The following is a 288358-nucleotide window of genomic DNA, read 5'->3' as shown; positions in this document are numbered from 1 at the left end:
GCTGTTGGGTGGTTTTTGAGCAGGCGTCTGCAGCGAACTCTGATGACAAACAACGATAAATACTGTATGCTTACAGGTAACACACTTTTTAAATTCCTCTCTGTCCAAAGCAAGCATCTCGTCAGTCAAATGTATTTCCAACCAGAAAGAATAAAGATAGTACCTTACCCCGCTGCCTTTTTCCCGCCAGCTTGTGGGGGAAGGGTAGATTTTGTGTGTGTCTGTCACTAGTGGGTAATGCGAATTTTTTTTCCCAGCGGGATAACACCAGTTGTATGGTATCATCAATTTTTGAGTTCTATTGCGATTTGAGGCCGTCCTTGTGTAGCGCCATTCATATAGTTGTGTAATTAGGCCTGATCTTTATGATTAATTATGTAATTAGGATCTATCTTTACTTCATTTTCCTGGCCAAAATAAATAAAGCACACTAACCTAACCTTCCTCCCCTGCATCTGGACTGTTTCCATGTTTTGGGGTATGCACTTGGGCTTTCCATCCAGTAGAATCAGGGTTCGAGTCTCAGAAAGGGCACTGCCTATTTTAATTTCCCACCAATTCCAAGCGCCTCTGTTGGTATAATTGTGTTGAGGGTGGGTGGGGGGGGGGGGGGGGGGGGGGGGCACTTGGACTTTTCGTTCAGGAGCACCAGAGTTTGAGTCCCAGAAAGGGTACTGTCAATTTTAATTTCCCACCAGTTCCTGGGGGAGCGGGATTGGGATGTCAGCACAGCTCTGGGACAAAGATATTCCCGCCATAATTCGAAATTCCTGCCCATCTAGTAGGTTGTGGGATAGGGAGGGTGGCGAGGGGGAAGGGGGCTGGAGCCCACGTGCAGGCTGTGGAAAAACACCTGACATCATCGGGGGGCGGGGGTTTGCCTGATCGGGGGCGGGGGTGGGCACAGTCGGTGGTGATTAATAGATCAATTTAATTAATTTGCATATCAATTTGGTTTCAAAACTATAGCGAAAACCCCATCTCACTACTACTAACTACCCCTATGTACAAATGCTGTGTTAGAATATTAACTGCAAAATAAAGTTGGTTACTCACCTATTGACCGAAAACAGAACTGGAGCTAACACGGAAACAAAACGCATAAACTCGAATGTGATTAACATCATTACGTAGCTGAATGTGATGGAGTGGCCAAGTAAGCCGTCATCTCACAATTTGTTACGTCATGAATATGCCCTACTTGTTACATCATATGAATATGCCCAACGTACTGCATCATGAATGTAGCGAGAAGTCAGAAAATCTGTAACTGCTCTTAATTTCTATGGATTGGGATGGACTCCATAGCCATTCACTAGACACCCCAAAATCTTTGTTTCTTGGGAAACGAAGGGGCACTTTTTCGGATTCAGTTACGGATATGCTGTCTGAGCACATTTCAACATGTCATTTTGCAATGTCTGCATTTCGCATTGTTTTTACAATATTGTCTAATGTCCTCCACAATTTGCGAACACATCTCACACATTTCAGCATGAGTCTACATCTACGTCTATACTCTGCAAACCACTGTGAGTTGCATGGCAATTGGTATCTCCCATTGTACCAGTTATCGTGGTTTCCTTCTGTTCCATTCATCTATGGAGTGCAGGAAGAGTGATTGTTTAAATGCCTCTGTGTGTGCTGTGATTAAGGTAATCTTGTTCTCACAAACCTTATGTCAATGATACCTTGGGGGTTGAAGTAACTCCTAAAGCCACCGTTAACAACCGGTTCAGTAGTCTACAAATAAACCAAAGCCTACCACCTGCTTTACCCACGACTGAACCAATGGATCGTTCCATCTTGTACCCCTATCCAGGTAGTTGTATGAACTGGCAGATTCCAGTTGTTGATATTGCACTCATAGGATAATATTTGTTTTCTTTTTGTGATGTGCACAATTTTATATTCCTGAATATTTAAAGCAAGTTGCCAATCTTTGCCTCACTCTGAAATGTTACGAAGATATTGTTTAATATCTTGAATATTTATTCAGCTTCTTTTGGAGACTACTTCATTACAGATAGCTTCATCATAGGCTACAGTCTGAGGTTACTATTAACGTTGCTCACAAGATCATTAACATATAACATGAAAAGCAAAGGTCCCATAACACTTCTCTGGGACACACACGAAGTTACTTCTAAATCTGACGATGTCTCTCTGTTCAAGATAACATGCTGCGTCCTCCCTGCCAAAAAATCCTCAATCCATCACACTTTTCGCTCGATACTTCATATTATCGGTGGTACTGAGTAAAATGCCTTTTGGAAACCAAGAAATATTGCTTCTACCTGGCAGCTTTGATCCAAAGATTTCGTTATGTCGTGGCATAAAAAGTGTGAGTTGGGTTTCGCATGGTCGATGATTTCGGAATCCATGCTGGTTGGTGAGGAGATGGTCATTCTGTTAGAGATACCTCATTACATTTGTGTTCAGAATATGCTCTAAGATTCTACAAAAAATCGATGTCTAGGATATTGGGCGGTAGTTGAGAGGCAGCTTAGATGGTCTTCACTTCTCTTCGAAACTGGCAGACAGTAAAGACACACCGTCCGTTTATGGTACATTAGCACTTCCTCCATCATATTTTCGAAGGTGGATAGAGCATTATGCAGTCCAAATGGCATGACTTTGAACTCACAAAGCCCATTTGAAGTTAATAAGATAATCTTTTCCTGGTCATCCTCGCCAGCCTTGATTTGCCAGTAGTCTGTCTGCATGCCCACAGTTGAGAAATACTTTGCTCCTTTCAAGCAGTCTAGATTGTCATCAATGAGCGACATTGGATACACATCTTTCTTAGTGACTTCGTTTAGTTATCAGTTGACAGAAACGTCATGTGCTGTCCTCCTCCTTCACAAAGACCACAGACAGACCGGAACCAGGGACTGTTTGAAGGTTACACAATGTCGCTTGCAACATTTTATCCACTTTCTCCCAGATAACTCATCGACACCCTGCATGAGCACTGGCTAATCTGTGAATATCTCCACTGTTGATACAGTGTTTTACCATGGTCTGATTTTCCCCCACTCCAGATCTGAAAGCATCTAAAAATTGGTGCAGAATAGGTATCACTCGCTAACATCGTTCCTCAGCAAAGCCAGATCCTGTTGGCAGTTTCATGGTAGCTATCTCACCTGCATTGCCTGTAGTTGCAGCAAAACGTGAATCTTCGTCAGTGACACTAAGCTGACCTTTCTGGACTGGTTCAAATGTTCCCACACACATACCTTTAGGGATGAGTTGTGACTGCTTGTGACAACTAGTGATCCAAAGTTCTCATTGACCACCTACGATGCTTATGATCATCGCTGGCTTCTACGAGGTGCATTCAAGTTCTAAGGCCTCCGATTTTTTTTCTCCGGACTGGAAAGAGATAGAAACATGCGCATTGTTTTAAAAAGAGGCCGCGTTCGTTGTCAATATGCCCCAGAGATGGCAGCACCGTACGGCAGATGGAATTTTACAGCCAGCGGCGAGAATGAAAACTGTTTTAAATACTTAAAATGGCGACGTTTTCCTTACTTGAACAGCGTGCAATTATTCGTTTTCTGAATTTGCGTGGTGTGAAACCAATTGAAATTCATCGACAGTTGAAGGAGACATGTGGTGATGGAGTTATGGATGTGTCGAAAGTGCGTTCGTGGGTGCGACAGTTTAATGAAGGCAGAACATCATGTGACAACAAACTGAAACAACCTCGGGCTCGCACAATCCGGTCTGACGAAATGATCGAGAAAGTGGAGAGAATTGTTTTGGGGGATCGCCGAATGACTGTTGAACAGATCGCCTCCAGAGTTGGCATTTCTGTGGGTTCTGTGCACACAATCCTGCATGACGACCTGAAAATGCGAAAAGTGTCATCCAGGTGGGTGCCACGAATGCTGACGGACGACCACATGGCTGCCCGTGTGGCATGTTGCCGAGCAATGTTTACGCGCAACGACAGCATGAATGGGACTTTCTTTTCGTTGGTTGTGACAATGGATGAGACGTGGATGCCATTTTTCAATCCAGAAACAAAGCGCCAGTCAGCTCAATGGAAGCACACAGATTCACCGCCACCAAAAAAATTTCGGGTAACCGCCAGTGCTGAAAAAATGATGGTGTCCATGTTCTGGGACAGCGAGGGCGTAATCCTTACCCATTGCGTTCCAAAGGGCACTACGGTAACAGGTGCATCCTACGAAAATGTTTTGAAGAACAAATTCCTTTCTGCACTGCAACAAAAACGTCTGGGAAGGGCTGCGCGTGTGCTGCTTCACCAAGACAACGCACCCGCACGTCGAGCTAACGTTACGCAACAGTTTCTTCGTGATAACAACTTTGAAGTGATTCCTCTTGCTCCCTACTCACCTGACCTGGCTCCTAGTGACTTTTGGCTTTTTCCAACAATGAAAGACACTCTCCGTGGCCGCACATTCACCAGCCGTGCTGCTATTGCCTCAGCGATTTTCCAGTGGTCAAAACAGACTCCTAAAGTAGCCTTCGCCGCTGCCATGGAATCATGGCGTCAGCGTTGTGAGAAATGTGTACGTCTGCAGGGCGAATACGTCGAGAAGTAACGCCAGTTTCATCGATTTCGGGTGAGTAGTTAATTAGGAAAAAAATCGGAGGCCTTAGAACTTGAATGCACCTCGTACATTTCTTTTGTGAGTCAGAGTTAGCTAGGTACATGTTCTGTATGTCATGTCAACAAACTTTATACCAAAATCATGTAGAACTAGTCTCTTTAATGGATATGTAACATATTATGTGTGTTAACATTAATAAACACATTATTTTTGTTTTCTGCTCACGTGACTACATTTAAAATCTAGTTGTGTATTTGTTTTTACAGACTACCAGTTTTTAAATATAAATTCGTCCATGGAATAGAAGGAGTTGTCCAGGAAAAACTATTTTAAGTTAAATTTAAAACTTGCTTTGCTACCTCTCAGACGTTTTATGTTACTGGAAAATGAATCTTATTGCTCACTTTTATGTAATCAGTACTTTCTTTCTGACTGATGAATTACAACAGAAAATTTTTCCATAAGACGTTATTGAGAGGACATATATAAAATGTATCAGAAGGCTGGTTCGTTTGTTTCCAAGACAAGCAACTATATGAACATCTGAAATAGCTGAACTTCATTGTTTGACAAGCTCAGTAACATGCTTCTTCCAAGACATGTTTTCATCAGTATGTATAAACCAAAATTTGGAGCATTTTACGACATTCCTGCTAATGTACTACATCAATTGTTGGAATGATTATTTTTGCACAAAACTGAATATAGTGTGTTTTTTTTCAAAATTTAGGCAGTGTTCATTTTCTGGAAACCACTTAATAATTCTTCGGAAAATATCATTTACAATCTCTCCTGTTCCTTTCTCTCTAATGAGATTTATTATAACACTACTATTATTAGCAAAATGTAGCAACTATCCTTGTTTAATGTTGATTGGAAGGTCATTTCCATATATAAAGAATAGATTTGGACCCAAAATTGAACCCAGGGGGACTATTTGCAATTCCTCCCCAATCACTGATGTTTTCTACTTTCCCAACATTGTTTGAATTATTCTGCGCAACTTGTTGCTTCTGTTAGTTAATTATGATTAAAACCAGTTGTGTGTAGAAGTTTCTCTAAGAATTTAATATAGTAAAGGAGGACACTGGTAGAATCAGGCATGAAGAGGGGCAGATCCTTAAAATCAAAAAATTCTGGTGGTTATGATAAAGTATCAACGAAGTTAAGTGCACAATGTGCTTCTGAGTTTAGTAATACATTAAGCTATTTGAGTAACTAGTCGTTTATCAGTGTGATATTTGCGGAATTTCTGTAATATATACTGAGTTTATGCCTTTGTCCAAGAAAGGAAATAAAGAAATACTGTCTAATATCTGTCCAATTTCCTTTTGCCTGCATTCTCAAAAATTTTTGGAAAGCTAATTACAAATGGATTTTTAACCAACTGACTAAAAATAATATGTTGTGAAAAGCCCAGTACAGATTTATAAAGGGTTCTGATATTGAGACGACTAGCTACACATACAATGAAAATGTACATAAGTTATTAAATAATAACTACAGGCTACTGGTATATTTTGTGCACTGTCAAAGGCATTTGACTGTGTAAATATAATATCCATTTAAATAAATTAGAATATTACAGTGCAACAGGAAATTCTGCAACATTGTTCAAATCCTATATCTCTTACAGGAAACAAAGGGTATCATTAGGAAAGAGACATGTACTAAGCTATCAAGTGTCATCCAACTGGCAACTAACTACATGTGGTTTCCCACTACGTTACTTTTTCTTATGTATATCAAATACCTTTCATCAGTAACATTACCAGTTGTGAAATTCGTTTTGTTTGGAGATGATACAAACATTGCAATAAACAGCAAATGAAGTGTAGTCTTAGAAAATGGGATGATGAAATTTTCATGGTCATGGTTATTAGCCAATTACTTGTCACTAAATTTTGAAAAAAAAAATTACATTCAGCTCTTGTAAGAGGTTTCCCACAATGTATGCCTAAAATGTGATAAAAAACAGGTAGAGAGGTGGACATGTTAAATTCTTTGGATTAAATCTCAATAATAATTCAAATGGGAGATGCACACTACATATATGCTGAATCACCTATACAAATCTCTATTTGAAATGCAAACATTGTCCTACATAGGAGATATACTTTCATTGTACAGTTTCCTATAGCATTGTTTTTTGGGATAATTTATCAGTAAAGCTGTAATTTGTCATTATAAATATATCTCTTACCCACACCAACAGCTCAGTTCACTGAAATAAGAACAATCTTTACAAAGACTATAAGTTCCTTACTTTGGTCCAGAAAGGTGTCTGTTTTTCAGTAACTTGACAACATTTTCAATAACTTGACAGCAGCCATACAAAGTTTAGCTACCAGTAAACTTCAGTTTAAGAGGAACCTAAAAAATACGTTTGTGGTCAGCTGTTACTCCACTGACGAATTTCTTATTAGAACCAATTGACATATGTGTTACTAATAATACCAAATAATGTTAGTAATAGTACGAACTGAGCTCCATACACATTCGGTGCAGTAATGTGGTCATTGTAAATAAGTGTTGTAAAGTGATTTTCCTGTTTAGTGTTTATTATCTCATAAATTATTTCTTTCACTGTAAATATTTATTATGCACTCTGAATTTCCTGACATGTCATGCATCCTGGAGGATCTCAACACAGTGGATCAACTGGAATTAAAAACACATCTCATATAATCAAATAGCTTAGAAAGATTACATTAAATACCAACTGCTGATATTTTATCATTTAATGCTTGTAATACTTAGAGGATGAATGTACAAATAGCAATCTCAATCGCACAAACCTCTTGGGGACCGAAATGTAATATGCTAAGTAAAGTTCTTCTACGTTAATGTGAGGCTATGCTTTAACATTTTCTTTTCGAGGGGGGGGGGCGGGGAATCAGTCTTCTGGCTGGTTTGATGCATACTACCATGAATTCCTCTCCTGTGCCAAACTTTTCATCTCAGAATAGCACTTGCAATCAACATCCTGAATTATTTGCTGAACGTATTCCAATTTCTGTCTTCCTCTATAGCTTTTACCATTTACAGCTCCCTCTAGTACCATGGAAGTTATTCTCTTCTTATTGTCAGCGTTTTCCACATATACCATTCCTCGCTGATTCAGTGAACCTGCTCATTCCCTATCTTATCAGTCTATCTCATTTTCAACATTCTACTGTAGCACCACATCTTAAATGCTTATATTCTCTTCTACTTGGGCTGCCCATAGTCCATGTCTCACTGCTATACGATGTTGTGCTTCACACATACACTCTCAGAAATTTCGTCTTCAAATCTATGTTTGATCCTAGTAGAATTCTCTTGGTCAGGAGTGCCCTTTTTGCCAGTGCCAGCGTATTGTTTCAGTCCTCCTTACTCTGTCTGTCATGATTTATTTTGCTGCCTGGTTTACAGAATTCCTTAAATTCGTCTACTTTGTGGTCACCAAAAATGGTTCAAGTGGCTCTGAGCACTATGGGACTTAACTTCTGAGGTCAGCAGTCCCCTAGAACTTAGAACTACTTAAACCTAACTAACCTAAGTACATCACACACGTCCATGCCCGAGGCAGGATTCGAACCTGCGACCGGAGCGGTCGCGCGGCTCCAGACTGTAGCGCCTAGAACTGCTCAGCCACTATGGCCTGCTGTGGTTACCAGATTTGATGCAAAGTTTCTCACTGTTCTCATTTCTGGTACTTCTTATTACTTTCGTCTTTGTTCGATTAACTCTCAATCCATATTCTGTACTCATTACACTGTTCATTCCATTCAACAACTCCTGTAATATTCTGCACTTGCACTGAGGATGGAAACGTCGTCACTGAATCTTATCATTGACATCATTGAATTTTAATCCCACTCTTGAACCTTTCTTTTATTTCCATTATTGCTTCTTTGACATATAGCTTGAAGAGCAGGGCCGGAAGATTACACCCTATTTTATCCATTTCTGACACGTTCCACATCATTATGAAGTGTCGTATTCATGATCTATGGAACAAGTACTAATCTAATCTAACCTAATCATTCCCTTCATTCTTGGCCTTCCACTCTCATTGTTCCCTCCTGATTATTATACATATTGTGTATTACTTGTCTTTTTCCCATAGTTTAACCATATTTTTCTGAGGATTTCGAACATCTTGCACCATTTTATATTACTGAACGCTTTTTCAAGTGCACAGATCCCATAAAACTGTCTTGCTTCCATTATCACCAACGAAGTCAGAACTGTTTCTCTGGTGCCTTTACCTTTCCTGAAGCCAAACTCATTGTCATCTAACAAATCCTTAATTTCATTTTCCATTCTTCTTTATATTATTTGTCAGAACTGTGAATGCATGGGCTGATATGCTGATTGTGCGGTAATTCTCACATTTGCCAGCTCTTTCAATCTTATAAACAGTATGTATGATGAATTTCCAAAAGTCTTATGGTACATCACCAGTCTCACACATTCTACACACCAAAATGAATAATCGTTTTGTTGCAACTTCCCCCAAAGATTTTGGAAATTTCGATGAAATGTTATCTATCCCGTCTGCCCTATTTGTATGTAAGTCTTCCAAAGATCTTCTAAATTGTGATTCTCATTTTGGACCCCTTATCCCTTCCCTATCGACTCCTGTTTCTTCTTCTATCACGTCTTCTGATAAGTCCCCCACCCCCCCCCCCTCTTGTAGAGGCCACAATCTACTCTTTCTACCTATCTGCTCTCTCCTATGCACTTAATAGTGGAGTTCCCTTTGCATTCTTAATGTTACAGCTCTTGCTTTTAACTTCACTTTTCTATATGCTGATTCAGACCTTACAATAATAATTTCTTTTTCTTATTCTTCACATTTTTCATGTAGCCATTTCGCCTTAGCTTCCTTGCACTTCCTGTTTATTTTATTCCTAAGTGACTTGTATTTCTATATTCCTGCACTTCTGTGAACATTTTTGTACTTCCTTTCTTTATCAATCAACTGAAGTATTTCTTCTGTTACCCATGGCTTCTTCGAAGTTACTATCCTTGTACCTATGTTTTTCTCTCCAACTTCTGTGACTGCTCTTTTATAGAGAAGCCCATACCTCTTCAACTGAACTGCCTACTGAGCTACTTATTGTCACAGTATTTATAGCCTCAAAGAACTTCATGTATATCTCTTCATTCCTTAGGTCTCCATATCCTATTTCTATCTTAGTGGTCTCTTAGACCCCAACCTACTCTTCATCATTCCCAATTTGTGATCTGAGTCTATATATGCCCCAGGATGTGCATTACAATCCTGTACCTGATTTTGGAATCTCTGCCTGACCCAGCTGAAACCTTTCTGTATCTCCCAGTCTTTTCTATGTATATCTCCCTCTCTTGTGATTCTTGAACAACCCTATCACTGAAATGTTCACAGTAACTCACTCTCTGCCTTACCTTCCTGTTTGTAATGAATCCTTCTCCCATTATACCATTTTCCACTGCTGTTGACATAATCCTATACTCATCTTACCAGAAATCCTTGTCTTCTTTGCATTCCATTTCACTGCCCCCCCCCCCTCTCCATATCTAGACTGAGCCCTAGCATTTCCCTTTTCAGATTTTCTAGCTTGCCTACCATGTTCAGACTTCTGACATTCCACCACCCCAAATCATAGGTCATTATCCTATAGTTGGTTATTCAGTCTTTTTCTCATGGTCATATCCCCCTTGGCAGTCGCCTCCCAGAGATCCCTATGGGAGACTAGTCTGGAGTATTTTGCCAATGGAGAGATCATCATGACAATTTTTCTATTACAGACCACGTGGGCTGGGATATCCATTATGTCTCTTTGAGGCAGTGAATTCCATTGCCTTCCGCATCCTCATGTAGTTGATCACTGCTGATTCTTCTGTGTATTACAGGCAGTTTCCCACCCCAAGAGCAAGAGAGCATACTGAACCGGTATCCACTCCTCTGCCCTCTTTGCAAGGCCATTGACAGTATGAGGGTGACTTCTTATGCTAGAAGTCTTCGGCTACAATTGCTGCTGACTACGTTACTTTTTCGAATATTTTGGAAAACGATGTTAGTAAGGAAACTGGCGATAATTGTTTATGTCTCTTTTTTCACCTTTCTTATAAGAAATGTTGCATATTTTAAATTGTTTGAAAAAATTCACTGTGTCTGTAATGCATTATGTATATCGCTAAGGACATTACTTATTAATTTAGAACAACTTTTCAGAACTCTGCTAGAAATTTCACCCACATCATATGAGCTTCCAATTTTAAAAAAAAAAAAAATTTGCGATTCTTTTATTTTAAATGTGTATTCATGCTAGTTTTGTCGCTTAAAGTTTTGTGGAATGACATTTGTAAGATATTCTCTTGTTTCTTCAACTGATCCCATTAATATTATTATTGCTGCTACATACAGAAAATGATCATTAAAAGTATTCACAACCTGTGAATTATCAGTCACTTCACTGTCATTTAGTTTAACAATTGTAGTATCTTGCACAAAGACTGGATATCCTCCCATTTGGCAATAACCCATATAGTTTCAATTTTATTATCTGTATTATTAATTTCGGTCTGGATGTGCATATTTTGGACATTTTAATTGTTGTTATTGTGGTCTTCAGTTCGAATACTGGTTTCATGCAGCTCTCCATGCTACTCTATACCGTGCAAGCCTTTTCATATCTGAGTAACTATTGCCACCTATATCCCTCTGACTCTGCTTACTGCATTGATCTCTTGGTCTCCCTCTACGATTTTAACCCCACTTGCTTCACATATTTTCATTACTTTCCTTAAAATATTGGATTATTTTTTGTAATATGCAAGTAACATTAGATCTTGACTTTTCTGGCCTGCATGTAAACCTCTTTCTTCCAGCTACATGAGATTTTAATTCTATTAGTTATCCACATCTTACTTGCTTTTTTTGCTGTATTTTTATGTAATTACCATTTTCAAATATTGACAAAAATCTACTACAGAATAAACTGAATTTGACATTAGCATCTCTTTCTTCATATACCTCATCCAATACCACCTCTTTTAATTTATTCTTAAAAAATTGTGTCTTGTTCTCATTAACAAGCCTCACCCCCTTTGAATGAACCTGCCTCAGGGATTTAAGATGCTATATCGTTTATTTCCATTAATTGTGCATCTTGATCAGTTGGTCCATTGGCAATTGGGTACACAGTACTTGTTCCAGCCTGAGCACTTACTATAAAAATGTTATTACTCAGTGTCCTACTGTCTTGCTGAACTTGAGTTGAAAACTACCAGTATTAGATGTTAGCAACTAACAAAAGCTTCACAGCTTAATTGAGCATCTTAATTGATGACATAACTCATTTCAGTGTTGATAGTGGAATATTACCGTCTTCAATGGCAAACAAATTCCCAGAGCAGTCTTTACTGTGTGTGCTTAGTGGAATAGCTTCGCCCATCTCGAGCTCTAACCTTCCACAGTCTGTCTGTGATGCCTGCAACAAGCCCCATGCAAGAACAGCATTGTCATTACACTCCGTTACAATGACAAATTCAAAGGGTGTGTTCCATCACTGACAGTTATTCTTGCAATGTTCCTGTCGGTTGGACATATTCCTCAGTTGTGGTTGTCAGTGTAATCACTGAACATAGCCTTTGTTCACTAACTATGGCGAGAGTCTGCTCTTACAGAGGAGGAGGCCCCTGAGTCTGCTATCACCTGAACTGGTTGGCAGTTGATGATGATATCAATGGTATTTCCTGATTTGCATCTGTAGCATCCTCATCTCCGCAGAAGGCCACCACACTTAGTTTTCCAGAAGTCAGCTGCTATGGGAAATTCTGGCACCTTGGTACAATGACAGGGAATGGTTATGGCATGTTGGGGAGCGACCTTGTCCATACTATAGTGATAGGCTTCATCCCACAGATAGGCTATAATCGTCTGCAGTTGATAAGCATCGACAGAACTAATGTGATGGTTGATGTCCTGTGGCATAGTCGCCATTGAAAACTCGCCTACATTGTCTGTAGTAGCATATATTGTGTCCAGGGTGTTCACAGCAGAAACACACCAGCGTGTTGTAGGGATTGGTACTACAGATCGACACATCGCTTCTTCAACATTCACTATTAGCTCCTGGTGTATCAGGTCATACAGTTCATGGCTGCTGTCTCTTGCTTACTCCATTTAACAGTTCTGGTTGTCATAAAATGCTGTATCTCCTCTTTCACTACGTGGCTTATGAGACACACTAGGTTGGAGTGGTCTTGCACAAATTTCGTAGGGATAAAACTCGACAGTCAGTCATACTTTTTTCGTCCAATTCTGTGCTGTGACGTCCTTTCTCAGAAGAGCTTGGTATAATACTCGTATATTCTCTGTGACCACTTTCATCAAGTGTGTGATTCTATCAACTTCTGCTGGTAAACTTTTAAGGATGTGAAGTTGTGATACAAGGAACTCTTGTGTTCCTGACATTTCGTCCAGGACTGCACTGGACACTTTCAGAGGCGCTCCTCCGCTGAGTCTTGCCGACTGTGTGGTCGGATTTTTCATGATGGGCAGCTCAAAAGGTCTACTGCCATCTCTGCATAAGGGTTAGTGTTCACTAAAGTGAGGTGTCGCAGGATGTGGGCACTGCGATGTTTGCGTACGTCTGGTTAAGGTTAACCATTTATACAAGCTCATCTGGAGATAGATTGGGTCGAAAGTCGAACAAAGGGTAGCGGTTTGAAGGGCAGAGGGAAAAAAGTGCCAAGGCAAGTGCCAACGGAAAAAAACCACTGCGATAGCTAGGTCGGGTAGTAAGAGCAGTAGCGGATGTCTTGCTGACTGTGATAGGTCATGCAAGGTAGGTTATGTTAGAAGTGGGTATCATGCAATTGGATACCGTGTCAAGCCAAGTTTCGTCATAAGAGATCAGTCCTAGACAGTGCTACAGCACAGTGTGCTGCAGTTTGTGCTATGAGAGCCCCTGCCGTGCTGTCAGTGGTGATTTCACGTGGGGGAGACACCAGCTACTTCAAAACATCTGCAGTGCGTCACTGTGGCTTCAGTTTTGCATTGTAATAGCTATCCCCTATACTGAAACTGGAATACAAGCAGTATATCGTTTCCACTGTCTGTATATTCAATAGACCAATGGATTCCAAGCCAACAGTTTTCAGCTGTACATTAGGCATCCATCAGTGTTGTCTGGAGATGCTTGTTAGGACCCTATTAAATGGCTGAAAGGATTCAATTAATACATCTAATACAAAAGGTGGAATAACATTATGTGTATGGTAAATGTGTACTTTTACATGGACTGCACAGCCAAGCAGTGGTTCGATAACAACGAAGGAAGCTCAGTAACTGGGATAACTTCCAAGCCAAATTGAAGAAAACATATGACAACAATCTGCAGCAAGTCCGCTTGGCAGAATAACAATTGAAGAACAGGGTCCAGCATCACTGGGAAACGATGCAGCCCTATACATACAGAATCACTTCGTTCTTTTCTGAAACAGAAATTTTATCTACAACGTCAAATCACGGAGAACCTAAATCAGGATGGCCAGACACGGGTTTGGACTGTCGCCCTCCCGAATGCGAGTCCAATATGCTAACCACTGTGCCACCTCGCTTGGTCCTCCCAGTTGGTGAGCACAGCAAACAGCGAATATTCCAGATTGCTGGTATTTATATAAAAGTCGAGTATTCCAGAATGTACAAACATGGGACATTTCAAGAGCCTTCCAGGAACTATAAATTCTAAATAACAAATAACTGAAGACGGGTCTGAAGTGGCGACCCACAACACACCAGCAAGCGACGCTAACTGCGAGGCGCTACGGCACACTGCACGCGTCTACATCTACATCTACATCCATAATCCGCAAGCCACCTGACCGTGTGTGGCGGAGGGCACCTTGAGTACCTCTATCGGTTCTCCCTTCTATTCCAGTCTCGTATTGTTCATGGAAAGAAAGATTGTCAGTATGCATCTGTGTGGGCTCTAATCTCTCTGATTTTATCCTCACGGTCTCTTCACGATATATACGTAGGAGGGAGCAATATACTGCCTGACTCCTCAGTGAAGGTATGTTCTAGAAACTTCAACAAAGAGCTACTGAGCGTCTCTCTTGCACAGTCTTCCACTGGAGTTTATCTATCGTCTCCATAATGCTTTCACAATTACTAAAAGATCCTGTAACGAAGCACGCAGCTCTCTGTTGGATCTTCTCTATTTCCTCTATCAACCCCATCTGGCACAGATCCCACACCGGTGAGCAGTATTCAAGCAGTGGGCGAATAAGTGTACTGTAACCTACTTCCTTTGTTTCAGACTGCATTTCCTAAGGATTCCGCACTATATCTCTTGGCAATACCATTATTAGTTAAGTTTCTTACTTATTTATTTAGCCACAGATATTTTGAAAAGATATTGAACACGCCAGCTAAATATAAAATGAAAGGTAGCTAAAAGTTAAACAATTCAAAAGTGCATCAAATAATTACTTTCATATCTATACATGTATACATTAGGTGTATATATTTATGTACACAAAACAGCGAGCAAGTCTTGAGATAAAAATAAAACTAATACTAAATCATTCCTCCTCAGGGGACACCGCCTTAACGTAGCACTGTCCGTGCGGGTGAGGAGGTTTGCATGCTCCGGATCCGGAGGGCTATGCCGGCGGTAGCGTAGCTACCAGCAGGGTCACCCATACCAGACAGGCCAAAGGGGAAGAGCCAGACAAAGTGTGTCCCACAATGATCTATCGCTCCCCTTTCCTATCCCAAACCTGTCCTCACCATTTCCTTTTCCTGTCATTCCCTGGTACGTGTACAAAAGGGCAGAAAGACCTCTATAGGCGTGGAGAAGCCAATCTTTCTACAGGAGAAAACCCCGAATGAAAAATCCTGGTCCTCCAGGTTGGGGGTTGGCGACGAGCTACCAACCCGTCCTGGAAAAAATAATCACCGGTACTAGCATCACAGAAGAGCCTCGGATAGGACTGATCTCTGTAAAATGACCTAAGCAAGAACAAGGACTATGGAAGGAAATATAACTAGGGACCTGGAATGTCAGAAGCCTATACCAACCTGGGGCAGCAAAATGTGTAATAAGGGAGGCAGATAAGTATCAAATTGATCTATTGGCCCTGCAAGAAACAAGGTGGACAGAAACCGGAGCTACAGAAATGGAAAACTATATCATATTCCATGGAGCCTCAGAAACAAACCAGTCACTAGGAACTGGTTTTGCAGTGAAGAAATCACTCTGTACCACTCTCATAGATTTTAAATCAATCAACCCCAGAATCTCACTCCTAACCATAGACACGGGAAAACACAAACTCACATATATAAATTGTCATGCCTCAACCGAAGAAAGCAATGACATCAAAAAAGATATTTTCTACGAGGAATTAGAAACGGTTTTAGACAATGTACCAAGTGAACATTACAAAATTATCCTTGGAGATTTTAATGCGAAAATAGGGAAAGAAGCAGCCTTCATGGGGACCATCGGAAAGCACAGTTTACATGATGTGAGCAGTGATAACGGCACTAGGCTGGTTAGCTTTGCGACTGCAAAAGGCTTGTTTATAAGTAGTGCTGATTTCGACAGGAAGAGAATATATAAAGGAACCTGGGTGTCTCCAGATGGGAAAACAGTGAACCAAATTGACCACCTAGTTGTAGAGAAGAGAATAAAGAAGTGGATACAAAATGTTAGAACGGCAAGAGGTGCGGAATGTGGATCAGACCACTTCCTTGTCAGAGGAAGGATGAAAACAATATGGAGAGCCAGGAAGCACAAAAGAATGCAAAGAGTCACTCGATATGACCATGAGAGTCTGACTGAAGATAATATAAGAAGAACTTTCAAGATAGCACTAACAAACCGTTTTTGAGGCTTTGAATGAAGAGGAAGGAGATACTGTGGTAGATCAGAACTGGAAGGCGATTGCAGAGACCATTAAAGAAACAGCCCAAGAAGTAATTCCAAAGCGAACTAGGGGAAAAAGAGTGTGGTTCAATGAGGAGTGTGAGGGAGCTATCAGGGAGAGACAACGGGCCAAACTACTGTGGATACAAAGCAATATGCAAGAAGAAGAAAAAGCGAAGTTTGAAGAAACACGACGGCAGACCCAAGCCACATTGCGGAAAGCAAAGAGAAAATATGTTAAAAGTATCATGGAGGAAGCTGAACAAGACTTTCATGGAAATAGGTATAAAGAACTTTATAGAAAAGTGAAAAGTTTTAAAGGAGGGACATACCATCAACACAGATTCATAAAAGATGCCAATGGAAGAATGTTAACAGAAGATCAAAAAATTGGAAGAAGATGGATGGAATACTTCAGAGAACTACTAAACTCTGATGAACCAACCGAACTACTTGAGATTGATGAACCAGTAACAGTAGACCCAGAATATCCTCCACCCACCATTGAAGAGATAAGGAACCAGATTAAAAACCTTAAGAATGGTAAAAGTCCAAGTGAGGATGGTATTCCTGCTGAACTTCTCAAGGCTGGAGACGAAATCCTCTGTTTCAAAATCCACAAGCTAATCGAGCAAATTTGGGTAAAACATGAAATACCAGAGGAATGGAAGGTAGCTGTGATATGCCCCATATATAAAAAGAAAGACAAATCCGTATGTGACAACTACAGGGGCATAGCGCTACTCAACACCTGTTATAAGATCTTCTCCAACTGCCTATTAGAACGAATAAAACCTATAGCAACAGACACAATTGGAGAATACCAAGGAGGTTTCCAGGCAGGGCGATCAACCACAGACCAGATTTTTGTCCTAAAACAGGTCTGTGAAAAAATGTACGAATACGGACGAGAGATACATCTGCTGTTTGTAGACTTCAAGAAGGCTTACGGCAGTATACATAGACCTAGCCTGATTAGAACTATGGCAGAGTTTGGTATACCAAAGAAGTTGGTCAAACTGGTAGAGGTATGCCTAAATGACACAAAACTTAAGGATAAGGTAGGTAATCAAATGACAGAAAGCTTCCAAGTTGTAACAGGATTACACCAAGGAGATGGGCTATCACCTGTCCTCTTCAACCTGGCACTTGAGAAGGTAATGCGGGATTTCAACAGACAAACCATCAAGGGCATTCAAATTGGTAATGAACACATTACATATCTGGCCTATGCAGACGACATTGCACTATTAGCATGCACACAAGAAGATCTGAAGAGAAGTATCCAGACCTTGGAGTTATTAGCAGCTAGGATCGGTCTACAAATTAGCTCTGAAAAGACAGAGTATATGACCATAGGAAGAAAGATCCAGAACTCTCAAGATTTAATTGTGAACAACACCAGGTATAAACATGTGAAAGAGTTCAAATACCTTGGATCATTTTTTACAGAAGTAACATCAACTGAAGCAGAGATAAAAGCACGACTACAGGCGGGAAACCAATACTATCACTCTCTAGACCCTATATTAAAATGTAGAAGTGTCTCGCAACAACTAAAGCTACGGTTGTATAAGATATTAATAATGCCAGTAGTACTTTATGGTTCTCAAACCTGGAGCACTCGAAAACAAGATTCAAGATTCAAGATTCAAGATTCTTTATTAGCCATTGGTCATGCAAGATGAAATAGGCTTCGTCAGACCTTAAGCGACTGCTAACATTTGAAAGGAAAGTCCTCAGGAAAATATTTGGACCAGTCAGAGATCAGACTACTGGAGAATGGAGAAGACGCCATAACACTGAATTAGAAGAGCTGTACAAGGAGCCTAACATCGTGGGAGTGATGAGAAGCAAAAGACTGCAATGGGCTGGACATGTTGTTAGAATGGAGGCAACAAGATGGCCCAAAATCACAATGGACTGGATCCCGTCAGGCAGCAGACCAGTGGGAAGACCTAGAAAGAGGTGGATCGATGGAGTGAGAGAAGACCTGTTGCAGCTGGGAGTCACGGAAAACTGGAGACAGGTAGCAGAAGACAGAGACGGATGGAGAGCTCTAACTGTGATGGTGCGCGGTCCTCTGGGCCTGATCGCGTGAAGAATGAAGAAGAAGAATACTAAATCATTCACCCATGATGTATAATCACTTCTCGCTGACATCAAGAGAGAGCTTTCCGCCTTTTGCCCAAATATCTTGTCATGTACTGTGTAATAAACGGCTTCAGTATAACCGCAGCTTTGAAACACAGTACACAACTGAGATAAAGCTAAACAATACACCTGGAGTTTTGTACTGTACCTTCTCGGCTCAGTTGAGTTCTGCTGCTCTTTGTTAATCACGAAGTATTTTCGTCTTTCTTATATCTTCCTTACATTATAGTGACAAAAAGCACATATCGGTATTCGCCACTACGAATACAACAGCTGTTTCCCCTCAAAAAACGACTTATAACCCCTCGAGAGAAGCCAATTATTTTTTCTGTTCGTAACTATAAGCATACGATCATTTAGCACTTAGATGTTGGGGAGTATAATTCCAAACGATGAAACGTGTCCCTAAAATCTGTTTTGATGAAACATTATGAAAAGGAAGGTATCAACACAAAATTTTCCCAATAGTACTATTACGTAGCTGCGCAGTAAATAGAAATAAAGGGTATTAAACATAATATTACTTGCCCTTTGAAAATCATGTAACTTCATACTCAGAAAAAATTAAGGCTGAAACATAATTTGCTTTTTATAATTTCATTGCCAGAATCACTGCAACACTACGGTGTTTAGCCACTGGCTAGGACTACTCGACTTACATCTGTCATTTTAGTACCACTTCAAATATGTTTTTCTCAGCAGAATGCTGTGATGCTCATTAGGGGCAGATCCACCGAACCTGCGTAACTACTGTACGTAACATGCGGTATCAAGGCTGAAAATGAGATAACCACACTTTACGCAAATAGGCAGAAGTTAAAGAGCGCTCGTGCGTGTTGGGATGTAAGGATATGTAGGAAAATAAAGTAGGTTATGTGTGCGTTTGTTATCGGCTTGTAGTATAGCTTATAAACAACTCTCAGACAACGGGCAGTTGCCAAAGTGAAAGGTGTTAATGACAGAAAGGTGATAATATCTGCTCGTCCTCCAGCAGGGTAGCAAGAATACGAAAGGTATGGTGCTGAACACAAGTGAAACTTAATGTAATAGCGGTACATTGCTCTTTAGAAAAATAACGCTCAGAAGAAATGCGGTGACTGATTTCATAAAAACATTTTTGTTGCATGCCGTTTCACCGAAAATTATATTAGGATGACGTTTCGTATTCACAAAATCAAGTTAAAAAAGAATTCATTTAGCGTTTGCTTGCCACATAGAAAAATACTGTGTGTTTTTCAACTATTAATAAATGACGCCCACATAACTAGAATCATTTATAACCAACGTGCAGCATTAACTACGCTGTTTCAAACACTATTACTTAAACGTAGGTGCACAACAAAAGCATAAAAAAAGTATTTTGGGTGTGTATCTCGCCGAGCAGATATGTGGAAGCTGTCATACGCACGAAGCTATTTTCTCACATAATAACTATATTAGTGAAAAGATATTAACGTAACAGTTGAGACAGGGCTTATTACTTGTCTCAGTTGTTCATAGCTGACAAATTTTTCTCACAGTTGGTAAGGTGGATTCACGATTCCTCCAAACCAGCACTGATAAAAATGGAAATGTCACTAGGTGGAAGTGCAAATTAAAACGAATGCCGGAGGTGAACAGTTGAAACCAGACTTCCTTGTCTTTTACCTAATCCTTAAACTCGGCTTTCTCACAATGATTTTTTGTTTTGTTTTGATTTATGTATCAAGTAGACAGATATTCCTAAGATTGACATTCAATCAATCAATGAATCTCCACATGTTCACAGTAGCTGTATTACTTTGGTGAACATTTTGTATAACTGATCATAACAGTGCATCTCACTTTTCTTTAGGACTTAAGTTAGGGTAAGGTCCCCTAAATATGTTACAAAATCACAAAATGTGTTTTCATTTTTTAAAGAAAAAGAGTACCAGAAAGGAAAAAAAAATATATAAAAGACAATGGTAGCTGCTTTAAAATGGCACTGTGTTTAATTCTTTAGAGCTGCAAATCTAAACCAAAAATAAATAAAACACTGTATCATTTTTTTGGACTGAAAATCTTAATATGAGGTATTCCTAAGTACAATGAAGATACTAGACTGAGGTCTTAAAAATGAGATAGAGCACACAAAAAATGACGCATATGTATAACTGGGAGTTTCCTTTCACAGATTTTTTAAGGATATTTATGGCATGAAATGAATGTCGGTGTCAGCTTCAAAAACTTCTTTATCTGCTCAACTGCAAAAACTTCTTTATTTGTTTCTTCTATTTTCGACATTACTAAGCTAAGCTACAATGAGTAGAAACTGTTTACAATTATACTTGACATATTGACACTGATACAAAAATTACAAATGCACAAAAGAGAATCACTGTCTTATTTTTTTAATTTGTTTTTATTATTATTTTTTTCCCCATGAACATCAACAGGACCGTTAAACACAAAACAGGTTCCTCGTCTGATATTTCCAAAACCAGCAACAACATGAGGAATTGGCAATTCCCCTATCACATCACTCTTATTAATCAGAGAAATGTCTTTTTCATTTAATTTAAAAACTGTTTTTTCCTTGTCTACAGACTCTAGAGCCATAACTTCAAGATCATTTTCTAATATTTTTTGAGTGGTGCACACACATCTGTAGCTGTAAGTATTTCTCTTCCCTCCTTGAAATTTAGCCAAAATATAATCTCCTTCAGTTGCATGTGCTGGATTAGTCATTACAATAGCATCTGGTGTGGATTATTCTAACAGATCGACATCATCAAGGCTGTTATCACTCTTCAAAGAGATGTTGGAATCTGAATCAGTCTCCTTAGGCCTACTCGTTTGTGTATTTGCAGTTGTTTTGGCTCTAGGCATAACTTTCCTAGTCTTCTGCTTTTGGCTTAGGCCTTATCCTTTGTTGTTTGGAGGCTTTTCTTTTTCAGCAATGAGTTTGCTGTATTCTTCTGAAGTTATTACTTTTCTCTGAAGGAGTAAATTTTCAAAACTTGCTGATGATTCACTGCTGCAAACAGGGGTTACACTAATTTTTTCAGAACCGCTAGCTTCAACTTCACCACCATCAGAGCAAGGCAACAGGGTGTTCTCTTCCGAAATACTGAGGTCTGGCTCACTGATATTTGTGAATTTGTTCAAGTTTTTTTATATTATACGTGTGTAATTTTTCAGGATCCAGTCAATGAACAGGATACCATGACCTGGTATAGAGGCAGAATCCTGTGTTCTTCAAGCCTGGTATTATGTTTTTAGGTTTCATTGCATCTGGCCATACTTTACACACAAGATCCACAAATTCTGATTTCGATGGTTAAAAGGCTTGAAGCAACACTTGTCTAAAGGTTGCAGCTGGTCAGTTGTATATGGGGGCAGCTTCATGACTGCAATTCTCTTATTCCTTGCTTTTCAGTTACTGTGGGATCTAAATGACTAAGGTGACCATCCAACAATTGAAGTAAAGGTCTCTCTTTCACAATGTCACAGAAATGACCGAAGTAGCTCAATGACGTCATGAAACCATTACCAGCAGTTGAATAAAATGTGCCAGATAAATCACGTGCTCCCTTCCAGGAGCTCCGTAGGTGCACCCCTCAAAAATGATAAGTGGTGGAAGAGCCCTGCCTGCAGCTGACACACAAGCAAGCACTGTTGTATTGTCTTTTCCAGAACCCTGAATATCCCAGGAAAACTTCTGACCAATACCTCCGACAGCTTGTACCCTGGAAGGATCAGCTGAAAAGTATGTCTCATCCAAATTCCATATATTGGCTGGTTTATCTTTGATGTCCAGCTCTTCCAATATTGCTCCTAATTTATCATAGAAATCATAAATAATAAAAGGATCACTTGTAGCTTTTCTGCGATTCATTTCAAGAGCTTCCGGCTTCTTCGGTGTTAATGACTTTTACAAACAGAAATGTCTGAATCATTTTGAACCAGGTTTTCCATCTTTAAAACGAGTGGTCAAACCATTTTGTTCCACAAAGCCTTGAACAACCAGCAACAGTTCAGATCTGGAAATCCCCATTTAGCAAGTGTCTTCAAGTGATTAGATAAAGTTGTTCCTTGATCTGCTGTCAAGTCTGTTTTCCTACCTTGCACACCTGTGTGAGTATCATGTACCCTTCTGTGCAGAAACATTTTGTATTTCAATGCTACCTGTCCGAGTGAAGCTCCATCTTTCACCTCTTTTATGGCTGAAGAAATATCTTCTTTACTATATGGCCTTCCTTTTTTCTTATATGAAGATGCCATACTGTTCCTGTCATGACCCAAAATATTCCAATTTAATATTATATAATATTGTCATAAAATAAATTTAAGAACAGTTGAGACCTATTTTAGATGAAACCTATACTTAGGCCTACCTGTAAAAGAGACCTGAGAGGAATAGCAGTACACCAGTAACTCAAAACTGTAGCCCATTTCATATCCTCTGCTGCTGCTTTTGCTGCACTAATATCAACAGTAGCATGAAATAAAGCACAACAACTGCTGCATTATTGCCCTAACAACAATAGCAAGAAATACAGCACAACTGCTGCATTATTGCCAATTGCAGCAAGTAACACACATTTCAGTGAACAGAATGGCATGATTAAAAAAACAAAGAGTGTACCACTTTTAGGAAACTGCTGTATCATATTTTGGGATTGGAGTGTATCATATTTAGGGATAATATTGACTGTTTATTAATTAACTCCATATAATAAATGTGAAGGTAATGATTAGCCCAACAGACAGAGCACATCTTTCTGTCTATGTAATCCAAATTTGGTGGGTAAAGAATCAATATTTCCAAGATTGTGGCAAATGTTGTAGAACTGTGTGCACATTTATTTTCGATGTGAAAAATGGTGACTGACTAAATTATTTTTTTATCTCAGTGCTGAGTTTATAATGGAAAAAAACAAAATATGGCTGGTCATTACCAAAGAACGGCGGCATAAATAATAGTAGGAACATTTGTGATAAGTACGGTTCTCTTATGAATAAACTGGGTGTACCAGTATTTGGAAAATTTTTGCTGTATCAGTTTTAGGACACGTTACCATACTGGAAGTAGTGTGATTTGATTTTTTATTTGGTCCTGTTGATTATATGTTGCACAAAGAGTGTACTATCAATATATGACAAGTCAAGCGAAATAATACAAAACTATGTGAACATTTTATGTATCATACAAATGGTTATTTTTTACGAACGATTGATTGCGGACAAAATTGCAACCTGCATTTTACTGGTATAAGTTCAAGTGAATGTGAATATGTATACTGGTCGACTATGATTCTCTTTAAAAATATTATAGAGGTGGTCCATGTAATTACTTTGAATGTGAAATACATTACAGCTTTCTAACCATTGATAACACATGATTTTCTGTGGATTTATGTTTTTCTGTAGATTCTTACAAATCATATTTTCCCAGTCTTGGAATTCATATCTGAAATTTGCAAGTTATACGCAGCCTTCAAAGTATTCTAAACTGATCTAGAAAGTTGTCAGACTTTCCTTGGTCAAGTATATGGCACTGAACACAGAAGTGTCACAATTGAAAATATGATTGTTCAAGTTTCCCAGTGGGTAGAATATTTCATAATGACCTATTTTCAAGTATGCATATAGATGAAATTATTTTCTCTTTCAGTAGTTTAGTTGAGAACCTTCTAGCCAAAATATTGGGAGCAGAAATAATTGTGTCCTGGCAGCATGCCCCAAAAATTTTGAAATAACTTTCATAGACAAACTATAAGATAAAGAGCAAAAATGTTCGTTTTTAGCATATGATCATAAATGTGTACCAGCGGAGCTTCATCCAGTCGAAAGTAGAAAGAAAATATCTTGGACAGTGTATGTTTAAATCATAGAAAGCACACATGAGAACACGGAAGGCAGTTAGGAACATCCTGTCTGTAGTAATGTTTTATTGGTATGGGGCAACAAGCCATCAGTATTGCTTCAGCCTCTATGTGTGGCTGGGGTAGGTGCTCTTGAGATGCCTCTGCTCTAAAATGGGGAAGTTAGCTGGAGCACCATCTTTTCTAGTAGCCCAAGTTGGTTGCCAATAATTCCCAACCACAAACTGACATCAAACCGGTACCAGTGGGTCACTGCCACCTTACCAGTAAAACACTAATGCAGAAAGAACATTCCCACTTGCCTGGTGTTTTCTCATGTATGTTTTCACTTATTGAAACCTATACTCTCAAAGATCCTTTATCTCCACCTTCAAGTGGCTGTAACTCCCTTGGACTACATTTATGACCCTATGTCTATATGACTTTCCTTGCCCCTTATCCTTTCAAGGGTTGTTTCCTGAAGCTTATCCGCATTTATCAAAATCATCCTGCATACATACATCCCTTCCATAACTGGTTTATTTCACCGTGATGGTTAAACGTCAACAATGTTGAATCCCCATCAAGGAAAAGTACAGTTTCACATAATTATAAATGCTGATTCACTTACACTATTTTGGACATGCATCTACATCTATACTCTACAAACCACCACAAGGTGCATGGAAGAAGGTACGTCCCATTGTACCAGTTATTAGGGTTTCTTCCCAAACCATTCATGTATGGCGTGCAGGTAGAATGATTGTTTCAAAGCCTCTGTGCTTGCAGTAATTATTCTGATCTCATCCTCATGATCCCAATGTGACAGCGATACTTAGGGGATTGTAGAATAAGCTTTAAAGCTGGTTCTTGAAACTTTGTTAACAGGCCTTCTCAGGACAGTTTACGCCTATCTTCAAGAGTCTTCCAGTTCAGTTCCTTCAGTACCTCTGTGACACCCTCCTGCAGATTAAACAAACCTGTGACCATTTGGGCTGCCCTTCTCTGTATATGTTCAATAACCCCTGTTAGCCCTATTTGGTACGGGTCCCACACACTTGAGCAATATTCCAGAATCAGTCGCACAAGTGATTGGTAAGCAATCTCTTTTGTAGGGGGCCAAGGGAAGTGTGCGATTCCACCATTTGCTTTGGCACATGTGATGGAAATGTTATGATGTCATCGTGGCACTGTTTTTGTGTGTTTGTTGATGGCCTGTTGTATTTGGTGGTGTGCTCTTGCAGTGAATGTTCAGTTTGAAGATGATGTGTTATGTGTGGTATTCGGTCATTTGACTTCACACAAAGTTCTTTCTGTGAGGTTGTTGGAAGAGAATGATGTGTCAGCAGTTATTTTGATTTATTGTTGGGGGGAGGGGAGGGGGATGGTGTTATGTGTTTATGTGAGGTACGATTATAGTTGTGTGTTTATGGACCGAAATGTAATAGTGTATTTCGTTAGGGAAGAATACGCCAGAAAAATTGAAGTTATTCCCTCCGGGTTTCTTTGGGTGATGATATGACAAGGTTTATACAGCAATTCAACCTGACTGCTGACAATGTGAAGTGTCATATATGCATTTAGAGTATGAAGTTGACCAGAGTTTGCTTGTCGGATGTCACTATGACAATATTTGGTGATCTTTCCAGCGGCGGACCTGGTTAGAGAGATGTAGATTGGTCATCAGAGATGCTGTTTTACTTACATATTACTTTTATCCTTCATTTTTACATCTTTAAGAAGTTATTTTTTGGTTTTCCAATAACTTTTTGTGTAATTCTGTGTTTGTATTTTAGTCAAGTGACTCTGAATGTGTCTGGTTTTAGTTGATATTAATAGTCGCGGTTGATCTATATAGGTCAAGGGAAATGTGTGATTGCTGTGGTTGTGGTGGTGTAGCAGAATATTGTAATTTAAGTTTTTTATATTGTTTGTTTTAGGATGATGCAATGTTTTTTTTAATTGTATATTTAGCGTGTCCCCAGCCAAGACCCCCAGCTTTTCATGATTGTCCCATTAGTTTCATTCTATATTTGGGGTGAGACATTAAAGTGCCATTTTTATTCTTGTTCACATTTTCATTGGCATGTCTCAGTACTGATGTCACTGTCCACATATTATATATGCTGGAACTAGCCGTTTACACCATATCGATGACATCATGGGTCAGAGTAGACAGGTGGATTTAATGCCCCTTTGTAGATTGATTGCACTTCCCCAATATTTGACCAATAAACTGAAATCTACCACCTGCTTTACCCACGATTGAGCCCCTGTGATCTTTCCATTTCATAAGCCTATAAAGCGTTATACCCAGGTATGTGTATGAGTTGGCTGCTTCCAACAGTGATTCATTGATATTATTGTCATAGGATACTATGTGTTTTCATTTTGTGAAGTGCACAATTTTACATTTTTGAACATTTAAAGCAAGTTGCCAATCTTTGCACCACTTCGAAATCTTGTCATGATGTGACTGAATATTTATGCCACTTCTTACAGATAGTTCTTCATTATAGATAACGGCATCATTTGCAAAAGGCCTGATGTTGCTATTAATATTGTCTGCAAGATCATTAATATAAAATATGAACAACAAGAGTCCCAACATACTGATCTGGCAATGACTCTCCATCCAAGATAACATGCTGCATCCTCCCTATGAAAACGTCCTTAATCCAGCCACAAATTTCACTTGATACTCCATATGATCATTCTTTTGACAATAAGCGTAGGTGTGGTACTGAGTCAAATGCTTTTTGGAAATCAGGAAATACTGCATCTACATGACTGTCTTGATCCAGCTTTCAGAATGCTATGTGAGAAAAGAAAAGTGAGAGTTGGGTTTCACATGGTAAATGTTTTCAGAATCTGTGCTGGCTGGCACTAATGAGGTCATTCTGTTAGAGATCTCACTATGTTTGACCTTCTAAATATATTATTCCTTCCTAAATATATTATTACATCACTATGAACCGTTTCCCTTTATTATGGACCAAGTACAGTTACAACAAAAGGTTAGAGAAAGGGAGGCTAACATTTGATACCAGTATATCTTTTTCCTGGAAAAAATCTCTAAATCAATTTTTTCACAATCTCTGAATGTTTGTCTGCACGTATCCAAGGCTCATATTCATGCTTATTGTTAACTGCACAACATAATACACTGCGAAGATCTGGCACTAACTGGTTGGCCAGCTGCAACAAAATGACAATGAGCCATGCATTTCCTCCGGGGTTACTTATACAGCTTCAGCGGGGACCGTGAAATGGAGCAACTGTTTCTAAACTGTCAATGCACCTGCCTCTGTGTTCTCTTGGAGGAAGGTAGCAACAGATATCCCCCCTGGTTCGGTATTAAGACCTATATCCTTTTCACTGTATGTAAATGTGTCATCAGCTTTGTCATACTGCAAATACCAAATGTACACTGATGACCTCCAATTGTATCTAAGTGCAAAACCGATGAACTTGAAGATGGCTATTAAGAATCTTAATACCAGCCTTTATGCAGTATCAAAATAGGTGCAGAATATAGGGTTAAAGCTCATCCCATCCAAAACCCAAGATGTAGTGTTTGATCATTCTATGCTCATTAGCGCAAAATATCAGGAATCCCCACCATCTTTAACCCTAAATTGGACAAAGATTAACTTGTCTCCTTCGGTAGAGAGTCTACGAGCAATAACAGATGAAAATTTCAGTTGGACAGAGCTTTTAACTTCAATGTGCAAGAAAATGTAAGCATCTCTCCATGCCCTACAAAAATATAAAAAACTATTCCATCTTGACCTGAAAAAGAAACTTGTACAAATACTTATAATTATTGATTACAGTGATATATCCTGAGAGGCTTTAGCCAGGAAAGCTCACAGTTCCTGATTGTGATTGCCTGTGTTCAGTATATCTGTGATATCTGACTTTTTGATAGTATTTCATCATTATATGTTCAGCAATCCTGGCTGCCCACAGACAAGAATAGATTTTTCCATACCCTCTATCTTCTCTATGTCTTATTAATGAACACTGTCCCCCATATCATTCCTTGACCTTAATGCTCTTACTGGAACAACATGGTGCAAACACCCCTTCACATCAGAGCAAAATCCTTTCCGTCCCACTCCATTGTTCAGCCACTTTCTTGAAATCCTTCTCAGTAGCAGAACCCTTAGAGAATTGAATAACATCTCCAGCTTCAGAAGACAGTTAATGACATATCTACTGAAACAACAATAAGGATTATCATTGTTCCTGTACATGCTAGTTCCCTTGTACATCTTTCCCGACCAGATCTTCCTGTTATCACAGTATCCTCGGATGGTGCAGTTTCCTTAAATTTCCTTTCCTCAGAACTCGCTGAATCAGATGATTATGAAAATGTAAAAATTTTTTGTATACAGTTGCATAACATTATGGCTGCCACATGAACAAGCATGATTGCACTCCATGCGTGAGTTTGGAGCTGTGGTCCCTATTGTACAGTGTTCTATGTTTTACACACAATCTGCTCCATATATTTTATCATATAAAACATAGTTTTGTTCTTCATTGCTACACAAACTAAGGACATCCGTTGGTGGTACACCTCTGTCTTGATTAGAACTAGTCCTAAGAACTGAATAAAGCTCTTGTATTCTGTCCAAGAGAAACATTTATCCTAAAAAGACCTAATAGTAATATTGGAAATCATTGGGATTGGACCATACAAGTAACCGCATACTGAAAATATTCAGGTGCAGACTATACTGTGTGTCATTTGAAGGGCAATAAATCCATCATATTCATGTGTGATTATCCCCATCCTGCTGAGCAACTCCTTGAGCTCTGTATTTATGTGTTCAACAGAGTGCTTTGTCCAAGGATTGTCATATTGCTGATAGAGTGACAGTCATCACATTAGTGTGAAGGGCATTATCAGCAGTGTGGCTGATGTTAGATTCAGCTGCATGATTGACATTATTCATGCCCGTCTTTTCCCAGTAATTACTACATAATCTTGTTTAGAAATATCTTTCCACAAAGAGTCAAAACCACAAATGATTTTGCTGGATCTGTACTCTGTCTATTGTAATTGACATGGTCACAGTTCTTTTGCTGTTTTATTGTTTAAAAATCCAGACTATTATTTAAAAAAAAGTTTTATGTTTATACTTACATTAAACAAAAGGTAGAAACTAATATGTTGACATGCTGTAAAACAATGCACGTAGTTTGGAGTGAATTATTAATGCCAGTGTACAAACTCACAACATACAGAGGAAGAACAATGTATGAAGTGCTTCATGAATATATAGAAGTACACCTCACAAATTTAAAATGCTTGAAGAATGACTTCAGTACCTGCATATCAAGTTACCAAGAAATCAGCCTAAAAACCTGCATGTTAGTGTGCATGACACTAACTTTATAAAGGAACTCAAATATTATATGGTGGAAAAGGGATTTTACAATGTTAGAAAGTGCTTATTACATTAAATTTTTATGTATTATTGTTTACAATCGATGATGATTGTACAATCAAAATAATTAGGAAGTTCATAATAATGAATGTTTTCTGTTTTTGATATGTCCTGTATTGCACATACAATTACTGTGCACAATGTTTATTATGAAGAATCAAATAAAATTCAGTTCAGAATAATTATGGTTAGATAGCTAATATGCTTCTAACTCATTACTTTATTTATTATATATATATATATATATATATATATATATATATATATATATATATATATATATATATATATATATATATAAAAAAAAATAGAGGGAAACATTCCACGTGGGAAAAATTATATATAAAAACAAAGATGAGGTGACTTACCGAACGAAAGTGCTGGCAGGTCGATAGACACACAAACAAACACACAAAATTCAAGCTTTCGCAACAAACTGTTGCCTCATCAGGAAAGAGGGAAGGAGAGGGAAAGACGAAAGGATGTGGGTTTTAAGGGAGAGGGTAAGGAGTCATTCCAATCCCGGGAGCGGAAAGACTTACCTTAGGGGGAAAAAAGGACAGGTATACACTCGCGCGCGCACACACACACATATCCACATATCCATCCACACATATACAGACACAAGCAGACATCCGCTCCCAGGATTGGAATGACTCCTTACCCTCTCCCTTAAAACCCACATCCTTTCGTCTTTCCTGATGAGGCATCAGTTTGTTGCGAAAGCTTGAATTTTGTGTGTATGTTTGTGTTTGTGTGTGTGCTTATCGACCTGCCAGCACTTTCGTTCGGTAAGTCACATCATCTGTGTTTATATATATATATGTGTGTGTGTGCGAGTGTGTACCTGTCCTTTTTTCCCCCAAGGTAAGTCTTTCCGCTCCCGGGATTGGAATGACTCCTTACCCTCTCCCTTAAAACCTACATCCTTTCGTCTTTCCCTCTCCTTCCCCTCTTTCCTGATGAGGCAACAGTTTGTTGCGAAAGCTTGAATTTTGTGTGTGTGTTTGTGTTTGTTTGTGTGTCTATCGACCTGCCAGCGCTTTCGTTCGGTAAGTCACATCATCTTTGTTTTTTATATATATAATACAAGGAAACATTCCACGCGGGAAAAATATATTTATAAACAAAGATGATGTGACTTACCATACGAAAGCACTGGCAGGTCGATAGAAACACAGACAGACACATACATACACACAAAATAAAAGCTTTCGCAACAAACTGTTGCCTCATCAGGAAAGACGAAAGGAAGTGGGTTTCAAGGGAGAGGGTAAGGAGTCATTCCAATCCCGGGAGCGGAAAGACTTACCTTAGGGGGAAAAAAGGACGGGTATACACTCGCGCGCGCACACACACACATATCCATCAACACATATAAAGACACAAGCAGACATATTTAAAGACCATGTCTGCTTGTGTCTGTATATGTGTTGATGGATGTGTGTGTGTGTGTGTGTGTGTGTGTGTGTGTGCGCGTGCGAGTGTATACCCGTCCTTTTTCCCCCTAAGGTAAGTCTTTCTGCTCCCGGGATTGGAATGACTCCTTACCCTCTCCCTTAAAACCCACTTCCTTTCATCTTTCCCTCTCCTTCCCTCTTTCCTGATGAGGCAACAGTTTGTTGCAAAAGCTTGAATTTTGTGTGTATGTTTGTGTTTGTTTGTGTGTGTATCGACGTGCCAGCACTTTCGTTTGGTAAGTCACATCATCTTTGTTTTTATATATATATAAACTTGTTATGTAGAGACCATATTGTGTAATCCAACCTAGATATGACATGTAAATATTGGCATATTACTTCATTTATATCTTCTGTAATCTTGACTGATTTTTTTTCTTGTTTATTGTCAGGCCACCATGCATATCCAGATGGCTGCTCGCTTCTTGTTGGTGCGCAGCTCTCCCAGCAGGGTCATTTCAGTGAGCCAGACAAGGCATCTCTCTACCAAAGCTGCACAATCTGTTGAACTGACTTCAGAAAGGTACCCAGATGTCAGAAGAGGAAATTTTAGTAAGCTCAGTCCAGGGCATATTAGTTTCTTTGAGAGCATTCTAGGGAAAAACCGTGTCTTAACTGATCGAGCTGATGTAGAGAGTTACAATGTGGACTGGATGAAGATGGTTAGAGGTAAGTTTTTTGATTGTTTTCCATTACTTGAAAAAATGTGTTGGTGTTTTATCTTATTCTTAAAACTATCTGTAGACATTTAGTAGAATGAGTATGGGGAAGTTATTCAGCATGCAAATCCTGGTACACAACTTCTTCAATACCAAGTGTAGGTCTATCCTTACATGCCTGTGGCCAAGAGTTGAAGCTTCTACCAGTTTTGCCTTAGCAAAAGACATGAGATCACAGAAGAAAGAGGAGTAATGGATGGTATTGCCTTACTCCAGGGATGGGCAAAGAGTAGCCAGCGGGCCACATGCAGCCCGCTAGTTGTTATTGTGTGGCCCGGCAGGACTTTAAGAAAAATTCGCCTTGACTCGAAATTTCCTTCCCGTGCATGAGCTAAGATTTCCACTAGGATGGCCAGATGAATGTCCATGTGCAGTGTAGATACTAATCGTACAGTGCTTTCCCAGCTGATCTGGTTTATTTCCATGTTGTCTGTGCAATAATAAATATATACATTTCCAACTTTACTGGAACCATGAACACTCTAGAAAAAAATTTAAAACGAGTGATTAATATCGTCTGTTTAATGAAGAATGGACAAACACATACTTCCTTGTTGACACATGGAATTAAGCAGTTTGTTTATGATGTCTTGAAAAGATAGCCATGTTTAAGGAGTACAATCCAAAACAACATTACACGATGAAACATAGCAAATTTAACTGCAAATTTTCCAAGGAAGGATGTAAAATGAAAGCTGTGTTGTGCGTGAAAAGGCTGAAGAAGCAACAAACATTATTTACAAAGCAATCAGCACTTCAGAATAACACTACAGAAGGAAGTGTCAGGGTACCATGCAACAAGCCTTTTTCAGATAGATATTAAGCTGTGTATGGTAGAGTGTGCAAGCGTATTGTGTCCTGATGTTGTAAGCTAATTTGAAAGTGTTTCATTGTCAAGAAGGACTGTAATGTGGTGTATTAACTTATCTAGTGATGAATTCACAAAACAGCTGAGGACTGAAAGCGAAGATACTAATCCTTATCCATGCAATTAATGAAAATTCCATCACCACAGTGGAATTACTTGACCTAGAATCAGTTAAAAATTAGAACCAATGCTCAGGACTTGCTTGAATATGCTCTGAGTTTTGCAGAGAAAATCGGCTTGTTCTGCAACAAAATGGTAAGCATTACAACAGTGAGCCCAGTGCTTTCTGTGAAAAAAATGAAGATATGGTGAAACTTTTAAAAACTAGTTACAAGCACAAGAAACATAGTGGGATATTTTGTTTTTTTCATTGCATTTTAGTTCTGGAGAGTCTTTGTAAAGCTGGTCTGAACATAAAACATGTGGTAGATCCTATTGTTAGTGTTGTGAACACAATCAGAGCAAGGGCACTCTACCACCAACAGTTTGAATATCTTCATAATGATGTGGAGTCAAAGTATGAAGATGTAATTGGCCAAAACAGAGTGAGGTGGTTGAGCCAGGGCATTGCATTAAAAAGAGTCTGGACATTGCTGAATGAAATCCTATATTTCTGGGTAAAAATGTGATATATCATGATTTGGTTGCAAAAATAGAATGTGAGAAGTGGAGATATGAGATGATGATCACAGCTGATATAAATATATATTTATGAGAAATTTCATAAACTGAATATGGCAATGCAGTGAAAGAGTTTGTTTGCACATGAAATCTGGTTGAATGTGAAATTATTCAAAGCAAAATTAGGTCTATTTGCAAAGCAAGCAAGTGAAGGTAGTTTTTGTCATTTTCCTTTATTAGGAATTCAAAGAGTTTGAAAGTGTTTCTACTGAGATTAGGGAGCAGTGCAGAGTTTGGAGGAAGAGTTCAGAAGAAGATTTCAAGACTTAAGAAAATTGAGCCACAGCTCAATTTGCTATCTTATCCCATCACAACTGATATTAATGTAACACATGAGGAGCTGCTGCTTGGAGTTATTGACATGCACTCGGATCGCAGTGGAAAGAAATGTTACATGTTGTGCCAGAAAGAAATGCTTAATGTTATGACATTGGATGACTTTCACAAATCATCACCAGCTGAAAAATTTCCATGTATGAAGAAATTTGCTGTGAAATGTGCTACATATATTTGTGAGCAAAGTTTTAATTTTTTTTAATCAACTTCAGTAAATATTGATGCTCCATGACAGACATTCACTTGCAGACTGTGATGAGAATCTCAACAAGCAGTCTCACTCCTAATATCTAAAAACTGTAAGAAAGTGTGAAAGGATACATTTGACTCCTTAAACTGATTCTAAAATTAAATTTGCTTTCAGACATAGATTAAAAAACTAGCAAAATAAATAATTTGCATAATATGACTATATATTTATTGCTTTTTTATTGGACAATTTATACCATTTCTGAAATGCAAATTTAATTAATGAACGTAACCTTTTAAAAGGTGAGGCCCTCCACTAACCTCCGCTTCCACAAGTGACCCCAGGCTGAAACAGTTTCCCACCTCTGCTTTACACTGTATTCTTTCTGCTGCCCCATGTTCCTGCTGTCTCTGCCCACCGACAACACAGGATTCAAGATGCTCTCTGAGAGCTTCTAATATTCACAAGTCGACATAGCTAAGTCATCATATCTGACATAAAATTGATGCCCTAGTCTCTGATGGCAACTTCTGGTGTGTAATTTTGAACAACTATTGCGTCACTATTCCCTTTATCAGTTGCAGACTGTGTCTTGGGAGTAAACTATTGCCAATTGGTTCAAAGTTCCACTCACTCTGACATTCTTCAAGGGTTGTACCAGAATGTTTCGTTGCACAAAGCGTGTGACTGAGCATCTCTGCATTCATGTGAGCATTGCCAAGTCAGTGTATTACTGCAGTTTGTGATCAGACTCACTCAATCACAACAACCAACTCATTAGATGGCTTCAGAGATCCTCAAATCCAAGTGGGCATTTAAAAGCAGCATGGTTTACAACCAGTTTGAAATTGCACCCTAACATTTAGCAATGGAAATGTATTACACCATGTATTATACTCAGCATTTCTGTTTCTGAAGGGGTGTAATCCTGCTCATCGTAGATTCAGCTTCCATTACCCGTTGGTTCCAAGGTATTCCCTTCCATTCACCTCTTGGCTCAGCACACATCCTAAAGTACAGTTTCTTGCATCACATGGCAAGATGAGTTGGTGTCTGCTGCTGCACAGTGGGCTGCCAATGCTAGACATTTTAGGCTGAACAGATCGGTATTTGCTGTTGTTAAGTCCACATTCTTTTCCCTTTTCCATTCCTGTAAGTGCATGAGTTTTTCCTTGGCACAGTGTCGTGAGCAGGTTCCTGGCAGTGAATTTTGTGCACCCACCTTCTCTTCCAGGCTATTCGTTTCAACTCTTTCCAAACTGGCTGTCAGGTTACCGTGTGATTCCCACGAAAATTTTCAATTCCAGGGAACACGCTGGTTGACTGGTCTGAAGAACACAACCTCCATCATGTTTTTGATGCTAAAGATCATTGTACATTTCCTTCTGGTGCCTGGAGGACAGATCATACAGATGCTGTTCATTATATGCAACAGACTGAAACATTTGAGCCCTTAAGCTTCCGCACATCAAAGGAAAAAACCTGGTCTCTGCTGAAAAAACTTGGAGGTGCCAACCCACCAGACTGCAGGAAGGAGGCTGTTACTTCCAAGCAAGTAGCACATAACATTGTGACCATGTCTAGAACTCATAAGATTCAATCACACACAATGAATGTCAAAAAGGAATTGAAGACTCTCAAATTAGCCTGTAAACCTGAGTCAGACTACTGCAGACCATTCAGCAACGCGGAATAATGACGGCTCTCAAAGAAAAGGAAGTGGGGAAAGCACCTGGTTTTGACAGCATTCATTCAGAATCCCTAATCCACATGGGAAGCATGCAACAAATTGGCTAGCTGTATTCTTTACTGATGTCTTCCAAACTCATAACATTCCCCACAACGTGAAAAGAGCAAAAATCACAGCTATTTTAAAATCAGGTCAACCAAATGACAAACCACAAATCTACTGACCCATTACTTTACTTGCCACTGTATATAAACTTTTGGAAAGAATGAATACTGTATAACAGAATCAGCCACAACATTTTTCAAAACCTCTCCAAACTATATCTAACGGTGGCCTGTGATACTGTTTGGAGGCAAGGGGTTATGTTCAAACTTTAAGGAATCATGCCATGTCTTAAAATTGGAAACCTCATCAGTGCTATGTTAAGCAGTAGAAGCTTCCAAGTTCTAATGGGTAATAAGTTGAGTTCTCTAATGAAGCTTAACAATTGCCTTCCACAAGGATCAGTGCTAGCCCCTTTTCTGTTTTCTCTGTGTACAGCAGACATGCATAAGACAACATTAAGGAAGTTTGGATATGCTGATGATTTGGGTCTTGCTGCGACTCACAAAGACCTGGTTGTTACTGAGTCTGTCTTGACTGAAGACCTACAAATTGTTGGCCAATACGTCTGGAACTGGAGGTTGCAGCCAAGTGCTGCCAAAACAGAAGACCAGCTTCCACTGTAACAACAGGCTTGCAAACAAGAAAATAAAGGTATATCCTCTTTAAGGAAAACAGCTCTGCCCTATCAATAGTCCATGTTATCTAGAGGTCACTCTAGACAGGATGCTCAGCTTCAAAGAGCACGTACTGAAAACTGCTACTAAGATGAAGTCAAGAAACTACATCTTACAGAAGATTAGTGGCATGGCAGGGGCCCATCAGCTCCAACACAGAGGACATCTACGCTTGGACTGTTATACCCTGTGGCAATATATTGCACTGCAGTCTGGATCAACAGCCCATACACTAGACTCTTCGATACACAGCTCAACCAGAGTATGCTCTTCATCGCAGGAATAATCAAAAATACTCCAACTTTCTGCCCATCTATTCTCAGCCATGTAGCTCCCACACTTTTGTGCCATGAAGTTGCTCTCAAGTGGGAGTTTACCAAAATAGCTGGTGATCCATACATCCCTATACATAAGGACATTCTTGTACTCAGTGAAAACAGACTTTACTCCTGTCCCCCACCTCTACAAGGTGCAAAATCTGTGGTTGACAATGGAGTAACAACAGCAGACAGAATATAGACAGAAATACGACAGAAAAACGCCATCCCAGAACAGTTGAAGATTTCGTGCATCTCGACCAGGTCACCAGCGTTTTAAAGAGCATCACAAGATCTGGTCTACACTCAACCAAATAAGAACAAGTAGCGGAAGATGTGCTGACTCAGTGTGCAGATGGGGATTAACAACATTGCCCAGCTGTGACTGGTGCAGAATGACAAACTGTTCAGCACATCATATGTATGTGCCAGAATCGATCCTTTACTGGCCATTTAGTTGTGTATGTTCAGCAGTTGTACATAAGCTTGTGACCTTCTGTGCTTTGTAAACATTGTAAATTTAACTGACTTATAATCATGTCTTTATTTTCTATGTGTTAAATATCTCTATATTTATAGTTAAAGAAAAAAATGTTTCCTTGTGTGACGTAACACTAGCCATCTACTAAATAAAATAAATAATGCTGATGGGCACTATAAAACCCAAATATCCTTCTAAGACAAGTTTATGTTCCTAAAAAAATACAGAAGCAAATTGTAGATTATGATAAGTGTATCAAAAATAAATAGATATATGTACAGAAATAGTAAAAGGTATGTAATTATACGTGGAATATGCACTGTTTTTATTGCTCTTTTTAATTAGAATTTTCTTTTCTGAGGATGGTTCTAGAAGGAATAGAAAAATGAGGCACAAGAAAATCGATCATTTAAAAATTCAGTTAAAGGGGTTCAGTTAATAGGGGTAAATGTAGGCTCAGCAGAAATATTACATCGTTGTTCCTCTGCTTAATGTTGTTAGTACAGTAGTACTAGAGCAGAAAGACTTTTGAAAGTTATTATTATTATTGGCTCAAATATACTTTTCAAATATGTTTCAGGAGCTAGTGAAGTTGTATTAAAACCAAAGACAACAGAAGAAGTTTCCAAAATTTTGAAGTTCTGCAATGAGGAGAACTTGGCTGTTTGTCCTCAAGGGGGCAACACTGGCCTTGTAGGAGGAAGTGTCCCAGTTTTTGATGAAGTTATTCTCTCTACTACCCTTATGAATGAAATAATAAGTATTGATGAAGTTTCAGGTGAGTGACCAAACTAATATTTTTAAAGTAATCTTGTTATCTTTCAAAGAAATATTAGATCATAAGAATATATTAAAACATTCTCAGACTGAACATTTAGGTTTATTTTTGTTTACAATGATCTCTTTCTGTATGTATGATTGGCCTGGTGACTTTGACACTGTTATTTCAAGATAGATTCCAGTTCTTAAGGCCATCAGATAACTTTCATGCATAATAGGAAGTCACTAAGTGCTAATGTAGTGTCATTTTTCTGTAGTTGTATATCGTATGAAACAGATTAAATTTCTTCTTAGGCTTGCTTTCTTTAGTTTTGCTCTTGCAACACATCAGGAAGTCATGGAATACATGAAGAAGCTCAAGATTTTTGAGATACCTCTTGAAATTTGTACAAGACCAAATATATTTGGTTAAGTGCACATAGTTAAACACTCAGCAGTCACTATTATATGGCCACTGTTTTTCTTTATTTACGGCTGTTCATTCTCTCTAGTGAATATACTGTAAAGAATACCACAGCCATAATCTTGACCATAATGAAGATTTAAGCAGGCTGCTACTGTTTGAGTCTAAAGACTGGCAACCAACCATTGCAAGTGGAAACCCTTCTGTAGCATTTCATAATGCAAAAGGCTGAAACTGGCAATGCAAAATTATATGGAATCACAATTAGGAAATAATTTTTTCTTTCTTCATATATTAACAACATTTGGAAAATTCACTGTGGTTGACACATGTTGAATTGATACTTAAAACCAAAGTTTTTCACAAAGACTATTGATTTTTGTGGGAATTGAAACTGAAGCTTTTCGGAAGAAAGGGTATAACGTAATGGAACACAAATTATGTAGTGGTAAGAACGTCCAGGCAAAAAGAGGGAAAAAATAATAAAACAGACATAGGTAAATGATGTTTCTTTCTCTGTTGTGCAAAGAAAAAGTGCATCATACACAGAGCCCTTCTGAGGAAAGAGCCACAATGGTGTTATTTACATAGGCCAGATAGTTTGCAGTAAGCCACGAAACGAGTTATCTGTCCCAGGAAAAATTTATATGCCTCCTCCCCAGCATATCTGCTTCCTCATATTCCCAACCCCATAAATAACCTACTCTTCAACAGTTGTCATACCTCCTTAACTCAGAGCTAGCCTTCAGGCACAACCACTACAAAATAGTCTGTTTTTGTATAATTTATTATCTGCTACACCACCAAATGCTACAATTTCCCCAAAATTTCATAAGTATGTTGTGAATTTGGTTGACAGAGGACCTGGTTTCATTTCCTTCTCTGACAGCTTAATAAATTACTTCCCAAATGTTACTGTATACATTGGAGGAAAACTTTAACTAATCATCAAAATGTTCAAGTGTATATATTATGTGATGGTCTAACCCTGTTTGCTTATATAGTTTCTAAGTTAATTCAGCATGAGAAGCAGAGACTCACAACTGAGTCCTGATGCCGTATCCCACTTTAAGTAGCACTTTCTCCAATCAAAAGCTCTACTTAGGCCCTGACTTCATCCTGAGAGCCTGACTTCATCCACACTCCATCATTTTTCCTGCTACCCATCCCTTCCCAACAAGTCATCTTATATCTTAGCTACTGTTTTCAGTTTTGTATGTTAAATTGTGTTTAATTATTTGAATTGGGTTATATCATAGAGTTTGAGTCATCCTGTCCACAGATATTTTCAAGGAACATATAGCATCTGTGCCACGCAAAAGTATTAATTTCAGATAATACTTGTGTTTTAGACCCTACCAATACATTAATAATCTTGAAAATGTTGTCTTGATTATCAGTGTGAACAAACTATTCTGGGCTTGACCAAAACATATAGAAGATCAATTAATTTTGTTTTTGATATAAGAGCATTCACTAATCATTCTAATCTTACAAGTTCTTAGAAATAATTTTACATTGTCTTGCAAACGTTCACCTATCAACCTTTTCTGGCTATATGATTTATTTATTTATTTTCAAATGGTTTTTCTGTATACTTTAGCTTCACTGCTTCTGTAATAACACTACACATTTTGGACAGTTTCCAGTGTCTGGCCGGGTCTGTTTGAAACATAAGTCTCTCCTTGTCTTCTGTCTTGCCACCGTCTCTCCATCTTCACCTTGTTCCAGTCTTCTCCTTTCTTCTGGACGCATTCCTCCACTCCTTTCAACCATCTGCCTCTTGGTCTTCCTCTTGGTCTCTTTCCTTCCAGTTTCATCTTGTGTATCCTCCTGGGTATTGTCTTCTTATCCATTCGCTTAAGGTGCCAATACCATCTCAGCCTTGATTTCTCTGTCTCCTCCTGTAATGGTTCCACCTTCATTAACTCTCTGATCCTCTCATTTCTTAACCTGGCTGCCTTTGTGTCTCCAATACTGTTCCTCAAGAATTTCATCTCACTCGCTTGTACTTTGCTTTTCTCTCTTCCTTTCGTAAGCCAGGTTTCAGATGCATATGTCAGGATCGGGACATAGTATGACTGGTATATAACCTTTTTACTGATTTGGATTTGGGGTACATCCTTGCTCCATATCAGGCTTCTGACACTCTTCACTCTTCTGAAATGCTTCTGCTCCCTCTCCCCCCCCCTCCCCCTACTCATTTATTTCTCTGTCATTTTTTCCATCTTCCTGTATCAGGCTTCCTAGCTGCTTGAAACTCTCAACCGTTCCCCACCAATTATTATTTCAGTTGTTCCTCTTCTCCTTTGTTCTTGTTATGATAATCACCTCACTCTTACTTATACTAAATTTCGCCCCATATTCTTATACTGTTCATTCCCATACTTCCAACTGCTCCTGTACTTCCTCCTCCTCATTCCCCCAAATCATCAGATCATCTGCAAACACCATAGCTTTTATCTTTCCTGCACCAATTACTTGTGCTACTGTATTCACTGTATCATCCATCACTACAATGAAGAGTAATGGTGAAAGTGTACTTTCCTGCCTCAAACCATTCTTCTGTCCAGTCCAATCTGATTTCTCTCCTACCACTTCCACACAGCTCACACTTCCATGGTACATTTCCATTATCTTCCAAATACTCTGTACTGCTACTCCTTGTTTCTCCAGGGCTTTCCACACTTTGCTTCTACGTATAGTACCATATGCTTGTTCAATGTCCAGGAAGGTCATTAGTAGATCTATTCCATATTCATAACGCTGTTCTTGCAGTTGTCTTACAACAAAAATTAAATCCACTGTGGATCTTCCTGTTCTGAAGTCATGTCGCTCTTCTCTCATCCCTCCTTCTAATTGTGCCTGAATTCGTGCTTCCAAAATTTTCTCAAAATTTTGCACAATGACTCATCAATGTTATCCCCCAATAGTTCTTGCACTCTTTTTCTATTTCTCTTCTTAAATATTGGGACAATTATTCCCTTCTTCCAGTCTTCTGGGGTCATCTTCTGTCTCCACACAATTTTCATTACTTGATATAACCATTGTATCCCCACCGCTTCTGCTGTTCTCACCATCTCTGCACTTAGCTCATCCAGGCCTGGTGGCTTCCCTCCCTTCATCTTGCCCAATGCCTCTTCCACTTCTCCCCATGTAATGTCTTTCTCTATTTGCTGTTCCTCCTCAGCTTGTTCCTCCTCACTCAGGTCTCCATTTGGGTTCAGCAGTTCTTCAAAATACTCCTTCCACATATTCTTGAGTTCCCTCTTATTCCCTACATCTTGGCCTCTTTTGTTCATAACTTGTTGTACTGTTCTTCCTCTTACTTTTAATCACTGTCCTCCATCATTCTGGTCCCCTGTTATTAACAACACAAACTCTTTTAATTCAGAAAGAAAAAAAATCTTTAACTAACACGAATTTACTGCAATTCAGTTTCAATGCAGACATCTCATAACCCATTTAATGAAAATATAAAATAATAGCACCAAATTTATTTTTTACCATTTTCTAACCTACATGTCACACCAATCACAAACATTACAGAAATCATGTTTAGTAGGAATGGTTCGGTTCAACATCATTTACTTGCAAAATATTTGACCAGCCAAACATCTGCAACTGAGGAACATATTAATTGAACAAAAATCTGCTTCAGTTGTGAGTGATTTCTTATTTATTACACAATATTATGAAAAAAGATAGATTGCTCCTCACCATATAGCTGAGATGTTAAGTCGCAGATGGGTACAAGGAAAAACTGTCAAACAAATAAGCTTACTGCCAAAAAGGCTTTTGTTGCAACTGCACAACACACACACACACACACACACACACACACACACACACACACACAAAATCACAGCCTCTGGCTGCTGAGGCCAGACTGTGATGGGAGAAGAAATCTGGGTGGTGTGTATAAGGAGTAGACTGGGGTGGGTAGGAGGAGGAATAGAAGGGTAGGGGTGGTAGACAGTAAAACACTGCTTGTGGGAGCATACATGGATGAGGTGGAGAGAGGGTAGGGCAGCTAGGCGCAGTCAGGAGGTTAGACATAGGGCTAGAAGGGAAGGAGGGCAGTGGAAAAGCAGAGACGTAAAAAGACTTGGTATGTTGATAGAATAGAGGGTTGTGTAGTGCAAAAGTGGGCACAGGGAAAGGGATAGATGGATGTACAACACTCACTAACGAAAGTTGAGGCCAGAAAGGTTACTGGAATGTAGGATATACTACAGGTAGAATTCCCACCTGCACAATTCAGAAAGAGTGATGTTGGTAAGAAGTATCCAATGACACAGGCTGTGAAGCAGTAATTAAAATTAAGAACGATGTGATGGGCAATGTGCTTAGCACCTGTGTGGTCTAGATGTTTCTTGGCCACAGTTTGTCAGTGGCCATTCAAGCGGACAGATGGCTTGTAGGTCATCAGGCCCATGTAGAATGCAGCACAGTGGTTGCATATCCCTGCAATAGTCCTAGATGCTAGACCTGTCCTGTACTTCCTCCCACCACCACCTACTCCAGTCTAGTTACAAGTATTACTTATCCCATCAGAGGCAGGGCTATCTGTGAAACCAGTTATGTGATCTACAAGCTGAGCTGCAACCACTGTGCTGCATTCTATATGGGATGAGGCAAAGGGGTTGGGAGCAGGGTTTTGTGTAGGGATGAACAAGGATACTGTGTATGTTCAGTGGGTGGTGGAATACCACCATGGGAGGAATGGTAAAGATAGTGGGGAGGACAGTCCTCAGTTCAGTGCACAGCAAGAGGTCATTGAATCCCTGACATAGAATGTGATTCAGTTGCTCCAGCCCTGGATGGTACTGGGTCATGAGGAGAATACTCCTCTTTGGCCAGATAGTGGGATTTTGGGAAGTGGAGCATGACTGAAGAAATAAGACATGATGTTTCTGTTTACAGTCTGTGAAGACCTCAGTGCGACTCTTGGTATATTTTGAGAGGGTCTGCTTGTCACTACAGATGTGTTGGACATGGGTGGCTAGGCTGTATGGAAGGGACTTCTTGGTATGGAATGGGTGACAGTTGTCGAAGTGGAGGTATTGCTGGTTGCTGGTTGTTGGTAAGTTTGATTGGACAGAGGGACTGATGTAGCCATCTTTAAGGTAGACGTCAGCAGTGAGGAAGGTGACTTGTTGGGTTGATGAGGACAGGGTGAAGCAAATGAGGGAGAGGGTATTGAGGTTCTGGAAGAATGTGGTTGGGGTGTCCTCAGTCCAGATCACAAAGATGTTATCAATAAATCTGGACCAGCAGTGCCTCCAATTCAACAGCAGTCACCCATTCCATACCAAGAAGTCTCTTCCATACTGCCTAGCCACCCATGGCTGTCGCAAGTGACGAGTAGCCCTCTCGAAAAATACCAAAGGTCCCACTGAGGCCTTCACAGGCCATAATTACCCTCCCAATCTTGTACAGAAACAGGTCTCCCATGCCTTGTCTCTCCCGTTACCCCCACCTCCCAAAGTCCTACTGTCCAGCCACAGGGGAGCATTCCCCTCTTGATGCAGTACCACCAGGACTGGAGCAACCGAACCACATTCTCCACCAGGGTTTCAGCTACCTCTTGTTGTGCCCTGAAATGAGAAATGTGCTTCACATTATCCATCCCATCTTTCTCACAGTGATTCCACCACCCACCGAACTTACATAATATCTTCGTCTGTCCCTACACAACCCCTGCTCCTAACCCCTTGCCTCATGGCTCATACCCCAGAAATATACCTAGATGCAAGACCTGTTCCATACATTGTCCAACCACCACCTACTCCAATCTAGTCACAAGCATCACCTATCCTATCAGAGGCAGGGCTACCTGTGAAATCAGTCATGTGATCTACAAGCAAAGCTGAAACTACTGTGCTGCATTTTACATGTGCATGACAACCAACAAGCAGTCTGTCTGCATGAATGGCCACCAACAAACTGTGGCCTAGAGACAGTTGAACCAAGCAGTTGTGGAGCACACTGCCCATCACAACATTCTTTATTTTAATGCTGCTTCACAGCCTGCACCATCTGGATCATTCCTGCCACCACCAACTTTTCTGAATTGTGCAGGTGGGAACTCTCCCTGCAGTATATCCAACATTCCAGTAACCCCCCTGGCCTCAAACTTCATTAGTCATTGTTCTACACCCACATCTTCACTTCCCTGTCCCCACTCAAGCACTACTGCCCTACCCTACTGTATGCTCCCACAAGCAGCACTTTACCATCTCCGACCCATATCTTGCTATCCCTCCTCCTCATCACTCCAGCTTATTCCTTACTCTCACCACCCAGATTGCTTCTCCCATCATGCACTGCTACTCGCATTCTGACCTTGGCAACCAGAGACTATGGTCATGTGTCTGTGAGTTTATTTGCATGTACATGTGTTTGTGTATGTTATCCGATTCCAACTAAGGCCTTTTTGTCCAAATCTTACTTGTCTGATGGTCTTTTTGTTATGCCTATTCTTTTCATAATATTGTCCTTATTCCATCCTGGATTATCTATTGTTTTATTTATTACGCAACTGGCTTTGAAGCCTAAAGTTCCATTTTCAGGTCACCCACTGCAAACAAGAGCAGGAGCGACTAGCTTACAAGATCTTATGTAACAAATTGAAAAGTGAAGCCTTGAAAAGTGATGTACTCGCATAATAATGGAAACATAAAAGTGTTACCATGGGGGCCCACACCCCCCACACCCATGCCAGAAAAGTGCATGGGACTGGGACAAAGATGTTTACATAGAGGGGGGGACTGGGACAAAAATGAACAGGAATTTTTGCTAAACACTTATGTGTATACAGGGTGCTAATTATTGAACTATATGAAATAAAATCGTCACAATTTCTGAACGGTTTGCATTAGGACATTCAAACTGCACAGTTGGCCGCAGTGCAATATGAGCATGCATGGTTTGGTTTAGCGACGAAGCCCACTTTCATTTGGATGGGTTTGTCAATAATTGAAATTGGCGCATTTGGGGAACTGAGAAGCTGCATTTCGCGATCGAGAAGTCTCTTCACCCTCTACGGGTGACTGTGTGGTGCACAATGTCCAGTCACGGAATGATCGGTGTGATATTCCTTGATGGCATAATGACTACCGAATGGTATGTAGAACTTTCGGAAGATGATTTCATCACCATTATCCAAAGTGACACTGTTATTGACAAGATGTGGTTCCTTCGAGGTGGAACTAAACACCATTAAAACAGGAGAGAGTTTGAAGTCCTGGAGGAGCACTTTGGGGTCCATATTCTGGCTCTGGGGTCACCAGAGGCCACTGGCATGGGCCTTGATTGGCTGCTATATTCTCCGGGTCTGAACACATGCAACTCCTTTTTGTGGGGCTATATTAAAGACAAGGTGTACAGCAATAACCCCAAAACCATTGCTGAACTGAACATCCATTCAGGAGGTCATCGACAGCATTGATTTTTCTGACACCACACCATCGCCACTGATGGAAAGCATATCGAACATGTCGTAATGTAAATCCGAATATCTGTAGTGATGTTTACATGTTGAATGAAGTGTGTGCATACCATAATTTATAACTAATTTACATTTTTTTCATATAGTTCAATAACTGTAACCCTGTATATTTTTATATTTAGTGTTTTAATATTAATAGTACCATGTATGAGATATAGTTTATCTTATTTTCATGACTCAATCATTTCGTTAATCCTACTGTACCTGAATTGTAGTGTTCTCATCCTTTATACATAAGCTTAGTTCTTTACTCACTTTCTCTGTTTCTGGTTTATAGCCCTTCTCACTTATTTTTATTAGATGTAGTTCTGTGTGAATTCATGGTGCTGTTTTATATGTTTACAGTTCTAATCCTGTTGTGTATATTATTTTAACCCTCACTAAGCTTTTTGTAGTAAGACTTTTTTTTGGCTCTTCAAGAAGAGTGTATATATTATTATTGATGTTAGAGGTTGGCAACATTCTACTGTCACAGTTCACTTATCACTCCAACAGCACATGCCGCATAGTATTAGAGACACCAACTACTTGAACAGTCCCATGTTGACATGCAGGGTCCATGGATTCATGAGGTTGTCTCCATACCCGTACACGTCTATCCGCTCAATAAAATTTGAAACTAGACTCATCTGTCTAGGTAACATGTTTCCAATCATCAACAGTCCAATTTTTGTGCTGACCGGCCCAGATGAGGCATAAAGCTTTGTATCATGCAGTCATTAAGGGTACACGAGTGGGCCTTCAGTTCTGAAAGCCCATATCGATGATGTTTTGTTGAATGGTTTGCACGCTGACATTAGTTGATGGCCCAGTCTTGAAATCTGCGGCAATTTGCAGAAGGGTTGCACATATGTCACACTGAACAATTCTCTTTAGTCATCATTGTTCCCATTTTGCAGGATCTTTTTCCAGCCATAACAATGTCAGAGATTTGATGTTTTACTGGATTCCTGATCTTCATGGTACACTAATAAAATGGTCATACGAGGAAATCCCCAGTTCATCGCTACCTCGGATATACTATGTCCCATCGCTGGTGGACCAGCTATAACATTATGTTCAGACTCACTTAAATCTTGATAACCTGTCATTGTAGCAGCAGTAACCGGTCTAACAACCGTGCCACACACTTTTCGTATGTAGGTGCTGCTGACCACAGCGCCGTATTCTGCCCGTTTACGTATCTCTGTGTTTGAATATACATGCCTATACCAGTTTCTTTGGCGCTTCAGTGTATTATCCACACCTCCTGTTTTAGTTGTATTTTCATTTTTTATCTTTTTATTATGTTGCACTCCATCACACTGATTTATACAGGGTGTTAAAAAAAAAAAGGTACAGCCAAACTTTCAGGAAACATTCCTCACACACAAATAAAGAAAAGATGATATGTGGACATGTGTCCGGAAATGTTTAATTTCCATGTTAGAGCTCATTTTAGTTTCGTCCTTATGTACTATACTTCCTCGATTCACCGCCAGTTGACCCAATTGAAGGAAGGTAATGTTGACTTCAGTGCTTGTGTTGACATGCGACTCATTGGTCTACAGTACTAGCATCAAGCACATCAGTACGTAGCATCAACAGATTAGTGTTCATCACGGACGTGGTTTTGCAGTCAGTGCAATGTTTACAAATGCGGAGTTGGCAGATGCCCATTTGATGTATGGATTAGCACGGGGCAATAGCTGTGGCGCGGTACGTTTGTATCGAGACAGATTTCCAGAACGAAGGTGTCCCGACAGGAAGACGTTCGAAGCAATTGATCGGCGTCTTAGGGAGCACGGAACATTCCAGCCTATGACTCGCGACTGGGGAAGACCTAGAACGACGAGGACACCTGCAATGGACGAGGCAATTCTTCATGCAGTTGACGATAACCCTAATGTCAGCGTTAGAGAAGTTGCTGCTGTACAAGGTAACGTTGACCACGTCACTGTATGGAGAGTGCTACGGGAAAACCAGTTGTTTCTGTACCATGTACAGCGTGTGCAGGCACTATCAGCAGCTGATTGGCCTCCACGGGTACACTTCTGCGAATGGTTCATCCAACAATGTGTCAATCCTCATTTCAGTGCAAATGTTCTCTTTACGGATGAGGCTTCATTCCAACGTGATCAAATTGTAAATTTTCACAATCAATATGTGTGAGCTGACGAGAATCCGCACGCAATTGTGCAGTCACGTCATCAACACAGATTTTCTGTGAACATTTGGGAAGGCATTGTTGGTGATGTCTTGATTGGGCCCCATGTTCTTCCACCTACGTTCAATGGAGCACGTTATCATGATTTCATACGGGATACTCTACCTGTGCTGCTAGAACATGTGCCTTTACAAGTACGACACAACATGTGGTTCATGCACGATGGAGCTCCTGCACATTTCAGTCGAAGTGTTCGTACGCTTCTCAACAACAGATTCGGTGACCGATGGATTGGTAGAGGCGGACCAATCCATGGCCTCCACGCTCTCCTGACGTCAACCCTCTTGACTTTCATTTATGGGGGCATTTGAAAGCTCTTGTCTACGCAACCCAGGTACCAAATGTAGAGACTCTTCGTGCTTGTATTGTGGACGGCTGATACAATACGCCATTCTCCAGGGCTGCATCAGTGCATCAGGGACTCCATGCGATGGAGGGTGGATGCACGTATCCTCGCTAACGGAGGACATTTTGAACATTTCCTGTAACAAAGTATTTGAAGTCATGCTGGTACATTCTGTTGCTGTGTGTTTCCATTTCATGATTAATGTGATTTGAAGAGAAGTAATAAAATGAGCTCTAACATGGAAAGTAAGCGTTTCCGGACACATGTCCACATAACATATTTTCTTTCTTTGTGTGTGAAGAATGTTTCCTGAAAGTTTGGCTGTACCTTTTTGTAACACCCTGTAGAATTTGTGCCAAACACTTTTGTACATTATTGTATTTATTCTTACATTTGTAGTTCTATTTTGTATTAATGTTATGAACCACGATTATGTAAGCGGACAGACAAGTCAGCCTCTGTTTCCCACTCTTTTCTTTTACTATCTATTTCGGTTCCCCATCTCATTGGCTCCTACGTCAGTCGCTTCTGCTATTGCAATCAGCTGCCTGCCGCAATCAGCTGGCTCCCTGGCTCGCTGCAGCAGACACTTCTGTGTTATGCTTGTCCTGCATGTAAGAGCAGTTACTTATTTATTGTTGTGTTCATTTTCTCCAGTTCCTTCCCTCTATGTTAGTGTCTTTGTTCCAGTCTCATGCATTTGTTTGTTGTGGGTGTGACATGGCCCCCCTCTCCACCCATGACTCACTGTTCTGGCTACCGCATATTTATGTTTAGATTATTACGTGAGTACACTGCTTTTTACGGCTTTCTCATTTTGGTATATCAGTTCCATAGATTTTGTAAGCTAGTAGCTTCTCCTCTTGTTCAAAGCTGGTGGAAACTGCAGATGAAGGTTTAGACTTCAAAATCAACCATTTTATAAATAAGAAATTAGTGGCAACTGAAGCAGATTTTTATTGTGTTAATGATTTATGACTTTATCGATCTGAGTTTACAAGTCTCAGGGCTGGAGAAAGTCCTAACAGTCACTGAGATGGAAAACGTCGTAAGACTGAGAATGGGGCACTAGTCATAATACATAGCTACTTTCTGCAGAAAGAGGGTGCACCAACATGGTGACTTACCAGTCACTGTGTGCCACTGCTATTGATAAGAGGGTATCCTTAAAATATTTTTTTTTTCTATTGTAGGTGTCCTTGTTTGTCAAGCTGGTTGTATCTTAGAAGTTCTGGATAATTATTTATCAGAAAGAGGTCTTATCATGCCTCTTGACTTAGGAGCCAAAGGCAGCTGTAACATTGGAGGAAATGTTTCTACTAACGCTGGAGGCATAAGGCTCTTACGTTATGGAAGTTTACATGGTAGTGTACTTGGTATTGAAGCAGTAAGTGTAGTTCATTCTGTGTTCTAATTTTAAACATTATATATCTTTTAAACTTAAGTGGATTAGTCAACTATCACAGGAAATCATCATAAGGGGGAACATCTCTCTGTCTCTCTGCATGTATTGATGTGGCCTCTCTCTCTCTCTCTCTCTCTCTCTCTCTCTCTGAGACACACACACACACACACACACACACACACACACACACACACACACACACACACACACACACACACACACACACACACCTGTAGAGAGCTCTTGAAGAAGAGCAGAGACCTTTACAGTAGTTTCAGGGACAACAATCTGGAAGAATGACTTCTGGCCTTCCATCATTAGCTAATATGGCGTGGTATATTGGCACTGCAAACAGCTGAAGCAAGGTAAAACTACAGCCATTTTATTTCTTGAGGACATGCAGTTATGATGTATGCCTCTTGGGTAAAATATTCCAGAGCTACAACAGTTCCACATTTTTATCTGATACAGTGCAATACTGATTCAGCCAGTGGAGAGTCTAGGTCAGGTTGGCAAATGTTACATAGGCCAGGAAAGAGTATTAGAAGGCAGGTGTCCATTTTGACTACTGGCACATTAGCACAGCTCGTTTAATGATTGGTGCCAACGTTCAACCAAACCATTGCTTGTCATTTAGTGATGCAGTACACTGCAAAATTTACTCAAATGGGCAAATAGTTTAGATGAAAATTGATTTCCTTGGACTGTTGTAATGTGAAGTGGGCAGCCAAAGTGGGACAGCTAGTGTGACAGAAAAGCAGTGGCCAGTATCTCAGCTGAAATATTGTCCACTGGGATGGCCTCTGGCCATCGAATAAAACGGTCATTTGCTGTCGAAAGGTAACATTGTCCATTTGAAGGGAATAATGGTCCTACCACATCAGTATGAACCTGTGGAAATTGTGCTGTTGAATCTTGAAAATCTCTCACTGACGTGTTGATACAGTGAAAAATCTTGTTGCACTGGCATTGTGGACGTGAGTAAGCCCAGGTTCGACAATCTTTTTGTGTTCCTGGCCGTACAAAATGGCTAGTTATTAGTTTAATTGTTGCCTTAGTGCCAGGGTGACATAAGTTGTGTAAGCTTTTGAAAGCACATTTACAAAATGCAGAAACTATAAATGGACCAGTTCTACCATTTGGAACCTAGCAATATAGTCTGGCATTCATGATGGGGATGTTGGTAAGTCTCAGTTGAAGGCCAGATGTGGTGTCTGTTAAAAATCACTGTAGCTCCTGGTCAGATTCTTGAGCCGCATGCTCTGTTGCCTCCGTGATACTGCTCACATGGGAAAGGTAGTTGCTGCTATGTTATCGATTCTGACATAAGTCGCACATTAGTGCTGAATTGTGCAATGAACTCAAACTGATTATATCATATTGGCAAGCACTAATCATTATTTTGCCAAAAGATATAGATAAGTGGTTTATGGTCTGTATAAATTGCAAATTCCATTGCCTCCAGTGGCTTACAAACATATTGTATGGTCTTATAAACCATGAGTAATTTGCTGACGTATGCACTCAGTTTATCTTTTACTGGGGAGAGTTTATGTGAGTAGAACACAAGTGGCTGCTAGGCATCATTTACATACTGTTGTAACACAGCACTGGTTGCAGTTTGGCTGGCATTTGCTGCAAGTGCAAGAGGTGCTTATAATGCCAGATGAAAAAGAAGTGCAGCATTTGCTATGCTGACTCAAAAGTGGTGTTCCTTTTTATGAGTGGTGTTCCTTATGTTTGTCAACTGTATCTTCCTTTAACTTTCAGACCAGACAGTGCTGTGGGAAGAGGCTCCTGAAGTTCTGCCAAGTGAATTAAATGGTGCCAGTAAAAACTGAGAATTCCTAAGACTATTCACAGTTCTGTAGCAGTCTCTGGTGATAGCCTACTTACTATGGTTTCGACTTCCTCTGGTAAAGGCAACTATCCCTGAAGTGGTATAGGGTGGCCCAAGATGATGATCTCTGTCTGTCTAAAAACACACTCCACAGTGTTTAACATGCCACTGTATTTGTCTAGGCATCTAAAAACCTTGAGTAAGTGCTGTTTGTGTTTCTCTGCTATTGCTGAAAAATGAGGATACCATCAAGATGTGGAGAAAAAGCACAATAACCCTAGTGGCACCAAAACTAGGAATCTTTACCATGTTTGGATGTCATTTCTAAATCCATACATCATGAATCAGCTTTTGAAGAAACTAAATGGTGCTATGATAGCTGTCTTCAGTATATCTTTTTCAGCACTGCGAACTTGAGTATTGGCTTTTGCACAGTCAAACACTCTAAACACTGTTGTGCCACATAATACAGAGGTTGTCTCTCAAAATCAGTATGGGGTAACGAGCTGCTACTGTTCAAGCATTAAGAGCACAGTAATCCCTGGATGCGTACCATGTGTCACTCTTCTTTGGGACCAAATGTAGAGGCGATAACCTTGAGCTGCTAGATGAACAAATGATGCCTTCTTTCAACATGGAATTAAATTTGGCTTTTGCTGCGGTGTAATAGTGTGCAACTAGGTGTCTGGATCTGCATGAAATTGATGGGCCTGCAGTAATATAATGAATGGTGCTGTCATGACCTCTTTTGGTGTGCCTAGAGGAAACATGATACCTGAGAAGTGCCCCAGTAGCTCAGCATATCTACTGCCTGTTGACCAGATCAGCATCATGTACCACTTTGCTGCATCAAAACTCTCTGGTAGAAAGGCCAGTGATGCTGTTGATGAGGCTTGCCTTGGCCGTGTCTGGCACAAGGTGATATTGTGCTAAAAAACTGGCCCCAATTATTGACTCCATCACATTTACCACAGTAAAATTCCACATAAACTCACATCATATTCCCAGATCAATTTCCATATGTTGCATTTTGTATGTCATGATGAATGAGTTGTTAGGTGCAGAAAATTGTAATAAGGTCAGTGCTTGATACTTGGGTAACAGAGTTCATGCTAAAATACATATATCAGAACAAGTGTCCAGAGAAACATTTTGTCCTGTCTTGCAGTCCATTATGAAGAGGCGCAGAGACGGTGACTGACGGTCGATTGCTCCTATTTCAGACTGTCATTTTTGATTGAGGAAAGAACACAGCGAAGTGAACTTGTGCATCTGGTCTCTGAACTTTCTGTGATACCAGCACACATCTGGCTGGATGGTGTTGTCTTATGCTGAGCATTTCATGAAGGAATGGCTTCTCGAACATTTACAGAAGCACCCCCTAACATACCTGATTCACTAATCTGGGTGTCAACCTTAGTTGTGAGGCTGTCAAAACCTGCATACATCACTATCAAGGTGCTGTATCCTGCAGTAGCAGTTACAGTGCAATATGTCGGCATTGTTGCATCCTGCAGCCTGTCTGCCAGGTTCGCTATGATGCTTAGTGACACCATGCACACGTCGACTTTACTTCGTAAATGGCAGAGGTATTGAGATGATTTTCTGTCTCCCATGTCCTCCTGTAACAGTACCTGCCTCACTCCTTGCGAAGCTGACACACTGTGAATTAACTAGTCCTTGAGCTTCGCATATGCTTCCATATCTGGAGGCAAGTTTATTAAATCTGCACCTCCGCTGTGTAACAATAATCTAGTTGGCTGGCCACAGCTGAAATTTGGTAAGTCTGTCTTTTTCCAGCACAGAGAGAACTTACCTCTAGCTGTGCAAACGTTAACCTAGCCTTCACCTTCCAACGATGTGATGAGTCACCAGAAACAAGAAGTGGTTCAGATTCCAGGTTCCTTCTTCCTGGTTCAATAAATGGGGTAGGTTAGGGACTTGCAAGTCGCCAAAGTGACATCCAATAGAAAGACTTGCATCAGGCCATTGAGCCACAATTATTATTGTAATCTAAACAGGGTGTTCAGAAATTCCCATTACAGACTTTTAGGACTTGTAGAGGGGAGCGAGTACATAGTATTTTGAATAGAAACCTATGTTTGGAAACATACCATTTCCATTCTATAATAGTTGGAATTCAGATATGTAACATGTCCATGTCTGCTGAGGGAAAGAGAAAAGTCCCAGAGTTGCTTGTCCTGGTATATAGTAGGGTAGACAGGATGACATGTACTACATCAGAGGGTCACCTGATGTCACTTAACGTCTGCCTTGCTGCAAGGCCTTTTCAGTGCCCGTGCACCTCTGATACTGTATGAATGGTTCAGTACACATTTTTGGAATACACAGGCATGCTGCTCGTATATGGCGAAATGTGAAGTAATGGAAGAGCTGCTAATTGGCTGTATAATGAATATTTTCTACAACATAGCACACCATCGCACAAACCTCTTGCCCGAGTTATGAAGTGCCTCTGAGAAACAGTTACCTTCACCGTGAGGAGGCAGGTTTGTGGTGCGTCACAACAACGCCACATACCCGCATCTGAAGACGGTGTACTCCATCACGTTGAAGTAAACCCATCAACCAGTTCTCGAACAATTGTGTGTGCAGTGGATGTTACTCACGGTATTGTCTGGGACACACTGCATGAGCAACATTTACGTCCGTACCACTTACACAGGTTACACGCTGTAAGTCAACCAATTTTCCACAATGCATTGCCTACTGTACGTGGTTTCTGCAACACTGCATCAACACACCCCTGTTTCAACTTGGAGCTCTGTTCATGAATGAATGTAAGATCACTAGGAACTGTGTTCTGAATTCGCAAAACAGCCATGTCTGAGCAGACAAAAACCCTTGTGCCATGCTTGTTCAGGGACTTCAGACCCCATTTGGTATTAATGTGTGGGCAGGTATTCTGGATGGTCATGTGACTATACCATACCTCCTTCCACTCAAACTAACTGGTCCTGCATAACTTCCTACAAAACATATTGGACCCATTCTTGGAAGCTGTGCCACTCCATCTGGAAATTTGGTTTCAGCATGGTGATGCACTATAGCACTTCTCACATGTGGTTCAGAGACATCTCAGTAGATGATATGGTGAAAGGCAGATAGGCTGAGGAGGTCTAACTACATGGCCACCACATTTAACTCCTGTGTACTACATCTTGTGGAATTGTATGCAAAGTTTAATTTACAAGACTCTTGTAGAGATGGGGGAAGATCTACTTGCACAAGTTCTGGCTGCTGTGCTAGAAACTGAAGAGACATCAGGTGGGATGAAAAGTGTATACCAGAACATGCTTTGTAGGTACAACGTGCGTAACAATGCTGATGGTTGCCGCTTCAAGCTAGTGTTGTAACACATCAGTACTGTTCAGTACATACAGTATGCTGGGTTCTTTTACTGTTTTGGAATAATGTGAACATGTAATGGTTAAGTGTTAATACAAACTAATGTGCTTAAGTGATAAACGGATGTTTCTTATGTTCCCTTTCAATTGTTACCTAATAATAGTACTGCATCACACCTAATTAAATTCCTCAAGCAGAAGTGGTTGAAACAATAGTAAAGGGAAACAGTATGTTTCCAGACATGGATTCCTATTCAAAATATTATGTAATCACCCCCACCCCCACTCTACAAGTCCTATAAGTTTGTAATGGGAACGCCCAAACACTCTGTATAGATAATTTTGTATGGAACCCTCAGAATGCAAGTCCTACCCACACTCATCCAGTTTTTTATGTGTGTAAGTGCTACCCATCCAACATTTGGCACATAGAAACTGTGATTTCCCAGCAGTTACTTAGTGTTGCTCTACATGACTTTTTTTCCTTACTTTCCCAGTCATAAGTGTTGTGATGTATGTATATATACCATTATGGTCTCAATTTTAGAATTCTTAACTTATTTTTTGAAGTATTGGATGACTGACTGTCTCTAGCTTGAAATTCCTTATTATAACATTTTATGTTTCTTTTACATAATTTTATGTATATCAAAATTCTTCTTTCTTTTATAGGTGAAAGCTGATGGAGAGGTCATTGATTGCCTGAGTACTCTTAAGAAAGATAATACAGGTTACCATTTGAAACATTTATTTATTGGATCTGAAGGAACTTTAGGTGTTGTGACTAAGGTAGCCATACATTGCCCACCAGCCCCAAAAGCTATCAACCTTGCTTTTCTAGGTAAAGTGTGTGCTTTTGTTAGATAATTCATATTTACAAGGTAGAATAAGCGATGAATTAAATGTGAAATACAAGCCTCCATTGAACTGTTCCTATGTATTGATCTGTGTAATCTGTCATATGTAGATAAGGATATAACACTGCTGGCATCTCTATCTAAAATAACTATATTAATATGTCCTCTTCACAATGAGCCTGAAGATAATTTGCACACAACTTATATTTGGAAATAAAGAGAGGCATGATATAAAAAATGCCAGGGTATAAAGAGTATTGTAAATATGCAGTTGATTTTATTGCAGTCATATTGAAGAAAAGAGATACAGCTTAAATAAATTCACAAAAAATAGTAAGTGTGAAACATCTGCTCTTCACTCTTGGAAAGGTCTCCAATCTATACGCTACATGTTTTGTAGCAAATGGATTTATTGGAGCAGTTTCATTTTTTCATGTTGTACAGTGCCACAGACTGAATGAATTGTGAGGTTTATTAAATCTCAGTAAATCCCAATTGGTTTATCTTTCCTGCACAACAGTACGTTTGTCCCATTGTCAACAAGTATCTCAACCTTCCTAATTTGTATCTTTCATTCAATTCCCTCATTGCTTTTTCTTTCACCACTTCTTCGTCTTCCTCTTAGTTATTCTTTCGTGCTCTTCACCAGAACATTTAACTTTACCAACAGATTTGATTATACTCGTAGTGTCACCATGCCTCTCTGTTAGTATATTTTTATTCTTAGCTGACTGAATTTTTGTGAAATGTACTTCCAGAATAACAGTGACCTAAATCTAACAATTATTAACATGTGACTTTTCGTGCTTTCCTGACAGATCTGTTGCAAATACGCTTCTTGCGTTTGCCGCGGGATCGTATTGTGTAACTCACACAGTATTTCATCGATGCAACTGCTTGACATTATCAGGTGGTGGTAGCTGCTGCTGTCATTGTTGCAAGGTGTGACTGGTGATAATCACGTGGCGGTGTCGAAATTTATCATACCGGGAGTAGGCAATACGCGTGCGCAGGAAGAGGATCGTAGTTGGAGGAAAGCAGCGCTCCTGGTGCCCTCTGCTGGGAGCTGCAGAAAGGCCATCCACGAGTGCGCTATGGACAATGACTGTGCTGCCGGATGCTCCCGCAGTTAAAGGCTGAACTAAATCTCAGTAGTGCATACGCTTCACACGATGAATCGGAAGTTCTTGTTTTCCCTGTTTTGACTTAATGGCAGCCAGTGCTGGATTCCAGGCGGCACTTAGTTTAAAAACCTGCATCCCTGTTGATAAGATTGTCTGCTGTATGGATATGTGTGGCCTCCTTAACAACACAGTCCCAGAAAGATAATGCTGGCGATTAAATTTCTGTCTGTTCGTAAAGCATATGATGTCCCACGTCCAGGCAATGATCCGCTACTGCTGATTTATTAGGTTGCCCCAGGCACGTTTGATGATGTTGTTCAACACAACGTTCTTGCATGGTTTCGCATGTCTGTCCAATATAAGATTTTCCACATTGGCATGGGATTCTATACACGCCACTTTTCCTAAGGCCAAGGTCATTTTTGACCAAGTACATACATTCCTCAATTTTGCTGGTAGCCGGAAAAACATACTTGATGTTGTGCTTTTTGAGGATTCTTTCTATTATCAAAAACATCCCGCCAAAGTAGGGCACTAATGCTGTTGCAGTGAGTGCCTCCACATCTTCATTTACACCCCTGCTTCGAGTTTGCTTAGAATGGAATGCATGGCGTATCTGCCTATTGGAATATCCATTCTGTTGGAATACCGTTCTCAGGTGCTGTAGCTCACCAGGTAGACTATCACCATCTGAGACTCCATGTGCTCTATGCATCAAAGAGCGTAGGACACTACTGCGTTGTACAGGATGGTGACAACTTGTGGCCTGCAAATATAGCTCAGTATGAATTGATTTGTGATAGACACTGTGTCCCAGTGTAACATCAGCTTTTCTTCTGACTATGACATCCAGGAATGGTAGGATGCCATACTTTTCCACTTCCATTGTGAACTGTATATTCCAATGGCGCGAGTTCACATGTTGGAGAAACACAGGTAATGTCTCTATTCCATGGGGCCACACCACAAAAGTATTGTCTACATACCGCCAGAAACAGGAAGGCTTGGTGGGTTTATTTATGAAAGTATGAATTATACTTCACAATATGTACACCATGCTTTTGCATTTATAAACATGCAAATAAACCACGTTTGTCTTTGCTATACAAACAAGATTTCATTCCATGCTTGTTTGAATGTCCGCCTTCCACAGTAGCGGTTAAAATCAATTATTATTGGTTTCTCCATCTTAAGCATACTGCAATTAATTAAAGGGCATCTTAAACTAGAGTCATTGTGCTTTTATTTAAAAGGCATCTTTTTTGGTCATTCTGGAAAAATGTATACATATGTTTGTACATTTTGGTTGTTATATGTTAAAAATAGTATTTCTTTATAAAGTTGGTGTGCAATTTGCTAACAGTGTTTTTGCCAGTTGTTCACATATTCTGCAAACCACTGCTTTTTTCCTTCTTTCTCAGCAGAGGTTGAGGCCGAAACAAACTTTGTGTACATATAGAATTGGCAGGGATTTGTGTTTTTAGAAAGTGCTTTCTCTTACACTGCATTGAGATTATTTGCACTTCACCTCACTTTAGAAATAGAAATGTGGTTACATGGGTTTTCACTCACCACAGTGTTTATTTGTTTTGCATGTAGATTGTGATTATTGGTTTTTCATGTAGGTTGTAATTATTGCCAAGCTGTGATTTTTTTTATTAATGGCGTATAATTTGTGTGTATGGGAGGAGGTAAGTTAATGTAAATTAGTGAAGATATAAATTCAGCAGAGACCAGAGTGAGGGTATGGACGGGGATGTGGTAACAGTGAATGGGGCCTCACTGGTGAGGGGGGGGGGGGGGGTTAGTGCGTTCATGACATATACTGGGATGTGGTCTTATGTATAAATTTAATGTTTGTGACATATGCTGGTTGTTGTCTTTTATGTATAAATTTAATGTTTGTGACATATGCTGGTTGTTGTCTTATGTATAAATTTAAAGTTATATTAAATTATCAGTTTGTTTAAAGAGTGCTTGGTTTGCCAGGTTGGTCTCAACATTTATGAGTTGTTTCTTTTCTGTTATGGTTTTCAAAATGTGGTAGTTTTCTTGTAAGGTGAGGAGGTGTTTTGCCAATATAAAATTAGCACTAGGGACACAGACATGGGAATCATAAGGATAAACAACAAAAAAAAAAAACGACACCTCATCCTACAAGAAAACTACAATGTGCAGAAAACTATAATAGGAAATAAACAACTCATAAATGCTCAGGTCAACCTGGCAAACAACTCACTCTTTAAACTAATTGACCATTTAACATAACATTAAATATAACCTTATGATCACACCCATACATATGTCGCCTCTCATTACCGCTCACCAGTCAGGTCCCATTCACTACTCTTAGTCTGTTTGCCATAATCACTATACCCCCAAATTTGAACTACAACTCTTAAACCCCTCCCAACCACCACCACCACCACCACCACCACCACCACCACCACCACTCACATCTCTACTGAACATACGAGACATCTTCACTAATTTACACTAAAACAAACACACACACACATACACACACACAAATACAAATTGTATATTATTTTTAAAAAATCACAGGTTGATAACAATCACAACCTACACAAAAAACAAATGAGCAAACATAAACACTATAATACTGTGCTAAATGGGATCACATGTGAATCAAACAGTGAATCAGATATAAACTGGATTTTACTTAAACAAAAAAATCAGTTATTGAAAATTGAAAGGCAATTACAGTTTATTTTTCCACAGTTTCCCACTTTAGAAAACTATTTTTTCCAGAAGGAAGGAAGGGTTTTTTATCACAATATCATAGGATGTAGCTGGTTGTATCAGGAACCAATTGTGCATAAATTATTCCACATCCTCATCATCTTGAAATTGGTGCCCTTCTAGAGCTCCTTTAAGCTGTCCAAATAAATGGAAATCACAGGGTGATGGGTCTGAGCTGTAAGGAGGATTATCAAATTGAGTCCAGTATATTTCTGGTAGTTTGGAGAATGTCAGAGCTGCAGTATGAAGCCTTGCATTCTCATGGAGGAGGATAACCTGTTGAATAGGTTTGTCTCGTCTTCTGTGGCAATATGCAGCCCTCATCTTCTTCAAAAGCTATCAGTAATATGCTGCCTTGATTCCATGCTGCTCATGCAAAAAATCAATAAGGAAAATGCCTTACCGGCCAGGGGAGAAAAAAAAGTTGAAAAAAACCTTGCCAGCTGACAGTTGAGTCTTGGCTTTCACTGGGGCTCTCCCTCCTTTCCTCCACAACTCCTTACTGGTTTGTTTGGATTCAGGAGCAAACAGTGGACCCACATTTCATTGCAGCTGATGACCTGACTCAAAAATGCATCACATTCTTTCACAAACCTTGCTTGTAAACCTCTGGCAGACCTACGAACGGCACAACTTCAGATTTTTAGTCAAAAGGTGAGGGACTCATCTGGAACACACTTTATGGAACTGTAGATCGTTTGTGATGATTGCGTGACAGCTCCCACAACTTATTCTAACATGTTCTGCAATTTCTGATACTCTCACTCTGTCACCTTCAAGAATGTCTCAAATGGCTCATCCAAGGACAGCAATCGTGTTCCTGATTTTCCAGGTGTTCTCAACCTTCCTTGAACTGTTTATGCCAGGCAAAAATACATGCCCTTGACAGTGTTCGATCACCATGTTGTGCAGTCGTTCTCTGGAAAATTTCCGTTCCTTGAACTATTTCACAAGTAAGAAATATTATAATGTGTGTTACACAGTGGAGGAATGCACCTGTTGCTCTGACATCATGAGCATTACTGACAAAGCTGCTGGAGGCAATTGCAGGCTCTGCTTACTCCTAATGGTTCCACCCAACAATACTAGAAGTGCGAGTCTATTGATGCTCAGTTACAAAAATCCTGTTTATACTTGATTCACCCTTGTAACTGCAGTTCTACTTCTAAAGTGAGATGAAGTGCAAGTAACGCCAATGCAGCATAAGAGAAAGTGCTTTCAAAAAAGGAAAAAACAGCAAAGTGTACATGTACAACAAAGTTTCATCTGACCTCAGCCTTTACAAACAACAAAGGAAAAAACAGTGGTTTGCAGAACACTTGAACAAGAGGCAGAAACCCCATAAATAAATTGCATGTCAATTTTATAAGAAATGCTATTTTTAATATGTAACAGCCAAAATGTACAAACATACATATACATACTTCCAGAATGACCACAATCCTTTTTAACTAAAAGCGAAACATGTATGGTGTAAAATTCTCTTTAATTAATTGCATTAACGTGGAGAAACCAATAATAATAGATTCATTCCTTTTACTATCTAATGTAAGGTCGAGGCAAGTAAGTATAAGTGAGTAATCAGCTGGTACATGACAGCTGCAAATTGGCGCAGGTTACTTTTTACTAGCTTTTACTCCCGCACCCCCCTTTTCCCACAACATTCACAGACATTGTATGGTCAGAGTGATCGTCCACTGGCTCGCATATAAGACGTAACTTGACATATTCCAGCATGTTCTTTGGATGATACTTACAAGGGAACCTCCCCATCGCACCCCCTCAGATTTAGTTATAAGTTGGCACAGTGGATAGGCCTTGAAAAACTGAGCACAGATTAATCAAGAAAACAGGAAGAAGTTGTGTGGAACTATGAAAAAAATAAGCAAAATATACAAACTGAGTAGTCCATGTGCAAGATAGGCAACATCAAGGAGAATGTGAGCTCAGGAGCGCCATGGTCCTGTGGTTAGCGTGAGCACCTGGGGAACGGAGGTCCTTGGTTCAAGTCTTCCTTCGAGTGAAAATTTTAATTTCTTTATTTTCACAAAGTTATGATCTGTCCGTTCGTTCATTGACGTCTCTGTTCACTGTAATAAGTTTAGTGTCTGTGTTTTGCGACCGCACTGCAAAACCGTGTGATTAGTAGACGAAAGGACGTGCCTCTCCAATGGGAACCGAAAACATTTGATCGCAAGGTCATAAGTCAACCGATTCCTCCACAGGAAAATACGTCTGATATATTCTATACGACACTGGTGATGGCATGTGCTTCACATGACAGGAATATGTTGTCGTCCCACCTAACTTGTACACTTGGCGAATGGGTAAAAAGATTCTTCTACCTTGCCCGATTTAGGTTTTCTTGTGGATGTGATAATCACTTCCAAAAAAGTGATGAAAACGTAAGAGTTTGTCACATAAACTGCAACAAATGAATGCAACAGTTTCACAGTCGCACAGTTTTGCCTGTGCTCTATCAAAACATATGTTTTTAACGTTTTCAAATTTTTCCGTGTGTAGACTGTCAAATCCTGCATATGTCCAAGCAAATCTGAACATGTCCTGGAATTTTGGAGAGCGAAGTTGATTATGTGTGAGTTCCTGAACTTTGATAATTGTCTGAAAACAAAAAATTAAAATTTTCATTCGAGGGTAGACTTGAACCAAGGACCTCTCATTCCGCAGGTGCTCACGCTAACCACGGACCACAGCGGTCCTGAGCTCACATTCTCGTTGATGTTGCGTATCCTGCACATGGACTACTCAGGTTGTATATTTTGCTTATTTTTTCATAGTTCCACACAACTTCTTCCTGTTTTCTCGATTGATCTGTGTTCAGTTTTTCAAGGCCTATCCACCGTGCCAACGTATAACTAAATCTGAGGGGGGTGCGATGGGGAGGTTCCCTTGTTAGAAAAAGTAGCATCAACAAATATAGCTCTATACTTATAATCTGTGGCAAATACTCTTGTGTCCCACTATTATTCATGTCCCTTTCTTCATCAGTTCATACATCAGGCATGGTAATAAAAACTAGGATTTTAGCAGTAGAGCCCACTTCGATGCATAATGTCTCACTTGTGATGTTAGCCACTGAAGTTGGATAAGCATTTCTGTGGCAATCTCACACTTTCCATCTCTTATATTATTAATCTCTACAACTAGTATACTGGTAATGTGGTCATTCCAGTTTCAGTAGCTCTAGATGTAGTCCTACATAATGAATAGTAATGATTGTTTCTGAAGATTGATTGCCAGTCATGTCCTCAAAAACAATAATAGATGTATCCACTTACTTTTTGCAATATATTACATTTGTTGTTTTGAGGGTCAAGTGCCTGACTTTGCACCAAGCACCAATCCTCCAGAGGTCTTCCTGCTTCAACCTACAAATTACTGCCACTGTGATTCCCCTATATACAATGACACCATCAACAAACAGCCTGGGAGAGCACCCAACATGATTAAAGACTGCTAACAAGTCTTCATTCCAGTCACAAAACTTGTCCAATATTCTGTAAGCTTGTATTTTTTTCAGTAGATGATAGTACAGACATGTGCTGATTATCTTGCAGACATCAAGGAACGTGGCAGCTAACTGGGCATTGCTATTTACTTCATTCAGGATCTCGTGAATGAAGAGAGGCAGCACATTGTTGAAGGACACTGTTTTCAGAATCCACACTGATGTCTACAGAGCAGATTTTCTTTCTCCAGAAAGGTCATAATAAACAATATTAAAAGTGTTCCATATTTGTAAAACAGATTGATGTTGCCATTAGAGGTCTATAGTCATACGTGTTTGTCCCGTAACTCTGCAGGAAACTGGGAACTTAATTTTCCAAATGCTTGGAATGCTTTGTTGTTCCAGTAACTTACAGTATACTGCAGGTAGAGCAAATTCTCTCGTGTAGTCTGTTCAGAATTGTACAGGCATGTTTCCTCCACTGATGATTACCATTGAATTTTTGTGCCATAATTATTTATCTCAGTGTTGTAATTTTGGAATTTGTACCACAATTTAAAAAATTTTCTTAGAGAAACAATTTAAGAAGAAAGAATTCCATATTATTTTTCCTTCTGTGTTTCATGCTACATTTCAGTACATGTGAGCACCCTCTGACTATATAGACATTGATCCATTTACAGACTTTTTGTTAGACCAAAAGTTCTCAAGGTTTTTTTAGAGTTAATAGAAATTTACTTAGAAATTTAATGACCACTTTTCACATTGCACTCCTTAAGCTCGTTTTGGCTATGTCCAGCATTTGTATGCCGTTATGGCTTTGGATTCATTTAAATCCGTGAAGGAGGTCTTTTTGCTTTTTTAGTAGTTTTCTAACATGGTGTGGCAATGAAGACATCTGGCCACAAAATTGAAATAAAATATAAATTTGTCAAATCGTGAAAAATAAATCGATATTGTATGACAGAATAAACTTTGGAAAGAAAGAGAGTAGTTTTTAATATGGCTATTGAATCACATTGGGTCTTTCCCAGCTCTCATAATCTTACTTCACACCTACATGTTTGATTGTGTATAATACTTTTCAGTTTTGCCCATTTATACTACACATTTTTGTTCGCAGAGATGCATATTAAGTAATTTCTCAATTTACCTACAGTGTTTCTTGTGACATCTGTTAAGCATAAAAATTTTCTTTTAACATATGTAGTCATTGTCATGTGCTGTAGCAGCCTTATGGTCACTGCATCCTTTCTCTATGTCAGCTGAATCAAAGTGTTTGGATTGGTTTGTAGCCAGAAAATCTAGGACTTTTTCGTAATGAAGTAGTAATTTTTGGTTAAGACATTTAGTACAATATCATAAAAATTCCCTTCTCTATTCCGATTGTGTATCATGAAGTTTCCACAGTCTCCAAATTTTCTGTGAAACGGTTTCCAATACAGCACCTTAGCACTTCGAGACTGTCTGTTTCACCATGTTTGACTCAGCTTTGAAGCTTTTGTTCAACCAAATAATTTTACTTTTGGAATGTTTAATAACTTTGCTACATAATGCCACAAACTGTGACATGTGTAGTTTGATGCAGTGGTTAGCTTTGCTGGCTTGTGTGTTGCGGGTCAGTAGTTCAAACCCAGCCATCAGCAATTATTTGTTATTTAGTAATTATCATCTTTTTTGGAAGGTTCTTGAGATACCTAATGTTCGTGTAAGTACCAGCAGCCTGGAATATTCAGTGTTAGTATAAATAGCTAAACTCTCCGTGCATGAGGTCAGTTCTATTCTGGCGTAAGCTAGTGTCAGCAGTAAATGTGCTTTCAGTTGTAAGTGTTGTACTACACTGATGACCCTGCCTTTGGATATGGCCTTGGTTGTGGTTTGAATGAGACATTGTGTGGTGGAGGTGTCAGGTACATTAAAACATCTACATCCAGTGGCTCCAATCAGGCAATGTAAATGCCACCTACATGGACAGGAACTGGAATACAAGCAGTACATCATTCATAAGGTCTGTATATTGTGGAGGCCCATAGACTCCAAGCCAGCAGAAGTCGGCTGCACATGAAGCATCCATCAGTGTTTTCTGGAGACGCTGGCCAGGACCCAACAAAATGTCTGAAAGGATTCGACTGAGTCATAAAATTCAACAAGGGATGACATGACATGTTTCAAAAATGTTTTTACATGGGTGATACAGCTCAGCAGTGGTTTGAGAACAAGAAAGAACAGTTCGGTATTTGGGACAAATTCTGGCCAAACTGAAGAAAGTGTTTGAAGACAGTCAACAGCAAGAAAAACAGGGCTAACATCATCGCAGAACGACACAGTCACATATAAACAAAATTTTGGCTTTTTGCAGCATTGTAAATCCAAATATGACATTTGATGAAAGCACTCAGAAGACATGTACCAAGCTCTTCTGTCAAAGGATGTCACAACAACAGGAGAATTCGTCAAGTGATGCCAGCACATCAATGAAATGCAACAGAAAAGAATTGGACAAAAGGGGTATGATCAACTCTCAAATGTGGTCCCTATGGCAGTTGTGGAAGAACACCATAACCTTGCTTCTCTCATACACGGGGTTGTAAGATAAGATAGAGCAGTCATGAATGTCAACCTCATATGTCGGATAGTAATAGAGAATATTGGAGAAGAGGTATATTGATCTTTGGCACCAGTCTCCACCACCAGTTAGACATGTCATGAAGAATAGACTTGGCCAATTCAGACATATGCAGCTGCTATGAAACAACCACCCAGCATCCAACCAATGCAGGTACAACCAACCCTTCCACCATGGAAATCGCCCCATAGATAACAGACATATGGAGAATGGAGTGTAACATGTTGGTCTGTTTCATCCATGTCTACATCTACATCAACAGTTACATACATCCTTAACAAGCCACTGTATGGTGTGTGGCAGAGTTACTGTTAGTCATTTGTTAGTCATTTGCTTTCCTGTTCCACACACACACACATAGAGTGAGGGAAAACGACAGTCTATATGCCTCCGTACGAGCCCTGATTTCTCTTATCTTCATGGTCCTTATGCAAACACTCAAGCAGGACTCAAGAATGGATTGCATTAGTGTCTCCCACACAGATGACCACATTTTCCTAAAATTCTCTCAGTGAACCAAAGTCAACCAATCGCATCCCCTACTACAGTTGTTATGTGTTCTTTCCATTTGATATTGCTTTGCAACATTACATGTAGATATTTAAATGACATGACTGTGTCAAGCAGCATACTACTAATGCTGTATTTGAACACTGAGGGATTGTTTTCCCTACTCATCTACATTAACTTAATCAATGATAACATCAATACACATCTTACACCACAGCATCAGCAGCAAACAGCCACAGATTGCTTCTCACCTTATCCGTCAGATCATTTATGTATATAGAGAATATTAGTGGTCCTATCACACTTCCATGGGGCACTCTTGATGATACACTTGTCTCCAATGAACACATGTTGATCAGTACAGTGTACTGGGTTCTGTTGCTCAAGGTTACTTCGAAGAACCCACATATTGGGAACCTACTCCATATACCTTTGTTAACAGTCCACAGTGGGGCACCATGTCAAACCCTTTCCAGAAATGCAGGAATATGGAATCTGCCTGTTGCCAGTCATCTGCAGTTTGCAGGTTATCTGTTTCTACTGTGGATGCCTTGGACACATTGTGCACCACTGCAGAGTAAGAAGATAAGTGTACGAAGACTATTATGCCACAAGACGCAACCATCACAGCAGTTTTGCTCATGTTAGTCAACGGTGGTCTATTATCATCAGCGTGTGGACCGAAGCTCAACACTGTGCCCTGGACGAGTTCACTCCCCAATATGCCATAGCCATTCCCTTTCACTGCACAATGGTACTAGGGTCTTGCCTAGCCATAGAACTCAGGAAAACTAAGAAATGTGACCATCTATCGATGTGAGACTGCCACAGATGAAAATTCTCCATGAATGACATTTACCAAGATGACAGGAAATCTCACTGATGCCATAATCTATGACTAACTAGTCTGGGCACTATATACGTGGGGACTTCTCTCTTTGCAATTTCAAATGCTTATCCTGGTCAGTGTGATTCTGTGGTATGAAAGCAGTTGTGCTGAAGGTCATAAATGTATCTAGCCTACAGGAACATGTATTTCGAGAATACTATCAATGCCAGAAGAAGCCCTTTGAATTTGTTATTTTAACAGTATGTAGTCATGATATTAGTCTTGGATGGGACTTCTTGCAGGTATCGTAAGCAGTTATAGATTGTGGAAGATCAGAGCCCAGAGTTGATAAAGCAATGCTGACAAGCACACATAACAGAGATTGCCCTGAGCTGTTGTTTGTCACTGAAGATGTTGTTATCCCACCATTGTTGACAAGATGAGTGCCAGTTTATCAGTCAGTCAAGATGCTAAGTTAAACTGTGAAACTTTTGTTGATCGCAAAAAGCTACTCCAGCTCATAAAAAAAATCTGCATGCCTGTAAAATGATAAGCTTTGTAGGTGGTCAATGAGAACTTTTGGTTTCTGTCATGAGCAGCCACAACTCATCCCTAAAAGTGTGTGTGTGTGTGTGTGTGTGTGTGTGTGTGTGTGCGGACAGCTGAACCTTTCCAGGAAGGGCAGATTAGTGTCATCGACAAAGAATTGTACAGTGCCATGTAGGCTACTACTACTACTACTACTACTACTACTACTACTTCTACTTCTACTACTGAACTGGGTTTTGCCTGAGTGAGGAACAACATCAGCAAGTGGTGGCATTTCTTTGTCAATTTTGGATGCTTTCATATGCAAAGCAAAGAACAGGCAACCAAGCAGCCCTGGTAAAAAACCATATCAAAACTGAGGGTAATTCGCCAATTAGCCAGTGCTCATATAAGGTGTTGGCAACTAAATGAGATAACATGGTAGAAAGTGGAGAAGATGCTGAAAGATGACGATGTTGTATCTTCAGAGAGTCCTTGGACCTGCCCTGTCTGTGATCCTTGTGAAGAACAAGGACAGCATATGATGTTTCTTTGTCAACTAGTAATGACTAAACCAAAATCATAAAGAAAGATGTCTTGTCCATTGTTTTGCATTGGTGTCACCTTAGACTGCTTGAAAGGAGCAAAGTATTTTTCAACCCTGGCCATGCAGACAGGCTACTGGCAAGTTATGGTTGGCAAGGCTGACCAGGAAAAGACTGCCTTGATACCTTTGGAAGGGCTTTATGTGTTGAAGTCATGCCATTTAGACTGTGTATTGATCCAACTACATTTGAATGTATGATGGACAAACTGCTTTGACACCTTAAATGGATGATATGTCTTTGTTATTTGGATGACACTGTAATGTTTTGAAGACATTTGAAGAATACTCACGTCACCTGACAACTGTGTGGAAGTGTATTGAGATTGCAGATCACTGTCTGATCCAAAAGAGTGGCTGCAAGGTGTCACCAAATTCTCCTGGAACAAGTTACAAGAAAGATATTTCCTTGTCCTTAAGGAAATGTTAACATTGCCAGTTCTAGCATTACGTAAAAAGAATGTCAAAATGGAACTTCACACTGATCCTAGCAGTTTTTGGATAGAGGCTTTCTTGTACAAATTGGGCAAGGTGATGGAAAGGTGATAGCTTATGTTTCAAGAGTAACCCCCCCCCCCCCCAAGTCTGAGATGAACTACTCTACAACTGATAAATGATGCTGTGCAATTGTTTGAGCCATCAACAAGCTCCAGCCATATTTATTTGGAAAATTATACACCACTGTGATGGAGCACCATTCTCTATACTGGTTGATTACCCTGAAGGATGTGTTGGGTCAACTGGCATGATGGACACTAAGGCTTCAGGAATATGACATCACAAAGGTATGCAAAAACAGATGCAAACACAAGCACACTAACAGCTTTTCAAGGAATTCTGTGGTGGAACACAGCAGCGTGGACAAAACCCCAGCCATCACTGCATTAAATAATGTTACTGCTCAACGGAGGTAAGATTTAGCACTGCTAAAAACCGTACAAGTCTCCAGTGGTGGCTGTTATCTTGTATGCACGCTGTAAATATTGCATTAAAATTACACGATTTATCTTCAAGTACAAGCTGGAAATCGCACTGAAATTACACCATTTCTCTTTGAATGCGTGCTGCTATGGAAATAAAGTGGATAAAAACATGTTTTGTAGTGCTCTCTCCATGATAACTAGAAACCAGTATCGAGTACTGCCTTACTACAATCAACTCAAGAGAAGCAACACAGTTGTCTGTTTTCTACAGGGCACGCTCTGATGTGACATCATCCCTTCCAGCACTATGAGTGCTGTGTTGCACACACACCCAGGTCAGTATTATTCTTTGTAGTTGTGTGTAACATATTGTGCAGCTATAGAGTTTGAGGACATTTTGAAGATACATTTTCATGATGGCACTGTGGGGAAATCATTTGAAGCACAGACTGGTAATTTGTGAGCCCGGGCTTGATTCCTGCTGACGCCATCATAATCTTTTTTTAATTACTCATTCCATAAGTTTAATAAACACAATAGCTACACATAACAGACTTCAGTCATCAATAATATATTCTCTTTCACTATTTATAATGGCCTGCCAATGCTGGCATAATTTTTCGATTCAGAAACCATATGGTTTAGAGGCAAAGAACTTGTCTAGCCATGTTCATAGCGCATTTTTATCTGGAAGGAAGATCCTTGATGGTTGTTGGATAGAGGGTGCAATATCAGGCGAACAAGGTGGATGTGAAATGATTTCCCAATCCAGTTCCTGTATAGAGTTTCTTGTCAGTCTAGCAGAATGCAAGTGAGCATTATCGTTGAGTAGCATCACCCATCATTCTTGGATTGCGTCTGCAAGACGTCAGATTCATTGACAGTAAATGTCAGTTGTATTGATTACACCTCAGAAAAGCAATTTGTAGTACACCACAACGCTGCCGTTCCACCAGATGCATAACATTATCTTATGGGCATGCCCACAGGTCTTTGCACAGGGTGTTTTTTTTTCCCTCAACCATTCCTTTGTTTTTTCTTATGTTAGCATAAAAACACCATTTCTTGTCACCAGTAATGATACAGGATATAAATGAACACTATTGTCCACGAGCCAGTTGATGATGAGCAAGCAGAGATACACATATGGCCACCCACAGATTTTTGTGATTTTAGTTTAGAAGCAATGATACCCATACACCTGATTTTTGAATCTTCCCCATTGCTTGCTAATTTCTCACGTTGATGGACTTATCACATTTGTCAGTTCTCAAATACACTGATGTAGATCATTATTGTTTAATGTATTTAATGTCGCTCTCTCCAGCAGACAGAGCAATGCTGCAGGCTGTGGTGCATGAAGTGCGATGTAGAGGTTAGCATCACTTGCTAACCTGGTGTGGATCACCAATTCAACCCCAACCAAGAGCAGTTATTTGCAATTAAGTAATTATCATTTATGGAACATTCATAAATTATCATATGTTTGTAAGTTTGTATATTCTGGACTATTCAATGTCTGTATAAAGACCAGCATGGAATATTTGATGTTTGTGCAAGTAGCTTCCCTCTCTGTCAGCAAGCCAGTTCTGTTCTGGCTATATATTGGTGTCGGTAATCAATTTGCTTTCATTTTAAAGTGATGTACCTCACCAATGACCATGCCTTCAGATTTGGATTTTATTATGGTTTCTACATTACAGTATTATCAAATTCTTCACTACAATAGATATTTCACCACCAGCGGCATTCACCCTATTGCTATATTCATATATTATTTATTTATTTATTCATTTATTTATTTACATAGTTTACACCCACATTGGAGCATTAAAATCAAACATAATACAACAGAATCTCAATGATTAAGTTTAGGTCTTAGCAGTCAGCAATTTCTTTGTTTCCCAAAATTTCTTCATTCGCTGTGATCTTGTTGCTCGTTCTTCTGCAGATATGATAGACTTCCTCCGTTCTGATGGTTTGAATATCAGCCGTGTGTATTTGATCTTCGGAAGCAGTTTCTATTCTCTGTGTTGAATTGGGTGTGTAGTGATGTTCATTTCATCCAGATCACTTTGTACTTCTTTAAACCAGATGTTTTTGGTTTTACTGTTCCAGAAGTAGTCAAAAAGTTGCTTCAAGATTCTAGTATATGTAAGGCAAGCCATGTGGCTGAAAAATGCAATCCTTCAGTAATGAATTCACTTTCTTTATACACTACTGAATTGGGCAAAAGTCTCCACTGCCCATTAACATAGTGTTTTTTTACTGATAATTGTTCGGAGTATTCTTCTATCAACTTTCTGCAATTTGTCAGTTGTTGCTTGAGTATTTAATGTGAATAGTGTTTTACTTGCCTATGTTGCTTCTGGTTTAATGACGGAGGAGTAATGTCGAAATTTAGCATTTATTGAGAGAGTTCGTTTTTTGTAGGTTGGCCATGTGGTTCTCTTCGCTCGCTGTAGTTTTAATGTTCTACTATCTATTGATTTTTTCATTAGCATTCCAGGTAATAAGCTCACTAATATATTTAAACTTTTTTACTACTTTAATTTTTTGATCGTTATGGAGTATGATATGGGATGTGTCAATTGGGAAGCTGGGCTTCATTTCTGTTTTCTCAGACGAAATTTGCAATACAACCTTTGCAACTAGTTGTTCTACCTGAACCTTTGCTTCCTCAATATTGTTTGCGAACAGTGCCAAATCATCTGCAAATGCAAGTCAGTTAAGTCGAATCTTTCTTACAATCTTAACAGATGGTGGGTATTTTCTCCAACACACAATTGAACAATAATGGAAACAATCCATCACCTTGTTGAAGGCCAGTATGAATCTCAAAAGGTTCAGAGAATTTATTTCTGAACCTTACTCTGGCTTTGGTATTTTGAAGGGTGACTTCGAGGCTGACAAGTTTCTGATGTAAACCAGATTATTTAAGAATTGCAGTAGAGATTCACGATGGATACTATCAAAGCCTTTCTCAAAATTGACAAAGGTGATCACTAGGTTCTTGTTCCTGACCCTTTGATGTTTCATTATCTATTTGAGACTAATAATTTGCTCAGGACAGTTTTGTCCTGGATGAAAGCCTCCTTGATATTCGTCTAGTTCACCATCAAGTTGTTCATGAATTCTGAAATACAGAACCTTGGAAAAAATTTTATAAGTAATATCCAACAGGGATTGCTATAATATATATGCCCATCACAATTTTAAATTTCATTGCAATTCACTTTTGGTTTCATCTAGCTTTCTGTTCATAGAACTCTCTGCCCAGTACTACTTTTAGTGAATGAAACTAATTCTTGGATCTTACTTGGATTCTACTACTCTAAATGAATGCCATATATTTCCTTATTTTCGTCTCTATAATTGGTGTATTTGATTTACTCCCATCTCCAAACATAACACACAATTCATCATAGAGCCTATAGAAGGGTAGCTTTAACCTAAAAACTTCACATGTGAATGCTACACATAGCTGCCTCCATGTGTAGTGCACCCCTAATGTCTGTAAACTTCCTCCTGGTGAATTGTGAACTGAGTTTTCACCCCACCTGTGAAGCTAGCTGTGTTCACAAATTTAGCTAGCAACCTAAGGAAACAAGAATGGCTCCTAACTCCAGGTGTTAGGCACTATTTGTGTTGAAACTGTCAGACTTTGCAGCCAGCTGCACTTGTTGTACTCAATTGCTGTCAAAGGAGCCTCCTCCACATATCTAACAAGAACCCCAAAAACTCTGTGTGCACATTAGCCTTCCTCCCTGACGTACCAGCTCGTTACCCATCCAATGATGGAGATCCCAATGACCAGCAAATGGGTTCTCTGTGGTTGTTTTGCACCAGTGACCATCCCTGTGGATGAAGGACCGTGTGCTGACACACATGTATTCTCAACAGTTGGCAGTACTCTGTATCTCTTGCTAAGGTGTAAGGGGATAGCAGTATAGCCAGTATTCCCATTTGCCTTCTGCCCAGCAATACAAGACCCTGCTACTGACTGCCATTTTTTCCTGTGTCAGAGCAAACTGAGTAGGTCATGTTTATCAGGAAGTGCAGTGACATAAGGGATAGTAAATAGTGTCATAGGTACCAGAGGTGTTACAGCTTTTTCAATCTTGCCCCATGCCACAACAGCAGAACACACCAGCCTGGAATCTGTCAACTCTACTGAGTGTGGCTCAAGTCCAATTCCCCTGGCATTTGTTCAAAACATGCACAATCTCATCCACTGCAGCTACATGGTAACAAGAAATGAAGTAGTACCCCCAGGCAGTTGGAGACAATCTGAAGATTATGGTGAGGCAATATATCAAAATACTAAACTGAATGACAGTGACTCCATATGATGAAAATACGGAAACAGAACGAGTCCCACTATCTGTTAGATAATGATTAACACTTAACAAAGCTCTTTAACAAAAGCAAAAATTCATGTTGGTATCTTCATACGCATTGTTTCTCTCTTTTTTCAGGTTTACAAACTTTTGAAGATGTTCTTAAAACACTCCAACTTGCAAAACACTCACTTGCTGAAATTTTGTCATCTTGTGAAATGATGGATAACCCAACAATGCAGGCAGTTACACAGAATCTGAAACTTAAGTGCCCTGTAGAGGAATATCCATTCTACATGCTGATAGAAACTTCAGGCAGTGACTCAAAACATGATGAAGAGAAATTATCAAAATTCTTGGAGGAGGCTATGTCAGGCAACTTGGTCCGTGATGGGACACTCACTAATGAACCTTCCAGAATCAAGGTAAAAATAAATTTGTATATTTGCAAACACAAACATCTTATGCTTGACATTGCTCCCATTGTTTGTATGAGAACCATCATTTTTATATCTTGTTATCCTCAGCATCTATTGTTAATGCCAAGTAATATAATCAAATCTTTATTGAATTTTAGTTATTTTCAACAGTCCGTTAATGATATTACGTAAAAACCAAATATTTCTCTCTCTGGACAAGATATCACATACGGGCATCATTTAATGGAATTAAAGATACTTAAAATAAAAGCAGCTAGAGGTGAAAAAGAAGACATGGTAAATGCAGGTTTTCGCAATTTCATAATCAGAATGGAAGTATGCCATCATGTTAGACGGATAGTAAAAATTTGATAATATAATGTACGATTTTAAATAGTAAAGTTTATATTAAGTGGCTGGTGAGTGGCAACAGTAACCAATTGCTCCCAATACTATTAGTGGATGTGAGTGATAGAGCTCATTGGTTTTTGAAAATTGTGTACGGCTTGAATAATATTTATATATATTAACACTATTGAAAAAAAGCACAAATGAATGTCCTTAGATGATGTGCCCCATGTGAGCTGCGTGTGAAGTTATATTTTCATAGGCATTGAAAATGTACCTGTGCATATCCCCACCATAATTCATGCCATCTTTCTTACTCATGGAAACATCCTACTGGCTCACTCTATCATCAGCAGGCATGACAAAAAGAAAATAAAATGCAGTTTAACTTAATAGCTTCATGTTTCACTTTCTCCACCATTGTGCAAGACTTTCAGCAGTTGCAACGAGGAACAGCAGCTCTCATTCTGCTTTGTCTCTTCCAGCAGCACAAGTCTTGAATCTCTCTTCTTTTTAATATGACTATTGAGTGTCATGGCAAAAAATGTCCTTTATTTTCAACTATGTGTATAAATATATTGTAAAGTGGCTATATTACGAAAAGGAGAATTGCTTCTCGCCGTATAGCGGAGGTGCTGAGTCGCAGATAGGCACAACAAAAAGACTGTCGAACAAAGCTTGCAGCCAAACAGGCCTTAATCAGAATTAGACAAAACACATGCATACACAAGCGAACGAGCACACAAATGGAAACGCAAGTCACACATGCATGATCACAGTCTATGGCAGCCAAGGCGAGACTCTGAGTTTAGCTAGTGACTGTGGTCATGTGTGTGTGTGTGTGTGTGTGTGTGTGTGTCTGTGTGTGTGTGTGTGTGTGTGTGTGTGTGTGAGTTGTGTCTGTGTGTGTATGTTGGGAGGGGAGGGGTCTAATTCTGATGAAGGCTTGTTTGGCTGAAAGTTTTATTTGAGTCTTTGTTGTGCCTGTCTGAGACTCAGCATCTCCACTGTATTGTGAGTCGCAACTATCTGTTTCATAATATTTTTACTACTGCATCCTGAATTTTCCATTGATTGTAAAGTGGCAAAATCTTCTTGAAACTTTGTAATGGCAATTTCATTATAGCCTTAATCAGTTCCTTTTAATAATATATCAATATTGCAATAATGCAAGATCATTTGAAGTAGCACAACTTATTCCAAAAGTATTTTAAGTTAGAAGTATGGATTTGTGAAGATTGAGATTACTGTAGAACTCTCAATACTTTAAGGGTGTTTCAATTCTAACATAATGACGATAAATTTTAACCCTAGTCATTGATTGTAAATATTACAATGAAGTGGAAATAGTAAATCTCTTTGTGCTTTCAGAGATTTAAAGTTACTCTAAATTTAAAATAAAACACAATGGTGTTCTCATTGGCCCAGGTACAATCACTGAATGATGGCTTGATTCTGCACACTAGCACCAAATTTTGATTATGAAATTACATAAGGAAAGTTAGATTTACAACACTATTGCCCTGTCACAACCATGAAAAATTCTAAGAATCAAAACAAAGCAAAAGCTGTTGATATAAGAGGCTTACTTTGAGGTACCTTCCAGGTATTGTATATATCAATCAAAATTCCATATATAAACCGAGATATTGTGTTTTTAAGAATGCAGTAAGCACTGTAATAAGGAGTGACAGCAGCTGCCACTTATCTCGTTGTTACTTGTAACTTAAAGTGACTTGGCATGCCATGTTATATATGCGTATTTAAAGTGTGTATACAGGAAGAAACACAGCTCACAGACAATTCAAAATTAGTTTTATATAATAGAGGGAAACATTCCACGTGGGAAAAATTATATATAAAAACAAAGATGAGGTGACTTACCGAACGAAAGCACTGGCAGGTCGATAGACACACAAACAAACACAAACATACACACAAAATTCGAGCTTTCGCAACAAACTGTTGCCTCATCAGGAAAGAGGGAAGGAGAGGGGAAGACGAAAGGAAGTGGGTTTTAAGGGAGAGGGTAAGGAGTCATTCCAATCCCGGGAGCGGAAAGACTTACCTTAGGGGGAAAAAAGGACAGGTATAATGGATATGTGCTTGTGTGCGAGTGTATACCTGTCCTTTTTTCCCCCTAAGGTAAGTCTTTCCGCTCCTGGGATTGGAATGACTCCTTACCCTCTCCCTTAAAACCCACTTCCTTTCGTCTTCCCCTCTCCTTCCCTCTTTCCTGATGAGGCAACAGTTTGTTGCGAAAGCTCGAATTTTGAGTGTATGTTTGTGTTTGTGTGTCTATCGACCTGCCAGCGCTTTCGTTCGGTAAGTCACCTCATCTTTGTTTTTATATACAAAATTAGTTTTATTTATTCAAAAATGATTTTGACACCCATAAAGAATTCTGCTGTAAATCAGTATCTAATGTGCGTGTGTATGGGGGGGGTTTCTCTTTTAGCTAACTTTTTTGTTGGTTCTTGGACTTGAAAACTGTGTCAATAGAAATTTTGTCCACACATGTGGAAACACTAACCATCTTATGAAGGCTGCAGTGGAGGGATGCATGTGCAGGTTGTCAATGCCTGTGTAAATATGGCTTCATGTTAAATGTTTTACTAACTGTAACAAGAAATGCTAGATGTAATGAGCATCTTGCACAGAAACCAATTCAGTGCAGACACTCTACATCATGTAAAGAAAATTGTCTAACAATAATGCACACCACATATATGATGAGCTCTGTTACTCAAAATCAGTAATGATGTATAAAAGTGTTTTTGAAAGGACCTGGTTATGGTTAACACTCATCAGCCAATTTAGATGTAGACTTCATTTTTGAATGTTTCTGTGGAAATTACTTACTAAAAATGAAATTCATCTGCCTTACATCCGGCACTTCTTAATATGATGTGAAACATTTTGCTGGCTTAATGTGATAACACATACAAACGACACCCTTGTCTACATCAACTGTATGCGACATGGCATTGTGGGTATTGAAATAAAGAATTAGTATGTCATTGCATGTGAAGTCATTTACAAAACAGTTTGTCTTTGTACCCAGAAAGAAAGATAAGGAAGATAGCTGATGAGCAGAAAGAGACGATGACATGATTAATACATTACTGAATGCAATAAGCAACCATGTTACAGTGATGAGAGTGACTTCAGCTGTAACATATCACAGTGTTATTTAACAGTATTTTTTTGTTGTTGGTGCCCCTGCTGCTATCATGGTCTTCAGTCTGAATACTGGTTTGATGACAACACCCCCCCCCCCTCTCCCCCCACTCCCAACACACAGAAACTGATTGTTCCTTGATACTTCAGAACATGTCCTATCAACCAGTCCCTCCTTTTTCTCAATCTAATTCCCTCAGAATTTACTGATTTGATTTGACAGTATTCCATTACTGTTGTTAATATTCCTCTTTTATAAACTCTTTTCATAACGTTTTCTATTCCATTCAACTCATCATTCAAGTCCTTTGACACCTCCAGCAGAATTAAAATGTCTTCAGCAAACCTCAGAGATTTTTATTTTTTCTGCCTGCACTTTAATTCTCTTCCCAAATTTCTTTTTGTTTCTTGTTACTTCTTGTTTAATGTACAGATCAAGTAATGCAGAGGGTGGGCTACAGTCTTGTATTACTGCCTTCTCAGTTGTTGCTTCCCTTTCGTGTCCTTTGACATTTGTAATTGCAGTATTGTTTGTGTACAAGTCATAGACCCTTATGTTTCCTGTGTTTTATCCTCGCTACTTTCAGAATTTCCAATTTTCGGCCACTTTCTCGATACCTGCTTAAGTTATAAATGGAGTTGTGTCTATCTTTAATTTATCTTTTAAGATGGGTTGCAGGGTCAGTATTGCCTCATTTGTTCCTAGATTTTTCCAAATCTGATCTTTCCCATTGTCAGCTTCTGCTAGTTTTTCCATTCTTTTGTAAATAATTACTGTCAGTATTTTGCAACTCTGACTTATTTAACTGATGGTTCTGCAATATTCACCTCTGTCATAGCCTGCCTACTTTATAATTATTATATTTATCTTGAAGTCTGTGGATATTATGCTTGTCTCTCAATACATCCTGCATATTAGGTGTGTTAGTTTTGTCAGGATTTGTTCTCGTAAGGAGCTCAATAATTCTGAGGTAATGTCATCCACATTAGGTGCCTTCTTTCATCTTAAGCCTTCCAGAGCTCCAACAAATTGTTCTCCAGTATCACATCTCCTGTCTCAGCTTACTCTACTTCCTCTTCCCTTTCCAGAATATTGTATTAAGTTCTTTTTCTTTGTATAGCTCTTCTATATAATTTTTCCATCCTTCAGACTCCCCTTGTTCATTAGTACTGACTTGCCATCCAAGCTCTTCACATCCATATACCACTTCTCTTTTCTGAAAGATTTCATTAATTTTCCTAATTGTTGATCTACCTTTCTCATTGTCATGCTTGCTTGCTTATACAGCTTTGCTTTTCTTCTCATGCCATTCTTGCTTTGCCATTATATAACTTCCTTCAATTTCATTTTTAGCCATCTGTATTCCCTTTTGGTGATTCATTAGGTCCTTTTTTATATTTTGTTGCTATGTCAGTTTAATTCAGTAATTAATGTGTTATGCCCAGATTTCTGTTGAAGGTTGTAATTTTGTGTATTTGATCCCAAGTTGCATCGCTGTTTTCTCTCTCAATCTTATATTCATCTTCTATTGTATTCATTCTCCCTGTTGTAGTCAAGTCATTGCCTAATGCTCCCATTGAAACTGTCAGTAACCATTGATTTTCTCAATTTATCCAAGTCCCTTTTCCATAATTTACTCCCTTTCCACAATTTCTTCAGTTTTAATCTGCAGTTCAGAACTAATAAATTACGGCAGAGTCTGCATCTGCAGTTTAAAGTGTGTATTTTAAATCTTTGCCTATCAACATATTATTTATCTTGAAATCTTCCAGTGGCTCCTGAGTGTCTTCCACAAGTGCAGCCCCCTTTTGTGATCTTAAAGAAAGTATTACTAATGATTAAATAATTCTCTGTGCAAAATTCTAACAGGTGGCTTCCCTTCTCATTCCTTTGTCCCCATCTGCGTCTCCTTATTATTGGTATTTCCTTCTTATCCTTTTGGTGCTGTCAAATTCCAGTTCTCCACCGCAATTGAATTTTCATCTCCCTTAAAGACCTGATGAATAATTTCTTTTATCTTATGCTACATTCTTTCAGTCTCTGTCTTATCTACAGAGCTAGTAGACATATAAACATGTAGTACTGTGGTGGGTGTGGGTTTCATCTTGGCCACTATAATGTATTCACCATGCTGTTCGTAGTAGCTTCACATTCCAGTCATTTTATTCATTGTAAGACCTGCTCCTGCATTAACCCTATTCATGTTTGTATTTGTAATCCATTACTTGCCAGACCAGAAGGCCAGTCCTTCCTAACACCCCACTTCACTGATTCGTACTATAGCTTACTTCTGCTATGGATTTCTCTTTTTAAATTCTCTACTTACCTACTTACCTGAATAAGGGGCTAACATTCCACGCTCCAACTTGTAGAACACCAATTTTGTTTTTTCTGATGACAGCATCATCTGAATAATTCCCACCCAGAGATTCAAATAGGAATTAATTTTTGCCTGTAATAATTTATTCAAGAGGGTGGCATAATCATTAAACCATACAGTAGTGCTCCAGTGTAGTTGCACCTGTCTCACCACAGCAAGGTCCATGCTCCATGTGGGTTGTTTTGCCATTAAATGCAATTTAGTAAATTAAAACGAAAGCTGCTACTCTGAAAAAAGCTACTCCTTTCTCAGAATGATAAATACAGCTGTTTATCTTCTATTAGTATCTTAATATTAGTCAATTACATCAGTAATTTTAAATTTTGTAACAACAGAATTCTATTCTTCAACAAATTACTTATTTTTTTTATATTTTATTGCAAGTGACAGATACGAAGACTGCAACAGATGATGTTAAATTACATGGATTTATGTCAGTGTGCTTTTATTAACATTTGTGTAACACATTTTGTGCAAATCAACTGTAAACAAGACTATCAACCTTTGATTGAAGTTACAAAAGCAGCAGAATACTGCTGTTTGTAAAGAGAAGATATAATGACAGCACTCACTGAATCTGAGTTGTAGAGCCAGGACAGACTTATATTTCTGTTGCATAGCTTGGAGATTTTGCTTTATGTTTTATCATTACAAATTTCTTTTCTGTGAACATGCTTGCATGTTAAAGGACTAAAAACGGATTTGTCTCGTAGTCTATGTGGGAGCTGAGAGAACGTATGGCAGAAGCTTTACAACTGGATGGACATTTGTACACATGTGATGTGACTGTACCTTTACAGCACTATTACAGTTTAGTGCCAATTTTGAAGTCTCACCTTCAGAACAGCAATGCTCTCCGCATCTCAGGCTTTGGCCATTTGGGTAAGTGATGAATGAAATACTAATTCAGTCTCACTGTGTGTTCACCAGCAATTATGGCAGCTGCGTGAGCGTGTGGCAGAAGGACTTGTACATGATGGATATGTCTACAAATATGATATCTCATTACCATCTAAGATGTTCTACGCTGCAGTTCCCAAAGTAGCAGAAATGTTGAGGGAGACAAAAGCTATGAGAGTGACTGGCTACGGACATGTCGGTAAGAGACGCATGACTTTATTTTGTATTTCAAATCCAGTGCGTCTCTTAAATGTATCAGTTATGTTGCCTTTTTCTGCATTTCATTGTCCATGTATGATGATGTAGTTGTCATTTTAAGATAAGGGTCAGACAAAGAATAGCCATCAGTGTGCTTGTTGCATGTCTCTTAAATGTATCAATTATGTTGGTTATTTTATGTATCTTAGTGCCCATGTGTGATCATTGAGTTGTCATTTTAAGATATAGACAAGTCAGAGAGTTGGGAATGGTGTACTCATTGGAAAAACAGATGACTTCAAATGGTTGTAGAAACAGAACATCATCTACATGAAAATATTTGAAGCGTTTCATAAAATTCTGTATTATAAAATACTTCACTCTTTCATTTGACGTATTTCCATATAAAAAATTCTCTGTACAGAATCCCACATAGATCATAAATTGATAGAGCATATATGACTCATTTGAAATGGACGTAGGTTGGCAACTTCTCATTTTTCGTGTTATAGGGATGTAGGATGATTACTAATGAATGTCCTCAAAAATGAGGACATATGAATCATGTGCATGTAATATACTGAATATTAGAATACTTAACTGGCTGCTGTATGAAACCCAAGCTTGTTTAGGAAGCTTATAGAAAACAGATGTTAACTTATAAAAATTATGGAATAGGGGTTAGCACTTTTATGTGGACTGCCTTCCCCCCCCCCCCCCCCCCCCCCCACACACACACACACACACACACACACAAAAAAAAAGAAAAGAAAGATATTTCGCTGAGTATTCTCTCCCAGATTTAAAGACAAAATTGTTGGAGCAGTTACTGGGAACCGTTGTTCATGAACAATTGTTGCTGCAGCAAATGCTGAAATTGATCAGCTTCATTTATATGTATCTAAACTCACAGTTTCAGTAGCAGCTTGACATGTACATATGATATACAGACTAACAGCCCACCACCATTGGGTTTTTAAGGCTCTTAAAGTAAAAATCATACTGCATCTCTTTAAGAAATGTAGTCCGAACATTTTGCTGTTCTGCACAAATCCCATTCAACAGAAATATTTGTGAACTGTTAAGCATTTTACATTACTGATTTTTGCAGTTAGATCAATAGTGTGCGTACCATTTCAGTGTGGTAATTTCCATATGTCCATGGAGTGCTATATCAGATCGCATTACTCAGTTTCTCAACACTCTTAATCTGGAGCATAGTAAGTCATCCAAATATTGAATCAAATTAAAAATGTGATTATTGATGTACCTTTGATGCACTCCACATTGTCAAATTGCCACTACTTTAATGCTGTTCTGTCTTTTTCTGACGTGTACTAAACTTGTCATTTCTGCATTCCTGCTGCACCCAGCATCCTTGATAATCTGTTTCACAAATGCGATTTCTCTCTCTCTCTCTCTCTCTCTCTCTCTCTCTCTCTCTCTCTCTCCTCACCATATTTTCCCTATCTTGTCCCTTTCAGCATCTAGTTAAAAAACCCTGAATATCATAATTTGTACCCTGATGACCTATCTCTTCTGCTGAGTGTATTTTTCCCCAGACACACAGCTTCAGAATATGCTCACACATAGCAATCAAATTCTGTTGCTCTCCTTACGCCAATTATCATGTTTATTCCTCTTCCTTCATAACAAAACTCTCCTGTTTCTTGTACTATCTCTCGCACTTTCAATTTTTGTGAAGGAATAATTTTCCTTTGTACTACTCTTTATTACTTTTGTCTGTAATTTTATGCCTTTTACAAATTATGAACACAGTAGCAAAAATCAATAAAGCAACAGGACCTGATGAAATTCCAGTGGAACTCATTAAACTTCTTGATGAAGAAAGTGTTAGTCTTGCACTAATGTTTCAACAAAGTGTACAATGCAGAAGAATGTGCAGATGTGAAGGTTGTGTACCCAGTAGCCTTATGAGCCATTCCTTGAAAATATTTCTGAAAATCATCCTTCAAAGGTCATGTTAGAAGTTCATTAATGAGGCAAGTCTTTCTTGACTGATTATGAAAAAACCTTTCACAGAATACATCATCATAAACTAATGGAATTTCTTAAAAGAGTGGATATACAGTAGCTCAAAAACATATCCACTGTACTGAGAATTTATATTGCAATCAGAGAGCACATGTTAAGTTTGATAATGAGGACACTGACTTTGTTAAATCTGCAGAGGTGTCTCACAAGAATGCGTTCTGTCACCCCTGTTATTCAATTTGTACTCAGAGTATTGTGGGATAGAAAAAAGGATAAAGATTAATGGAGTTTTCATCAACAACATTCACTATGTTGATGATACAATATTGATGGCAGCAGTAATCTGAGTCTGAATATCAACACCAAAAAGATGCATTTTATTATTGTCACAGGACACCCTGACTTCTTTACAAAAGCAAATTTATGATTCAGTGGCTCCGCAATAAAAATAGCAGAGAAGTTAAATACCTTGGAATGTGGCTCTGTGAAGATTGGAGACAAAATATCAGATAGAGAACACCCATAATGCTTTCATAAAATTCTCACAATTACAGAACTAGACATAAAGCTTAGAGTTCAGTTTGTAAGATGTTATTACATCTGGTGTACACTTCTAAAGGATGGACACTAAATATGTCAACAGCAAAGAAGATTGAGACTTTTGAAACATGGATTTACCACAGAATGTGTAAAATCAGTAGCAAAGATCTCTCCCTTAAGCAAACTACATAAATCAAGTTGGTTGCTGTTGATAGTTTTAATACCAACTTTTCCAACACTGAGAACTGTAATTATTTTGCGTCACCAGCCTCGCTATAAAAGGTTCATCCAATGAGACATGGGAAATTATCATAAACAGAAATGAGTGACTCATCTACCAGTCGTGATGACCCAGCATCTGTCTATAAGAATTGTTGAACTGTAGGGAACCCAACGCAGAAATATAGACACTACACAGAAGCCTAGCCTATCATCACACAAAGATTACGGTGGACACTGAAAATGGAATGATAGTACTTAGGACATTTAACACTTACAGGTGGAGAGACTGACTGTTAAACGGATATGGCAATATAGATTAGAAGTGAAAAATAGTTTCTATTCACATCCTTTAATATCTGTTTCCATCCTTTTAGACTTTAGAAAGTAAAGTCTCTAGTTTCTGTTTATAGAGTCTAATAAACACTCCTCCTTTACACTATGCCAAATAAGGTTTAAACTGTGTGTTGGTAATTTCTGCTACCAGTCACTTTTTTTATTTTTTGTTTTATGTTTAATATAACGTAATACAGCGTGTTTCGAAGGTGTTCTGTTCATCCTCAGACATTTATACGTACATACACAGAGAGAAATGTTACTTAAAAATAAGCCGACTTAAACTAGATTAACCTAGAACTCTTTGTCCATTGTTTGTTACTGTACTGGCATTTGGGGGAGGGGGGGGGGGGGGGTGAGGGGAGGGGTAGTGGATGGCCATAAATCAATGTCAGTGATGTCTTCTGCTGCTTTTTTTTTTCTTGTGGTTGACTATGTATGATATCACAGCGTGTATGGGATGCAGATGGTTTTGCATCAGTTTTGTTGCGAAAATAGCATGAAAGGCTTTTATATGACAGTTGATCACTTACGATTTCATCACCTTGCAGCTCACTTGCATCACTGGTGTAATGGCAGAGCTCTTGAGTAACATTACACTATTGCACATTGTATTTTGTCACTGATTTCTGACATAATTCACTGCACAAATTGCTTCGATATGCGTGTAAACAGTATACACGTAACACAAGATGGCGAACGTGTAGCATGAGAGTCAGTATCAATTATCGAGGTTTTGTATCAATAGTCATGGTACTGACAGATTTTTTGTCATTTATTTACACTGACACATCTTGAATCTATTGAGTTACTACAGGCTTAACACTGTTAAAGAATTTTGAGTTTTTGAATTCAGTTATCTCATTAAGAATGTTATCTCCAAGCTTTGTATTATGTATGAAAATTTCCATATCTTCCATGTTATCCATTCTTTTACTTTTTCCACTTTTGTGTAAAATTTTGAGGTTGTCTTCAATTTTCAAAGGGTGGCCTGTGCCTTTAATGTGAGTTGCTACTGCTGATTTGTTACATTTATCAAGTCTATAGCAGTCTAAATGTTATTTGAATCGAGTTCTGAAATTTCTGCCTGTTGTTTCCTTTTTAAAGGATTTAATATTCTAATAGCTGAAAGCAATATGAAATCCTTTAAAAAATTGTTCACTCTGTTGCCAGCTACCCCCACTGCCTCTCTTGCTTCTTCAGATGAATATTTTGGTATAACAGTGACCTGGGAACCACAGCTACTACTGTCCACAAAAAAGCAACACTTGGCAGCCACCAACACTTCTCCAGCCTTGCTTTGCAAAACAACCTCAGAGTTCCCAGAGCTGCCATGGTTCCACAGCAACTCCAGGGGACACAAGGTGCCATGACAAATACACCGCGGAACGGACCAACATAGCCATGTTTGGTGTTTAGCAGTTCCCGAGACACTTCCATTCCAAGTTTGCAAAACAGCCTCAGAGTTCTTAGTGGCTCCAGGGTTCACAATACATCTTTGACAAAAATTTCAAAGAACGAGATAAATTCTCTGTGTCCAGTGTTCCTGGGGCTCTCGTCACTGAGCAAGTGGCAGTAACCCTCTCGATCGCCAGAAAACGCCATCCAGCCAGCCACTCTCCTCACAGCCAAAGCTGTTGGCTTCCCACTTGCTCCCTTTGATTGAAGCATGACCAATATTGAGCTTAACCTTATCTCCATACTTCAGTCTCACTATTTGAACTGTTATACCGGGACAGCAAGAAATAGAAAAAACTACATACCTAGGACATATCTTATCGAACATCAAATATAAGTACATACTTCAACAGTTGGTAATAAAAGGGAAGAAAAGGGCAAAGAAGAGTATTGTGGTCAAATAACATAAAGCAGTGGGCATGTCTACCAAGCACAGATCAACTACTGCATACTGTAGTGCAGATCAGCTACTGCATACTGTGGTTTATAGAATAAAGATGCATCACGGTTGCCAAAATCCATTGATGGACTCATAGAAGAAGAAAGTAGTTTGCCATTAAAAATTTCTTTTAAATCTACCTTACTTTCAGCAAGGATGCTAGCTTTGGTATCAACTCCTCTTACTTCTGTTGATTAATTTTCCTTTCACTTCGACTAAGTCTTCTTTGACATACAGGCTCAACAATGGTGGTGATAAGCTGCGTCCCTGCCTTACATTTTTCTTAATATGAGATTATCTTCCTTTTATTGCTACTACTTAATTTTCATTAGCTATTGCAGATTTCTAGTCTGACTCCACACTATAGAGCCCCATCATTCTCATTAAACGCTGTTTTTCCCTTTTTGATTGATGTGTGATTTCTCCCAGATGCACACCCACAAAATGAATACAGACAGCTGCTCACAACTCTTATACAGCATATCTGCTGTATTCTTTATTATATTGCATAAGTGGTGTTAGTGATTAGTTGGTCCCTCAGGTTTTAAGGTGGCAGCTGCAAAGCTGGAGATTAAGAAGCAGGAAGATGGTTCATGAGGCTTAGAATTAAAATTGGAGGATAAATCAGATATTGAGATTCTAAAGGCAACAGCATATTAGTGTCATTATCATGGGTCGGGATCATGACCTAATTGTTTAATTAAGATTCAAGATTGTGAGTAGATAGGAAGGACCCAAACTGGAATGAGACAATGTCATTCATATACCCATGGCAGTTCTTTAGATTTATTTATATATGTATTCTTGTGAGTGAGGAAGTGGTTGGCCAATGAGGTGGCTTCAATAGTAGGTGGCTGCTGAAAAAGTTAATGTTGAATGTCAACAAGGTGACAGGCACAGGAGATGGTAATGTACAAACATATAGTATCCACAATGATCAGCAAGGAGTGGTATTGGAACAGAATTGAAAAGGGCGAGACAACACCACTCATTTGTTTGTGCTTCACGTCTGCTTACCTTATTATCCTTTGTGAGACACTAACTTTTTAACTGTCATTCCTTCCTTTAGAATAATTTATACAGTAATTTTCGTAATGAAACATTCTCTGTGTTGTGTAGTATGTGCCCAAATACTAGTTGAACTATTTCAGAATTAGCTCTGTAGGTAAAGCAGTCATTGATTGCTTTAGATGCTTTATGTTCCCAGGCCACTGCGCCAGAATTGTATTTCCTGTCTGCAGTAGTTTTCTGCTTTGTGTTTAGTTATTTTTTGGCGTGTTTTGCATGAGCAACTATTATACAGCTTACATATTTCATATCTCTGTCTCAAAACTACTTGAATATACACTGAAGTGACAAGTCATGGGATAGCGATATGCACATACACAGATGACGGTAGTATTGCATACATGAGGTATAAAAGGTAGTGCATTGGCGGAGCTGTCATTTGTACTCAGATGATTCATATCAAAAGGTTTCCATTGTAATTATGACTCCATGCCAGAATTAAGACACTTTGAATGTAGAATAATAGTTGGAGCTAGACATGGACATTATGTTTCTGAAATTGTAGTGTAATTCAATATTCCAAGATCCACAGTGTCAAGAATGTGTCACAAATACCAAATTTCAGGCATAACCTCTCACCACAGACAACACAGTGGCCGACGGCCTTCACTTAATAACCAAGAGCAGCACTGTTTGTTTAGAGTTGTCACAGCAAACAGGCAAGCAACATTGCATGAAATAACTGCAGAAATCTGTATGGATGGGGTTGCAAAATTTGGCGTTAATAGGCTATGGCAGCAGACAACAGACATGAGGGTCTTTGCCTACAGCACCTCTACAGGGCTGGTGATCATTTCAGTTGGTCCCTACACAATTGGAAAACCGTGGCCTGGTCAGATGAGTTCCAATTTCAGTTATTAAGAGCTGATGGTAGGGTTTGGATGTGACACAGACCCCATGAACCCATGGACCCAAGTTGTCGACAAGGTGTTGTGCAAGCTTGTGGTGGCCCTATAATGGTGTGGGTTGTGTTTACAAGGAACGATCTACGCCCTCTTGTCCAACTGAACCAATCATTGACTGGAAATGGTTATGTTTGACTACTTGCAGACCAGCTGCAGCCATTTGCAGTTCCCAAAGAATGATGGAATTTGTGCGGATGACAGTGCACCCTGCCATTGGGCCACAGTTGTTTGTGATTGATTTGAAGAACGCTCTGGACCACATGTGGAAATGATTTGGCTACCCAGATTATCTGACGTGAATCCCACTGAGCACATAATCAAGAGGTCAGTTCATTCACAAAATCCTGCACCAGCAACATTTTTGCAATTATAAATGTCTAGGAAACATGGTGGCTCAGTATTTCTGCAGGAACTTCTAATGACTTGTTTAATCTGAGGGAGGTCCAACACAATATTTGGAGGTATCCCATGATTTTTGTCACCTCAGTGTAGTTCCAGTCTTTAGCACTGGATATCATTAAATTTTATTTAATTGATTGTCTGCTTGTGTCTGTGTATGTGCGGATGGATATATATGTGTGTGTGTGTGTGTGTGTGTGTGTGTGTGTGTGTGTGTGTGTGTGTGTGTGTGCAAGTGTACACCTGTCCTTTTTTTCCCCTAAGGTAAGTCTTTCCACTCCCGGGATTGGAATGACTCCTTACCCTCTCCCTTAAAACCCACATCCTTTCGTCTTTCCCTCTCCTTCCCTCTTTCCTGATGAAGCAACTGTTTGTTGCAAAAGCTTGAATTTTGTGTGTATGTTTGTGTTTGTTTGTGTGTCTATCGACCAGCCAGCACTTTCATTTGGTAAGTCACATCATCTTTGTTTTTAGATATTTTTTTCCCGCGTGGAATGTTTCCCTCTATTATATAAATATTATTTAACATTTATTTGCTAGACAGAAATCTATTTTTACGCATTCCTGACATTTATACTGCCTTGAGATAATTGTCTGTTTCCATATGTTACATCTAATACATCACTAAAAGAGAAGACAGTGGAGTCTCATCCTTATCTTACAAACACACCTTAAAATAATATCATTGCATTGGTCGCTTGCCGCAGTCTTCTGGAAATCAATTAGTGTTTCAGTAATAATAAGACACAAGCATTGCTCCAAGGCATTTTCAGAATGTTTCTTCAAGCTCAGCTTCAGCTGTTTCACACAGAAAAACTTATCAAAATAAAATTACACTCTTTCACAAATGCTTTGCTTATCAACAAGACTTTAAATGTAGCAAAAGTAAGCTTTTTTATTTTGAATTAATTTGCTCAGTTGAATTCACATTATAATAATTGTAGTAAATTAACTTCAGTGGGCAAGATACCATAATGCTTAAAACACTTGAGTTGTATATGGGAGGGGAGAGGTTAAAATCCTCAATGTACTCATTCTGATTTAGGTCTTCCATGACTGACTTCAGCTCAGTGATTGGACAGTTGCTTCTTTTCTAATTATGTCAGTGGGACATTAAACTCTAATTTTCTTTATTTTGTACCCCACTGACCGAATAGAATCTCACTGCGCGTAGAATAAAAGGAATAGCTGAATAACAGTAATGTCAACATTCTGGAGCGATAATGTAACACACATAGCCACACCACACACTGTGGTTGTGGGGAGTCCTATTACGTGAGGGCATATCAGTGCACTTCTACTGAGTATCTGCCTTTCTTTATTACTGGTTACTGTTTCCACCCTGGAAATTATGTTGTTGTAATATCAGAGCCATAAAATGATCAAGAGCTGAGTGAGAAATATTAGTAGACGGAAGCATTGAATTTGTTGTGAGGTGTACTCAGATGATTAAGTTGGTAAGACCACAGCCACTAAAGACAAATATCCTGATTCAAAGCCTAGCCCTCACACATTGTTATTCTATCAGAAGTTTCTTCATGAGGCTGTTGTTCCTATTGGATTGCAAAAGAGCAATGAAAATATAAAATGGAGATATCATAATATCAGTAACTATCAGCTCAGCTGTAACACTGTGGCTACACATGTAATTACATGTTGCTTATCCCATACTTCATGCACAAAAACAACTGAAACTTCAGCTCAGCTGTAACACTGTGGCTACACATGTAATTACATGTTGCTTGCTCCATACTTGATGCACAAAAACAATTCAAACTCATTACCAACCACTTTCCTTTATACTGTCTCATTAGTAGATACACACCTCACCTGCTATTTTCTTTATTATTATCTTTAGTTCTCTTCATCTCACTTTATTATCTTGGGCACTTATTTGTCGTGGGTCCTCTCACATTATTTTCTCAGTGGGTTCCCTTGATCCTGCCTATGACCCATTTCCCAGCGATATATAAAATCTCTTTTTTCACTATTTTTAGTCAGCAACATTTATTTGATAAATGTTGCATGATTGCTACTCCGGGTATTTAATAAGTATAATGTACATAATGTAAAGAAAATTTTTTCCTCTCTTTCTTCCCCTCCACTGCCAGTCATGCCATTCCTCCCTCCCTCCATACACGCGCGCGCGCACACACACACACACACACACACACACACACACACACACACACACACACCCTCTCCCTCCCTGTCTTGTTTCCCTCTCTACAGCTGTGCTAACTCTGCTTCCATATTTCCCTCTTTTTCAGTCCTTGGTTATTACTTATTCAATGTTATAGTGTACTTTACTTATGCTTTTATTCTAAATGAACTACACTTTCAGTTATAATCTATAGAATCTGATTGTATGCACAGGTGATGGAAATTTGCATCTCAATGTGACTTCTAAGCAGTATGAGCATGATCTTGACTCTCTAATAGAGTCATATGTTTTCAAATGGACATCACAGGTACGAGGAAGTATATCAGCAGAACATGGTATTGGCTTCAAGAAACCAAAGGTAATGCATTATTCCAAGTCACAGAGTGCCATTGGGTTAATGAAGCAGATAAAGAAACTTATGGATCCCAAAGGCATTTTAAATCCATACAAGGTGCTTCCAGAATGAGCTGAGCTAGGCAGACAGTATCCTCATGTTTTTGTGAAATGTTTTCAGATATACTGATTCACATTCATATAACAACCTGAAAATATCTTTTAATGTGCATGGTTAATTTTTATTTAACTAAGACCTATAAAAAAATTCTGATTCAATTGTTTGAATAGTGAATACCATTGGCCAAAGAAAAAAAAAGGTACTTACTAACAATAAAAACAAAGACACTTACACAGCAATGCTGTTTCTTCTGAGGTTGCTGTCATATTTATTTTATTAAGGCCATTTACAACAGAAGCAGAAGAGATGATGTTGCTTGCAATAAATGCACTTCTGTTTTGATAAGACCAATTTATATTTGAGAATTTTATTTTGGAGAAATGAAATGAACTGTAACAAATAACTTGTACAAAAGATGTTCTTATTAGTTAAAGTGATTCTTTAGACACAATTGGTACATTCTATAACCCTTGAAGAAGCATAAGAATGAAGATGCAATAATGAGCACTGATAAGAATTATATATATTATTTACAACTAGATTTAATTTGTAATTTGCTCAAATAATTGTGTGTTTACAAAATAGTAATAATAGTCCCGAAAGTATTGTGCAGTGAAACAAATAAATATTTCGGGGAAAACAGTGTCAAAATTCACTTTCATAAAAATCATACTTATTCATAAATAATGTCTAAGCTAGTCATTTCATGTATCTTTGCTGTTAATCATTGTTGATAATCAACTAAGACTGTTAGTATGCATTTTGTTTATGAATGCAATAATTCCTGAGAACATGTGGGTTGTAAACATACAAAGTGAAATATTTAATTTTATATCATGTATATTTTTGACAAGTGTCTGTCTGTTATGGTTGAATGACACAATATAAGTTGTTATTAAAAATATTGTGTTTTCCTTAAGAAAAATTATTGTATTTTTTTAAATCCTGGTTTAATCCTCTTTATCACTGTTAAAGCCCATCATGGGTGGTGCATGCTGTATTGAATGATTATTCCCAGGTTGAAGCCATGAACACTTTGTTCGTGGCACAAATTCACAAGTCCTAATAACAATTGAAGGATCATTTGTGTTAATGAGAATAACAAAAACAATCTTCTCTGGCATACTATGAGTTCCAATAGAAGCCTTATTATGAGTCACTATGCAGCAGTCATTTTAAGAGGGCCATCCCGTGCAGAGTATGATGAAGCAATGTGGAAAGTTCAGATTATACCTCTCTCCTGGCCAGAACAGAGCGAGTAGTTAAATGCAGCCATTGGAGGTTGCACTTTACCTGAAGTATCCAGCATACGGAAGTATGTCCACAACCACGTGACTTGCAGACAGTATTTTTTTCCTCGATAGCAGTGGAGCCAGTTTCCTGATGCACTGATCCACATACTGATCGGAAGCATGGCTGATGTGCCCTGTGGCAGTGTATCAACAGACTGTTTGTATACAGCATCATGTCCACAACATGTAGTGCTCTTGTGGTATTTGTATGTAGTCTCCAAAGGAGATACGCCTGCAGGTGAAGGGTAAGCAATCCACAGGAGGAAGATGAGGTGCTGGAAGCATAACATAGTTGTCCTACGGCCAGTATATTACATATTTGACTAGTCACATCCTTGTATTTCCATTGTTGACAGCTGATTTCTGTCAGAATGTTACTACTTTTAAGGAGGTGGCAATGGTTTCCTGGCATTAAATGACGTAAGTATGAACACACTTTTAGATATAAACTTAGGCATCTGGTAACCCACACAAGGGTTTGTCTTTCAAGCTATATTAGTGAAACGACAAGACGCCTGAAAGCGATAAATTGATCATACCAGGTATTAGCAGATTTTTGAGAATACCCAGCAATTTCAGTGTTTCCAATGGCAAGAAAGGCAATACCAATAAGCAGGAGAGCAAACCCTTCCAATCCTAACAAGTACCAACAATTCCTGTCATAATGCTGCCAGGCCTAGGAGTCATACAATATTCTTGTTGATCTAAGTCTTCACAGTGAGAGGTGAGTAATGTTAAGAATGATACACACACAAAAGTATGTCAGTAAGAAAAATGTGAGCAACTGTGTGTGTGTGTGTGTGTGTTCAAAAGCAGCAAATAAATATTAGACATATATATAAAAAAAATCTACAGATAAATCCATAAAATTATTCAAGAGCCATATGTGGTTGATCAATTATCTTACCCAGGCGAATGGCTGCACGAAGCATGGAGATTTGGAAATTTGTGATAAGGTCTTATGGGACCAAACTCCTGAGGTCATCGATCCCTAAGCTTACACACTACTTAATCTAACTTACACTAAGGACAATACACACACCCATGCCCAAGGAAGGACTCGAACCTCCAACGGGGGGGGAGCCGCGCGAATCGTGACAAGGTGCCTAGACCGCACGACCACAAAGCATGTACCGCGCCAAAGATGTGCAGGCCGCTAAGGACAAAATTATGCTACAGGGTACATTGAGTTGGCTTCCATGGGATCTGTGGTGGTTATTGAAGGCATCATGAGAGCAGTGAACTACATGAACATTGTCGCGGACGCCTGCATCGGTTCTCCCCTACGGCGATGGCATCTTTCAACAGGTAGCTGGTCGTGTTTCAAGATCAAAATCATGCTACAGTGGTTTGAGGAGGTAATATAGTGAACTCATATTGATGTCTTGACCAGCAAATGTGCCTGATCTGTACCCACTGGAACACGTATTGGCCCCAGCTGCGTGCTTGTAAACCATCATCCTGTAATTTGTGGGAATTGCTTGACCTGTGCGTTGACATCCGTGCCACATACTTCTGGAATCATATCAAGGTGTTGTAGAATCCATGCCAAGCAGAATCTCTATTGTACTGTGTTTGAAAGGTTAAACAGCTGGTCATAATGTTTTGGCTCATTGGTGAATATTATGCACAACACTTATCCCTTCCAGTTTCGTGTCAGTTTCTACACTACTGTGCGTCAGTGTCTATGCTTCTGAACAGTTATCCCGGTTCATGGTGCACATTTTCAGCTTCCAGATGCAACAACAATTTGATTTTCAATATTACATTATTACTGGTCGAATTTAAAATTCTATTTTAATACAATCATTACGATGTATAATCTTATATTAAAGGTTTAACACAGGAAGACAAGTATTATATGTAGAGACTGTGTACTCGTACATGTCTTCAGGCAGCGTAACCCACGACACGCCAATTACACAGGCTATATTTACCCACTATTTGAGAATGAGAGCACTTAAGAGCTTACAACAAACTTCATATATGATTTCAAACGTTTACTGAACTTTTCCTCGCTGACATCTCACGCAAAATGACGAAGGGGAGAAAGTTTATATCACAGTTTCACTGTTCATTTAATAAAATTTCAACATCCGACATGACGTTTCAGTTTATTACTTCCTTACTGCTGAATCTATCCGCAACGCATTTTGCGGACAGCGTTCACATATGCCATTGAATGTACCTGCAAAGTTATATCATTGTACGACGTATAGTTCATGAGATATGACGTCATAAACATTGCGTTGCGTGAAAAATGAGCTTTTGCTTGGAATCGAGTGCAATTTATCCATACAATATTCATTCAGTGTTTAATAAAGAGAACACTTGGCGAGTTGCGACAAAATGCAAGCATATTATCGTTTCAAACCTTTTTAAAACTTATCTTCGCTTATGTGCTTAACGTCAAATATTTAATGCATCTTAATATATCGACTCATTTGTAGTCAGACGTTTGAGGCTGTTTTATACGTGAGACCTCTGGTCTTGAAAGAATCGGAGCTTTTTATTGATACCTCAGTAAAACAGTGTAAATTTATGCAGCGCGACAAAGCACAGCTTTTTCATAAACCGACTAAATGTGCGATGTACGGTGTGTTATAGTTAAACGAGGGTTAACACAGTTGCAAATTCAATATAGTATCTGACTTTGAGGAGAGGGCTCTCGATTCGGCGAGGTTTAAACCAACAGTCTTCTGGCGGTACGTGGACGATACCTTTGTAGTGTGGCCTCACGGTGAAGAAGAGCTTTCACGGTTTTTACAACATCTGAATTCCATCCACACAAACATTTACGATGGAAGTTGAAAGGGATGGTTGCCTACCATTTTTGGACGTCATGGTTAATCGCAGGGTGGATGGGTCATTGGGGCATTCTGTCTATCGAAAACCCACGCATACGGACCTGTACCTGCAGGCGTCAAGCTGTCATAACCCGTCACAAACTATGGGCGTCCTTCGATCGTTGGTGCATAGGGCACATGTCGTGTCTGATAAAGACAGCCTTGCAGACGAATTAGAGCACTTGAAATCTGTATTTCAACATAATGGATATTCTGCACATCAGGTCAGTACTGCTTTAAGGATGAAAAAACGTGACCACCCATAAGATCAAGAGGATAAGGAGGTGTTTAAGTCCAGAGCATTTCTCCCATATGTCGGGAGCATTTCATCGAAATTGTGTGAGCTCCGCTGAGAATTCCTTCAAACTCTTAGCACTTTATTGCGAATGTTTCGGCAATGATCACCACAGTTGTGGGGAGGGAATGTCATTTCTTTTACACGACTGGCTTTTTTTTCTCAGTTCACTACCCTATGCAAGTGAGACTACTGAAGCGCCCCTGGCGTTTTATTCCCGAACTGAGTCCCGTCTGTATCGTGTGGTCATTTTCGTTTACACGCCAGCTTCAAAACTGCATGTGCAGTGAGATGTAACAGTTTAATTATTTAAGAAACCAACTCAAAATATTCGATTTCTGAACCCAATTCAAAATACTCAGCTTCTATTATGATGTTTGCAGATAGGGTGTATCTGTTCACTGCAGTTCCCCACCCATTGTCAAAAAGTCAAATAGTAATACATCGTGTATTTCCTGAGGAGAAAGCACAGTACCCTCAGTATCAAGGTAATTCATCCACTCGTAGCCGTTTGCAATCGCTTGACAGTAGCTGCTTACGAACAGAAGCCGAGAAAACCATAAACGGTGGAGCTGCGCTGTGGCTGGAGCAATGTTTTTCTGAACTGCAAACAAATAATATAATTTACCCTCACCGATTCTCTTTTAATTTCATGCTGTGTTTTACTACAAGGTTTGCAAGTTTCCCAAGAATGTGGTTGTGTTTTAACTAGAGGAAAACCAGAGATAAAATTTATTGATTACGCCATGCTCACTTTGTGTCCTTAACTTTTGTCGAGGATATGTTCTCAAACTGACTCAGGTAATAAACTCGACAATAGCAGTATTAGTGTTGTTGAAGGAGAAAGCTAAAGGAACACGACATGACTATGCACAGCGCAGTATTATCCCACAACAGTGGAATTCGCAAGAAGCATGGTTACATCGTAAACTTTCAAACATTAACATAGAACAAACAGGCCAACGAGCGGCAAAAGGAAATGTCACATTATTCACATGAGTACCTACATTTCAAGAAGGGGAAACGAGTTTCCTAATAAGATATTTGTCAAAATCTGCAGAATACCTACACACAATGGCATTTTATAACTATTGATGTACGTCGAAATACGCACAATACTAGTACGCCTCCAAAAACTATCAAAAGTGCATCTTTAACAAAATCACAAATACACAACGATTATCTCAGCGAAGATACCGCTGCCAGAATTCTTAATAATGACAAATCTAGTTTATAGCTGAAAATAAAATAAGAGTTTTGAGTAACATTCGTAATACTTAGTGACAGCTTTTACACACTACGTACCAAAGACGAATACAGTACGTCTGTTTGACCAATTCAAAATGTCGAAACTTCGGAGCATCAAGAACGTTCGTCTTCCTCTTGTAACATTACACTTAGGGCCTGTTAGGATATAATAACGTACAGAACAATACGCAGTTCTCTGGGCTTTAGTTTACACTGTTCATGTACCTAATGAAATATACCAGGTTTCTTAAATTCTGGCAGAAGGGGCTGCGAATGTCGGTAACCATAACGTAAGAAATGCTGGTTTACTGCTGTTGGCGAATTATAGTGAAATATACATTGCAGCACTATGTTTATGAGATTTTAGCAGAAGACTTTTTGGCAGATTTTTCGTTGTTTTGTTGTTGAAATTACGCGTTTTCGTGTATGATTGCTATTTTTTCTCAAAACTCTAAAATCTGAAATCTAAAATGATGTTTACCAGTTACCCTAAGACATGTCTGAACACTGCGCATTCGGAGTCAGAGATAATTCAAAAATCATTGCTGATGCCTCGAGGCTGTTTTCATCTTAGAAACAAACATATATCTTGCATCTTGGTTGTTTGCATCATGAATGTCGCAGAAATTAGACACTTGTATTATAGGAACATGGTCATGTGACAGGCCGTGGACAAAAACTCGAACATGAGGTAGGACAATGACATAAATTTAAGCATTTCGCGTAAATGTAAGCTCTTAATTAGTGCTACGAAGTGCTGAATGGTTTTTCTTTTATACAATACCACAAATACTGACTTCTAAAACATAGTTTTAAGACTGTTACCTTTTTTAGCTTCTGCCACTGGGATCTTGATGTTCCTTTGTAGTAAATGCCTTCTTTCTTTTTTTGGTTGCACTAGTGATCGAGTCATTGGCGCACCTGGACAATAAGGATTCCACGCTATACATTTGTGTGGTAAATTTTTCGCACTGAAAATTTCCTGTCTTTCCGCTACAGATGCGGGACTTAACAAGAAACTAGGGATCAGGACATGTGGGTAATGGACAAATCTTTACTTATTATCTATTTGTTGGCATTTATTAGTATATCTGCAGTTTTAATGCTGCTCCTGGTGCTCTTACCAACACCTGCGGTGCAATGGTGATCTCTTTAAACAATACTGTTCATTTTCTTGTCTTTGTAATCAGAGTAAACTGCTGCTTCGTTAATTAACCCAGTATATTCTGTTGTATTATATTAGTGTCGCTAAGATTGATTTTAGTTCCAGAAGACTCTCACTGTATAAGCGTACTGATACTGCAACAGCATTGCTGGTTGCCTAGCATGGTCCTACTCCGATGCGTGTGTACACTTTAGCTTGACGTAAAAAGAAAATAAATCGTAGCGTTAATAAGTTTCATAGCGTAAAAAAAAACACATTAGTTTAAACGGACAGTTATCTCAAGAGATTAAAGCTTTCCTATTAAACAACAGTAAAATCGCTCTAAAACGATTAAAAATACAGGTTAAAGGCTAAACTTACATCTTTCACCAGGAACATAACGCTTATTGTTATTATTATATAACAGACAACAATGAACATGTTGAGAAACCGTGATGATTTACAGTAAACGACAAACCATCTCACATCACACTTTTCCATCTGATTCTACTTTTTCAGCATTCTCCATACACGCTGCGCTGGCACACGAAAGTAACGATTATTTTTTGTGAGGCCATAATCGTGAGCTATGTTATAGTTTTGGTGCTGATTATGCGAAACTATACAGCGTCAATAAATGGTACTATAAATATATTTCTTCTGTCAGATCGATCTCACACAGTTCGTTCTTTATGCCGCTTTTCGTTCCCGTCTCTTAGGCAGAAGGGTGGGCTGTTCGAAGGTGTACATTTTGTTCTTTGTAGCCAAAAAAATTTTACATTTTATGATTGGTTTTATTTTATCATCTGTCTGTACCAAATGCGCTTCAAATTATTTGTTTTGTACATGGTTGATTTGATAACTAGGTAAAGAATTTTTTTCTTTACAAAGGAAAAAAAATTGAATATAAATAGTATGCTGGTTTTACAAACTCACAAATAAATTAAAGTGAACTGAAGTGATAAGATTTGTACTTAGAGTAGGATACTTAACAAACGAAGGACAGAAGTGAATAAAGTAGAATAAATGCAAACTAAAACATTACACAAGAGTAGCGAAAAATTATAATGCAAGGATGATTATTTAAAGTAAGTGGACTATAAAGTCTATGCCAGTCGGTGTAGTGAGTGATATTTTGACTTGCGGTAGTAGTGTTGGTGTGTGTTGTGGGCTGAAGTATGTTTTGATACGGCCACACAATTAGTCCTCAGCTGCAAAAGCAAATTCATATCTCCTCAATGTCAGGCCTAGGTGACGAACAACTCAACCACATATTCGTAATGTTACAACATACACTACAAATTTTTAATATATATGGTGTATAAATATAGAATGGAAAAAAAAAATTGTCTCACGAAATTTTAACCCTGGATAGCTGATACCAGTAGGAACCAAAATTACTAGCGTTGCGTAGGTCGACAAGGCACCATTTTTAAACTACGGCCGGCCGAAGTGGCCGTGCGGTTAAAGGCGCTGCAGTCTGGAACCGCAAGACCGCTACGGTCGCAGGTTCGAATCCTGCCTCGGGCATGGATGTGTGTGATGTCCTTAGGTTAGTTAGGTTTAAGTAGTTCTAAGTTCTAGGGGACTAATGACCTCAGCAGTTGAGTCCCATAGTGCTCAGAGCCATTTGAACCATTTTTTTAAACTACGGAAACATGGGGCTCAAATTGGCCGTGGCATTGCCTGTTGACGTTTGTCGGTTGACGGGCAGCGTTATGGTTGTCGCAGCGTGTGGCGCCTAGTTCCCGTAGTTTTAAAATGGTGCATTGTCGACCTACACAACATTAGTAATTTTGGTTCCTACTGGCATTGGTTTTATTTATGTCATCTGTCTGTACCAAATGCGTTTCAAATTATTTGTTTTGTACATGGTTGATTTGATAACTAGGTAAAGAATTTTTTTCTTTACAAAGTTAAATTTTTGGCTAAAACTTCGTGGCACAGTTTTTCTCCACACTGTATATACTTAGCGACTGCTGCTTCGCTCCCATAGACTGCATGCTGTACAGATTTCCTTTTTCGTTTTTTTTTTCTTGAATCGACCTTTTATGTTGTTCTCAGTTGCAACACTGTCTAAACTTTTTACACTAATTAAGGCCATAAAACCACAGTCTTTCCGAATGTACTTCTGATCATAAGTAACTCTTGTAGCTTGAGTCCAAGGTTTTTTATTTCTAACAAAGAAGCCAAATACAAATGTTCAAAGATTTAGCTTTGAAAATACTTTCGCAATGAAATAATTTCATAAAACTTCTCACCTCTGTTTCACTCCCTTAGGAGGTTGAATTTCCTAAAACACCGAAGGATGTATCTTTTTATTTCTAACCGAGAAGTCAATTACTAACTTTCATAGATGTAGCTTTAAATTAAAAATGCTTTAGTCGTTCTTTAATAATTTATTTAAAAAAACTGTTATCTACTGTTATACCCTCTTAGTGGTTGATTTTCCAAAAATGCTGAAACTTGTATTTTTTTATTTTTGACTGTGAAACCAAATACCAATTTTCTTAGTTCGAGCTTCACAACTGCCTTAATAGTGACATATTTTCTAAAAGCCTTTCGTTCCCTATTTCATTCAGTCTGGAACTGCGTAACCGCTACGGTCGCAGGTTCGAATCCTGCCTCGGGCATGGCTGTGTGTGATGTCCTTAGGTTAGTTAGGTTTAAGTAGTTCTAAGTTCTAGGGGACTGATGACCTCAGATGTTAAGCCTCATAGTGCTCAGAGCCATTTGAACCCTATTTCACCCTATACGAGAGGAAGTTTGAACAATGCCTTCTTAAACGATGCCTATAGAATAAAATCCACAGCCTCGCCAAATTTCAGGTTTTTATCCTTAACGTGGATTGGGCGATGATGTGTCAATGAATCTGTCTTGCTCTATTTCACCCACATAGGGGCTGAATTTACAAAAACAGTGAAACATACATTTTTTTCTAGCTGAGATGCCAAATACCAACTTTCATAGATTTAGGTTTAAAAATACTGTCAGGGTCGAATTTTCAAAAACAGTGAAATGCACATTTTTTTAAACTGAGAAGCAAAATTCAAATTTTGATTGGTTCAGCTTTAAAAATGCCTGCATAATGAAATATTTCCATAAAAAATTTCATCCCTCAATTCACCCTGGGTTGAATTTCCAAAGACACTAGAACTTTTTTTTACTTCCAACCTAGAAGTAAAAAATCAGTTTCATAGATGTAGTTTCAAAAATATGTCAGCAGTTCTTTAATGATGATTTATCTTCAAGAAAAACTTTCACCCACTATTTCACCCCCACAGGGGCTAAATTACCATAAATACTAAAACATCTATTTCTTTGTTTCTGACCGAGAAACCAAAGATGTAGCTTCAAAATTGACTTAATAGCGACATATTTTCAAAGAACCTTTTATCCCCCATTTCACCCACTTAAGGAAGGAATAGTCGAAAAAATCTGTTCTTAAATGATGCCCTCAGTATAAGACCAATAAATTTAAAGTTTCTACCCGTAGTGGTTTGGGCTGGGCAATGATGAGTCAGTGAAGTCAGTCACTCGGGACATTGCTTTTTAATTACAGAGATACACGTAGTTTAGTGTTATTGCCAAAAATCTCGAAAAGTTCTTAACTGATTTACTTCAAATATTTACATGTTACCATAATAAATATTCAGACATATTGTTTCTCTCATATATGTATGGAAAAAATGTGTATGTTGGAAAAAAATCTCTAAAAGTTCTTGACGATAAACTTCAAATTTTTACGCACAGCTTTGTTAAACATTCAGATGGACATTGGCTAATTATTTTTAAAAATATATAAGAGGAAATGTCTTTTGAAAAAATATCTCAGAAAGGTCCAGAATGAGATTTTCACTCTGCAGCGGAGTGTGCGCTGATCTGCCAGGAAGTTTCATCTCAGAAAGGTGTTTACAGAGTTATTTCAAATTTTCACATGATGCTCGAATAAAATTTGGACTGTCATAGACTTTATATTTTTGAATCCATATAATATATGTAATATATAATACGCAAATGACGTTAGTAAAAATCTCAAAAAGTTCTTGATCGATTTATTTTAAGTTTTTGCACAATAGTCGAATAATATATTCCTGACATGGTTAGCTTGATGGCGACCTGCAGTGTGTGTTAGCTGAAAATAACTTCACAAAGGAAAGATCGCAAAAAGAGAATTTTAATGGATGACCGGTTTCGAAAGAGCAATACTGTCATCATTGGATCTTATGTTGCTGGTAGTAAACATTATTACTTGCAATCGGCGCATTGTAGTTATGTTTATGTTTGTACATAATACTATACATTTGACATGCTGATGGATAGTGATCTTCTTAGTAGTGAGGTGTACATATGCAGCGAGAAGAGACCTGTAACAATGAGGGAGAGAACGTCGTAAAAAATCAAAAGCATAAGATCAGACGATGGCAGCATAGCTCTGTCGAAACTGGCGATACAATAAAATGCCTTTTTAACTATCGTGGTTTGTCAAGTTTTCTTCAGTTATCAGTATGATGTTGACAGTCTTTGATAGTCAGTGTTAATGGAACAAAAGACATAACGTTACAATTTTTGACCTGGGGAGAATGTTACTTCATGTGTTCAAAGCAGCCAAATAACGTCGATTCTGCTGAACTGTTGACCGAACTATGGCAGTCAGTGTCGCTGGTGTGATAGCCGCACCGGACGCCTCGATGATTTCTCGTAGCTCGTTCGATGTAGTTGTCTTCTGTCGATAAACATCATTTTCAAAGGTTCCCCATAGATAGCAGTCAAGAGGTGTAAGGTCTGGAGAGCACAGTGGGTACTGAACAGTTCCTCTTCGACCTATCCATCGTTCAGGTAGATTTTTATCCAAGTAGGCTCTGACATCTCTGTGGTAGTGAAGTGGAGAGCTATCTTGTTGTAGGTACAATCTTCTATTTCCAGACCGCTCTGGGATGGCAGGTAAAATCGACGTTTGCGGCATATGAAGATACATCTCACCAGTTACGGTGCCTTCAAAGGAGAATGGATCAATCAAACTGCGTGATGACAGATCACACCACACAGTCATACCCGATAGATTAACGTGTTTGTTCACGCGAACGTGAGGATTTTCAGAAGCCCAGTACATGCAGTGGTGGCTGTTTACAGTGCCGTTCAGTTTGAATTGCGCCTTGGCAGATCAGATAACCATCCCTGGAAACCGTTCATCCTCGCGAAACATGCCTAAAAACCACTGACAGTGCTCCATCGTTTGATCCGGATCATCGTTGTTCATAGCGTGCAGCGACCTCGCACTTTGCACCGTCACTTTCCATTTTGCACTCTTCAGAATTCGTTGTAGGCTTGATTGGCTTACCCTGCTTTCACGTGCACTCTGATTCACAGATTGTTGTGGGGATCTAGTAAAATGTTGCAACACAGCAGCGCTGGAAGGTGGAATTGGTGTTTTTGGTCGGCCAGACATTTCTTTGAGCACATCCTGAAGAGAATAGTCGGCTTCAAATTTATCTCGAATACGATAAATTGTCGTACGTGTTGGTGGCTGAGTTCCGTACACATTACGCCATTGCCGTTGTATCTCCGTCATGTTTTCGTACTTCCAGTACCACTTCAATACGGTCTTGCGCTGCTCAAACGACAGCCTTACTTCAGTCATTGGGATTCAAAGACGCAGCCATCTTGGCCTGTTACATAGTAGTTGACGCCATCTTGAAATTGAGTGAATGATAGGATAACTGCACTTGAGTAAGGTAGAAAGGAGATAGAAGGAGGGAACTAGGGGTTGATAAGAAGGTAATAAATTATGCTTATTTTTTCAGCTATCTGACAGGGGGATGAGGGTAGGGTAATAAATTTTCCTAATTATTTCAGCTGTCAGATTTTTTTTTTTTGGGGGGGGGGGGAGGCGAGAGTGGGAGGAGGTCAAAGTCATAAGGGGCAGTTGAGTATTACAGATCATACATAAATCATCTGTGCTCATATGCTTGTATATCTAACGTTCATAAGCAGTTAGAAATGTGTGCCTCGTATGCATTGCTCATTCAAGACCATGTTCCACTAGGTATATTCAACTCCCAGTTTGGTTTCTAATCTCGAAGTATTCAGTTTAGAATCCTCTACCATATAGTAATTTTGGCTCTAAAGGTTTGGAAACCTGTTCGTACAGGTAATTACTGCTGTGAATTTCTTGGGTGCTACCCAATTCAACCGTGATCCTTCAGAGGCGTCATAACAACATAACTGACAGATAACTTTTTAGTATCATACATTTGTTTTACAAGTTTTAAGATACCAACTACTCTGTGTTCCTCCATATCGTAGGTCTTAATTTCTGTCTTATGCGGTTACTGAAATATTATAATGCCGCTAGGTACTTTCTATCCGAGAATGTTTCTTAATTAAGCTCATTTAGCCAGCTGCTTTGTTGTTCCTGTGTTGCTACGCTTTCCAGTAGTTTTCTTTTTTCTGTCAGGTCAGTCGAAAGTTTATTGGTATTCTTTTTTCTATTAATTACTTCTATCTCACTTTCATAAACTTTTTCCATTTATCAGATACTGGTATGGCGTAATGTTTACAAGGATTTGCTTGTTTATTGGCTTCGTTACTCAGCTTGTGAAGGAGTCCTCACACCAAATGATTGCTCTGCGTCATGTCAAGCTTTCCAGAATTTCAGATGATAACAGTGAGATAGTCCAGTAACTTCTAAGATTGCGTGGTTGTTTCCCACGTTTTAAGTAGGAACTGCTTAATTTATGTTAACAAATTCCTGAGATTCGGTGATGCACGTGACGCTTAGTTGTTGCAAGACAGATATTTCTTGAAAGTATTTAACTTCTTTGTGAGCTTACGTTAGTATTATGTCTGCAGCGGCTAGGGTCAACGTTCTTTCTACGCGCAACCGGAATTAATTTGTCAGATGGCTTCTATACGAAAGTCACACAACTTTCCTGGGATTCCAGAGAAGCAGTTGTGTGTGTTATTTGGCTACCGAGTATTTCAGTAAACTTGACACAGTTCTATTTATTGAACTTGTATACAGTATCATATTAACGGCACAGTTTTACACCACACACCGACAAATCTCTGATATATAACGTTATCATATTTGGCATCGATGGAGTGATGAGGTCACTGCTTGGCTACCAGACTCCGAAGCTGACTTCACTGTGCGATGGCGCATGAGTCAGAGGATGCCGGTTCGAACCTGTGGCAGAAAAGGCGGACAGAAGTTTAAAAAAAGATTCAAATTGAAAATAAAAGTGGAACTCAAAACTTTTGATTATCAGTTTGGTATTATTTTCTCAAAATTCAAAATACCGGATCAAAAATATGATATTTTTGCGGAAAAGTCATTCACTGAAAATTTGTATCATGAAGGTTTGGAAGGTAGTTAAATTCGAAAATATTGTATATACGTGACTAAATTAAGTATCTAAGATGAAAAATGGTAGAATTTTAAATCAAAAAATTAATTCATTCTGGAAAAATAGGTTCAGACAGGTTTTGCAAATTGGAAACTTCTTAAAAGATTTTTTATTTGCTTATTTTTACTATTTATTTGAAAAAATAATGTTTCAATTAATTGTGTGATAACTGTCTGCACTAGCTGAAATAAGTACATCTGTTGTGTACGAACCAACGTCAGAGTTAATCTGATTCAGGTATTTCGTGTGTATAAGAAGGTGACAATAACTGGATAGCCTCAGATGACAATGGGTTAGATTTGTTTGTTAGTTTTCATCACAGAATAGAAATTAAGGATCTGATGATACGAACAACCTGTTTAGAACATCTATCATGATATTTTCTCTGAAGATTTTCGTGTATACATGTCTCACTATTTTTTACGTCTTCTTCGAATTCTTGAGGTTTCTCAGGTTGTTGCCCTATTGGTAGTGGTGTTTATTCGACAGTGAGGGGACCATGAATCAGTAGTTAAAGAACTGGCGTAGCCTTACAATATTCTCTAATAACATTTTCGCAGTACCCATACAATGCCATTTAAAATAGTCTACATTAACACCAAACCGCGTAATAGAATTTGTATTGTAACGTCTGCGTGAAATTGGATTATCTTGGTAGAAAATAGTTTCTCCAAATTTTTAATTTTCTCACCTCGTTATAGGGTGAAATTGTTTGTACAGGTCCGCAGCTCGTGGTCGTGCGGTAGCGTTCTCGCTTCCCGGGCCCGGGTTCGATTCCCGGCGGGGTCAGGGATTTTCTCTGCCTCGTGATGACTGGGTGTTGTGTGATGTCCTTAGGTTAGTTAGGTTTAAGTAGTTGTAAGTTCTAGGGGACTGATGACCATGGCTGTTTAGTCCCATAGTGCTCAGAGCCATTTGAACCATTTTTTTGTTTGTACAGAGTATCGAATATTTCCCGCCTACTGCACTCTACAGTACACGCCGATATTCTGTACACTAACTTTTAAAATCTTATAAATTTGGCGATTTCAAACAATAATTGAGCCAAATATAGTTGGTTTCCATTAACAATTACACAGTGCAACCAAATAAATTGTCCTGGTTCTGTAGCGCGGATCTCGGCTAGCCGAACGTCGAGAGTTGTGATATTAAGAGTGATAAAAACGCATTGGTCCTCGTGATACGAGATCTCAAAAACAAACAAAAAAAATGTACCCTAGGCTTCATATTAAAACAAAGTACACCGTCAGATTTGATAAAACTCACAATTATATTTTTCAGTTTCAAAAATCTTAATACATAACAATAATAAATAACAGTTAATTCTGATGTCATTGTTAGTATCTGTAAAAATATGTTATATTAAGCAACGTATAGAATATATTAAACTTACCTTCAATAATACTTTCCATAAAAAGTATTGAAAATAGTTCACACGAGACTAAAGTAATTACCATCTTCCACACCGTTTCAATTTACGCTGCAAACACAAATGGTTCAAATGGCTCTGAGCACTATGGGACTCAACTGCTGTGGTCATAAGTCCCCTAGAACTTAGAACTACTTAAACCTAACTAACCTAAGGACAGCACACAACACCCAGCCATCACGAAGCAGAGAAAATCCCTGACCCCGCCGGGCATCGAACCCGGGAACCCGGGCGTGGGAATCGAGAACGCTACCGCACGACCACGAGATGCGGGTGCTGCAAACACATGTCGAGAGCGTCGCATAAGTTATTTTGAGCTGCTTTCACGCCTATAATTGAATGCCAAAATGACTATGATTTCACATGTTATACATTGCTGCCAACTTTATCAGGTTATGGAGTTTTACTTATAAAATTAAGAGCTTCGGTTTTCTGATTTTTGTCCGCCTTCTTTGAAAACTGGACTACAGTGGGCTGAAAGGAATTTTCGTCGTAAGTATTTGATACATTAAGGGAAGGAGAGGCAGTGGCGTGAAGTTTCTGATCATCAGACAATTTCGCAAATGTCCTGCTTTACATTCCAAACTATTCGGCAGTGTTTGCTGGAGTGACGCTATGTGACACTGTTCACAGTGATTAATCCATAGTCTTTCAGGTCGGTTGCCCCCATGGTGGTACTACAGAGGAGTAGGCTATGCCGGTACGGGTTTCCCACCCTCTCCACAAATATAACAATAAAACCCCACAACACTCATCACGGTCACTTAAATTCAAAGGACTCACTCAGGACATAATTAACATACTTGAGTGAAGAAACAAACCTTACCATTTAGAAGGCAGAACCTAACACTTGGGCCTCTCAGTCAACAGTGTCATACGATTATTTCTCTGCTGTCCCTATTTCACAAGTAAAGACCAAATCAGGATATAGCTTCATTTTAGTAAAATTATTTCGTTACATCTATTCCGCTTTGCCAATGCGTCACCTCTTCAGACTCTCACATGGTTCTATGGCTGTTGAAGTTCCCTGAGTTGGATGGTCTGATAGTGTAGGTTTCTAGGACAAATATGGTGCGTGCATAATTTGGATTACGCGCTGAAGAGACTATACAGGCGTTTATTTCAAGGGACAGAATTTCGATATCATTGTCCTCTATGTATGTTGTGGAAAGCACCGATAATCCAGCTTCACGGATGTTCGCTGTCATATTGCCGACAACGCCTTTCGATCGTCATATTCATTCAATGTGCCTCAGGTCGTCTTTGATGATCATCTTTATCAGCCTCCTGCACACACATCACGTTAAGTTTATTCTCTCTGTACCAGTTGTGGAGAAGTTCTTCTTTTGGTGCGGATATTCCCTCAATATTTATTTTTAATAGTCTGTGATATCTTTAATAATACGCCAACCGGCATGAGTATGTTGCTTGTAAGGTTCTCGAGCTTTGCATCGGATTGTGTTAACAAAAATTGCACAATATTTCTACGAGGCAGCTGTTTGACATCCGCAGGTGACTCAAACAGCAAGCGTTTATACTGCTTTTATTTCACTCCTCATATACCTGTAAGTAATTCGGTATGGAAATGTCGCTGTTTCCCCTCTCGCAAATCAACAAACAAATGATAACATTCACAAACTACTGCAACCAGAGAAACAGAGACTGAATTTAGAGTAAGGAAGTCATTAGTGAAAGAGTAATTAGTCTTGTGTGGGTTTCACCGCTGGAAGAGGGCAAGTTATTAATTTTCGTAAATCTTTTATATAACGAAACCTAAAATACATATACGTTTGTCACTGCTTTTGAAAAGTTGTTGATCCAGCTGCTATGCCGTATCACCAACACTGTATTTCGACAGCTGATACGATTGTTTCTGTCGACATGACGGTAGCTCAGAAACAGCTCTAGTAAACAAGCTGTTGATAAGAACAGTTGGCTACATAGCTCTCGTTCAGAGTGCGCAATATGGCGATAAAAGGCCTGCCAGGAAACTGGTCAGTTAAGCACACCGTATTACAACAGATAGCTTGAATAAGGCAGGCGGTATAGCATGATCAGGAAGTTTTGCCTCTAAGGCATATTCAGCAACCGAAGAGCATATCATGATAATCCAATACTCGCTCCCCATCGTAAAACCTTCATCTATGCGGTACTGGAGAGAATCGTTGAGGGAACCGCGGTAGCTTAAAAAAATCGACGATTGTCTCATCAGATATCATCATTTAATTAAATATAGTCATTCAGTCGTTGGTAAAAGAGAGAACTGGTAGCAATGTGGTCATACCAGACGAGAGGGGTCCACAATTTCCAGGCAGGCTTTGATTTCTAGTAAATGAACGCTCACGTCGAGATGCCTGTTTGGTAGCCTTTCCAAGTTCAATTCCTCCACAAATTCACGCACGCCTCCTTGAGTTCTTGCTTCATAGACTGGCGTCGTTTCTGAACTGGTAAGCACCACGCCAATAATCTAAGGCTGTGAAACACATCATACATTTTCTTTGACACTTCACAAGACGTTAATATGATTGGACTTAAACGGTTCACGGAAGAGTGAGGACATCCCATGTTTAATATGTTACGCCCATTAAGTCACGTAAAGTTTTCAAACAATGCTTCACTTTTCGCTTTAACCCTAGCATTACCAACGGGGGGGGGGGGGGGGGGGGGGCTCGTAGGCCCACACTGACTCAGTTTTTCTATGTTGTATCCACACCCTTTGATATATGAACTTGAAAGCAAAGGTAATTGTTCGTTATTGAATGTACTATTGAGTCATTACAGAATTTCGGAATAAAAATGTAATTAAAATTCATTTACTTGATTTAATTCTCTGTGGGCCTTAGAAGCCCACCCGTTGGTAATAGCAAGGAAAGATTTACGAGGTTGAGTCTCTCGTTTCAAATTCTTACCATGAAACGAATTTTGGCATTGTTGCCTTCAGACATATTATTATGAAGCGGACCATTGTTATTTTCAGTGTTTCTGCTGCTGTTGAACCAGCAACATGAGTAGACATCGTTTACGTGATAGTTCCATTGAAAGAGTGCTAGAAGAAGTTTTGAACGAATCAGATTTAGAGGAAAGTGAAGTGGATGATGATGTGGAAGAAATTAGAACTGATTCATCGTCTGAGAATGAAGATGAGGTTGAAGCCAATCCACCAGATGATAATGATACGGAATGTGATAAATTCATTGCAAAAAGTGGACGAGAGTATATTACGAAGCCATCTCGACAATATCGGCGTTCTGTACAAAATATAGTGCGAGAAAGAATGGGGCTAGGACAACAAGGAAGAATTGCGTCTCCGAAAGAGGCTATAGAGCTCTTTTTTACACCTCAAATTATGAATCTAATAAAACTACACTCAAATGAAGAGGCTTCTCGACTAGGTATTCAGCACACAGATGAAGATGAGTTATTTTGTTATATAGGACTCTTGCTAATCATGGGTTCAAATCATGACAATAAGATACCTGTCCAAGATTTATGGTCTTTGCTTCAGGGCCGACAAGTGTACTATGGATCAATGAGTCGGACCCGATTTTTCGAATTGACTAAAATATTGAGGTTTGATGATAAGAACACAAGAGAAATTCGTCGCCAGACTGACAAGTTTGCTCCAATGAGGGAAATTTTTGAAAGCTTCAATTCTTCACTTCCATTGTATTTCATTCCTGGTCTACATACAACAGTGGATGAGATGTTTTCTTTGTTCCGTGGTCGCTGTCCATTCAAGGTGTTTCTAAAAGAAAAACCTGGAAAATACGGCATTCTAATTCGAATGCTGTCTGATTCTGAGACTAGATATGTGATCAGCATGGACATCTATACAGGCAAGTCAGGAAATACACAGCATTCAAATGGACCGATGGAAATTGTAAAGAGACTAATAAAACCTATTGAAAAATCAGGCCGTAATGTTACCACAGATCGGTACTATACTTCAGTGGAGCTTGCTGAGACTCTATGGAATGATTTTCACCTCACACTTGTTGGCACCCTACAGTCTAACAAACGACACATACCTGAAGAGCTGAAGACTACAACTGGCCGCAGTTTACACTCTTCCATCTTTGCTTATACTGACCCTCAGACACAGAGGCCACCAGTTACTCTTGCATCAACGCTAGTCCGCGAGAAGCCAAAACGACTGCTGTTGATGCTTTCAGCTTATCACTCAGAAGGGGTGTTGAATGAAGACTCAAAAAAGACTAACATAAATCTTTTTTATAATTCTACAAAGGGAGGCGTGGACACCATAGACCAGATGGCAAGACACTACAGCACAAAGAGAGGAACAAGAAGATGGCCTTTGTCCCTCTTCTACACACTCATTGACATAGCAGCAATAAATGCATATTCACTCTTCCTCCTCAACTTTCCGAATTGGAAAAAGAATTTGCAAAACCGCAGAAGAGTTTTTATCACTAACTTAGGTCTCGAACTAATAAGATCTCAAGTAGATAAACGGGCACAAAATTTGTATGGACTTCAGAAGCCAGTAATAATGGCAATGGAAAGCATCACACAACGGAAGCTCAGCTGCTCTGTAGAGCCATCATCCTCAACAGCAGAACCAGGAACACGTGGACGGTGCCACCTATGCTGCCAAGAAGCTGCATCTAAAAAGATCAAGTACAACAAGCTGGGAAAGTCAACTGTTACCTGCTCTCAGTGCCATAAACACGTCTGTGGGAAACACTGCAGGAAGACAGTGTTGTGTGAAAAATGCGTTGCAGAATGAGACAGTAAATTTTGTTTGCTTCATGTAGTGTATCGAATTAAAAAAGTCGTTTTTATAAGAAAACACTATTTTGAAACATTATTCCAAAAAATATATAAACTGAATCTCGTGATTTGTTCATTTTATTCCTATTATAATAACATCTTTTATTATCCAGTATACAAAAACAATGTCTAAGCATTTTGAATTGTTATTACAGGTATCAGAAGTAAATAAACTTGATTTATGATAAAATAAATTGTGGTATTCTTTATGGGCCTTTGAGGCCCCCCCCGTTGGTATTACATGTAACAAAAAATACGTTGGTAATGCTAGGGTTAATAATCATTTCATTCTGACTTCTAGTATTGAGATCTGTAGTCGATTTCAGCCTGTTACTTTTCTCTTATTTCCCGCTTTGTAGGCTTTTAATGTGATTTGCAAATTTAAGCACTCTTGTATCCTCACAGACATTTTGTATCTGCCCGTACATCATTACCACTCATTCACTTTCACTGTAAACTTTCTCATCTGTCATGAAGCGCACTTTCTTTTTCTTTCTCTTTTTTATCATTTTTTCTTCATGAGTCTTTTGAATCGTCTGATAAGGCCTGCCATGAGTTCCCCTTTTGGCCAGTTTCTTTGTCTCGGACCCACTTGACCCCATGTCCTCAATTATCAGTTGGATGTTTTTTTCTACAGTTTATATCCTCTACAATCCACCGTAGTACCTTGGAAGTTATTCCGTAATGTCTTAACACATGTGCTATCATCATGTCACTTCTTCTTGCCAGTGTTTTTCTACAGAGAAACTCCTCATTCCTTATCTTATCAGTCCACCTAATTTTTACATGCTTGCATAATACCACGTGTGAAACCCTTCGAGTATTTTCTTTTTCTGTGCTCCCGGAATCCGAGACTCACTTCCATAAAATGCGGTTGTCCTAATGTACATTCTCAGAAATTTTTTCCTCAAATTAAAACCTATGTTTGATACTAGTAGACTTCTTTTGGCTAAGAAAGCCCTATTTGCCTATGCTAGTCTGCTGTTTCTATCCTCCGTGGTTCGTCCATATGCGTTTTTTTGCTTCTAAGGCAGCAAAATTCTTTCACTTCGTCTACTTTGTTGTCACCAATCTTGCTGGTAAGTTTATCCCTAATCTCATTTCTGCTACCCTCATTACTTTCGTTTTTCTCCAGTTTACGCTCAGTCCATAGTCTGTACTAATTAGGCTGTTCGTTATATTCAACAGGCCCTGTAATTCTTCATTACTTTTACTTAAGCAATGCCATCAGCGAATCTTGTCATTGATTTCCTTTCACGTTACACCGCAGCTTAAACAGATGTTTGTCACGGCAAGTAATTGAAAATAATCGCAACATCTGCGTTCAGATATCAGCCGTTCCTTCTGGGTATTGAGCTCCTTTATTCGGTTATCCGTTCTAAATTCCTGTCACTGGCCATGAAAATAGAGATCACAGGCACAATGTGAACACCAGAAGGCAACGGACTAAAGTTAGGTAGTTAACATTTGGTGTAGATTACAATTAATCTCTTTTATAGTTAATCAGAAATAATCACGTACGTACATCTCCATTCACTGAGAATAACTCACTGAAATCCTAAAGTCATTGTGCCTCCTAAGCCAAAAATGTAAGATGAGTTCTGTCTTTGCAAAAGGAACACATGAATAAGTAAATTTGAGTAGATGAGTAATTTCACGTTCCAGCTGTTCCAGCTAGAACTTAGAACTACTTAAACCTAACTAACCTAAGGACATCACACAACACCCAGCCATCACGAGGCAGAGAAAATCCCTGACCCCGCCGGGAATCGAACCCGGGAACCCGGGCGTGGAAAGCGAGAACGCTACCGCACGACCACGAGATGCGGGCTTTTCGTTTTCGAAGCATGCTGAAATTTGTATAGCAGATTCAGATTTCATTCTACATCTACATCTACATCCATACTCCGCAAGCCACCTGACGGTGTGTGGCGGAGGGTACCTTGAGTACCTCTATCGGTTCTCCCTTCTATTTCAGTCTCGTATTGTTCGTGGAAAGAAGGATTGTCGGTATGCCTCTGTGTGGGCTCTAATCTCTCTGATTTTATCCTCATGGTCTCTTCGCGAGATATACGTAGGAGGGAGCAATATACTGCTTGACTCTTCGGTGAAGGTATGTTCTCGAAACTTTGACAAAAGCCCGTACCGAGCTACTGAGCGTCTCTCCTGCAGAGTCTTCCACTGGAGTTTATCTATCATCTCCGTAACGCTTTCGCGATTACTAAATGATCCTGTAACGAAGCGCGCTGCTCTCCGTTGGATCTTCTCTATATCTTCTATCAACCCTATCTGGTACGGATCCCACACTGCTGAGCAGTATTCAAGCAGTGGGCGAACAAGCGTACTGTAACCTACTTCCTTTGTTTTCGGATTGCATTTTCTTAGGATTCTTCCAATGAATCTCAGTCTGGCATCTGCTTTACCGACGATCAACGTTATATGATCATTCCATTTTAAATCACTCCTAATGCATACTCCCAGATAATTTATGGTATTAAATGCTTCCAGTTGCTGACCTGCTATTTTGTAGCTAAATGATAAAGGATCTATCTTTCTGTGTATTCGCAGCACGTTACACTTGTCCACATTGAGATTCAATTGCCATTCCCTGCACCATGCGTCAATTCGCTGCAGATCCTCCTGCATTTCAGTACAATTTTCCATTGTTACAACCTCTCGATACACCACAGCATCATCCGCAAAAAGCCTCAGTGAACTTCCGATGTCATCCACAAGGCTCTATTACGTTTTGGACATTTCAGGATGGCGAACAACGTGCGTACCGCTTTGGGATACACAAGAAGAGACTATGAAATTGCTGCCAGTAGTGTACAACAAACCCAAAGTGGCCAACATTACACAGCTGCTGCTTCGCCGGAGCATCGGAATGGTGACGACCCTTCACAATCTGCATTTGACGACGGATGGGAGGTGCCGTTGTCGCGCTTGCCCTTCAGTACCAAATGCTACGCAGGTTCTATCGCGGCTGCCAGAAGCAGTACATGCCACAATGTTAATTAATGGTGGGTCACGATGGCATTTAAAACCAGTGAAGTTAAAAACGAAAAAAAATTGTAAACCATTGATAGTTTCATATTCGAAATAGACGGAACGCGTAGAGCAAGGTTGAAGATCTAACTTCCCTCGCATTGCAAGCATTGTTCCGAAGTTGTTAGTCTAGCCGAATCATGCGAGGACCTTCGAGGAAGCAAGATCTTAAATAGGGACTTAGGGACACTGAAGATTCAACTGACCAGTGGAATTTGCACAAATCGCTAGAGCAGCTTCATTTCTTTTGGTTAGTCGCATATTCCACTGAGGAATTCACAGCAACTGTCATGATGTGGAACCCGTAAATAGAAAAAAAAGTTGGTAACATCAATAAAGAGATATAATTGTATGGCTACATCTTGACCAATTACAGGTTGCTAACTGATCCCTTTCCTTCTTTCCAGCGATTCTGTTGAATTATAGACGGACTGGTTGAGGAGAAAAAACTGCAATCTTCATTTGTAATACTTTTGCTGTTACACATTTCATCCCCGTGAGAAAACTGTAAAACACCATTATAGCTGTCTATTTTACTATTTTCTGTGTCAAAGTCGGATTCGCTAAGTGATCATGCAGATTATTTTCTCTTCTAGTATTGTGTTAATATCTATTATCCTCAGCTCAAATGGGTTTTTAAAGGGAATTTCACCAGTGAATGATTGTACGTTGAGGACATGTATGACATTTCTCTCTCTAAATAGATGCTCACTACATGTCCACAGTTGTACCCCAAACGTTATTGTAGTTATTTGTTGTCAATCAATATTTCTTTAATTACAATCTCAAATATTAAATTCAACGAATAAGAATATAAATTGCAGAAATTTCAACGGTTGTTAGGTGCTATAATCCACACTTTCCTTAAAAAGGTTAGGAAGAGACAGTACTAAAGTTTTGTTAACTGATGACAGAACCAGTTGGAGTGTATGGGTCAGAGATTGGACTCTAACAGCCAGTCAACGGAGAAGGATTAAAATAGCAGAAATGAGATTCTCAAGACCACTAGCTGGTTACAGATTCACAAATCAGTTAAAGAACACTGACTTTACAGATGAACTGGGTGTCAAAAGTGTATGCCATAAAATAGAAAGAGTGCAGAAAGACATCGCGTGAACGCATTCACAGGATGTCAGATGAACGAATAACTAAATTAATTTACAAATATGCACCACAAACGAAAGGAAATCTTGGGCTTCCTATGAACAGACGGAAAGTTCAGCTGTAGTATGCTGGAAATATTGGGACAAGCAAGGATGCCTGAACCAAAGCTGGATATGATGGAATGATGATGGATAATACTTCACAGGCAAGAAAAGAACACCCCAGAACATTACCACATAGGGTATCAATGAACACAAATACTCAAAATATTGGGTGATTATGATTAAAGATAAACTTTCAAACCGCTGTAGAAATAACACCACTGTCCGAATGACGTCAAATTGCAACGGAATATTATCACAGAAGGGGGAAAACGTACAGTAGAAGAAAAATAAATAGTTACAAAATATAGCAAACAACAGATGGCGCTGTAAGCATAATTTGATAGTGGTCGACTACAAATGACATTTGATTCATACAACAATGCCTAAGGTTTGACGTTAAACAAATGTACTACTCAGTGTGCATGGGTGTACAGGTGTGACATTGTTAGTTATGTAAGCCCATCCACCACGGGAAGGTCATATCACATCGAATGGGAAAAATCGGTTTTTAATTGTTCTTAGGCCAAAAATCGCATAAAAAGCATCACTCACATTGGTTTTTAATTGTACTGGAGCCAAAAATCGCATAAAAAGCATCAATCACATCGGATTTTAATTGTCATGAGGCCAAAAACCGCATAAAAAGCATCAATCAAAATCAAATCGGATTATTAATTTCCGTGTGACTGGCGCAAAACATGTTCAATATGCTGTCCACCGTTTTCTGCAACAAGTTGAAATCAAGAACAGCATGTTCCACAACTGCTCGAAGTGTTTCCGGGGTCACGTTCAGAATGTGTTGCGCAATGCGTGCCTTCAGTTCAGCTAAGTTTGCAATCGGAACACTGACCACAACATCTTTCAGATAGCCCCACAGCCAGAAGTCACACGGATCAAGATTGGGACGGCCAGGCTGTAAGGAAATGGCGGCTGATAATTCTAGCATTATCGAAATGGCGCTTCAGCAGCTGCTTAACTGGATTTGCAATGAGCGGAGATTCCCCATCATCGCATAAAAATGATTCCATCCACACATCCACGCTGTTGGAGAAGTGGAATGACGTCGTTGCGCAAAAGACACTCATAGCCCTTACCAGTGACGGTACAGGTAACAGGACCGGAAGCACCTGTCTCTTCGAAAAAATATAGCTCTATGAAAAATGATGCCGTAAACCTGCACCACACAGTGACTTATCACTTCAGGATGAAGTGCTACTGGTTGATTTGCGTGTGGATTTTCCGTTACCATATTCGACAATTTTGTGTACTGACATATCCTGTCAGATAGAATTGGGCTTCGTCTGTCCACAAAATCTTCTATGGTCAACCATTGTCCACTTCCATGCAAGAAAGAAATTCTAAAGGAAAGGTCTTTCTTGCTGGTAGGTCAACAGTAAGTAACTCCTGGAAATGGGTACTTTTGAATGGATAGCAAAGAAGGATGTTTCGTAGGATTTTACGCAGCATGCTCACGGATATGTCCGATGTTCTGGCAATTCTCCATGCTCTACACGTTTGCACACTTCCTCTCGTCTGCTGCATTACTGTGACCACTGCTTCCACTCATGTCGAATCAATTCGTTTCCTTCGTCTATCAGGTTGTACAGTCATCATTCTTGTAATACATCTATACTAGCAGAGAGCGATCGTGCATTGAGACAGTCATGGCGAACGTTACAGGCCGGCCGCATTGGCCGAGCGGTTCTAGGCACTTCAGTCCGGAAGCACGCGGCTGCTACCGTCGCAGGTTCGAATCCTATCTCGGCCATGGATGTGTGTTATGTCCTTAGTTAGGTTTAAGTCGTTCTAAGTTTAGGGGACTGATGACCTCAACTGTTAAGTCCCATAGTGTTTTTTTTTTTTTTTTTTTTTTTTTTTTTTTTTTTTTTTTTTAACGTTGCAGACTCGAAAGGAGGAAAAGCCGTGAACCCGGCACGTTTATAACAACTTCAAAGGGTCGTGCGCATGACAGGTGCTTTCATTTACGCATTCTGATACATACAGCGCTATGTATTGATCAATTTACACACTATTTTTTTTCTTCTGCCATACGTTTTCCCCCTTCTCCGATAATATTCCGTTGCAATTTGACGTTATTGTGACCAGTGATGTTATTTCTACAGCGTTTTGAAAGTTTAACTTTAATTACAATCACCCAGTACTTTGGCTTAATGTCATCTACTAATCTTAAAGCAAAAGTAGATGAATCTACAGGTTCCAGTAGGTCTGTTTCAAAATTACACCGACAAACTTTGAGGGGATGTAGAAGGCGTCTAGAGGAACAAAATGAGTATAAGAACTCGCGTCCACAAAAAACTTCATCCAACTATGTTACAGACTGTCGAAGGTAATAGGAGGCGGCGCCTGCCACGAGGCCTCACCTTCAGCAGCAGGCGTGATGTTCTACGCAAAAGAACCTGTGGTTTTTGATATTCAGTAAACGCGACCGACTGCCACTATCGCCAGTGGAACAGATGGAGCTCTGTTGCTGACGGTGTCGGACCGGGTTTCTGTACGCAGTATATTGTCTCCTGGAACCCTCTATACAGTCTCCTATAGTATACAGCATGTATAGTATACAGCATGTGGCATACAGAGAACAACAGCGTCGAAATTACGGAGGCGAACAGGCCTGTGCAGTAGCCATCGCTGTCTACTCCCATGGAGTGTGCGGCAATCGGCCGTATTACGTGAGTAACGGCGGACATTCCGAGACGTCGGCGCCTTTATTGAATCTAAAGGACATAAACTATGAATCCAGGGAAACGTGGAGGAACCATACGAGTAGACACTGTGGCAGGCATCAGGCAACAGCATCTAAAGAATGAACATTAGAATTTATTCCGTTGGTACAGGAAATTAAGCCGCGCGGTCTAGGGCGTCTTGTTACGGTCCGGGCGGCTCCTCCCGTCGGAGGTTCGAGTCCTCCCTCGGGCATGGGTGAGTGTTGTCCTTAGTGTAAGTTACATAAGGTAGTGTGTAAGCTTAGGGACCAATGACCTCAGCAGTTTGGTCCCATAACACTTTAAAAATGTTCAAATGTGTGTGAAATCTTATGGGACTTAACTGCTAAGGTCATCAGCCCCTAAGCTTACACGCTATGTAACCTAAATTATCCTAAGGACAAACACACACACCCATGCCCGAGGGAGGACTCGAACCTCCGCCGGGACCAGCCACACAGTCCATGACTGCAGCGCCTCAGACCGCTCGGCTAATACCGCGCGGCATATAAGACCTTATCACAAATTTCCAATTTCCAGGAAATTAAATTCAAAAAAATGGCTCTGAGCACTATGGGACTTAACTGCTGTGGTCATCAGTCCCCTAGAACTTAGAACTACCGAAACCTAATTAACCTAAGGACATCACACACATCCATGCCCGTGGCAGGATTCGAACCTGCGACCGTAGGGGTCGTGCGGTTCCAGACTGTAGCGCCTAGAACCACTGCCGGCCGGAGTGGCCGAGTGGTTCTAAGCGCTTCGGTCTGGAACCGCGCTACCCCTACGGTCGCAGGTTCGAATCCTGTCTCGAGCATGGATGTGTGTGATGTCCTTAGGTTAGTTAGGTTTAAGTAGTTCTAAGTCTAGGGGACTGATGACCTCATATGTTAAGTACCATAGAGCTCAGAGCCATTTGAACCATTTTGAACACTAGTAGCTGTATACATACTCGTATGTATGGTGTAATTTCAGGCCTCTTATGTAGTGCCATAAAGAATGCTTGCGCCTTACTGGCCCGAACTATGTACTTACTTGTGCTCTCATTGATTCGTGTCTTAACTCACTAATTCACGTGGGGTTGAACAAGATCGCCGGGGGCGCAGAGGGGGAGGGGGGGTGCGGCTTCATTGAAATAAGTCATGTGTTCGGCATATAACAAACCACCTTCGTGGGCTGAGAACAGTGAGCGGCGAAATAAATCTACTGTGAAAGCAGCTTGCTGATGAAAAGTGTAAGAAGGCCCAAAGGGCTCAATGAGACCTCCTACGACCTACGTCACTGTAAACTCAGTAAGAAACACAGTTGACACAATGTTAAGGAAATACCTATGGCTACATAATAGGGGAATACGGTATGATAATATGTTTGTTATGGACAACCTACTTTCAAATACTAAGTCGCCCAGAGAACACAGGTACTGTCTGCAGTATGGAATGTTGCCACTTAATTCAGAAACATATCTCAGTAATTTACTAAAGGGTCTCCAAAGCACATATGGAATTAATAAACGTGCTGTCGAAGCAATTGTGAACTATTACAAGATGAAAACGAAGGCGCAGGTGTGCTGATTTTGCGCGATGTTAAGTTCCAAGAAGAGCTGCAGTTCAATTATAGTTGGCTGAAACTTGATAATTCCGTTAACTTGAATAAATTTGCAAAACATGCTAATCTATTTCATCACTGGATTCGTCTTTCTGAATGTATGCAAGACGCAACGTAACATCTCGTGGCGCCGTCCTGCAGACACTGATGCAGCTCGAGCAACCAGGGACAAGAATCATTGCATTCATTTCTGATGACAGTCAATCGAATAAAAAGTTCTGGTGATGTCTGCAAATTGGTGGCATAAAAAATAACTTATTCTACACCGAATCCAGTTGAGGATATCAAAAGAATAAGGGGAATTTTTAGGTAAAAATTCATATAACAAAGCCCGTAAGAAATAATTTTTGTCATAAAATAACTGTAATTCTTAGCGACGAGAGTGTCAGCTATAATTTTTATCGACGAATTTATCAACAGAGTAATTACCCTGAATTCATTAGATTGAAATTTTAGCGCAAGTTGATTTGAACTCAATTGGATTCGATGTCATTTCAACGAATGAATGGAAGATTAGTTCCGCAGTTCTTCAGTAACTCAGTACCAAAGGCACAGTAGTCTTGAGGGGGAAAAACAATAAGATTGGGACAGTTGTAGTGACCCCAGTACGTACTGCCAACTACTCTGCGTTCCATCTCTCATGGTGGTCAGCTGGCGGTAGGGATTTTTTAAAAAAAGTCATTAGCTTTTCGTAAAATTCTGCCATAAGGTATTTGGCAAATAATTATTATACTGTGAGGTGACAAAAGTCATGGGATACCCGATATGCACAAACACGCATACACAAGGATTAAGGGCAGTGCATTCGCCGAGCTGTAATTTGTACTCTGGTGATTCTTGTGAATAGATTCCCGAGGTGATTGATTGTACCCGCCAGGGTAGCCGAGAGCGCTAATGCACTGCTTCCTGGACTCGGGTAGGCGCGCTGGCCCCGATCGAATCCGCCCATCGGATTAACGTCGAGGGCCGGTGTGCCGGCTACCCTGGATGTGGTTTTTAGGCGGTTTTCCACATCCCGCTAGGTGAATACCGGACTGGTCCCCACATTCCGCCTCAGTTACACGGCTCGCAGACATCGGAACACATCGGCACTATTCCATGGATTACACAAGACGCAGACAGTTGGGGTACACTAATTCCTAATTCCTTCCTGGGGGGAGGGGGGGGGGGGGGTACGGGATAGCGACAGCAAGGGCATCCGGCCACCCCTTAAAATTAACATGCCACATCCGATTAACCAGCAGACCCCGCAAGTCGGGATAAATGCTTGGATAGAGAGAGAGAGATTTCCGAGTTGATTGTGGCCGCACAACGGATATTAACAGACTTTGAAGCAAAATGGTAGTTCTATGTGCAGCTGGTCATGGCGGAGGTTCGAGTCCTCCCTCGGGCATGGGTGTGTGTGTTTGTCCTTAGGATAATTTTGGGTTAAGTAGTGTGTAACCTTAGGGACTGATGACCTTAGCAGTTAAGTCATCATAAGATTTCACACACATTTGAACATTTTTGGTAGTTCTAGCTAGAAGCATGGAACATTTCATTTCGGAAATCGTTATGTAATTCAATATTCCGAGATCCACGGTGTCAAGAGTGTGCCGAAAATAATAAACTTCAAGCACTACTCTCACCACGGACAATGTAGTAGCCGACGGCCTTCACTTAGAGACCGAGAGCAGCGGCGATTGTGCAGAGTTGTCAATGCTAACAGACAAGCAACACTGCGTGAAATAACTACAGGAATCAAGGTGGGACGTACGACGAGCGTATCCGTTTTGACATACGGCGCAGTTTGACGTTAATGGGCTGTGGCAGCAGACCATCGACGCCGAGACCCTTTGCTAACAGCGCGATTTCGCTTGCAACGCCTATCCTGGGCTCGTGACCATATCGGTTGGACCTTGACTGGAAAGCCGTGGCCTGAACGGATGGGTCCCTATTTCAGCTGATAAGAGCTGATGGTAGGGTTGGAGTGTGGTGTAGACTCCGCGAAGGCACGGACCCAAGTTGTCAACAAGGCACTGTGCAAGCTGGTGGTGGCTTCGTTATAGTGTGGGCTGCATTAACATGGAATGGACCGGGTCCTCTGGCCCATCTGAACTAGTTGGTCCATTGGCTGGAAATAGCTTCGTTCGGCCGCTTGGAAACCATTTGCAGCTATTCACGAACTTCGTCTTTCCTACCAGCGATGGAATTTTTATGGAGGATAATTCGCCATGTCCGAGTGCCACAGTTGTTCGCGATGGGATTGAAGAACATTCTGGACAATTCAAGCGAATGATTTAGGCGCCCATTTTGCCCGATATGGGACATAATCGAGAAGTCAGTTCCTGCAGAAAATCGTATACTAATAGCAGCAGCATGGCTCAACATTTCCGCAGGTGACTTCCGACGACTTTTTGAGTCCATACGACGTTGAGTTGCTCTACTATGCAAAAGGATGTCCGAGATGATACTAGAAGGTGTCCAGTGACTTTTGTCATCTGAGTGTATATTTTAACTTGCAAAAAGTCTGTTTTATAAATTTTATAAACTAAAGTTACTTCCATACTTCATAAATAATCATTACTGTGGAATCGATGGTTGGTCAGATAATTATACTACTAACGAGATCAAAAGTAAGCGGTAGGTAAAAAAGGTTAACTACTGCCGGACTAGTAGATAGCGCGCCAAAGAATTCTAATCTGATTACTCATTACGCAAAGTCCTCAAAAACGTCGAAGCCTACCCAGCTAGCAACGATGTTCAGTGAGGTAAGTTAATTAAAGCCACATATTTTTCATTTCATTATTACAATTTCCGTTCACGAATCGTGTTCGTGTGCCGCGGTTGCCGTATCACAGTGTGTTTCCTTGGGTCAAAGCGCAGCGACTGACATCTGGTCAGTAAGTGGAGTCAGCTCACTTTCCCTCTTACTCGCTATGCTGGCAGTGTATACTTGTCTGTGACGCGAAGTCCGTCAGAAATTTGTCCTTGTAAAAAGAGAGATTGCGGCAACCAGGCTATGTGCGTGGCGTTGGCAGCAGAAGCTGGTGCGGGAGTACCTGGAGGCGGAGGGCGGCACGGCGCCGCGCAGCCCGTATGCTGCCGAGGAGGAGGTGGGCGTGGCGCGCCGGCGCCTGCCGCCGCCCCCGTCCCCGCCGCCCCCCAGGAGGCTGGCGGCCGCGTCGTCGACGATGAGGCAGCCGCTGCTGGCCACGTCGCGCGACCACTCGCTGCTGCAGGCGCTGGTGCGCTCCTACCAGGCCCGCGGACACCTCGCCGCGCGCATCGACCCGCTCGGTACGCCGCCCATCCGCTTCTGATTCCGCCTCACATCTCACTCACAGTTCCTTACGGTGTTGGCCCTTTTCCTACTGCTAATATGTTTCTGTATCAGGCAGTGCACCGAGTACGTAATCTTTTCGTTAGTTAAAGTACAGGGTGTTTCAAAAAGAATATACGTATTTCGAATGCATATACACTACTGGCCATTAAAATTGCTACATCACGAAGATGACGTGCTACAGACGCGAAATTTAACCGACAGTAAGAAGATGCTGTGATATGCAAATGATCAGCTTTTCAGAGCATTCACACAAGGTTGGCGGCGGTGGTGACGCCTACAACGTGCTGACATGAAGAAAGTTTCCAACCGATTTCTCATACACAAACAACAGTTGACCGGCGTTGCCTGGTAAAACGTTGTTGTGGTGCCTCGTGTAAGGAGGAGAAATGCGTACCATCACGTTTCCGACTTCGATAAAGGTCGGATTGTAGCCTATCGTGATTGCGGTAATGGCTGTAACGGATCGTACAGTCACGACTCGATCCCTGAGTCAACACATGCGGACGTTTGCAAGACAACAACCATCTACACGAACAGTTCGACGACGTTTGCAGCAACATGGACTATCAACTCGGAGACCCTGGCTGCGGTTACCCTTGACGCTGCATCACAGACAGGAACGCCTGCGATGGTGTACTCAACGACGAACTTGGGTGCACGAATGGCAAAACGTCATTTTTTCGGATGAATCCAGGTTCTGTTTACAGCATAAAGATGGTCGCATCCGTGTTTGGCGACATCGCGGTGAACGCACATTGGAAGCGTGTATTCGTCATCGCGATACTGGCGTATCACCCGACGTGATGGTATGGGGTACCATTGGTTACACGTCTCGGTCACCTCTTGTTCGCGTTAACGGCACTTTGATCGGTGGACGTTACATTTCAGATGCGTTACGACACGTGTCTCTACCCTTCATTCGATCCCTGCGAAACCCTACATTTCAGCAGGATAATGCACGACCGCAGATTGCAGGTCCTGTATGGGCCTTTCTGGATACAGAAAATGTTCGACTGCTGCCCTGGCCAGCACATTCTCCAAATCTCTCACCAATTGAAAACGTCTGGTCAATGGTGGCCGAGCAACTGGCTCGTCACAATACGCCAGTCGCTACTCTTGATGAACTGTGGCATCGTGTTGAAACTGCATGGGCAGCTGTACCTGTACACGGCATCCAAGCTCTGTTTGACTCAATGCCCAGGCGTATCAAGGCCGTTATTACGGCCAGAGGTGGTTGTTCTGGGTACTGATTTCTCAGGATCTATGCACCCAAATTGCGTGAAAATGTAATCACATGTCAGTTCTAGTATAATATATTTGTCCAATGAATACCCGTTTATCAACTGCATTTCTTCTTGGTGTAGCAATTTTAATGGCCAGTAGTGTAGTTATTAAACTTTAAGACATACGAATATGAAACTTTACACACATGTTTACGAACCTCTCAAGTTCATATTACAAATGTTCGATATGTCCTTCATCAGCGACACGGACAATATGACATCAATACTCAAATCCATCGCACAAACGAGCAAGTATGTCCTTCGTCACTGATGTTATGGCAGTACGTATCTGGTTCTTCAACTCTTCCAGGTTCTGTGCGAATGGTGGTACATAGACGCTGTCTCTAACGAAACCGCCAGCTGAGGCATGCTAAGTCGCCAGCTCCTTGACGACTAATCCAACGGTTCGGTAGAGTTTCATTCAGATATTCACGCACTTGGCGACGCCAATGTCTTGTTGGAAAATGAAGTTGCCATCTTGCAGTCTTGGAAACAACCAGTTTTGTAACATAGCGAGATACCTGACCGTTAACCGTGTTTCCATAAAAGAAGAATGGGCCATAAACAGATGATCGGGATATCGCACAAAGCACATTGACTTTGGGCGAATCTCGTATATGTTCAATGGCTACATGTGGGTTCTGTAGGCCCCAAATTCGAACATTGTGTTTCTTTACCTGACCACTAACATGGGAAGTCGCTTCATTACTGAACACGTTGCGTTGTGCGAAAGTGTTATTATGGTCAGTAGCATCAAGAATCTCGTTACAAAATGCCACACGATTGTGTTTGTCATCAGGACGCAGAGCTTGTAACAGCTGTAGCTTGTACGGCTTCATAACCAACCGACGTCTCAAAACACGCCAAATTGTTGTTGTAGGCAGTTGTAACTCCCGACTGGCACGACTAGTTGATTTTGAAGAACTACGTTGGAAAGCAGTTTGAATTCGTGCAACATTTTCTTCAGGAACACGAGGACGGCTAGGACTCTTTCCTTTACATATACATCCTGTATCTAGAAACTGTCGATACCATCTGCGAATGTTCCACCAATTCGAACGATCAATTTGGTACCTCAACTGAAACGTCTTTGCACTGTAATCACGGAACTGCCCTTCGCAAACTCGAGAACACAAAATGATTTCTGCTGCAGAGTAGTCTTTAAAAAGATATGACGGTTACCAAGCAAAACAGAAGACAACTGATATGTAGTGGCTATTAATATAAACTAGACTATGTATTTCTTTCTTCAATAGCCGAGCCGAGGCGCAGCGATCGATAGTTTGGACAAAATAATACTTTGTAATATGTACATTCTTTTTAAACGTCCTGTATAGCACTAAGAGAGACATAAATTGGATAACAGTAATAAAGTATAAGTAAGATAATTTGGGATTAAGCTCCGTGGTAAAATGGGGATGGCAGTTACAAAAACAATGGGGATGGCAATTAAGAAAGCATAGCTCTAATAGAATTGCCATTGGGAGTAAAAATGCTGTGCTGAAAGGGTAGCTAAATGCTTGTCTAAAGTCGTTGTAGGAAGTAGTCACCAAACGACTATTCAAGTCTGCAGATATACCTTAAACTTTCGGAAAAATTGTGAGAAATATCGCACAATCAGCTTAACAGTTCATGCATTCGAGCTGCTGACAACAATAAAATACAGAACTGTATTAATTGACTGTTCCTTTGGTTCTTGGTAGAGTATTAAACACACGACACTTTTATAATATTCTGAAAACTGTAGAATTTCACACCAATGTCGGCGGGATTTTCATTCGTAATACAGATGAAAGGAAAGAAAATTGAGGAAATAGCAGATGACGACCAGTTTGAGAAAGGTAAGGGCATCAGAGGGACAGTCCTGACGCCCCTAGTAATGGAAGCATGACTTACGAAAAATCGCTATTTGCTCATACGATTCTCGACTTATAAGAAGCGATAGCCAATGTAAAATGGTGAAGAATGTTCGAAATTCTGAAAAAATAGCAATAAGCTTTGTGGAAAGGCCGGTAATGTACAATAGATACGACAACCAAGAGGGAATAATAGCAGTAGAACACCAAGAACGATGTCTTGGACAGGGATGCAGTGTTTCACCTCTAATCTTCAATCTATATATCTAATAAACAATGACGCAAATAAAAGAAAAGTTCAAGAGCGGAATTAAAATTTGGGGTGAAAGGATATCAGTGATAAATTTCGCTGATGACATTGTTATCATCAGTGGAAGTCAACAAGAACTACGAGACCTGTTGAATGGAATGAAGAGTGTAGTGACTTCAGAATATGGATTGAGAGTAATGAGAAGTAATAGAAATGAGAATAGCGAGAAACTTACATCAAAACTGGTGATCACAAAGTAGAAGTAGTTAAAGAATTCTGCTACTTTGGAAGCAAAATAGCCCTTGACGTACGAAGCAAGCAGGACACAAAAAGCAGTCTAGTACAGGCAAAGAGGGCGTTCTTGGCGAAGAGAAGTTCACTAGTATCAAGCATAGGCCTTCACTTGAGGAAGAAATTTCAGAATGTTACGGCTGGAGCAACGTCTTGTATGCTAGTGAATTATGGACAGGGGGAAAACCGGAACAGAAGCGAATTGAAGCATTTGAGACTTCGTGCTACAGAAGGACGCATCTCAGCAGAATCAACGAAGAAAGGAACATACGTAAGGCATTGACATTGATAGGGCACCTGTTAAGAGGTCTAGGAATAACTTCCATGGTGCTTTAGGAAACGCTGAAGAATAAAAACTGTAGGAGGAGTGAGAGATTGAAATACATACAATAAACAACTAAGGGCGTTGGATACAAGCGTTGCTCTGAGATGAGTAGATTGACACAACAGAGGAAGTCACAGCGAATTGCCCTACACCAGTCAGAGGATTTATAACACAAAAAAGGCATTGTGTGACTGGATTTGACACACCGAACCACAGGTTGCACACTTTTCCAGGCAGAGGAAATGACCTCAGCAGAACTGAGAGTGAGGGAGGTCCCATGATATCTGGAAAACTGGATTACCTAAGATTTCAATGGTCTAATGTGGCAGAAACTTGTAAGGACCTTACTATCAAGTCTTTCATCTGCCATGTTCTGCAATACTACACCATTCAGGACAGACAGGACAGGACTAGAGGAGCCATTAATAGCTGAGTCTGATTATCAAATTCTTCATGAATAACAGTAGATGAAATTTTGTATGTGGTCCATATCTAGATGTGAATATGAGAGTCTTGAGCACTCTTTGAGTTGGAGAAAATCAGTATGGACATTAGGCGAACTGTGTTCAGAAAAAGCAACCATCGAGGATCTTCTGAATAGAAAGCACGTACTTCTAATATTGTTTATTCTGATTTTTAATATTTATAACTGATTTCTTGTTGTTGTTGTTGTTGTTGTCTTCAGTCCTGAGACTGGTTTGATGCAGCTCTCCGTGCTACTCTATCCTGTGCAAGCTTCTTCATCTCCCAGTACTTACTGCAACCTACATCCTTCTGAATCTGCTTAATGTATTCATGTCTTGGTCTCCCTCTACGATTTTTACCCTCCACGCTGCCCTCAAATGCTAAATTTGTGATCCCTTGATGCCTCAAAACATGTCCTACCAACCGGTCCCTTCTTCTTGTCAAGTTGTGCCACAAACTCCTCTTCTCCCCAATTCTATTCAATACCTCCACATTAGTTACGTGATCTACCCATATAATCTTCAGCATTCTTCTGTAGCACCATATTTCAAAAGCTTCTATTCTATTCTTGTCCAAACTATTTATCGTCCATGTTTCACTTCCATACATGGCAACTCTCCATACAAATACTTTCAGCAACGACTTCCTGACACTTAAATCTATACACGATGTTAACAAATTTCTCTTCTTCTGAAACGCTTTCCTTGCCATTGCCAGTCTACATGTTATATCCTCTCTACTTCAACCATCATCAGTTATTTTACTCCCCAAATAGCAAAACTCCTTTATTACTTTAAGTGTCTCATTTCCTAACCTAATTCCCTCAGCATAACACGACTTAATTCGACTACATTCCATTATCCTCGTTCCGTTTTTGTTGATGTTCATCTTATATCCTCCTTTCAAGACACAGTCCATTCCGTTCAACTGCTCTTCCAAGTACTTTGCTGTCTCTGATAGAATTACAATGTCATCGGCGAACCTCAACGTTTTTATTTCTTCTCCATGGATTTTAATACCTACTCTGAATTTTTCCTTTGTTTCCTTTACTGCTTGCTCAATATACAGATTGAATAACATCGGGGACAGGCTACAACCCTGTCTCACTCCCTTCCCAACCCCTGCTTCCCTTTCATGCCCCTCGACTCTTATAACTGCCATCTAGTTTCTGTACAAATTGTAAATAGCCTTTCGCTCCCTGTATTTTACCCCTGCCACCTTTAGATGGTGGTGGTGGTTAGTGTTTAACGTCCCGTCGACAACGAGGTCATTAGAGACGGAGCGCAAGCTCGTGTTAGGGAAGGATTGGGAAGGAAATCGGCCGTGCCCTTTCAAAGGAACCATCCCGGCATTCGCCTGAAACGATTTAGGGAAATCACGGAAAACCTAAATCAGGATGGCCGGAGACGGGATTGAACCGTCGTCCTCCCGAATGCGAGTCCAGTGTGGTAACCACTGCGCCACCTCGCTCGGTACCACCTTTAGAATTTGAAAGAGAGTATTCCAGTCAACATTGTCAAAAGCTTTCTCTAAGTCCACAAATGCTAGATGTGTAGGTTTGCCTTTCCTTAATCTATTTTCAATGATAAGTCGTAGGGACAGTATTGCCTCACGTGTTCCAATATTTCTGCGGAATCCAATTTGATCTTTGCCGAGGTCGGCTTCTACCAGTTTTTCCATTCGTCTGTAAAGAATTCGCATTAGTATTTTGCAGCTGTGACTTATTAAACTGATAGTTCGGTAATTTTCACATCTGTCAACACCTGCTTTCTTTGGGATTGGAATTAGTATATTCATCTTGAAGTCTGAGAGCATTTCTCCTGTCTCATACATCTTGCTCACCAGATGGTAGAGTTTTGTCAGGACTGGCTCTCCCAAGGCCGTCAGTAGTTCCAATGGAATGTTGTCTACTCCCGGGGCCTTGTTCGGACTCAGGTCTTTCAGTGTTCTGTCAAACTCTTCACACAATATCGTATCTCTCATTTCATCTTCATCTACATCCTCTTCCATTTCCATAATATTGTCCTCAAGTACATCGCCCTTGTACAGACCCTCTATAAACTCCTTCCACCTTTCTGCTTTCCCTTCTTTGCTTAGAACTGGGTTTCCATCTGAGCTCTTGATATTCATACAAGTGGCTCTCTTTTCTCCAAAGGTCTCTTTAATTTTCTTGTAGGCAGTATCTATCTTACCCCTAGTGAGATAAGCCTCTACATCGTTACATTTGTCCTCTAGCCATCCCTGCTTAGCCATTTTGCACTTCCTGTCGATCTCATTTTTGAGACGTTTGTATTCCCTTTTGCCTGCTTCATTTACTACGTTTTTATATTTTCTCTTTTCATCAATTAAATTCAATATTTCTTCTGTTACCCAAGGATTTCTACTAGCCCTCGCCTTTTTGCCTACTTGATCCTCTGCTGCCTTCACTACTTCACCTCTCAAAGCTACCCATTCTTCTTCTACTGTATTTCTTTCCCCCATTGATGTCAATTGTTGCCTTATGCTCTCCCTGAAACTCTGTACAACCTCTGGTTTAGTCAGTTTATCCAGGTCCCATCTCCTTAAATTCCCACCTTTTTGCAGTTTCTTCAGTTTTAATCTACAGGTCATAACCAATAGATTGTGGTCAGAGTCCACATCTGCCCCTGGAAATGTCTTACAATTTAAAACCTGGTTCCTAAATCTCTGCCTTACCATTATATAATCTATCCGGTACCTTCTAGTATCTCCAGGATTCTTCCATGTATACAACCTTCTTTCATGATTCTTGAACCAAGTGTTAGCTATGATTGAGTTATGCTCTGAGCTAAATTCTACCAGACGGCTTCCTCTTTCATTTCTCTCCCCCAATCCATATTCACCCACTATGTTTCCTTCTCCCTTTTCCTCCTCTCGAATTCCAGTCACCCATGACTATTAAATTTTCGTCTCCCTTCACTACCTGAATAATTTCTTTTATCTCATCATACATTTCATCAATTTCTTCATCATCTGCAGAGCTACTGGCATATAAACTTGTACTACTGTAGTAGGCACGGGCTTCGTGTCTATCTTGGCCACAATAATGCGTTCACTATGCTGTTGGTAGTAGCTTACCCGCACTACTATTTTTTTTATTCATTATTAAACCTATTCCTGCATTACCCCTATTTGATTTTGTATTTATAACCCTGTATGCACCTGACCAAAAGTCTTGTTCCTCCTGCCACCGAACTTCACTAATTCCCACTATATCTAACTTCAACCTATCCATTTCCCTTTTTAAATTTTCTAACCTACCTGCCTGATTAAGGGATCTGACATTCCACGCTCCGATCCGTAGAACGCCAGTTTTCTTTCTCCTGATAACGACGTCCTCCTGAGTAGTCCCCGCCCGGAGATCCGAATGGGGGACTATTTTACCTCCGGAATATATTACCCAAGAGGACGCCATCATTATTTAACCATACAGTAAAGCTGCATGCCCTCGGGAAAAATTACGGCTGTAGTTTGCCCTTGCTTTCAGCCGTTCGCAGTACCAGCACAGCAAGGCCGTTTTGGTTAGTGTTGCAAGGCCAGATCAGTCAATCATCCAGACTGTTGCCCCTGCAACTACTGAAAAGGCTGCTGCCCCTCTTCTGGAACCACACGTTTGTCTGGCCTCTCAACAGATACCCCTCCGTTGTGGTTGCACCTACGGTTCGGTCGTCTGTATTGCTGAGGCACGCAAGCCTCCCCACCAATGGCAAGGTCCATTGTTCATGGGGGTAGGACGGATTTCTTAGTTACAGTAATAATGTAGAAGTATTGCATGTGAGAGTTTTTTTTGGGATTAACGAGGGAATGAACACACACACACACCAACTACCCAACCTATTTTGTTTACAGGGGAATTCTGGTGCACTTTATTTACACTGTGCGAAGATATGCCTCCTTTATCTATGACGTCATCATTTCCACATGATAAGCCCCACCTCCTCCCCCCTCCTATCCTATCGTCACCCCTTCCCCTTCTCCCTCCATTTCTCCAGCCAGTCACAGTGTAGTGTTAAAATTATGCTTAAAATGCGTTAGGTTCCAAGTTATACAGAAAAAGTAAGGCAACCTCATGATGATGTTTGGTTCCTGGGTCGCTCAACTGCGCGGTTATCAGCGACCGTACAAATTCCCAACCATTCCTCAGTGCAATCTTGCCACTTTCATGAATGATGATGAAATGATGAGGACAATACAAACACCCAGTCATCTCGAGGCAGGTAAAAATCCCTGAACCCGCCGGGAAAGGAGAAGGCGACCGCGAGACCACGAGCTGCGATCTAAGTCAACCTGTAAAAAAAAAGTAACCTGTATGTCACATGTCAAATTCTGTACTGCTTGCACATGGTACCTCTCTTAGAACGTAATACTATAATTGTGTGTAAAAAAGCTTTTTTTCCTTTCATTTTCTTTGTATACACACACACACACACACACACACACACACACATCTTCTTCACCTGAAATTTAGCGCCATACACAAAATGATTGATCCAGAAAAACTACATAAATGGTGTAATTTGGAGTATTTCAAAGTATAGCGCGTACATTAAGTCCGGGAACACTTTCAATTATTTATTGCATAAGAACTAAACATTGTACAGATATCATACATATGTCATTTCGAAGAAAAACTCTCTCAACACACACATTTGTAAATCCATCTACGAAATCATCCAGAGGAAATTCATTAGATTCTATACGCACACAACTTCTTCGCCCCACACTTATTACTTATTATGTCAAGGACTCCCAAATTTGCTTCATAATCGATCAAAGACGACCTCCACATGCTAATTTAGCGACTGATGGACATTTACAGGCTTCACAAACAGTAACATTATACACAGTTTATATCCCATCAAGTTTCTCATCAGCTGTAGCACAGTAAGAAATCAGACGGACATAATACACTGTGGGCTTGTACGAGCAACACGAGTAAACTTGGTCGCTTACTGGTATATTTGGAGCAGGTGTGTCACGATAATAAAAACGGTCCACGTGCGCCGGCAGGCGTGTGGTTCTCTGGCTCCTCGGACAGCGCGGTTGTGGGGGCGGAGCGCTGGCGGCGGCTGCTGCCTCCGGACGCAGACCTGGACACGCTGTACTGCCTGCCCGAGACCACGTTCGTGGGCGGCGGCGAGACCGACCGCCTGCCGCTGCGCGAGATCATTGCCCGGCTCGAGGTGCGTCTTCTCTCAACTACACTAGTTCAAGCAAACTACACGTGCTTTTCAGTGTCAACGTCATTTATAGTCATCCATGAACTCGCTAGTGCCCGTGTCTACTCGCAACAGCTTTTTCTTTTTTTTTCTGGATTCAGGACTTATCCCAGCCGAGGGTTGAGACGACGGGATCGGAAGATGAACTGTGCGATCTTTGTCATGCACTCGGCACGTGCATCATAATACGGGACCAGAACTTTATGTGGTCAGGCCTACATAGTGTACGTAAAACAGAGCCTAGAACAGCCTATAAAATAAAAACACTTTTGCACGAGTGCAAGACAAGAGTGCTAGGTTCATAGATCATAAGCAAAGATATGAAAGTGTTTGGTCAGAAAGCAGCGATAACTTTTAGATTCCTACAATTTGTTGTAGCACGAGACAAATGCTCTGCCTGTTCTTTCGCCTGTAGTTGTACCACAATGTCTCCATGTTCCTTTAATATTCTTTACGTCCATATGTGCCACGATCTATTTTTACTTTGAGCTAAAAAATACTTTTATATATACGCGATCCACTCCAACATTTCCATCCAAAACAGTACCGAGTTGATCCTGGGTCCATGGCAAAACTGTGGATGTTGCACCCCGCCCCCTCCCCTCCTCGTAAAAGTACCTATCATCTTTTTTTGCTATGCAGATTTACCGTATTCTGTAGTTTTGTAAGTTTAAGAATAATGAATCAATATTGGAAATTGTGTTTAAATAAACTATATTATGAAAATTAGTGCACACAAATTGTATCACTGTATTAAATAAATAACAGATTGTACAGACATTCTAGTTTTAGAATAATGTACGAGGGCTGTTTTTTTTTTTTTTTTTTTTTTTTTTTTTTTTTTTTTTTTTTTTTTTTTTTTTTTCAACCTCCGATCGTCCATCTAAGCAAGTAAGAGGTAGGGAGGGGCCAGACCTGCGCGTCATGTGATTGTGCAGCTCCCCCACCGCAACCTCTGCCGTTTTCAGCTGCAGTGTGTCAGTCGTAGCCGAGCTACGTCCGTGTAAACATGGCCACTACGCCCGATGCTCCCGCCAAATGTGAGCTACGAAGTGGAATCCGTTTTCTGCAAGCAGAAGGATGTAGTGCTGCGGAAATCCATCGCAGAATGAGCAACGTGTATGGTAACAACGTTATGAGTGATGGTAGTGTTCGGGAATGTTGTCGGAAATTAAAGAAGGACGAACAGACGTCCATGATGAAGGTGGACAAGGTCGCAAGTCTGTCGCCACTATAGGCCTCGTTGAGCGTGTTGATTAGGCAGTGAGATGCAAACGAAGGTTTACAATTCGCGAACTGTCTGATGAATTTCCAGACATTTCAAAGTTGCTTTGTACACAATTGTGACTCAAGACCTAGGCTATCGGAAATTGTGTGCGCGTTGGATCCCTAAAATTCTGAGTACCGACCACAAAACGCAAAGGATGGCGTCAGCATTATCGTTTCTCACATGTTATGCCAATGAGGGAAACGATTTTTTGAAGTCGATTGTTACTGGCGATGAAACGTGGGTCCTCTATGAAAGTCCTGAAACAAAGGAACAATCAAAGCAGTGGATGCACACAGCTTCCCCAAGCAAGCCAAAAACGTTTAAACTTTCACTGAAGAAAAGAAAATCAATGGCCACTGTGTTTTGAAACAATAAAGGAGTGCTGCTGGTGGACTTTATGGAGCAAGCTACGATGATAACCAAGGAAGTTTATTGTGAAACTTTACGTCGTCTCCGCAGAGCCATTCCAAACAAACGCAGAGGAATGCTTTTGTCTGGCGTTGTTTTGATCCATGACAACGCCCGACCACACAGTGCCAACATGACAAAAGACCTCCTCAAAAAGTTTAAATGGGAAGTTTTTGAACATCCACCGTACAGCCCGGACCTAGCACCAAGTGATTATCAACTGTTCCGAGAACTGAAGTCATGGTTGGGTGGGCAGCGCTTCGCTACTAACAAAGAACTTCAGGACGCCGTCAAGACTTACCTGTCCTCACTGGCGGCAACATTCTTCGAGGAAGGCATCGAAAACCTTGTGTCACGGTATGACAAGTGCCTCAATCATTTTGGCGATTATGTAGAAAAATATGTTTAGGCTTTAATGTACTTTTGGTGATAAAATTATTATTTTCTGTATATTTTTCTTTTATTTACAGCCAATCGGAGGTTGGGAAAAAAAACAGCCCTCATATAACAAAGAAGAGATTTTCCTTACTTTTCGTAAATTAATAATAGTCATCACTCGGCAGAAATCAGAGGCCTTCGGTCACGTTAACATATTATTTCAGCATCCACTCCCTGATATCTGAGATCTTTCATTACTGTAGGGAAGTAACAACAAGAACTTCATTGTTGAAAATGAGCGAGCTGCGTAGGCGGCATTTGTGTGTACCGAGGCACTGTTACCACATAAACCATGTTAAGGTAGCAGTCGTTTCTTTATGATGCTACTTGGATTAAATTACACTGTGACGACAGCATGTGTTTACAGTCACTGGTTGAGGGAAATGCTTCTTCCCTTTCTTGCTGCCGGCCGCGGTGGTCTAGCGGTTCTAGGCGCCCAGTCTGGAACCACGGGACTGCTCCGGTCGCAGGTTCGAATCCTGCCTCGGGCATGGATGTGTGTGATGTCCTTAGGTTAGTTAGGTTTAAGTAGTTCTAAGTTCTAGGGGACTGATGACCACAGATGTTAAGTCCCATAGTGCTCAGAGCCATTTGAACCATTTTGAACCCTTTCTTGCTTCGGTTTTTTTCAATCAATATTTTGCGTTGCCTGTGGCGTGGGGCTATCTGGCAAACCCCTCAGTACGGCCCTACTACCATCGAAAATAAAACACAGTGTGCGATTATTAACGCAGTCTAATCGCATCGAACGAGTGAAATCGTTCCTTTGAAAAGTCGACGGCCAATTTCCTTAACCCTAGGATGCATATACTGGGCCTCCGAGGCCCTTGTATGTCTTCATTTTTAAAAAAATTCTGTAATTTTTTGTTTGATTTCAAACTGCTTTCCAGTACTCTTTCACTAACACTGTGACATTCCTCCTATCACGTCTGAACGAGATACTTTTTTAAGTTTATTGTATAATTCAATACGTTTATCCATACACTGTGAATGCATAAGCAGGGCTTCAGAAGCCCTCACACATTTGTAAATGTTCTTTAGCCTATATTGTCTTCAACATTTGTTTGGGAGCAGTTATTAATCCAACAATAACTGTAGTGGTATTTCCAGCTACAAGAGTGCCTACAGCAGCAGTAGCTGTAGTAGTAATAGTATAACTAAAAAATAATGCACATTACTTACACATACTGGCGATGTCAGTGTACTATCGATCTTTTTGCTATCAAATGTTTTATTATTGTTTAGTATTGTTAGCCTGTGCTGCTCTTGTCAGCCTCATTGTTACTATAGTTTGTTTGTTGCTGCAAGGCCCATATTGTTACGAGTATGACTCGCTTAGTGCTGCACAAGCTGCTGTTCGAGGGACACGCCTTTTGCTATGGCTTCAACATGCAAAGCAAGAGAGTCAGTAGTGCAAATGTAGCTAATTTTGAAAGTATTTTGGCTCAGTGGTTTGAAGAAGGTGATTCTTGAGAGGAAGGAAATATTTTTGAAGATGCAAGTAGTGAAGAATCAGCCAATGAACCTGCAGATGTGAATACTGATGCAGATGACACTCCTTCCCACAATATTACTTCATCAGAGTCTGGAAATGAAGAACCACCACAAAAAGGTAGAGAAGACCACACATACATTAGTAGGAATGGAACGATTTGGAAATTAGATCCTCCTGCAACTTTTCATACGCCTGTCCATAATATCGTAAAGAAGACACCTGTTCCAGCCCGTGATTTGAAAACCTGTAAACCTAAGGATGCCTGGGACTATTTCATCTCCAAGGAAATAGTAGAGGAAATCATCAACTGTACAAATATTGAAGGCAAAAGAGTGGCTGCTTTACGTGGTAAAACGTGGAAAAACGTTTCGCTTGCTGAAATGGAGGGTTTTCGTGGTCTTTTACTGCTTTCTGGTGTTGCGAAGAGTTGGGATGTCCCTATTAGAGAATTATTCTTGGATGAAAAGGCAAATCCTACTTATAAGGCCACCATGTCAGTAAATAGATTCGAGGATATAAGGAGAATGATTAGATTTGATGACAGACGTACCCGTGAAGCTCGATCTGCAGATGACAAACTTGTAGCTGTTCGCTATGTATGGGAATTATTTCTTGACAAGTGTAGAAATAGAATGATTCCCATTGATTCGCTCACAGTTGACAAATAGCTAGTCCCATTCCGTGGAAGATGCAGCTTCAAACAGTATATGCCCTCTAAACCCGCCAAGTATGGCATAAAAATATTTTGTTTATGTGATGCTACATCTGCATATGCTTTAGACGGAATTGTTTACACGGGAAGGAAGCCCCATCAACCAATTCGGAAAAATCTTGGATTTAATGTGGTGAAAGATCTTGCTAAAAGCATTGAAGGATCATCAAAAAATATTACTGTTGACAACTTCTTTACTAGTGTACGGCTGGCAGAAGAGATGCTTCAGAAGCAAATTACAGTGGTGGGAACAATCAAACAAAATAAACCAGAAATTCCTAATGAGATGAAACCATCTGCCTCAAGTGCGATTCATTCCTCTTTGTTTGCATTTAGAGGTGACATTACAATGGTGAGTTATGTTCCCAAAAAGAAAAACTCTAGTTCTCATTAGCACAATGCATTACGACAGAAACATTGATGAAACTCATGCAAAAAAGAAACCAAATATAATAAAGTTCTATAACTCTACGAAGGGTGGAGAAGATCAAATAAACCAGAAAATTCGTTATTACCCTTGCAAGAGACAAACAAGAAGATGTCCATTTGCATTATGAATGAATATGGTGGACGTCACAGCAATGAACAGTGAAATTTTATTTTCCGCCCAACATCTGACAACCATAGTGGAAGAAGTTATAAAAAGCGTTTGTTCCTAAGAGATTTAGCAAAGGAAATGATAAGATCACTAATGGAACTTCGTATTCAGATCCCTAATCTTCCAAAGAAAATCATTGATGCCATGCAAAGATGTGGTGCTCAGAAAGATGTCATATTGCCGAATCAACTACATGTTTCAGGAAAAAGAAGAAGATGCAATTATTGACCATATAAAAAAAACACAGGAAAAGTGCTATGACATGCATTAAGTGTAAAACCAACATTTGTAAGGAACAAAGTGGCGTTCTTTGTGCTTCTTGCTTGTCACATGTTGAAAATTAAGAAAAATGAAATTTTATGTGAACAATGAATAATAACTTTTTGTCAAAATATTGCCTATATATATAATATTTTGAATAATGAGTATGTTTTAATTAAAGAAATTGGTTGTAATAAATGTTACAAAATGTAAACTGCAACTTATAAGTGAATTAATAAAATTATTTGTATATGTTGTATGTAAATGGATGTCATCATCATCATCAGTTATCTGCTATATTAGCAGGTCCTTTGCCTCTCCATTTTCTGCGATCCATTGCTTCCTTCTTAAGGCTGCTGTATGTTGTACCGTCCATCATGTCATCCAGTATCTGGAATCTCTTCCTTCCTCGCTTTCTTTTCCCTTCTACATAACCTTCTAAAACTGTTTTTATCAGTCCGTCATTCTTTCTTAATATATGCCCAATCCAATTTCTTTTTCTGCCCTTTATTACATCTAGTAACTGCCTTTTCTCTCCCACTCTTCTCAGTACCTCTTCATTTTTTACTCTGTCCATCCAACTTATTCCTTCCATCTTCCGCCATGTCCAGATCTCAAAAGCCTCCAGCCTTTCTCTGTCTTTTTTCCTCATAGTCCATGTTTCAGCGCCATATAGAAGAACACTCCATACAAGACATTTTATGAGTCTCTTTCTGAGTTCTCTGTCCATACCGCTGCAGAAGATTCTCCTTTTCTTATAAAACGCCTCTTTTGCCATTGCTATCCTTGTTTTAATTTCTGTGGTGCACTTCCAGTCGGTGTCTATCCTGCTTCCAAGATACTTAAAATTTTGCACCTGTTCTAGTTTTTCTCCATTCAGCACAATTCTTAGTTCCTTATTTCCTCCTATTGCCAATACTTTTGTTTTATTTGTGTTAATTTTCATTCCATATTTTTTTCCGTTAGTTGCAATGGTGTCCACCAAATCCTGTAATTCTTTTTCCCCTGTGGCTAGAAGGACCATGTCATCAGCAAATCTCAAGCACCCTACTCTTCTTCCTCCAATTTCTACTCCTTTGTCATCTAATGAGCATTGGTCAATCATATTTTCCAAGTACAGGTTGAAAAGAGTAGGTGATAAACAGCATCCTTGTCTTACTCCTTTCCCTAGTCTGATCCAGTTCGTACTTTCTCCTCTCACTTTAACTGAAACTTTTTGATTAAGGTACAATGAGTTTATAAGTCTTCTGGTTTTCCAGTCCACTCTCTTTTCCCTCATAATAGTCGCCAGCTTGTCCCAAACCACATTGTCAAATGCCTTTTCTAAATCGATGAAGCACATATATATGTCTCTTCCTTTTTCAATAAACCTTTCTCTTAAGATTCGTAGGAGCCCTATTGCATCTCTGGTGCCCGTATTCCGTCTAAAGCCAAACTGCTCCTCACCGAGATTCTCCTCTATTACTTTTTCAAGTCTTTTATTAATTATTCTTAACATCACTTTGGCTGCATGTGAAATGAGGCTGATTGTCCTGTGCTCGCTGCATTTCTTGGTTCCTTGTTTTTTCGGCAATGGAATCATTACTGTTGTCAAAAAGTCCTCAGGCCATTCACCACTGTCATATATTTTATTACATAACCTCAATATTTCTCTTATTCCATTGTGGTTCAAGCATTTTAGTATTTCTCCCGGTATTGTATCTGTACCTACTGCTTTGCCATTTTTCATTGCAGCAATAGCAGACTTTACTTCTTCCATTATGATGGTCGGTCCTTTCTCTTCATCACTTACACTGTTGTGTGATTCAAGTTCCAGAGTTTCTGGTTTGCTGTTTGTGTCATATAGCTCTTTTATATATTCTTCCCATCTCTGGAGGACATCGTCACGATCTTTATACACTACCTCTTCGTCTTTACTCAAAATTTCCATAGTAGCACTTCCTGCTCTGTTTTGTTCCCATGTCATAGTCTTTACTCTGTTGTATAGTAAGTCGTATCTTCCTTTCCTGTCCAGTTCTTCAATTTCATCACATTCCTCTTTTAGCCATTTTTTCCTAGCCTGCTCTGTTTCTCTTCGCAGTTCGTTATTTAACCTTCGGTATACCTTTCTTGCATCTTCAGTGTTCTTGTTTTTCAATTTTCTTCTCTCCTCCATCTTGGAAATCATTTCTTGTGTGACCTATGGTTTTTTTGACCTTTTCCCTTTTATATATCCTATATTTTGCTGTCCTGCTTTAATGATTCCTTCTTTCAGCATATTCCAGTACTCGTTGGCATTATCAGGTGCTTCTTTGTCTCGTAATGTGTTTAGAAAGTCCCGAGACAGCATTTCTGTAATTTGTTCTTTGTTGGACCTTATCTTCTCTAGATCCCATTTCTTCACCATTGTCGCCTTTTTCAGTTTTTTCATTCTTATTTCTATTTCTGCCATAAGTAAGTTGTGGTCACTATTAATATCTGCACCTGGTAATGTGTGCACCTTCTTGATTCCATTCCTGTATCTTTCTTCTACCTGTATAAAATCGATTTGGTTTCTATATTTATCCCCTGGTGATTTCCAAGTGTAGAACCTCCTCTTATGGTTCTTGAACCATGTGTTTGCCACTATTAGCTGCCTTTCCCTGCAGAAGTCAATTAACCATTCACCTCTGTCATTTCTCTTTCCAAGACCATGACTGCCTACTATGTTTCCCTCTTTCCCTTCTCCCACAATGGCGTTCCAGTCTCCCATTACTATTTTGCAGCATTTTTTATTTTCGTCCATTATTCTCTCTATTACATTGTACGTTTCCTCTACAATTTGGTCATCATGTTCTGAAGTTGGCATATACACCTGGACAATCAGTAAATCTTTTTGTGCTCCTTTCAGCCTTACACCAATAACCCGGTCATTTGCATAGTCTACATATTCCACACATTTAGCCAATTCCTTTGTCATAATCATTCCTACTCCATTAATTCCTTTTACTTCTCCTCCTGAGTAGTAGAATACATATTCATCTGACTGCAACTCTCCATGTCCATTCCATCTTACTTCAGCAACTCCTACGAGGTCCATATGATTCTTTTCCATCTCTCTTTTAAGGTTTTCTAGTTTTCCTGCTTGTAGCAGAGTTCTGACATTCCAGGTACCAATTCTCGTTTTGATTTTTTGCCTCCTTTCAAGTTGTCCCCCCCCGGAGATCCGAATGGGGGACTATTTTACCTCCGGACGCTGATTTAACATGAGAGGAAGCCATTTTTTGTGCATAAAATGGAGACTGCATTATGCAGGGAAGATAATCTGCGGTGGTATTCCGTTGCCTTCCGCAGTTCTGGAGGCCGCCCCTAACATGGGATACAGACGCCTTTTGCAGCCGCCCGCTCCGGGTCAGACGCTGCATGAGAAGTATAGGTTGGAAAATGAAAGATCCCTAGCCCTCGAAACCTAATAGCGTCAGGGTCGGAAAAGAACAAGAGCTGGCCGAGGGTGGCCAGATAGGAAAGATAAGAGTGAGGAGCCTGGCATAAGTAAGTGGAAGCAATGCCAGGACTCAGCTCGGGGCCCCGTGGTCGCCAGCCACGTATCACTAGGTGTGACTCCCTGAGGATGTAACTCATAAAAATTCACTCTTAGAGTTTTTAAAAAAAATAATAAAATGTTAATCAGGTCCACCAGATCCTGTTACTGTATCTTAGGAATCTTTCAATATGACAATAAATTTGACAGACATAAATTTAACTCCAAAGAATGATTAAATGGAAAGAGGAAAATTTTAAATTAGGGGAGGGCCTTGGAGGCCCTGTATATGCATCCATGTGTGTTCTCGGCACCATGCATCCTAGGGTTAAGTAACCTTGTCCAAACGCTGATGCTCCATGTACTAAAACGTCGCTGTTGATGGGACGCTAAACCCTGATTTAACACTGTTTGATCGCATAGATTTTGCTAAACACCTTTCTTCAAGCCAGACATTACATCGTGTACCAGCTTTCCGAAAATGGTATCTCTCCAGAATGACAGTTGCTGCTGCTAAAACACAGTCTTTGCTTCACACGGACTGTTTTACCTCAAACACGTCTACGTCGGATGCCATACATTGGAAAGCACCAAAATGACCGGGTTATCAGAAGAAGTTCAGCGCCTTTGGACAGAGCTGCAGCGCCTCTTTTTTTGCACAGTGGCGGAACACAGTTAAAGAGAAGGCGCTTCGTAAGAAATAACTCTCATATCGAAGATAATCCAGTAGCTCTGTAAGTGCCAAAGTTGAGTAATTTTTGTTGTCGTTTGTAGTAGGGCGCCCCGTTTCTTTGTCTGGAGATCATCGATGGCGTCACCTAGCAGTTCTGTATTCATAGCATTTCAATCATAATCATAGGCTGATGGCGCTATTAACAGTGCCTCTCTATAAGCTCTTTATGCCAGTTTATTCTTTTAGAAATGTTGCAAATTATTAGCATTTATCAGAATTAACTTACATAGCAAGGAAATCATTTATGTGGAAGACAACAACTGATTTATAAGTGTAACAGTAATATAAAATGTCCCCACACAAGTGTCGCTATATTGAAGTGACAAAAGTCGTGGGATGCCTCCTAAAATCGTGTCGGATCTCATTTTGCCCGGCGTAGTGCAGCAACACGACGTGGCACGGACTCAACAGGTCACTGGAAGTCCCCTGCAGAAATATTGAGCCATGCCGCCTCTACAGGTGGCCATAATTGCGGAAGTGTTGCCGATGCAGCGTTTTTCGCACGAACTGACCTCTCGATTCTGTCTCATAAATGTTCAATGGAATTTATGTCGGGCGATCTGCATGGCTAGATCACTCACTCGAATTGTTCAAATGTTCTTCAAGCCATTCGCAAACAATAGTGGCCCGGTGACATGGTGCATTGTCATCCATAAAAATGCATCATTATTTGAGAATATGAAGTCCGTGAATGGCTGACGACGCTCTCCAGGTAGCTAAACACAACCATTTCGAGTCAACGATCAGTTCATTTGGACCAGAGGAACCAGTACATTCCATGTAAACACAGCCCACACCATTATGGAGCCACCACCAGCTTACACAGTGCCTTGTTGACAATTTGGGTCCATTGCTTCGTGCGGTCTGCGCCACATTCGAACCCTATCGTCAGCTTTCACCAACTGAAATCGGGACTCATCTGACCAGGCAAAGACTTTTCAGTTGTCTAGGGTCCAGCCGATATGGTCACGATCCCAGGAGAGGCACTGCGGACGACGTCATGCTGTTGGCAAAGGCACTCGCGTCGATCGTCTGCTGCCGTAGCCCATTAACCCCAATTTTCGCCGTACTGTCCTAACGGATACGTTCGTCGTGCGTCCCACATTGATTTCTGCAGTTATTTCATTCAGTATTGCTTGTCTGTTAGCACTGACAACTCTACGCAAACGTCGCTGCTCTCGGTCGTTAAGTGAAGGCCATCGACAACTACTTTGTCCGTTGTAAGAGGTAATGACTGATTTTTGGTATTCTCGGCACGCTCTTGACACTGTGGCGCTGGGAATATTGAGTTTCCTAACGATTTTCGAAATGGAATGTCCCATGCGTCTAGCTCCAACTATCATTCCGCGTTCAGAGTCTGTTGATTCCCGTCGTGCGGTCGTAATCACATTGGAAACCTTTTCACACGAATCATCTGAGTACAAATGACAGCCCATCCAATACGCTGTCCTTTTAGATCTTGTGTACGCGAACCTACCGCCATCTGTGTATGAGCATATCACTATCCCACGACTTTTGACACCTCAGTGCATATCGTTAGTTTAAGATATAATTGGTTTCGAGAGCTCACGTCTCACTTACATATACGTATGAGAATAAGACGTAAACTTTCGACAATATTATTCCTAAATAAATGATTGGTGACTGGACACAATTTGCATAGTATTTCATATTTAACCAACTCCATTACCTGATCCTAGATTTTCTCGTAGACAACAAAAGCTACTTTCTTCAACTCAGCTGTTTTCACTGTTTTAATTTCTTTCTTTTTTTGTTATAGGTTCTGAAGCAACTGCGGTTTGGTCTTCAGGCACTTTAGCATTGTGATCGATGTGATATAATATTGCAACTATGTCCTGTTAGTGCACTCCAGCATTCTCTAGCGCGGTAATTGTAAGAATGGACAAAATATTTGATCCCTGACGTTCCCATTTTCCAGGGCTATGGAAGCAACAAGATGACCCTAGATTCGTCATCAAGATGAATAAGATCGCACTACTATTAATGAAAGCTCAGAAAACTTCTGCTTGCTGCGCGCCAGAGGGATATTCGTCAAGGAATTAACAAAGAAATGAACAATATTCAACGAATAATTGCAGAACTTGTAGACCATTTCAGTATTCTACATAATTTAGTTTGTAGTCAACTGAGACCGGTTTCAGACATTGGCAGGTTGGGAATTACGATAAGTGCGGGTGGGTGTGGGAGGGGGGAGGGAAATTCAAGAAGGGGGGGGGGGGAAATAAAAGGGGGGGCGGAATTCAGTGTTTGTGTTCCTGCATACATAGTTCACTTCACTCCTGTCTGACAGGCTCCCTTTGCAAACTTTGCGCAAACATTGCCGAACGCACACGCACTGTGGAGATAAAGCGAAGCGTCGAGCTGCACTCATGGTTCCATCTTGGCGACAGGTTCTTCAAGCTTTCAGGAACTTCAGATTTCCTATCACACATCAGCTTACCTCCTTCCCAGCTTCTGGATGACACTATCCAAAAGACAGTATAAATATCCAATACGCAAGTGCGTGCAGGAATCAAATATTTATTTCTTCTTTAAGACTTTTTCTCTGCCCTTGCTGTTGATCGGTAGGTGGCCTTTTCTGGGGTTTTCCAGCAGGTGCAATTGGCTTGTCGGGGCGAACTGAGAGGTTACTTTTCGCGTCCAGTAAGTGCTCCAGGAATTCCTTCTATCCAGAAGCAAAGTGCATAGCTTAAGAAATTGCGAAGACGTCGCTTAAATGACAGCCTTTCTTGTACTGCTGCTATGGTGACTCCTCTTCGTAAAAGTCTTCCCATTTAACACTGATAAGCTGCAAGTGGAAGTTGTTTCATTCCCCCAAAATCCTGGTGAACAACTGTTGCATAAAGCTCAATCAGGGCTTTGAGCAGACCTGTCCACTTCAGGAAACCCATGTGATTTTCTTCTTACCTTTATGCAATGGAACCTGCTCTGTCAGCGGGTACCGTGAAGGTGATAATGAATCCACATTGTGAGGAGCGTATTATTGACAGGACTGTTTAGATAACCATCTGAAATAAAAGCTATTGCTCAAACCAAGAAATACTATCGCAAACTAATCACCACTGCTGAAATACAGTGGCAGTACAACTCGCTTAGGTAAATGCCATTCTCCAGCCATTCATGGTTCACACTTATACCCAACGCAGTACACATCGTGTACCGCGACCCATCAGTCCATAAAATCTTCTTCACTAATCCGCAGATTAATGACTACGTTGTCTGTATCACACTAAGCGACAATGTTCATTAGTTCCTGTGATCATTACCTTCTGGTCGGCTGCATAACCATAAGAACCGAGTCCTGTCACACTAGGCCGATCTTTCCCTCATTGACTTTCGTACATGAGGTTTTGCGGAAGACATCTGCAGCAGTGTGTCCTAGCGGACAGCGTTGAGAACTTAAGAGTACGCCCTAGCTGGTAAGGACACGGTACGCTTGAGCCCTGCAGCAGATTGTACTAGTAAGGTTCTTGATCCTCGGATGTGTGTGTAGCATCCCTGCTGCAGCTCTAAAGAAAAACGTTTTATGTAACACAACAAACCTACAGCCGTTCCTGAGACTAGCTTTTCGGTCAACCTTTTGCTGTTTTCTGTGGGTACTGTTTCTTTAATTACATATTTCAAAATAACACTCTGCGAACAAGTGGAGGGCATTGCCCAAATTGCAGAGGTAAGACGTACTGGAAATAAACTACAAAACACATCCGAGAACCCTTACGAGATCAGGCAACAACTGTCCCCGTTCCGGTGTCGAGAACTACTGATGCGAGGCGATCCGCATCGTAAAACGTGAGGTCTTTTTCTCGGATGTGATGTTCAAAATCTAGATATCAGTTCTTAAGAACACAACGTAATCGGATACTAATGCAACCTTTGATGCATAGCTTGAGGAGTTAACGGAACGTTCCGGGGGTGTCGAGATAGTGCCGACACTTAGCTTATTAGTGATAACAGAAAAGAAAGCGTCGGTCGCTGCAGCTTGGTGTTGGGTGTGCCGGCAGGCGGCTTACTGCGGGCCGGTGGGCGCCGAGTACCAGCTGACCGACTCGTTCGAGCAACGGCAGTGGCTGCGCCAGCAGCTGGAACCGCCGCAGAACGCGCTGCTGTCGGCCGCGGTGCGCAGGCGCGCGCTCGACAAGCTGATCGCGGCGCACGCCTTCGAGAAATTCCTGTCAGCCAACTGGGGCAGCGTGCGCAGATTCGGCATCGAAGGGTGCGTGCATGGCCGTATTCAGTGTTTTTTCCGGCTGGTGTTCTGTCTCAATTTTATAAAGACGCTATTTTCGTTACTAGTATTTAATGTCAGCTCATAAAATTTATCGGTGTTAAGTAGGTACATACTGAATAGCTGCTAGCACTTATCTTTAAGAAGAGAGTATTCGTCACGTTAGTGTGGAAAAGTGATTCACTATTTCCTCTGGATCAACTGAAACGTTGTGAAACACAGAGAGCAAAGCATGACCAGTCACTCTGTTCAGTTTGTTCTGTTACTTAGGTAGGTTTCTAAACATTTTCAAGTCGAAAATGTCCTTTCTAACGTTGCTGTTGAAGCAGAGAGGGTGACTAAAATTTGGAGCAGAGTTCTAATACTGGGAAAAAATTTTGAATTGCATGTCTATAACGCCGCCAAAGAGATGTATGAACTTGTACTTGGTCCTTCCTTAAGCCAGTCTTTTTTTGCATACGGATAATGCTCCAGATGTAGACCAGTATTCTGGTAACACAGTATTCTGGTAACACTTATTGACAAAACTTGATGGACTCCAGTGTATCTTCGAGACGGCAATTTACGTATTTTCTCGGAATGGTGCCCTGAAGGGATTTAATTATAATGTATCTTTTGTTGTGAACTTGTTATGAAGCTCGTTTCTCACGCTATGCAAGAAAGGAACACTGCCTTTCTTCTGGGGTGCTACCACGACTTTTGTCTCGGTGTTTCATTGTGGACACACACACACGATACAGTGGATGCTATTTTGACATCTTTTGCGAATTTTGAGGCCTTTTTAAACAGATTTTTGAAATCCTTGTCACTATACCGTACCATTTTTTGTAAGACATTCAACACACTGTTAACGTATTCTGATACTGCAGGAAGATCACAGTTAACGCTTTGAAGCGTCAGAAAGAGTTAAGGAAAAGATTTGTTCGAGTAGTGCAAGAGAAAGAATGAACTGGTTATGAGTGGCTGCAAATAGTTAGTTGGTACTGTATTTGGGCAGGTTTTTTGTTAGCGTCTACTATAACAAACTTCCTGGCAGATTAAAATTGTGTGCCCGACCGAGACTCGAACTCGGGACCTTTGCCTTTAGCGGGCAAGTGCTCTACCAACTGAGCTACCGAAGCACGACTCACGCCCGATACTCACAGCTTTACTTCTGCCAGTATCTCGTCTCCTACCTTCCAAATCGATCTTCTATCTACTATAAGTTACACAGAGAGCGCTATGCCTAAAAACATTTACTTAAAGCAATGAATTGTCTAGTGTTTTTTGCATACGGATAATGCTCCAGATGTAGACCAGAATTCTGGCAACACTGATTGACAAAACTTGATAGACTTCAGTGTATCTTCGAGGCGGCAATTTACGTATTTTCTCGGAATGGTGCCCTGAATTGGACATCTTTCCAATAAAAGCTTGTGCGCCGCGTAAATGACGGTTCACTGACGCCGCTCAACCAAGACACGGAACTTACCTTTTGATTTGACCCACAAACTACATTTGGAAGTAGTAGGATGCAGCATGGAGGTGTCGTCACATCGATCACCGATAGCTTGTGAGCCACACCCACGTTGCTGGTCAAAAACCCGGTCCGTTCCCTTCGTGTCTGCTGACTTCAAGTCTACGATCAATGCCCTAACGGATGTAGATACGTCATTGATACTAGGACTGTTGATATTTTTAAAATATCGGGAATCCGATACACTGATATTTAGGACAATATCATTATCGGCTGCAGACGAATCGAAAAGAAGTATCGATTTATAAATATACGATGCCCTACAAAAATATCGGCTGCACATTGTAAATATAACTGCCGCTTTCAGAGCTGTGTATTTAAGTATTGATCTATTATTATATATTCTGTACATCAACAAGGTAGCAGTCTGCTTATCCCCCTTAGAGCAAGAATTGGAAGGAAAACACGTTCACGCTTGGCGATAACCACTTTGCTAACAATGGTTAATTCACGTAAATGGCACAATAAAAGGTTTCCGATGGGTCCGTCGTTCGGCTTCGTCACACAATGGATTTGTCCGGAACACTTCACGTCAACTACCCAGTTTTTTCATTTCTGCCAACGCCAGCGACCTAGCAGTTGTAGTGTCAAAATTGCGGGATGACTCTAAATGTCGCAGTTTCTGTCACTACCGCCGAGCCCCCATTACGTAACCACTTACCCTCACACGTCACCAATCACCGCAAAGACCAATCTTGTCATACAGATTTTTGTTCATCATTTTCAGAAACTGTTTTGAAGAATCCCAATGTGGCGAAATAGCACATTAGTTGCGTTAAAAATAGTTTTTAAATTGCAATTGACGAATGACGTCCATAGAACGGCCTTTTATCTGGATAACATTATTGTCATGAAGACAGACCCTATATTCCTCTCTATATACAGCTATGATATTCAACACCAAACCACTGCTCAACAAGTGAATAGTGACGTTCCCACTCGCCTTCTGACAGGACAGGACGCTTCCCTCAATACACCAACAAAGTTTGCTTTCACATGGATGTGGAATCAGTTGAGACAGTAACACAGTTCCCCACTTGTGGAGCATCTATCACAAAGCTGGTTCTTAACGATACAGTTCGGCAGGAGGTTTCACATTATGTCACCACGGGTTGGGTAGCTGGTAAGAAGCTCATTTGCATCTAAGAGACGGCTGCCTATTGGCAATGACGTCTTGGTCTCATTGTTTTCTAGGATGTCCTCCTCCTCCTTGGAGAGAGTGGCAAGATGCATATCATTGTTTCCAGAGCCCTTCACTGTCAAGTAGTCGACTTCCTCCGTCAAGGACATTGGGACATCATAGGAAGAGGATGGCCCAGGATCATGTATACTGGATGGGTACTGATAGGGACATCGAACACACTCTTGCTGACTGCCATTACTGACAAGGCCACCAGGTGACCCTACCAAAAAGATATTTCAAGTGGTCTCCTCCTACATAGCTGTGATTGTGGGTACATCTGGATCTTGCAGAACCAGTTTTGGAGGCCAAATAGCTTATTTTGATCGTTGCATATAGCAAATTTCCGTACACTTCATATGTGAGGTCCATTACCTATGGAAAACAATTCAAGTATTGTAATTTGTTTTGTTGACTGAAGGGTTGCTCACTGCTTTGGTCATAGATAAAAGGGCTCAATTCTGCTAGCAGGAATTCAGACAATGTGACTACACCTACTTAGGCTGTTTTAGTTTTATTTCTAGACCTTGCCCTCTTAGAAATATTATAGATTCAGGTCCATCTTCTGAAGAAGGCTCAATTACTTGGGCTGAAACCTATGTAAAGGTTGGTTTCATTACCGCAATCGAGGCTGATAGTTTATTATATATTGAATTCAGACAATTCTGTGAGGCAAACAGCATCTAGTATGTCTGAGTAGTACCTTTCATCAGGAATCTAATGGTCTTGCTGAGCGTTTGGTATGGTCTTTTAAGATGCAAATGGCTGATCTACAGCAATATCACAATAGAGTGGATGCTTGGATACTCTTTCTCTCAACCTAGCACATCGTGCCCCAACACAGTAACAGCCCCTGTCTGGAATTATCCTCAGCGCACCCAATTTTCCATCATAGAGCCAATCGCCTATGGTGATCCACCACCAGCTGGACAAGCACATCGCTGCCAGCTGAGTTATGAAGCGTTTGCTGCTGTGTTCTCTCTGGGACAAATGGTGGTGGGTCCAAGTCCAGATCACCTGACTTTTGAGCTACTCGACTGTAGATATCCAGAAGCACCGTCAGGCATGGGTCCAGAAACATAACAACCACCTCCATTGTCTTTGGATACGGACGTATCCAATGATGGTACTGCCACATTTTGTTTTTCAGAGATGCTCCATCGATGCCAGGATCCTGGCAAGCTGCAGCTTCCGCAGCTGGAGCCCCTCATCCTCAAGACCATAATTCCCAAGGCTACCACAGGCCACATCCCAATGGACGTCTGCTACATCTCCTGGGACATCTCAGCCATTGGATACACTTGTGTATCATGGAGATGGCTCCACCATCTATCACCAGGTGGGAGGTGTGTGGGGAAGAGATGCACTATCCCAAAATTTCAGCTATATTGCAACACAGCCAACACTCATGGTTTACCACATCAGCAGGCACCAACTTCTGGTGAACAATAACACCGGCCAACGTGCACCACCAGTAAGTAATAACACCGGCAAGTATCCACCTACGCCAAATAACATCTGCCAGCAGGCCTGCAGAAATCTCACAGTGCCATCATCGCCATCCAGGGTGCTTGCACTGCAACCAACGCCACTACAGTCACTGGACTTTTTCTCTATGCTGATCACACGTCCATTTGAGTACAGGACAGGTAACTTTTCACCCAACAATTGCTTAATTGACCACTCAGCGCCTAGCCAGTCAATTCCCATTGCCGACCGGTCCCAGACACTCCAGCTCCAGTATGTTCTGAGAGCAGCCAAGCTATCTATACAGCAGAAGCCATTGTTCTCACCATTGACCACTGCCTCATTGGACTCTGCCGCTAATGGACAGTTAACTTCCAGTCAGATATAGTCTCTCAGCGAGGAACTTCCTAGCCACGCCTCGTCTCAGTGATAAACTTTCTAGTTGACTTAGTCTATCAGTGACTAATTCACTATTCCTTCTGACTAGACTGAAAACTTGAAGTTCTTCTTTCCTCTTTTGAACACTGATTGAGAAGATTAATTCCTTAAGTGAATTATTTTTAGTTGTGTGGACTTGCATCTAACTAACGGCTGCATTGTGATTAATTGTAACCACAGTGACTTAAATAAAAATGTTTGTTATATTTTGCCGTCTATATGTATCAGTTAACAAATATTGTTCTGTTTCAGTCACAACACCCACTGATCCACCGACCCACCACATCACCACATACACATGCACGCGAGCAAACACACACATACACACATACACACACACAAACACACCCACACACACACACACACACACACACACACACACACACACGCGCGCGCGCGCGCGCGCGCGCGCGCACACACACACATACACACACACACACACACACACACACACACACACACACACACACACATCTATTCATAATCTTCCCTGTGGATAAAATTACTTGCTAAGCAAAAGTGATTTTATTGTCTGTCAGTACATTCAGTTCATTAGAGATATTCTTACGTCTGCATAATTTGTTCCGTTTTTGTGCCAAACTCCGGCTGTATTCTGGAACCACTGTTTAAATAGCTCCCTACAATATGTTTGAGGATGCACGCCAACACATACTCCGCACTTCTTTATGCAACGAATGCTTTCGTTTAAGGGCACTATTGACACATAATGTTATTATGCGTGCTATCGGGCAATCAGTAAAAGTATACAACGTAAGGTAACTTCATTAAAAGCCGGCCGGAGTGGCCGTGCGGCTCTAGGCGCTACAGTCTGGAGCCGAGCGACCGCTACAGTCGCAGGTTCGAATCCTGCTTCGGGCATGGATGTGTGTGATGTCCTTAGGTTAGTTAGGTTTAATTAGTTCTAAGTTCTAGGCGACTGATGACCTCAGAAGTTAAGTCGCATAGTCCTCAGAGCCATTTGAACCATTTTTTGAACTTCATTAAATCGGCTGTTATTCAGTGAATATGCAGTTATATATTTAAGCTGTAAGGAGATTTAAATATTTATTTCCAGTTGAAGTGCCCATCTATAATTAGGCCCAGAAGTATAGTGACGTCAGAACTACATCCCACCTTGTACATAATTTTATTAATTGTGTTTTTCCAAATTAAATAATAACCACTTTTCACTAATCCAGTCCGATACATATTTCGCAGACCTGACTATGACGTTTTCAAGATAACGAAAGAAATTTATATTCACATCTTTGTAAGGTAGGCCATCATGTACAGGAAACAATAGGAGAATGAATCTAGTGTTAAACCTCTGTGCTCACTGAATGATGGATCTTCTTTACATAAATCACTGTATCCTGCTAGTTAAATATGCAGTAAATAAATTATTACTTGTGCCGCAATATATAATGAAGAAAGTCTTTAGTTTAATGCCACTATGGATTGTAATCAATATGGACTACGGGTAAGTTGTACAAGAATAGTCATCTGAGGGAACAGGGAAGCATTGTAACCCTACAACTGAATGGCTGACGAACATTTGAATTCTTCACTTTCCATCTGCGTATTCAGTTGGATACAATTTCAGTTTCTCTATAAGAATGTTGCTATTTGCATAGTCAAACGTCTTAGACAGATCACAAAGAATATTGCATTTTGACAGACGATGCTGTTAAATTTGCACTTATATCAAATGTTGTGATCTACAATATTCAGCCGGCCGCTGTGACCGTGCAGTTCCAGGCGCTTCAGTCTGGAACCGTGCGACCGCTACGGTCGCAGGTTTGAATCCTGCCTCGGACATGGATTTGAGTGATGTCCTTAGGTTAGTTAGGTTTAAGTAGTTCTAAGTTATAGGGGACTGATGACCTTAGAAGTTAAGTCCCATAGTGCTCAGAGACATTTGAACCATTTTACAACATTCTTTGCAAATACACTTGACATGGTCATTGCGTGTTAAGCAGAGCACGGGAAGTGTAGTAGAGATAAAACCACAGCTGCAGTGACTGAAGGAAGTTCTGTTTTGATAACAGCGTGTATGTCAAACTGCGAAGAAAACATCTTACTCTGTTTCTTTTTAAAGTTATTGAGCACATTTCCTTGTCACGCTATTTTTGCATATCTTCAGACGGTACTTCAGCACAGTTTGAACAAAAGCTAAAAGCGGAGGCCGTACACAACCAGTGTAGGAATTCAACGCAATAAATTGCATTGTTGTTGTTGTTGTGGTAGTGGTGGTGGTGGTGGTGGCGGTCTTCAGTCCGGAGGCTGGTTTGATGCGGCTCTCAATGCTACTCTATCCTGTGCAAGCATCTTCATCTCCAAGCAACTACTGCTCCTTACATCCTTCTGAATCTGCTTAGTGCATTCATCTCTTGGTCTCCCTCTACGATTTTTACTCTAAACGCTGCCCTCCAATACTAACTTGGCGATCCCTTGATGCTTCAGAACCAATCCCTTCTTCTAGTCAAGCTGTACTACAAATTTCTCTTCTATACAGTTCTATTCAGTATCTTCTCATTAGTTACGTGATATACCCATCTAATCTTCGGAATTCTTGTGTAAACTATTTAATGTCCATGTTTCACATCCATACATGGTTACATTCCAAACAAATACTTTTAGAAAAGACTTCCTGACACTTACATCTATACTCGATGTTAATAAATTTCTCTTCTTCAAAAATACTTTCCTTGCCATTGCCAGTGGACATTTGATATCCTCTCTACTTCGACCACCATCAGTTGTTTTGCTCACTAAATACTAAACTCATCTAATACTTTGTCTCATTTTCTAATTTAATACCAACATCACCTGATTTAATTCGATTATACTCCATTATCCTCGTTTTGCTTTTGTTGATGTTCATCTTATATCCTCCTTTCAAGACACTGTCCATTCCGTTCACCTGCTGTTCCAGGGCCTTTGCTGTCTCTGACAGAATTACAATGTTGTCGGCAAACCTCAAAGTTTTTGTTTCTTCTGCATGGATTTTAATTCCTACTCCAAACATTTCTTTTGTTTGCTTTACTGCTTGCTCAATATAGAGATTGAATAAAATCGGGGACAGGCTACAACCCTGTCTTCCCCCCTTCTCAACCACTGCTTCCCTTTCATGTCCCTCGACTCGTATAACTGCAGTCTAGTTTCTGTACAATTGTAAACAGCCTTCCGCTCCCTGTTCAAATGGTTCGAATGGATCTGAGCACTATGGGACTTAACTTCTGAGGTCATCAGTCCCCTAGAACTTAGAACTACTTAAACCTAACTAACCTAAGGACATCATTCACATCCATGCCCGAGGCAGGATTCGAACCTGCGACCGTAGCGGTCGCGCGGCTCCAGACTATAGCACCTAGAACCGCTCGGCCATTCCGGCCGGCTTCGCTCCCTGTATTTGACCCCTTCCACATTCAGAAGTTGAAAGAGAGTATTCTAGTCAACATTGTCAAAAGCTTTTTCTAAGTCTACAAATGCTAGAAACATAGGTTCGCTTTTCCTTAATCTGTCTTCTAATATAGGTCGTAGGGTCAGTATTGCCTCATGTGTTCCAGCATTTCTATGGAATCCAAACTGATTATCCCTAAGGTCAGCTTCTACCAGTTTTTCTATTCGTTTGTGAAGAATTCGTGTCAGTATTTTGCAGCCGCGACCTATCAAACTGATAGTTCGGTAATTTTCACACCTGTCAGCACCTGCTTCCTTGGGGGATTGGAATTATTACATTCTTCTTGAAGTCTGAGGGTATTTGGCATGTCTCATACATCTTGCTCACCAGATGGTAGAGTTTGGTCAGGGTTGGCTCTTCCATGGCTATCAGTAGTTCTTATGGACAGTTGTCTACTTCCGGGGCCTTGTTTCATCTTAGGTCTTTCAGTGCTCTGCCAAACTTTTCATACAGTACCATTTCATCTTCACTCACGTCCTCTTCCATTTTCATAATACTGCTCTCTATATACTCCTTCCACCTTTCTGCTTTCCCTTCTTTGCTTAGAACTGGTTTTGCCTGCTTCATTTACTACATTTTTACATTTTCTCCTTTCATCATTTAAATTCTAGATCTCTTCTGTTAGCCAAGGATTTCTACAAGCCCTCGCCTTTTTACCTATTTGATGCTCTGTTGACTTCACTATTTCATCTCTCAAAGCTACCCATTCTTCCTCTACTGTACTTATTTCCCCCATTCCTGTCAATTGTTCCCTTATGCTCTCCCTGAAACTCTGTACAACCTCTGGTTTAGTCAGTTTATCCAGGTCCCATGTCCTTAAATTCCCGCCTTTTTGCCGTTTCTTCAGTTTTAATCTACAGTTCATAACCAATAGATTACGGTCAGAGTCCACATCAACCCCTGGAAATGTCTTACAATTTGAAACCTGGTTCCCAAATCTCTGTCTTACCATTATATAATCTATCTGAAACCTTTCAGTGTCTCCAGGCCTCTTCCACATGTATACCTTCTTTCATGATAAACTGCATACACGAACCATATATGTATCTAAGATGTGTTTTCAGGGATACATATCGCAAGCATTACACTTGACAGGTGTGAATGTTGCTAGTTTTAGGAAACAGATTCCCAAAGGATGCTGCCGACAAGCAACGTATTCGCTTTTACCACCAATTCGTCAATGTTCAAAAATGGTTCAAATGCTCTGAGCACTATGGGACCTAACTTCTGAGGTCATCAGTCCCCTAGAACTTAGAACTACGTAAACCTAACTAACCTAAGGACATCACACACATCCATGCCCGAGGCAGGATTCGAACCTGCGACTGTACCGGTCGCGCGGTTCCAGACTGTAACACCTAGAACCGCTCGGCCACTTCGCCCGGCTCGTCAATGTTACATTCTGTAAACAACAGCATAGATGTTGACATTACGTCCTGATAATCAAAGTGCTCGATGCATGCCTAGGTAAAAAGAATACGCGGGTTGTACTGAAATGACTTGGGCACACATCTAACACCTCTTGACAATGGCGATGAAGGGCTGCATTGGATAATAACAAATTTTTAAATTTCTGACGACAGCTCTGGTGGAGCATTGGTTTAACCATCAATAAGTTTGTAGGTGCTTTGGAACCCGATATAAAGAAAATATTATGTATCGTTCTTAGCTATGAATTCCGAAACTGAATTGTGGTTCAGGCGTGGATCCAGGGTGCGGTTCTTTTGTCGTCTCCAACTTCTCTCCCCCTCCCGTCTATAAATATTACTTGCCGTTACTCAAGCTTTTAGCGTGCCACAGACGCCCAAGATTTTAATAATAATAACAATAACAATAAAATATATAAAGTATTTTATCATAATAGTAATAAATATATTTTCTTCACATCAGTACGTAGTACATCGCCTTAGCGTAACATCCAAGAAATTGTACTTCAGAGGAACACAACATTTTAAAATCATTCCAGCCTTTCCATAATTATTTTCTTAGTGGAAGATCTTCCTGTTTCCGTCTTCGCTTACTCAACTTCGCTTAGTTTGTCACTTCTACCTGTGGATTTACAGCCCAGTAACATTGGTTGTTGACATTAGGTATGGTCAGACATGGAATGTGGGCCTTTACAGAATTCCTTGTCTTTTTCAAAACGATTAATTTCATGCTACTGTATGTTGTTTGGGGGGGGGGGGGAGGGAGGGGGTCAAGACCCCCGTAATCCCACTCGCCCTCGATCCGCGACTGCAGCAGTTTCTGAAGTTCCGCCTTCAAGCTTTCCGTTTCGCTGACCTGACGCGGCGTTTTAGTTAGCGTGTACACGGTTGGTGGACTCAGTCGGCGTGCATTATTTAGCGTAGTTCACCGTTTGATGGGTGTGTGTCGCTGGCAGGTGCGAGGTGCTGGTGCCGGCGCTGTGCCAGCTGATGGAGGGCGCGGCCGCGCTGGGCGTCGACACGTTCCAGCTGGGCATGGCGCACCGCGGCCGCCTCAACGTCATGGCCAACGTGTGCCGCGCGCCGCTACACAAGCTCTTCGCGCTCTTCGTCAGCCTGCCGTTCGCCGACAGCGGCTCTGGCGACATCAAGTGGGTCTCCCCCATCTTCTCAGTACTCTTAGTAGGAGCCGTGTGGTCACCTACGTGAATTTGGTAAATCATCCCAGGTGTAAGCTTCGGTAGTTACTGACAAGAGCCTTGTTGTTCCTGGGCTCCATTTCCTTTTCATTTTTAGAAATTTGACTTTGATACCTTACTAAGAAATGGATGTATGTACGTACACTACCGGCCATTAAAATTGCTACACCACGAAGATGACGTGCTCCAGACGCGACATTTAACCGACAGAAAGAAGATGCTGTGATATGCAAATGATTAGCTTTTCAGAGCAGTCACACAAGGTTGGCGCCGGTGGCGACACCTACAACGTGCTGACATGAGGAACGTTTCCAACCGATTTCTCACACACAAACAGCAGTTGACCGGCGTTCCATGGTGAAACGTTGTTGTGATGCCTCGTGTAAGGAGGAGAAATGCGTACCATCACGTTTCCGACTTTGATAACCGTCGGATTGTAGCATCGCGACAGTGCTGCTCGCGTTGGTCGAGATACAATGACTGTTAGCAGAATATGGAATCAGTGGGTTCAGGATGGTAATACGGAACGCCGTGCTGGATCCCAACGGCCTCGTATCACTAGCAGTAGACATGACAGGCATCTTATCCGCATGGCTGTAACGGATCGTGAAGCCACGTCTCGATCCCTTAGTCAACATATGGAGACGTTTGCAAGACAACAACCATATGCACGGACAGTTCGACGACGTTTGCAGCAGCATGGACTATCAGCTCGGAGATCATGGCTGCGGTTACCCTTGACGCTGCATCACAGACAGGAGCGCCAGCGATGGTGTACTCAACGACGAACCTGGGTGCACGAATGGCAAAACGTCATTTTTTCGGATGAATCCAGGTTCTGTTTACAGCATCACGATGGTCGCATCCGTGTTTGGCGACATCGCGGTGAACGAACATTGGAAGCGTGTATTCGTCATCGCCATACTGGCGTATCATCTGGCGTGATGGTATGGGGTGCCATTGGTTACACGTCTCGGTCACCTCTTGTTCGCATTGACGGCACTTTGAACAGTGGACGTTACATTTCAGATGTGTTACGACCCGTGGCTCTACCCTTCATTCGATCCCTGCGAAACCCTACATTTCAGCAGGATAACGCACAACCGCGTGTTGCAGGTCCTGTACGGGCCCTTCTGTATACAGAAAATGTTCGACTGCTGCCCTGGCCAGCACATTCTCCAGGTCTCTCACCAATTGAAAATGTATGGTCAATGGTGGCCGAGCAACTGGGTCGTCACAATAAGCCACTCACTACTCTTGATGAACTACGGTATCGTTTGAAGCTACATAGGCAGCTGTACCTGTATACGCCATCCAAGCTCTGTTTGACTCAATGCCCAGGCGAAATGAAGGTCGTTATTACGGCCAGACGTGGTTGTTCTGGGTACTGATTTTTCAGGGTCTATGCACCTAAATTGCTTGAAACTGTAATCTCATATCAGTTCTAGTATAATATATTTGTCCAATGAATACCCGTTTATCATCTGCATTTCTTCTTGGTGTAGCAATTTTAATCGCCAATAGTGTATATTGTATGTGTGTGTGTGTGTGTGTGTGTGTGTGTGTGTATACCTTCCACATCTCCTCGTAAACCATTGGACCGATTTCTACGAGACTTGGTAATCACATTCATTACTGTCAGGCAACAATCGCAGTAAGGACCGCCTACCTATCATAGTTCAGGAGATATTATGTCATATATCAAATCAATGAGATTCGTGAAAAACGGCCGCAAACCTACGCAAACGTATCGTAGTACGTACGACACATAGTTCAAGAGTTATGATGTCATGAACACCGAGATGCGTGAAACAACGCCGCATCATGCATGAAGTATTAATACATTTATTCTTTACTGCTAAGAAACTCCTCTAGTCGAGTCAACTTAAGGAAATCCCCGACACGTTTTTGACAACTTTCAGCTGTGAAGCGCAAATGGCTGTGGGCGAAAGCAATAGCCGTCAATAGCGCTATGAAGAGGCGTTGCCATAGAGACGTTTAGAAAATCGCGTTATAGACACTCAAAGCAGCTGCGCCAAGCGTACGGAAACTGTACGTTTCTAACTGAAAATTGGCAAAATGAATACCTGGGCAATGCTCAGTTTATACGCTAGTAAGAAAATAAAGTAAGTAATGTGTACCACCAGTTGGAATATTAAGTCAATACGATTACAAAATTCAGTACACACCTACGAGACATTATAGGTGTTCGCTTGGATAGAGCGAGAGTCGACAGCTGTGTATTGTCTGTGCCGAGAAGAAATGTCAGGATGTGTAGCAAAATCGGTCGTGTGTATCTTTGAAGATTGAGGAGTATCTTGGACGCAAGGCTTCGCGAAATTCAAGGCTTTCTTTTTTTGCCAACTCGCCCTTCTTATCTTCGATTTGGATTAGTTATGACTATGTTGACATATTTCAGAACGAGAATAGACACAAGTGATAGATAATTGTATCCGCAAAGAAGCTCTCGCATACGAATGCTATGAAGAGGAACGTGTAGCCATTCCTCTTAAATGACAACTTTATGGTTGTGATAATTGACCAAAACATCGTCGAGGAGAACAGGAGAAATCTCGAGACAACTCTCCCGTTACTGTAAAGTGTAGATCAAATAAAACGACGGCAGCTACTTCAGTCTAACTTTTCTTCTTGTATCCATCGTCAACGTACGTTGCGAGGGCCAAGACTTTGTCGCAACAATTGCTACCAGCCTTGAGTTGTGGTTGGTTTCAGAGAAGAATATCCATAATGGAGAGGTTCAGACTACTTTCTTTGATCTTCTCAGATGACTTGAAGAGGCTGTACAATACGAAGTTTGGTCTGAAGTTCTTCAGAATGACGCCTGAATGCCAGATTTTAGGATGGCTACCACTCTTTTCAGATTTTAGGGATATAATCTGGTTTAATACAATTTATACAGTCTTGCTGGTCATCTTCTTTCTTGAGAGCCAGGATTTTCCCATATTCCGAGTGTACTCGATCAGAGCCGTCAGCTGTCCCCGGTATCAGTTTCAGACATAGAAGTACCTCTATTCCTACTGACAGTCTGCAGCAGCCCATTCACTTCAGTGGAAATCATCTTGTCGCCTGTTCCCACCCAGAATTTCTATATCTGCTAAACGTTAATAGCCACTCTGATAGCGGCATCCATTGTGGATCTTCCTCCCAGTGACTACAGCAATCCCTACCTCCTATAACTGTAACTGGTTGTTGTTGTTGTGTTCTTCAGTCCTGAGACTGGTTCGATGCAGCTCTCCATACTACTCTATCCTATCTTCATCTCCCAGTACCTACTGCAACCTATATCCTTCCGGATCTGATTAGTGTATTCATCTCTTGGTCTCCCTCTACCATTTTTACCCTCCACACTGCCCTCCAATGCTAAATTGGTGATCCCTTGATGCCTCAATACATGTCCTACCAACCGGTCCCTTCTTCTTGTCAAGTTGTGCCACAAACTCCTCTTCTCCCCAATCCTATTCAGTACCTCCTCATTAGTTATATGATCTACCCATATAATATTCAGCATTCTTCTGTAGCATCACATTTCGAAAGCTTCTATTCTCCTCTTGTCCAAACTATTTATCGTCCATGTTTCATTTCCTCACATGGCTACACTCCATACAAATACTTTCAGAAACGACTTCCTGACACTTAAATCTCTACTCGATGTTAACAAATTTCTCTTCTTCAGAAACGCTTTCCTTGCCATTGCCAGTCTACATTTTATATCCTCTCTACTTCGACCGTCGTCAGTTATTTTGCTCCCTAAATAGCATAACTTCTTTACTACATTAGGCGTCTCATTTCCTAATCTAATTTCCTCAACATCACCCGACTTAATTCAACTACATTCCATTATCCTCGTTTTGCTTTTGTTGATGTTCAGCTTATATCCTCCTTTCAAGACACTACCCATTCCGTTCAACTGCTCTTCCAAGTCCTTTGCTGTCTCTGACAGAATTACAATGTCATCGGCGAACCTCAAAATTTTTATTTCTTCTCCATGGATTTTAATACCTACACCGAATTTTTCTTTTTGTTTCCTTTACTGCTTGCTCAATATACAGATTGAATAACATTGGGGAGAGGCTGAAACCCTGTCTCAATCCCTTCCCCACCACTGCTTCCCTTCCGTGTCCCTTGACCCTTATAACTGCCATCTGGTTTCTGTACAAATTATAAATAGCCTTTCGCTGCCTGTATTTTACCCCTGCCACCTTCAGTATTTGAAAGAGAGTATTCCAGTCAACGTTGTCAAAAGCTTTCTCTAAGAGACGGGAAAAGCTTGGCGGAAACGAACTGACCAGTTGATAAAAAGGATTTGGAGTGGTACCTGGCGTTTCCTCCAACCAGAAGATGGCAAATACGATGCCTAGTTCCTCTGTTGTGAACTTCTCACGAACTCAACAACTAAAATTTGAACAACCGTCTTTCTTGCGCGTGTGTCTGAGGGCACCAATCGCGAGGCCGCGTTTTAAGGAAGGAGGAGCAGACGGACGCCTTGCCAAAGTGGTGCCACAACGTTGCAAGGAGACTTAAACACAACGGCCCTTCCCAGGCCCTGATAGAAGAAGAAACCAAGATAACTCACCTGAATTTACCGATGTGTATGCCTTTGTAATTACACTCATTCATACAATTAAGTAGTCGCCATATTTAGGAAAGGTGAATAGATGTTCACGGGATGCCGAATATCAAGCGTAATAAGAGAATAAAAATCAATCACATAAGCTCCCAATGCAGTCTTTACCCGTGAGATGATAAAAAAATCTGAGAAAGCACAGATAGAGCGTCTTTTATGAGGCCTCTTGAAACACCAAACACTTGTATAGATGCTGTTTGTGGTCAAATACAGCAGCGCAACATGCAGGCTCGGCTGGAATTTGTATTTATGTTCAAGCGCGAATTTCTCGTGGTATTTTCATATTTTTGCCCAAGCCCTGTACTAGCTTATTGCCGAGCGTCGAGTGCAGCTTTGGCAAAGCGCGGGAAGTGTGACAGCGCGCTCGTCATTGTTCCGTGTCAAGGAGAAAAAGAAGAAGTCAAAAATGTACAACATCTGTGCAAAGTTTAGAAGTCCAGCTTCCATAAGCCACGTTCTTGAGAAGTGGAGGGGACCTACGCCGTCCCGACCGAATCGTGATATCAGCAGTCTGTTCCCTAGGCTAGTGGATCGCGGATCACTTTAGGGATAATGATGGAGGTAACTGATAAGCGGATGGAATGACAGTAAACGCACAAAAGGGAGCTGAAGAACATTAATACGCCAGTGTGGACAGTTACTGTCGCGGCTGCTTTACGTTAAGCTTTGTTAGGCCACATAACGATATTACGTGCATTTCTGGTGAGGTTACTAGATGACTATGGTTTTGCATTGGCTACATGCAGCGAGCTCTTGTCGCCCCGCGTAGGGTATAATGCTCTGTGTCACAGCACCTACTCAGATATTTAACTTACCAGGAAAGTACTTTGGCTCGAACAAACAGATCTGTATGAACGTTTGGTTACAGGACCATTATGTACCTCTGAACGTGCTGGTGGGTGTCGTTTTTCTGCCAAACTCTGCAGTCATGCTCTAGATATCACTGTAGATGTACTTGTAGGCGCCATACGCAATGCAGCAATCTTAACTATAAATGTAAATGCGGAATGTCAATAAAATGCTCCGAGCAATACGAATGACTGCAAAACGCACAGTGAAGAATTGCAAGTTGATCGCATGGCGTATTTGCACATTCTATAATATCAGTGTTGAACGCCACGTCAATGACACTTTTGAAGTTGCTCACTGGTTCACCAATATCGTAGCCAGCGTTCCACCACGCGTAACGAAGCATTGGTCTGTATACTCCCGCAGATAACTGATTGTGAATGACAGAATGCATATTCATGATAAAGAATCTGTCGTGCAATTTCGGCTGCATATTACTGGAACGTAGTTTAATGAAGTCTGTTATTCTCTTGGCATATATTTTATATTGCCTGAAGAAATACACATCCAGAGGTTGTGCATATTTTGTAGTTTTAGGCGGAATGATTTTTAAATCTACATGTTTTCCGCCAGATGCTTCCAGTAGTACTCGTTCATCCTTATGTCCAGACCAGGAGTCACAAAGTATTAATGACTTTCTCGACAAATGTGGATTCAAAACTGACAGAAAAAACGTCTTCAGATGTTGTTTCGTCATCTTCCCACTCACACTTGCATCGACGACGACATTTGGAGGGCACCGCGTTTCTATTTCCCTTGACACGCGGGGTCCAGACTTTCCACTGGATTCTTGGAAGCAAATATAGAGTTTGTCTGCCAGTCGTCCGTCCACTGATATAGCAACGTCAATCGTGTAACTATGTGTTGCACAGTTAACTGATTGCAACATCGCGACAGTGTTTCTCTCCCCTTTCATGGATAGTGTTCTGTGACAAGAAAGTTCATAGTTGAACTGACTCTGATCACAATTCCATATCGATGTTTTCTCTCGTGATATGCTCATTGACGTCAGCAACAAACGTTTGAGCTCTTTCAATCAGCTCTTCTTCGTCTTCCTTATCTTTTCGTGCTTGGAGCACAGTGATACGGCGTGATGTTATCCTAAACTCCTTTTTCAAATTAGTAATAAATCCCAGTGAAGATGTAAAGTTTGTACACCCGAGATTTCTGGCTACGTCCAATGCCCAATGTTGTAAATGCCAATAATGAACGGCGGAACCACATTCTCGCGCTTCATCGAATTTCGCCATTACACGCTCCTTGATGGTCTTGAACAGCAGTGTACGATTTTCTTTGAAAACTGTATTTCCTTCTCTTTTCTTTGCCACGTAATCCAGTATGTTTTTAGTATTGCTTTTAGACTTTAGTGTAGGGTATCTTTTCAGAAGCTTGTCGTGTGTGTCAAAACCTCTTACGTAATAATCATCGTACATGTTCTCCAGTCTGTTGTCATCAAACGCCGTGATGATACTTGCAACTTGATACTTGCAACTTTAACCTTCTTCTTGGGAGACAGTTGGTATTCACTGTCACTGCTTCCATCGCCTCTTCCCGCACTTGCCGTAACACTACCGTTTGCAATGAGTTGTTCGTCATTATCATCCCTATCATCATTATGTGTTTTTGTTACAACAGTATCTGTTTCTAACTTCTGCTCATATTTCTGCACTATAATAGATACCAGAAAACATGCGAATGATTCGTCTTCTACACCAATACCATCTTCACGAAGAAGGGTTCTTCGTAACTTCATCTCAACCAATCGCAATACATCAGCAGGATTGATTACCAATCGCCGAGCCATCTGACGCTTCAATACACAAATAATGTCACAAAACGCAACTTCAGAGGCACACTGCACCGTCCCTACTGGTCCCGACTGGCGTACCGGCAGGTCAGTGTGCAATGCGGCATGGCATACGCAGAGGCCTCTAACGGACGACTGCAGAGTTTTGCAGATGCGGGAGTATCACTAGTGCAATAAGAAACCTTTACATTATTTCTCACACGATTTTGGTGTATTTGTGTTTGTTCGAGCCTAAGTACTTTCCTGGTTAGAAGCAGCGTAAATTCAAAGGTTACAGCTATAACGCAGTATAGCCGTTATCAGATGACTGATCGTAACAGTGAGACCTGGATTGCAGTTGACATTTCTTAACATCGAGAAAGCCTTCTGCAAGTCGTCGTCAGAGGAACAGAAGCGTTTGCAGTTGAGTTATGTGCGATCTCACGATTAAATTGTACATGCCACTTTGTTTGCAGCGTACTTGTTCCCGGCGAGGAAATCACACTGAGGAGCTTCGGTGTGCGGCAGGTACCACCTGGGCACGCACCAGCAGTTCGAGAGCGCGAGCACCGGCCGGCCGATCCGCGTCGCGCTGCTGGCCAACCCTTCGCACCTGGAGGCGGTCTGCGCCGTTGTCATGGGCCGCACGCGCGCGCTGCAGCGCCTCAGCGACCGCGACCCTGGCAAGGTGCGTCACCGCCCTGCCAACAAGAGACCGCACTTTTCACGCAACAGCTGACGCTACTTTCACGCTTCAGGTCTAGGCTAGGCGCAAATTGAGACGCGTATAGCACGTGTGACGTGAGGTGACACTATAGCGCGACGCGCACGTGCCAAACGAGCCGCGCGGGTCCAGCGCATATTGCGACGCGTTCACCAAACTTCGCACGCGCCGACTGGCGACGCTCTGCGCTGACAGAACCGAAGCGCGCGCAACCTGTTACCTTTCTCAAACGATTTTACAGAAACTATTCACTGAAAATATATGATTTGTGCCTTACTTGTAGCGTTATATGTCATCTTCGTGACGAAGTGCCCATCACCTCGCTAATGACCATTCTTTTTGTGATGTGCATATTTAAGTAACACACTACGCAAAACTCAAAAAGTTTGCAACGAAAATTAGGGGTCGCTATGATTTTGCGTTTGGTGCGTACTACACCATATGTTGCTGCGTATGAAAATTAGCTAACATGCTGAATTTTTGTTTAGACTTGGGAGGAGGTCTCTATATGCCTCCGATCTCGAGAAAATGGATCCCATGTAGCGCGCTCACTTCCGATCTCACGCCGGCGAGAATGAAATACTCGCATCTCTCATATGTCCTAAACCGCTCGAGACATCGAAACGAAAGATTGGCGAATGATAGCACACAAGGAGGAGAGTGTTTTGCCAATTCTTAAACACACGGAACATTCTTATCTATGGCGATCGATATATCAGCACTTATACTTCCCTTTTTAGTTATTTCACTCCAGTGACTAAGTTTTTAAGAGTTATCGACAGCTAGCGAAACAAGAGCTTCCTAGTATGAAAATAAACATGAAATTTCTTCTTTTATTTTACTGCAAAGCGACACTATGAGGTTTCTCGTAAGCTATTGAGCTCTGTGATTGCCAATTACTTGTTTAATGAGGCACTCTGTTTCGGAATTCTGCCTCAATAGCTGCTGTGAGATGAGTTTGGCAAATCACACTGTGACAAAGGAAGTACAATTAAACCAGTCAACAAGAGAAATGTGGCCGTTACTCACAAACGGTGATGCTTCTTCGATCAGAAAAGGTTAACAACTCACACAAAAATAGATTGCCAATTCCGTTGGAATTTTGGTGGAATCCTCGTAACCCATCGTATTTTTAACACTGAGCGACTGGAATGGAAACTTACCAAAGGATTTTATTCCTTCTCTTGATCTGAGCAGTATTAAAATAATGACGAGCGTTCCTTCAGGCGGAATGATAGGCACATGCCAGATACGTCCTAATATTGTGTCGGACCACCTTTTGCCCGGTATAGTGCAACAACTGGACGTGACATGGACTCAGTATGTCATTCGAAGTCGCCTGCAGAAATATTGCTGTCGAAACATATTCCGCACATGTTCGTTCGAGAACATGTTCAAGCTCTAGATCAGGTCGATAATGGTTTGCATATTTCTCATTACCCGTGCCGAGACAAGGTCCTATTTTAATCTTTCCAATGGAGTTATAGCCTATCATCGGCGTGTTCCAACATGTATGACGGTTCCTCAGTTGAGAGACTTTCTTTGCCGGCCGAGTTGGCCGAGCGGTTCTAGGCGCTACAGTCTGGAACTGCGCGACCGCTACGGTCGCAGGTTCGAATCCTGCCTCGGGCATGAATGTGTGTCATGTCCTTAGGTTAGTTAGGTTTAAGTAGTTCTGAGTTCTAGGGGACTGATGACCTCAGAAGTTAAGTCCCATAGTGCTCAGAGCCATTTGAACCATTTTCGAGACTTTCTTTCGTCATCGCCTAGTAGCAATGCCTCTGCTGGACCTTGACAGGTGAATTAGCTGACAGCGTCCGACTGTAGTTTCTGCTCACCATAGCGAGGCTACTTTTTGAATTGTATGGCTGTTCACATGTGACATTGATTTTGTTGTTATCCAGCTCTGAAAGCGACTGATACCTTGCGTGATACGATTAGCTAGCCTGTTTGCTTTCGCTCTAAGACATCTTACTCTACATACTAAAGCTGGCGGTGTTACTCTACTAGTACCAGAAAATGTGGATTACGAGGTAACTAATTAGCATAGATGTTGACAAGTAAGTTTTCTTGGTTAACACTACAGGGTGGTCCATTGATCGTGACTGGGCCAAATATCTCACGAAATAATCGTCAAACGAAAAAACTACAAAGAACGAAACTTGTCTAGTTTGAAGGGGGAAACCAGATGGCGCTATGGTTGGCCCGCTAGATGGCGCTGTCATAGGTCAAACGGATATCAACTATTTTTTTTTTAAACAGGAACCCCCATTTTTTATTACATACTCGTGTTGTACGTAAAGAAATATGAATGTTTTAGTTGGACCACTTTTTGCGCTTTGTGACAGATGGCGCTGTAATAGTCACAAACATATGGCTCACAATTTTAGACCAACAGTTGGTAACAGGTAGGTTTATTAAATTAAAATACAGAACGTAGGTACGTGTGAACATTTCATTTCGGTTGTTCCAATGTGATACATGTACCTTTGTGAACTTATCATTTCTGAGAACGCATGCTGTTACAGCGTGGTTACCTGTAAATACCACATTAATGCAATAAATGCTCATAATGATGTCCGTCAACCTCAGTGCATTTGTCAATACGTGTAACGACATCCCTCCCAACAGCGAGTAGTTCGCTCTTTCGTAATGTTCGCACATGCATTGACAATACGCTGACGCATGTTGTCATGCGTCGTCAGTGGATCTCAATAGCAAATATCCTTCAACTTTCCTCACAGAAAGAAATCCGGGGACGTGTGATCCGGTTAACGTGCGGGCCATGGTATGGTGCTTCGACGACTAATCCACCTGTCATGAAATTTGCTATTCAATACCGCTTCAACCGCACGCGAGCTATGTGCCGGACATCCATCATGCTGGAAGTACATCGCCATTCTGTCATGCAGTGAAACATCTTGTAGTAATATCGGTAGAACATTACGTAGGAAATCAGCATACATTGCACCATTTAGATTGCCAACGATAAAATGGGGGCCAATTATCCATCCTCTCATAACGCCGCACCATACATTAACCCGCCAAGGTCGCTGATGTTCCACTTGTCGCAGCCATCATGCATTTTCCGTTGCCCAGTAGTGCATATTATGCCGGTTTACGTTACCGCTGTTGGTGAATGACGCTTCGTCGCTAAATAGAACGCGTGCAAAAAATCTGTCATCGTCCCGTAATTTCTCTTGTGCGCAGTGGCAGAACTGTACACGACGTTCAAAGTCGTCGCCATGCAATTCCTGGTGCATAGAAATATGGTACAGATGCAGTTGATGTTGATGTAGCATTCTCAACAGCGACGTTTTTGAGATTCCCGATTCTCGCGCAATTTGTCTGCTACTAATGTGCGGATTAGCCGCGACAGCAGCTAAAACATCTACTTGGGCATCATAATTTGCTGCAGGTCGTGGTTGACGTTTAACATGTGGCTGAACACTTCCTCTTCCCTTAAATAACGTAAATATCCGGCGAACGGTCCGGACACTTGGATGATGTCGTCCAGGATACCGGGCAGCATACATAGCACACGTCCGTTGGGCATTTTGATCACAATAGCCATACATCAATGCGATATCGACCTTTTCCGCAGTTGGTAAACGGTCCATTTTAACACGGGTAATGTATCACGAAGCAAATACCGTCCGCACTGGCGGAATGTTACGTGATACCACGTACTTATACGGTTGGGACTATTACAGCGCCATCTATCACAAAGCGAAAAAAGTGGTCCAACTAAAACATTCATATTTCTTTACGTACTACACGAATATGTAATAAAAAATGGGGGTTCCTATTTTAAAAAACGCAGTTGATATCCGTTGGACCTATGGCAGCGCCATCTAGCGGGCCAACCGTAGCGCCATCTGGTTTCCCCTTCAAGCTAGACGAGTTTCGTTCTTTGTAGTTTTTTCGTTTGATGCTTATTTCGTGAGATATTTGGCCCGGTTACTATCAGTGGACCACCCTATATAACAGTGTGTGCTGTCCCCCACATATATCGGCCTCGCTGTTGAAATAGATTACCACGATTTGTGGGAAGGTGAGTGGCTTTAATCGAGAGACTAAAATTTCTGTTGGGAGGTCTAAGAACCAGTTACGGTGTGGTTCGTTTCAGTTAAGCTCACTAAACCTACATCAAATGTTGTTCTGATGCGTTCGTATTGAGCATTATATGCTGATGATCTGGCTGCAATGAAACGCATGTACACCTCGTTTCTTGGGAGTTTCTGACGGCCAGTGCTACTGAGTGTGTCCTTCCGAAACTATTTTCTCCTCCATTTTGTTCACTTTGAGTGTCTAAGTAAGATTATGCTGGAGTAGTACTATTTTTTGAATCTTCCTATTAATGTCCTATTGTTTTCGTTGTCCTGTGACGGGGAGTATTCCAAAATCGCATCCGACATCGAGGTGCGTGTAAAAGGAGATATGTCATTGAATTCTTCGCTGCTTAACGAATTGCGCCAGTTTAAACCCGTCAATCTTTCCTAACGTTGTATAGACACCTTAAATTGATTACATGAAATGTATTCACAACAGCGAATATGAACAACCATCAGTTGTACACAAACCAAAAGAAGTTTTGCATCACCTCGGTTCCCAGAACTCGTGAAGATAGGCGTTAACTGTGGATATAGAATCACAGACACAGTCCCTTTGACTGTTCAGAGATGCCACTAAACCCGCCCAAAGATGTTCATGAGGAGCGCCTATTTGACGGAGGGGGTCCGATGGACTATAAGTTCCAGACATTCCACCAGGAAGGAGGTACATGGCCCGTGTTGTCTGTAGTTCAACCAGGCCTAGACGGTCGATACCGCGATTCGATCGCGTCCGCATTGCTACTTTGTGCCAGGTAGGGCTCTCAAGAAGGGAAGTGTCCAGGCATCTCGGAGTGAACCAAAGCGATGTTTTTCGGACATGGAGGAGATACAGAGAGACCGGAACTGTCGATGACATGCCTCGCTCAGGCCGCCCAAGGGCTACTACTGCAGTGGATGTCCGCTACCTACGGATTATGGTGCGGAGGAACCCTGGCAGCAACGCCACCATACTGAATAATGCTTTTCGTGCAGCCACAGGACGTTGTGTTACGACTCAAACTGTGTGCAATAGGCTGCATGATGCGCAACTTCACTCTCGACGTCCATGGCGAGAACCATCTTTGCAACCACGACACCATGCAGCGCGGTACAGTTGGGCCCAACAAATATGCTGAATGGACCGCTCAGGATTGGCATCACGTTCTCTTCATCTATGAGTGTCGCATATACCTTCAACTAGACAATCTTCGGAGACGTATTTGGAGGCAACCTGATCAGGCTGAACGCCTTACACACACTGTCCAACGAGTGCAGCAAGGTGGGAGGTTCCCTGACGTTTTGTGGTGGCATTATGTGGGGCCGACGTACGCCACTGGTGGTAATGGAAGGCGCCCTAACGGCTGTACGATATGTGAATGCCATCCTCCGACCGACAGTGGAACCATATCGGCAGCATATTGTCTCTGAGCACTACGGTTCAAATGGCTCTGAGCACTATGGGACTTAACTTCTGAGGTCATCAGTCCCCTAGAACTTAGAACTACTTAAACCTAACTAACCTAAGGACATCACACACATCCATGCCCAAGGCAGGATTTGAACCTGCGACCGTAGCGGTCGCGTGGTTCCACACTGTAGCGCCTAGAACCGCTCGGACACTCCGGCCGGCTACATATTGGTGAGGCATTCGTATTCATGGACGACAATTCGCACCCCCATCGTGCACATCTTGTGAATGACTTCCTTCAGGATAACGACATCGCTCGACTAGAGTGACCAGCATGTTCTCCAGACATGAACCCTATCGAACACACCTGGAATAGATTGAAAAGGGCTGTTTATGGATGACGTGGCCCACCAACCACTCTGAGGGATCTACGCCGAATCGCCGTTGAGGAGTGGGACAATCTGAACCAACATTGGCTTGATGAACTTGTGGATACTATGCCACGACGAATACAGGCATGCATAAATGCAAGAGGACGTGCTACTGGGTATTAGAGGTACTGCTGTGTGCAGCAGTCTGGACCACCACCTCTGAAGGTCTAGCTGTATGGTGGTACAACATGCAATGTGTGGTTTCCATGAGCAATAAAAAGGGCGGAAATGATGTTTATGTTGATGTTCCGGAACTCTCGGAACCAAGGTGATGCAAAACTTTTTTTGATATGTGTGTAATGGAATGACGAGAATGAAAATTTGTGCTGGACTAGGACTCGAAGCCGGATTTCCCGCTTATCGCGTGTGGTCGCATTATCATTCGGCTATCTGCACCCGACATGCGTGAATGTCCAAAGGAGCATTGCATCGTTCTTCGGAATAACACAGGCACTGCAATAATGTATTTATCCGCCGACAGCGAGCAAATGACTGTCAAGTAAAATGTCTCGCCTGTACGCGAATATACGCTGTATTTGTGGTATGTTTTGGAAGGCGACTATGAGTTTACGCCCTGATAGCAATCACTTTAACTAGTAAGCTTTCCACTTGTCTATCTGGCCCCTGCGTCTGCTAAATTGATTTTTCCCTTTGAATGTGTTGTAAAACTTATCACATTTATCAGAATCTATATGAACTTGAATGCTGAAATATCATTAATGAAATTATGGCTCTGTCATTATTTTAGCTAATTGTTGATGGGTGATTAATATACGAGGGTCACACCAAAAGAAATGCACACTATTTTTTTAAAACCATCTTTCATTCCACATGTTTGAAAGTTTTACAGTGTGTAGATACATCCTTTAGGAACAATATTATCATTTCTCCACATAATTTCCATCGCTCTCAACTGCCTTACGCCATCTTGGAACCAGCGTCTGGACCAACCTGTTGGAGCCACTGTTTGGCAGCGTTCACAAGAGAGTCATCATCTTCAAACCTTGTTCCACGAAGAGAGTCTTTCAGTTTCCCAAAGAGATGATAGTCACATAGTCGTGCATTGTCGTGCAACAGCAAAACATCCTGCATTTGCCGATGTGGTCGAACACGACTCAGTCGAGCTTGAAGTTTCTTCAGTGTCGTCACATATGAATCAGAATTTATGATGGTTCCACTTGGCATGATGTCCACAAGCAAGAGTCCTTCGGAATCGAAAAACACCGTAGCCATAACTTTTCTAGCAGAAGATGTGGTTATGAATTTTTTTTTTCCTTGGGCGAATTTGCATGATACCACTCCATTGATTGCCTCTTCGTCTCTGGTGAAAAATGCTGGAGTCATGTTTCATCATCTGTCACAATTCTCCCAAGAAATTCATCTCCACTATTCTCGTATTGTTCCAAAAGTTCGCTGCATGCCGTTTTTCTTGTTTCTTTGTGAGCAACTGTCAACATCCTGGGAACCCACCTGGCACAAACCTTATTTAACGCCAACACTTTCAGTATTCTGCAAACACTTCCTTCCCCTATCCCAACGTAGCGTGACAATTCGTTCGCTGTGATGCGTCTGTCAGCAGTCACCAATTCGTTAACTTTCTGCACATTGTCTGGAGTGTGTGCGGTACGAGGCCTGCCGCTGCGAGGACAACCCTCAATATTGCCGTTCCCGCTTTCATCACGGAACCTGCTTGCCCACCGACTAACTGTACCGCGATCGACAGCAGCATTTCCATACACCTTTTTCAACCTCTTGTGGATGTTTCCCACTGTCTCGTTTTCACACCACAGGAATTCTATGACAGCACGTTGCTTCTGACGAACGTCAAGTGTAGCAGCCATCATGAAGACATGCTGTGGCGGCGCCACTCACGGGAACTGGTTGAACTAAGTTTGAAAACAGGCCGGAAGGATGTATCTACACACTGTAAAACTTTCACACATGCAGAATGAAAACTGTATTTTTCCAAAAATAGTGTGCACTTCTTTTGCAGTGACCCTTGCATAAACACGGAATGATCTTTTATGAAAGTTATGGCACAAGTTTATTGATTAATGTAATAGGCAAACAATACATGCTAGCGTGATGACAAATAAAACACGAACTGTTGGCAATATAAAGAGACGCAACAAAAGTTAACACTCCACTGGTTGGCAAAGACTAAGATTTGTCTGATTGAACTATTTACTCTGGCTCAAAATATGGATAACGCAATCTGAAATTATCTGACACCGAATAGATTTTGATGGATTTATTCTACACTGAAGTTATACTACGTTGGTGTAGCTGAAAACAAGTGGCAAGACTGTGATTCTGTGTGCCCTAACAAGCCGGAGCAGCAATACTACACCCCTTTCTCGATGTGTATCGCTGCCTCAAGTGATGGTCGGGATTCAAGCGCCTGCAGAGTAGCGATGTGCACAGCGCCTGCAGTTCACTATCGCGGGTACGAAACATGCGAAGTCGTGGCTGGCGATCTGTCATACGGCTCACAGTTATTCTCTAAAGGAGCCCTGAAATTTCGGCAGATTCCAGCATATGAGCCTCCCGTTCGCCAATCTTACCCTGGACCAATTTGACTCACTTACACGGCAGTGCGCACAAAAAGATGAAACATCAAGGTGGCAGACGGCACAGCGAGTTGTCCTACATGACTGAGCTCTAAACTGTCGGTACAGCGATGCTCTCACCATAGCTCTCCAGTCAAGACCAGTGCTAGTTGGAAGTCACGCTAGGGGCAAGTGTCTCAAGTGCAACCCACTCGTAACAAAGGTCATGACCAGAATCCTCTTCAGACCATAATCTGAATCAGAAGACCTCTCCAGACTGGAGTCTGAATCGAAGGACCTCTCCAGATCGGAATCTGAATCGGGAGACCCAGTTTTGTAAACACCTCAAAAGCACTCATGCAACAGACCCGACAAGGGATCTGTGCGAATCACAGGACTCCACGAGCTCCAAGTCTCTCCTCTAACGCGTCTGCTCTAGCGTCGGCCAATCCTAATCAAAGTTTTAAATGTTCTTCTCTTTTCTGGAGATTGGACTGGACTGGACTGGACTGATTTGGCGGAAGAGACCAAACAGCGAGGTCACCGGTCTCATTGGATTAGGGAAGGATGGGGAAGGAAGTCGGCCGTGCCCTGTCAAAGGAACCATCCCGGCATTTGCCTGAAGCGATTTAGGCAAATCACGGAAAACCTAAATCAGGACGGCCAGACTCGTTTTCTGGAGAAGCAGCCAACCCTTGACTCGCAAATTCTCGCGCAGAGAGAGAAGACGCTGTGCTCCCAACTTGTTTTTCCCACAGCCGCTTTAGGCAGCGTGTTTTGAGTTTCTGTATAGCTCTAAAGAGAACACCACATTTGCAATGGAGATCATTATCTGGACAGCCCAAACATCACAGTGTGTCCGACCAGGGGCCCCAGCTAAACTAAGAAAAGTGCTTTTGTGTCCCAACACAGATCATTTCAGAGCCACCATAAATGTTGCGTTCTTTCTAATATTGCTTTGATGGCCTGAGGCTTCCCAAAAAACTCTGCAGGCAGAGAGACGACACCACCAGACAGCTCCCTCGATAGCGTCTGGTCCACAGTGAACATGGAAACTCACGAATTTTTATGGCCGCCGTATCTGTTCACAAAGGGCGTTTGCGACAATGTTGAAACGTTCTGGCCGGGCGACCCAGATTTCCTTCGCTTTCCTGTTCCTGCCGTGTGTAGACGCGACTAACAGGTAGGTCCGGGTTGGCAGTTTTTCCGCCTTTTCGGCCGAAAGCATTGATTGCACACTGGTGCGAGAAATTCTTGGGACCAGCATTCTGTCCCCGGTAAATGCTTCAAGATATTCCTTTCCCTGATAGCTGTGCATATCTTCCAAGTTCCAAAAGTCCACTCCAAGATTTACTGTCAAATGACCGAACTGCCTGCTTGTTCTCAACTCCAGAAAAATACTATTCGAAGGAGTGCGACCATAAAGATCCTGCACGCATAAACAACGTAAATGCTCCAATCAGTGCCTGCTCATGCTGTGGGTGTAAAATCGACATTAAAGAGTAGCCTTAAATACGGAGAATAGTGAGAGAGTGACACGTCCTCTCTCAGTTTTGGATGGTGCTGCCGACGGTCGAATGTTGCTGCCAGCTATTGAATGTGGTTTTGTGATATCACTGATCTGTGTGTGTGTGTGTGTGTGTGTGTGTGTGTGCGTGCGTGCGTGTGTGTGTGTGTGTAGGCCTACCTGTATGTGTGCTTGAACTGGTATTCGTTTTGGTGTGATTAGATGATTTTTTTTTCTCTTACAACACCATATTGCCAGGCACCCTGAGTGTTATGCTCCTCTGGAACTTAATACCGAGTTTGGCTGAACTATCTTATCAGACTCGTAACAAAGCCCTGATTTAGCGCTTGTAGACGTTCGTCGCTTTGTGACAATGAAAGATGGTCTACATGCCAAATACCTTCTAGAATCAGAAGCTGTCTCCAAAGCTGTAGTCTCAGATGGTTCAGATTTTTACGAGCGTGGCGTGGCTATCCTTGTTCATCGTGGGTAAAAACGCGTAACGGATGGTGACGGTTACGTAGGAAAATGACAGTATACGAGGTGTGGCTAGAAAAAAACCGGACTAGTACTGGTGAAACAATAAAACGAATGCAATAAGGCTGAAAGTCGCGTGGCCTGTCACGTGACTCTCGCTCCGCCTACTGCTCGAGTTTCATCTGCCTCCTGCACTCAGTCTGCCCGTGGCGTCTGTTTTAAGTAGTTGACGTTTTGTCTGTGCGTCGGAAAATGTTGAGTGTACAGAAAGAACAGCGTGTTAACATCAAATTTTGTTTCAAACTAGGAAAATCTGCAAGTGAAACGTTTGTAATGTTACAACAAGTGTACGGCGATGATTGTTTATCGCGAACACAAGTGTTTGAGTGGTTTAAACGATTTAAAGATGGCCGCGAAGACACCAGTGATGACACTCGCACTGGCAGACCATTGTCAGCAAAAACTGATGCAAACAGTGAAAAAATCGGTAAACTTGTTCGACAAGATCGCCGTTTAACAATCAGAGCAGTGTCTGAGTTAACAGGAGTTGACAAGGAAAGTGTTAGGCAGATTCTTCACGAAAGTTTCAACATGAACAAAGTGTGTTCAAAAATGGTTCCAAAGTGTCTCACAATTGAACAGAAGGAACGCCGAAGAATGATTTGTTCTGACATCCTGGAAAACATTTAAAGTGATCCCACCTTCTTACAAAATGTTATTACTTGCGATGAATCGTGGTTTTTTACTTACGATCCCGAAACTAAACGCCAATCGATGCATTAGAAAACTCCTGGTTCTCCACGACAAAAAAAAGCACGAATGTCAAAATCGAAATTCAAGGCAATGATGATTGTTTTTTTTTTGACATCAAAGGGATTGTGCACATTGATTGGGTACCAGAGGGACTAACAGTGAATCAGCATTACTACATTAGCGTCCTGGCTACCCTACGTGAGCGAGTACGGAGAAAACGGAACGATTTGTGGAGAAAAAAGTCATGGATCCTTCACCAAGACAATGCCCCAGCTCACAGTGCGTTGTCAGTGAAGACGTTTTTGGCAAAACACAACATTCCCATCTTAGATCATCCACCCTACTCACCTGATTTGGCCCCCTGTGACTTTTTTGTTTTCCCTAAAGTCAAGTCAGCTTTGAAAGGAACTAGATTTGAGACTGTTGAAGCAGTAAAAGAAAAAGCGACGGAAGTAATGTATGGACTTACCGAAAATGATCTGCAGCATTGCTATGAACAGTGGAAAATTCGTATGGAGTGGTGTAGAGACCGAGGAGGAGAGTACATTGAAGGAGATAACATGAAATTGTAGATAATTGTAAATAAATGTTTTTTCCAGCATCAGTCCGGTTTTTTTCTAGCCGCACCTCGTATAGATAAAATAATGGCTATCGTATAAGTGTACCAGGAGAAGACGTAACTGGTTTTGGGCTTGTTATCCGACGTTGAAGCTTTGGCCTGAAGTAGCAACGTTGGCCCACTTACCACAGCAACAATGAAACGGTTGATATTTGCAGCTGGGACTTCGCTACTGAGTTGCACATGCGCACAGGGCACTTCCCTCATAAGACCGCGCTGAGAGGAACTGCACTGCAGCCGAGCGGCGCGGCGCGACTCGACCAAAGATTGTTTATAACGTAACCGTATAAAACAGAACGCACTACGCGGCAGTGACATTGTACGGCGCAGCTGTTCAGATCATAACTCTTTTGAAGTGCGAAACGAAAGCTTGTTTAAAATGGTGGTAGACGAGGAGAAGTTAATCGTATGTATAAGAGAACAGCCAGAGTTATTTGACCTTCAAAATGAACTTTATATGAATAGTGCCAGGAAAAGCAACATTTGGAAATAAATTTCCACGGGAAGGGGAGTTAACATAACCTACAAATACCCACAAATTACATCTTAGTCTTTATTTTGTATGAACTACATATTTACTATTACAATTTTTTACTACTTGTTTTCTCTTCTGCAACATCCACTGTTTACCATGTCGTTTCGCCAGACAAAACTACCTTCCAGGAAGTTAAAATAATCTTTAAGTCTAGGCCTATCGCATATCTGGTTAGCATTATTTACAAAATTGTCTCCTAAGTGAAGAACGTGTATGAATGTATCTGTTCAGTCTCCTCGTTGTCAAACAACACTGTATCGGGTCTGGTTGTAAGAAAATTGTGCAAGAAACAAGTGGCAAGAATGACGTTCTGTACTTGTTGCGGATTGAGACACATCTAGAGATAGTAAATCCTAAATTTTTGGCACAAAGTTCCAAAAGCTTTTTCTGTAACTCAACGGGCCCTGTTATGACTGTAACCGTATACTGTTTTCGATTGGACATCTAACTGTGTACGAGGATAACGTCCCATCAAATTGGTTTTTAAAGAAAAAGCTTCGTCTCTAACATTCACGTGAGGCAGTCGAAATCTCGTTCCTGGTAATTCTTTTAGGCCTGGTGTATTCAAGGCATTTGTTTCCAGTTCTGTTGCTAAATCTGACAGTTAAAAATTCCCCGCATCGCTACTCTTTGCAAGGTCAAGGTCTTCTTTCTCACATTAGAGAGAAATTATTATAATATCCAGGTTACCGTCGTCAATTTTGTTCGGAGGTTGCCGAACTCCCTACATACAAAATTTGTTACACATTGTCGCGCCGCTGCGCTTCAAATGCGATGTACTAAACTGAGCCGCGTCGTACCACGCAGCTCTGCTGCAATTCAGCTCCCCTCAGTGTGTCCTTAGCTTTACTATCTTACGGTGCCCCTCACCCCTCTGGCGGCCCACATTGCTCGACGCGGCCACAGTAGATGCAACGACGCCACAGGCAGGCGACAGGCGTAATTATCCCATTTCTGAGATCGACAAGTTCTACCGGGTATTAACGTAAGAGCGTACAAAAATGTAACAGGGCATTGAGAATCTGAGGTAGGGAACCTAAGCTCGGAGACGCCACCTTAAGGAGATATGGAAATAAACTTGTCTCCTGCTTTGTCTAGCATTGCTGTTCTCAGATTACTTAAAACGAACTTGCATACAAGTTTACATGTACTGTGCTGTTTATTTACATGTACATTGTTTATTTCCTGCAAGGAAACAAGGAGGTTGAGCCTGATTACTGGGAAGTCGTGATGCAGGTTTGTGTGTGTATTGTGTACCAAACCGGGGACCTAGAAACGACGGAGAGGCTTCGTCCCGCCGTAGCTCTCAGTGATTCACAACCCCACAACAGGCCGCAGCAGTCCACCCACCCCTCCGCCGCCCCACACAGAATCCAGGTTTATTGTGCGGCTTGACCCCCAGTGGAACCCCTCCGGGAACGTCTCATACCACACAAGTGTAACTCCAAATGTCTGCGTGGTAGAGTAATTATGGTGTACGCGTACATGGAGACAGTGTTTGTGCAGCAATCGGCGACATTGTGTAGCTGAAGGGGAATAAGGGGAACCAGGCCGCATTCGCCGAGGTAGATGGAAAAACCCCTTAAAAACCATCCACAGAATGGTCGGCACACCAGGCGGATTCGTGCCGGAAACCGGACCTTCCCGCTCGGGAAGCAGCGAGTGAGACCGCGCGGCTAGCCGGGCGGGCTGATGCGGGTTTTGTTTACTTCTTCACAAGGTGGCTCTGTTGTATCGTATTTATGTTGTCCCGTTGGCTGTTCGTGACAGGATGTGGATATAACATAATGGTGCACTGCATCGCTTCATTGTGAATGTCTGCAGCGCTGTCAATGCTATATTTCCTCACGCTGGATTTGAAAGGGAGTTCCTATTCCATGGCCTGCGAGGCCATCTGACCTGAATCCCCTTGATTACTTCCTACGGGGATATCTAAAGCCATTTGTGCATGACATCCCAGTGGATACAGAGATGGAATTAGTTGCCACAATTGTAGCTGCCTGTGATGTGATTCGAAACACAGCAGGGATATTTGCCAGGTTGCGTCAGACTTTTGTTCTCCGATGTCTTGCTTACGCTGAGTTTGATTGCCGTCAAAATGGTTCAAATGGCTCTGAGCACTATGGGACTTAACTGCTGGGGTCATCAGTCCCCTAGAACTTAGAACTATTTAAACCTAACCAACCTAAGGACATCACACACACCCATGCCAGAGGCAGGATTCGAACCTGCGACCGTAGCGGTCACACGGTTCCAGACTGTAGCGCCTAGAACCGCTTGGCAACTCCGGCCGGCGATTGCCGTCACTTTCAGCACTTTTGTAAGGTAGAGTACAAATAGTATAGCCGCGTGGGATTAGCCGAGCGGTCTAAGGCACTGCAGTCATGGACTGTGCGGCTGGTCCTGGCGGAGGTTCGAGTCCTCCCTCGGGCATGGGTGTGTGTGTTTGTCCTTAGGATAATAGTAGTGTGTAAGCTTAGGGACTGATGACCTTAGTAGTTAAGTCTTATAAGATTTCACACACATTTCTGAACAAATATTATAGAGAACAAATAGTACGTTCATTGTGTCAGTGATGGTATTTGCCGTCAACTGTAAGTAACGTAAATAATAAAAGTACGCAGTAATGTGATTTTATTCCTATTGTCTCCTTGAGCTGGCTTCTCTGAACCCAGTTTCCCCACCTCAAATTGTCCAGTGGAGCATCCTCTATGTCCTGTTAAATTTTTGTACACTCTTAGGAAAGACCTTGTATATTTGCCCAAAATATGGCTGGCGTGTACTGCTCGCCAAGCTGCAGGGCAGCGACGTGAGCAGCGGCCGGCGGTGCAGGTGATGTCGATCCTGGTGCACGGCGACGCGGCGCTGGCGGGCCAGGGCGTGGCGTACGAGTGCGCGCAGCTGTCGCGGCTGCCGGCGTACGGCGTGGGCGGCACGGTGCACGTGGTGCTCAACAACCAGGCGGGCTTCACGGCGGAGCCCGCCGCGTCGCGCTCCTCGCGCTACTGCACCGACGTGTTCCGCGTGACGGGCGCGCCCGTGCTGCACGTCAACGCCGACAGCCCGGACGCCGTGGTGCGCTGCTGCCGCATCGCCGCCGCCTTCCGGCACAAGTTCGCCAGGGACATCGTCGTCGACGTCGTCTCGTACCGCCGCCACGGACACTCCGAGCACGACGACCCGTCCGTCACGCAGCCGCACAGGTGCGCCGTCAGGAAACCGCTGTGCGACTTGAGAGGTTGTAACAGGACGCTTCAGCAGATGAAAATGTCTCAGGTTTCAAGTCAGGTGGTAATGTTGAGATATCGCGACGTTGCGTGCGCAAATTCAAGAGACCCACTAGATACAGCTAGTGTTCGTTGTTCTCAAAGCGCAGATGATAGCGCGCGAGACTACTCACCCTTTGGCCCGCGTTGGATCCTTATTACTGTTGAGTGCCCAATTTTAGTATCTCTCTCTTGTTCGGTCTTAGGGAACCAAACGAAGAACGCGTTTTATACGTCATCTCTGGCGGGCTTTATGAAATTGCGTGCTCAACAGCCCGATTGGCTAACTTGAATGCTAATTAACTCGAAGAAGGTGCAACGTATAGAATTTTTTTCTTAACAATTGATTCTTAACACAACTTACTCCTCCAACACCCTTACAAGCTTTTCAGGTTGTTTCTGACCACTGTGTATATTACTCCTTAAATTTGTCAGGCGAATTTTCTCTAGTGTTTCGACAGATACTTGTAGTTTTATTTCCACGACGTGTAGCTAGGGTCAGCCCAAACACATCACGTCTTTCATGAGACGCCTGTTGTCGACGGAAACTGTCGGTATGTTTCCCGTTACAAACAATTTTATTTTTAAAGCGGGATTTGAGGCGTCCTTTCGATAGAACGGTCCCAGATTAGTCTAGTATGATAATTGTTTCATCGATATGTACGTAACAGGGACAGTGTAACACGTGGCATACATAAACAATACTCCAGCACAGCCCAGGTCCGCTCTGGCCTCTACCGCCACGCGGTAGCGCTGCTCAGTCACAGCCGGAGTACTGTTTATGCCTCGTGTCTTACTGTTCTTGTAAATACACATCTAGAAAACAAACATCGCACTAGACCTATCTGAGTCCGTTCTTTCGAAACCCCTCTCTAATAAACCATATTGTTTGTAACGGAAAATACACCGACGGTTTACGTCGAAACTGGGCGTCGCATGAGAGACGTGATGTGCAGTATTTCTTTGGGTTGACTCAGTGGCGGATACAGAGACACCTCAATTAGGGAGCGCTAAAGATATCCTGAGCTATCTTTACTTTTACCGTAATAAAAAATAATCAAGTCACATGCAAAGTTTAAGTAAGTTTTATTTAAACTGAATACACACATACATAAGACAATGCCATCTTATGATATAAAAAAGTTACAACTATGGCTAGCTACATATTCGGCGAATAATTCGTATTTATAACGCTAAGTATCGAAGGTTCCCTGTACAAAAAAACAGTAGAATATTCGCGACTTTTCTCTAACAAATGCCAGACAGAATAACGTATCGAGATCATTAGAATGGCCGCGATTTTTCTCGTAGGTATGTGTTAGCTATCTATGTGCCAGACAAAAACGTATAAAATACGATGACATGGACGCCCGTGTTACATAGGAAAGTACAACTACTCAATAACTAGATTTTGTCGAGTCGACTGACGAAAAAAAACGAATAGCGTCCGTGAAGGCTGGCGAAGGCGGCGCGGCTGGCAACCCGGGCGGCCCCGCAAGGGGTGCGTGGGGGGGGGGGGGGGGGCGCCCCGTTCATCCCCCCATATGTATCCGCCACTGGGTTGACTCGAAATACACTTTACAGAAATTAAATTGCAAATATTTGCCGAAACATCGGAGAAAATGCACCTTTCAGGCAAGATGCCGGTATGTTTGGGCGCTACTCGACCACGCGATGTACAGTAAAGGGTATATTAACAGTATCATTTTAGATTTTGTGTCGATATTAGCTTCAGTCTCTCACAATAGAATGTATTCACCCGTCAGACAAAGCTGTTCCGGGCTTCTTGCGTTTTTTCTGCCAGGGAAACTGTCTAGTGCTGAATTTCGTACCTATAAATTTTCAACGTTGTATTTATATCTTCATCTTGTCGCGGGGATCACGCAGCTGCAACCTCATCTCACATCTCTGTCGCCAAACGCCACGATCGGGCCATTCTTCCTCATCCTCTACTCTCTTCGCTTTTGGGATACCCCTTACTCATCCTTTCCGCAGTCTTCCTCTTATTCTTCTTCCAGAAGGTTGCCATGAAAATGCACTCTTTGGCCATCTGTCTTCATCCATTCCTTTGACATGTCCTAATCATCCAAGGTTCCTTTTCTCTGTTTCATACGTAAAACTGTATTGGGTCTGCGTCATTTCTTCATTTCTCTTATTTCCTCATTTCTTATGCGCTCAGTCGGAAAATTCCATATGCTATTCGCAAGTGGTCCATTTCTAAACCTCTTAAGTCTCTTTTCATTTCTTTCTGTGAGCTTCAACACTAACTCCAATGACCTGTTATTGGTTCCATGATGTATTTATGCAGACTTGATGACTGGGTGTTGTGTGGTGTCCTTAGGTTAGTTAGGTTTAAGTAGTTCTAAGTTCTAGGGGACTGATGACCATGGCTGTTAAGTCCCATAGTGCTCAGAGCCATTTGAACCATTTTGCAGGCATATTTTAACCCTTGAAATCATTTTTGAGGACCAAAATAAAGGATTAAATTTTGGGATAGCCACTCTCTCCTGTCTGATACGATGTTGGATATCTCTGTCACGTATTCCATCACGTTGCAGGATACTACCCAGATACTTACACTCGTTACACAATTTAATTTGACTTCCGCGAATGTCCAAATTATTTCCCTTCGTTCCGCAAAATACATGTTCCGTCTTTCCATAATTAATTTTTAAGGCCAACTTTTTATATTCTTCCAATAACGTGATAAGCATAAGATGTATCATATATCATCTTGATAGTTTGCTGCAAGAACCTGAACATCAGCCCTGTGCGACTCCTGCTTCCTATAGCTATTCTTTACTGCACAGATCCATTTTATTGCTTCAGTTTTACCTGTACTGCGACGTTTGCAGAATCTCACAACCTGCCTAATTAATATCGTTAGTTCCATTCTTTTGCATGGACATTAAATTTTATCCCGTGGTTTCTTATACCTGCATAAAAGTTGGTATGTTTTTCAGTTCCTTTATTTGCCCTTGGTCTGTATGTTCATTCTCCAGTATAAATTATTCCAAAAATTTTCGTACTTACTTTTCGTTCTCTCTTTTGGATCGCTTCTAGGTCTCAGTTTCTGTTTGAAATTAGTATTTCAGCCACATAAAAACACTATAGTTTCGACGACTGTGTTGTAATGTCTCAGTTTTGTACACTCTCTCTCTCTCTCTCTCTCTCTCTCTCTCTCTCTCTCTCTCTGACAGACACACACACGTACACACAAAGTGTTTCAAAGAGTTTATGACAAATGTTTAAGGACGACAGATCGCGTTATGGGGAACAACTTTGAGACGAAATGTTCGCTGGCACTTCCCAGTGACGCTACGTGGCCTTTAGTATTCGTCATCCCGGGGACGACAATATGTCACCTAATCAGCATAGCTTTCTAACCAGACATGCAGCATATTACCTACCTCAGAATACTGTCAGAGTGATTTTCAACATGAAAACCGTAAGACTGTGCCTTTCTTTGTAAACGGAGAAAGATATTTCAGAAACGAATTAGGAGCTCCTATTTTGCTCAGCCTACTGCCTTTCACGTACAGTAGATGACTGACTGAATGATACACAACGCACAGTGCATACGAAAGTCGTGGTGTGCCTACGCCCTGTCGCATTTCAGGGAGTAACCAGTTTTAAACGATGCCTAGCATCGTCGCGAAGCGTCAGCAAACATTCTGTCTCTAACAAAAGTTTTTCTCCAAGATGTGATCTATCACCCCTAGACGTTTGTCGCAAAGACATTTAAACAGCCTCTGTGTGTGTGTGTGTGTGTGTGTGTGTGTGTGTGTTCTCTTCCCTTAACAGAAAAGCGAGCTGTTTCAGGGTACGTATTCCACCCTTTGCAATGAATAAATTTTCATCTTCAGATTCGTCATTTGTATGAGGAGGTTTTGGAGTTTTATACGTACTTAAATCTTTAGATTCGAGAGAGCACTTATGCAATGTTAGGGGATGTGCGTAGAGGGGTTACAGCGTTAAGATATAAGTAAAAGGTCAGAATTACAATATTAATATATTAATAACGTCAAATTACAGTGTTATGAAAATTAATATACAACTACTAATAAAAATAAATGGGTTATAGATAACTGGGGCACCATTGGAGGCTAGCGATGTGGAAGGGTGTAACGACACACGCTGTACCATTCTCCTACCTTCCAGCGGGTTATGATGCGTGCTTGGACAGTTTACTAGTTAGAGCACTTGTCCACAAAAGGCAAAGATCTCAGTTATGAGTCCCCATGTACCAGGAAATTTCAGATCAGCGCACACTTCGCTGCAAAGTGGATTGTTGGAGGTGTAAAAAATTTTACATACCTCGAATATATATGCGTATGGTGGTCACCCCCTCCACCTGGCTGCAGGCGCCCGGATGTTGCGTAGGCAGTGACCGAGGACGTGTTGGTGGTGTAGCATGGGGGTGGATGTGGAATGGGGGCCAGTGTCTAATCTCTGCGTGGACATTCTCGATCAACCTCGTACACTGTCAACTGCTGGCCCACCTGTCGCACGAGACTATACCGCTCACAGACAGATGCAGGGGGCAGCTACCCAAAGTGTACAGATATTGGGTCCTCTGCAATGTCTCGACACAGGGTCGCCTAAGAGACATAGCCAGCGCTCAGCAACAATAGCGACTTCTCCATTACCATCGACGCCTTGCACCCTTACATGAACTGCGCTATTAGCAGCATGCGACAGCACCCGAACTACCTGTCTAAATTGTCACAGAAGTTATTTTCTTGGCTTGCTGTGCAACTTTACCCCCTCTGCTCTAAACCACTATCCTTCAAAAGATTCTGTCTACCTTTTCGCATATGGAACCATGTTAACGGGTGATGGCAGCAAGATGTATGGACAACATCGCAGACCTGCATACTGTGAATCCATGATAGCAGACAACCGTTTTGAAGAGATGGCGGTAGAGCTTTCTGTGATGATCACTGTGCAAGCGCCAAGTCGTCTGCACGTGGTCCACCGTTCAGGAAGCTGCCTGCTACTAATGTAAACGAAGTCTTTGGTAGATGAGTGGATGGGACTGCAGTAATCTCCACCTCGAAGTCGACACCTGATGGAGACAACAGTGGTTGATATCACATATATACCTCGATACGATCGTGTACAAAGAATGTCGACGAGTATCTGAGAATATCTGAGTACATATGTGCAGTAATCTCCACCTCGAAGTCAACACCTGATGGAGACAGCAGTGGTTGATATCACATATATACTTCGATACGATCGTGTACAAAGAATGTCGACGAGTATCTGAGAATATCTGAGTACATATGTGCATGAGTGTCTGGTTTGACAGGGTATTTATGACAATCTGCTTGCCAGTACTTCTCCAACACGAGCACTTCACCTCCCCACCTGAGAAGAGGCAACAGGCCAAAAGCAGCTGGTTGTCGCCACTGGATGGCGATGACTTCATTTTTTCTGTTCTACTCTTCTTGTTTATTCAGCTCCTGAAGGATCCTAGCCGGAGTTGTAGTATTACCCAATTTCCCTCTTCAGACGCATTGGCTAGCTTCCTGAATAAGCGCTCTTACCCCTTGAATTCATCTTCTTACTTCATAGTGCATTGAGCGAGGTGGCACAGTGGTTAGCACGCTGAACTCTCATTCGGGAGGACGACGGTTCAAAAATGCCGGGATGGTTCCTCTGAAAGGCACGGGCGACTTCGTTCCCGATCCTTCCCTAATCCGATGGGACCGATGACCTCGCTGTTATGTCCCCTCCCCCAAAACCAGCCAACCAACAAGTGCGTGGTTACCACAATGACAGCGCCTCTCTCACTATGACTTCATTTTGCTGCATTGGCGCCAGGTGCTCCAGAACAGATCATGTTGCAGTAGTGTCATCTTATTTCGTCTGTGTCAAATGAGCTCATCAGTTCACTTTTCTGGTGCGTTATAGTACGAGCAACCTGAAAATAAATGATTAAATTAATAGAAATCCTAGCCGGCCATACAATTCGAACGACATGAGAAGTGATTATGATCGAACTAATGACTGAGCTGAAGGTACAACATCATTTCTCTTATTCTTGCCGTACAAGGCATTAATGCAAGATCACATGGTTACTTAGTACCACTGTCATGGAAAGAATACTTCATTTAATTACAGAAACGAAGTATAAATAAAGATTTGACATTTTCTTTTGACTTGTGATTACTAGTTCCCAATGAATGCAAACGTTTTTACATACAACATCGATATTAACAGTACATGAATCACGTGATACACACAACACTATCACACACGTACCTACTCTTCTGGATAGTTGCTAGAATGAAATACCATCTTGCTAAACATATTAACGAACAAATACAGCCTTTAAAGCTGCCCCATGTTAATCGTAAGCACGAATACAACTGTGCTGTTCATTCTGTTGTAGTAACCATGGAATATTACCTTTCCAATATGGCTCACCAGATCGTATATAAAGAAAGAAATAATATTGTAGTTCAGAGAAGACACACGGAGAAATATTCAGTAGGATTCTCGGTATCATTTCATGAATGCTAACCACAAGCTGCCTTCAGCTAACGCTTTCTCAGTATAATTCAAGGCAGCCACGCTCAAAAACACACTTGCAAAAACACGTCTTCACTTCAGAACAGCTCAAATGCAATAGAAAAAAAGAAGGCTTTGTTCTACTCCAGACTTACAAGCCGTGTGAAGCATCTCAGCGTCCTCAATTCTCACTGGTCGAGGCTACTCTCGCCTCATATATCTTAGGCAACGTAAGCCAGTACAGCAGACATACCAGTGAATATGCGTAAAATCCATTTGCTTTCTGAGCGAAGCTCACGAGGAAGGCGGGCCGCTGCGCGAACGTCACAGCACGTGACACTGCAGCTCTTACGAGTGCCGGCAGCAGTCTCCGGCGTCTCGTTTCAGACGAGTTTAATAATTCTTGACTGCATGTTTCAATACACTCAAGATCTCGACAGCACACGGCAAAATTAACCCTTAAGTGGGTACCTTTTCAGTTAAATACTGGTTTCCCGTGGGCCCTGCATGGAGCCGAGTGTGGCGGACAAGTCAACTAATGTCACGTCACAAGTACGTTGCAGGGTTCGTACATCTCGTTGCCCCCGTTTCAGAAGTGCCTAAGTAAGTGTTCACTGTTTTCGTCGTCAAAGCTCCTACGCAGTGGAGTCTACACTAACAAAAAGACCTGAAGCACCGTGCAAATGATCGAACATTCTTCGCAAGACTGAACTGTAAAGTGTGACAGGGCAGTTGTATGTAATGTGTTTATCCTCAACTATTTGACGACATCTGAATGTAGAGATTCACACCTCATCACCAAAAGCAAAAATGAAAGTGCCCCTTCTGTAAAAGGTTACTTGTACGGTAATAGCCCTGCCAGTCAAAGTGCTTTACAAGTTTTCAGCAAGACGTGGCCTATTCCTCTTATCAGAATAGCACTTTCTGTCCGCAAATAGAAGAAATGAGACAAACCTTGAGGGATTTTTAACATAAAATCCAATATCCAACAAAACAGAATTCTGTTTTCATCAAAAAGAACATATTCCGCCGGTAGAGGTGATGCGGAATTTGATCTTTTCGTGCGATGATTTAGAGTCTAGTCCTTCACGGAAAACGCTCTTAACGACTCAGCTATCCAGGCACTACCGTACGCAAAACTACAGTCTGCCAACATCTGTCTCCGATCTCGTATACACCTTTAAAATGGTTTAAATGGCTCTGAGCACTATGGGACTTAACGTCTGAGGTCATCAGTCCCCTAGAACTTAGAACTACTTGAACCTAACTAACCTAAGGCCATCACACACATCCATGCCCGAGGCAGGATTCGAACCTGCGACCGTAGCAGCAGCGCGATTCCGACTGAAGCGCCTAGAACCGCTCGGCCATAGCGTCCGGACGTATACACCTTTCTAAACATTTAAGATCATTACCCGCAAAAAGGGAAATGGATAGATAGATTAAAGCTATATATATTGCGAATTAGTGAAGATCGGTGGCAGGAGGAACAAGACTTCTGGTCAGGTGAACACAGGTTTAAAAATACAAAGTCAAATAAGGGTAACGCAGGAGTTGGTTTAATAATGAATAAAAAATAGGAACGTGGATAAACTACTTCGAACAGCATACTGAATTCATTACTGTAGCCAAGATAGACACGAAGCCCACCCCTACCATGGTAGTATAAGCTTATACGCCAACTAGCTCCGCAGATGATGAAGAGATTGAAGAAATGTATGATGCAATAAAAGAAATTATTCAGATAGTTAAGGAAGACTAAAGTTTAATAGTCATGGGGGACTGGAACTCGATTGTAGGAAAAGGAAGAGAAGGAAAAGTGGTAGGTGAATATGGACTGCGGGGTGAGGCATAAAAGAGGAAGCCGCCTGGTAGAATTTTGCACAAAGCACAACTTAATCATAGCTAACAATTGGTTTCAGAATTATGAAAAAAGGCCAGGAGACACAGGAAGGCTTCAGATAAGCTATATAATTGTGAGACAGAGATTTGAGAACCAGATTTTAAATTGTAAGACATTTCCAGGGGTAGATGTGGACTCTGACCACAATCTATTGGTTATGAACTGTAGATTAAAACTGAAGAAACTGCAAAATGGTAGGAATTAAAGGGGATCGGACCTGGATAAAATGAAATAACCAGAGGTGGTAGAGTGTCTCAGAGAGAGCACTAGGGAACGGTTGACAAGAACGGAGGAAAGAAATACAGTAGAAGAAGAATAGGTAGCTTTGAGAGATGAAATAGTAAAGACAGGAGAGAATCAAGTAGGAAAAAGACAAGGGCTAGTTCAAATCCTTGGTTAACAGAAGAGATATTGAATTTAATTGATGAAAGGAGAAATTATAAAAATGCAGTAAATGAAGCAGGCGAAAAGGAGTACAAACGTCTTAAAAATGAGATCGAAAGGGAGAGCAAAATGGCCACGCAAGGATGGCTAGAGGACAAATGTAAGGATGTGGAAGTAGATATATCACTAGGGGTAAGATAGATGTTGCCTACAGGAAAATTATAGAGATCTTTGGAGACAAGAGAAACACTTGTATGAATATCAAGGGCTCAGATGGAAAACCGGTTCTAAGCAAAGAAGGGAAAGCAGAAAGGTGGAAGCAGTATACAGGGTGTCTGAACAAGGGGGATGTACTCGAGGGCAATATTATGGAAATGGAAGAGGACGTGGGTGAAGATGAAATGATGCTGCGTGAAGAGTTTGACAGAGCACTGAAAGACCTAAGTCGGAACAAGGTCCCTGGAGTAGACAATATTCCATCAGAACTACTCATAGCCTTCCACAGGTGAGCAAGATGTATGAGACAGGCGAAATACCGTCAGAGCTCAAGAAAAATATAATAATTCCAATCCTAAAGAAAGCAGTTGTTAACAGATGTGAAAATTACCGAACTATTAGTTTAATAAGTCGCGGCTGCAAAATACTGACACGAATTCTTTACAAACGAATGGAAAAACTGGTAGAAGCCAAACTTGGGGAAGAACACGTGAGACAGTACTGACCCTACAACCTATCTTAGAAGATAGATTAAAGAAAGGCAAATCCATGTTTCTATCATTTGTATACTTAGAAAAAGATTTTGACAATGTTGAATGAAATACTCTCTTTCAGATTCTGAGGGTGGGAGGGGTAAAAAAAAAAAAAAGATGGTTCAAATGGCTCTGAGCACTATGGGACTTAACATCTATGGTCATCAGTCCCCTAGAACTTAGAACTACTTAAACCTAACTAACCTAAGGATATCACACAACACCCAGTCATCACGAGGCAGAGAAAATCCCTGACCCCGCCGGGAATCGAACCCGGGAACCCGGGCGCGGGAAGCGAGAGCGCTACCGCACGACCACGAGCTGCGGACGGGAGGAGGTCAGATACAGAGATCTTAAGCCTATTTACAGTTTCTACAGAAACCAGACTGCACTTATAAGAGTTGAGGAGCATGAAAGGGAAGCAGTGGTTGAGAAGGGAGTGAGACAGGGTTGTAGCCTATCCCTGATGTTACTCAATCTATATATTGAGCAAGCAGTAAAGGAAACAAAAGAAAAATTTGGAGTAAAAATTAAAATCCATGGAGAAAAAATAAAAACTTTGAGGTTTGCCGACAGCAATGTAATTCTGTCAGAGACAGCAAAGGACCTGGAGCAGCAGTTGAACGGAATGTACAGTGTATTGAAAAGAGGATATAAAATGAACATTAACAAAAGCAAAACGAGGATAATGGAATGTAGTCGAATTAAATCAGGTGCTTCTGAGGGAATTAGATTAGGAAATGAGACACTTAAAGCATAAATGAGTTTTGCTACTTGGGGAGTAAAATAACTGATGATGGTTGAAGTAGAGTTCCAAAAATGTAGACTGCCAATGGCAAGGAAAGCGTTTCTGAAGAAGAGAAATTTTTTAACATCGAGTATAGATTTAAGTGTCAGAAAGTCTTTTCTGAAAGTGTTTGTATGGAGTGTAGCCATGTATGGAAGCGAAACATATACGATAAACAGTGTAGACAAGGAGAGAATAGAAGCTTTCGTAATGTGGTGTTTAGAAGAATGCTGAAGATTAGATGGGTAGAGCACGTAACTTTTGAGCAGGTACTGAATGGAATTGGGATCAAGAGGAATTTGTGTCACAACTCGACTAGAAGAAGTGATCGATTTGTAGGACACGTTCTGAGGCATCAAGGGATCACCAATTTAATGTTGGAGGGAACCTGGAGGTTAAAAATCGTAGATGGAGACGAAGAGATGAATACGTTAAGCAGTTTCAGAAGGATGTAGGTTGCAGTAGTTATTCGGAGATGAGGGTAGAGTGGCATGGAGAGCTGCATCAAATCAGTCTCTGGACTGAAGACCACCACAACAACAACCCGCAATGTGTAAGGAAATAGATTTGTTTCCTGGTTTCTATGCGAGGGTTGGAACTTAAGTAGTGGCAACTATTTATTCACAAACGATACAAAAGAGTTACATGTTTGCACCTGTTACTGTCCTACAAAGTAGTCACCAGCGTTGTGTAGAATCCGTCGCCAGCGATGTGGAAGAAGTAGTATACCGTTAGCAGAGCCTATTCTGTTGGTGGTGCGAATGGAGCTGTCTAGTGCCTGTCGAATTTCTGGAACAGTTCTGAAGCGAATGCCACGAAGTGGTTCCTTCATCTTCGGAATCAAATCAAAGCCACAAGGACTTCAGTCCGGAGAGTATGGTGAATGGTACAGTACTTCCCAGTCCCATCGATCGAACAGAGCAGCCACAGCTTGCGCTGTATGCGCCCACACATTGTCGTGCAAAATGATGGGTGGGTTGCGCAGAAAGTGTCGCCGCTTCTTTCGCAAAGCTGGTAGCAGGTGATGCTCCAAAAACGAACAGTAATACTGTGCATTGACGGTGGCATTCGCTTCAGAACTCTTCCAAAGATTCGATAGGCAGTAGACCGCTCCATTCGCACCATCAACAGAACAGGCTCTGCTAACGGTATACTACGCCTTCCAGATCGCTGGCATCCGGTTCTACACAACGCTGGTGACTACTCTGAAGGACAGTAACAGGTGCAAACATGTAACTCTTTTGTATCGGTTGCGAATAAATAGTTGCCACTATTTAAGTTCCAACGCTCGTAGTTTTAAACTTTCAGAAATTTACGTAATTTAACTCATTGTTCTAATTATCCTTGCAACTACACTCCTGTTAGAAATACTATATTTGGAGAAATGTTCCTTTTCAGGTACAAAATGATCCGAGAAAAGGCTCCAGTGACTGAATACTATCAAGAAAAATTAATTTCAGAAGGTCTGCTAACCGCAGAGGAAGCTGAAGCAATCTGGAGCAAATACGACACACTTTTCAAACAGGAAATGTCCAGGTAAGTTTATTACTTAGAATGCCGCTGTTACTTTTTCGATTGATAGCAACTGAAATGTATCTTAACTTCGAATCTTACATTCCCTAATAAAAATGTCTCGCAAAATCCACAATCGCGATGCTTTGCGAATCCTGAATGCATATGTTTTTTTAAATCTCAATTTATCGGAATATTCTTTAATTTGAATGCAGTGAGTAATATTTCTCCTTTAGTTGTCTTCTTTTTCAGCTGGCATAATTTTTCTAATCATATATGAACGCATGCTTTCGCTGTTGGGCTCATTTCGTGCATATTCTTTCGAAGGGTGTGACCATGTTATGATGAAAATAAGTCCGACATTCCGTTGTTGCAGGTGATCTGTGTTCCCGTAATAATAATCGAAACATGGAATTCAGATCCCGTAATTAAACTGTGACAGTAGCACTTGTGTTTTTTTTTTATTTGCGCCGTTGTATACAACAGGACAGCAGAGCAGCAAACTGGCATCGCAACTGCGAGTCCCCATCGACAACCTGGCTCACTGACTACGCCTCCTCCTACTAAATCAGCGCGTGTGGTGACGCAGATGTAACACACGGGGAGGCCGCTCAAGTCCTCGTCTGGTAGTCTAGATTTAGCTTTGTCGTGGTTTCCCTACATACTTTAAGGCAAATGCTGGGGTGGTTCCTTTTAAAGGATACGGCTGATTTCTTTCCCTATCGTTCCCTAACGTTGTGTTGGGTCTCTAATGTCCTCATCATTGACAGAATGCTGAATCCTCGTCTTTATGCTTCATAGTGGCGCTTGAGTAAAAAGAAGAAAAAAAGGATTCTGTTCATATTCTGATTTCCTAGTAAAACGCCCTTATGTTGTCTTTGTTTGTTACCATAATACATATAGAACGCATGAAAACATCGTTTCATTACATTTGCTAGAATACCATTAACATTAAAATTTACAGTAGCGATGATGTTAGCCTTCCGGTGACTGCTTTTGTAGAAAAAAGTTGTGATTCTCATTGTAGAGCTGCTGGGATTGTGATGAGAACTGGAGCATATTCATGTTAGACAGTTTCTCTACAAGAAATTTTCAAGCAAACGCCTGAAACTGATAGCATACCAGAAGAATTCACAAAACCTCAAGATTACCTGCTTTACCAGCACTGAAGGTATTTGTTTATTTTTCATCTTTAGTAGCGTATCATCTCCATTAACTTCATCAGAGGAGCATGTTTCTTATAGGTTCCCGTACGCTTGTCAATAAAGAACAACCCACCTAGCGAAGTCCACAGTTCTCCATGTCAACTACGGAGCACTTAAATTTTGTTGCTATTGGATGCGAAAATTCTATATGATGCCTCTTAATTTGCAATCACTGTACTTGATGTGAAAACACGTAAATAAGTATAAAGCAATCTGCTAAAATCACCTTTGTATTCCGCTGCACGCAACTGTTAACTTAAGTGGCATTCATTGTACATGAAATTCGTTGAAATTTGACATTTTCTGTTTCGTACTCCACAATGTACTTTGGACTTTCCTAAACATTTTGGTTATAATACATTAAAATCACACAATTGTGAGACCTTCAAATAATATTTTAAATGTTGACATGTGACTGTCAAATTTCGCGGCTACGCATATACTGCCACGGTTGAGCAGTCATATCTTGGGAATTACACAGCCTAGAAGGCTTTGAACTGCTTTGTTTCGTGCCTACCGCTACGTTTCAAAAGTTGGCATTACGAATAAACAAATCAGTCCTTGTTTCTGATACTAGATTTCGTTGAAAGTAGTGTGATTATAGTCTATTTTTGTAGTTGATGAGTTTCGGGAATATTATGGGAAGGCCATTAGAGATAACTGTGACAATTTATGGAAGATGAAAAGAGCTGTGTAGAGTACTTTCTTTCTTCCAATATCAACCGATGAAAAGCCATGTTATGCTTTGTGACCACCTCCACCAAACACTTGTTGTAAATATAGGCAAGCTGAATTTTTTGACACCCTGTATGAATGTCCACCTAAACATTCTCTTCCTTTGGCAGCAATGGAGGTAATCAAACCTACTTACAGAGATTTGGCAAATCCTGAGCTACTAAAGAAGTGTTTACATGGGAAGACCCAGAATGTGAATGAGTTCTTCAATAATGGCCGGCCGCTGTAGCCGAGCGGTTCTAGGCGCTTCAGTCTGGAACCACGCGACCACAACGGTCGCATGTTCGAATCCTCCCTCGGGCATGGATGTGTGTGATATCCTTAGGTTAGTTAGGCTTAAGTAGTTGTAAGTTCTAGGGGATTGATGACCTCAGATGTTAAGTCCCATAGTGCTCAGAGCCATTTGAACCATTCAGTAATGTTGTGTGGTGCCGTGTGCCAAAAAATGTATTTGTTGGCCTTATGACTCTAAATTTATCAGTGTCTGATTCTGTAATAACTTTTAATTGTGGGAACTATGAAAGATTTAAGGTTCTGGAGGAGTTAGGGGTAAGATTTGGACAGAACACAGCTAAAGGACTGTAGGAACTGGATGAGCTTCGTGTACATGAAGCAGAGTTAGCTGCTCAGCAAATGACAAAAGAAGCAAGAAAGACAAGGATGAGGCAAGCATTGGGCTGTTGTGGCATTGAAGAAGACAGAGATGGGCCCTGCTCCCCCCGTTTGATGGTCCTCAACTCAGATGAACAATCGATGGTTTCAGTTGGCTGGGAAAATTTGATCTTAAAGCATAAATTGACTGATTAATTTCATCAGCTTGAATAGTGCCACTGACCTCAATGTTACCTAAGCAATACGAATCGTTGATTGTAAGTGTGATTTCATTCCCTTTCAGCTCTCTTTCTTTTAAATGGTGACTGGACCGGTCAGATGCTGAGACAATTCCACGTGTCGGAAAATCTCCGGGTTATGTGCGTTAGTTAACACAAGAGGTGACTCGACCTACTAATCCTTACTAAACTTAAGGTTAACATTTTTGCCGACCATTCGAGCAACTGAGATGATGGCTCAGGATCAGCAGCGACTGACTAGAGAAACACACTTTAGAACACTTCCTCTGCACCTAAGGGCACAAAACGCCGTCTACACCCATGTGAGCTGTCTGTCGACTCCCCGAAAAAATGGTTCAAATGCCTCTGAGCACTATGGGACTTAACATCTGAGGTCATCAGTCCCCTAGAACTTAGAACTACTTAAACCTAACTAACCTGGACATCACACACATTCATGCCCGAGGCAGGATTCGAACCTGCGACCGTAGCGGTCGCGTGGTTCCAGACTGTAGCGCCTAGAACCACTCGGCCACCCCGGACGGCCGACTCCCCGATTTCATGAACTCTTGACCACTCCTATAAATTATTTAACATTCGGGCCTTCCAGCCAGTCAGACTCAGTAGCTGCATGCAACCAATTTTATTGGCTCTTTTCCTCTCGCGGTAATCACTTCACTGCAAAATACTGCATTATGCTAGGGCTCCCACACATTTATTTTCCAAGAGTTGCTTGGAGACACTGTTATTATGGAAAATTCATTCGACCTTGAGTCTGCCTCTTAGGCCTTCTCCGCAACGCATTTAGGATGATTAGGCACAGTCCAGCTCATTCCCTCCAGACTAGAGGGACTTCTTTTCTCTGGATATCGACTCTGGCAAAGGCAGTAGCCGCAGGAGGAGCAAACAGGCGCGGCAGATAATGATGCATAGCTCATAAATTGACGTGGCCCAACTAGTACTCGAGTGTCGGCATTACGGCGCCGGCTGGTCTGACAGGTGTAACGTGTGTGGCAGGGCGCAGCGCGAGACGAGCCACCGGCTGCAGGACTGGAGCGACCTGCCGGCGCCGCGCCAGCCTCCCGCCGAGGCGTGTGCGCCGTTCGCCTTCCCCGTGACGGGGCTGCGCGCCGACGTGCTGCAGGCCGTGGCAGAGGCCGTGCTCACGCCGCCCGCCGGCATGCAGCTCCACACACAGGTAGCGACAGCAGCACTTCTCCACAACGAAAATCTCCTCGATAAAAATCAAACAGAGATGTTGCGAAATTCACTTGAAAAAAAGGCGTCCTATTTCATGAAGTCCCTTGAGTTTCTTTTACTGAACAAAATACGAGCTTACCCAGCATTGAACCAGATTCCTGACAGCATTCAGAACTTTGTAAGAGACAAAACACAGTGCGTCATTATTAACAGGGTAAAATCGAGAGATGTAGAGGTACACTACTGGCCATTAAAATTGCTACACCAAGAAGAAATGCAGATGATAAACGGGTATTCATTGGACAAATATATTGTACTAGAACTGACATGTAATTACATTTTCACGCAATTTGGGTGCATAGATCCTGAGAAATCAGTACCCAGAACAACCACGTCTGGCCGTAATAACGGCCTTGATACGCCTGGGCATTGAGTCAAACAGAGCATGGATGTCGTGCACAGGTACAGCTGCCTATGCAGCTTCAACACGATAGCACAGTTCATCAACAGTAGTGACTGGCGTATTGGGACGAGCCAGTTGCTCGGCCACCATTGACCAGACGTGTTCAGTTGGTGAGAGATCTGGAGAATGTGCTGGCCAGGGCAGCAGTCGAACATTTTCTGTATCCAGAAAGGCCCGTACAGGACATGCATAACGCAGTCGTGCATTATCCTGCTGAAATGTAGGGTTTCGCAGGGATCGAATGAAGCGTAGAGCCACGGGTCGTAACACATCTGAAATGTAACTACCACTGTTCAAAGTGCCGTCAGTGCGAACGAGAGGTGACCGAGACGTGTAACCAATGGCACCCCATACCATCACGCCGGGTGATACGTTAGTATGGCGATGACGAATACACGCTTCCAATCTGCGTTCATCGCGATGTCGCCAAACACGGATGCGACCATCACGATGCTGTAAACACAATCTGGATTCATCCGAAAAAATGACGTTTTGCCATTCGTGCACCCAGGTTCGTCGTTGAGTACACCATCGCAGCCGCTCCTGTCTGTGATGCAGCGTCAAGGGTAACCGCAGCCATGGTCTCCGAGCTGATAGTCAATGCTGCTGCAAACGTCGTCGAACTGTTCGTGCAGATGGTTGTTGTCTTGCAAACGTCCCCATCTGTTGACTCAGGGATCGAGACGTGGCTGCACGATCCGTTACAGCCATGCGGATAAGATGCCTGTCATCTCGACTGCTAGTGATACGAGGCCGTTGGGATCCAGCACGGCGTTCCGTATTACCCTCCTGGACCCACCGATTCCATATTCTATTAACAGTCATTGGGTCTCGACAAACGCGAGCAGCAATGTCGCGATACGATAAACCGCAATCGCGATAGTCTACAATCCTACCTTTATCAAAGTCTGAAACGTGATGGTACGCATTTCTCCTCCTTACACGAGGCATCACAACAACGTCTCACCAGACAACGCCGGTCAACTGCTGTTTGTGTATGAGAAATCGGTTGGGAACTTTCCTTATGTCAGCACGTTGTAGGAGTCGCCACCGGCGCCAACCTTGTGTGAATGCTCTGAAAAGCTGATCATTTGCATATCACAGCATCTTCTTCCTGTCGGTTAAATTTCGCGTCTGTAGAACGTCATCTTCGTGGTGCAGCAATTTTAATAGCCAATTGTGTAACTTCATGGAGTATCCGAAGAACCATTACTGGTTCCAACGTGCCTGAATGGTCTAGCAGGCAACCGCGTCAGCTCGGTGACGCTTTTTGCAGACGATGCTGTTGTCTACAGTAAAGTTTCAACATAACAAGACGAATAAAATGTTGGATCACCTGCGGAAGATCGACACTGGTGTAGGGACTGGCAGCTGATCCAAACGTAAATGAATGTAATGAACAAGAAACACACTACTATTGGTGGCAAATCACCAGAACAGTAACTCTCGCAAAATGTCTAGGATGATCATCCACAATGACCTAAAGTACATTATCAAATAAACAAATAGTAGACAAAGCAAAAGTCAGACTGAGATTCATTGGCATAATATGATGGAAATGTAATTCATCCACGAAAGAAGTGCCTTTCAAAACACGCGTTCAACCGATTCTTGAGTATTTTTCATCAGCTTGAGACCCTTACCGAGTAGGATAAATAGAAGAGTTGGAGAAGATCCAACGTAGAGTGGCAACTTTCTTCACGGGATCGGTTACTAGACGAGAGACAATTGCGGAGTTGCTGAACAAACTGCAGTGGCAGACGCTACAACAGAGGCATTGTGCACCATGGAAAGATTTACTGTTGATGTTTCTAAAAGTACGTTTCCAGAAGAATCGTGCAACACATTGCTACCTCCGACACTGTTGTCATCTTCAGTCTGAAGACTGGTTTCATGGTAACTGTATGTGGCAATCCGCTTCAACTCTGCATAACTACTGCAACCTACACCCATTTGAATCTGCTTACTACAGCCAAGTGTTGGTCTCCCACTTCAGAGCTTCCCGCTACACTGTCTTCTGCTACTAAACTGATGATTTCTTGAGGCCTCCGCATGCGCCCTATTAACCAGTCTCTTCTTTTAGTCAAGTTGTGCCATCTTTTCTTTCTTCCCAATTCGTTTCCGTATGCCCTTGTTAATTATTTGATTTGCTCGCTTAATCCTCAGCATTCTTACATGCAGCATACATTTCGAAAGCTTCGATTCTCTTCTTGTCTGAACTGCTTATCGACCACGTTTATCTTTCGTATAAGCCTTCACTCCAGACAAATACTTCCAAAAAAGACTCGATAACACTAAAATTTATATTCGATGTTGACAAATTTCTCTTCTTCAGAATCGCTTTTCTTACTATTTCCAGTCCCCCATTTTACATCCTCATATGCCTCATCAGTTATTTTTCTGTCCAAGTAGCATAATTAATCTACTATTTACAGTTTCTCCTTTCCTAATCTAATTCCCTCAACATCGTCTGATTTAATTTGAGTACCTTCCACAACCCTCGTTTTGCTTTTCTTGATGTTCATTTTATGTTCTACCTTTCAAGACATTCTACTTGCCATTCATCTGCTGTTCCAAATCGTTTGCGCTTATTATAAATTTACAATATCATCGACAGACCTCAAAAATTATTTCTTCTCCCTGAACTTAAATTCCATCTCCAAATTTCTTATTGGTTTCCTTTATTGCTTGCTCAATGTACAGATTGAATAACTCACTCCCTTTTCACTCATCCCCTGTCTTTCATGTTCTTCAACTCATGCAACTGAAGTCTGCTTTCTGTACTACTTGTAGATAACTTATCACCCCCTATATTTTGTCCCTCTAACGTTCAGAATTTTGAAGAGTGTATTTCAGTCAACGAATTTCAAATGCTTTCTCTCAATCTGCAGATGGTATAAACGAAAGTTTGTCTTTCTTCAGTGTATTTTCTAAGATAATTCGTAGGATCAAGTTGCCTCAGACATTCCTACATTTCTCTGGAACCCAAACTAACCTACCTCAAGGTCAGCTTCTACCAGCAACACAAACTAACCTACCCCAAGTTCAGCTTCTACCAGTTTTTTCCACTCATCTGTAAATATTTCATGTCGGTATTTTACATCCATTTCTTATCAAATTGATGGTCTGGTAATATTCAAACCTGTCAGCTCCTACCAGCTTTGGAATAAGAATTATTACATTCTTCTTGCAGTGTAAGGGTGCTTCACCTTCTTGCGCACCAGGTGGGAATTTTTGTCTCAATAATTCAGTGGGAATGCGCCTTGCTTTGACTTAGATCTTACAGTGCCCTATTAAATTCTTCTCGCAGTATCGTATCTTCCATCTCATCTTCTTCTACTTCCTCTTTCCTTTCTATAGCATTGCTTCAAGTTCGTTTCCCATATACAGCCCTTCTATACAGTCCTTCCACCTTTCAGTGTCCCTTCTTGGCTTAATGCCAACTTCCCATCTGAGCAATTAATATTCATACAGGTTCTTCTTTTTTCTCCAAAAATCTCTTTAATTTTTTTGTAGGCAGCTATGTTCCCTTTAGTTATGCAAGCGTCTAACCAATACTGTTTTGCCGTTTTGCAGTTCCCGACAGTCTCATTTGTTAGACCTCTGTATTCTCTTTTACCAGATTGTTTATATTTAATATTTTTTCCTTCATCACTTAACGTAAGTATTTCGCGTGTTATTTAAGGATTACTACTCCTATCTGATCCCCTCCTGCCTTTACTACTTTATTTCTTGAAGCTACCCATTCATCTTCTGTAGCATTCCTTACCCAGACTCAATTAATCGTTCCTTAACGATCTCTCTGAATTTCTCGAGAGTCTCAGGTTCTTATAACTTATGCAAGTCCCACCTCCTTAACTTCCTACTCTTCTGCAATTTCTTCAGTTTTGATCTGCAGAAAAACGAAATGAGCTATGGCCAGAGTCTACATATACCACTGAAAATGCTTTCCAGTTTAAAATCTAGTTTCGAAATCCCAATCTTACCATTATGTAATCTGCCTAAAATCTTCTAGCATCTCCAGGTCTCTCCGATGCATACAACCTTTTTCATGTTTCGTAAACAAAGTATAAGCAATGATTAAATTACGCTCCGCGCGTCAGTCTAGCATGCAGCTTTTCTATTTTATTCCTTTTCACCCAATCCATTTGCTCCTACTATTTTTCTTCTCTTCCTTTTCCTACTATAGAATTCCAGTCCCCCACCACAACTAGATATTCGTCTCCTTTAACTATCTGAATAATTTCTTTCATCTCATAGTATATTCTTTCAGTCCCTTCTTCATCTGCAGAGCTAGTCAGTATGTAATTGTGTACTTTTACAGTGTGTGTTTGCTTCTTTACCGTGATTTCCCTAAATCATTCCAGGCAGATGGCGGGATGGTTCCTTTGAAAGAGCAGAGCTGGTTTCCTTCCTCATCCTTGAGAGAATCCGAACTTGTGCTCTGTCTCAAATGACATCGATGTCGACGGGACATTAAACCCAATCTTCTTTCCTTCTACATTCCTGTTTACTCATTCATTATCAGACCTACCCGTACATTACGCGTATTTGATTTTGTGTTGATAACCCTATACTCAGACCTAATTCACTTTAATCTAACTTCAACCCAAATGTTTCTCTTTATAAAATCTCTAACTTGCCTATCCGATTAGGGAATCTAACATTTCACGCTTCGGCTCGCAGAATGTCAGTTTTGTTTTTAGAGTTCTATTGTCCCCACCTGGAGATCCAAATTAGGGACTATTTTACTTCCTCGATATTTTACCCAAGAGGATGCCACCATCGTTAAGCAATACGGTATATCTGCATGTCAGCAGGAAATATAACGGCTACAGTTTCGGCTTTGCTTACAGTCGTTCACAATGGCAACATAACAAGTTCATCTTGGTTAATGTTACAAGTACACGTCAGTCAACCATCCAGACTGTCGCCTCTGTAGCTACTGAAAAGGCTACTGCCTCTCTTCAGATATTTTTCTGTTCTTGTTGCAAATGCAGTACAGCTCTTGTATCGTAGGGGCACGCAAGCCTCCACATGTCGATAAGGTGCATGCTTTGTGTCATGTGAAGTGCTGATTTCAGATATACCAAACGCGCTAAGAGATCTTATTTTGTAACTGTATTACGATGTCGTTTATATTTCATAAGCATTCCTAGAGATCACTTAGGGCCTACTAGTATTCCAGAACTTTTATAAATGTATTCTGACTTTGTATCAGTCTAACAGTTATTTAATAATATTTTGTCATATTCAGCCACGGTCTTTCCCTATGAAATCCACACCAATGAATATTTATTTTACTTTACCTAAGTGTGTATTGTGCCATGTTGTACATCACTGTTGTTCTTTTTATGAACAGTAATGTGCGCTGTAGTGTAATAATTCATTATGATGAGATAAGTAGACCCTGATTTACTTTAAATTTTCTGAAGAACTATTATCTATATTTGTGCTATTACCACATGGTATTTGTGTGGGAAAATTTATGACTGACTTCAAGCTTTAGACAATTAATGGTACTCCTAAGTAGGTTTGTCTGTCAAGACCTCTTAAAATCCTATACACAGAGTTATAAGAGGAAGTAAACATGCATTAACAGAAGGTTCGCTCTATTTAAACATATAGTCTATTTTTAGTGGTATCCAAGTTATAGATATTGGAAGCATCTGGCATTTGTCATGTTCGGGCCTTCAATGTGCCCACAGATTCTACAGAAATTCTCGCATATCATGTGTAAAGTGTGAGTGTAGAGATAAGCTATAATGTTCTGCATGTGTAGATTAGAAAGAGTACTGGTGCAAAGACAGAGCTGGAACAGTCTGCATGGCTGCCAGATCTCCTACTGATTCCCTTTCACCCACTTATCTAAGCATCCTAATTACCACTTGCGTTCTGTACACTGTAGTAAAAGATTCAACATCATGAAGCCCCAGCAGCACAGGATCAGGCACCACCCCCTGTACGAAAACCTGATTTTATGTTTTAAAACAAGTGTCTGCAATTGCCACTGTCAGACATGAAGATGTCTTACACTGAAAACACGCTAAATTACACTGCCACCAGTCCAAAATAATTATTCTGAGTTTAAAATGACAAGGAATTTTAGCAAAATGAAGGAAGCCCATTGGGTTTATGTTTCTAAAACAGATGCCTACATTTTCTACCATCAGACACGATGTATGTACTCACATTATGTTAAAACACGCTAAATAACACTGCTATCAGTCCTATTCCAAGCTTCGGATGGCATGAAATTTTAATAAAAACTGCAAGATAACCCAATGATTTCATGGTTTTAAAGCTATGTTTTAGAATCACCACCTTCGGACATGAATCAGTAACTTTTACACACACTGAAATGTAGTCAGCAGTTGACTCAACTTTGGCACTTAACAAACCTGCATTGGTTGCTTGACTATTTAAGGTTTCACTCTGGTTATGTAGAACTTCAAAAAATGGTTCAGATGGCTCTAAGCACTGTGGGACTTAACATCTGAGGTCATCAGTCCCCTAGACTTAGAACTACTTAAACCTAACTAACCTAAGGACATCACACACATCCATGCCCGAGGCAGGATTCGAACCTGCGACCGTAGCGGTCACGCGGTTCCAGACTGAAGCGCCTAAAAGCGCTCGGCCACAGCTTTAGAATTTCACTCTGAGCATTTAAACTAGAATGTACTAAACCTAGCTCTTCACTTAGAGTTTCATTTTGAGCATTTGAAGTTTTACTCTGGCCATTAGTTTAGAATTTAAAATTTTGATCAGATTTACTAACTCAGACCAGTAAGGTCTTTCTTTGCTAACTTTCATTGCCAAGGATGGTTCTGAAGTTTACTCGACTTGCTGTACGTTATCCATACTCCTATGGGCTTCAGACCTTGTAAGCATTTAATTCTAATTGTAATTATACTAAATACACAGTAAAGGTTCACTCCACAGTATTCTGTCACACTTCTTATTACAGTAATTAAGTTTTGTTTCACGCTCTTCCGACGTAGAGTTCTCGCTGCGTAGGTGTGGAAGCAGGTCAGCACCGGTGAACAGCAACTGGTGCCGGCAGCGTCGGATATTGGATTCCGCGTCTGCGTCCTCGCGATGCGTGTGAGAGCTGTATACTCCCCGCACTGAATCTTCTAGGACGGACTGTTCTAGGTGTATTTCTTCTTGGTCTAATACGTCGAGATTTTCTCCTTATTATGCCCGGTTGGCAACACATGATAGCTTTTTCTCTCGTTTTCGTCTCGAAATTCCTGTTTTCTTCTGTCCTTTCACACTGGTCGCCACATCCTAACGGTTTGGACGACTTAAAGTGTTGAAGTATGTTTGAAAACTTGCACTTCCTTAACGAGATGACTTACTTGAGATGTTCGGCCGACCTTCCTTGCTGGTTAGCCTGCCGCTGCAAACTCTCTTGCTCTTCTTCTCCGACGTATGTTGCTAGTTACAGGAATTTCTCAAGACTTTAGCTACTTATAAAAATAAGTAGACGTATAAAGTTTCAATTGATTCAACCAATGGTGTATATTTGAACTTCAGACATTTTGCAAAATCCCACTCTTCACATAAATAAATATGGGTTACTAAGTATCTCGTGTCTCCAAACGTCAGAAACAAAGTTAATTTATATGTAAGGGAAGGTTGGCATAATAACCATGTCCATTTTCAACATGAAACAGAATACACTTCTTCCCTTCAACAAGGCTAAGACAAATGGTTTTTAATGGTTCTTTTTCAACTACTCACATTACTATAACAATTAGTACAGAACTGCATAAACACTCCATGGTTCTTCTGTCCACTTTCACTTAACTTTCATGTATCGACCGACAAGTACTTGTCTGTGCAGTCCGACTGCGCGTCTACATTCTACTCGTTACTCATTTCCAACCGGCACACACAAACATGTCACTCACAGTAGGTAGGATTCCACTTTCTCGCACTCATATCTAAAATATCGTGTGTTCGAAACGGTAGAAGGCCGAGTGGTTCTAGAACTTACGCAAAAGTTCTCGAATCACTACAACCAATGTCTATAGACATAACTTCACATTGTTGTTACAGGGAGAGAGATATATGAAAAGGTTCTGACTTAAAAATGGCCCTGAGCACTATGGGACTTAACATCTGACGTCATCAGTCTCCTAGAACTTAGAACTACTTAAACCTAACTAACCTAAGGACATCACACACATCCATGCCCGAAGCAGGATTCGAACCTGCGACCGTAGCGGTCGTGTGGTTCCAGACTGAAGCGCCTAGAACCGCTCGGTCACAGCGGCCGGCTTCTGACTTAAAGCCTGAGAATAGTTGCATCCAATAATAGCAATGATGCATTGTTCAAAGATCAAACTAAGCTTTTCGACAAATGCTGATTAATGTGCAAATTATGCCAGTATCGTAAATACCTGAACCATGTGTCTATTGTTACTGCTATGGAACAATCAAGTTAAAACAAAAGTGCAACATGTGTGTTTTGTACTCGAAACCACACGTATTTCTTATCAATAATATGGACAATTTTTTTTACACTGGATTGATTTTTTTAGTTTGCAGCCAGAGCTCTACAACCAAACTCACCTATTACAACAAGCATCATATATGCCTTTTTATAAATGCATCGTGCTGTCCTACATAGTGTCTAGATTTCTACATTTACTATGTTTAAAGTAACTTGTAAGCCCTGCCTACACATCTGTAACAGTCTGTGTGATCTAAAAGTTTATAAAGATCTGCAGTCATTGTAGATGATGAATAAGGTACCTGAGGTGGTATATCGAAAACAATAGCGTAGCCTCATTACTATTCATCCTAAACTGGCCAAGATACAGCGACAGCACAGTTTTGCTTGGATTTTTTTAAGAAACACATACTTAATACTTTGAGAAAAAAATTGCTTTATTTGTTCCCTTCTACAATCATCACAGCATTGTTTAAAAATTTATTAAAAGAATTTCCGTGTGATGATAGGGAGTGATGCAAGAAAATTAGTTACATCGTTATTTTACAATAAAGTACAAAGTGCGTATTATCATATGGTACAAAAAGTATGAGAATATATATGACTTCCTCCATCATACACAGTCAGTTTAAGTAATACAGAAAATTATTCCTATAAAAACTTCATTGATCTACATAAATAAGTATTGAAGGATGTTAATCTTGTCTCGTATGTTCTATATTTATGGTGATCTAACCCAGTGACTCACTCATCATATACTAAATTGCGCATCCACACTGATACAGGCATATTTCCATTCTGTACAGGTTAGAAGTATCACAAAAAGGCTATTCAGTATGACATATTTGACTCATCACATGTTTGCTTGTAGATGCAATCCCACTGCTAAACCTAGCCCAATTGCGCTGTTTTGGTATGTAGCAATTTTGTGGTCAATCTCTCTGGTACGAAACATAATTTTCTGGGGAGACTATTTTGTTTCTCCCACTTGTCAGGACCAGGAATGAGTCCATCCTGCTGTTGCTAAGGGCTGTCTTCCCACGAAAACTGCATCTTACATCTTTGAAGGAATTATTCGTACTCCAAGTTTCCGGAATATTCGGGCTACCTCACTTTCGGCTCCCTCTGGGGCTTCGTTTTTATCCACACATCAGACTCGCTTCATCTGTAGGTGCATTTCTCCACTTTGTGTGACAATGATCAAACATGACTGCCGCTTGCCTTCCCAAATTCTGATGCGCTAATCGATTAAAATTCACATAATTGACCCAAAATTCGAATTTAGATGAGGTTGTATCAATAAATTGCAAAATCCACAGACCATATTTGATGCTCTGTTTGAGCACAAGACATATTTTTTCCCAACTCATGAGATTACGTAATGCTAGGTTCAAAAATGTACATAGAGAATGAAATAGCGTGTCACTCTCATGTCATTAGTTTCCAATTGTCAATACTTTAAAATAACCACAATAGTTTGGAGATATGTGTAATGTGGAGGTAATGTCTCAGATTACCATACATAAATCTTGTCAGAAGTGAAAAGTTGGTCAAAATCTGTATACATTCAACGAACTGACTGGCAACGCACCCTCACAATCACATAGTCACATAAATGAGTTCTATGATATTAATTATTTATTACATATAACTGTAATTAGAACTACGTTTTTCTTTCCTATGAAAACCGACTTTTCTTTCTTTCAATTATTGTAGTTCATAAATAAATGTAATAAAAATAAGGCGATTAAGTAAATAAATACTGAATGTAAACAAATACATAACATAAACAAATATTGAAGTCATCAGACAATTATGGTTTGAAATTAGTGACATACACAGTGCAATATCTCACTTCATAGATAATGCTGCTCCAGACTATTGCCACAAGACAAATATCAAATAATATATAGATTTAACTGGAGTGTAGCAGTTGATTGATAGCGTTCTTTCGAGCTTTCAGCTGCTGCCATCCTAATATAACGCAGCTATATAGGGATAGTAGCAACAAGCACACAACAGCGACCACATGACAATGGCTGAAGAGCACATGGCAGAAGGTTTGTGCGTTTTAAACCACTTGATGCAGTTGGAAGCTCAAGAGAATTTCATCAGAATATATCGCTATGAAACCATGCATTCATATCCAGGTTGATGATTTTGATCCATTTCTGTTCATCGCAATTATACTTATTTTGCTTATTACATTTTCATCCTTTGCAAGAAACACTATAGATATATAAAAGCGAAAATTATGGAGATGGTAACACTTCAGTGAATGGGAAATGGTATTACTTACAATATTTCCTTCAAAACGTTACAAAAATCAAAATATACGCGTTTTTCACTTGGAATTACATGCCCGTATACTATTAAGAAACTAAGTGGTAATATTTGTAGATCCACAGAAGTTATGATGTAACTCAGGCAAATTATCCTGCTGAGAATATTTTGAATTATGCATGTGTTTTGAGGAGTTTTTAATGTAAATTTCCCATCTCAGAAAAAGCAAATAATAGCCAGACTGTATGCAGCACTTGGGCCCATGCCTATACTCAAAGATTCACAAATTCGGAAACTACAATCTCACATAGTGTAGGTCAACAGGGCGGAAGAAAAACAAATGTATTATTTAGCATTTTGGCATTCTGGCATTTCTGTAACTCACATACATATCGTTTGGTATTGGCTTTTAACGTCATTGGCACAATTTCTACATGCAGAAATATTAATTAATATGCAATTTCTATTGCTGAAGATACTTAGTTGTGAGGTTGTTTCACAGGGATTTTAAGAGAGAACATTTGATATTTTCTTCAGAAATCTCGAAGATCTATACAGAGAACACAACCATCCACAATGTTGGTCATTTCAACCAATCACTGTCCAGTGATCCCTAATTTGTGAGCTCTCTTTTCGCATTCTGGGAGCATGATATCATATGATATGCGTAACACATATCATATGATATGTGTAATTCAGTCAATGTACTTGAGGAATACATATAAATAATCTATTATTTAATAGTCTTGTTGAATTATATCTTTCTACACATGTGAGTGTTATAATCAGTGCTTAAAGTACCTGTAAAAAGTGTTAATAATGTGTTTGAAAGAATTATTGACTATGAGAATGTCTTGTGTGTTTGATGTTTTGCAGCTTGTATAAATTGCAAATACTTCGTATTATTAATTAATTGTTTGTCAACAGCTGCTTTGTGATAGTGCAATTCACACTGTAAGTTGCTTATTATAAGAAATATGTGTCTTTTGTGTAATATAGGTACTGATGATGATGGGAAATGCCCAACACTTCTAGTACTGTGAAATAAAATATCACCTAAAGGCAGCTTTTGTTGAACAATTAATTAATTAGTTTTCTGAAAATTGGTTTCTCTCTTAATTAAAATAATCACAGATCATTCATGGATTATTACACACATTGATGAATATCAATGATAACTGTAATACACAAGTAACAGTTTCCTGTTTGTAAATACTGAAGGAAATTTAATTTCTAATATACTGATTATGCAGATTCTTAAATCTCTGAAGTCATTTACTTTTGTATTTTATGTTATGCAAGTCCCATTTATAAATTATTTAATAATGTGCTTTTTTACATTCAGTTAATAACATTTTAGTAAGTAAGTTTTTCATTGCAGAGAGCACACAGTAATGACAGTAAATGGTGCTCTCCTATTATCACTTTGCAGACAGCTTTTAAACGTATTAGGTACTTTAAGTTTTAAGTGAAGCTGCACCCGAAACGTTTTGTAAACAATCTGTTACAATGCATCAGGGATTTTCATGTCAATAACTACAATAATAGAAGCGAAAATTACATAAAACGTTTTAAAACAGAATATAGAAATGGAAGAGTTGAATAATTGTTCCACTAAAATATTGTTTTGGTTATCAGATTACATATAGCACCTAACCATCAAATAGCAAATGCAGTTTGGAAATCAAACAGGAAAATTTCTTTCTTTAGTGTCATGGAACAATTTTTATTTAGACGCTCTGACCTGAAGAACTTAGCTCCTTAAACCAAAATAAATGACAACTACTTGATAGCATATCCCACTGACACTTCTCTGTGTGTAGATTAGGGAAGCTCTCTTGGAGTTCATGGTCTATCAATTAGCTCATCTAAAACTCCTTGAGGCTACTCTTACTTTTGATCTTATAACACTCTTTTAGATCGTACTTTGGGGAACTGTTGGTTGGTTGGTTTTGGGGAAAGAGACCAAACAGCGAGGTCATCAGTCTCATCGGGTTAGGGAAGGAAGTCGGCCGTGCCCTTTCAGAGGAACCATCCCGGCATTTGCCTGGAGCGATTTAGGGAAATCACGGAAAACCTAAATCAGGATGGCCGGACGCGGGATTGAACCGTCGTCCTCCCGAATGCGAGTCCAGTGTGCTAACCACTGCGCCACCTCGCTCGGTGGGGGAACTGTGTGGGGGCTACACATTGTGCAGAAAAGGCAGTTGTGGGGTCTAACTGACACTTCAAATTCTTTGCTCTGGCATTTGTTGTGCTTGGAATATTGTTCTGGCGGAAGTGACATTGGCTACAATTCCTATAGAAACGCCTGTAAGTTGTGCTTCATGAGGGAACAGTTTGCTATGAAGTGATAGGAACTTGTACGAATAAATGACATTCTTTATCATATAATTCACCAGAGGAAATGCTTCTGTTGGAGCATGAAAAAGGGAATATGTTCTTCTTTGATATGTGAAAAAAATTGGGGATCCGGAAGCCTCAATTATCATTCGCCTTCCTCTCCAATACTTTTAGCACGCGAACATACTCACACTCTTTTAACAGAGAACATTCTAAGTTCTTTTGCCCAGCTTCACTTTGTAGTTCAGCTCTCATACTCATCACCTCCCTCTCACCGCCACTATCCAGAAGCTGTATGTCTCTCCCCCAGTGTCGCCTTTTTCTCCTGCTGATTTACAGTGTATCCCACTGTCACTGTCTCCTCTCTCTCTTACGCTATCTCCTTCTGCCTTTCTTTCACACTGTCACTGTTTCCACCATAACTTAGAATCACAACCATTCTGAGAGGCCCAACTTATTTTTTCACTATACCCACTTGTTTAAAATTTAGATTCAAAATGCACCCTCCCATATTCCTACTTGTTAAAGTTCACCGGTCTTGGAGGATCCACACCTTCCAAGCCTCTCTACGTTCTCTCCTCATCTATATTTTCAATTTCCACTGTAACCTCTCTCTTTTGCTTCCACTGCTTCTATCTCCAACCATTTCTCTTTCTTTTTTTTTTTTTTGCCACTGTTTCTCCCTGCCCATCAAAATCTCTTCTCTTTTGGCTCCCCCTGCTATTGTCTTCTTCCATCTCTCTTTCTCTATCACTGCCACTTTCCTTCTCCCACCATCACTGTGTGTCTTTTAATGTCCCATTGTCGCTGTCTGCCCTCACTTTCACTGTCATTTCTCTCTGCTACTCTCTTTCATCACAAAAGAACGTGAATCTGTTCACACGCAATAATTTTTGGTGAGGAAGCTGCATTGCGGGGTTGAGGCAGCTGGTTCCACACTTTTCCGTCAGTCTTTCTGTCAACCTTTTTCTTTGTGCTCCGACAGGAGCATTTTCAATTAGTTTCCTTCTCTTCTTCGTTATAGCAGACTGTGCTGCATGTATAAAACGAGTTCTATTAGTCAGCAAAGTTTTGACAACTTATTTGTATACTTCGCCACATTTATATTCTTTGACACATGTAAACAAAAAGAAAGTACGCATAATATAAAGTAAACACAAAATTGTTTGCTTTACATTTTCTGGATACTTTGCTCTTCGACCGCAATTCATCGAAAATGTCTGGTTTATATCTCAAAAGGGCAAAATTGCTGTTGAAAATAATTTACTGAATTTGCTGTCTTTTCAGATTAAAATAATTTTTAGCGGTCATTTTGAGTTCTTCTCAGTTGTGCCCACTCAGGGCATTTTTGTACAGGCGCGACGTGGCCATTACACAGAGATAGCGAGTGATAACTTTTATTGGTGAAAAAATGTTGACTACAAACATAATTGGTGACCTCAGAACCCTTGCGATGACGCTAGATCTGTTGTCATGTATTCACTACGTCAGTTAAAATCGCATTTTAGCTTCAGAATGGATATTCCGTGCTTATTTTATGTGCATAAATACGGTAACTTTGAAACTCTGAATCTCGGTAACGGATAACGATACCGAAAAAAATTCAAGGTCCCGAATCTGAAGAACATATGGTAAAACTTTCGAGGAACATATGGTAAAAATTTCGACGATTTGCAATGAATAGAAATTACAGAGGTGGCCATCCCCACAGTTAGTACTTTTGGTACCCAAAAATCATTGTTTTTCGGGCCTATCTTGACAACTGATACAGATTTTCAAAAACGAGGAAACGGGGTTTCTAACTGAATATCTGAAGAATGTACAGTTAAAATTTGAGCCATTCACTATTGTTAGGGAAGGTGTAAAAACGGTAGAATACCGTCTTTTACAGTTTTAGGCATAAGTATGGTAACTTGGAACCTCTGGATCTCGGCATCTGATAGAGATATCGAAAAAGGTTTCGAAGTTCGCCGAGAATATCATCTTAAGAACATGTGGTAAAAATTTCGACAATCTTGCCAAGAGTAGACATTTTAGAAGTGACCATCTCCAATACATAGTTTGCCACAGTCATTACAAATGATTTTGTAAACACCACTGTTACTTACTAAATACATTTTGTCCTTGGTGTTGAATAGGATATGAGCTGTAGTGCTTCTTACATATTGGTCAGACAGGCAGGGACATAACAACTAGGCTGACTGAACACGAACGCAGCTGGTGATTGTACAAGTCAGACTTCACCTTTGCCGAACAAGTGCTGAAGGAAGGACACAGGTATCAAGTCCAGACAGAAATAATACATATAGCCAACAAAGGACGGGAACTATGTCTGTTAGAAGCACTTGAAGTAAACAGAGATTTGGATCAAAATCCTCAGCTGATTCGAAATGATCAGTTACGTCTGAGCATATCCCCACTTTTATGCTTCACGTGATGCAATCAACCAGCTATATACCCACAAATCACTACAATGATACATACTGCTACACAAAATTAAAACACAATAGAATTTCCTATTCCTCTACCTTGCTTACCACACAAACCTCAGCAACGGAACTAGTGATAGGCCTACTTTAATATTTAACCATACATGGTGTTAATATTACTCACTGCATAACAATTTAAAACATGTTTCTTGCATAACAAAAATGAAGATGCTCAGATTAATAATTTCTCAGTCAACGTCAAGATCTCACAAAATTTAGCATCAAAACCATTTAACCTGTAATATTGTGTAGTTTAATTGCTTACTGTTCTTAACGTAGCCCAGCGTGTAAAGTGTAATTTCAACGTTAAGAAACAAGTTTGATGCATAACACTGTATGCAAGTGATTGTATCTTTGCTTATAATGTTTGTTTACAGAAGAACTAGTATCCCTTTCAGACGCTAGTTAGTTGTTTCCTGAAGCTGGCCTAATAAACCGAAAACTAGTTTGAAGTAAACAAAAACAGTGTACTTGTTATTCAACCTTAAATATGGAACTGTTCTATCAAGAAGTATGGCGACAGGTTCTCTTTAAATTCGTTTGGAATCGCATAGTTTGGTACAATTTCAGTTTCAGTGTGGCGTTCTCACGGAGGTATTGCCTGATTTTTGTAACAATTACTGCTGTGTTCCATTCATTTGCTTTTCTTACGATATTGCTACTCGATACCATCTTGTCTTAAACTTTGTTTTACAATTTCATTGACAGATAATTCTGCTGTGTTTATTTTCTTATGTCCTTTTCTTCTTTGTTTACGATTTTCTTGTTACTCCTACATTCATGTCTAAGTTGTTTTGTTTTTCTTGTTGTGTTGAAGTACACTTACATACAGTTAGTCGTGGTTACCTAAAAAGTGGGACCAATTTTTGTTCAGACTTATCTGTATTCTTTCCCTTCCTGATGAAATATATAGTTTATGTCATAGTTCTTCATGCCATACTGGATCTCCACCATTTTCTTCCTTTCGGCGGTGCTTAGAACATGTCTGTCGCAAACTGTTTGTCCACTGTCATTGATTCGATACATTTTAATCAAATTTTCCGCAGCCAAAGGACACAACTCAAGGTCAAAACATTGTTGTGCACTAATACACTGACACACTAGAACGTTATGGCCACCTTTTAATTGCACGTTGGTCCACGTTTGGAACGCAATACAGCATCAATACTGTATCGCATGAATTCGACAATACCTTGATAGGTTTATAGAGGAACTTGGGATCAGATGTCTACACACAGAGCACAAAATTCCTGTGAATTATGGGACCAATGGTTTGTTGGTGAGGAAATGGTACCTGATATCATCCCAGATGTGTTCCATTCCGTTTATGGTAGTTGAGGCGCATTTGATGGCCAAGCCATCAACATGAGTTGTGATATCATGCTTTTCAAACTAATTTAGCACGATATCACTTTTTGACGCAGACACTTATCCTGCTGGATGTCACCATCACTTTTGGGTGAAACATCAAGCCGAAAGGGACGTAGGCAGCCTGCAACTATGTCCAAATAGTCCACAGCTGTCAAGGTACCTTAGATTACTATCACAGGTCCCATGGAAGCCCAAGTGAATGTCCTCCACATTATAATACAGACGCTACCAGCCTTCGTATGTTTCGAGCAGCCATTCCCCTGGATGTTGGCGTATCTGGACGCCACCATCGACTTGATGTAAAAATAAACGTGATTAATCCGAGCAGGAGACACGTTTCCATTCATTCATAAAGTAATATTTGTGATGCCGTCCCCATTGCAGTCTTAATATTTTATAGAATGAAATTTTCACTCTGCAGCGAAGTGTGCGCTGATGCTGATATGAAACTTCCTGGCAGATTAAAACTGTGTGCCGGCCCGAGACTCGAACTCGGGACCTTTGCCTTTCGCGGGCAAGTGCTCTACCAACTGAGCTACCCAAGCACGACTCACGCCACGTCCTCACAGCTTTACTTCTGCCAGTACCTCGTCTCCTACCTTCCAAACTGTACCTCGTCTCCTACCTTCCAAACTTTACAGAAGCTCTCCTGCGAACCTTGCAGAACTAGCACTCCTGAAAGAAAGGATATTGCGGAGACATGGCTTAGCCACAGCCTAGGGTATGATTCTAGAATGAAATTTTCACTCTACAGCGGAGTGTGCACTGATCTGATAGAGCACTGGCCTGCGAAAGGCAAAGGTCCCGAGTTCGAGTCTCGGTCCGGCACACAGTTTTAATCTGCCAGGAAATTTCATATCAGCACACACTCCGCTGTAGAGTGAAAATTTCATTCTAGAAACGTCCCCTAGGCTGTGGCTAAGCCAAATCTTCGCAATATCCTTTCTTTCAGGAGTGCTAGTTCTGCAAGCTTCGCAGGAGAGCTTCTGTAAAGTTTGGAAGGTAGGAGACGAGGTACTGGCAGAAGTAAAGCTGTGAGAACGGGACGTGCGTCGTGCTTGGGTACCACAGTTGGTAGAGCACTTCCCCGCGAAAAGCAAAGGTCCGGAGTTCGAGTATCGGTCCGGCACTCAGTTTTAATCTGCCAGGAAGTTTCTTAATATTTTATGATGTTGCATGGTAATACATACAGTCCATATGCTGCGGAGCCCCAGGTCAACAATGTATGCAGAACAGCACACTCCTAAACACTTGTGACTGTGCCAGCACAGTACTCTTGCCGCCAGATCTGCTACAGATCGCCGCCTATTCTCCTTCACAGAACGGGCAAGCCTGCGGCCTCCACATTATAAATGACGCGTGGACGTCCAACACTTCGTCGCCTAGTCATGGTTTCACTGTCCTTCAGTCCTTTCCCATAGATGTTCAGGGCAGTAGCCCCCAAACAGCCTGCTAGCTCTGCCGTTTCCAAGATGCTCGTTCCCAGCCGCCGGGCCGCAACGATGTGCTCCTTGTCAAAGTCGCTTGTGTCAATGGATGTCTCCCAACGTGACCCATATAGGTGCTACAATAAATCCACATTCGTCTCCTTAATGCGCCTCCAGGCGACAGTCAGTCACACACTGCGCAGTAGTCACAACGTTTTGGCTCATCAATATGGTTGTTTAGTAAGGTGAGCACCCAATTTTCATTTCTGTGGATGTAGTAAACAAAGCTGGGTATAATAAAATGAAATGATCGTATGACGTTGATGGGGAAGTTCAACCGCCGAGTTGCAAATATTTCAGTTGACACCAGATTGGACACTGGACTCGCTTTCGGGAGGACGACGGTTCAATCCCGTCTCCAGCCATCCTGATTTAGGTTTTCCGTGATTTCCCTAAATCGTTCCAGGCGAATGCCGAGATGGTTCCTTTGAAAGGGCACGGCCGATTTCCTTCCCAATCCTTCCCTAACCCGAGCTTGCGCTCCGTCTCTAATGACCTCGTTGTCGACGGGACGTTAAACACTAACCACCACCACCACCACCACACCAGATTGGGCGTCTTGCGTGTCGATGATGACGAAATGTCGATGAGAACAACACAAGACCCAGTCCCCGGCAGAATAAAATGTCCCACCCGGTCGAGAATCGAACCCGCGCCCGCTACATGCCAAACAGAGGTGCTTAACACTCAGCTAAGGGATCGGACAGCAGTGAAATTATCTGTTGTCGTTAATGTCGCAATTTGCGAACGTCGTAAATATGTCGTGCCATTATTAGAGGAACACTGATGGCTTGTTTCTGCAGGTACTGCAGATGCTGTCTTCGCGGCTATCGAAGCTGCGGCAAGGCGTGATCGACTGGCCGACGGCAGAGATGCTGGCTGTGGCCACCCTGTTGCGCCAGGGATTCCCCGTGCGTTTCACGGGCCAGGACGTCGAGACCGGCACCTTTAGCCAAAGGCACTGGGTAAGTGTTTCCGACGTACATAGAATAAACGTAAATTTCGTGTGCTACCGATGGCTGAGGCATCTCTTAGGGGCTCCTTTCTTCACAAGGGGATAACTTTTTTCATTCACACACGAAGGACATCTTTCCTTTGTGCAGTGTGTCTATTGTCTGCAACAGTTTCGTGCTGGCAAACTTACTGAGAGAATGAAGTTCTATAGTCCGTATGTCAAAAGGATAGCGCTGACCGTTTGAGAGAGCTTCCCGTTACTGCTTGACGCATCTGCCATAAACAGTTACTGCTCGATAGACAACTATTGTTTCCAGGCACGTAGCTTCGGTATTGGTAGAAGCCTTTTTGTGCTTTACAACTGAATGCTGCGAATAGCGCTACTAACCGGCATGGCTCTTCTTTCACCACACAAAGTGCAATGTAGTGTTTATTGTTTTTGTGATAAGGAGGGACGGAGTGAAATCTGGTTATGATACACAGCCTTTTCCATGCCAGAAACAGCCAGCGTGGCCTCTAACTTAAACACCCACAGTAAACTGGCGGGTTACATCAACGTCTCATTCTATGCGATGAAGCCAAGAGGTCTAGATTTTAACCCAGGAAAACTGACGCACAGTGTCGTTTGAAGAACTTAAAAAATGGTTCAAATGGCTCTGAGCACTATGGGACTTAACTTCTGAGGTCATCAGTCCCCTAGAACTTAGAACTACTTAAATCTAACTAACGTAATGACATCACACACATCAATGCCCGAGGCAGGAATCGAACCTGCGACCGTAGCGGTCGCGCGGTTCTGGACTGTAGCGTCTAGAACCGCTCGGCCACTCTGGCAGGCTGAAGAACTTAATGCCATCAGTTTTCCTCCCAGTATCGTCCAAATATTCGTACTGAAAATTTCTTTCTCTATATGATCAGGTCAAAAGCTACCGGAGTAGCGTGCTTTAGCGTCTTCGACTATGAGAGTGAGAATACACCACGTCCGTGTGCACATAGTGGTAGACTCTATTGCATCATGTAGCTTACAAAAAAATTTCAGCTTCCATGTAATTATGTCCATCTACAATGTGTTGGCCCATGTAAGATTTGTAAACGCCTTAGTGGTACCAACAAACTAACTGTTCTTCTGCTCCGCTCTGGAAGTACGCACGCACACACACAAACGCGCGCCCGTACACATTTTTGCTATATATCATATTAAGCGACGATCATTCCAGAAAGTTCGACGAAATATTAGATTATTACGGGTACGGTAAACTGGATAATTCAGCGGCTATCTTCGGGCACAATCATTCAAAACTGTAGGGACGAGCGATGTTTTCACAAATATTTTCTAAACAGAAGCCACTGTCCGCTCCAATTAATAGAACGGCCCACGAATATTTCTGTTCGCACAGAATTCAGTAACAACGTGCCATGCTTACCAAGAGTATTCTGATTCTCTTTTGGTTGAGTTCAGTTTCTTACATCCTGTAAGGCTGTCTTTTCCTGCGTCTAAAATAATTTCTTCCTTGACGTGAAGTGAAAATAACTGGAAAAAGCTGGGTAACATCACAGCCGGAAAATTTCACTGTGTACAGAACCTATTGTCATCCTACGGTACATTTATGAACGTTGAAGTCAGTTACGAAGAAAAAAGTGGCGCCAGAACCCTATGTACAATGTACACAATCGCTATTACTTTTTGTGTGACTGCAGCTCATAGCTATACTTGTGCAGCGTTCGAGAAATACTACATTGGAAGTACACTGGCCACACTCATTAATGTGACCACCTGTCAAAAGCCTGAACAACCACGTTTCGCACTGCGGACCGTTGCGAGACGTGCAGAAAGAGAGGAGTCAGTGAGGTTCTCGAACCTACTCTGGTTTCTGTGTCTCATTTATTTGATACGTAACTGTTATTCGTATCTATCAGCTTACGGTTAAGGACATTTTTAATGGTCCTCACAGCTGTAAGCAGCTAGATTATCGAGCACGGCTCAGAAGAGATACAATAAATGATACCAAATCAAAACCAAGAAGGGGGGAAGAAAATTATGTGAAACACACATGACTTTCTAAAACTAGCTTTCCTATTATTATAATGATAGAGCGATATCGCATGTGTTCCATGTGAGGCACCAGTTTAATACCCGTGAATGATTGTACAGGAGCGTTAACTGTCGTGTGCCGTTTTGTGGAACTGGCACGTAAGCGTTTTATGCCAGTCTACTATGGCTTGTCCCTATTTAAGTGCGCTACATAACCAATATAGAACTTAACGGAGATGCATGATTGGACAGTTTTAGCAGCATAAAATTGCTGCTCATGGGATAAAGTTGTTTTTGTCATGCGTATGTGGAACGAATAGAACCGGGTAAGCCCTAACCCGACAGTGAACGATGGGGTCTGGCGTCTGTAAAGTATGCCAACCACCTCTTTCACCTGACCCACTGGAGAATTCATGTCGTATGTCGGCGCAATATTGTAGCTATGCAAGAGGTGTGCTGTTTTCTACTCCGGCAGTACGTCAGAATTCATGTCGTATGTCGGCGCAGTATTGTAGCTATGCAAGAGGTGTGCTGTTTCCTACTCCAGCAGTGCGCCGGAGTCTGACGTATGTATACTTTGGCAGAGGATACACGGATTCCAAACGAAAGACAGCTCCAGCTACAATCTGCTGTACAAAAGAGAGGCGTGCTAATCGGTTGTACGTTATCTGTTTCCTAAGAGTTTTGCTTCGAGTTGAGCTACATTGGTAGTCGAGAACACGGAAGATGCTGTAGCTGAACATCTCTCACAGTATAACGGAGTCACACAAGACGAAGATCCGGCGTGATGGTACGTGGTGTCATTCGGTGATCTTGGTTATGAATTCGGATTTTCCCATTAGCGACCATTAAATTTGGGAAGATGTGTGCTTTGCAAACTGAGTGCCATTCTTTTGTCCCGCTCTTGGTGATGTGTTCCAACGGCATTATATACGTATTTCGACACCAACAGTACTTCTCCTCGTTGCGGCCAATATATTCTCTTTTTTTTTTGTATGTATGTGACATGCATATGGGACCCAAATCAATTAAAACCCAGACTGGTAAAGAAGCTGTCTGTGATGCCATTTTCGAAGGAAACAATCAAAACGTGTTTGTTTGAGTACCATAGAACCTTTGACGATATATGCCATATATTGATATTTAACATTTAGTATGTTTTATTGTCCTCTTTCTTTGACCTTTGCATTTCATTAGTGTGAGCAATATGTAAACTGCGTTTCATTCAGTTTCTTCAGTTGAGATACTGTTCGTGTTTCTGCCGTGTTATTATTATTATTATTATCATTATTATTACTTAGAAATAGAAATTTGAATCTCCACGTTTTCAGTATTCGGAAATCACCAGTGTGTCAAATCTACTACACTGTCATATTCACTTTCATTCTATCTTCTATAGTTTATGCAGCTTTGAGGATGCCGGGAGTTGATGCTGTAGTGAAATGTTTTTCTCCAATAAATACGCACACATACCAAGTAGAGGTTTTCACGCGCTTTTATTTGTTATCTGCTGCTACATCGGGATCTGCCATGCATTACGATACATATTTAAAAAAGAGCAACTAATGTTGTGAGTTTTGGATCCACAGCTACCCGATTAATGGATATGGAATGTATTCTTTCTACATCTGTTTCATTTGAATCTGTTGCCATGGGATCACTGTTCCTTGTACAGGAAAATTTGACAATGTGATGAAATAGGTAATGAGAAAAGTTATTAAAAAAGAAGCCGTAAAAAGAACAATTAGGACGCTGCCGACTGACATAAATCAGAAATGAACTGTGCTGCGGACTGAACCACATCGGCAGGACCCGCGAGTAGCTTACCTGTATATACAACGTTGCATTGTGAACAAGTAAAATTTTGCAGTAGTTTCTAGAAATTCAGGTTTCCATCTATTCCTGTATGATGCAGTAATGTCCCGTCTTACACATACCAATGATTAATATTTCGTAACTCCAAAAAAATGTGAAACCCAAGACGATCAGCTGGTATTAAAAATAGGATTGTACTGAAGAAAAATAGAGAATAAAATTAAATACTACGAGAAATCTGGAACAAGCAGTATTTGGACGTGTTTTTCTGTTGTGATTAATTTCCGTGTTTAGTTTGTTTCTGGCATTAATACTTACGACAACTGAGTAAAGAATAGTATTTTCGCTTTATGCTTTACAGTACAGCGCTACAAAAAATGACAACTTTTCAATCATAGTACTACCGTGTGTTTCCTTTGTTAATTAGGATAATATAGTGATACGAAATTTTTTACTTGTTACGCGCGTTGGTATGTGAGAATAGATATATGTTGTTGCTGTTGTGGTCTTCAGTCCTGAGACTGGTTTGATGCAGCTCTCCATGCTACTCTATACTGTGCAAGCTTCTTCATCTCCCAGTACCTACTGCAACCTACATCCTTCTGAATCTGCTTAGTGTATTCATCTCTTGGTCTCCCTCTACGATTTTTACCCTCCACACTGCCCACCAATACTAAACTGGTGATCCCTTGATGCCTCAGAACATGTCCTACCAACCGATCCCTTCTTCTAGTCAAGTTGTGCCACAAATTTCTCTTCTCCCCAATCCTATTCAATACTTCCTCATTAGTTATGTGATCTACCTATCTAATCAAATGGCTCTGAGCACTATGGGACTTAACATCTATGGTCATCAGTCCCCTAGAACTTAGAACTGCTTAAACCTAACTAACCTAAGGACATCACACAACACCCAGTCATCACGAGGCAGAGAAAATCCCTGACCCCGCCGCGAATCGAACCCGGGAACCCGGGCGTGGGAAGCGAGTACGCTACCGCACGACCACGAGCTGCGGACCCCATCTAATCTTCAGCATTCTTCTGTAGTACCACATTTCGAAAGCTTCTATTCTCTTCTTGTCCAAACTATTTATCGTCCAAGTTTCACTTCCATACATGGCTACACTCCATACAAACATTTTCAGAAACGACTTCCTGACACTTAAACCTATACTCGATGTTAACAAATTTCTCTTCTTCAGAAATGCTTTCCTTGCCATTGCCAGTCTACATTTTATATCCTCTCTACTTCGCCCATCATCAGTTATTTTGCTCCCCAAATAGCAAAACTCCTTTACTACTTTATGTCTCTCATTTCCTAATCTAATTCCCTCAGCATCACCCAACTTAATTCGACTACATTCCATTATCCTTGTTTTGCTTTTGTTGATGTTCATCTTATATCCTCCTTTCAAGACACTGTCCATTCCGTTCAACTGCTCTTCCAAGTCCTTTGCTGTCTCTGACAGAATTACAATGTCTTCGGCGAACCTCAAAGTTTTTATTTCTTCTCCATGGATTTTAATACCTACTCCAAATTTTTCTTTTGTTTCCTTCACTGCTTGCTGAATATAGAGATTGAATATATAGATATATATCGACAAGCAACTGCATTTATTGCCGCTAGAAACGGTACCGGTACCAACAGCAGGTAGTACGATTGACTATATTGCGAGAATTTGAAAGATGTAACGCGGAAGTACTGGCGTAACTGGCTTTCGACACAGCACCACGAAATGAAGTAGTAATTGCCTCTGCCCGTAAAAAGAGGCGCAGACTCTTTATCGCGCCTGCTTCCACCCCCGCCCCCAACTCCTCTCCCCCCCCCCACCCCCCTTGGACGCCGCATCTGTCACACGTGGTCTCACCGCCCGGCCATGTGGCGCGGACTGCTTAACGGTCATGCTTGTCGACCATATGCTCACAAGCTGCTGCTATTTTCCAACGTCTCGCCTCGTGCCTGATACAAGTTACACTCCACTGCAACATTTGGTCACGTTATTGCGTCTCTTGCAACGAAAATTATTGTGTTCGTCTTTGATATCATTAAATTTCTCTCAGACATCTGCTTCGAATCAATTACCTTCAGGTTTCTGTAGCGTACTTCGTCTCTACAACGGTACAATGGAGACTCACAATCAGAGAGCCGCTTGCTGTATCTTATATAGCAATATAGGCTTCAGCACCAGGACTGATACAAAAAAAAAGAAATTTCCCGTAGTGTAATTTACAGTGTCAAGGATAGACGATTAAATTTGTTGGTTATTTAAGCGTATACGGCGTGCGAAGTCTGTTACACAAAGATTTTAACCCGGCTTGGCATGGAACCAAACTAAGTTTGGATGACAGATTCAGATACGTTATTCCATGTTGCTTCAGTCTATAACATAGCTTATCAACTGAAGCGGCTAATGTGTGGTTAGAATGGCTTCCATTAACTACATGAGGTTTCTCTTTTAACTTTGATCCCCGTTCCTACTGAGTGAGATTTGATGAGATGTTGTGCAAACCCCACCCCTCCCGCGCCCCTCTTCTCTCCCCTCACATGAGGTTTTCCATATAATTTAAATGGTATGTTCATCTTTCTGTTTCATACCATTAAAAATACTTAAAGCATGTCTTTTATGTTCTAAATTTTTTGTGAAATTAGAGGTGTAAATGACAACTACTTTAATGTTCACTATAAAGAGTTTTATTAAACTAATTGTCTTGAAAGCTGCTGTCTCTCTACATATCGTGGTTTTTGCAAATAATTTTTGCGAATAAGCAAATACAGAATAGGCTGCCACACCACCTTCCCTAATTCTTCATTCACTCCATGGGCATTCATGTGCTTCCTCAGTTGTAATGATTGCGCACATGACATCCATGTGTTTTGGTAATACAGAAAGACAAGAAATTAGACATATCTACAACCTCCTCGTGCAGTCACTCCAGCCTATCATGCAATGTGCACAGCAGCTCCCCAACCCTACTGGTGACCACACGTGTTGGTCGAATCCTGACCATAGGTATTCGTGAAGTTGCAACAGCGCCAACTCTTTGTTTCTGCAGCTTCACATATGAAGCAATGTAGATGCTTCGACTCTTGCAATATCTGATTTGATAGTTTGATCATTTGTCAAAAAAGATGGGCAGTAGTAATAACACGGGATTAGGGAATAGCCCGCATGAGAGAGTGCCAAAACAGGAACGGTGCAAACGAATGCCTTCGTGTTCCCCAGGCCCAAGTACGGTCGTTTCCCCGGTCGCTTTGAAGGTCGGATAAGGTGGAGGCATGAAAGTCTGCGAACCACAGTGTCAAGCGTACTCCTCAATGCCCTGCTGCAGCAGCCATTTTCACACTTGACACCTGCAAATTCCAATTAAAATTTGGGCATGAATTCGAGATTTCGAAGGCATTTCAGCATGAAGTACATCTACAATATCTGCAGCAGATACTGGCTTTCTCTGACATAGTCTGCATACCATTGTTCATCGGGCAAGGTAGGAACTGTAAACTGGCGGCCCTTCGGCTTTACGTATTCGGCAACGATTTTGTACCAGTTTATTAATACCGAGTTCCATATTTCACCCAGAATCTCGTCAGATATCTGGAAGTTCTCCAGTTATGAGGTGGGATCACAGTTTTGCCTCTGTCATTTATGTGCGATTCACAAGGTCGTGGGGAAAAATCACCCCTCTCAGTTCTCGGTTCAAAGGAGCCATTTATCTTTCTACTTTCATAAAAGCACCTCTCCCTTGGACATTAAGAACATGGCGTATGTGTCGTTTTCTTTGAAGTGATTTACAATGTGTGCCATCACTTTAGGGTACTGCGGATTTTCGTACGCCCCACCATGACATGAAATAACAAGACTGTCCTTCATAGATGCTCTAAAAGCTTCACAGGACAAAAGTCTATTAAATTATCAGCGTGAGATGTCGTCGTACACGAAGTCTGCACGACACATTTCATTAGGTATAATTTCACAGGTAGCTTACACAGCTGGAATTAATTTATGTTGAGAAGTAATCACGAAGACGTGATACTAGCAGAAAAATTTTGTATGCTGCGTACATGAGCAATGATGCCTGTTTGTTTGCTGCTATCAGTCCAATCAGAACACCTGTTCTACCATCCAAAGACAAATAAATAACTTTATCCGTACCGAAAATTAATTCAACTGTCTCCAGAGACCTTACTGAAGACACAGAAATGCTTGTCTGGGTATGCAATATGATGATCAGCTTGTGGGTGGCTGAACTTTACGGGAACAGTTACAACGTGCCTCTTCATCTCGGAGGTATTACTTTTCCTGGGGAGGCCACTTCTGGATATACTGAACAGCTAGGAGCTTCGGGTATAGATCAGGGAAGGTGTGGTAGGTGCGAACAACGTCCCACCAGCGGCGTTCTTTGGCAGGAGCACAGAACATAGCTAAGTTTACGATGGTCTTAAGATTTGATTGCTGCTCCTCCCAAGTTCGGGAGCCCAGGGGCAGATCGTACCGTCTGCTTCCGGATTCTTAAAGCAAAAGTACTGCAGTTTAGTTTTATGAGATTCCCTTTCTTTTTTTTGTATGAATAGTCGGCATTTGTTTCTTTTTAAGCGTTTTTTCATACTGATCAATTTCGGGTCATTGCTCAACAGTCATTTTAGGTTCCGTGCCGTCAGCAATTAAAGCATTTTTGCGACGCTGCGTAAGATCAAATTTGGTACGAAGCTGAGAAATCCCTTTCTTGAGTGCGTCTTGCGCCGGAATATGGCATTTGGTAGTAACTGAAGAGGTGCCGATTTCATTTTCGCCATTGCTAATTTGAACAGGTTGCATTTTCCGTTCGTTACAAACTGAAAATTTAAATTTTTATTTAGAAATCGAAACCTGAGATATTTATATATTTGTGATGAGAAAATGTGACATAGGTTGCCCAAGTCTCATCCCGTATTAAACGTTAATGTAGAAATATGTCAAGAAACAAAGTCAACTTACACGAAGGGCCTTCTTCATTAACTACTATCTACGTGAACAAGATCAGCTGGCGTTCAGGTTAAATGATTTTCTGTAGTGTAAAGTGAGGCAGATGTTCTAGCCTTATCTACATTTATAGTACTTGACTTAGAACCTGCACCCTCTAATCGAAAATAGTAAAATGACAGTAACAAAGTCATTAATTTGATTGTCACTTATTTAGTATGCTTTGTGCACATATATACAGTGTGAGTCACTAACTATTGCCACCAAGAATAACTCCGAAAGTACGATAGGAGCTGAAAAGTTCGTGGGACAAAAGTTGCATGGGACAACGGAGACAGTAATGTGACGTTGGTTTTTTGTTGTTAGGTGGGGTCGCTTCAGAGAAATGAAGGTCAACTTTGTTTTTTTAAGTGGGATGCTGTAGTTTGGTACCTATTTTCTGATAGCGGCTATCGAGACGAATCCAATGTGTAACAGTAAGGTCTCTGAAGATCAGCGAAGGTCACAAAGGTGACATGAACGTCCATTTACAGAAGGTGTTGGAAGTGATGACCATTGGTATCAATGCAGTGATGCAATCTTTTTATCATGGATTGAGTGGTATTCCTTATCACATCGGCACTTATCGAAGCATGTGCTGCAGTCATGGACTGTGCGGCTGGTCCCGGCTAGGTCCCGGCGGCGGAGGTTCGAATCCTCCCTCGGGCATGGGTGTGTGTGTTTGTTCTTAGGGTAATTTACGTTAAGTAGTGTGTAAGCTTAGGGACTGATGACCTTAGCAGTTATGTCCCATAAGATTTCACACACATTTGAACTTTTTTTTTTTTTAATCGAAGCATGTGCTCTGACAATTCTCTCTCGCATAGCTTCAGATGTAGTTGGAACGTCTTTATAAACAATGTCTTTTACCAATCCCTACAAGAAAAAAATCCTGAGGCGTCAAGTGTGGCGAATGAACCGGTCACGACACATCTCCTCCGCTTCCAATCCAACGATTTGGGAATTGTCTCTGCAACTCATTTCTAGCCATCGGCGAAAAATGTGCCGGACACCCATCTGTTGATACTACATTCTGTTTCTTTTTTCTAAAGGTATTTCTTCCGATAACAGACCTAACGTCTGTGTAATGTGGTGTACTTCCTACCTTTAAGATTTCCTTTGATGAAATAGGGGCCTATAATTGTATCCCCCAGAATCCCACATCTTACATTCACCGACCACGGTTTTTGGTGTGCAACTTGCCGCAGCCAACATGGATTTTCAGTTGCCCAATAATGCATGTTATGAAAATTAAGATTTCATGGTTCGTGAATGTAGCCTCGTCAAATAATGAAATCAAATTAATAAATGTATCGTACCTCTGAATCTGAATTTGAGCCCATCGGCAGAATTCAATGCGACGCATACAATCCGTACCAGTTAATTCTTGGTGGAGACTGATGTGGTAAGGATGATATTTATGGCGATGCAGAACACTAACAACACTACTCTGGCTCATGCCAGATTCCCTTGCGTTTTGGCGCGAACTAACACAAGGGTCTCGAACTACAGAGGCAAGAGTACCAATTTCCGTTTCCTCGTTGGTAACTTTCCTTTGCCGCCGGCAAGATATTTATTTTAACATTCAGAGTGCTCAGTGTTGCTCGTTCTTCTACGTCTTCGTGATGAGTATGCTGCGGACCCCTCGTCTTCCGAGATGACAACAGCTGTGGCCGGCCGGTGTGGCCGAGCGGTTCTAGGCGCTTCAGTCCGGAACCGCGCTGCTGCTACGGTCGCAGGTTCGAATCCTGCCTTGGGCATGGATGTGTGTGATGTCCTTAGGTTAGTTAGGTTTAAGTAGTTCTAAGTTCTAGGGGACTGATGACCTCAGATGTTAAGTCCCATAGTGCTCAGAGCCATTTGAAACAATTTGACAACAGCTGTGTTCACAGCTACATGTTTACGTTCTGATAGCGTCCTTGCGCACAAAAATACAGTTGTTGTTGTGGTCTTCAGTCCTGAGACTGGTTTGATGCAGCTTTCCATGCTACTCTATCCTGTGCAAGCTTCTTCATCTCCCAGTACTTACTGCAACCTACATCCTTCTCAATCTGCTTAGTGTATTCATCTCTTGGTCTCCCTCTACGATTTTTACCCTCCACGCTGCCCTCCAATGCTAAATTTGTGATCCCTTGATGCCTCAGAACATGCTCTACCAGCTACTCCCTTCTTCTTGTCAAGTTGTGCCACAAACTCCTCTTCTCCCCTATTCTATTCAATACCTCCGCATTAGTTACGTGATCTACCCATCTAATCTTCAGTATTCATCTGTAGCACCACATTTCGAAAGCTTCTATTCTCTTCTTGTCCAAACTATTTATCGTCCATATTTCACTTTCATACATGGCTACACTCCATACAAATAATTTCAGAAACGACTTCCTGTCACTTAAATCTGTACTCGATGTTAACAAATTTCTCTTCTACAGAAACGCTTTCCTTGCCATTCCCAGCCTACATTTTATATCCTCTCTACTTCGACCATCATCAGTTATTTTGCTCCCCAAATAGCAAAACTCCTTTACTACTTTAAGTGTCTCATTTCCTAATCTAATTCCCTCAGCATCACCCGACTTAATTAGACTCCATTTCATGATTCTCGTTTTGCTTTTGTTGATGTTCATCTTATATCCTCCTTTCAAGACACTGTCCATTCCGTTCAACTGCTCTTCCAAGTCCTTTGCTGTCTCTGACAGAATTACAATGCCACGGCGAACCTCAAAGTTTTTATTGCTTCTCCATGGGTTTTAATACCTACTCCGAATTTTTCTTTTGTTTCCTTTACTGCTTGCTCAATATACAGATTGAACAACATCAGGGATAGGCTACAACCCTGTCTCACCCCCTTCCCAACCACTGCTTCCCTTTCATGCCCCTCGACTCTTATTACTGCCATCTGGTTTCTGTACAAATTGTAAATAGGCTTTCGCTCCCAGTATTTTACCTCTGCCGCCTTTAGAATTTGAAAGAGAGTATTCTAGTCAACATTGTCAAAAGCTTTCTCTAAGTCTACAAATGCTAGAAACGTAGGTTTGCCTTTCCTTAATCTATCTTCTAAGTAGAGTCATTTTGCCTCACGTGTTCCAATATTTCTATGGCATCCAAACTGATCTTCCCCGAGGTCGGCTTCTACCAGTTTTTCCATTCGTCTGTAATGAATTCGCGTTAGTATTTTGCAGCTCTGGCTTATTAAACTGATTGTTCGGTAATTTTCACATCTGTCAAGATCTGCTTTCTTTGGGATTGGAATTATTATATTCTTCTTGAAGTCTGAGGTTATTTCGCCTGTCTCATACATCTTGCTCACCAGATGGTAGAGTTTTGTCAGGACCGACTCTCCCAAGACCGTCAGTAGTTTCAATGGAATGTTGTCTACTCCCGGGGCCTTGTTGGCTCAGGTCCTCCAGTGCTCTCTCAAACTCTTCACGCAGTATCGTATCTCCCATTTCATCTTCATCTACATCCTCTTCCATTTCCATAATATTGTCCTGAAGTACACCGACCTTCTATAGACCCTCTATATACTCCCTCCACCTTTCTGCTTTCCCGAGCGAGGTGGCGCAGTGGTTAGACACTGGACTCGCATTCGGGAGGGCGACGGTTCAATCCCGCGTCCGGCCATCCTGATTTAGGTTTTCCGTGATTTCCCTAAATCGCTCCAGGCAAATGCCGGGATGGTTCCTTTCAGCCGGCCGAAGTGGCCGTGCGGTTAAAGGCGCTGCAGTCTGGAACCGCAAGACCGATACGGTCGCAGGTTCGAATCCCGCCTCGGGCATGGATGTTTGTGATGTCCTTAGGTTAGTTAGGTTTAACTAGTTCTAAGTTGTAGGGGACTAATGACCTCAGCAGTTGAGCCCCATAGTGCTCAGAGCCATTTTTTTGGTTCCTTTCAAAGGGCACGGCCGACTTCCTTCCCCGTCCTTCCCTAACCCGATAAGACCGATGACCTCGCTGTCTGGTCTCCTTCCCCGACACAACCAACCAACCAACCTTTCTGCTTTCCCTTCTTTGCTTAGAACTGGGTTTCCATCTGAGCTCTTGATATTCATACAAGTGGTTCTGTTTTCTCCAAAGGTCTCTTTAATTTTCCTGTAGGCAGTATCTATCTTCCCCCTAGTGAGATTAGCCTCTACATCCCTATATTTGTCCTCTAACCATCCCTGCTCAGCAGTTTTGCACTTCCTGTCGATCTCATTTTTGAGGCGTTTGTATTCCTTTTTGCCTGCTTCATTTACTACATTTTTATATTTTCTCCTTTCATCAATTAAATTCAATATTTCTTCTGTTACCCAAGGATTTCTACCAGCCCTCGTCTTTTTACTTACTTGATCGTTTGCTGCCTTCACTACTTCATCCCTCAAAGCTACCCATTCTTCTTCTACTGTATTTCTTTCCCCCATTCATGTCAAGTGTTCCCTTATGCTCTCCCTGAAACTCTGCACAACCTCTGGTTTAGTCAGTTTATCCAGGTCCCATCTCCTTAAATTCCCACCTTTTTGCAGTTTTTTTCAGTTTTAATCTACAGTTCATAACCAACAGATTGTGGTCAGATTCCACATCTGCCCCTGGAAATGTCTTACAATTTAAAACCTGGTTCCTAAATCTCTGTCTTACCATTATATAATCTATCTGATACCTTTTAGTATCTCCAGGGTTCTTGCATGTATACAACCTTCTTTCATACATAAAATACAGTAAAATGTAACTAATCCTATCTGACAGATTCGGGAGCTTAGTGACACTTAAGTTTGATGACAACTCAGCATGTTATCTCTACTCGACTGGCCCGCTAAATTACGCGATCTCCAACCGATATAGAATTGGTAACTCTGTGGAATCTAATCATAACTGAGTGGTTTAGTTGTGTATGGCATACCTGAAAAAAACTTGTCGCCCCTCTTCCTCGTCAAAGTGGGGCCGTTAGCAGCACTGGAGGCAGTGTTACACGCTGTTAACTTGATGTCTCGTGGGGGTAATAAAGTTTTGGTGCGGAAAGAGCAAGCAGTGTGTGGTGCGGCAGGTGCTGCACGACCAGCGGGCAGAGGGCCAGCGGCGCACGCCCCTGCGCGAGGTGCCGGGCGCGCGCGCGCAGCTCGAGCTGTCCAACAGCCCCGTGTGCGAGTACGCCGCGCTCGGCTTCGAGGTGGGCTTCGCGTCGGCCAACCCGCGCCAGCTGGTCGTCTGGGAGGCGCAGTTCGGCGACTTCTGCAACCTCGCGCAGCCCGTCATCGACCAGTTCCTGGCCGCCGGCGAGGCCAAGTGGGGCCGCTCCTGCGGACTCGTCCTCATGTGTCCACACGGTCTGGAAGGTGCGCTCGCTCTATCCAATAAACGTAGCAAGAGACAGATTAATAATTTTTCAACAGTGGAACGTAGCAGCAGTCGTCTTGAAATATATCGTCCCCTTCCCGAGTTTGATGTACACTATTAGACAAAAAAAAAAAAAATGCTTCGCACCACGAAGTACGTATCCGAATGGGACGGAAATCGGTAGAGGACAACCAGAGGGGTCCTGCTATGAAAGGAAATAACACACCAGACCACCAAACCCATATGGTGGCTGAAGTTCAGGCTGGAATCCCACAGCTGTCCAGTGCATCTCCAGACACGTCTTCGACCTGGATCTCATTGACTTGAATAGGACCGTCTTCAGTGATGAGTCACGCTTCGAACTGAACCCCCATAAACAGCGAAGTCTGGAGATGTACCATACAACAATCAGGAGTGATGATATGGGGTACCGTTTCTTTTCGCAGCAGGCCGGCCGGAGTGGCCGAGCGGTTAACGGCGCTACAGTCTGGAACCGCACGACCGCTACGGTCGCAGGTTCGACTCCTGCCTCGGGCAAGGATGTTTGTGATGTCCTTAGGTTAGTTAGGTTTAAATAGTTCTAAGTTCTAGGGGACTTATGACCACAGCTGTTGATTCCCATAGTGCTCAGAGCCATTTTTTTTTTTTTCGCAGCAGACCTGTTTGGTTGTCAGCTCGGCACCCTTACAACACAGTCGTACATCGACGACATTCTATGCGCCGTTTTGCTGCCCTTCATGTCAAGCCATCCTGTTCTTACATTTCAGCAAGATAATGCTTATATTTCAGCAAGATAATGCCAGCTCACAAATGGCGAGAAATGCTTGTCTTCGTGCTTGACAAACCCTGCCTTCGCCAAAAAAAGTTGCTAAATCCCTCCATAATTGAAAACGTTTTGAGTGTTGTGGGGCAGGGCCCTCCAGTCAACTCGGGGTTTCGACGATATAATGCGCCAATTGGGCAGCGTTCGGCACGGTATCCCTCAGGACGACAATCAGCAACACTATCAGTCAATCGCAATCCAAATAATAGCATAAGGGCTAGAGGTGGACCAACACGTTACTGACACGCTCAGTTTATTAACCTCATTCTCTTGAACAAATCATCCAATTTTTTTCTGAAATTGTAATAATTTGTTTCTCTACAAAGGTACATCACATCTACGGATTTCCGTCTCATTCGGATAATTCCTTCGTAGTGCATCTTTTTTTTCTTTTTTCCCCTTAGAATGTATTTTAGTCTTCACCGCCTTCACCGTAGTAATTGTTGGAGGAAATAGTGAAGAGGAGCTGATCGTAGTATGCAAATAACACTGTCGTAAGACCGTGTCACACAGAGCAAGTTTCGCGAGTTACTTGACGCCGCACGTGTCCGTTGGCTGGTAGGCAGCGGGGACAGCGGGCGCCTGCCCAAGTGTCCCGCGGTGTTCAGTTCTACTGCAAGTTATCTGGAGGCAAAATGTCTGTTTAATGCGCAGATGTTTGTTGTAATAATGTATGTAAGCATGACTCTTCCTTATATGCGTCAATTAAAGCAGTAGTGCTAATTAAAAGGCACTTCAAGTTTACGTTCCAACCGAGTGCCTCCCTAGCGTGCCCGGGCGTGTTGTGAGGCTTAGACTTGCAGATTGTGACGTCAGACGCCGGCATGACTACTGATTATCTGGCGCAGGTAGCATTCGGAGAATCTTAGAAGGAAATTAGCACCGGAGCTATCACCGGAGTGGCCGAGCGGTTCTAGGCGCTTCAGTCTGGAACCGCGCAACCGCTACGGTCGCAGGTTCGAATCCTGCCTCGGGCATGGATGTTTGTGATGTCCTTAGGTTAGTTAGGTTTAAATAGTTCTAAGTTCTAGGGGACTTGTGACCTCAGATGTTGAGTCCCATAGTGCTCAGAGCCATTTGAACCATTTGAACATATCACCGGAAAACTTGCGAAGATCTCTGCAGGTAAGTAGCCTAGCAGTAAATGGACCTGCTCGGAACCTGCAGCGCAAGCAATCAAGTAAATTTATAATAAATCTTACTTCGTGGCGCGGGGGTTATGGTGGCGTTCTGTAAATATTTCCTAGGCTAAATGGTTTAGTTTGTGCATTTATCAGTTTGGATTCCGTAGAAATGTTGGAACACGTGAGGCAATTCTAACCTTACGACTTATCTTAGAAGAAAGATTAAGAAAAGGCAAACCTACGTTTCTAGCATTTGTAGACTTAGAGAAAGCGTTTGACAATGTTAACTGGAGTACTCTCTTTCAAATTCTGAAGGTGGCAGGGGTAAAATACAGAGAGCGAAAGGCTATTTACAATTTGTACAGAAACCAGATGGTAGCTATAAGAGTCGAGGGGAATGAAAGGGAAGCAGTGGTTGGGAAAGGAGTGAGACAGGGTTGTAGCCTCTCCCCGATGTTATTCAATCTGTATATTGAGTAAGCAGTAAAGGAAACAAAAGAAAAATTCGGAGTAGGTATTAAAATTCATGGAGAAGCAATAAAAACTTTGAGGTTCGCCGATGACATTGTAATTCTGTCAGAGACAGCAAAGGACTTGGAAGAGCAGTTGAACGGAATGGACAGTGTCTTGAAAGGAGGATATAAGATGAACATCAACAAAAGCAAAACGAGGATAATGGAATGTAGTCAAATTAAATCGGGTGATGCTGAGGGGATTAGATTAGGAAATGAGACACTTAAAGTAGTAAAGGAGTTTTGCTATTTGGGGAGCAAAATAACTGATGATGGTCGAAGTAGAGAGGATATAAAATGTAGGCTGGGAATGGCAAGGAAATCGTTTCTGAAGAAGAGAAATTTGTTAACGTCGAGTATAGATTTAAGCGTCAGGAAGTCGTTTCTGAAAGTATTTGTATGGAGTGTAGCCATGTATGGAAGTGAAACATGGGCGATAACTAGTTTGGACAAGAAGAGAATAGAAGCTTTCGAAATGTGGTGCTACAGAAGAATGCTGAAGATAAGGTGGGCAGATCACGTAACTAATGAGGAGGTATTGAATAGGATTGGGGAGAAGAGAAGTTTGTGGCACAACTTGACTAGAAGAAGGGATCGGTTGGTAGGACATGTTTTGAGGCATCAAGGGATCACAAATTTAGCATTGAAGGGCAGCGTGGAGGGTAAAAATCGTAGAGGGAGACCAAGAGATGAATACACTAAGCAGATTCAGAAGGATGTAGGTTGCAGTAGGTACTGGGAGATGAAGGAACTTGCACAGGATAGAGTAGCATGGAGAGATGCATCAAACCAGTCCCAGGATTGAAGATCACAACAACAACAACATGTGACCTTGTTCAAATGGTTCAAATGGCTCTGAGCACTATGGGACTCAACTGCTGAGGTCATTAGTCCCCTAGAACTTAGAACTAGTTAAACCTAACTAACCTAAGGACATCACACACATCCATGCCCGAGGCAGGATTCGAACCTGCGACCGTAGCGGTCGCCCGGTTCCAGACTGCAGCGCCAGAACCGCGCGGCCACTTCGGCCGGCTGTGACCTTGTGATAGACTTTCTGTTAACAACTCAATTATGTTTTCCATAAAGTGAAATATATCAGCAAATATATATGAAGGAGGCTATGAAAATCCTGTGAAAATTACTTCAAACTGCTGAAACACATTAATTCCGTTAAGGCTGTATTTAAGAGGTAATGCAGGAGCTTAAACGAAAAGGCAAACGAGAAAATTTATCCAGCAGTGCTAATTAACTACAGTACTGAATGTCTGTAAAGTAAATCAGCTAACACACACCTATTACAGAAGACAAATTTATGTTCAGACATAGCGCAGACTAGATAGTAGAAAGTACTTTTCAAAACTAGGCTGAAGACTATCTAATACCATAACGATTTACTCCTGAATGAGTTCTTATAAAACTGCAGTCTCTCATGATTTCTAATATAAAGTCTTCGAAGCATTTAAACCCCCTTCCTTCTTTTAACCTTCGTAATTTGCTTCTTCTCGAGCTTTCGTAGTTTTATTGTAAGTGTTTTTGATTCCAGAAAAGAGAACGATTAGGGTTTAATGATTCGCCAATTAGGTCATCGTGCATTGTACATGACGTTTCGAGTAACATGCGAGGGTTGCCCGAAAGTAAAGCACCGATTTTTTTTCTCAGTCTAAAACAATGCTGAGAATGCGATACGTTACATATGTATTATTTCAAGTGTCATGAGTGAGCGCGCCAAGTTTCCACCACTTCCGACAGATAGCGTAGCTGCAGGACAGTTTCAAAATGGCGTCTGTAGGTGATGTACGGTACACGTACTGTGCCGTCATTGAATTTCTCACTGCAGAGAAAGAAACTGCGGGGAATATTTATAAATGCTTGTGCAAAGTCTATGGAGCATCTACTGTTGACAGAAGTACAGTTAGACGCTGGGCACGGAGGGTGAGGTGATCAGAAGACGGCTCGACGGAACTCCACGATTTGCTGCGGTTGGGGAGACCATCCACGGCTGTCACAGCCGACTGTTGGAGCGAGCTTCCACTTACTTGGGCCATTAAAGGATGCTATTCGTGGAAGACATTTCGAGGACGATGAGGAGGTGATTCACACAGTGAAGCACTGGCTCCGCCACCAGGCCAAGGACTGGTACCGACTGGGCATACATGACCTTCTTTCGCGCTGGAGGAAGACCATAAAACGGGCTGGAGATTACGTGGAAAAATAGGGTGTGTAGATAAAACACCATTCTTCCATGTGTGTAATTCTCATTATTTTCAATAAAGAACTGTTGACGAAAAAAATGCGGTGCATTACTTTCTGGGAAACCCTCGTAGTATCGAATCACACCAACGAAAACGCTAGCTGCTTTCAGTAGTCTCAGAGGCTTCACTGTGTGTTTCAATTCAATGAATTAAACTCTGTGACTACTTAAAGGCACAGATTTGTACCACATATATTAGATACACTACCTGATCAAAAGTATCCAGACATATTTCAGTGGCCACAGGTATGAGGTGTGCCATCCTTCACTACTAGGACGGCTTGAACTCCGCTTGGGATATTTTCAGTGATATGTCAATGGCTGTGGAGGAAAGGCTGCACATTCTTTCTCAAGAACCGAAACCAGAGAAGGTAGTGATGCTGGAGGCTGAGGATAGGTGCAAAGACGGTGTTTTACTTAATCACAAAGGTGTTCCATAGGGTTGAGTCCTGGTTTCTGAACAGGCTACTCCATTTCGGGAACGTCATTGTCCACAGACCATTACCTCAAAAATGCTGCTTTTAAGACAGGGTGCATTGTCTTACTGATACAATCAATCATCACCTCCTAACAGTTCCTCTGCTGAAAGCAGTGCAGAATCCTGTAAAATGAGTTCATATACATTTGTATTGAGCGTTTTCTTAATCGCAGTAACTACACTCATGCTCATAAATTAAGGATAATTGCTGAATGTGGTGCCACACAACGTGGCACTAAACAAAACTGGCGCTAATAGCATAGGCACATAGGGAACACACACGGCACAGATCTGTAAGTCGACGGTATTGGCGATAAGTTGAGAAAACCGTCCCGAAACACGTGTGCTACAAAACGCCACTGTTTCCTGCGCATGTACCACGACATCAATATGGGATATGATCACCATGCACACGTACACAGGCCGCACAATGGGTTGGCATACTCTGGATCAGGTGGTCGAGCAGCTGCTAGGGTACAGCCTCCCATTCTTTCACCAGTGCCTGTTGCAGCTCCTGAAGTGTCCTAGGGGTTTAAAGATGTGCAGCGATACGTCGATTGGGAGCATCCCAGACGTGCTCGATGGGACTTAGGTCTGGAGAAAAGGCAGGCCACTCCGTTCACTTGATATCTTCTGTTTCGAGGTACTCCTCCACGATGGCATCTCGGTGGGGCCATGTGTTATCATCCATCAGGAGGAAGGTGGGACCCACTGCACCCCTGAAAAGGGGGACATACTGGTGCAAAATTAGTCCCGATACACCTGACCTGTTACAGTTCCTCTGTCAAAGACATGCAGGCGTGTACGTGCACCGGTCATAATCCCACCCCACACCAACAAACCACGACCTCCATACAGGTCCCTTTCAAGGACATTAAGGGATTGGTATCTGGTTCTTGGTTCACGCCAGTTGAAAACCCGGCGAGAATCACTGTTCAGACTATATCTGGACTCGCCCGTGAACATAACCTGGGACCACTGTTCCAATGACCATGTACTGTGTTCTTGACACAAGGCTTTACGGGCTCTCCTGTGACCAGGGGTCAGTGGAATGCTCCTCCCAGGTCTCGTGGCGAATAAACCATGTTTGTTCAGTCGTCTGTAGACTGTGTGTCTGGAGATAACTATTCCAGTGGCTGCGGTAAGGTCCCAAGCAAGGCTGCCTGCAGTACCCCGTGGGCGTCTGCGGGCACTGATGGTGAAATATCGGTCTTCTTGTGGTGTTGTACACTGTGAACGTCCCATACTGTAGCGCCTGGACACGTTTCCTGTCTGCTGGAATCTTTGCCATATTCTTCACACTTTGAGGCACACAGAGGGCCCGTGCTGCAACAGGCTGTGTTTGACCAGCCTCCAGTCGCCCAAGTATTCTACCCTTCATAACGTCATCAAAATGTGTTCTTTGAGCCATTTTCAACACACAGTCACCATTAGCACGTCTGAAAACGTCCGCACACTTACTCGCTGCACCGTACTCTGACATGTACCAACACATCTCTGCGTATGTGGTTCAAATGGTTCAAATGGCTCTGAGCACTATGGGACTCAACTGCTGTGGTCATAAGTCCCCTAGAACTTAGAACTACTTAAACCTAACTAACCTAAGGACATCACACACATCCATGCCCGAGGCAGGATTCGTACCTGCGACCGTAGCGGTCGTGCGGTTCCAGACTGTAGCGCCTTTAACCGCTCGGCCACTCCGGCCGGCTCTGCGTATGTGGACTGCTGCCAGCGCCACTGTGCGACGACCACTGGTCAAATGCATCACATGGTCATACCCCGAGGTGATTTAAACCCGCAAACCGCCCGCCAGAGCGTTGTTTCACCATGTATCAGCATTATCCTTAATTTATGAGCATGAGTGCAGACAGCACTCGAAACACGCCCATACCACAACGTCACATAGTCCGTCCTTGGCACTACGTACGATGGCAAGTAAAATTTTACAGGCATTAGCCAGAGCCAAAACCTTGCATCGAATTGCTACAGGAAATAACGTGATTCATCTTCAGGTCATTTGTTTCCAGTCATCCACTGTCCAGTGATGTCGCTCTTTACATCACCTCTAGCGTCACTTAGCGTTGACTACAGGAATGAGTGGTTTATGGGGAGTTGCTCAGCCATTGTTGCCCATTCTTTTTATCTCCCGACGGCAGTCTCTGGCCGGACTGCTAGTAGCACTTTGGTTTTCACGAGTGATTCCTTCCGCTGATTTTACGTGATTGTTGTACAAACGCGCTCCGCAATGCTAGACGGTTCCTGTCCTTCAGTACAAGAGATCTGCCTATTCTTGCTCAAGTTGTAGCTGTTCCTCCTCGTTTCCACATCATAGTCGCGTCACCAGCAGTCGACCTTGACAGATTTAGAAAGGTTGAAGTATCCCTAAAGGATTTTTTACCCGGGTGACATCCAGTGACTAATCCACTTTCGAAGTCACTGAGCTCTCTCCTGACCGATCCATTCTGCTGTTACTCTTTGTCTGCTGACAACAAAATACCCGCTGCCTCATTTTACACCGGCGGGTCCTCCTCTCGTGACATCAAATGGTCACTAACGCATTACGTAGGGGCGTCTGAATACTTTTGATCCGATAGCGCAAATACCCTAGTGCTAAGCCTACCATTGCCGAGTGGCTTAAGTGTATTGTGGAGACCGACTATTCAGTACGTTAGAAAAAAATCAAGGGGTCCAAGAGTAGTATTTGATGTCGTAGGGCAGGTAAGACAAAGTTTTGTTAACAGGTCTACATTATCGCTCTTCCGTCTGCCGGACTTTGCACGTGCTGCTGTTTGGGACATACCGAGAAATCACTCGATTATTATGTTATACCTTTTCTGTTATGTACAGACTAAAACATTGCTGTAGATAATATGACTTTTAAGGTGTATTTTCTGGAATGTTAAATGGTTTGGTGAAGACAAAGAGTTTTATGAGAGACACACCTTTTGTGGCGAAGGCAGAACACGTAAGTGTTGCATTTAAGGTACTGAGAATCCTTATCTTTAGTCACAGCCCGAATTCTAATGTCTCTCACGATTTACGCAGCAATAAAGATAACACTCAGCGGATAAGTGCCGCGTGATACTCTGGTAAACTTTTTAAGTCCATGGACTGATGAGCATGATTAAGATCATCATAAATACTTACAAGTTGGTATCTGCTACACTATCTTCTTGAAGTCTGGGATTTCCTCAATGCCCCAGTGCCAAGTCAGATCGAGATGGGCGCTTTGCGCAGGCACTTCGTTCCCCAGACGCGGCAGCTTTTGCGTTACTCTTATGGAAACTTACCAAAATTGCGAATTTATTGCATTGCTCCTATCGACTACTCTCTTCAAAGCCTAAACAAGAATTTATGCAAAGACAAAGTTGCACCAGATGAATGAAACGACTGCTTCGCGTTGTTGAGCGTACAGCAAATAAATGCTGAGAGTGATAGTTCGGGGAGAATATGAATTGAGTAAGCAATCTCGAATCCCACGTACGAAGGGATGCCGATACGTCCCTGGCTTTATAAAGAAAAATGCTATTACGGATTTGAAAAAATTATTTACCCAAAATATTCCACCTTGCGTTCAAAACATTTATGATACCTTCGTTCCAAATTCTTTAAAACACCTGAAAAATAATTCGATTTTGCTGCAAGCCATTCTTTTTCTCAGATTTTTTCGATGTGTGGAGTCCAATTGCTCCTTCAGTTTGTCGCCGTGTTTGACATGGCACTGTGCCATTATGGTTTTACCGTGTTGCAAGCAGTCAATAAGCAGAATTCCATCTTTATCCCAAAAGGAGGATGCGAGCAACTTCTCTGTTGGCCTTTGTGTTTTCAACTATTTTCGACATGGAGAATCACTGTGTCTATTCTTTGGACTGTTCTTTGGTCTGTGGATCGTAAGTATATCTCCATGGTTCATCCATGGTGACGACACGATCAAAAATCTACAGAATCCCGGCGAAATTGGACCAAAACGGACTGTGAAGCAATCACATTATCACACGTCTGGTCTGCTTTGATATGTTTGGAAACCCATTTGGCTGCGAGCTTCTTCATGTCCAAAATCTCTTGAATAATATAACCCACACGTTGTTGGGATATGCCCAGGCTCCCTGCTGTCTTTTTAGCAGCTATCCTGTGATCGTCCAAGACCATGGAATGAACAACATGAATGGTTTCGGAAACTGTCACTTGAGTTGGCTTTCCAGGACGTTTCCCATCTTCAGTGCTAAATGCCCTGTTCTAAACGAAGCAATACAATTTTTGATACTGGAGTAGGTAGAGCAGTTACCACCCATGTATCAGACATATCCCAAATTTGTTTGGCCGTGTTCCCTTTTTTTAAAAAAAGATTCTTAATCACAGTATGACTCTCTTTCACTGTGAATTCTCTGTTTTCTTGTGCCTCGTTCACTTCAAATTTGCTCAGGAAAATAAAAACCAAAGCTATTCCTACGCAATTACTATCACATATAATATAAGGAACAACGTTTAGTGGTTAAACATCAGAATTAATCTACGGCAGTTCTAACTACGAAAAGCCAAGGTCTTGTCAGCACGCCCTCGTATTGGAGGAAAGCTCAACATCAAGCTCTGCTTCATGGATGTTTCAGAGCCCGAGGAACTGCCCTTCCTCAAGACAACTCCAAGGGTGTTCCTTCGGCAGAACAGTACCCGGCGATTTGTGGCCACAGATTTTCTTCAAAGAACGATAAGTGCCATTAATTCACTGTTTTTGTTGTTTTTTTCACATAACATGTTATCTGTCGAACATGACTGAGATATGATTGGTTGGAAACTTGTTCTTCGCGATCCTTCACCAACCACTGTTAATGTTTGGTGGACTCACATATTAAACAATTTGGAAGGAGATTCCCAACGAACATATCCTGACCATCGTCGCTTCAGTGTCACGACGTTTAGAGGCTTTTAAAGGATGCTGTTTAACATCGCTCATATCCTTCCATCGTGCGTGAATTGCTTAATCAATTTTTTTTACCTCTCTAAGCTTTTGGCATCTAGATCATTGCCATTGATTCGAGAGTCGTTCTCAGTTGCAAGGTGATCTTTGGCCGTTGCTTCCGGCAGTTAGCAATTAGGGCAGCGTGGCGTATGGTGTGTATTTTTTACACACAAGAAAGACATTAGCGCGTAATTTATCCGAAGAAAAGACATTAGTCGCGCAGTACAGTTAGTAACCGCAGACTGACTGTAGAATGCAGCCTCATCCCAGGCTAAATGCACACTAATAGGCTTGATGGACTTTCAGTTCTATCAAAATCTATTTTTGCAGAATGTTCTAGAAGCTGTTTGTTCAAATTGTAGAGTATCACTGCATCTGGTTTTTGTGTTACTGAAAATTCTGAGTAAAATTATATTATTTCGTGCTTATGAAAATCTCTGAACAATAGTAGTAATAAAATTTCCTTGCCACAATTGTAAAATAAAAATGTAAAATTTCAGTATATGCCACTTCACCAGGTTTATTTACATATTGCAGTATTAATATTTTACGCAAAATAAATTGTTTCTGACGAAATTAATTGTTTTTGTGACATACATGGACGGCTCTCAGTTTGATGAAGAGTAAAGTTTTGTTTGTCTTTATGTAAATTAAATTTGAAAAAAAAAAATCTTGTCCACCTGACATTGATCATGAATAATATAAAAATAAATAAAAATCAGATTACATTTTGCGAACGTACGAACTCAATTTTGGATCTAGTTTATTCTAAAGCGAAATCTTGAGCATAACTAATTTTCGTAAGAACACACTATCATACAGACAAATGCAAAAATGTTGTTACGTTATCGACAACTTTGGAAAGCTATAAAATTTCGTAACTGCCATAGAGTATCGCGTTATTATCCGAGCAAATCTCATACTCGAAAGCCGAAGATCGGAACAAACATTACCGAAATGAACGGGGAATCGTAATCTTCCGTTAGCCCACGAAGTTGGTTTGTTATATGCTGAACACATAACGTATTTCAATGAAGCTGTATCCCCCGCCCCCCGCAATCTTGTTCATCCTCATGTGAATTAGTGGGTTAACACACGAATCAAGGCCAGCACAAGTAAGTACATAGTTCGGGCCAGTAAGGCGCAAACATTCTTAATGGCACTACATAAGACGCCTGAAATTACAGCATACATACGAGTATGTATACAGCTACTAGTGTCCTTACTACTGTTTTCTGATGGCAATTTCACAAGTCAAACGTTACGCACAATTCCCCAGTCGTAATACTTTGTATATTGTCATATACCTAATATTTGGCTTAAAGCGCTTTGCAGGTACATACATCCTCGCTGCAACTGTTTTCACAAACATTAGTGTACATTTATTCCGATGTGATACAGTTTCCTCCTCGCGAATTATGTAATTCGGTCTCTTTTGGGAGACTACGATACGAGGTGGTAGGATAAAGGTGGATGTGGCCGGCCGCTTATATATATATATATATATATATATATATATATATATATATATATATATAGAGAGAGAGAGAGAGAGAGAGAGAGAGAGAGAGAGAGAGAGAGAGATGGGGCCCCTCCACGCCCGCACCAATGTGGTGACCAGACCAAAAGTTCTACTGCCACCTCCGTCAACATGTTAGTTATCTAGTAAGTGGATCACAGGATGCTGGGCTGTGATGTTATCCGTGCGTCTGGGTAAGACTACGCATTAACACGGTCCATCAGGTGATAGATAGTGGACGAAGCGCGAATGAGGGTAGCAATTTCAAGAGCAGAGGGAAAAAAGTGCCCAGGCTCGTGCCGTGGGAAAAAAAACCTCTGCGACAGTGGGATGGGTAATAAGAGCAGTAGTGGCTTACTAGCTGCGATAGTTCATGCAAGGTTGGATTTGTTAGTACGGGTATCACGCATCATTACCGTGGCAAGCGATGGCGATGTAACCCAGTTTGCTGCAGCCGCTGCATTCCTGGAACAATCAAGATCGTTATATATCTGCATGCAGTGTACGGTACGGCTTCCCTGCGTGGTGCCGGTTATTCGGCAGTGTGTTCCAGCTGGATATCCAGTAATGGCGTCTGATTAACAGGGGCTCACCTGTACCGTTGTGTTAGCGTGTGCTTGGCCATAGATGTTATGTCCTTGCAAGTATGTCTCTGGTCTTTTATGTTTCCATCTATGGTTGTGGTCGTAGTTCCCCAGATTCAGAATAAACGGGTTCTGCGAATGTCTGGAGTTTCTGTATAGTCTTGTGGTGAGTTTGTGGATTACCTCCGTGAGAGTCTCAAGTCGGTATTCCCGGTGAAGGTCCGCGATGTGTGTGTATCGCGGAGCATTGCTTATGATTTTGAGTACTTTGTTTTGTATGGTCTGCAGACGGCGTAGGCTTGTAGGCGCAGCGTATCCCCAGACAGGAGTTGCGTACGTCATCAGGGGTCGAATAAGTGTCATGTTCATGGACCTCGACACCCTTCTGTTCAGTGTGCTACGCCTGTTGAGCATAGGGTAGAGCTGTTTGAGCCTCGCGCTTGCTCGGTTGGTCATGTGTTGTATGTGTTCCCCCCAGAGTAATTTCCGGTCCAGCCAGACACCGAGGTATTTGACTTTCTCACGGAAACGTATTGGGCGTGCATGTAGAGTTATTGGTCTGCAGTATCGGCGTTTGAGTGTGCGCTGGGCGCGGCGTGTGCAGGCGAAGGCCCGGAGCACTCGAGCGCGCGCGTCGAGCGCTTCCTGCAGCTGTGCGCCGACGACGCGCAGCGCGCCAAGGAGCTGGCCAAGCCCGGCGCCTTCCTGCAGCAGCTGCGCGACACCAACCTCCAGGTCAGTCAGTCTACCGACACAGGCCGTAACGTATTAGGGTAATGCGTAAGTTCGTAGCGTTTTTGTTTTGCATGTTGGTATTTCGATTGCTATGGGTTTATTTTCCGACTGTCATTGTTTGTGGTTCTCTCTAGCTAGTTGAGTTTCCATATTGTCAGTTTGTCATTTGGAGGTAGTGAGTGGAGCTGTGGGTGCTAGAAAATGGGGTGCCAAGTGGAGAAATCGGAACATTTCCGGCACAGTCTTCTGTTTGAGAGGGGTGACTGCAGCAGAGGCAGCCAGAACCGTTTGCGCCGTGTGTGGAGGTAAATCCATTGCACAGCAAATGACAAGAAAGTCGTTTTGATTATCGAGCAATAGGGGAGAGAGTGTGACGGACATGACACAGAGTTCGAGGTGGACATCATTAAAACAAAGGCGTTTCTCGCTGCAGCAGGATCTTCTCACGAAATTTCAATCACCAACTTTCTCCTCCGAATGCGAAATTTTTTTGTTGACGCCGACCTACATAGGGAAAAGTGATTACCATAATAAAATAGTGGAAAACAGAGCTCGCACGGAAAGATATAGGTGTTCGTTTTTTCCGCGCACTGTTCGAGAGTGGAATAATAGAGAATTATTATGAAGTGCCAGGCACTTATTTGTGATCTGTGCAGTAGTCATGTAGATGTAGATCACGCCAGTGTACTCGACGACTGGCAGATGTGATGAACTGTAATCATTCCACTATCTTGTGACACTTGCATGCAATGGGGAAGGTTCAAAAATCGGGTGTATGGGTACCGCATGTTCTAAGACAAAATCTGTAGGTGGCCATATGTGCGTCTTTGCTTGCTTGTCATCAATTGGTTCGCGAAAAACACTGACCATTTCTGTCCTGTACCGTTACTGGTGACGAGAAGTTGTGTCTTTGTCGTAACGTAAAGAAAATAAAGGAGTGATTGATCCTAAACAGAGCAGCAACTACCTGTATAAAAATCTGCTAGTATCTGTAAAAGATAATGTTTTGCTACGGTCGCAGGTTCGAATCCTGCGTCTGGCATAGATGTGTGTGATGTCCTTAGGTTAGTTAGGTTTAAGTAGTTCTAAGACTGATGACCTTAGATGTTAAGTCCCTTAGTGCTCAGAGCCATTTGAACAATTTTTGATAATGTTTTGCATCCGGTCGAACAGCAACGGTGTGGTGTGCTACGAATTGCTTTCCCAGCGTGTAGCCACCACTGTTGACATTTATTGTCAACAGCTGAGACGTCTAGGAGACGCAATCCAACAACAACGACCAGGAAGACTGCGTGAAGTGGTGCTGTTCCACAACAATGCCCGCCTCGCTTTCTACTAGACTGACAGGAGCTATGTTGGGATCTTGCGCCCTCTGATTTTCAGATTTTCGCTCTCTATCGAACAACCTTCAAAGAACTTCCTTTCAGGATAAAAATATGCTCCGAACATGGCTCGACGAGTTCTCTGCCTCAATACCACCTTGTTTCTGCAGTCACGGAATCGAAAAGTTACCCCAGCGTTGGCAGACTTGTAAATAATGAAGAAGAATATATTACTGATGACTAAAGTCATTGTTATGTGTTTCTCTTGTATTCATTAAACTTACGAAATAAGCTACGAACTTATGCACCAGCCCATTAGTATGTTGCGGCGTGCGCCACCAGTTGCACCCAGACGGGGACGGAAAATAAAACACCGACGTTATTTACTTTGCTTTTACGTTAATTTTTGGAAACTAAGTTTGTGATGTTAGCCCTAAATGTAGTGTAACCATAGGTCTGGGTTAGCTCGGAGAGTGATTCTTTGATTGCGACTTGACGAAGACAACAAATAAAAATGAAAAGCCTTACTTTTTGTGACGTAATGATCTCTATCATAGTCAGAGGTCTAGGTTAGTTTGCTTGTCAGCTGACGTAACACACGAATGGATATTTTACACAAATAACATTTCGGTTGGTGTTTTATGTTCGCCATTTTGATAAAGTGATGGATCAAAGAAAAATGGTTCAAATGGCTCTGAGCACTATGGGACTTATCTTCTGAGGCCATCAGTCCCCTAGAACTTAGAATTACTTAAACCTAACTAACCTAAGGACATCACACACACCCATGCCCAAGGCAGGATTCGAACCTGCGACCGTAGCGGTCACGTGGTTCCAGACTGTAGCGCCTAGAACCACACGGCCACACCGGCCGGCGGATCAAAGAAGACGAGTAGTATCGGCAGATCCAATATTTTTTCGGTGCTGTACGGAAATGATGTTGAGGATCAGTGAAATTTTTTTTCTCGTGTTGGTATTTATTGCGTAATAGTGTTAGTCAACTCGAACTGCTAAATAGTTCTGTTCATGTGGCTATTTAAAGTAGGCCCTTCGGTACGTCCTTTATGAAGATTGTTCCGGTTAGGAATCGACAGGTTATCGCTAAGAAAAAAAATCTATCCTTGCTGAAGGGAGTCTTCTTCTTATATTTCAACCGTTGAGAACTAGGTGGTTATATGCATACGCAGTTGCACTTATCTTGAAGATCATGCACACGAAGGACGTTTGGAAACAAGGAATGCCATCGAAAACATCAAGAAACTGCAAAATATTGTATTGGACGAAACACCTGGCACAGTTGTAACACCTGACACAATAGGAATATCAGAAGAGTAAATATGGTACATTCTACGTGAAGAAGCTCCGACGAGAAAACTTTGTACAAAGCGGATTCACGTTTATTGAATGTTGACCAAAAGTAATGTGAAACTGAAATTCTTAACATTTTACCGACCATTGTAGAAAGAATGTAATTGATTTTCTGCATCTGCATCTACATGGATACTCTGCAAATTACATTTAGGTGCCTCGCAGAGGGTTCATCGAATTACCTTCACAATTCTCTATTATTCCAATCTCGTATAGCGCGCGGAAAGAACGGACACCTGTATATTTCCTTACGAACTCTGATTTCCTTTATTTTATCATGATGATCGTTCCTCCCTGTGTAGGTCGGTGTCAACAAAATATTTTCTCATTCGAAGGAGGAAGTAGTTGGTTGTAATTTCATGAGTAGATTCCGCCGCGACGAAAAACGCCTTTGTTTTAATAATGTCCACGCCTAATCCTGTATCATTTCAGTGACACTCTCTCCCGTATTTCGCGATAATACAAAACGTGCTGCCCGTCTTTGAACTCTTTCGATGCATTCCGTCAATCCTACCTGTAAGGATCCCATACCGCGCAGCAGTATTCTAAAACAGGGCGGACAAGAATAGTGTAAGTAGTCTCCTTAGTAGACCTGTTACCTTTTCTAAGTGTCAAGCCAATAAAACGCAGTCTTTGGTTATCCTTCCTCGCAACATATTCTATGCGTTCATTCCAATTTAAGTTGTTCGTAATTGTAATTCCTAGGTATTTAGTTTACTTTACGGCCTTTAGATTTGACTGATTTATCGTCTGACCGAAGTTTAACGGATTCCTTTTAGCACTTATGTGGATGACCTCACGCTTTTCGTTTTTTAGGGTGAACTGCCAATTTTCGCATCATACAATATCTTTTCTAAATCGTTTTGCAATTTGTTTGGATCTTATGATGACTTTATTAGCCGATAAACGACGGTGTCATCTGCAAACAACATAAGACGGCACCTCAGATAGTCTCCCAAATCGTTTGTATAGATAAGAAACAGCAAAGGGCCTGTAACACTACCTTGGGGAACGCCAGAAATCACTTCTGTTGTACTAGATGACTTTCCGTTATTTCTCTGACAGGACATCACGAACCAAGTCACATAACTCAGACGATATTCCATAAGCACGCAATTTCACTACAAGCCGCTTGTGTGGTACAGTGTCAAAAGCCATCCGGAAATCCAGAAATACGGAATCAATTTGAAATCCTTTGTCAATAGCACTCAAAGGGCTAGTTGTTCTTCACAAGAGCGATGTTTTCTAAATCCATGTCGACTATATGTCAATAGACCGTTTTCTTCGAGGTAGTTCATAATGTTCGAACACAACATATATTCCAAAAGCCTGCTGCATATCGATTTTCTGCGTAGACTGGTTATTGCGGATGAGACTTATATCCGCCACATCAAGCCAGAAACTAAATCAAAGCAGTGAGTGGAACTGAGAGACCCAGCGCCAAAAATGTAATGTCGACTTCATTAGCCACAGCCTGTCTTATCAGATGTAAAGGGGATTCTTATTATTGATTATTTCGCAAATAATAATAATAATAATAATAATAATACAGTAATAATAATAATAAAATAATTGATTAACATTTCACAAGGAAAATTCACTCACCCACAAGAGCAGTGTGAAAACTGAGATATAAGAAGTATGAAGTGATTGAACATCCATCCTATTCACATTTGAAACTCTTTGGTTTCCTCCTACTCCAACATTAAAACAAATTTGTGGCTGGGAGGTATTTTGACTCCAATGAAGAGATTACTGGAGTCGTTGACAATGTGTTATGCAAACCTTCCTGACTCATACTTCAGGGACGTAATCTAATCACTGGGAACACAGGGCCTTCCATCTCCAGGCCAAAAAATGTTATCCTTTCCTCATAGGATGCGCAATACAAGTACTGTGGTGTGCATACTGTAAGACCTTCGGTACACACACCATCAGATTATTTGACTTGTCGCTCTAACGAAGTAGGCGAGTGTCAGCAATATGTCTCGTGGTCTTATCGTGGCGTGTTTATCTTCTGCCATTAGGTCAAACGATAGAAATGCCACTTGCACGCTTAGAGTAGCAGATTGATGGTGGCCAACTTTAAACAGAACTTGATTAATTTTCACACACATTTATTAAATTAATAACAAGCATAAACATTACTTAACTTGATTCTGGATGCTATTTACAATTGACAATCTTGGTCTTGGTACGTTAATCTTATTCTCACATTATCTCTGATACTTGACAAAGTGTCTATACATTTCTGTTCAAGGCTATGTACAGGAATATGATAATCTTATTAGGCGCAGACTGAAACTTGACTATAGACTAATGCAGACTGGTGCAGACAAATGCAAACTGACTAATCGGAGGTCTCTACACTCGTTATAATACCTCGAGCGATCAGGTATCACTGCGCGAGTGTGATCCGCGAGGAGAAAAAGTTCTACGCTAGCAGCAATCGCATTGGCTGCGTGACATATTAATACGAGGATTGGCGGAAGCAGAATTTGGTCCGTCTCTAAGGTAGCGCCATCTCGTAGTGCGGTGACAGACGAGCGCTGTGTCTGTGCTGTTGTGCTTAGCGGGGCGCGCTCTAGTGGGAAAGTTGTGTACGCGCTGACTACGCAGAACTATGTACACAACAAGTACTTAACACAAAAATTATTCTTTTTTCCTCCACTTAAAAAAAACTGCATGTCCTCTGGATACACTTCATGTGTCTTTAATGTTGTGGTTCCTGTGTCATTTGCATACTCGTATAGTTGATCATTGAGATTCTTTCGCTTTTAGGGGCTGTTTCCCGTCCCAAAGGCAACAGGATACCGTGACGGTAGCTTCCAGGTAAACAGTGTCTCATGTACAACACAGTGATATGTATTTATGTATCGAGAAATGCTGTGCAAAGGTTACGGGACTGGACTTGAAACTGGAAGAAATGGTGATCAAAACCCCTTCTGGCTATCCAGATTTGGGTTTCCGTAAAGGTCCAAGAGTGGGATTCAAATTCAGAGTGAAAGAATATCGATGATAAAAGTCGCTGTTGATATTGCTATCCTCAGTTAAAGTGGCGAAGAATTGCAAGAACAGTTGGTGGAATAAACATTTTGATGAAAGTAATGAGGACTAGCAGAAATGACAATAACGATTAACGCAACATCAAAATTGGAAACCTTGAAGTAGATGAAGTGAACAAATTCTGCTACCTTGGAAGCAAAATTACGCATGACGGATGAAGCGAGGACGATATGAAAAGCAAACTATCACTAGCAAATCGGGCATTCCTGACCAAGACAAGTCTATTAACATGAAATATAGGCCTTAATTTGAGGAAGATATTTCTAAGAACGAACGTTTGGAGCACAATACTGTGTGGACTGTGGGAGTATCAGAAAAGAAGAAAATTGAAGATGGGGTGCTACAGAAGGATGTTGATTATTAGATGAATAGATAAGAAATGACGAGATTCTTCACAGATCGGTGAGGAGAGGAATATGAAAAAAACGCTAACAATCGGAAGGGACAGGATGAAAGGACATGTCTAAAGAAATCAAGAAATATTTTCGGTGGTATAGAGGGGACTATATTGGGTAAAATCTGTAAGGAATACTGAAATTGGAATATATCCAACAAGTAATGGAGGGGATTGGTTTTAAGCGCTACTCTGAGAAGAAAAGGTTGACGCAGGAGAGGAATTCGTGGCGGGTCACATCGGACCAGTCGAATGATTGCTGATCAAGTAACAGCAATCACTTGAGGCGAACATCAGGATTATTCTTTTACATAGACCACAGTCGTTGGTCTCTCCAGCGTTTTTCAACTGAGATAGTCTTATGTTTCTAATGACCTCGAAAGAGCTGTGTTCGTAGGACTCTCATCGTCCTTCTATTTCTGTAACTTGTGAATGGTGTTCTTTACCCATTTCAAATACATGGCTAATCTCTTCTGAACAGGACGAGAAGAAAATGTATGTGCTGGGCAGACAGTTTGACTACATGTTTTTTGTTTTGAGTGGCTGAAAATGTTTTGCGCCGGTCGGAGTCCATTGGTGATGTCAGCAAGAACAGCTTTCACCACTCCTGGGGATTAGCGCCGCGTTCGTGGTCTCTTGCATGCAGTCAGCCTATCTTGTACGGTCACATGGTCCCCCTCGCGGCTTCGGTAGTGGCAATAGGGAGCAATGGTTAGACTGAAGTCGTGGCTGCATTTAAGTTGTTAGTTTTCGTTTTTAGATGACCGGTTCCGATCTTTTAAATAGATCATCATCATATCTACATTCCGTGAAGAGGAATAAAACATAAGTCGTAGCCGCAGAGAACGATAAAATTAATAATTGTGACGAATTGGTGTATTTTATCGTTCTCTGCGACTACGGCTTATCGAAGATCTACAGTCATTTGAATTCTCATGCATTTGTATGAAAGTTACGTGTATATTTTGTCATCCATACTGTAAGGTAGCATTAGTATAATTTTAAACAGTGGCACGGCTATTTAAATGATAAATGTTATGTCTGTGCAAACGTAACGCTGTAACGAACTGCAAAAAGTACGTACATATGTAAATATTTAGCAAATGGCCATACAGGATAGCTCTTGCCGTACCACCTTGCAATTGTTAATTTTATCGCTCTTTGCAGCTAAAGCTTGTTTCGAGGCAGAATCTGGTGCACTCTTGATATATTCATGTACCCTGCACTAATACAGAATGGCTGTACGTCTTGCAATCCATGATTTAGGTATGTATTTTCCTTGTAAGCAGTGACTAGGCCGTTTAAACAAAGACCAATTATATCTGGGCAAACTTAACGACATAAAAAGCAGCTAATTTACGTAAAATACGTGTTACATAAGTGTGCCACATTAGCTGCAGATTGTTACATACATCTGTTAGCAAATGAAGATAGTTATCGATTACACATTGTTTCCATGGTTACTAGTTGGCATCCTTCTTGCCAATGGGTACCCATAGCGTCTTTGATTAATGGCGGAACGTATATCGTCTCCTTGCTTATCAAGCTGGCGTCCTGCCGACCGTCTTTGTTACGTTTATGTTTACCGGAAGATCCTGCAGAAGGCAGCCCACGTTTAAATGAGCCCTGTCATTGGATAGTGATACTTTCTCTATTTCGTCGTTTTTATCATGCATGTTCTACTTTATAACACGAAAATACCCTTCGCAAAGATCGAACTCCTAATAATTATACATCTAATACATGTTCTTCACACAATGTAATCAAAGTCTCACGGCCATTGGCTACGAATGACGCCATGCTAGAGACAATGGGCGGGGCTTCCGCTATTTAACTACCGGTAGCAGCCTTCTCCATGCCAGCACGGACGGACCTGTTCCACGCTAGCGATTCCTACTCTCATCAATGGTATACCATGTTGCGCCCTTTTACTACATTATTGTATATTAATGTCTGTTTGAATTGTAACTGAAGCATTATGTCTTATTCTCCACATAGAAAGTGAATCTGATGATGATCACTTTAGAAGATCGAAACCGGTCATCTAAAACCAAAAATTAACAACTTAAATGCGACTACGACAGTGTTTACTGAATATTAATATTAATAGATCGCTGTTTTCCTGGATCAACGTTCCAAAAAATTTTGAAGAAAAAACACTTCGTAAAATAAATTCAACCCAAACCGTAAGAGATAACGTTCCAGTAATGAAGCTGGCAACAGTAGCTGCCAGCCGCTAGTGCATACACTCCTTTTGGCAGTACCGCATCTCGTCGATCAGCCGCTGTATGCTACGGACATGCTTGTGTTTAATGTTGTCGACTGGACTGCTCAGAGGCGGTGATAATTAGCTGGCTCTTGTCTGCGAAACGCACCTGACTTTGGGACGTTTGGAACTGTACTTGTGCCACGACTACCCTGCTATCTAATGAACTTGTTTACTTTTATTTGTTCTGTTCACGGCAAAACAACGATGCCCGATCTAGATTTCATCGGGGAAGCATAAATACTGTCAGCTATGCGCCACCGGAGCACTCGACGTGAAGGCCACAGCGCTTGAGAAATCCAGCCACGTCCCTGCTGTCTGGCAGTTTCTTGTAAGCCTTCAGTAGACGCCCACAGCCGTCAAATTACTAAGATAATACTAACGAAACCGGATTTTCTTTCGCAATTTTGTGGGTTGTTATTCCGAGCGTATTTGACGAATTTAACTACCGACAGACGGTATAGGTTTGGCTCGCTAATTCCACTGTCTGTTGTTCGTTTACCACTGAGTAGCCGGAACTTTGCGGCGTAGTAGCACTCAACGTGTGCCTCAGTAACGTAGTAATCCATTCAGTGTCAGTCGGAGAATAAATTAATAAATGGCGTTTTTCACGTCTACAGCATAAAGTATTGCCATGATTAAACTCAATTTTTTCCACATAGTGGAAGAGAACTTCTCGAAGTGTTCATGAAAACTGTGTTTTTACGTCAAAAATGGGTTCATTTACGGCCATAGTCTATTTGAGCCCAGTACACTGAATTCTTCAACGTCTGCCAATTCTTTCTATGACTTCCATCACTTTATTGGACTTAAAAATTTTCAGCTGGTATTTATTTAGTTATGGGAGTAAGCAGAAGACGCAGGACGTCAAACCAGGCGAATAGGGGACGGGAAGCGTCATTTGAAATCGATCACTCATTTCATAACTGTTGCAAGTGACCATACATACATTCACAGGCGTCCAATGAATTTCCGTTGTCAATAAATCGTCAAAGACAACAGTGATTATGGTATTAATTCGAACATAAAAAAAAATTCCATCATCCTGGTTCCCAGAATTCCTGAAGATAGTCGTTGACTGTGGATATCATATCACAGACACAGTCCCTTTGACTGTTCAGAGATGTCACTAAACCCGCCCAAAGATTTAAACAATCAAGCATGAGCAGCGCCTATTAGACGGAGGGGGTCTGACAACCGATCAGTTCCACTCATTCCACCAGGAAGGAGATACACGACTCGTGTTGTGGTGTAGTTCAACCATGCCTAGACGGTCAATACCGCGGTTTGATCGCATCCGCATTGTTACTTTGTACCAGAAAGGGCTCTCAACAAGGGAAGTGTCCAGGCATCTCGGAGTGAATCAAAGCGGTGTTGTTCGGACATGGAGGAGAAATAAAGAGAAAGGAACTGTCGATGACATGCCTCGCTCAGGCCGCCCAAGGGCTACTACTGCAGTGGATGACTGCTACCTACGGATTATGGCTCGGACGAACCCTGACAGGAACGCCTCCAGGTTGAATAATGCTTTTCGTGCAGCCACAGGACGTCGTGTTACGACTCAAACTGTGCGCAATAGGCTGCATGATGCGCAGCTTCACTCCCGACGTCCATGGCGAGCTCCATCTTTCTAACCACGCCATTATGTTCCCAACAACATGCCGAATGGACCGCTCGGGATTGGCTTACGTTCTCTTCACCGAGGAGTGTCGCATATGCTTCAACCAACCAATCGTCGGAGATGTGTTTGGAGGCAACCCGGTCAGGCTGAACGCCTTAGGAACACTGCCCAGCGAGTGCAGCATGGTGGAGGTTCCCTGCTGTTTTGTGGTGGCATTATGTGGGGCCGACGTACGCCGCTGGTGGTCATAGAAGCCGCCGTAACGGCTGTACGATACGTGAATGTCGTCCGCCGACCGATAGTTCAACCTCATCGCGAGAATATTGGCGAGGCATTCGTCTTCATGAACGACAATTCGCGCCTCCATCGTGCACATCCTGTGAATAACCTCCTTCAGGATAACGACATCGCTCGATTAGAGTGGCCAGCATGTTCTCCAGACATGAGCCCTATCGAACATGTCTGGGGTAGATTGAAAAGGGTTGTTTATGGACGACGTGACCCACCAACCACTCTGAGGGATCTACGCCGAATAGTCGTTGAGGAGTGGGACAGTCTGGACCAACAGTGTCTTGATGAACTTGTGGATAGTATGCCAAGACGAATACAGGCATGCATCAATGCAAGAGGACGTGCTACTGGGTATTAGAGGCAATCTGGACCACCACCTCTGATGGTCTCTCTGTATGGTGGTACAACATGCAGTGTGTGGTTTTCATGAGCAATAAAAATGAGGAAATGATGTTTATACTGATCTCTATTCCAATTTTCTGTAGAGGTTCCGGAACTCTCGGAACCGAGTTGACGCAAAACTTTTTTTGATGTGTGTATATACAGTATCTGGTCAAAACCATCCGGACACCTCCCTGTGATGCGGCACTGACTACTACTTGTCACCAGAGGCGACTCCGACGTATAAACAGAAACGGAGAGTTTTGTGTTGTCTGTAGAGAAGTAGAACAGCAGAATGGGTCGTTAAGGTGAGCTCAGTGACTTCCAACGTAGGCTAGTCATTGGATGTTACCTGAGCAACAAATCCATATTTCATATCTTCCTAATCTGTCCAAGTCTACTGTTGGTGGCGCGACTGTGAAGGGGAAACGCGAAGGAACAACCAGTGATAAATCAACAGCCGGCAGACCTCATGTACTGTCAGGCAGGGACTACCGACCATTGCAGAGGGTGGTTGTAAAAAAAAGTGGCGTAAGATCGGTACAGGGACTCACTGGTGAGATACAGATTCTTGTCAGATGTCCATATAACACAATGGGCCTGTAGGGAGCAAAAAACCAAAATGGGGTACAGCGTTCCTGCTTAGTGCGCTAAAGAAAACGCTAAATGTGGAAGGATATGAACACTTTTTACGGTATTGTGTACTCCGTACAATGGAGGCAATGGAGGAGCAGTTCAGAGACGATGATTGTTTAAGAAAGGCAATGCACCCTGTCATAAAGCTGCATCTGTGTGGCAACGGTTTGTGGACAATGACTGGTTTGTTTAGAGTACCGACGTAAACGCAACGGAACGCCTTTGGGGTGAATTAGAATTAGACTTTGCACCAGTCCCAAGTGTCCAACCTCACTACATTTTCTGGTTTCTGCTATTGAAGAAGAACGGGCTACCATTGCTCCAGAGGCATTCAGACTCCTCAATGGAAGTGTCGCCTGCAGAGTTCAGGCTGTTGTGCTGGCGAAGGGTGGAATATCCGCTATTAGGTGTCTGGACATTTTTGATCACATACTATACAATAATACTACTTTAAAAAGTCGTGTGAACAATACAGCTTCGCAGGTCAAATGGAAACTTGGTATGCATGAGTGCGTAACATGTAACAACGTAATAGAAATAAAATGTCGTTGCCGTCAATACCAATCCGAGAAACTTTTTCCTTGCATTAACGATGCCTCCCAACGTTTCATCTGAGTCATTCGAGAGAAAACATAAATAAGTGACCTTTAAACGCCCCTTAGCCCCCACCACAACGCTTGCACACCACCGGTCAGGTTGTTTAGTATTGTTCAGGACACTGCCTCCTAGTACTGCAAAAATTTGCGACTGCACGATTTCTTCCCCTAATTTTCCTTCACTGACTGGGCTGCACAAGGCTGTCGAGATGTTGCTCTTCAGGCTAGCACCACTTACCGATGGAGTCACTGCTAAGGTCATCCCTTGTCTGAGAACGCTTCCTCGATAATGGACTGCAAGTTTCAGTTGGTTCCAAACACGTACGCGTACATCATCGACTTGAAAGACGAATGGAATGCCGAAATGTTGACTGTGAGGCTGGACAACAGGTTCAAGGATGCTGTTCTGATGCTTCACAGCTCTCAAATTACCCTAGATAACTATGAGAGGCGTCTGAGACCGTACATGATAGATGTCCAAAACATGACTGATCCACCTACCTGCATTTGTACGTGGCTGCCTCCTCACTCTTTTACGACGATCATCGGGTGTCGGACAAATCTTGCGCTTGTCGGAAAAGAAACTCATCGGGTTCCTTTCCTGACGTTCCCTTGCCCAATTCCTTTGCACACGACAATGCCGGGAGGTTTGTGCTGCTGTCAAAAGTGGATGCATAAGGCCTAATTGATCAAGTGGTGACGATTACTTACTGCCTGTATCGACACTGTTGTCTCAATTGCTCTCATAAGGGCAGCGCACAGCTCTCTTGCGTTTTCCTCGTGGTACCTCTGAGACATAATTTACAAATGGCAGTCTTTTCTTCTTGGCGATCGCAGGTGAGCACTACGTGGCAAAAAACAGTGGTATGTGCCATTCGCTTCCAGAACTGCGCGTCTTACCACTTGAGGTACTTGACTGATCGTCTATTCAAGTTCAAGAGAGGAACTTCGATAGGGTGAAGAAACAAGTATCGATATAATACGACCACAATCACTTATTTCAATGTCGTGACCAACTGTTACATTCCCTCTGCTTAATATAATTACGCTATTTGAACAAAATCCTTTTTCCACTGGCCTGATAGTGATACATAGCTATCCAGTCTTCAACCTGCAGGTCTGATATTTGAATGAAGCGAAGTGGAACAGAATAATATTCACATCGGACTAAAGCCACTTTTTCACGTTCAACATCACTTCTGAATTCAAGCTGTCCAATATTAAATCCCATACTACGAGGGTAATCCCAAAAGTAAGGTCTCCTATTTTTTTTATAAGTACAGAACTCTGTTTGTGTGGCAGTTGGTCACACTGTTATGAAGAGTGCTTCAAGCGCTGTGTGTAAACATGTGCACGCCGCGCTGAGTCGCTCAGTCTTGGCTTGGCAGCCGTTGAGAATGGAGCCCCCGTTGGATGTTACCGCCAAGTGCGAATTGCTCGCAGTCATTCGGTTTTTGAACGCAAAGGGCACTGCGCCGATTGAAATCCATCGCCAATTGGCGGCAGTGTATGGTGAGTCGTGCATGGATGTCAAAAATGTTCGTAAGTGGTGTAGAGAGGTTGGAGCTGGTCGGACCGAACTTCACGACGAATAAAGGAGCGGGAGACCGTCAGTTTCTGAGAAGACAGTGTAGAAGGTTGAGCAAAGCACGCGTGAAGATCGGCGGATCACCCTGGATGATCTCTGCACGTTGGTTCCTGAGGTCTCCCGAAGCACCGCTCACAGAATTTTAAGGGAAACATTGAACTGCCGCAAGGTGTGCGCAAAATAGGTGCCACGCATGCTGACTGAGGACCACATGCGGCAACTAGTTGATGCTTCCCCGCATTTCTTCACCGCCTTGCAACCGAACAGGACAACTTTCTGGACTCAATTGTCACGGGTGACGAAACCTGGGCATACCACTTTACACCTGGGACCAAGCAACAATCACGCCAGTGGCGGCATCCTTCTTCGCCAGAGCCGCGGAAATTCAAACAAGCACAGTCTGCCGGTAAAGTGATGACAACCGTTTTTTGGGATCGGAAAGGGGTATTGTTGGGCGACTTTATGCCCACTGGGACCACAATTAACGCTGACAGGTACTGCGAGACTCTGAAAAAACTCAAACGGGCAATTCAGAACCGGAGAAGAGGAATGTTGAGCAAGGGCGTAGACATTCTCCATGACAACGCTCGCCCACACATCGCTCGGCAAACTGTTGCTCTCTTGCAACAGTTTCAGTGGAACATAATCACCCACCCACCCTATAGTCCTGACTTGGCGCCCTGTTCCCTAGGTTAAAAGAACATTTGGCCGGAAAGCGATTCAGCTCCGACGACGAGGTGAAAGAAGAGGTTCATAACTTTTTGAACAACATGGCGGCGAGCTGGTATGACATGGAAATTCAAACAAGCACAGTCTGCCGGTAAAGCGATGACAACCGTTTTTTGGGATCGGAAAGGGGTATTGTTGGGCGACTTATGCCCACTGGGACTACAATTAACGCTGACAGGTACTGCGAGACTCTGAAAAAACTCAAACAGGCAACTCAGAACCGCGTCTACAAAAATGCATCGACAGAAATGGTGATTATGTCGAAAAATAGCTAAAAGTTCAAGCTGTAAACTAATGTAAACGATTGCAGAAATAAACAGGTTCATGTACTTATAAAAAAATAGGAGACCTTACTTTTGGGATTACTCTCGTAATTTTACTTTCAAATCATGATATTGGTATGTCAGTATCTGCCTTTTGCCAAACATGTTGTAACAGTGTTATCAAAAGAGTACAGATAAAGATGTCTCCGATAAAAAATTAAATAAAGGATCCTGATTACGCAAGTCTTTCGTGTGATTTTTTGAGCAGTTTATTTGTTGAGAAGAAACTGTGTTGACAGGTGGTGTGCTGCTCGTCGCCGGCCAACCTGTTCCACGCGCTGAGGAGGCAGGTCGCCATGCCGCTACGCAAGCCGCTGGTGCTGCTCACCCACAAGGCGCTTCTGCGGCACCCAGACATGCTCTCCAGCCTCTACGACATCGCGGAGGGTATCTACATACTGCAAGTGTCACTATCTGCTACACCTCCGACTGCACAGTACGAACTGAAGCGTCGAAATGTTCCTTCCGTTTCGTCCTCGGAGCTTACATGGCGTCCCGTGAAATGTTACTCGTGGCTGAGGCGAAAACTCAGTCATTCTTAAGCTGTCCTAACACTTGTTTTCATCGCGAAGCCCGCCAGATTTAGTATCCGTCGTGGTTGCTGCACGTTCTGAAACAACCTACTACACGTCACGCGTTGTGTTCCTCGCGTGATACGCGACCACAGTGCTCCCCAGCAGTAGTTGTCGGCAGCATCTGGCACGCTAATCACATAGTTTGTTTATGAAAGAGGACGCTTGAAAAACAGTTGCTTGTAAAATCGCGAAGAATTTTCTGGACCCATCAATGACACGAACAACTACTTAATATACTGTGCAGCGACCTGAGATACGTACTGATAGAATTTATTCGTTAACTCAACTAAGTCTCCACTACATTTCGTTTTTAAATAGGATATGGTTAAAGAATAGTGTCTAATGTCAGTTTCTGCATGTATAGTGTCCATATTAATGTGTACGACTTTATAGACAGCAGCAATGAGAGGTGCTTTCGTGCGTGCAGCAATTGGTGTAATCTCTTTTTCCAACTCCTAATTCTGACTGAGTGTTTACGGAGACAAAACAGCTAAGGTTATCAATCTCCTTTTCACCTCCCAGGACAGTAGGAGAGTACCCAAGCTGTCTACATGTACAGTAAATCCTGTGTGCAAGTACGATAAAGTGTTCTAAAACATAGCGCACGTATAGTGCTTCGCACAGTGCTCGCACAATCATGCTGTTCTTGCGTAGGGAGAGACTTATTTAATTTTATCGTCAATTTAGCTTGGTTTTTGCATGAAACACATTAGCGCAGTGACTGTACTTGACATTGTGTAAATTTCGATGCAGTGCTTCTTCGAACATGCAAGCACGTCTAAAAGATCTTTAAACACAGACACTACAAATAGTATTTACGTGCCCAGGCAAAGGTCATGACAATAATAAATGTTTTTCCGTGCGGGAATCACAGCGATTGTGCGAGTGCATGATGTGGACGCATGGTGACGTATGGATGTTTGTGTCGGTCCTGGAAGCGAGCTCAGGCAGCCGAAGTTGATAACTCGACCGCTCGCATAAAGCGGGAAATCTGAGTTGAGTCCCGGTCCGACACAAATGTTCATTTCTTTCCAGTAAATCGTATAGCTGGGATGGTCCTGTATTCGCAATTTGTGAATACATTTCCTGATTTAATGCGGCTGTCAATCGTCAGCAGTGTCTGTTCCTTCGGACGTTCATACATGTCTAAGGGTATTATTAGTATTGTCTGCGAGGTCATTGATATATAACATGAACAGCAAAGGTCTCAACACACTTCCACGGGTTATATGCGAAGTTCCTTCTACATCTGCCGACGATCCTTCGCCTAGGATAGTATTCATGTGCTCCCCTGGCAAGAAACCCTCAAACCAGTGACAAACTTCACCTGGATACCCGATACGATCGTAGTTTCGAGAGTAAGTGTAGGTGTGCTACTGAGCTAAATAAATTTCCAGTTCGAAGGAGAACAACTGTTTGAGGCGAAATACACTACTGGCCATCCAAATTCCTACACCAAGAAGAAATGCAGATGATAAACGGGTATTCATTGGACAAATATATTATACTAGAACTGACATGTGATTACATTTTCACGCAATTTGGGTGCATAGATCCTTAGAAATCAGTACTCAGAAAAACCACCTCTGGCCGTAATAACGGCCTTGATACGCCTGGGCATTGAGTCAAACAGAGCTTGGATGGCGTGTACAGGTACAGCTGCCCGTGCAGCTTCAACACGATATCACAGTTCATCAAGAGTAGTGACTGGCGTATTGTGACGAGCCAGTTGCTCGGCCACCATTGACAAAACGTTTTCAGTTGGTGAGAGATCTGGAGAATGTGCTGGCCAGGGCAGCAGTCGAACATCCAGGGAGGCCGTTACAGGACCTGCAACATGCGGTCGTGCAGTATCCTGCTGAAATGTAGGGTTTCGCAGGGATCAAATGAAGGGTAGAGCCACGGGTCGTAAAACATCTGAAATGTAACGTCCACTGTTCAAAGTGCCGTCAATGCGAACAAGAGATGACCGAGACGTGTAACCAATGTCACCCCATACCATCACGCCGGGTGATACGCCAGTATGGCGATGACGAATACACGCTTCCAATGTGCGTTCACAGCGATGTCGCCAAACACGGATGCGACCATCATGATGCTGTAAACAGAATCTGGTTCGTCCGAAAAAATGACGTTTTTCCATTCGTGCACCCAGGTTCGTTGTTGAGTACACCATCGCAGGCGCTCCTGTCTGTGATGTCAGCTTCAAGGGTAACCGCAGCCACGGTCTCCGAGCTGATAGTCCATGCTGCTGCAAACGTCGTCGAACTGTTCGTGCAGATGGTTGTTGTCTTGCAAACGTCCCCATCTGTTCACTCAGGGATCGAGACGAGGCTGCACGATCCGTCACAGCCATGCGGATAAGATGCCTGTCTACTCGAACTGTTAGTGATACGAGGCCGTTGGGATCCAGAACGGCGTTCCGTATTACCCTCCTGAACCCATCGATTCCATATTCTGCTAACAGTCATTGGATCTCGACCAACGCGAGCAACAATGTCGCGGTACGATAAACCGCAATCTCGATAGGCTACAATCCGACCTTTATCAAAGTCGGAAACGTGATGGTACGCATTTCTCCTCCTTACACGAGGCATCACAACAACGTCTCACCAGACAACGCCGGTCAACTGCTGTTTGTGTATGAGAAATCGGTTGGAAACTTTCCTCATGTCAGCACGTTGTAGGTGTCGCCACCGGCACCAGCCTTGTGTGAATTCTCTGAAAAGCTAATCATTTGCATATCACAGCATCTTCATCCTGTCGGTTAAATTTCGCGCCTGTGGGACGTCATCTTCGTGGTATAGCAATTTTAATGGCCATTAGTGTAAGTTTCCAGTTGCAAGGAGAACAACTGTTTGAGGCGAAATAGTTTTGAGATTTCACGACAAATGATACTGGGTGCACTTGCTACTAATCTGATTGCCAGTACCCATGGTATGTTCTCACTCCCTTCAAATTGATACTGAAATTATGCGTTTGTATGTGTAGTGAGGAAGGTTACAAATTGTCTAGGAACAAGGCTGCGGGAGGGAGGGACGGGGGAGACAGGTGCTCTCCTGTGGCTGCCGCTGTGCTTGTTGAGTATAAATGGAAGAGTTTTATAGGCTGCCTAGGTTGCCCCATTGTAAGAGCTTCGTATAGCTGGCCTTCGCGGTGTCATGGTGGGTCGTGCCCCGTTTCCGCTTGGGCGCCCAGACTCTGCATGAGTCGGCGTGAAAGCAATGGAAAGCGTCAGGGCGGGCCCAAAACTTCCTGTCCTTTTTAAGAGACTATTTGTTTCACTGAACTGATCTTACAGGTCTTTTGTTGTTTCTGACAGAAAACAGTGTATGAGAAAACCGTAAGAGTTCTTATTTCTTCTCCGTGAACTCCCGTTTCTAAATTTCTGTTTGGTTTCCTTTACTTCTTAGTGTGCAGACTGAACAACATGGAGGATGGTCTACACCCTTGTCTCACTCTTTTCTCAGCCACTGCTTCCCTTTCATCCCCTTCGATTATTACAATAGCCGTCTGGTTTCCGTACAAGTTGCATAGCGTATAACCTTTTGCTCCTTGTAAAAATAATTCCAGAATATACACTCGCATGCTCTTCTTAACTACTGCCCCCTATCAATTCCTTCGACTTTTATATCCAAGGCGTGGTTTCCGTACAAACTCCAAATGAAAAGCTTTCTATAAGTCTCCAAGCGCTATAAATGTCGGTTTGCCTTTCTTCAGTCTGTCGTCCAAGGTTAACTCTCAGGATCAGTATTGCCGCGAAGATTCTTACATTTACCCGCAGCCCAAACTCATCTTCCCCGACCTCGCCTTCTGTCAGGCTTTCCATTCTTCTGCAAATCAGTCGTATTAGTATTTTGCAATCTTGACTTATTAAACTAATAATTCGGCAGTATTCACATCTATCATTCTGAAAATGAACGCAGCAAAGGCCTCGACGCAGCAATCCACACCACACATGTGTTAACACATTACAACAACGCCGCGACGAAGTGCTGCCGAATGAAAAACATTCGGAAAACGCAGGTAAGTGCCCACAATTCAGTGCTGATACATGTGTATTCTTAATCCGTAGCCATCTTTATTCATAGACATGTGCATTGTGTAACGGATTTGATCAGCATTTCTACTGTGTCGTTCTTAATAAGGAGACTAGGCTATACTTCGTCTTGAAAGCAAATTGTGGAGTTTCGTAGTACAAATGAGCACCAGCCTTAGAATAGAAAATGGAAAAGTTTTTGGCACCACAAGTGACTTACATTCATGCCTGGTTGTTTTCGGTGTGAAAGCTAAGTCAGAATTCCTCAATATACTCTTAAACCTGCGTAAAAAACAGTATCCAAAACAGGAAACTGGGATGGACACTGATCCAGTCACACAGGCGAAGGTACCACCACAACGCAGGAAAACATCTCACCTTGTGACAAATCCTGGTTATTTCAAATCAGAAGCAGAATATTGTCATATTTTACTTTTTTGTTTTCAGTTTAAATATAATCTGTTTTCGAGAACGATAGAATACGGCAGGGAAAACTTATTGCTGGGCGGATTTGACCAAAGTATGTTTTTGTCCTTAATTTCCGAAAACGTTGCTTACCTTCCTGAAGTCATTTTACTACCGATTATAATCATGTCCATATGATGTCTTCTGTCTTCGTTTTTATATGGGAGTTTTAACTCTTTCATTTATAATCTTTTTACTGTTTACGTCTTTGCAGATACGCAGTTTCAGCGGCTTCTACCTGAACGAGACTGCAGCAAGGAGCAAGCAGCACTGATCAGCAAGCTGCTGTTCTGCATGGGAAGAGTTTATTACGACCTATGGTAACATAGTTCGTTAGTCACTCTTCGTACTTACACAACGATACAATTTCAAAAGAACATTAGTTATAGATCAATTTAAAAATTGTGAAATACACTGTAGTATAAAAGGTACAGAATCCGCGGTTATCTAAATCATTTGCTCATGTAAGACTATTGACAGATGAGAGTTACGAGAGATTCAGTAGCAGTGCTACTAATAGCCCAGTCAACGAGGTCGAACAGGGAAAAGATTCGTGTAGTATCAAATTTTTGTACAGTGGTAGGGGGAGTGCATTAATGACTTACTAAAAATTCTGCGTGATGTGGAGTGTACGTGGGTGTGAGTGTGTGTTCGAAAGTCATTTTCTTATGACTTTTCTCCGTGCCTCGAGAACCTCGGCTTGTAACGAAAATGTTTCCCAGTACAGAATTAAACGACACTAAATTCTCAGTACAAAGTCCTAATAATTTTTTCTCTACAACTAATCGTATCCGCGTTGAAGGGGATGGAAAAAACCCAGATTATTAAAAATGGTGTTTTGATAGTTATAAAATTAATGTTTATTATGAAATGAAGTGGGTTAAGAATAAATATTGGATGTGCAGACAACATCTAAGTGAAGCAGAACTGTATTAAGGGATGAACTGTGTTCATGGAGTGTGACGGGACGAAGGGGAAGGGCAGTGTGGCGTTGACACGTGGGGGACGGAAGGTCGCCGAGTGCAGTCACGCACTTGCCTCCTTTGTAGGTCTACGAATGGGTAGGCGAGTCTCCACTGCCTCCAATCCACTACGTCACAAAATACCACTATATGGTGTCCCATAAAGTTATACCTGCCCTTCCATAGGTCACCTTGTGATTCCCTGGCAACACAGTGCACAGACACGCCCAGAGGGGTGTTTATTTTCCACCAAGTTCGTTAACACTACATTTACAGATATGAGTTACTAATAGTGCTAACGAAAGAAAGCATATGGACGAATTCTACAAAAGTCTCCGCCCCCTGTTCTGTACTGCTGGAGGCGAAACTGATTCTTAGTCATTCTGTACGGCAGCTTTAGTGTTCTTCGGAGAATGCGACCACAAGGTCTGCTTGCTTTTCAGTTTACAGTCAGACTGTAGCTTTCCAGCATATTATCCAGTTCTCTCAGTTCTCTTACCTAATTTGACGAAATAATTTGAGTGAGCACGTGATTATACAGGGTGTTCGGACATTCCCGTTAAAAATTTCAAGGGATGTAGAGGGAAGTGAGTACATAAGATTCTGAATAGGAACTCATGTCCGGAAACGGACCGTTTCCGTGCTACAGCCGTTTGAAAACGTGTTTGCTAGATAGGTATGCAGCAGGGTAGCTATAGTGCGTTGAAGGGGGGGGGGGGGGGGTTACGTATCAGCTGATGTCATTTGACGCCTGTCTTACCTCTCTGACCTAGTTCGAGCCTCATTCACGGGCCTGTGAATGTTAGAGCAAGCAACATGGTTGAGTACACGTTTGCAGAATACACCGACGTGACCCTTCTGAATGGCGAAGCTCACGCTGCAAGGAGGCTGTTTAGGTTTTTATGTTGGTAACGCCACGTAGCGCTCTATATGAAAATCACTGACTGTGCTGTGTGCAGTCTGTGGCTGGTTTGCATTGTTGGAAATATTTTCTATTGTAGCGTTGCGCAGTTGGAGATGAGCCGCCAGCAGAGGTGGATGTGGGGAGAGAGATGACAGAATTTTGATAGCGGATGATCTGGACGTGTGTCCATCAGAACGAGTAAATTTGTAATACTGTATATCATGAACCGATATATATATGATGACTTTTGAATATTATTAAGGTAAATACATTGTTTGTTCTCTATCAAAATCTTTCATTTGCTAAGTATGTCTATCAGTAATTAGTGCCTTCAGCAGTCAGAATCTTTTATTTAGCTGGCAGTATTGCCGCTCGCTGTATTGCAGTAGTTCGTGTAACGAAGGTTTTTGTGAGGTAAGAGGTTATTGTAGAGTGATTGCACGATTATCACAGTGCCCGTGGGAGATAAAAACGATCCTCGAATGCACATTACAAGAAATTACTCTCCAGCAAATATGACAGTTGTATTCATCTGAAGACTCTTAACAGCGGTCCAATTCACTGCATCCATGTCTTTCTTGTTATTCACAGCGAAGAGCGCAAGTTTCAAGGACTGGCTGACGCCATCGCCCTCGCGCGCATCGAGCAGTTGTGCCCCTTCCCGTACGACCGCGTGCTGGCCGAGGTACAAAGGTTCCCCAACGCGACCCTCTACTGGGTGCAGCAGGAGCACAAAAATCAGGTAGGCCTGCAAATACCCGCCAGCCGAATGGCAGCTCCGCACAGTACGGGCCTTCCCCTCCTATCGAAGTGACGTATGTTACACATGTGAATCTTCAAACATTGTTATAGACATTCAAGTTGCGTATTCTCGGTTAAGGATCGAGATCTGAGATCTAACATTTGAGCTGAAGAAATTCTGAAGAATGGCGCTGTGTAACAGCTGAAAAAGATTTATACACTACTGGCCATTAAAATTGCTACGCCACGAACATGACTAGCTGCAGACGCGAAATTTAACCGTTGGGAAGATGATGCTGTGATATGCAAATGATTAACTTTTCAGAGCATTCACACAAGGCTGGTGCCGGTGGCGACACCTACAACGTGCTGACATGAGGAAAGTTTCCAACCGATTTCTCATATACAAATAGCAGTTGACCGGCGTTGTCTGGTGAAACGTTGTTGTGATGCCTCGTGTAAGGAGGAGAAATGCGTACCATCACGTTTCCGACTTTGATAAAGGTCGGATTGTAGCCTATCGAGATTGCGGTTTATGGTATCGCGATATTGCTGCTCGCGTTGGTCGAGATTCAATGACTGTTAGCAGAATATGGAATCAGTGGGTTCAGGAGGGTAATACGGAACGCCGTGCTGGATCCCAACGGCCTCGTAGCACTAGCAGTCGAGATGACAGGCATCTCATCCGCATGGCTGTAACGGATCGTGCAGCCACTTATCAATCCCTGAGTCAACAGATGGTGACCTTTGCAGGACAACAACCATCCGCACGAATAGTTCGACAACGTTTGCAGCAGCATGGACTATCAGCTCGGAGACCATGGCTGCGGTTACCCTTGACGCTGCATCACAGACAGGAGCGCCTGCAATGGCGTACTCAACGACGAATCTGGGTGCACGAATTGCAAAACGTCATTTTTTCGCATGAATCCAGGTTCCGTTTACAGCATCATAATGGTCGCACCCGTGTTTGGCGACATCGCGGTGAACGGACATACTGGCGTATCACCTGGCTTGATGGTATGGGGTGCCATTGGTTACACGTCTCGGTCACCTCTTGTTCGCATTGACGGCACTTTGAACAGTGGACGTTACATTTCGATCCCTGCGAAACCCTACATTTCAGCAGGATAATGCACGACCGCATGTTGCAGGTCCTCACGGGCCTTTCTGGATACAGAAAATGTTCGACTGCTGCCCTGGCCAGCACATTCTCCAGATCTCTCACCAATTGAAAACGTCTGGTCAATGGTGGCCGAACAACTGGCTCGTTACAATACGCCAGTCACTACTCTTGATGAACTGTGGTATCTTGTTGAAGTTGCATGGGCCTCTGTACCTGTACACGGCATCCAAGCTCTGTTTGACTCAATGTCCAGGCGTATCAAGGCCGTTATTAAGGCCAGAGGTGGCTGCTCTGGGTACTGATTTCTCAGGATCTATGCACCCAAATTGCGTGAAAATGTAATCACATGTCAGTTCTACTATAATATATTTGAACAATTAATACCCACCGAGCGAGGTGGCGCAGTGGTTAGCACACTGGACTCGCATTCGGAAGGACGACGGTTCAATCCCGCGTCCGGCCATCCTGATTTAGGTTTTCCGTGATTTCCCTAAATCGCTCCAGGCAAATGCCGGGATGGTTCCTTTGAAAGGGCACGGCCGACTTCCTTCCCCATCCTTCCCTAACCCTATGAGACCGATAACCTCGCTGTTTGGTCTCTTCCCCCAAACAACCAACCAACCAATTAATACCCGTTTATCATCTGGATTTCTTCTTGGTGTAGCAATTTTAATGGGCAGTAGTGTATTGCAGTTGTGGCGGTGGTTAAACACATTCGCACACAATCTGATCGGAGGTATCCGGACACCCGTTAGTGAATGTTAATATGAGGTGTGGCGACCCTTTATGACGACTTGTACACTGCTGGAAGACATTCAATACTGGATGTGTGGCCGAATGACAGTGAACTTTCCCTCAAGAGACTTCACCAGACAACTGGTGTTGGACACTGGTGTCTAGAGCGAAGTCGACATTCCAAGTCACACCAATGGTGTTCCATTGGGTTCGGGTCGGGAATTTAGGCAGGCCAGTACATTTAAGGAAAGTAGTTGTCCACAAATTGTTATCTCACAAGTGCTGCTATATGACAGGCCATATTCTCACATTGATACGATCAACCATCGTCTTCGAACTGTTCCTCTACTGTACGCAGTACACAACGCCGTAAAGTGTGATCACAATCTTCCTTATTTGACATTTTCTTAAGCGTAGTAAGGGAATTAAACCCTAACCACCAAAAACATCTCCTTTCTGTAATGCCACGCCTCTGTACTTCACTATATATGAAGGCACTATACATGAAGGCAGCTAACGTTTTACAGGAATTCACCAAACCCAAACACTTCCATTGTATAGCGTGATCTAGCACACCGAATTAACTCGTTTCCATCCATTCAATGTCCATTGCCACCGTTCGTTCCACACCTCAAGAGTCGCTTAGCGTTGATTGCATGGATGTGTGACTTTCGAGGACCTGCTCCATCATTTCATCCCATTCTTTTTAGCTCCATACGCACAGTCGTTGTGCTACCTGGAGTCTGTTAGCATTTGGAAACTCATGGGTGATTCCTTTCACCGATTTCACGAGAGTTTTTGAGACGTTCTTGCGCAGTGCTCAGCGGTCCCTGTCTGTCAGTGCACGAAGCCTGCCTGGTCTGTGGTTGTTCCTCTGTGTATCCACTTCACAGTGTTTAATAAATATTGATCATTACTTACGAAATAAACACCTGTGCTCTGCGTGAGGTTTTTGTATATATTTGTGTGTTGTGCGTTAGAAGAGGAGAGAGAGTGATGACTAAGTGTGCCAATGTGGAATGGTGTGTGTGTGTGAGAGAGAGAGAGGTCTTTTTTCCCCTGGGTTGTTTAGTTTTTCATATTTAAAGATTCCCTGAAATTTTGAAAAAAATTTGTCGTTTTCTAATTCAGTTTGTTCGATTAAAATGGTGTGGGTGGTTTACTGTTATGAAAATATGTACTTGTTTCAGGAGATCGATCTTCATTCCTTTGTCTACATTGTGTGGAATATGTGGGTTTCTTTTGATGTCTGTGACTGAATGACTGTTTTGTGTTAGGTGGGCTGAAAAACCTTGATTTATATCAATATTTTAAAGAGAGTGCGTCGGTTTGCCCTTTGCACCACATTGCAAAGTTTCTTCCTGTTTGACCTATGTAGTATCTCGGGCAGCTGCCACAGGTTAATTAATACATGTCAGATTTGTAAAAAGGTTGGTTGACTGTTTACTGCTGCGAACTATTTTGTTTATAGTCTGCTGCTTGTGTGGGAACTTATTTGACTTTTTGTGTTCAAACACTTTTAGTTTTGCAAGTTGATATGAGATGTTACTAGGGAAAGGCATGGAGATTCATTTAGTTTCTTCTGCTATTGAGGACTGTGTTGTTGATGCTGTTTGGTTGATTCTTATTTTTTCACCTAATTTTCCAACTACAACTGGGTGATAACCATTGTTGCAGGCCTTTGTTTCTAAAATGTTTGTTCCTTTCGTTTTTGGATCAGGTTCATCATGAATTTTGTTTATACAGTTGACTGCTGATTTAAAAAATGCCAATTTGTGTTGATCTTGGTGCATGATGTAACATTTATAATGACGTGTGGTGGGTTTCCTATAAATATGGAATTTATGTTTGTTGTTGTGATAGGCTATGCTTAAGCCAAACATTAATTCCATGTTGTGTTTGATGCTCAACTGTAAAATGTGCTTTGGAATGTAGCTATATTTTTCTCAGCCAAGCTTCCTGTTTCAGTCGTTGTCCCATTTTCCAGTATCAAAGGATATCAACATAACGTTTATAATAAATGATTTTGTGATTTTCTATTTTGTTTGCTTTAAAGAATTGGTTTCTAGAGCATTAATATAGATATCACCTAGTAGGCCAGCTAAGTTACTGCCCACTACTAAAACGTTCTGAATATAGGTTTTGTTATTAAAATAAAAGTAATTGTGAGACAGCACCAATTCAAGCAAATCCATTAGTTCATTGATTTATACACTGCTTAACTTTTTGTGATGCAATAAGTTACCTCTGATTATTCAGACTATTTCTATTTAGATACGTTGGTGTAGAAGTTACCTGTGTCAAGGAATGTAAACTTCGCTGTACTGGGTATGGTGATATCTCTGATATTGTCGGTCAGTTCATAGCTTTTCCTTATGGAGTATTTGGCTGTAAATGTGTTGGATTTAATGAGAATTTCGTTAAGGTTCTTAGTTAATTTATACACAGGTCTGTTTGTTGAATCAATTATTTTGTGTATTGGGTGGCTTTGTTTACGATTTTACGGCTGTGATCAGAGCTTTAGAGCCGTAGAGTTTATTACTATGCAGTATTTGACTTCATTGGATGTTAGGAGGAAGTTGCAGTTCTTTAACAGGCTTTTCTTTTAAATTAGTATTTGGGGGGTGGGATCAGTTTTTAATTGATTTGATTCAGTGTTGTAGCTTCCTTATGGGTGTTTCTGTGAAGTTTTCTTGTTTTTCCGTTTTTCTTTATTATTTTATTTGCTTCATGGGCCAGAGCATTTTGTTCATTTTGTCCTAATTTTGGTGATACACAGGCTATTTTAGTAATAGATCTGTAATAATTTTTTCATCAATTTTGGAGGCAATATTGTGTTTAAGATTTTTACTTAGTAAATTTAGTTCTATGTTGTTGAATGTAATGCTTGTTGTGTTCACTGCCCTGTCAGAGAATTTATGTCGTTCAACCGGTGAGTCAGACTAAGAGTGGTGGATTTTTTAAATATCAGAACAGAGAGCTTTTTCCTTTGTTTGGTTGGGATTTATAGCAATTCTTCATCTACATATTGTTGAACTACTTATATTAATTTTACAAATGGTGTTGCATGAGATACTTGCTTAAATCTAAGTGTGTCTTTTTGTTTGTTGACTAAGTCTTTTTGTTTATAATTGGATCTATTTCATTTTTTACCCATGTTATATCACACTTGCTTTTGGCTGCTGGTGCTAATTTACTTTGGTCTTTGATTACAACTTTAACATAATTGGGAGTAGCATTTTCTGGTACACACTGCTTATTGAATTTAATGGCGAGAATAATTCTCATTAAGTTCAGTTTACACTTTCTGTATGTATTTATTGTTTCTTTTACCTGGCTAGGTCTTTGTTGACTAGTACGACAATGCTTCATCGGACAATTTCTTACGCCATTTACGAGAGTTCCTGTACCGGCAGGTTACCCCGTAAATACGTGTCTATAGTTCATGCTAGTCACTCACGCGATTGCATATCAGATGGGATTAGCGCCGCGAAACTCATCAGCCCTAAATTTATCGCAACCTTCCTTTTGGCATGATTTTTTCTGAATTTTTCCTGCATTAGCGTGCACAGTTAGAAACAATCATTGACATGATGTAGCTGCAGAAGTAGACGTGAACTATGATTTTACAGTAGAGCTGTGTCTTTGTTGGGTCTGTTGACTGACTTCACACATTGGTACGATTATGATAATTCAGGTCTGATCGTCTATGATACACTCTCTTCGTACTGTTTTTAAGTTCGAATACCTAAGGATTTATGGAAGATACCAATTAAGATCAAACATATCAAGAGAATTTCCCCAGTGGACGAAGATGTTCCTAGAGTGCATTTGGTAAGAAAAGTATTTATAAGTAAATTCTGTTTGGTATACAAACTCCGTACGTTTTAATTACATATTGCCAATAGATGTGACAAACCAGATGCTGTCTCATGCTGCTGTCTTCCTCATGGCATCATGTCCTCGGAATGCCCTATTATCACAAATCCATGACCTACTAATATATGTATGGCTACCGGAAAATTAACTTTCTGACCAAAAGGCCAAGAAAGATGCTACTAAGGAGTTTCTAGACTAGTAAGAGATTAACGTATGTTTGATACATGGTAGTTTATTTCCACTTATTTCATGGGAGCAATACCCGATCCAATAAATTATCTATCATAAACGAACTAAAGACGAAGATATTGTTCTTGTAACGATGTTTATGTTCTCTCGAAAGTGAAAAACAACTGAAGTGGTGAAGGTTTGGGTCGCAAAAAGGAAGGGATCGGCTCTTTCTTCCATCTTCCTGTATACCTTGACGTCATAGACCCGTCAGCTCACCCGACAAATACGTCTACGAAATGAGAAAGCTTGCAGTTAAGGAATTTGATGTAAACAACCTCGCTAGATTAGATAATGAATGAATTTAACATGCAGTAGTAATTATTGCGGAATTGATGGTTTCTTTTGTTACCGGATGTTCCCATGTTGTAGGCCTGGAGACTCCCACTATCCTACTGAATCTACGTTTACCACAGTTTTGTTTATATACAGAAAGGAACAAAACTGGGAGTAACTCAAGAGTAATTATGAATTTCTTTTGAAAGTGTCATATTAGAACCACCTTAGTGTTCACCTATAGCTTTCTTCTGAGTCACAAAAACAAACTCCTGCGTACATGCGGCGCCCACCTAACGCTTGACACATCCATTTGTTGTGCGTGTTATACTGATCGACTTTAGAGGAGAGCAGAATATCATAAGTCACTGCAGGATACAAAGGAGAGCAGCATGAATGGTCGCAGGTTTGTTTGACTCCCGGGAGGACGATACAGAAAGTTGAAAAGCCTGAATTCGCAGGCGTTTGAAGGACGACGGCAACTACACTACTGGCCATTAAAATTGCTACACCAAGAAGAAATGCAGATGATAAACGGGTATTCAATGGACAAATATATTATACCAGAACTGTCATGTGATTACATTTTCACACAATTTGGGTACATAGATCCTGAAAATCAGTACCCAGAACAACCACCTCCGGCCGTAATAATGGCCTTGATACGCCTGGGAATTGAGCCAAACAGAGGTTGGATGGCGTATACAGGTACAGCTGCCCATGTAGCTTCAACACGATAGCACAGTTCATCAAGAGTAGTGACTGGTGTATTGTGATGAGCCAGTTGCTCGGCCAACATTGATCAGACGTTTTCAATCGGTGAGAGATCTGGAGAATGTGCTGACCAGGGCAGCAGTCGAACATTTTCAGTATCCAGAAAGGCCCGTACAGGACCTGCAACATGCGGTCGTGCATTATCCTGCTGAAATGTGGGGTTTCGCAGGGATCGAATGAAGGGTAGAGCCACGGGTCGTAACACATCTGAAATGTAACGTCCACTGTTCAAAGTGCCGTCAATGCGAACAAGAGGTGACCGAGACGTGTAACCAATGGCACCCCATACCAGCACGCCAGGTGATACGCCAGTATGGCGATGACGAATACACGCTTCCAATGTGCGTTCACCGCGATGTCGCCAAACACGGATGCGACCATCATGATGCTGTAAACAGAACATGGATTCATCTGAAAAAATGACGTTTTGCCATTCGTGCACCCAGGTTCGTCGTTGAGTACACCATCGCAGGCGCTCCTCTTGTGATGCAGCGTCAAGGGTAACCGCAGCCACTGTCTCTGAGCTGTTAGTCCATGCTGCTGCAAACGTCGTCGAAGTGTTCGTGCAGATGGTTGTTGTCTTGCAAACGTCCCCATCTGTTGACTCAGAGATCGAGACGTGGCTGCACGATCCGTTACACCCATGCGGATAAGATGCCTGTCACCTCGGCTGCTAGTGATACGAGGCCGTTGGGAACAAGCACGGCGTTCCGTATTACCCTCCTGAACCCACCGATTCCATTTTCTGCTAACAGTTATTGGATCTCGACAAACGCGAGCAGCAATGTCGCGATACGATAAACCGCAATCTCGATAGGCTATAATCCGACCTTTATCAAAGTCGGAAACGTGATGGTACGCATTTCTCCTCCTTACACGAGGCATCACAACAACGTTTCACCAGGCAACGCCGGTCAACTGCTGTTTGTGTATGAGAAATCGGTTGGAAACTTTCCTCATGTCAGCACGTTGAAGGTGGCGCCACCGGCGCCAACCTTATGTGAATGCTCTGAAAAGCTAATCATTTGCATATCAGAGCATCTTCTTTCTGTCGGTTAAATTTCGCGTCTGTAGCTAGTCATCTTCGTGGTGTAGAAATTTTAATGGCCAGTAGTGTATTTCGGGGAAGTCCACTTACAAAGTTTCAAGGAGCAGTATTATGTGAGGAGTCTAGGAAGATAATACAGCCCCCTAAGTATGGCTCCCGTAGGGACCGCAAAGACTGGATTAGATCTTTTACGGCAGCTCACAGGCATCCAAGTAGTCATTCTTCCCGCACTCCATACACGGTGTGAACCCTAATGTGTCGTACTGGCATATTGGAAAGTACCCTCTGCAGTGCAGTTCATACCGCTTTTCAGTGTCTGGCGTAGATGTGGATGTAAGTGAAGAGTACACCCTTCTTTAACTTGTAATGTGAGGCACATTGTTATGGAATCATTCGAATATCTTCTGATGTGACACCTACCATACGAGTTTGAAACCATTTTATCGATTCGTTACAAGTGCAACAGCTTCTATTTGTGACAGTACGCGTGTTTCCATTACCCGTACCCAGTAATAGTCAAGTAGGATGACCTGAAAAATGAACCTGTGAATCCGGCCTCGTCATTTCATAGCCGCCGCCGTAGCCCAGTTAGGCCCCAGCCTTCGCAGGTGCCGCAGCTTGGTTCAGCTGTGTACACAGTGTCGGCTGAGTGTTCGGATAAGAACATTGTAAGTAGGACTTCCGTACGCATCAGAATGTCGTGAGTAATACCATCAATTTTGGTTTCCCATACCGCCAAACTAGAGCAATTATTCTGAAAATCTATTCATTTTTTGTGTGAGAAGATACTTCTACGGAGAAGGACGTGGAGCTTTACAATGTAATTTTGTATAAAACTGTTTGTGTGTGAAAGTAAGAAACATCGTAACTTGAGAGAGAATCATACAGGAGTGAAGTGAGGAGCCGGCCGGCGTGGCCGAGCGGTTCTAGGCGCGTGGATGTGTGTGATGTCCTTAGGTTAGTTAGGTTTAAGTAGTTCTAAGTTCTAGGGGACTGATGACCTCAGATGTTAAGTCCCACAGTGCTCAGAGCCATTTGAACCATTTGAAGTGAGGAAGTAGATTTCACGTCCCGCTATGACGAAATCTTAAAAGTTTACTGCTGCCCATGCCAGATTGTGAAAGAAAGCACTAAATGCCGATAATTTTCATTTTAATAATTCCAATGACTCTATTAAGAGAGCTTTGGCAGAATGTGGGACAATCCATCTGGCACGACGTGAAAATTGGCGAGACACGAGATATTTCAAGGATGTGAGAATTATCGTAGTTGATCTACAAGATCAAGGTTTAAGAGCGCTGTTGATTTATGAAACGCAACCGAAAACGTGCGCGGCATGTGGAGCAACGGAGCATCGTAAAGCGGCTTGCCCTCAGTCGCGGCTCGTATCGACATTAGCAGTAACCAGGAAGTAAACGGAAACGAATGGTCACTCCCACAAAGCGATGCGCCGTGTGTCGCGGGCGTCACCATGGTCTAGTGGGATTCCGAACCAGATCCTGTCTCCCAGCTTGGCAGCAAACCAAGAAAAGAAACATCATCGCAATCGCAACACAGCTGGCAGGTCAACAGTAACAAAGAATGGTTAGAGAATCAGAAGTCACCGAATCATACGAGCGATTAGTGAGAAAGAAACGGGGATGAGTAATAAGCCACAATAATAAAGACGAGTCGGCAAATGGAAGGTAAATCAGAAAATACTGACAAACTACTCGGAAACGCAGGATAATAAGGGAAAAACAAAGAAGAGCCTTTGGGGAGTTCGAAAGGGTCGACATCAAAAAAGGAAACTCAGAAAAACAGTATAGGAATTGAAGCGAGGGCAGCGGAAGGACACAGGTCAGAACTAGAAGTAGCACGAGGAGAAACAGCGGACTGATCGTGGACAGGGACAGCGGAGTGCAGAAAGAACAGACAACACAGGCAGTAATCGAGGTAATACATTCAGATGGGAAGACAACATCAAATTACGTACGGAGAAGCCTAAATCAGATAGTCTGAGCAATCCAAACACACATATCAGTCTCACAGCCTTTCAGATTAAATTAGTTGCACTGCGCCATGGGCACATTTGAAGCATTTATGCAGCCACAGGAACGAGAACCAAAGTGGGTAGCTGTGAATTATATAGTCGAGAAGTTATTTCGTTTTTCGATTATTTTAAAACCCCTGTTATCATCTGGAAATAAGATTGCCTTCTAAACCCCAAAGATGAGACGCCCAATTTCAATTATTGTGAAGAGCCGTCTGTCATAGTAACAGTTTTGGATCTAATCGCTACATGGGATAAATTTCATGCAGAAAGGCTAGCTTATTGTAGTGAACTGTGAATTTTTTCTCTTTGCTGTCGAACATGAAATGATGAGCAGATGACTGATGAGATTGCCGCTCGTTAGGAGCCAGCAACTAATTGATATCAATAATTAAATGAAATCAAACACAAAGGGTACGAAGTTAAGGGGTTCATGTACGAAAGTAAAAGGTTGCTTATACGATCAAACCATGAAAGAAATGTAGTTACGTAATTTCGTGTTGTTTACATGAACCAAAACAAATTTATAAATCTCAGGGCCAATTTGACTGGGTGCGAACACGACTCAGTTATTAAGGGGAAGGAGGAAGGGGACGAATCGTCTCACAACTATTCCTTATCTTTCGCCGTGTACTGCTGTCAGCGGCAGGTGCTGAGTCGGTAAGGCGTGTCGCGAGGGCCAGTTCGGCGCGAGTCGGCTGCCCTCATCAGCAATCGCGGCTTTGCGGCGAGGCCGCGTTGTCTACCAGTGTCGGTTGCGTGGCCGAAGCTACCACGGTGTCGGAAGGCGGATGTTGGCGATGGGTGGAATAGCACCCATTTCCTCTCGCTTCCGCGGTGTCTCCACGACTCCCCCTCGCACTTCTCCTCCATCTCTCAGCTCAACACGTCTTCGAAATATTCTTTGTTTTGGCATTGTCACTAGCGGACAAAATTTTCAATGCATCCCAATGACAAATCGCTGTTTCATAGCCACGTCAATCCGTGCGAGGTGGAAATTTGCTATCTGGCGTGGGCTGGCGTGTGCCTCGTGAATCGACATCTCTCACGATTTCACATTCTTACAATGTTTTCCTGCATTCCGAGGCTGTTGTGAGAGCAGCTACACACTTCTTTATAACCACTCTCTCTGTGTGAGGCCTGGACAGACTCATGTTTACACCGAGCGAGGTGGCACAGTGGCTAGCACACTGGACTCGCATTCGGGAGGACGACGGTTCAATTCCGCGTCCGGTCTCCTGATTTAGGTTTTCCGTGATTTCCCTAAATCGCTCCAGGCAAATGCCGGGATGGTTCCCTTGAAAGGGCACGGCCGACTTCCTTCCCCGTCCTTCCCTAATCCGATGAGACCGATGACCTCACTGTCTGGTCACTTCCCCCAAACGACTCAACCCTCAGACTCATGTTTGGTCTCCGTTTCAAAATCTGCCGGCGTCCGTGGCGCTGGAAATGTCGGCACTTCCTGCTTCTAAGGCAGGTAAAATGACTGCCGCCGGTCCAGAAGATCCCACATGCTTTCACGCGTACATTCTTGGCGTTCTGTCCTAATGGCTGCAGGTGTCCATCAGTTCCCGGCACGCTTCTCATTGTCAGACAGACCCCTCGCAGCGTGTCCCTCCTTGAGCGAGGGGAGGGCGTCCGCCCAGCTTGCCATCTACATCTACATCTACATCTACGTCCATACTCCGCAAGCCACCTGACGGTGTGTGGCGGAGGGTACCTTCAGTACCTCTATCGGTTCTCCCTTCTATTCCAGTCTCGTATTGTTCGTGGAAAGAAGGACTGTCGGTATGCCTCTGTGTGGGCTCTAATCTCTCTGAGCGTCTCTCCTGCAGAGTCTTCCACTGGAGTTTATCTATCATCTCCGTAACGCTTTCGCGATTACTAAATGATCCTGTAACGAAGCGCGCTGCTCTCCGTTGGATCTTCTCTATCTCTTCTATCAACCCTATCTGGTACGGATCCCACACTGCTGAGCAGTATTCAAGCAGTGGGCGAACAAGCGTACTGTAACCTACTTCCTTTGTTTTCGGATTGCCACTGTGTGCTTGCAGAATGCCGGCGGTGTCCCCTCCTCGGGGGCTCCCCCAGGGTGTCCGTTTTCCTCCTCCTCGGCCGCTTGCAGCGTGTTGGCGAAAGTGGCCGCAGTTGGACATATTACATTATTCCTATGTGATTCTGGTTGCAGCAAGTTGGCTTGCTAGAGTGACCACACAAAGCCTCCGTATTACAAATGCAACCAGTAAAGAATTTCATTCTGTATAGTTTTCTTATCACGCAGCATACCACGTAACCATAAATTAACAGTCACAAAAAGTTTTCAGAGGCAGAGGTCAATGTAAATTAAAGCGCTACCTGTTGAGGACTGAGGTAATGGAAACAGACATGCATGAAATGTGGGAACGAATGAAAATAATATTCTCAAATATTATGGTATTATTGACTAATTTCGTCTCCAAAAGTCAATTTATCGACTCATTAGAGAACGTAAGCACGCAAAAGAGGCTTATAGGAAGGATAAGCAACCTGCAAGGGACAGTACACTATCTGATCAAAAGTACTTGGACACCCATTAGTGGACATTAATGTGGGACTTGTCCACTTCCCACCTTTAGGACGGCTTGAACTCTGCCGCCGACTCTTTCATTGAAGTGTCTGAATATATTTGAGGAATAGCAGCCCTTTCTTCCTCAAGCGCCGAAACTAGAGAAGGAACTGATGTTAGACACTAGGGTGTCTCCGATGCGGGGAGCCGCGAGAACTGTGGCAAGGCGCCTCAAACCGCGCGGCTACCCTGCGCGGCGCGATCATTTCTTCCACACTTTTCGTTCTCTTAAGCGCAATAAAGTGGACGTTCTGACTGATCGCAAAGCTATTCTATTGGGTTGGTCGGCGTATTATGGAGAACACTGTGCTGTAAAATGTGATCATATTCTTTTTGTGGTAAGTTTCTACGGGACCAAACTGCTGGTCCCTGTGCTTACACACTACTTAATCTAACTTAACTAACTTGCTCCAAGGACAACACACACACCCATGCCCGAGGGAGGACTCGCACCTCCGATGCGGGGAGCCGCGAGAACCGTGGCAAGGCGTCTCAAACCACGCGGGTACCCTGCGCGGCGCGATCATTTTCTTTCACACTTTTCATTTTCTTAAGCGCAATAAATGGATCACAACTTCGCCAGTCAACACCACCATACCGTAACACCACTCCCACCGTATTTCACTGATGGAGTTAAATGTGATACCAGGTAGCGTACTCAGGCATTCGCCATATCGAAACCTTTCCATCGTATTTCCAAAAAGCACAGCGTCACTCAGCACTCCAAATCACTCGTTTCCAGTCATCCACTGACCAGCGGTGTCACTCTTTACATCACTTCAAATATCGTTTAGCGCTGACTACAGAAATGTGTAGCTTATGACGAGATGCTAGACCATTGTACCCCACTCTTTGTAGCTCCCTACACACAGTAACTGTGCTAGCTGGACTGCTGTTGGCACTTTTAGCTTACGAGTAATTCATTCCCCTGATTTCATGCAATTTTTTACAATCATCCTTCACAATGCAATGAAATGTCCCTGTCTGTCAGTACATGAGGTCTGGCAGGTCTTGATTTAGGTAAGGTAGTTTCTTCGTGTTTTTGCACGTCATAATCACATACCAAAAGTCGACTTGTGCAGCTTTAGAAGGGGTAAAATGCCTGTGATAGATTTGTTACTCACGTGACATCCAATGACTACCCTTTCTGTTGTTACTACTTCTCTACTGACAACATAATCCTCCCCATCTCCTTTTACACTGGCAGGTCCGCGTTTCGTGACATCTAGTGCTCACTGGACGTGGTGAGCATATGATAGTCAAGAACGCCTTTAAGGCGGCAAAGACTCCTTTATCAACACCTCACTGAGTTTGAAAGAGGTTGTGTCATAGAGCTACGAGAAGCTGGATGTTTCTTCTGAGACAATGCAACAAGACTTGGCAGGTATAAAGCCATTGTGCCTCGTTGCTGGCAGTGGTGGTTACGAGAATGTACTCTCACAAGATGATGGGGCTGTGGACGGCCACGGGGCACTATTTATTGAATTTATTTAATCGTTCGGTGATTTTATACAATATACAGTTGATAGAAGGCAAGTGATTTTATACAATATACATATGATATAAGGCAAGATTAAACCTTAAAGTCCATAATTTTCAACCAATTAATTAAGCTGGGAATTCCAGGGTATGAATGAAGTGGACAGCGTTGGACTAAATGTTCAATTGTCTGCTCTTCTTGATTACATTCACACATTGGTGAACTGATCCAGCCCCATTTGTACCTGAAGTAGCTACAACAACCATGTCCAGTCCTTAACCTGTTGAGGCGGCACCAGAGGTTCCTCGGTAAGTCAATACCTTTTGGTTTCTTTGTGGGATCAAGGTGATGGGCTCTTGTTCCCAATGTTTTTGTTGTCCATTCACGCTTCCAGCTTTCATTTAGATCAAAACCATCCGCAATGAGTTGTCCTGCAGTAACACTTGCTGGTCTTCTTGATCGCAATCGTTGCTGTGGCGGATGACAAAATTCCTGTTGCAGTGGTAGAGAGGGTAATGCAGAGAGTTTCCTGGCCTCCCTCAGTAGAGCATGTTTCCGCCTTAAGTGAGGTGGAGGGATGTGACTCAGTACAGGTAACCAGTGGCATGGGGTTGATTTGATGGAACCAGTAATACAGCGCATTGTGTCGCTAAGTTCTGTATCTACCTTCTTCACATGTACACTTTCCAACCAGACATGTGCACAGTACTCAGCAGCAGAGTACACAAGACTGATGCCAGTTCAATGCAGACAGTCAGCAGAGTTTCCCCAGGTTGTACCACTGAGCTTATGTAGTATGTTGCTCCTTGCAGCAACTTTATGAGAAAGCTTGGTGATGTGCTCTTTGTAGCTCAGGGTTCTATCTAGAGTGAGTCCGAGATATTTTGGGAAAGGATTGTACCTCAACGTTTGTCCATTGAGCAGAACTCTTGGTTTGTAGTTCGCAGCACGATTCGCTAAATGGAAACAAGAGACTTCAGTTTTTGATGTGCTTGGGATCAATCTCCAGGTCTTAAAGAAAGTTGACATCTTCTCCAGATCCTCCGTAAGAATTCGTTCACCATCTTCGAAATTACTGGTCTGTGCTACCAGTGCGATGTCATCAGCATAGATGAATTTAGTTGATATTGTGATTGGTAAATCATTAATGTATAAATTGAATAGTGATGGGCTAAAACAGATCCCTGTGGTAGTCCATTATTTAGTTTCCGTTTGTGGCTTTTAGAGATGCCTAGGAACACTTCAAATTGCCTTTCACTAAGCATGCTGGATATTAGAGCCACAATTTCTCGACTTGGTACAACTTGCAGTAGCTTGTAGATCAGTCCCTGTCGCCAGACAGTGTCATACGCGACTGTAAGATCGATGAAGACAGCTGTTGATTTCAGATGGCCTTGAAAACCTGCTTCAGTATGGGTAGTTAGGGCAAGAACTTGATCGGTGCAGCTGCGTCCTTGTCTGAAGCCAGCTTGTTCAGGAGGGAAGACCACCGTGTTCAGCGTATGGCTGTGTGGCATCGTACTACATCTGCAGCAGGAATTTTGGAAGCAGTTGACTTCACAGTTACACAAGGAACTGTTACAAATGATTACTTCAAGGACAGTTCTGCGCCAGACGCCCTGCAGCGTGCATTCCACTCACCGCAAACCACCGCCTTTTCCGACTTCAGTGGTGTCAAGCGAGAGCTGATTGGAGGGCAGGGTAGGAGTCTCTAGTGTTTCATGTTGCAAACGGGTTCTGCCTCAGTGCCAGTGATGGTCGTGTGTTGCTTAGGAGGAGGCTAGATGAGCGCCTGCAACCAATCTGTCTGCGTGCTAAGCACACTGGACCTGCTCTGGAGTTAGGTCTGAGGAGCGATATTGTATGAGAGCAGGAGCACTCTCGCGGTTAGACCACGCTCTCTGACTGCAAACTCGTTCGTCAATCTGGTATTCGACCTGTTGTGCTTTCCTTTCATGAACAGCATTCCAACAGCATAACAGTAGCCCGCATACTGCTGTTGTAACCCAACATGCTCTACGGAGTGTCGACATTTAGCCTTGGGCTACTCGACGACCAGATCCGTCCCCAATCGAGCACACGTGGGGCATGATTGGACGACAACTCTAGCGTCATCCAACAACAGCATACACTATTCCTGTACTGGCTGACCAAGTGCAACAGGCATGGAATTCCATCCCACAAACCGACATCCGGCTTCTGCACCACACGATGCATGCACGTTTGCATGGTTGCATTCAACATTTTGCATTTTGACGATTACACCAGTTATTAATATACCAGAATTTCACGTTTGCGATAGCGTACCTCGCGCTTACACTAACCTGTGATCTTTATTAAATATGTCACCTAGACAAATGTATTCCAGACATTACATTACTCTATATTAATTATTTTTAGTGCTACATTTTTTACATCTGTGTATGCTGGAACACTTACCAAAATTTTAAACACTACGAACTGTCCTGCAAAGGAAGCATGCAACACAACCGAGAACTGGAGAACCTTTCGTCAGAGCGACGTGAAAAGCACAGTCAAGGAATAAAGCACCAGGCATATTGTAAAGCAACATTATACACAGCACAAAAAAGATCCTATCATCCGAGGAGAGCAGTGTTACGAAATTACTGTTCAACACGCTCTAACCACACAGTCCCTGGAACCCCAGAACGCATAGTAGGTTTCTTTGGATGCCAACAATATACGGATGCAAGTTACCATGGGGAGGGGCAATCAAAATGACCTATTCCGGACACCTATATCGAGCTCGTGATAGGTGACTCTAAGACCAACAAACACCTTAATAGGAGTTGGCTCTGAGCACTATGGGACTTAACATCTGAGGTCATCAGTCCCCTACAACTTAGAACTACTTAAACCTAACTAACCTAAGGACGTCACACACATCCATACCCGAGGCAGGATTCGAACCTGCCACCGTAGCGGTCGCACGGTTCCAGACTGAAGCGCCTACAACCGCTCGGCCTCACAGGCCGGCTAGTAGGAGTTGACAGCGGGCATTGTGGAACATTAAAAACCTATTACTCCACAGAAACGTACGAAGCAGATGGTACGAATGCTCATAACCAGCCTTGAAAAGGCGTATGTAACACTTCTGATTCCGGATTGGAAATTCTTCCAATCGTCGTAAGATAATGCATTCGCTTGGACTCTCGCACACTTCACAGCCTACACTTTACAAGTCAGAGTTCAAATCCTTAGTGAATGGAAAGAACACTTAATCATGTGCGGTGGATAGTGTACAATAAAACAGGCGCCAATTATACACTACTGGCCATTAAAATTGCTACACCAAGAAGAAATGCAGATGATAAACGGGTATTCATTGGACAAATATATTATACCAGAACTGACATGTGATTACATTTTCACACAATTTGGGTACATAGATCCTGAAAAATCAGTACCCAGAACAACCACCTCCGGCCGTAATAACGGCCTTGATACGCCTGGGCATTGAGTCAAACAGAGCTTGGATGGCGTGTACAGGTACAGCTGCCCATGCAGCTTCAGCACGATACCACAGATCATCAAGAGTAACGACTGGCGTAATGTGACGAGCCAGTTGATCGACCACCATTGACCAGACGTGTTCAATTGGTGAGAGATCTGGAGAATGTGCTGGCCAGGGCCGCAGTCGAACATTTTCAGTATCCAGAAAGGCCCGTACAGGACCTGCAGCATGCGGTCGTGCATTATCCTGCTCAAACGTATGGTTTCGTAGGGATCGAATGAGGGGTAGAGCCTCGGGTCGTAACACATCTGAAATGTAACGTCCACTGTTCAAAGGGCCGTCAATGCGAACAAGAGGTGACCGAGACGTGTAACCAATGGCACCCCATACCTTCACGCCGGGTGATACGCCAGTATGGCGATGACGAAAACACGCTTCCAATGTGCGTTCACCGCGATGTCGCCAAACTCGGATGTGACCATCATGATGCTGTAAACAGAACCTGGATTCATCCGAAAAAATGACGTTTTGCCATTCGTGCACCCAGGTTCGTCGTTGAGTACACCATCGCAGGCGTTCCTGTCTGTGATGCAGCATCAAGGGTAACCGCAGCCATGGTCTCCGAACTGATAGTCCATGCTGCTGCAAACGTCGTCGAAGTGTTCGTGCAGATGGTTGTTGTCTTGCAGACGTCCCTATTTGTTGACTCAGGGATCGAGACATAGCTGCACGATCAGTTACAGCCATGCGGATAAGATGCCTGTCATCTGGACTGCTATTGATACGAGGCCGTTGGGATCCAGCACGGCGTTCCATATTACCCTCCTGAACCCACCGATCCCATATTCTGCTAACAGCCATTGGATCTCGACCAACGCGAGCAGCAATGTCGCGATACGCTAAACCGGAATCGCGATAGGCTACAATCCAAAGTCGGAAATGTGATGGTATGCATTTCTTCTCCTTACACGAGGCATCAGAACAACGTTTCACCAGGCAAAGCCGGTCAACTGCTGTTGGTGTATGAGAAATCGGTTGGAAACTTTCCTCATGTCAGCAAGTTGTAGGTGTCGCCACTGGCGCCAACCTTGTGTGAACGCTCTGAAAAGCTAATCATTTGCATGTCACAGCATCTTCTTCCTGTCGGTTAAATTTCGCGTCTGTAGTAGCTTGTGATCTTCGTGGTGGCCAGTAGTTTACATTTAAAAAAACTGACTGGATGTTGGTGATTATGGGCTCCACTCGACTTTAAAGCAGTGCCGCACACTTCACTTTCTTTCCTCCTGTGCGGATTTCCAATTTTGTCCAGGGCGCCTGGAGCTACGTGCGGGAGCGGCTCTGCTCCCTGTTGCCTGACCGCGAGCTGCAGTTCGTGGGGCGGCCGCCGGCCTCTGCACCTGCCACGGGCTCCTCGTGGAAGCACCACCTGGAGGAGCGCACGCTGCTAGACCAGGCCATGCAGCTCGCCACAGAGAAGGCCGCCGAGTGACGTAGGCCGCTGTCGCTGGCTGAAGCAGTTCGGCCGAGGAATTGTGGACGACACTTTGCCTTTGCCGTGATCTCGAGTAATGGATCTGTACAACATGAGAACATAAATAAACGTGTGAGGGAAGTTAAAGTTATACAAAGAAAATGATGCTGTATTCCAAATGAGAGTACGACGGTGAACACAGAGTAGAATTAACTCCGTTCAGTTACTCTCATAAACTTATTATTATTCTTTCACTGATAGCAGTGTTGAATGTGCAGCAAGAGTCCCCAGTTTCACTCCTAGCAATGTTTCTAAATGCTACTATACAAGCTACATCACTCATAATCGTACAAGACATTACTCACCTTTTCCTTGTGTCTTGGCATAGTTATATCAGTTCATGCATATCAGCTCAGATCAGTTTTTTTCAGGCAACAAACACACTTATCGTAAGCCCCATAAATTTTTCAGAATACAAAAGGTTAAACTACTCCGCTGTATACAGGGTGTTTGAGGAGGAAATGTCAATATTTTACACAGTGATAGTGTAAGTAATTCTCAACAAAAAATTTTATATGAACGTAGGCCGCAAACACTTAGTTAGGGAGGTATGGGTATTGAAAGGAACTTTAATTCTGCAAAAACTGATGTGCACAACGTGAATGTATACGCAATACCACTGGACCGTAACGTGATTTTCTTGCAAACAATGTTACAGAGAAGTACAGTTACGTTACACGTTTTTACATAATGTTTATTTACTTTCCATTTAGTACATAATGCATTACAACATGCATGTTACATGTATTCAGTTGAAAAAAACGTACCACGTCTTTCACAAACGGCTTTCACTCTTTTCGCACAGATGTTGTACAGTTCACAGTACAGGTTGGAATATCCCACCATGAACGTCAATGCACTTTTGCACTAAAGCGATAACATGTTGTGTTGCTAGTTCAGTTGCCCGTGCTTGGTTCCTAATCAGTTCGCAGCCTCCATGATGCGACGAAGCAGTTCATCTCGTGTATTTAACTTTACTTTGTGCAACTCTAATTTCATCCAATCCCATTAACAGTGATGAAAAATATTACTTTAAGGGAAAGAAAACATTTTTTTTATTAACTTTATAATTACACCCTGGAAACGAAAAAAAAACACATTTACTGAAAAAAAACGCAATAGTTACACAAAAGCAAAGAATAAAGATACTGACAGCAGAGTCATGGAGCAGCACATAAACATAGACCTCAAGGAATTTTTTTTCTTTTCTTTTAACACTTCCTCCAAAAGAAAAAAAATCATGACATTATTAATTTGTCTCTTGCATGCCAATTTCTGAACATAGAAAATTAAATCGAACTCTTTCAAGGGGTTTCGTCAAAATATCTGCCAATTGGTTGTGTCCATCAATGTGTTCCAAGAAAATCTCACCATTCAGATATCTTTCACGAACATAGAAATGTCGGACCTCTATATGTTTAGAACGTCGATGATATTCTGGATTTTTTGCAATACTTTCGCATTCTTCGGACGGTCAACCAGCACCCAGGTATTGTTTTTTTTTTTAGTGATTGAAGTTCTTCACTGATAGATTGCATCCACTCTTCCTTCTCGTTTGACTGCAATATTTCTGAAAAACAGTTTGAATTTTTGTATTCAAGTGCATCAACTTTTGTTGCCACACAAAATTCACCACTTTCCATCCACGTTGGTTTTCTTCGTTGTCTTTTAATCTTCTGTGTCTCTTCATTAGAAGATTCAGCAGGCAGCTTCTGCTTTTAGAAATTCTGTTAATTCTTTATTTTCATCAGATTCACTCGACTCTTGACTTTCTCTAGAATCGAGAGTGCCATTTTTTTTCTTGAGTTTGACTTCCTACAGAAGTGTACAGCCTAGGAGATTTACATTGGTCATCTTTAGATGAATTCTGATCATTAAGTTCAACATGATCACTATGTAAATCACAAACAATTTCTGGCTTAAATTTCACATCGTGACTCAACACCACTTTTCTTTTAGATGGAATCCAAACTCTAAACCCATCCTTGTCATTAACATACCCAACAAGTCGTCCAAAAACTGCCTTATCATTAAACTTGGAACGGAATTGTTTGTTAATGTGAACATAGCAGCCTGTGCCAAAAATTCTGAGATGATCAAGTCGTCCTACTGGTCGAGTAAACCATAGTTCCTAAGGGGGTTTATTTTCAACTGAAGATTTTCCAGTACGATTTATTAGGTAGACTGCTGTGTTACATGCCTCTGCCCACAACCCTTTAGGTAATTTACTCGGATTTAGCATTGACCGGGCAGCTTCAACAATGGTCCTATTTTCCCGTTCAGCCACACCATTTTGTTCAGGAATGTAAGGAGGGGGAATCAGAAGCTCTGTTCCCCTGTCTGCAAACAGTTCACTGACATTCTTATTGTTAAATTCTTTGCCACCATCACATCTAAATTGTTTGACAACATGTCTATTAGTTCGTGCTTCATTTAAAAACTGCTTAAGCACATTATACACTTCACTTTTGTGTCTTAAAAAGAAAATTCGACGAAATTTACTAAAATCGTCTTTGAAACATACATAATAATGCTTACCTCCAAAAAATTTCGTGCTCATTGGTCCATTGACTTCCGCGTGGATTAATTCACCAGTACTGGTAGAGCGTATTGTTCGTGTTTTGAATGGCAGCCTATGCATCTTTCCAACCGCACAGCCGTCACAAAATTCACTCTCGGCATCTTCCACATTAATGTTCATTCCTTTTAAAATATTCTTCACAT

General features: G+C 41.6%; 2 protein-coding genes across 4 annotated transcripts; both read left to right on the top strand.

Moving 5' to 3' along the window:
* Nucleotides 1–19382: 19382 nt before the first annotated feature.
* LOC124790907 (D-2-hydroxyglutarate dehydrogenase, mitochondrial) lies at nt 19383–92142 on the top strand. 3 transcript variants are annotated; one of them, XM_047257821.1, is made up of 8 exons: nt 19383–19401; nt 31789–32065; nt 38038–38235; nt 49899–50092; nt 55991–56159; nt 74030–74316; nt 81150–81318; nt 91053–92138. In XM_047257821.1, the coding sequence occupies exons 2-8, from the start codon at nt 31795–31797 to the stop codon at nt 91304–91306; spliced, it is 1542 nt and encodes a 513-aa protein (XP_047113777.1). In that variant the 5' UTR covers nt 19383–19401; nt 31789–31794; the 3' UTR covers nt 91307–92138. The 3 variants fall into 3 exon arrangements, with proteins under 3 accessions (XP_047113777.1, XP_047113776.1, XP_047113775.1); XM_047257820.1 differs by lacking the exons at nt 19383–19401; nt 81150–81318 and adding exons at nt 19408–19662; nt 80933–81101 and having other exon boundaries at nt 91053–92142; XM_047257819.1 differs by lacking the exon at nt 19383–19401 and adding an exon at nt 19408–19662 and having other exon boundaries at nt 91053–92136.
* Nucleotides 92143–109961: 17819 nt separating this feature from the next.
* Nucleotides 109962–285716, top strand: LOC124712400 (2-oxoglutarate dehydrogenase, mitochondrial-like). Its single transcript, XM_047242730.1, has 16 exons — nt 109962–110170; nt 123331–123611; nt 133156–133328; nt 146801–147012; nt 157472–157666; nt 165523–165682; nt 180924–181294; nt 193098–193235; nt 196999–197179; nt 216885–217046; nt 230900–231188; nt 244048–244178; nt 258999–259146; nt 264053–264158; nt 266296–266446; nt 285413–285716. Exons 1-16 carry the CDS (start codon nt 109962–109964, stop codon nt 285590–285592), a joined length of 3087 nt encoding a protein of 1028 aa, XP_047098686.1. The 3' UTR covers nt 285593–285716.
* Nucleotides 285717–288358: the final 2642 nt, after the last annotated feature.

Source organism: Schistocerca piceifrons, chromosome 1 (genome assembly GCF_021461385.2).
Source record: "Schistocerca piceifrons isolate TAMUIC-IGC-003096 chromosome 1, iqSchPice1.1, whole genome shotgun sequence".
Taxonomy (NCBI): Eukaryota; Metazoa; Arthropoda; class Insecta; order Orthoptera; family Acrididae; genus Schistocerca; species Schistocerca piceifrons.
Note: the sequence above shows the minus strand (reverse complement) of the source record. Positions and strands in the feature narration are given on the sequence as shown.

What these genes read in the sequence shown, in the direction of transcription:
- LOC124790907 (XM_047257820.1), top strand. Translation starts at nt 31,795, where the DNA reads ATGCATATCCAGATGGCTGCTCGCTTCTTGTTGGTGCGCAGCTCTCCC. An exon ending in CTGGATGAAGATGGTTAGAG is followed by an intron (nt 32,066 to 38,037) that starts GTAAGTTTTTTG and finishes AATATGTTTCAG; the next exon opens with GAGCTAGTGAAGTTGTATTA. An exon ending in CTCAGGCTTTGGCCATTTGG is followed by an intron (nt 81,102 to 91,052) that starts GTAAGTGATGAA and finishes TTGTATGCACAG; the next exon opens with GTGATGGAAATTTGCATCTC.
- LOC124712400 (XM_047242730.1), top strand. Translation starts at nt 109,962, where the DNA reads ATGAGTAGACATCGTTTACGTGATAGTTCCATTGAAAGAGTGCTAGAA. An exon ending in ATTGCAAAAAGTGGACGAGA is followed by an intron (nt 110,171 to 123,330) that starts GTATATTACGAA and finishes TGCGGCAACCAG; the next exon opens with GCTATGTGCGTGGCGTTGGC. An exon ending in GCATGCAGCTCCACACACAG is followed by an intron (nt 197,180 to 216,884) that starts GTAGCGACAGCA and finishes TTGTTTCTGCAG; the next exon opens with GTACTGCAGATGCTGTCTTC.